Here is a 284,070-nt window from a genome sequence, read left to right on the forward strand (position 1 = left end):
TGTAGGATTAGTTTCTTTAACATGTGCCAACTGATTTCTTTTCTCCAGTAACAATTGGTGTTTTATGTGGTGCCACTCAGACTAAAAAAAAATAGTTTTTTCTTGTTAAATTTTGTGACCTTAATAAGATGAAGGGGGTGATGCTGAGTAACATGCATTAACCACTATAGTTGATTTCACTGACAACCAACAACCTTTCAAAGGTCTCTCTGACTTGCTCCATCTGACCTTCAGGGCCTCAGCTGAAAAATGACTTGTTTGATATGATTATAAAATTGCCAAACTGCTAAACAGTCAACTTAAAGGACAAGCTTTGGTTAATTTAATGACAATGTTTGTAGCGCTACTTGAGCTGCAAGTTGTTTTTTTTTTTTTTTTTTTTTTTTAAATATGTTTAAGTTTTAAGAAAATGTGTTGGTTTCAACTGTTGTTTCTAAAATAAAAGCACTTTATTTCCATGAGAACTAAACGTGACTGTTTAAGTAGGTTCTCAAGTGAAGTGTTAACACCTCCAAAGATAAGGAAAGCTCTGAAGGATTTCATGTTTGGTTAGCAGATGAATATGGCAATAGTCTGAACATCTGCACATAATCCCAATATACTGCTGGACAATCATAATGGATCATAATGTCTAAATGGTGAGTTGGAATCTGTGTCAATGAAGATATTTTAAAATTTTAGTCCAACTGCCTCTTTGTAACTTTATTTTGTATTTGTGTTTTTGTTATTTGTTCACCATCAGCAGTTCATTTAGACCAGAGGTCTCCAAATCCGGTCCTGGATGTTTCCTGATTCAAATGAGTGACTCCTGATCAGACTTCAGCAGAGCTTGATGACGAGCTGATCATTTGAATCAGGTGTGTTGGAGCAGGAACCATCTAAAACATGCAGGACAGTGTCCCTCCAGGACCGGAGATGGATACCTCTGATTCAGACCAATTGTTTCGACATTCGTGGAACCAGTTCGTGGTACTACCTAATTTTAACCTTCACATCTAAGGCGAGGCATCACTGAGTCCCACTTCTTTTTTCTAAAGCTTGGAGGACTCCATGCTCATTCACAAGCTTTTATTTAAAAAGTGCCAATAAGGGCAAACAAAAGACACAGTCAACTTTGTCTTCAATTTTAAAACCCTTATCGCATAAGCAAATAAACAAAGAACAATGATGAGATTCAGAATCAGGCTTCCACATTCAGTGAAAAATATGTGGAAGAATCTGTTGTGCATTTAATCTCTCATCTTGTATTCGATGCGATTTGGGTCTTCGCTTTTCCTTTCGAATAAGCTAATAAATACACATCTGCTTTCAGTGTGTACTGATAAAAAAAAAGGACCAAATGTAACACATTTGACCTGATATTTGCAATAGTCCATGTTAGTGGGTGGTATGTCAATCACATAGGTTTCCCCTTTACAGAGATAAATAAATAGATAAATTACAGCATATCAAAAATAGTATGGTGACCCTTTGAAACACAGAGCACTGCCTTCGTGACACATGAAGCCCAGGCTGGGTGTTTTCAGGTGAGGCAGGAAGTGATGCTTGTCCTGGGACCTGGTTGGGGGGGGGGCTCCTGGTGCAGGTGGCCCTGGATCAGGGTTAGGGCTCACCGACGAGACAACGGCTTGTAGACGCAGACAGCCATGATGATCATGAGCAGCAGCAGCACAGCCAGGACGCTCCCCAGGAGGACTGTGGGGACAAAGACAGTCTGTCACAGCACAGCAACTCGATTACCACCGGCTTCAGCAGGAAGCCTACAGGTCAGTGAACGCATCACAGGAGCCTGTGTGTGTGTGTGTGTGTGTGTGTGAGCAGCATCACACCGACAGGCCCAAACATGATGCTCACCTAAATTCTGCTTCTCTAAAACCACATAGGCTCTTTCTGTCAGCCCGGAGTCCTCCGACCGTCCGCAGACCAACACACCGCAACACAGCAGCAGGACGTGCGGGACGAGGTGCGGCTTCATTGCGGCGGAGGCTGGAGGAGGAGGATGGTGGTGATGGTGGTGGTGGTGGTGGTGATGATGATGATGATGATGATGATGATGGTGGGACGGTTCTCCTTCCGCTGTAGATTCCGGGTCCTAAGGCCGTGTGGGTATCCAGCTGACGCATCTGATTGTCAACCATCCGTAGGTACATTTTCAATAGTCTGCATCTGTTATAAGAAAATTAACTCGTCGTGGGTTCTGAATTGAATTGTTCATCTTTATGTAACAGCACATAGCAAAAGTGCCAAATTAGGAGTTATTTTTTGATCTACTATAGCCTAATAGTAAATTACATTCCTACACAAAATTCTAGTGAGCATAAAATGCATATACATATAGTCTGACTTTTTATGAAACAGCCAATTCTTCAAATCACTAATGAAATGTTTGGGTGAAAATATAATGAAAGTGATTATTGGATGGAGCAGGGTTGGTGTGCACTCATTTTAATTGCTGGTTGTGGGGCTGAGATTGTCTTTCATTATTGAGAATGATGCCAGTTAGTCTATGAAATTCTGAATTCTGTCAGAATTTCCTGAAGTCACATCTTCAGAATTGACCAACAACAGTGAAAAAACCAGAGATGCTGACAGTGAGAGATAAGCAGAGTATCACAATCAAGCAAGACATTATAATATTATAATAAGAGTTTATTTAACTTTGTGGCTCCTTCTGCAGCTGTTGACAGCATCAGTGTACTGAAAGCTTCAGGTGGTTTCTGGTCATAGATTGGAAATACAAAGGAAGCACAATCTGTCTTCTTACTGGTAACCATCAAATAAGTGTTAGGCCTCCACCACATCTCCCATTTCTGAAATGCCAAAGAGCAATGAAGAATAGATAAAAAGGTCACCTTCCCTTGGGTTATATCCTTATATAATCACTCTGCATGGCTGATGTACATGGCCTTTACCTTCATCCTCTATAGAACTTAAGTTCACATCATTACAAACAGTTATAGTGCTTGATTATATGCCAGATAGTCTTAATGAGCATTAGGAAATGTCGGGCATGGAGGCCTGAAGTCAGAACCGGAGACTTCCTGGATAAATTTCTCATAACTAGAACACATTTCATTATAGCATGAACTTTGAGATCTTTTTTAGCAGAATATCTGATGGTATTTAAACTGAGTTAAAAAACTTGAATGGACACTTGGCAGGCTCAGTAAGTTTAACAAGAAAATTCACTCTTATCAGTTATAAACGTATTATGTGCATGATTCTGTGTATGATTTATCAATTAATTTCATATTGGTAAGACAGTTACATAAAGAAACATTAGTCCTCTTAGGACACATCTGTTGTTACGGTGTTGTCTAGTCAGTCAGTTTTTCTAAGAGATTGGAACAAAACTTCAGTCAAAGTATTCTGGAAAACTCAATGACATAAAAAGTGTTTTTGGGAGTCTATTTTTTATTTTCAAGCTAATTTTTGCAAATGTAAATGCAATAAATCAGTACTGTGCACTGATGTACGTTGTATGATATGATCCGTTCTGGCTGGAAAGACGCTATCTCATAAAAAAAACTGAGGCAAAATCTCTGAGTTCATCAAATTGTCTCCTTTCAATACTATAACAGCTTTGCATCCAAAAAGTACAGGTGGCACCTGTTTCTAAATGAAGAGGCAAATTTTTGTATTTAGAAACTGAATTTATACCAGAAATTATTCTTCTCATGCCTTTTGTATGCGAATGTATAGCTGCTGTACTATATTTAACCACACCTGACGGATGTGCTGCACCAGATGATGTGTTGACGAATACAGTGAATCGGTTTTGTCAGTTTTCTTAAATATACTGTTTGTTAAGCTGTTCATACCAGCTAGATGCAAAACCATCCATTTAGCAGTGTCTCTTTTATGTATTTCCTGTGCTTGTCTGTTCCCTACTTCAATAGCAGTCACTGAAGGGCTTTGATCTGAACGTCTATCAACCAGCAGCTCTCTCAGGACTCGTATGCTCAAAACCACTGTCTGCTCTTGCACAGGTTCATACCTGCCGTCCTTGAAATAGTCTGGCCGTAGCCAGGAATGAAGTTCAGCTGAATAAGTAAGTAGCTGATAGGCGCCATGAGCACTTGAAGGTAAAGGCTGCTCTGTTCCCCTGTATGTTGATGGCTTCTGGATATTGCAAATTAGCCTGTTAATTAGAAAATCTAATGGAGGTGAGCAGCAACAGCCTTTACAAAGACATGACCATCACCACAGGGAGATCTGCAGCAACAAAGCTTGTATGCAGTTCCCACGAACATTTGACATTAAGAACAAAGTATATATATATATATATATATATATATATATATAAAGGGGAGTCAGCTGCTTACTGTATGTGTTAGTCCATATTTACGCTTAACTTCCAGGAAAGAAAAGGACCAGAAAAATGAAATGTGTAATTTATACTGTAATTCATCAATACATATCTTCCTACAGAGACCACGCTGAAGAGGACACACAACAATCATTACCTTGCACACCACATTGTTCTCTGAATGTAAACAGAGTATAAAGCGCTCTTTAGATAAGTTAACACATGACTACGACATAATCTGATGTATATCTGCAAGAACATTTGAGCAGTCTTCAGTTAGAGAGAGAAAACACTGTCTGGAGAGGCACAATATCAATACAACCTTTACAATTTTGTACATACAGTGTGATAATTAGGCAAATTAAGGCAAAACAGTCTATCTGGAATTGAATGATGCCATCAGATAAAGACCAAGTGTTCACTTTGAATTTGAAAAACCACAGTAACACAGCTGAACATCCTTAAAATGGCTTATATATCAAAGCATCTATGTTCTATGTGAAATACACTCCATTATTATAATGTGAGGATTATTATTTGAACGCGGTCTTTGTCGGAGCACATCGCTCACCTCCATTCCAAACACTTGTGGGGAAAAACAGAACATTTTAGACGATATATCCAGCAGCTAGTATGAATTTCTATACAAGCACTGCAAAAACAGAACTACTGTATAAATATAAAATTCAGCATTGGCAAAAATAAATGATGTAATGTCCAGATTGGTCCCATTGATGCAACCCCCCTTTAACGGGATGAGGGGTGCTGACAAACTTGGACCAAATAGATGAATAATCCTGTGTTGTTGTTGTTTTTTTATTACATGCAACCAGTTTTTTTAAATACTGCTCTAATGATTAGCGTAGCGGTAAAAAACTGTGTGTGTTAGCTGTTGCAACGTGGCTATAGCTGAGGAGGTGGAGCAGATTTCATCCATTTTTCACAATGTACGCAAAATATAGTTATTCAGAGAAAACAGCCCCACGAAATAGAAATCACATGCTGAACGTTACAAATAGAAATACGTGTGTTTGTTTTCCTTGGCATTGTGGTCTTGTGAGATGAATGCAGTTGATTAAGGGAGCGATAGACCGCTAAGTTTACTCGCTACACACAGCAACACGTGAAAGCTATAAACTATTCTGGTGTTGAACAGCAGGCAAATATGCATGGCACGGTCCATTCAGCTGAGGTATGGCCATTGCTATCTCAGTTCCCCGTTCAATTACAAATTTAGCAGCATTTTACCATTTTGTGTGCATGTGCTGAGAAGGTTGGCATCATTGGCAAGGAATGGTCATGATGCCAGATAATATTCAGGCTTGGTCACGAGTAACTTGAAATTGTGGTTTAAATGGCAGTCTGCGTTTGTGTGTTTCTCTCTAAGGCACAGAGGCCATGTTGAGGCTGTCGGAGTGGATGTCTGGTATGGTCCTCTCTGGTCTCAGGCATACCGCCAACCTCTGTGGAGAGCAAAACAGTCACAGTGGAGATGTAAAGGTTCTTTGAAAGGAAATGTGTAAGAAAGCCCCCTTTTTTCTCCCTTTTTACATCCACTGACCTGTTTAAGAGATCCAGGGGTCCACACCAGCTTGTAGACCATGTAGATGGGGATCCACATGAAGGATGAGAAGCCGATGATGTATCCCACCGTGATGCTCCAGTCTGGGTACTTATATTCAAACAGCGTGAGGGGCGGCGCTTTCAGCAGGGAGCTCACAATGATATACTGAGAGAAGTGGGGGAACATTAGATTTTCAAGTGTTGATGGCATTTTTCTTTTCTCATTCTTGCATCAGTATTGAGGATGCGTAATATATCTGTCACCTCTCAATGCGTTACAAAATAAATATATAAAGGAAGTCATAGCAGTGTAATAATGAAAAAATGTCAGCTGGAGCACAGTCAAAGGGATGAATGCAAATAAGAGCCGAAGATATTCGACTGCATGTAGATGATGGAAACTGACATTTGTTTTTTCTAATATACACACTATGGAAAAAGTTTCATGTAGAGAAAGGTTTCATCTACAGACTGTTCAACAACAACCTTCAAAGGTCACTGGTTGATTTGTCTTTTTATCTCACCCTGGGCTTTCACTCATGTCTTAGTCCACTGTGACCCCCCTAATGTCTCCATGGCTTGAAAACATGTTAAACTAGAGCATCACTCAGTAGAACGTATATCTCCACCTGGGCTGGGAAAAATGTCCAATTTTAAATGGATCTGCTCCTTTAGCCAGCTCTGCCCTAAAATCTGTGCAAACCTTTCCTGTACTGAACCAACAAACTAACCAGACCAACAGACCCAACAGACCCAGATGAAACATAACTTTCTTGGTGGACGGAAATGCTGAGTTGAGTGTGTGAAACTGAGAAAACCCCATAAACTTATGGTTTGTGGTTTTTGAGTAGAAAATAATTTTTAAAAATTAACATAGAGATGTCAGATGTGTATTTCCTGCAAAGTAGGGTCAGAATAATTAATCTCTTACTGCCAAAAATGCAGGACTAATGGCGACCCAGCACACCTTCCAGAATAAACCTGGAGCTTTGCCCAACATGGCCTGAACATCATTGCTGAATCTTTTGATGCCTGGAAGGAGGAAAATTAACAAGAGACAACATTTCTAAAAGCAAATTTTTAATTTTGCAGGTAGTCAATGTTGCAGGTAAAATAAAGTGAATGCTGATGAATTGGTAATAATTTCTTGTTTACCGTAGAACCAGGAAACTGCAATGGCCTCAAGAAAACCCACAGCAATAATGGAGCATCCGACCCCAAATTCCTCCAGCAGCTTCACCACATAGGCACCGCCCTGTCAAGAACAATTCACACTGACTGTTATGATCAATCACTCACTTCATTCAGTTTGAGCAACTGCAGAGCCTAATTTTTAGTTTACTGCATCATATCCAGAATTGCTGAAAGACTTGTGGGCAGATGTACTTGAAGATAAGCATGGCAGCTGTTGAGGGGTTAAGTTATAGTTTCTCGGGGTATGTAATTTGAATTGTGGAGGGAAAAAAAAAAAAAATCTAATCTTACATTTGTAAGGGTGCTTAGAGAGCCCAAAAAGCAAACAACGACCAAGCAGAGAACAAAAAGTTCACGTCTGTGAGAGAAATGGTCTGGGTATTCATCCAACACAGCTGTTATGATCGCCTCCAGCCCACCGAACTGAAACACACAGACACACACAGTTACATGCTGAATTTTACTGCATATACCACAGAAATAAAATTGAAAAAAATCATCATTACAGCTGTTAAGAATAGTCAACAAGGACTTGGTAGCATACACTAGAACATAACGACGCCTTCTTAAAATAATCACCGAAGTCATTTTTTTGTTTTTTTCAGGAAACACAAAAATCTGAAGCATTTGTTTAATATGTGATATTTAGGCAAAAAAAAGAATTTTTGTAAAAAAAATTACTTCGGCAATTATTTTAAGAGGGTGACAATAATTTGATATGTAACTTACGATACTGATGATTTAAGCACCACAGCTAAAGATATTTAATGACAATATGTCTGAGATACATAAAATGACCCTGTACATGCTCATGTATTCAGCATCCAGATTTCACAGTTCGTACAGTGCTATCCAAACCCAGCATGATCATCATCACAAAAAAGATGATTGCAAAAAAGATGGAGCCCGGCATGTTCGCGATGGCCTCTGGATATGTGATGAAGAGTAAACTTGGACCTACGGTAGGTAGGAAAGTAGGAAGATGAGTATTTGATGTCATTGAGTCTTTCCTTTCCATAGTTACGGATTATTCATTCACCGACCTTTATCCCGGGCTACATCCTCCACCTCCACGTTCCTCATCTCGGCCATGTAGCCCAGCACCGTGAAGATGACAAAGCCTGACACAAAGCTGGTCAGACAGTTCACTGAGCTTGTTACAATGGCATCGCTGTTGAAGAAGGAGAAGAGATTAAACCCTGTTCATCGGCAGGCAGCTCAAAAATGGCACAAATTGTGTTGTTTCTATCAGAGATGTTGTGGTATCTCTGTGCACTGAAAGTCAGTCAACACTTTGCTGACCTTTGTTGACCTTTGATAATTGGGTTCCTTTTTATTTTTCTTTTCAGCTTTGTTGTGTTTCGGAACATGAGGATACCCGTGGCTAGCAACCACAGACACCCTGTACAATGGTAATCAGGGACTGACGGGTTTATGATGATGTGTGTTTATTAGACATAACACACATCATTTATTAGAGATAGCTGAGTTCATTCTATGATTTCAGCTATTTCAGTGTCTGTCTCCAGGAAGACTTCACATAATTAGTCATTACACTAATGTTTTTATTACAGTATATACATAAATAGATCAGAAACATTCATTTGTTTGTCAGGTACTTTGTTATTGAAATGTTCTAACTCTCTAATAAAAAAATCATCATCATCACTGGTCTTTAGTTAGTGTATCATAGATTAGTGGACGGTTGAGGCTCGATTCTTACCGATAACAATTATTTGTAAAAGGATTGTAGCTGGAGAGAGCCAGGAGGACCCCAAACCCCGGCCCCAGAGAGAAGAATATCTGAGCTGCAGCATCCACCCACACCTAGAAAAGACCAAAAGATAGAGCCACTGCCCAATCTGGGACGCTAACTACACAAGATGGATTGCCATTGATTTGTAACAGAGAAGGTAGGAGCCTATTTGGACCTCTCCTTTCTCTAATTTAACATCATCAAATGATCACTTTGCTTATTTTTCTTATTAAAAATCTCTCTGAACCCACAGCATTAATATATCAAGCTGGAAGGTGTGGTGTCAGCCGTATAGAAATCTAGCTGCTGCCCAGCTGTAAGCTGGGAGATCTGAAGAGCAGCATTCGGCATTAAAAAGAAGAGGACAGCATCGGCTATTGGTGAGTGAGACAGAAAGGGAGGCCTTTGTTAATGGGCAGAAAATCTAAACCAATTATGCATCTTATTATCCTGCTCTGTGGCTTATTTATGCATCTCATTTCACCTCATCCATATTCCCTACCAACCAAAGCACTAACACATGTTTTGCAAACAAGCACCTGAAGCTGAAGAGGAGAGTAAAGGCGTTTCATAACTCTAAAAGAAATGGGTAAAAATAAATGACGGTGTAAACTGAATATATATATAATATATAAAAATATATACATATATGAAACTACTGACTCCTTAAACACGCTGAGGTGCTATTTGGTTCAACAGTCTAGTTGCAATGAAGGCCGAAATGCTGGTAGGACAAAGGATAAGCTCCAACCGATTTTAGTTATTTCTTCTGGTTTAACCTAAAGTTCTTCCTTTGAATATGTCGTACAGATTAAAATCGAGCGTCTCATTTCATTTTCATCTGACCATAAATTTTTAATGTCTGTGTATATGCATGTATGTTTTTTTTATGCATCATTATGATTTTCCTTCTTTCTGTCACATCAGGTAGAGAACTGATGGATTACTCCATTATCAGACAATTGCATTTAGAAATTATTATATGGATTCTTTCAATTTAGTATGAAATGAGAGTTTCAAGACGCCAAACATTTGGATGACCATCATGTTTTTCTCGTTAGAATTTGGTCGTTTTTAGTCCAGCCAACTCACACTGGTCTCCAGCAGCTTCTCCCACTGTGGCTTTAGGTAAAACACCACACCTCTCCAGGCCCCTGGCAGAGTGGCGCCTCGAATCAGGAGGATTAAAAGCACAATGTAGGGTAACGTGGCGGTGACCCACACTACCTGGTGGACAAGAAAGGTAAACGGGAGGAGCCCACAGACATGATTGAAGTAAAGGAGATACACAATCGTTTTCATTATAGTGCAAATTGTAAAGCAATAACAGTGTTCCACCTTCCCAGATGTCTTCACTCCCTTCCACAGACTGAAGTAGACTATAGTGAAGATGAGAAAAAGGCAGAGCATCAACTGCCAGCGAACGCCCCCAACATTTCTCAGCCCTGATGCCTTGTGGATCTCAAGAACATTTCTCCTGTGGAGATAAAAACATATTTCATCAAGTCTTGATGAGAAGACCAATCAAATGTTTCCATCGAAAATCACCAGCAGGTTGTGTTTTTGTGGCGTTTTCCTGTCGAGCTATTTACAAATGTACTTTATGTTACTCACACTTACATGCACTTACGTGTAAAATTCCTCTGCCGGAGACCTGGAGGAATTTGTCCAGGTGACATTAATTGTGTCAAAATAGTTGGTGCAGTTTGGGGTATTCCACACGTTTTCACAATTTGTCCAAGGCAAGATACTGGTGAAAGAGGAGTAGAAGTAGAAGAGGGCCCAGGCGATGATGGTGTTGTAGTAGAAGGAGACATACAGAGCGATGATACAAATGGCATATCCTATACCTGCGACAAAACAGACAGATGTGAAGAGAAGTGTCACTATACTGACTCACCTGCTCATTTTAAAAACATATTTACATTCACCAAGCCACACCTGGACAAGATGGGTGTAGAAGTTTAAAAAAAAAAAGGTTTATTTTCACTGACTGGATTTCTGGATTTTAATGTTTGAGGTCTTACCTTTGAAAATGGGACAGATGTGTTTCCATATGGAAATGGCCCCAGTCCTGTGGAACTGTCCCAGTGCTAGCTCCATGTAAAAGAGTGGCACACCACCAAAGATGGCCATCAAAATGTAGGGAATAAGGAAAGCACCTGCGCAGAAATGCATGACGATATTTTTACATTTTTTCATGGTCATTATGACTTTGTGCTGTCTCATATACAGACAATATCAAACGGAAGACATTCGTGAGATCATAAATTCAGGCAGCGCTTGAATCAGTTTAAATTGGAAATGTAAATGAAAATGACAAAATGAGAATATCCCTGACCCCAATTTCCAAATTTTTTAAATAAAGTTACCATATGAATAGTTGTTTATATGGTAAAGCATTTTCAAAAACGGATTTACATGAAATGCAATGAATTTTTATCCTCTTTTAATTTTTTTCTTCATGTTCTCAAAATTTGGTTAGCAATTATTATATTAATTTCTCAGGTTCAACGTTAATCATGTCTTAAGAATGTGCAACACTTTGCCTCACAATTGAACAAAGCTGATAAATAAATTATTTTATAATAAATCTAAAAGTAAAATCCAATCTATCCCCAGCAGAAATATAAAAAAATGAAGAATTGATACTCAAATTTTATAGATTTTTTTTTTATGTATTTAGTTATTTTATTATTATTATTTATTTTTATTTTTATTTTTTTTTCATAAAAATGCCTGTCCTGGTCGAAATTTACCAAGCTCATCTACTGGTAAAATAACAACAATAATAATAAGATAATAATAAATGAAAAATATAAAAGGTTTTTATGCTACAGGTGTGACTTCAGCACTATGGACAGTTTCTCCTGTCTGCCTGTTTCCTGAATTATTGGAAATCAGGACCATCAGAGTTAGACTCTCCAAGTTGTACTAAATGTTTGCCAAGTGGATCAGAACATGAGATAAAACTTATCCTAACTCAAAACCTGAGCCTGCTCTAAATGCTCTCAACCACTCACCTCCACCGTTTTGATAACATATATACGGAAACCTCCACACATTTCCTAAATCCACCGCAAATCCGATGACAGACAGGAGGAAGTCCATCTTTTTGCTCCACTTGTCCCTGGAGTCCGTCTGCGTGATGGCCGGCACCGGCACGGCGCTGTTGGAGCTGGAGCCGTGGTGGGCCATGACCGCCGAGTCCTGTCTGTGAAAAGTCAGAGGACACGGAGAGAGGAGGCAGCTTCTATAGAGATGGCAGGGCCGAGGGGAGGAGCTGCTGCAGCCGCAGCAGACACTTGGGGACTCTACCTGTTCATGGAGCCGCTGACTGCAGCTCAACCTCAATCGATGGTGTTATTGCTGGTCAGCCATGTGGCTCTTTATGGTGCCTTTGTAGTTTCTGCACCAGCTTAAGCTAATTGATTTTTTTCCCCCTCCCTTCAGAGAGTTCAGAAGTAGGAGAGACTTTTTAATCCATTCATCTATAGAAAATTACATTTGACATTTTGAACAGGCTTTCGGCCATGGTTTCGTGAGTCTCATAGTAAATTGTTTCAGCAACAGGTTTTCTGAAGAGCTAATATTGTGGTTACATTGATGGCTATCAAAAAGTTTGTCTGCTGTTCTTCAGTCTTTATCATTCGTTATGTGACACGTAAAGCTCATGTTCACACACCACATCACTGCGTTACTGTATATATAATACTAAAAGTATTCAAAGTATTGACAGGGGCTTCTTGATGGCAATGACTAAAACATAAAGCTGCTTATCTATGTATCAATACATACATGTCATTGTGTATACTGTATAAAACAGAATTAGCAGCACCTTTGGACTGGACTTGGACAGTGTAATGTTTATGAGTGAAACTCAAAAATTATTGTATGAGCAATGAAGCGGGGGCAAACTGGAGAAGACTTCAAATTAGTTACAAATCAAATAGACCATTCAGCCCTTGTATACAAAATTAGTACACAGTTCATTTGAAAACCCAATAGTTATTGAAAAAGTTCTAAATGACATCTTGGGTCATCTTGACTTCCTGATCTTATGTTAATATAGTTTGGTGAAGACAACAGCCTAACATCACTCATTGGGAAAACCTAATAAAAAGACTTTGTAATCAAATTGGCAGCTTTTAGCACTGAGCAGGTTGAGCGGCTGCTAAGTGAATATTTGGAGAGCAGCAGTCACGCGGCTCTACAAGCAGAGAGAGTGCGTCAAATGAAATTACTCTGGTAAACGGATATGGCACAGAGATACGACAAAAGACATCCAGTTTCGTCGAGTATCGTGAAATCGTCACTTAAAACTGTCTGTCCTGCTGTCATGTGACCTGTCTGGCTCGAGCTGAGGAGTGAAGATGGTCTGATAAGTCTTACTCATGGGGGTCTTGCATTATTATGTTACCATACTGTTACTTAAGTTATTTCACCTGCACATCGTTTCGCTCAGTAAAGAACTGTCTTCGACCCACAGACATCAGGAGGCACTGTATCTTCCCATCGATGATCTCACACAGATCAACTAGTGCCTCATCTGGTCCTCAGCAAGTGGATCACGGCTCAGCTGGACTCAGAACAGGTGACTGACCCAGGCGGACGATGTTCCAGCTCTTCAGCTCGAAGAGCTCTTTGGTTCCTTGAGTAAATTTTAGGGATCCCTGTTCTGCTCATAAAATGTTGACCAGTGAGTTGTGCTGCATTTTTGCCTGAGTCTGGGCTGGCAGGAGGTTCCTGCTATACTTTTGCATTCATCCTGCTGCTTCCATCTGCAGTGAAATAATCAATAAAGGCCACTACTTCAGCTCCACTGGCAGCCCTACACACTGACATCATATCAGAGCTTCAACACGTTTGACTGATGACAGCGCGTTTTTATTTTCTTCTCCACACTTGCTTTTGTGATTTTGTCAAAAGTAATTTTTTTTATCTATCAGTCTTGACCTCCATTCCACAACTCCACTCGTTGTCATTCTTTTCCTTTAACCTCATGGTGAATACTCAGAGCTCCTGGTCAACACCTTCACGTTGGAGAGCAGTCTTGAATTGCTGCACAGTCATTAAGAGGTTTCTTGACCATGCATACGAGTTTCTGCTCATCCACAAAGATTGTGCTCTGCCACAAAACTGTCCAAAAAGCATGTCATTAGTCATTCAACTAGAACCCTGCTTTCACAACCCTTCCATTTGGACACGACCTACTCAGATCAGTGCTAAGACTCAACTAGTAACTAGTATCCAATATTTTTTTTTTTTTTTAATTGAGTGGACTGAAGCGCTGGAGAAGTAAAACGTGTCTGTCTGAATACTTGTGGTCTGAACTGTGGATACTTTTTCAGATGCAGGTTCAGGTTTTCTCCTTGCTGGAGCTGATGAGGAGTAAACAGTCTGCCAGGGGGAAAGAGGCTGCGATTGCTCAGCTGAGGTGTGGGGGCGGGGGGGGGGGGGGGGGGGGGCGGGGGGGGGGGGGATTCCCCCATGGGCCAAAAGCATAACAACAGAATAGCACTAGCCTTCTATAACATACAATCCTGTCAGTCCACATTGGCACACATAGGCAGAAGAACATCAGACTGACAGCAGCCTGTATGACATGCCCCGGCGCCTGGTAGAGCATGTCGGCTCTAATCACACATGGACGTGTGCATGTTGGCCCTGCCCAGAGTGTCCTGCTGACAGGCAAGCAGACATGGATATGACACAGCATTGTTATTTCTGAAATTGTGGCCCGCTTAATTCGAAAAATCTAAGTCACTCTTTTCTTCTACGCAGTAAGAACAACATGAATTCAGCCATGCTATTCTCTCTGCTCCGCCGTGCTCATTTTCCAGACTTTGCATCTGTTCACACCGTGCATGTTGTTCACGTGTCATGTTTTTTGTGCTGAATGTTGTTGGTCACCACTGAACAGACAAATGCACACAGACTTATGCTCCTGGTGAGGAGCTCTTGTGTGCTGCTTACTCAGGCAGGAATCCCGATATGGCATTTAACAAGGCATGTTATTAACACGCACTATCTAACGCCACTGTAAGGTGTGAGTCATCGCAGTGAGGGAATCCTGAGTCGAAGAGGATGTTTGTGAGGAAGAAAGAGAGAAAAAGGAACATGGCACATTCATGACGAAGGAGTCCCTGCAGAAAGGACTAAGACAAAGACACATAATCTGCCGCTTGGTATTCTGATTACAATTTAGAAATAGTGAAATCCACCCAACCCAATTAAACATCCATGTTGTGTGGTTTGATGTTGTGTGAATTTGTGAGGTTGTACTCCTACACCTGTGATTAGGAGGCGCTTTAGGATTCCAGCTTGGGATCATATCCCAGTATGTTCATCCACAGATGATTTTGCTGGTTTGAAAGTACAGAGGGAGGTGAGCGTCAGTCTGTCGTCTTGAGTTATCACTCCATCCTTTCACCACCTGATGCACCTGACAGCTCAGTCCTCCAGGCAGGATCGGACCTGTAGCCTCAGGACTTTGCAGTACCGAAAGCCTGCCAACTTTCTCCAGCTCATGATCCGTCTCAGATCTTGTTTCTTAAATGTGAGCCTCATATCCTTCACATTAGTATGCAAACTTTTGCCATATTTCCATAAAGGCTGAAAATTGATAATCCATATGGTTCTTATTTCGGGTGTGGGGCATCGACAATGACACAGCAAAGTCGCCATCTTCTGGACAGTATGAGTGACACTCTTTTGTAACTTAAGGATGGGCATCAGATAAATAATTCTAATATTATGTCAAAGATTTCTCTTTCTTCGTTTTTTTCTTTTTTACGCTGGACCTGGGGGGGCCGATCACATGCAAACAGATATAACAAGCAAATAAAAAACATATCTTGAATATGACCGCACATGCTGCAACATGCAGCAGAGAGAAAAGGGAAAAAAACCATGGGAGGGAACATTCAGGAAATTATGGTTGGAGGCGAGTCTCACACTTTGTGATTTTTATGAAAATCTCAATACTGAAGATATACATAGAGTGATAGATAAATAAAAAAGAAATCATTTTTAATCCCCTAACGTTACACTAAACTCACACAAAAGGCCACTTCTCATATAAACTGAACATTTTTTTTATTATACAATTTAAATAAAATATAACATTTTTTGATACAACTATTTTTTTTAACAAATAGGTTTTCTAAACATATTTACAAAACAAATAAGTTTTATTTATTTGTGTGCTTCCCTCACTTTTTGTTCACTGTGTTCTTGGGGGAAGAGACTTCTTTTTGGATAGACGGCCAACACAGGTGATTTGTGCCTCAAATTTTGAACTCATCAGTGGTTTTAATTACACAAAACCACAAAAACATCTTAAATCAGAATAGACGTTTAATCCAATTTTGATTAAAAAGAATAAATTCTAAGTGATGTGGAGAATCTGATGTTCCCTGAGGTTTATCTCCCTGACAGTCCTTCTATATCTTGACCACAAGATGGCATCAAGACAAAACGCTTCTATGTCACAACAAAAAACACGACAAACCTCTAATCATCATTTGTACCTGATAGTTTCACCTCAGGATTTAAAAATACACACACACACACATATATTAGTTGTGACCAACTTCAAATGGAAACATAGCAACATTATTCTGAAAATCACTTCAATTTATTATTCTCCACTTCTGAGTGAAATGCTGAGTTCAAATTTGTTTATGTTATTTGCAGACCATTTGTGAGTCCCTGTAGCATGGGGGCTACTAGTTATGGACAATGCACTTAGATGGTAGTGCTTGAGAGCCGTTGCCACTGTGATTGTGTGCGTTTCTCAGTGGAGGTTGTGTGTCTTTAAGAGGCGTGTGTAACCGGGAGGTGGAGTCCAGAGGCAGCACACAGTGATCAGGCTCTCAGCTGATGGGAGGAGAGCAGCCTGCAGTCAGGACACGGCATCTATGGCAACAATCATGGCAGGTGGGAGCAACAAAAAAAAAAAAAACAACAACAGGATGCAAACATTTCTAAAACCTGTACTGTGTGTGTTGATGTGGGGCTTGAGGATAAGTGGAGTTGTGAGACGTTGTGAAAATGGACTGTTTGTGCTGTTTCAGAGGCAGAGACGCGTCAGAAGCTGCTGCGCACCGTCAAGAAGGAGGTGGGTGTTTTCACATCAGCACTTATCGAGTTGGAAAAACAAAACATGTTGGTTTGTATCAATCTGTGCGGTCCAACACGGGGAGGGTGGCCTCAGCTGGTCCATAACACCAATGGGGCTTTGGTGCTCATGTATTCCTCAGCCTCATAAAAAAAACATGAAAACAAACGAAAATTAAATCCAAAAATACCACCAGGAGTAATTCAAGTGGAATTTTCTTTTCGAAATTTGTATCATTTGTTATTGTTCCATTGGGCCTATGCTGCATCTCAGTAATTATCCGGGTGGAGAAGCTTCATGAAGGCGACACATTGTCTGTAGTGAGTGTTTGTGGTGTTAATGGCAGAACAAACCATCAGCCATTTAGTGGTTTCAGCTGGACACAATAAGTGTGTGTGTGTGTGTGTGTGTTGCATGTAATGAGTTACATAGTGTTGAGTGGGAGCAGCTGTTGTGGAGGTTTGTTCAGCTGTTTTTTTTTTTTTTTTTGGGGGGGGGGGGGTCAACACTACATGTCACTCATCATTATTTGACGCTTCCGTAATAACAGATGACCAGCTCAGCAGAGAGCTACTTAAAAAAGGGACGACCCTTCAGTCTGTTTGACGTGTAGGAGTCAGGACAATGTACAGTATGCAGGAGCTTTTTTCTGGAGGGTAAAAATGACTGCTTGCATAAAAGATCTCTTTTTGTGCGTCAGTGATACTGATGGTGAAATGAGCTGCTCAGAATACAAAGATGCATGAGCATCTTATTGGAGGAAAAAAAAAAAAGAAATTGTTTAAACTAAAATCTTGCAGTGTTCATGTGATATGAACGATTGTTGATGTCAAAAATTCAAAATAAGCATTCAGGAGGTTTTCATTCTTAGTCGGCCTCTGAAATATGTTCACATTGTGACATTTAAACTATGATTATCAGCACATGCTCATCAGTGCACTAATGGATGTTGATTTGCTAATGCACCACAGCTAATAGTTAGAGCAACAGAAAATTCAATATTAAGACAAATGTAAGCGAGCCAGCAAATTTTATATTTACTATAAAGTTTTTTTTTTATGTGGTTTCATTAGATAGAACTGGTATCAATTCATATGCTGTTCAGAATGTGTCACTTGGGTGACATTCAAGTCAGAATAATAGATGCTTTCTCCCCCCTTGCTTTACTCACTCTGTTGATGTGAATTCAGCATTAAAATAATCCATCACTTGGTTACTGAGAAATTCAAGAAAAGTGATGAACTAGGCCAATAAGGCATTTCTGTTGAAGCACCAAATAAGAAATAACCTAAGAGAAAACTATCAAACCACCAGACAATGTTTTCTAAATGCAGATTAGCCTATTCAGGAAATGTAAGTGAGGCTAATTCACATTCCTGAATTGTTACATCTGTATAGTGTTTTATAATGAAAACACAGAGCACAGTTTCTATCCCACTTCATTCATATATCAGTAAGCTAATAGCATTGTCAAATGGCTCGGGTTGATAATCATGACAAAGAAATGTATATAAATAGTAATTATTCCTATCTAAGACCTAGTTTATGTGATGAAGCCAGTTTTAATCTGTGATCCATAAATACATAGATGTATATTCTGCCTCAGTAACACTTTTTAACACTCAATATAGCTACCAAGGTATGTTTGAATTTGCAGGTCATAGGATTGTGTAGTGTCGTGTTGAGGTTGGAGTGGCTGTTAAAACTAATTATATAAAGGAAAACGTATGTAAAGTACTCACAGTGAGTCAAATTTCTAAGCTTCTGTAGTTAAACCGTTTGAGCTTCAAACGAACTGTCTATAATACAGGCGGTGTGTTGGATCAAGATAATGGCTGATCAATGGTTTAATAAAAGCTGAAAACCAGTTGGACCTATCTACAAACTGATGTGTGTGTCAATTCATTGTGTCTCCAATGTCCTGCAGTGGTGTGTACTTTCACGGTCACCACTGTTGAGGTTTTTGTTTCCCCGTGTTTGTTCACGGTCGGCTTTTTCGATATCAGCAACACCTCCCCGTAACATTTACACACTCACAGTAAACACCTTCAACCTCTGCATCTTTTTCTTGCAATCTCCAAAAAGGAGACTAGTACAGTGACATTACAAAGCAGAGCAACATTTATTGTAGTTTTAACACAAACAGAGTTATTAATCCTCTTTTCCTCTCAGTCCAGGCCACTTTTCTAACCAGCTTCTGTTGACAGCTGATGTATCTTTTTTTTTTATTATTATTATTATTATTATTATTAGTTTCATCTCTGACTGCCTCACAAATTACAAGATTTTATTTCTGCCAACAAAAACTAAAATAAAAAAGCACAGCCTTGCTCGTGCCAAGGGAGGAATGAGGAAACTTTGGTTTGATTTGTTTTTTCTGAGTCTTGTTTGCAGTGTTATCAGCCAAGACCAGACCCTGTCCATGATTAAGTCTGCTTCCTGTGTGCTCACGCAGCCTCGTCGAGACTCATTCACGTTGGTTCCTTCTCTGTTCGCCGCAAACGCAGCCCAATTTACTCTGTAGATGGACCGGCAGTACGTCGGCTCACTTTATTCACAGATAATGAAAATCGACATTCGTTTCAACTTCATTTTATTTGAGGAGTTGTACAGATTTGCTCATTCCTGTAAAGGGAAATAGATTTGTTGTTGTTTGTCTGTTTTCCCATTAGCTTATGATTAATATTACTCTGTGTGGGTTTCACCATATGGTGGGTCTATGCTGTGTGTTCTCACTCTCTCCTCGTCCAAATGGTTATGTGCCACCAGTCTACTCGAATATACCTGGATGTGAGCCATTATCCAGTGAGCACAGGACGCCTGTAGCAGCAAAATTACCTTCTGACACAAAATTGGCCTTAATGAGATCTCTTATTTGCTTCAGCTTTGATACAGAACTCATCTCAGTCTGCCTGTGTTGCTTCAACTCTCTCTGACTATGCTCCTCCCTCTCTCTTTTTCTATATCACTTGCGCACACAAACAGACACGCACATCTGTGTTTGCTAAAGGAGAGAGCTAGAGGAGCAGAGCCTGTTGGAAAACACACACGCCAGACAGATCTGCACCATTTACTTTACCTGCCTCATATTCTTTTTAGGCTAACGTCTGCGTTGGGAGCAGGTTCTTCTGGAGGACTGAGATCAGCAGCAGTCTTACCGTGTTTTATTCTTGTCTGAGTTCCAGTGGCATGTTGAAGATGAGAAACTATCTGGCCACAAAATTTAAACTAAGGGACTGCTCAAAACCCCCCACAAATGCACAAAGTTAAACATCTCGATGTCAAAAACGAAGCGGCGACTTTATCTGGTGTGAAGCACCAGAACGGTCACGAAATGGACCCCATGGAGGGACAACAACATGAGGTTGTGTTGTGGTTGTATCGATTTTTGTAGTGGAATCAGGTTCCCTGCCTTTTAATAGTTTCTACTTCTACTCATTCATTATTAAACTATAATCCCAATAATGAAATCATAATTCAAATAGACGAAGATCAAAAACAGTGGCTGTGTGGGTGCAAAGATTAACATGAATATCAGCGAGGATTTCTCTTCTTACTGTTGTGTCGTGCACTTCCTTCATTCACAGAGATGATGAATAATGAGGGGTGGGTGTTAATGGATGGGTCTTTCTTTCTGGCTCTTATTTCTTGGCTCTGCTGTTACTGGAGTTAATTGGAATACTCCGAAGATCTTTTATTACTAATGCCTCAGAGCCACTTCTTTGAGTTAGAGCAGATTCATCAAACTCTACTGCTGCAGCTCACACTTAAAAGGCTTCCACATCATTGCTGCAGTTTTATCTACAATTTCAGTTCAAAAATATTTAGTTGTGGAACTTCAGTAGATATGACTTTTACAGATGGCCAATTCTTTGGTATATTTGTGCGTAAATTATGCCAAATTAAAACATGGGATCTTAATGATGTGGCAATATCTCAGACGGGCTTTGATTTGACGAATGCACAGAACGTCTAGATGTTATTGGTGTCTGTAGTTGGGGAGCTGCAGTCTTTTTTCTATTTCAGAGATGAATGACTGTTGTTGGTGCATCTTCTTCGGTGGAAGTGATCCACAGTGTGACACGTGCCGTCGCCATAGAAACATGCACGTTATCTGTGCACCGTACAAATTCCTTAGAGGACTGATCCGTAGCCCGGATGAAACCGATTAGAAAGCAGGCGGTGGAGCCTGGATCCTCAAGTTGGCAAATCAATCAGCCTCTCATATGTCAGGCGCACTCAGAGAGAAAACTGCTGCACATAAGGCCACTGTGTTTTCCTTGTGTCTTTTACACAGGTCAGATCATGAGCAGAGTGGGTGTTCATCAGATCACAGTGCCAGTGTCTCTGTTGTGTTAGCTGCATGAATCACTGTTGATACTGGAGATGACAATGGCATTCATGCAACCAGGCAACATTTACATCACGACAGCTGTCTAATTAGTGAATGTTTCTTAATTTAAATGGTTATGGTCGGGGGTGGAGTGGGAGGTTTATTGGTTGCATCTGAGTTAGTTTTTCACTTTTAGGTGCACACCCTCTACTGAGAGGGTGCAACTGCAGTCAGTATTCAAGAGGCGGCTCGTGGGATCACAAGTTGTTTTGTGTCTGTTAGTTAAGTGTGTCTGTTTGTGTTGTTGTTTTCCCCTCATCCAGGGAAAAATGGACTGGAAATAGTAACATATATGTGTTTAGCCCCTGAACTTTCAGCTTCAAGTATGTGCGATATAATGTTACTTACTGTGAGGTGAGAGTGTCTTAGCAAGACAAAGTATCTTGCAACACAAGGTCGAAGCACAGCCTGTTGCCTGGGTTTTTTTTTTCTTTCTTTCTTTCAGTTATCTTTATCTTGATTATCAAAACTTTAAACTCTCATATCAGTTTTTATAAGACGTGCCCCAATCAGCCATAACATTGTGACCACTGACAGAGTGAATAGCATTGTTACATCGGCACCTGTCAGTGGACCGGCTATATGATGTAACAACGGAACATTTGTCCTGAAGTTTCTGGTAGCAAAAAGAAAATGGATAATTGGGGTGACCCACACAGTACAGACAGGTGGTCACAATGTTATGGCTGATGCATGTGTATCGACAGCACAGCACAGTGTATCGAGAGCCAAACGGCTTGTTTCCGTCTGTAGTCCCTGGCCAGATGTTAAAATAGGTACTTGCACTTTTCTTTTTGCGCCACCTTATTCTTTCTACTGCTCAGATATAATTATTTGACATTAGTTGTCAATAATTACAATGAAGTTTAATATTTTAAATAGAATACACACAATCATCTTATGAAAGGTGATGCACTACATCAAACTATCCAAGATTATATACTAAACAGTTGGTCAGAGTAACTGATGGCCAGCTACGTCGTTAAAGTACAGCATAGCAACTCATCAGTAAATAGGCACCTAACAATAACAGAATAATTTGATGGCCTCCTCCTCTCATTCATGATAACTTTCAAGCCCTAACCCTAACCCTAACCCTTTAAATGCATGAAGTGCTAATGCTTTTCTTTAAAATGCTGATGGGTTTAGTTACTAGTATTTCCACTGAATGAAAAGTCTTTATGCATTAGCCACAACAAAAAAGCGAAGAGTATTATAATCCATCTATGAGCAGCAGGCAAAAAAGATATAAAAATTGCTCATCCATAAAACTGAGCTGTAGTGGAAAATCTGACATGACAGACAGAACTTTATCTCCTGGAACATTTTATGATGAAGCTGTAAATATCGGACGATGAAAAGTAATATTGTTCAACAGCTGGCCGCTTCATGATCAGTGAACTGCCTCACAGGGAAAAGATCTGCTTCAGCACTGGAGGGCTGAATTAATGTGCACATATATATATATATATATATATATATATATATATATATAAATTTAAAGTGACGCAGGGGAATCTCAACCACTGGAGCAAATAGTTAGAGAATAGTGTGTGTTTGGGTCAGAGAGTGTGTGTCTCTGTGTGTGCAGAGCTTGAACTCAGTGTAGCATGGGTACTGTGGGCAGACTCTTTTCAACAGGAAATTACAGCTGCCTGCGTCCAGAGGTTGATATTCGCCATGCGGATTGCAGAGTGGTGCCGACACTAACCCTAACCCTCTTTATAGCAAATGTAGGGATTGAGATATCAGTCGTCTTAAGTATAGGGGTGTAGCTGCTGTCGGGTCAGTGAGGAAAGAAGGGCGCATAACTGTGACAAGAGCTGGTGACTCATTCACACGCCGTATTCTTCCACCTCTTTACTTTTCAGTCCGACGATATCTTCTCTATATAGAATGGCCTGCATTATTTTTTCTGTTATAAACGCTCACCAAAAAGCCCCTTCCCCTCCCAACCGCCTCTCACGGGCTACGTGTATGTTAGTTGTGTCATATCAATGAATGAGTCATGCAGCATCTCCCATATCATTGACAGGTGAAGCAGATTATGGAGGAAGCTGTCACCAGGAAATTTGTTCATGAAGACAGCAGTCATATCGTGTCCTTTTGTGGTAAGTAACCAAACACACAAATAAATCTCAGCGCTTTTAGTCTCTTACCTTAACTGAACAACTCTGCAACATTGAAAACAAGTTTTTTTTGTAATGAAATTCCAGATAATTATTAAAGTTACCATGAAATTTGCTTTATCCTTTATTGAAAATAATAATCCAACTGATTTGAGTACAATATTTCTCTAATGATCCTTTTGATGTTAGAAATTAATGACAAAAACGTGAACTGTACAGTGAGGCAGTGTAATACAACCTTTGCATAAGAGAGGAATTACAGAACTACAGTGTTGGCTCGGACAAACTCGAAGAGACAGTGAAATGGTCGAGAAGGCTTTGTTGAGCTAACATTAATATATCTGGCCTCTGCATCAGTATGGAGGAGGCGATTATCTTATTGAACGGGTTATTGTGAACTATATATATATATATATATATATATATATTTCTATATCACATATATATCACATATATATATATATATATATATATATATATATATATATGTGTGTTTGGTGACACTTAGTAGGGAAAGAAGTGTTAGTGGTTACATTAAAAAGGCAGTTTTCTACAGTGATGGGAAGAGAGCCCTCCCCCCATCAACACAACATTTTTACAAGGCTATTATTAGTGTGATATAGAAATAAATGGCATTTAAAGTTCAGTATTTCACCAAATGTTTTTGTTCTTGCCTCCAAATAACACTAATAGATTGCACCAGATTACTGTGAGAAACAAACTGCCCACATGCAGGTGCTCACACTGCCGGCTGACTCAGTCCAGAGCTGTAATCAGTAGCAGGATATTTCAGTGTTTGAATAAGATTCAGACTCTCAGCTTGTAGAAATTTGTGATATTGATGCAGTGTGTGTGGACAAAGACGCTTAACTCAAATGATGACCCACTAAAATCTGCATTATCTATGAAATGAAGATGTGGACAGACTCTTAATTGCCATGAAGAGTCATGAAACCATCAAGTATCTGCTCTAACTGCACATTTACTTTGTACAGACAGGTGAGTCAAGCTGTTATGTACCACAATGTGTTCTAGTATGAGCCACAGTTATGGTTTCAAAATGGCCACGTACAAACAGACACAACAGTTATTAGCTCAATACAATGAGAAGAAAAAAATAATAATTTCCTTCTGCTGCTAAGATGTTTTGTAGCACACAGCTTCGTCTCGGCCTCAGATGCAGGAGCACTACTTCATGATGTCCGACTAAACCTAATTTGGCTTTTTCCTTCACGTTCAACCACTTATCTGTTTCCAGGTTGTGGGGGATGCTTGGGCCAATCCCAGCTCACATTGGGCGAGGGCGGGGTCAAACTGGACAGGACGCCAGTCCATCACAGGGCCGACACACAGAGACAGACAGAGATGAACATTTAGAGTCACCAATTAACCCAAACATGATGCCTTTGGATGGTGGGAGGACAGAGAGAACATGCAAACTCCACACAGAAAGGCCCCAGGCCTGGGAACCAAACCCGTGACCTTCTTGTTGTGGGGCGACAGCACTAACCACTATGCTGCTGGTTTTATAGTGTAAAAATTTTCAGCACAACTTGAAAACACATTAAATGGCAAAAGTGAATGATTTTGTTCGCTCCACCATAATCAGCTTTCTCCACATGTCTTTTCTCTCTCTCAGGAGGATTATGAATATGATTTGTCACAGAAATAACTTTTTATTACACTTTCATTATATTCAGTTGTGTGTTGTTGTTTTTATATATATATATTGCGTTTTAACTTTTGCTGGAGCTATGGGCATGTATGTGCTTGATGTCCAGGTCTTGTCAGACTTCATAGCCTGCGTTTTGATCAGCTAAAGCTCTGTTTTCATAACGCCTGTTCAGTCTGGGCTTCTCGTCTCTGCTGCCATCACACATCCCAGTGGACAAATCACAGCTCAGGATAACCACCTCTGCGTTTTTGTTGTCAGCCAGCTTCTTCTTTCCACCTGACTCCTCCTCTGATCCTTGTAGTGGCTCTTGTTACTACATGTCCTGCTTCAGCTGCGGTCTGCTCAGAGATGAGAGCGAGTGGAGGATGGGAGAGGAGATTGACCAGCTCCCTTGGGAGCAATTAGCCTCCACCGTCATGCCTACAGTACTACGGAGAGCTAACCAGGCAGGCAGAGCCCAAAGTGTTGGCGCTTTAGAGAGGATGTGTGTCAAATGGCCACTGTTGACTGCAGTCATGAAAACTGAATTTCTAATCCCTACTGTTCCCCATAACAAGCTGCGCTTGATGTATTTCCTCCCTCTGGTTTTGTCTCCTAAAGTCCTTGCTTTTTATAGTGTAATAGTCAAAACAGTTCCTCTACATGGCCTCATCTCCCTGATTGATGTGATACACATCATTTTTGCCCTGACGCCACTTTATGTAAAAAGTCACCACCACTTTTGCCTGATGGTGACATGAAAAGAAGATAAACGTGAACAGGAAATTACAATTCACACCTTTCCCTGTCACAACCACCATACCAATCTTTACGTCACAGGCAAATTATTGAGCAAATCAATAAATCAAACCTTTTTTATGTCAGCTAACAGCTGGTGATTTATCAGTGATTTAAAATAACGGTTATTTTAGTAATAGTGATTATTAATTTTTTTAAGATGTCAAATAATAATACTGCAGAAAACAGAAAGAAAACGAAAAAAAATGGTTTTGTGATTACAAGGAACCAAATGAAAGTGATGAATAACAAGAATAAAACCTTTTAACTTACTGAAAAATAACTTCAGAAATGTCCAAATGGAGAGGTTGAGTTGTTGGCATTTGCTGCACTTAGTGAATATTTGGTCAGCTTTGTGTCCATGTCCAGGAGTCTCTCAATGCACTCAGTTGCCACAGATACAAGATGATTAGAGGCAATTTACTGTTAGCTGTTTTTACCAGGAAGGGAGACACCACTGACCCTACAGACACAATGAGCATTTTCAGCTTGGCACTTTTACTTGTTGTTTGAGATGAGATAGAGATAGATCAACTCTTCCATTGATGCTCTCACCACGTCTCACTCTAGCCCTCCATGTTTTCATTTTTACATGCACTACAGTGATAAACTAATTTCCCAAGTGTGCGATAATCAAGGTCTTGTTTGTACATTAACGGGGTTGCTGTTGTGTATTTCATATAAAGCTGGTTGCTGCAGGGACTGTGGTGCGCTGACTGGAGACACTGGAGAAGGTTTGGGAGTTGCTCTCTCTCATGTTAGTCTGAGACTCGTTAGTGGAAATGATGAGAGAATGAGGAGGATGATGTGTGTCTGGAGACCTTTTAATGTTATACTTTGTTCTGACATTTAGCTGCTTCCTTTTTTATAACGAGGAGAGTAAAAAGAGCAAAGAGAGATAAGGAGCAAAACTGCCAGAGTAAAGCGGAAAAAAACTAAAAGAAGATGAGACAAAAGATAAGAGGGATATATTTGAATCAAAAAAGACACCTGAAAGTTGATACTTTATTGGCATGCTTCAACTAACTGCTAACAATGACCGTAGCCACAGCAGTGACAGGTTTACAGCAAAACACGATGGAAGCACGAGAGAACTCGCATTCGAAGGAGTCAGGATGATGGAGGGAGAGAAATGATGAGTCGTTGCCGCCCCTCCCTCCACCCATCTCTCCCAGAGCTCGATCACTCCCATCAACGGGGGTTGCCATGGCAACCCTAGCCTCCCCCGTGACCCCATGTGAGCGAAGCCGCAGGATTAGTCCTGAAAGGGAACTCAAATGTCAACACAGCTCCAGGCAGTGCCACGTAGGCCTGAGAGAGAGCAAGCGTGTCTGTTTTTCTGTGCAGGCGAGTGATTAGGCAAGTGTGTCATCATGTCATCAACTTGTGTGTGCGCTGCAGCTTATTGGATAAACTTATCTTATGAAAAGATGACTATGTGAAAGCCTAAAAACAAAAAACGAGAGAGAGACTCGTACACCAAGAAATAAAGCAGCAAAACACTTGAAGACAGACGAATGGTTTGTTTACCCAGTCGGAAGATGTCTTACCCCTCATTATAGCATTTTTATGGAAACATACATATTAAATACATGTTTAAATAGCCACAAAGTAAAGTTTAGGATGCTAATTAAAATCACTGTTTACATCTGGCATGTTTGCCCAAATGCACTATGGCTGTTTTTGTGTTCTCAATACCTGCAAATTAGTTTTGTGTCAAGAGGTTCCTGGTGAAGTTATTTAAACTAAATATGAAGTGCTCTTATACAAATGCATATTTTTATTTTTTATTTATTTATTCATTTGCAGGTGACTATGTATTGGTAGCACAGCGACATAGTGGATAGCACTGTTGCCTCCCAACAAAAAGGTTGCAGGTTCTGTTCCCGGGCCTGGGGCCTTTCTGGGTTTGCATATTCTCCCCGTAACTGCCTGGGTTGTCTCCGGGTCCTCTGGTTTCCTCCCACCGTCCAAAGACATGTTCAGGGTTTACCCCACCCTCGCCCAATGTGAGCAGGGGTTGGCTGCAGTAACCCCCGCCACCTGGAAACGGATAAGTGGTAGAAGATAAATGATTGATTGATTGATTTGTTTATTTATAACCTCAAATGTTGCCAAATGAATGCTGCACTAATAATGTTGATTTAATAATGATTTAATTTGTGTTAGTTTTAGGTTGAGACCAAACGAGCATTGAACTTGAGATTATCAGATAAGGAAAAAGACAAATACAAATCATTGCTTGTTTTAGTCAATTTGCTAGAATGTAAATTCATAGTTGTTTTGCTAACATGTATGCAATTGGATTATATGCCTCTTTTGTATATATTCGTTTTTTTAACTGTTTCAACTGGAGGCAATGGCTAATGACATTATAATTTCACCAAAATTTTACTGCATGAAAATAATTTCTTTCGTCGTATTTTAGCGAACAAACAGTGGTGTTTGGATTGTCTTCTGTTTTCCAATCATGTATGTTTGTATCCAAACAGCTGCAGTGGAGGCCTGTGTCCTGCACGGACTGAAACGGCGGGCAGCAGGTTTTCTGCGCAGCAACAAGATAGCTGCCCTCTTTATGAAAGTGGGCAAAAGCTTTGCCCCAGCTGAGGAGCTGTGTAGGAAGGCCCAGGAGCTAGAGCAGATCATTGAGACAAAGTGAGAGACACACACATCACAGCAGGGCTTCAAAGCTCACATCAAAGCCTGTTTGATTGTACCAGTAAAAGCACTGAAAACAAATGGCCGCCTGCCGGCTAGAAGGGCTATTTTTTTATTATGAAAATCTTCTAAATAATTCATGTTGATTATCTTTTATGAATCACACCCATTTTCCTCCTGGAAATGCACCTAATGCGAATTTTCGTTGAATTGCAACTCAGAAGTCTCTCCCTCTCCAGGAGAAGTCAAAGCTTGCAAAGTCAAGACAGCCTTCGCAAGATGCCTCGACTGCCCAGCCTCAGTCCACAGGGAGTCAAGAACCTGTGGATCCGCACGGCTCTGTTTGAGAAGGTTCTGGACAAGATTGTCCTCTACCTGGTGGAGAACAGCAGGTATTTTGTGAGTGGACAGTGACGCACTGTTCAACCATTTGGGTTAAAAGAATTGGATGTCCTTTCAACATCCCCCTTTCACATTTGTCTTCCAGTAAATACTATGAGAAAGAGGCTGTTCTAATGGACCCTGTAGATGGACCCATCCTTGCCTCTTTATTAGGTAATTATGTTTGGAATATGAAGCATTTTGTGTAATTTGGTGCCATCACCAAACATTGTATATCACTCCCTTGTTTGGGCTCATGTGTCAGTGACAATGTGAGCTCCTGTTAGTCTTAGAAACTGCTGGATCACCAGCGTATGCTTTCTTTAAGGTTAGTCTCAGCGCCCCTACTTTTTGTCCAATAAAGAGTGATCTGCCCCCAAAGTATATTTTTAAACAGTCTAATAGCTTCAGTGCCTAACGGGAGATGGTCGAAGACAAGGTCTTCACAGTGGATCAATAGGCAAACTGTTGTAGCTCTGAAAAATCAATTTGTTTCTATTTTTGATGGGGGGGTTGAAGATGGTCAGCTGCTGTCTGCAGTATCTAACTCTACTCCATTATGGCAGTGGGGCCTTGTGCTTTAGAGTACACAAAGATGAAGACAGCCGACCACTTCTGGACCGACCCGTCTGCTGACGAGTTGGTGCAAAGACATCGCATCCATGGGGGCCACTATAGACAGGATTCTCCCACCAAGAGGCCTGCACTGTGTGTAAGTAGTAGTTTAGTCATACAGTATTTCAAAGTGCAGAATTAGTTAAGTTTAGTTTGTGCAGTCCTTCATATTTGATTGTTTGCGTTCCACGCAGAAGTAGACTGCCTATCTGAAGTCACTAGCGTAAAGCGGTTTATTGTTGGAAATTGCTTTGCTGTAACTGGATGGATGTAAAATTCTGTAAAGATAGTTATCACTTAAGCATTTTTCTACAATGTTTATTTAGTTTGCCATATTTTGTGTCCTGTGCTCAGCAGATCCAGAAGCGCCACTCCAGCAGCAGCATGGATGAGCGTGCTTCTCCTTCACCATCGGCTCGTGAATATGTGGAGTCGCTGCATCAAAACAGCAGGGCGACCCTGCTGTTCGGAAAAAACAATGTGCTTGTGCAACCGGTAACTGACTTTATTCCTATTAATCACTCATTTTAAATGATATCCCAATGAAAATGGTATAAAATAGATTCAAAGTATGAGTTCTCCCCGCAATCCAAGTCAGCATGATTTTTTCAATTATATTAAAATATTGACAACATTTCTATGTGACATTTTATAGAAAATTAATAGCTAGATAGTTTCACTGCAACCAGATAAATATTTAATTTCAGTTTAACAAAATGGTGGTTTGAATTTTGTGTTGTCCCATACATCTCAGAGCATACAGAATAATAATAATCCTAATCTCCTCCCTGGTTAATAAAACCAAAATAAAATTGGAATCTTTTCTGAACTATAACTACGGGTTTGCTGCAGCAGAGTGTGTATAATCAACGTAGTTTATTGGTCCAATGCTGTGCTGCACATTAAACTGTAAACACTGATCATGTTTGTGCAAGATTTTTACTATGTAACACAACTTGCTATAAAATAACAATATGCATCCTGCATACAAAACAAACAACAGTTGTTTTACATGCAAAACAAGTTATCTGTTCCTGTGTGTTGTCTTTGCCTCGTCTCCACCATCACAGCCTGTTTCAGGCTTATGCTTGCTGACTCTATTTTGTATTAATGCACCGAATGAAAAATGGTTGTTTCAGAGGGATGACATGGAGGCTATCCCCGGTTACCTCTCTCTGCACCAGACTGCCGACATCATGACACTGAAGTGGACACCCAATCAGCTGATGAACGGATCTGTCGGAGACTTGGACTATGAACGCAGGTGCAAAATTATGATGATTGTGTTTGCCTGCAAAGCCTGATTGTGATATTCATTACCTTTCTCATACCAAGAATATTTAAACATGCACTGTAGACAATGAAAAACAATTTCTCTCTTGCTCTCCTTTGTTTGTGTAACACTCAGGTATTGCTGAATGATTCAGTCTATTTGAGGGTGGCTCATGGTCTCACTACATCGATTAAATGTTGCTGAACTGATGAGGCTTAATTAGCACACCAGCAGATGGTTTATTGACTGAGACACTGTCAGACATCTCCCAACCTTGCAAACTGTGTTATGTTGCCCTGCGCCTGTGTGTGGTTTCTCGCTCCAAAAAAATTGATTATTCCATTAAGCCACTCTGCACCTGCTCATCTGTGTGCTTTCTCTTGACTACTGTCTTTGTGGCCCATAAAATAAATGTTCCTTGAGATTTTATTTCATACAGAGAATACATTCTCTTTGGAGATAGCTGTTTGGATATAGCACTGTTAGCAGTCTAGTCTGGTTTCTCTCTTTGTTTTTTACTAACATTGTTTTTGATGTTTAATGTCTTTCAGTGTTTACTGGGATTATGCCATGACTATACCCTTAGAGGAGATTGTTTACTTGCATTGCCATCAACAAGGTGGGTCAACACTAACCTTTAGTCTTATGCACATGACAGAAATTATGGATTATGGGTTTTTCTTATCCTTTCTTGCTATCACAACTAAACATCATCATGAGTAATTTGATTCGGTTCATCTCCTGCAGTGGACAGTGGCGGGACAGTGGTGCTGGTCAGTCAGGATGGCATTCAAAGACCTCCATTTCGCTTCCCCAGAGGAGGCCATTTGCTCCAGTTCCTGTCATGTCTGGAGAACGGCCTTCTCCCCCACGGCCAGCTGGACCCTCCACTCTGGTTACAGAGGGGAAAGGTCAGAAAAAGTCTTTCTTTATGGGTTACTCTCTGTCATCAAATGTATAGCACAAACTACACGTCAGGCATTCTTCAAAAGTACAAAGGTTATTGTATTTGTAAAGTATTCCTGTGTGCCACAGGTCTAGTTCCTCCTCTGCCTCATTTTATGGACGTAGTTTGTCATAGATGCAGGATGACTGCAAAAATGTCTACAAAAACAAGCTGTTTTTCAATGTTGGGAAGTAAAGCACATTGCAGTGTAAAGGTGAGGCGTGTCTGTTGTGTGAGTGATGCATGTAAGTGAATTTGCCTCAGGATAAATAAAGTAGATAGCTATCATATTTATAATAAAAATACATAAAAAAAATAATATTTCTGTTTCCCAGTTTGGGATGTAAATGAAAGTTACAGATGAATGATTATGAGTAATGGACTGGTCTAACCATACCAGACTAGGCCGGTGACCAAACCGAGCCAAGAGAATATGGACCAGTAAAAAATTAACAAATCACCCACTGAGATTACTTAATTATGTAGGAAAAAATTGAAGAATTTAATAAATTAAATGTTTAATTATTTCACTATTTAAGTGAAAGATTATGCAATGTTTGAGTTACATAAGTTTCTTATTAGTTTTCTTCCTAATTGTAACCCCCCCCCCCCCCCCCCCCCCCCCCCAAACAAATGGTTTGGCCTCCATCCATCACTAAGCCCCGCCCCCCCAGGTTACTGTTGCTATGCCAGGCTGTTTTTTGTTGTCTGAAGTTCGGTAGGAAAATGTCCAGTCAGCATCAGTCCGGTGATCAGAAAGGAAAAGAAAGGAGAATAAGAAAATAAAGGGTTAAGAAATTTTCTCTAAAAAAATTTTTGAAAAAGGTGTTGACGGTGAAGCTGGGACGAGAAACGTAGAGCAAGGTAAGAAACAGAGTAGTTACCTTCTAACATAAGCTCACTGGCCAGCTCTAATGCTAACGTCCATTAGCCTAGCTTGTTTTAAAGCCCGACAAAAAACGTTGTCTCTGAAAGAAACAGCTGAGTTTGGTAGCTCCATCAGAAAGGAAGAGACAGAGAGGAGAGGGCTCCAGCTGCAGACAGGTAACAGAGAGAGACACGGTCCTGAGGTTGTTGGTGTTATTTCCGCACAAAGATATTGATCGCAAATTTAGAAGTACTCCACCACTGATGAGGAGTTGGACCATGTTTTTGTCAGTCATGTCCACAGAAGACATCCAAACTCTGGATACAAGTTAATGCGTGTTCCAGGTAATAATATGGCCACGATGTATAATGAAGAATGAGCCGATCATTATGGAGAAATAATCCAGGTAGGATGAGGATTATACATCGTGGACATATTCTCACCTGGAACACGCACAGAGGTGTGTGTGTTACAAAAACAATTACAATTAAAAACAAGGAACGAGTAAAGTTTGACTAGAGCAAAAGTAGCGAGTAAAGAAAATATCAATAGAAATGCAGTGGAGTAAAAAGTACAATATTTGTCCTTCAAATATAGTGAAGTGAAAGTAAAAGTATCCCCCAAAAATAATCCAAGTAAAGTACAGATACTCAAAAACCGTACTTAACAATACTAAATTTACTTCCTTGTTGTCCACCCCTGGAAATCAGCACAAAGATGCTGATTCGGCCTCATCTGATCAATAAGTCATTAGCAAGAGAAATGATGCATTGCCTCATTGCAGAATTGCTTGAAGTGATACTGACTGTCTTAATATTCTCTCTGCCCCACAGCTCAATAATTGTTGACTTAAATGAATACCTAAAAGTATCTGCAGCTAATCTGAATAATGAAAAACGCCCACACATGCTCAGCTGCTGTTAATAGGCAGACACTCATCATATTTAATTCACATGGATGGCTTAGCTGGGTTGCAATGGCTGAGAAATATTTCTTGTTGGCATTCATTGGATAAGTTATTTTCTCATTGCAGGGAAAGGTTTTTCCTAAGCTGCGGAAGAGGGTTCCTCAGGGATCTGGATCCTCAGAATCAGTCTCAGATAAGGAGGAGGACGAGGCTGCAGACTATGTCTTCCGCATCCTCTTTCCAAACAGCCAGTCAGAGTTTGGTGAGTTCCAGAGAAGCAAATTGGCGCGAGCAGCATCCACAGGCATCTGTAGTTTGTTGCATTTATAAAAACATTACTCATTTGTTACAGTGACTGTAACTCATCCTCCTGGTCTGACTTCTTCCCTCTCCATTCAACTGAGTGGACACTCCTACTCCAAAACAGGAACCCTGGTAGTCCCTAAGAGGTCTTGCAGCTGTTTTGAAGAACCCCCCTCACTCACAGGAGGCAGCTGTAATGCTGTTACACCTTGACATTTCCATCCACCTGTCAGCTTGCCTTGCTTTAATTCCCTGCATCTAATATTCCCCTGGCTTGTCCTGTGCCTCTGGCAAAGTTAATTGATGTGTTCCTCCTTCCGGCTTGTGTCACACCTTTTTTTACTGCAGTAAAGAACAGTAACCTTTTAACTGACAATGAGTGAACAACTGATTCATCAACTAAGGCTCCTGAACTGAGAAAGGCTCATGCTCACTTGATCTTTCTCTCTATCATAGACTAATCGATTATGTCACTGTGCTTCCAAAACTGCATCAATTTGCATTGTCATAGTTTGTTTACAGGCTCCATCTTTGCTCTAACAGGAATCACATAAACAAATTGTATTCTGAAGCTCATTCTGCAGATCACAATTGATCAGCATAATTCTGCTCATGCCAAAGTGTTTCAATCATCTAAGTGCAAATGTAATTGTGTTTAAATGCCTGGGTGGCATAATAATTTAAAGTGTGTGTATGTGTGTGTGTGTGTGTGTGTGTGTGTGTGTGTCGCAGTTACTCCTCCAGACTTGATGGATCAAGGAGCTACAATGTGGCATGCAACACTCAGGAAGTCCTCGTGTTCCTCTTGTTCTCAGGGGAGCTTCTCTGATGGGACAACGCCCAAGGGCTGCAATCATGAGAGGTAAAAGATGAACACAGTTTCAGCAAGACTAAGCAGCGCTGGATCGTGATAGAGAATCTGTTTAAGACACACCCTCTAGCTGGATATCCTGTATTACCAGCAACAAGTCCTAAATAGAACAAACAATTTTGAGATAGGAGCAAAGATGCAAGAAACTAAAGGCAATTATAAAATTTTTGTACTTGGAAATTTTGGTGATAGAAGCTCAAAGCTTAGGACTATTATAGTAGGAAGCCGCTGGGACAATTAACTCTATATGGCAGCTGAACAGATTTACCTTTCATTGATAACACATTAGTCTGACCAGTAAATGAACTCTACATTAGAGGTAGAATCTGCTATGGTTGAGACAATATGAGCAGCATCTAATGCACAAACTGTTTAAGTAATATTTAATACGTTTTTAAGAAAGATAAAAGCTGTATAGTATTCAAGTGTTTCTTCTGCACATGTAAAATAATTTATGCTCCTCCTTCCTGCAGGGCTCCTCTGAAGCTGCTGTGCGACAACATGAAGTATCAGATCATTTCTCGAGCATTTTATGGCTGTATGTGATGATCTGTTGTGTACAGAGAAACCTAAAATATCAGTACCCATTTAATCACCAATAGCTTCTGCAGAGGCATGAATTATTTCACTGTGTTGTGAAATAGGGTTGGCATACTGTCGTCACCTGTCCACTGTACGTACACACCTCTCTGCCCTTGTCAATCACACCATTGTGGCCCCCGACGTGCCGTGTGATGCCTACAAGGGGCTCACAGCCGAAGTGTGGCAGACGTTCCTCCAGGACTGCACAGTAAGCGTCACTGTCACAGACTGATTTCTGTTTGTGCTAACAGGAATTTAACTTGGCTCTAATGGTAATTTTTTTTTCTTCTTGTAAATTGCATTTAAAATAATGATAAACACGTTCTCCACCATGACGGTTGCAGTTGCAGTCTGAAGATTTGTTCACTCAACATTGTAGTGATCCAAGAAGTAATCAAGGTGCTGTCCTGGCCAGCTGCCATGTTTTAATACATTTGTTTGGAGCACTGTCGAGTGACAGATAATTATCATTTTGAATGAAGAAGTACATAATCTAAAGGTTGACCAGAAAGCAGGTACTGAAGTGACTGCTGTCTTTTGACCTCAGGCCTACGAGGAGGAGGAGCTGCTTCGTCTAGTTTACTTTGGTGGTGTGGAGCCCTCGCTGCGTAAAGAGGTGTGGCCTTTCCTGTTGGGTCATTATCAGTTTGGAATGTCAGAAGCCAAAAGGAACGAGGTTTGTTGTTTTACAGATATTTTGGCTTTGCTCCCGAAGCATTTAGCACCTGAATCACTGACTCTTGATTCTTCACCTGCACCCCAGGTGGATGAACAGATCAGAGTGTGCTACCAGCAGACAATGCGTGAGTGGCTCGGCTGCGAGGAGATTGTCCGCCAGCGGGAGAAGGAGCAGCATGCTGCAGCTTTAGCAAAGTGCTCCTCTGCGGTGAGCATGGACAACTCCAATCAGAAGATGATTCACCATGACTCCACTGTGAGCAATGAGGTAAGTGCGAAACAAGCTTGTTATGTTGTGTACCTGTATTGGTTAAATGACTTAATATAAAATAAATTAAAGAGTATAAATACTAAAATGTGCCAATATTACGGATAAAGGGACCATTTGCAAAAAGTGTCAGAGAATGTCACCATAGTAACCACTGATTGTGACACAGAACAGGAAATTACATCCAGAAAGACTGTTTAAAAAGAAAAAAAAAACGATCTTGCTTTTTATTATCCAGTCCCAGTCCTCCTCAGACAGGCAGAGTCTGACTCGCCTACAGAGTGACTCCAGCAGCAGCACGCAGGTATCAATACCTCATTGTAATACAAACAATGTGTTAGCACAAAATACAGTTACTAAGCATAGCACAATTCATGTGATCACAACATTTTGAACCAGAATTTCCTCCTCGTCCTTGCATTTTCTCTCCTGCTAGTACTTCACATCCTCCCATCCCTTCCCCTGGAGTAGCCTGCTTCCCTTTGGCTTGTTCTTTCAGGTGTTTGAGTCCATAGAGGAGGTGGACCAGATTGAGACAGAGCCCAAGACCGACAAACAGGTGACAAAGATGGCCAACGGGGCTCTGCAGAATGGGACGAGCTCTCCCGACTCTGGGCATCCCTCTTCCCGCAACTTCTCTGTCACCTCTGGCCTGTCAGACGGCTCGCTCAGCACGGAGGACGGTACTGCACCTGATACAATGCTGAGATCTGTACCTCTATCGAACTCTATCAAACCTGCAGGTGTAGAGGGTGAAGGTCTGACCAAGGAAATGCAGAGCCAGGAGAAAGTTGAGAAGAAGGACAAGGAAGAGGAGGAGGAGAAAGCGTCTGATGTGACCAAAACTGCAGAAAATGCCAACATTGAAGTGATCGATTATAACATGAATCAACCAGCAGACAGAGAGCAGGTGCAACCTAAAACACAGGAGGATGTCGAGGAGGCAGAAGCTGCTAAAAGAGAGGGATTTAAGTTTCAAGATGAAGGCCTGGGCACAGACTGTGAAAGAATGACATTGTTAGAATCTCGAGGGATAGTAAATACCATGATGGTATCAGCAGCTGCTACAGAAGCCAAAGAAGATGCTGATAAACAAAGTCTCAAAAAACAAGCAGAAGAGAGAAGTGAGGAACCATCAAAACTCAAAGAAATTAATATGGAAAAGATGAAGGGGATGGATAAATTAAAGACAACTAAACCCCCAGAGGTTTTTTTTCTGGAGGGAAAAGAAAAGATATTCACCAGTGCCATGGCTCCTGAAGTGGAAAAGAACCTCCTGTTCTCAGTGGACTCCAGAGTGTTGAGAGCAAGAGAGGCCTACTGCAGCTCTCAGAAAGAGGAGGTTCAGGTCATGACTGAATCTGACGAGTCTCCCTCTGCCATAGAGATGGAGGAGATTCCCAAAGCCAAAGTTTCCATGGTGCCTTGGAGCAGGAAGGGATATTGTGAACCCATGTCTTCCTCTGAGGACTCGGCCCCTAACGTGGAGGGAAAGCCAAGTCCGGAGGGGGCGGAGTCCATCTTGTCTGAGGAGCCAGAGATGGAGAGTCTGTACCCTCACTTTGATTCTCTTGCCGGGTCTGGAGACGTCAAGAATGAGGCGACCTTTCAGGCATCAGCTAGCAGCACCTTCTCTGTATGCTCACACTTTTATAGAGTTCAAATTATCTATGCTCATCCAAAGCTTACAAGCTTGTTTTATTCATTGTTCATCATGTTCTTTCATCATTACAGCAAGAGCTTTTGGACTTGTATACATTGAATCTACACCGCATTGAAAAGGATGTCCAGCGCTGTGACAGGAACTACTGTTACTTCACTCCTGCCAACCTGGAGAAATTGCGCAACGTCATGTGCAGGTAAAACACCAACAGCAGCATCTTTTTGTCAACAGAAGATTTATTTATCTTTGGAGGATGATGATATTAGTGTGAAACTGACCAATGAGAATGCATAGATAAATTTTGGAAACATGTTCATACCCAATTTCCTTACTGTACTTTTCACTATTTAATTTGTCCAAATAATTGAAACCATTTTAGGAAATCTAAATGGGAGGAAAATTATATTAAACAAAGGTGATTTTATTCCCAGCACACCCTCAAATAAGAAGCACTGAAAGGCTATCCATTAAACCCATTCCCTTACACTCCGAAGAAACTGAATTTGGGCAAACATGAGCTGTAATATTTCAAGCGCTCAGTTGTCTTTCTTGTATATTTGCAGCTATATCTGGAGGCACCTTGACATTGGTTACGTACAGGGCATGTGTGATCTCCTGGCTCCGCTATTAGTCATTCTGGATGATGGTGAGTCAACAGATCCATGTCCTACTTTTCCTCTTTTTGAACATTTTTAGTATTTTTACAGCTGTTAATGGAACAACAATGGATTGTTTTCCCACTCACTTCCTCACACAAGCTTTATCTCTCTGCCTCCTCCCGCAGAGGCCATGGCCTTCAGCTGTTTCACTGAGCTCATGAAGAGAATGAATCAAAACTTTCCACATGGAGGAGCTATGGATACTCACTTTGCCAACATGCGCTCTCTAATCCAGGTGATGCAGTAGTAGTCAAGTCTCTCCATATACAGCAGTTGTTAGAGACCACCAAATCCATTCATTACTTACAAGAAAACCCCTTCTGTTTCACATTTTATCTCACAAGTAGTCTTGTTATTTATTTTCCAAAGCCTCCTCTGATCCTCTCTCTGTGTAGATCCTGGATTCTGAGCTATTTGAACTAATGCACCAAAATGGAGACTACACCCACTTCTACTTCTGCTACCGCTGGTTTCTCCTAGACTTCAAACGAGGTAAATTGGCAGCACAGTGCAAAAGACTGCCAATTAGAGAAAGAGGAGATTCACTCGTCCTTGAATTGTGTTTGTGCATAAAATACAAAACAGCTTGCCAGCTTGTTAGCAACACCCGCAGTTGTTTAAACATGTAAAGGATTTAGTAGGCAGTTATATTTTAGAATAAGCATTTGTAATGAGTTCCTGATTAAATAAGTGGCAAGGGCCACAGCATAAATACATTTTACAATACACTTGGCCCAGGTTTCCTTATTTAACGGTCTCATCTGTCTTTTTTGCCATATCATCTTCTGTTTTGTGCTTTGTTCTCCAGAGCTGGTGTATGAGGATGTGTTTGCAGCCTGGGAAACCATCTGGGCAGCCAAGTGTGTCTCCTCGAGTCACTTTGTCCTTTTCATTGCCCTGGCTCTGGTGGAGCTCTACAGGGACATCATCCTGGAGAACAACATGGACTTCACGGACATCATTAAGTTCTTCAATGGTAAAACACTTGACAGCTGACTTTCTTCACACATACAATGTATATTAAGATATAATTTAATGGAATGTTGCTGGGAGTAATCAACAAATTATGTCCATGTGAACAAAAGAAATATGCAGATTTAAGAGTTATTATTGCCGAGAGGCAGCGAATAATGGCACATACAGCTTGTAACCAGTTTCACAGGAATCGACTTTGCCTCATCAAGATGACATACCAATTAAAATTTGATATATGAATGGTTCTGATCAGTCCTTGTTTTTTTCCAATAATGCAAAAAGCTCTGTGAGAGTAGGAGAGTGACAGTGCACAGCAACGGACCTAGTTAAAGTAGTGAGCACATCTGAGTTTTGAAACCAAGCCATCTTTATGACCGAAGGGCTCAGTTTAAACCCTGATCCTGCTGTTGAAATTACACTTAATAAACCAGAAACTTATTTCATTAAGAACATTCAGGTGGGCTGCATGCACTCTTGCAAACTTTGAATTAGATTTTCAAAAAAAATGTTTTGTATACAGTTATTTAATGTAACTTGCAGGATGCTGGAGCCAAATCTATCAACAAACAATCATTCACACTTATTCAGAGTCACCCATTAATCTTAATGTGCATCTCTTTGGGATTGTGGTAGGAAGACACAAAGGAGGCCTTGGAGTCAAACCCAGGTCCTTCTTGCTCTGGGGCAATGGCACTCATCATCATTTCACTGCAATGCCCAGATCATAGCTTTTGCATAAATGTAAATTTGCTTCATTTTAATAGGCCTTTAAAATGAAATCTCCATCATAATCCCTCATCTGAGTAATGAGACTGGCTCATGTCTACAGACATCTATGTGAATATTTTCTTTAGTTACTTTAGTATTCTTTTGTCTTTCAGAAATGGCTGAACATCACAACATCAAGCAGATTTTGTCCCTGGCCAGAGATCTGGTTTGCAAGGTGCAGATGCTGATTGAGAACAAGTGATGGTGCTGTTTGACATCTTTTCTCTCTAAGTGAAACGTGAACGTCTGTAGCAGCACAGGAGTAAAATATACATGAACGCACATACACACGGTACAAAGCCTTCACAATCACAGTTTGCTGCTATGAGCCTTATTGACTATATCCACTATGTTATTTGTGTTGTCAAAAGGTATGTGAGATTACTATGCTTAATATTAGTCAAAAAATCGAAGTGAAATCAAACATAACTGAAAATCCGTTAAATTTCTACATATTTTTGTCAGGAATCCCTTAAGTGTTTATCTTAGTCTGAGTGCACTTAATATTTTGAAGAAGGAAATTTTAGTTATAAATTTCAAACCACAATGCAAAGTTGAATTCAACCAGAGACTATATTTATGAGACAAAATATGTTGTAATAATAGTTTATATTAATTATTTTAATAGCCAAAGTCTACAGGGTTCAATTTTATATGTCAGCAAGTTATCCCCCGATGTCTCTCCCTCAATGAAGGAAAGAAATAGAAGCAGACTTTTAATTTTATTTGAGAACATCCCAAAACAAAACACCAGTTAGGTTTCACACACACAAATTAGCTGTCAGCACCACAACAGTGATTTAGCATCCAACAGTGTTTTAAATGCTCTTGAATTGCCTTGACTTGCCAAATAGTATGTCTTTATTTGTCATGTGTGAATTGTACTGTTCTGAGAGAAAATTGTGTATAAATTATTCTTCTTTGTTAATATTTGGCGACTCATGACCTGATATCTAAGTGACTTATGGATGTCTGGAAAGATTTACATAAAGAAACAAGCCTGATTTGATAATCCTCTTAAGTTATTTTAAACCACTGTATATTTTATACATTGTGCCGTTAACTCATCTTGATTTGTAATGTCTTGTACTGTCTGACACTCATGTATTGAATCAAATGCTTATATATGACAATGAATGGGAAGATCAGAGGTAGTGATAATGTTTAGTCGCAGAGACCATGTAAAATGTTTTCTTGGTCCACATATTAAGATCATTTCAAGAAAGAGAGAGAACAGAAAGAGGAAAATGAAAGTGAAACAGGACAGATCTTTTGATGATTCATGAATTGCAATGTTATAAGGGAGGCTGTTTTAATGATGTGACAGATGTGAGAATTGTGTATGCTTTGAACTTTTTAAATTAGGACCAGTTTTGGTTCCAGTCTGACGTGTGGATAACAAGGTTCACGCTTGTCATTCATTGTCCTAAAACTTCATTAAGTTGTTCTTTAAGTGTTGTTTCATAAATGTGCTAAAGTGAGTTGCATTTAATATTAGTGTTTCCTTAAGAACACGCACTAAAAAAGTTTATGAATCCATTGTAACTTTGATATGCCAAAGTATTTGTTTATTTATTTATTTATTTTGCTGTTTACTTTTTCTCATTCAAATGCAGCTTTGTTTGCAAAGCTAATATTTTTATTTTGTGGCCAGTTCTATGTGTGTATTGTAACAATGAAATTCTATACTAGGACTTAATAATATATACACAGACATATACATATATATATTAAATGGTATACGTTCTTATAATAAAAATAAAAATGGAATTATTATTATTTTTCCAAAACACCGAAATGTGCGTTTTATTTCACATTTTCATGGAGGGGATGAGGGCGGCTGTCTCTGATGACGTATCTCTGGCGTCACTCAGGCTTCGCAATCGAATATTTTGTGTGTGTGACGTAAAGCTACTTTCCACTGAGCCGTTTCCGCCCGCTGCTGGCAGGTAACAGAAAGAGAAAGGAAAAAGACCTGGCCAGTTATTTAACAGGAAAGGAAACCTAACGAGAAGAACTGAGGCCAGTGAAAATGACATGAGGAAGAAATGGCGCTCGTTTGTCTCTGTTGTAGCGCAATACGCCCGAGCAGCTAACCTACTTTTTGTATTTATTCAAAAATTATACATTGACGGAAAATTAACAGTCGCCGTTAGTGGAGCTTTTTTTCTGCCATTTTCCGTGAAATGTTTGATGTTTGATGTGCATGTCGGCGAAAGTGTTGGCCATTTTGAAGGTGAAAGGTGAAAACTGCGAGATGACAAAAGTGTCCACGAATTAGGCTCGAATTAGGTACAAGGACGAAGAAACCCCAAAATGTAATATTTTTAACATGCGGATGCAAGGTCTTCAATGCACATCACTTAAAGAGGTCTGATTTGCATTTGACTTCTACCAAAAATGTACCGCCCGAACAGGGACTTGAACCCTGGACCCTCAGATTAAAAGTCTGATGCTCTACCGACTGAGCTATCCGGGCTCTGAAAGCGTCCTCAGGGTTGTCATCTTTATCTTAATTCTTATACAACTGAAGGCTTATGGTATTATTGGTAAATATTACGGTGTCTGGATTATCACTCCATCACGGTCACGTCTTTGTGCTGTTTGTGGCTCCTCCGTTGATTTACACGGGGACCGTTAACAGCTGTAACAGTGGTGCGCCTGCGCGGACAGACAGCGTCTGGTTCATAGATTGCTGGTTTCTCAGCGCTGCCAGTGTCTTTCTTAGATGTTTACTTAGTTCAATTTTGTATAGTGAAGTAAAGTGTTTATAAGAGCTCCGTGCTTCAATATTTAAAACGCCTCACCGTATTAAACCCAGACTATCCAACCTGTTGTCTGTGTGGGTCAACAGCGAAGAAGAGGGAAAAGGCGGAAGTGAAGGCCTTAGCCTCCGTAGCTAATATCAAAGCTAGTGAGTTTAGATGCAGTGAGCCAGTGAAGACCAAGAAATGTGACCGTCTTCTGTACGTTCACCTCAGAAGTCGCTGGCTGGCTGACTATTTAAAAATGTCAATGTTTAGCTTCGCAGCAACGCGCACATGCGGGTCATTGAAAAGCTTCAGACTCTCATTTGACCTGCTAACAAGAAACAAGTCCTGCCCGCAGAGACTGAGCACCGATGCTACCCGTCTGTCCGGGTCTCAACCCCAGAGCTCAAAGGTAAGTTAAGCCTCAGTGGTTCTAGTTTATTTTAATTTATCAACCCTCAGCGGTTTTAGTTTATCTGTGCCTGTCGACTCTGCTGCAGGTGCCTGAGGCAGCAACATGGGACCCGGTGCCAGAGGACCGACTTCCCCTGGTAATAACCACCACTGGGGCAGCATGATCCACGTTCATGTTGGGCTGCAGATCATTCATTCACAAAGCGCATACTGATGGGCATGATATATGAATATACAGCCGTACAAACCTGTCAACTTTCAGTACATCTTACGCAAATTTGACCAAAAGGGTTTTGGTCAGAAGGTTGTCAATATTTTGTGAATATAATTTATCGTTTTATATAAATTATATTTTGCAACCGGTTGTAAGAAACACACACATTTACAAAAATACCTCGTCCCGACAGGAGGTGGAACGGATAGATTATGGAACTGGTATTTTTCTCTGCACAATGTTGCATGAGCCCAACAAAATGAAATGGCAGGTAATAAAACCGCAGAGATTTCCCAAGTCTGACATTAAGTATGAGTCATTATAGTGTTTGGTAAACGTTATCAATGGATTCGCTCACTATTCTCAGTGATAACTTAAAGGAAACTCACACCTTCACTTTTATGAATATTTTCATTTTTCAGCCTGCACAAATTCCTGCTGACCTGGTGGACAAACTGGAAAGACTGGCCTTGGTTGATTTCCGAACCAAACAGGGGCTGGCCTGTTTGGAGAAAGCCATTCGATTTGCAGATCAACTTCATGTTGTTGACACATCTGGGGTTGAACCAATGGATTCTGTTCTGGAGGACTGGTACGGGCCAGACAGTTAGAGAACCTGTGTGCAAATTTCATGTTGATCATTTCGCTACAGAAATTAAACTTCTATAAACTACTACGAATTCAGCTTTATGTAAGTGGTCATGATGTATCCATGCACATTCAGGGCTTTATGCTTACGGGGTGATACAGTAATCGAAGGGGGCTGTGCTGAAGAACTGCTGCAACTTTCCAAAAACACAGTAGAAGAATATTTCGTGGCACCACCAGGTGAGAAAATTAAAAACCAAATACAACATTGGTATTGATTTAGTATTCTTTGTATTTTTTATGTACATTTTTTTACTTTTCACTATTTTTTTTTTTACCACAGGAAATATTCCTCTACCCAAGAGGGAAGAGCGGGCTTCCATATTGAAACATTCAGAGCTATGATATTTATTTATGACTCGGGTGAATGTTTAACAGGGGCATTCCTGTCTTGGTTATATTTATGTTTTTATTTTGCAGACTGAATATTATGCCAACAAAGTACAGTATGTAGAAATGCTGGCTGGGGACAACACCTTTTTCTTCTAACCTTATCTGCACCAAAGAACAGCTGTCAGAAAGCTTTTGTCAGGTTTTATAGGTTCAACATGTCAAACAAGAACAATAAAAAGAAAACCTTCTGGTTGTGTAAATCGATGTTATTTTTTTCGGTTTCATTAGGCAGTCATTTTCCACTGTCATTTTTAGAAGTGCTGAATAGGATATTGGGCGTAGTCAGTATATTCAGCACAAAGGTGAGACATTGTTTTGAAATGTTTCATGTGTCCAGATCACATTAAATTTTTTTCTTTTCATAAAATAAATACTTTTGTCTTTGTGTTTCCATAACAAATTTTGAAAAGTACATGTAGTCACAATTTGTTCAATTGTTGTCATTACACAGTTAAGCAGCAATAGAAATTCGTTCCTGTGGTTAATTCTCTGCCCCAATAATTTGTCATGAGATAATGACATCATAAACCTGCCCATCTCTCGACACAAAACAAACAAACTAGCTGACAAACGTTAGGAGAATAGAAACCGAAAGTTATGTTTGTCGGAGAAGGGAAAACGAATCCGAAGGGGGTGGCAACTCAGGCGGAGTGTATATAAACAGAGCTCAGCCTCCATCAGCAGCTGTTCAGCATCACCTCTCCACAGTCCACCGCTGAAGACCTGAAGTTTCCTGGAGGAGTGTCAGAAGGTAGGAAAGTGTCCTGAACAGCTCTGTGCTGAAGAGACTTTTTAAAAGCTCACTCTTCTCTCGTGTTGTCCTCTTTTCCTCCAGACAACTTTAACATGGAGATCTTCGTCAGCACCGTGACTGAGAGCTTCAGTCTGACGGTGCAGCCTCAGGACACAGTCGGCTCTCTGAAGCTCCTCATCCAGCAGAAAGTCGGAGCTCCGCCTGGCCAGCAGAGGCTGGTTATAGACAACGGCCGGAGGACGGAGCTCAGCGACGACTCCAGACAGGTCCAGTCCTACGGCCTCCGGTCCGGGTCCACGGTGACGCTGCTGGTGGTCCAGCAGAACAGTGACAAGTTCCAGATCCATCTGATCACCGATAAGGGGGCGACCCACACCTACGATGTCCGAGCTGAGGAGACCGTCGCTGAGCTGAAACGCAGAGTGGAGCAGAGAGAGCGGGTCCCGGTCAGCCAGCAGAGGCTGGTCCATCAGAGCCAGGACTTGGGAGAAGGGAGACTGGTGGACTACGGCGTCGCAGCCGGCAGCACCATCCAGCTGCTCCTCCGACTGAGAGGAGGCGGAGGACGCTTTCACTTAGTTTAGGCAAACAAACAAAAAAAAAAAAAGTAGTGTTGATTAGTTTTATTTAATATAAATGTTGACCAAATCAGTTAAAGTCAATGTTTGCTATTTATATGAATTTTTAAAACAAGCACATTCCGTCTACTGTTATGGTTTTTGTTGTGTAATCGATAAGGCATTATTAATAAAGAAATATTTTAATCTTCATTTTTCCTGTTCCTTTCTTCAGCACACGATGGCGCTGTTTGACCATGACCTTTTAAGGTTCTGAAATGAATAGTTTTCAACCAATTACTTTATAGGGGTTGATATATCATGGTGGGGGAAGAAATTTGTCTAATATTAGTCATTAGAAGTATCACGTTCTGTGATTTGCAAGTTGTTGACACTTAAATAAGCATAACCACAAAAAGTGATAACAGTAGTTTTATTCTGTTAATTCTCACCAAAAATCTCATTCATTCATCACCTTCTTGCAGTTAATCGTTTCTGGGTCGCACAGGGTCACCCTGTCCATCACAGGGCCAACACACTGAGACAGACACAGACCAACAACCACTCACACCTAAAAACTATTGAGTCACCGATGAGCCTAAGCATGATGTCTTTGGACGGTAGGAGGAAACACTTGTCAGCCCAGAAATTGAACCCCTGGCCTACTTATTGTGGGGTAAGAGTGCTTACCACCACCAAGCAGCCCCACCCACTTAACAGACCACTTAAAAGAAAACAAAAAAACTGAAGTATCTGTGTAAAATTCAGGGTGTACATTTTATGACTCAGTTTACTGCCACACATTGTAATGGGTTAGGATGGTACCAATTGCAGCGCAAACCACACCAGCATACATTTTACAGTCTTTATTAAAGACCCAGTACAAACAGTGGCAGCACAGAAAGAAGTCCATGGTTAAGGGGAGAGTGGGTCCACAGCGAAACACGCAACCTATGAGGCTCCAGCACTGGCAACAGTCCTTAAAGGGTTCCAGGGTGGTGGAGGGGTAGTTTTACGCTGCGTCAGAGGCAGAGGCAGAGGCAGAGGCAGAGGCAGAGGCAGAGGCAAGGATGTGGTGAACTCTGGAAGTGGTGGCCCAGCCAGAACAGGAAACGCCTGGGTGCCGCGGGCGATCCCCCAGCCGGAACAGGAAACGCCTGGGTGCCGCGGGCGATCCCCCAGCCGGAACAGGAAACGCCTGGGGGCTGGGACCTATCCCCCAGCCGGAACAGGAAGCAAGTGTGCCTGAACGCCACACCTTTTATTTATTTTGCAAAAACCAAGGTGTTAAAAAAATAAATAAAGACACAACTCTGGTTAAATGGAGGTGCAAATTCAGAGATACGTGTTAGTCAAAGTAACCAAAGTAGTTGAAGCATGTGAGAATTTTGGGGTCAGATAGTGTGTTGCTCTTTGTGTTGTATGTTGTAGCCTCACACTGGAAACATACACTTGTGAATAGATTTTGTCTACTGCTATGAATATATATTTAGTTTACTGCTGAAATTTTAATATACATATTTCATTTACTGCTCATTGTGGAATAGTGTAGACTCATGAACAATGAAGGTTTAATACTCCAGACATCACTCTGACTTTGAAGGCTCTGTATGTTTGTACAAGGACGATAGCACGACCTACCAGAAAGGATACAGTCTGATTAGAAACTTCTTACTCCCACGCATTACTGTTACAATAGTTGTGTGTAGTGTTTGTTGACTGCACTTGAGAAGGAGATGCAGCCTAGCCAGTGGCAGAAGAGGATAATAACTACTGTCCACAGCTGAGTCAGGTGGCCCAGCCCATGCACTTGTCTCAGATAGGGTGCAACCCTCGGCTGAAGCAGAAGTCTGCTGATGATTTGGGAAAGTACAGAGGAAAAGACCTATGTCAGAGCCAAAGACAGGTGCAGCAACCACATGATGCCCAGCAGCCTGGACATCCTGGGTAGTGACTTGATGTTTTTTAAAAAAAAAACAAAAAAAAAAAACAAAACTCCAAGGAAGGCATCTTCTGCCACAATTAGATCACCAAAAAAATTCCCAAAGTCATGAAAGGCTGACTTTAAAGGTGGCAAACCAGCTCAAACTGGAATTTTAAAAACTGAGATGGGTTGAGTGGCCCTGGAGAGGGCAGGAAGGGCTGTCGTGGCGCCCAACTGGCAAGATGTGGGCCAGATAAGACCTGGCAGTGGCGCTCAACGTGGTCTTCCAATCTTCCAAAATCAGGTGTTGTGTTCTTTCAAAGTTGAAGAAAAAAGATCTCAGAGTCCTCAGAGTCTTTTGAGGTTCCAGTTTTATTAAAAGGACAGGAAGTATTTGTACAAACAGTGTGACCCCAGGTCTGACACTGAGGAATGAATCTTTGTGCCACCCTATATACATGCTTCCTTGAGCTTCAACCTACTACATACGCTTCTCTCTTGTCTCCAAGCTTCCTGTCCTCATTCATACCTCTACGCATGGGAATTCCCCTTTTCTGACTTTGATGCCATCTCAGCATTTTGTCATGGCCTATTGCTTGATATCTGTTTCTCCTCCCCGGGTCTTCCTGCTGAGGCCTAATCGTCGGCCTATGTGTTGGCTCTATGTAACTCTTATCTCCCCACAAACCCCCCTCTGCCACCTGTAGCCTCAGTGCTCTTTTAGTAATTGAAATGGTAATGCTGGTGCTCTTCAGTGTCCATTACAATATTATATGTATTACATGCATCCTTCAGTATTCAGCATAGCATTGCTCACAATTCTTTGCCAAAATTTCCTTCAACAGGTGTGTATTCAGACCCCGGGTCTGATCCACTCAGCTGTATTGCTGTATTTTGAATAAACATCATCTACATCAATCTTTGAAGACTCTGAGATCTTTTTTTCTCCTGAATATTTGGAAGACATTGGTAGCTGCTCTTTGAGACAATTTGTTCATGTTGGGCAGTGCTGCCTGTCCACTTCTGGCCCAAGGGCAGGCAATTTCTGTGCCCCAACACACAACACCTTTCAACTATGTCCTAAAATTTGTACAGGTTCTGATCAAGTCTTTATTTATATATATATATATATATATCCTTTTTTATATAATTCACAGAAAAGGCGAATGAGCAATGTATGCAGACAGTGTGGAAAACAAAGTTTCTTTGCAAAAGGCAATAAATTATTATTTTTAAGTATCTAGTTGTCATTCATGTAGACCTATTACTCAGTTTTTCCTTCTTTCACTGTTTACACAACAATCAAATCAAATCAGATTAATTTGTATAGCACCAAATCATAACAAAGTTACATCAAGGCACTTTACATATAGAGCAGGTCTAGGCCAAACTCTTTATAAATTTATTTAAAGAGACCCAACAGATCCCCAGATGAGCAAGCACTTGGCAACAGTGGCAAGGAAAAACTTCCTTTAAGAGGCAGAGACCTCGAGCAGAACCAGGCTCAGGGGGGGGCGGCCATCTGCCTCGACCGGTTGGGTTGAAAGAGGGAGAGAGAGAGAGTGACATAGGCATTGGAGGGGGGTGTAGGCAGGAACATGTTGCTGCATGAAGTTCATGGAGTTGAGCTGTAGTACAGAATTCATGAAATATGGGAGCAGCAGGTGTTGCAGGAACATGGGATGGCGATGAGTCACCACCTGCAGGATGAGGACAGGGAGAGAGGAGACAAACTGGGAGAGACACAGACTTTGGCAGAACATGGTTAGTAAATGTAGTATAAATGCTTAGAACTGGGTGAAACTGTGTTTTTTTTTTTTTTTTTTTTTTTTAAGAAGGATGGTTCTTATCAGTGCGTGCAAAGGGGGGAGGAAAGGAGAGCGAGCGAGAGGGGGGGGGGAGAAAGAGGGAGAGGGGGTGAGAGTGAGAGACAGACAGCGAGAATCTGACGGAGTGATTCAGCCTAATATCATCTCACCAAACTTCTTTTGTTTCTGAGACGAGAAAGGAAACTGAAAATAACTTCTCGAAACTTCTCAGACATGTAGCAGCTCAGCTCAGCTCAGGCGGAGTGTATATAAACAGAGCTCAGCCTCCATCAGCAGCTGTTCAGCATCACCTCTCCACCAGTCCACCGCTGAAGACCTGAAGTTTCCTGGAGGAGTGTCAGAAGGTAGGAAAGTGTCCTGAACAGCTCTGTGCTGAAGAGACTTTTTAAAAGCTCACTCTTCTCTCGTGTTGTCCTCTTTTCCTCCAGACAACTTTAACATGGAGATCTTCGTCAGCACCGTGACTGAGAGCTTCAGTCTGACGGTGCAGCCTCAGGACACAGTCGGCTCTCTGAAGCTCCTCATCCAGCAGAAAGTCGGAGCTCCGCCTGGCCAGCAGAGGCTGGTTATAGACAACGGCCGGAGGACGGAGCTCAGCGACGACTCCAGACAGGTCCAGTCCTACGGCCTCCGGTCCGGGTCCACGGTGAAGCTGCTGGTGGTCCAGCAGAACAAGTTCCAGATCCATCTGATCACCGATAAGGGGGCGACCCACACCTACGATGTCCGAGCTGAGGAGACCGTCGCTGAGCTGAAACGCAGAGTGGAGCAGAGAGAGCGGGTCCCGGTCAGCCAGCAGAGGCTGGTCCATCAGAGCCAGGACTTGGGAGAAGGGAGACTGGTGGACTACGGCGTCGCAGCCGGCAGCACCATCCAGCTGCTCCTCCGACTGAGAGGAGGCGGAGGACGCTTCGATTGATTTTTACCCGGGAACAGCATCGTTCAGCTATTTTTATTTTATTTAAAACTGTTGAGTGTATTAAACAATTCTGTATTCTGGTAATGATAATCATTATATACGATAAGATGATAAAAATTATTACTATCCTGTTTTTAAATTGACAAATATCACACAATACATATTGTGTCACTGTACAAGTTCAAATAAAGTCCCAACTGAGAGTTAACGCATTTCCTGTATCTTCACAGACCACAAGAAACAATGTCTCATTGCACAGTTAGCACTGATGTGATCTCCTTTTTTACAAAGAGGATTCCTCAGTTAGACAACTTAGTGGTTATGTTGTTTCAGAAAATTTTGGCAGTGCTCTGTAAAAGAACATTTATAACAAGCCACATTTAATTATTTTTCTATTATCACAAACACAGTGACGTTTCCAAAATTTAGTATCATGTCAGTTGGCTTGAAGTAAAGGTTTGTTCAAAGTCCTTCAGGACAGCTACTAAAGGTGAAAATTAGTCAACAGATTATAAACAAGTTGACAGCTTACAGCCTGATTGTGTTATCTCAGTTCTCTGGCAATCACAAGCACCATTACGAAGCCAGGGCGAAGAAACTCTTCTTCCAGATTTGTTTTCCATGTAGAGATCTTCATAGGTATCATTTCCTCACAGATGCAAGGTAGGCGTACCAAAATAAAGCAATTACGTTGGCAAACAGCACTCTGAACTGAAAGCAAAAAGAAACCAACCAACACATTAAACAAAGATGACTTGCATTTTCAGAGTATGAGTCATTTTTAACTCCACAACAATATTCGTCAGTGACATGCATACCTGGACAGGGACAAAGTTGATATTGATGAACTGGAATGGAGTCCAAACTTTCCAGTTCATCTTCAAAGCAGTCCAATAACTTTTTCTCATCTTCTTTTCAAAGTCTTCCCACCCTTTAGCCTGGATACACAGGGCAACAACAGTGTTGTTCTGTCTCATTTGTGATGTTGTACTTCATTCTTTATCTACGTAAAAACCCTTAATAGCACGTATTTGATAGAGATGAACACAATGGACTAAATATTATGATCATATCCCGGTACAACAAATTCATGTTTAAAGGGCCGCTCCAATTTTAAACAATAAAAAATCTGACAAAATTGCTGGAAAATTATGACTGTGCCAAAGGGATGTGAGTTTAAAAGAGTTTGTACTTGTGTGCGTGATGGGACGTCTTTGCTGTGTAGCCAAGTCGACCCTGATAAACGTACGTGTTTGAGGCTTTCAGCAGAAACTAGTGGGATTGCATCACACAAGCCAGTTTGAGTTGATTATGAGTTGGCACAGACACAGGCTGATCCTATTGAACCAAAAACACTAACATTTGTGGCCTCCATGTCTTTTATTCCTGACCCCTTCTTGTTTACTTCTGTACACAGAGGGCTGTGTGTACCATATTGTTGTTCCTCTGCTGCATAAAAATAAATTAGATATAGAAAGAAATCCAAAGCGGGCACTAAGGCTGGCAGTGTGAACGTAGTCATAATGAGACCAATCCCCAAAGGTCTGACTTATACTGGCTGTTGAAAAGCAGGATCATCTCGCCCTCTGCTGCAACTACTTTGAAAGTGCAAGATCAAGTCATTGAGTTTAACTTCAATAACATCAGAGGACAGTTTCACACACGACCCACCTCAAGGATCGTCATGACAAAGTAGAAAATGAATAGAAAGCCGGGGGCAAAAATCAGGCGATCCAGTAGCAGCCGTTTGATTACACAGAATGGGTCTGTGGTCGGCATCCACAGCTCCATCAGCTGGTAGAAGTAATGGCTCACTGGTCCTGTAATAACCAATCTGCAACAGGGCACAAGGTGTAATATAATAATTGACAGTGTAAGGACAGTAAATGTTTCATCATGGATGCCATTTTACACCTTTTCCCACCCTGAAGTCCTGCATGAAATCACTGCTTTACAAACAGATGTGCAAAAAGTCTCACCCATAAATGGCGTAGCGTGCAGCTCCAGCTGCATCAATTTCACTGAGCAGGGCTCCATGTTTGGCCTTTTTTCGCGCCTCTAAGATCTGAGACAGAAGATTTCCTAAAGCTGAGAGTATGCCACTGAAAACATCAAGGGGACGGGGACGGACACACACACACACACACACACCTCTGTCATTATAAATCAGCATGTCACAGATAGTTTCATTCTGATGGTCGGTTTAGGGAGTTTCTCCAGCCTGATGCTGATTGGCTGCAGCCTCACTGAGACAAAGGTCCAGTCTGTGGTCTGACCCCGATCACTGTGAGGTCAACACGACCAGCACTGAGCAGTTCACACGTGTTAACACGAACTAACACTTTCAACACGACTCCCCTCCTCCCGTCAAACGGAGGGAAGAGGGCAGGAGACCAGTGAACCGACCTGGTGACGGACTTGGTGAGGACCGGGTACCTCTTCAGGAGGACCAGGTACTGCTGCAGGAGGCGGAGGGCGGCTGGCGCGTCCCGGAGCGGGACACTCTGCACAGACATGGCCAGAGAAGGTCGGAGATGTGGGCTGCACATCACCGCCTCACGCTGAAGGGACGGACCGAACGCTTCCTGTGCACGTCGTGACGTCACGGGCGGAGCCACGCCTCCACGTTAACAGCCGCTGAGCGCGCCAGTTTAAAAAAAATAAATAAATCATAATTATTATAATACGAACTGCAAGAATAGACTTTTTAATTGTATCTCAAAATTTGCAACATGCAGACACTGAGAAAAACTCTCATTATAGCAACAGAGGTGCAGATGCACAAGTATGAAAGCGTTTCGGAAAATAAAAAACATTCAACTGATAATTTCAGCGGTGCCCAAAGGTATTTGTAATACCACTGCTACTGAGCCTACACATCATGGCCTGATACTGTGATTTTTACTCATATTACAGACCTCAAACTAAACTCTGTACAACACCTAGTGTTCATGGATGTCAGAAAGAGCTTTCCTCCCCTCGGAGCAAATTTATGAGACGTTACAAGACCACATCGCCTGAACTAGCATATTAATAAAAATTTAAAAAAGCAAACTTTAATGTCAAAACAAACAAAAAACTAATGGTGTAGACACACATATTTACAACAAAACTGAAAAGTACACAGCTGCTAAATACAAATGTGCACTGGAATATCTTTGTTTCTAGGAAAATGCAGCGAATAGAACCTTCCAACTTTGACTAAAACTAACAAAACAGAACAAACAAACAAAAAAAAAATCGATTGTAGGTCAAACAGGAATCTGTTAAAGCTTATTGGTCGGTCCGTAGTTCATTTTTAGCTTAGAGAGCCTTCCAGTCAATAGGTGTTTTTCCTGATTTTTTTAGTAACTCATTGGCCTTTGAAAAATGTTTGCAGCCAAAGAAACCACGATGGGCAGACAAAGGAGACGGATGAACAGCCTGCAGCACATGGTGGCGTTTCTGTAAACACAGCGAGTCAAAGATCACAATCGCAAACAGAATAGACAGCATATGTGTAAAGTGTTTTCATTACAATGAGTCTGGAGGCGCACCCTGTTAATTGCAGCTCCTTTCTTCTGAGCATATGATCCCCACAGCATGAAGACGAGGCCCTCCAGGTTGTTGCTGAGCCAATGCACCACAGCATCAGTGAAGGTCTCCCAGCCTTTGTCTTTATGCGAGTTGGCCTGGTGCGCTCGGACGGTCAACACCGCGTTGAGCAGCAACACACCTGAGGCCACAGATGGAGAATATAGCAGGTCTGTTAAACTCCAACAGCTCTCTTATTTCATTCAACTGGCTTTTTTATTATTTATTTATTTTTTTTTAGTTTCACAGCACCTTGTTTAGCCCATCCCGTCAGGTCCCCATGTCCAGGGTGCTGGAAGGCTTCAATGTCTGACGCCAGCTCTTTATACATGTTCTCCAGACTGAAAATCAACAAGGATGTGATACACGTTGTCAAAAGACTGATTCATTACCACTTTGGCTTTTTAAGAAAATTAACTGAATCATACAAAATAACTAAACCTGGGTGGAGGAGGAACTGGTCTTTTTACACTGAAGCACAACCCATGGGCCTGGTTGGGACCATGGTACGGATCCTGGCCGAGGATCACGACTTTCACCTGGAGGGAGAGTCAGATGGCGCAATTAGGCAGGTTGGACATGTTATACCACTTTACTGACAGAGTGCCCTTACAAACTGTTTTGATTCAGAACATAGAATGTATATATAATTATTATTATTGTCACATTTATATACCATGTAGAAATAATGAAAGTGTGTGGGTGCCTACAATTAATAGTGGCTGATATTTTATTTTATCTGTTGTCATCAGACAGTATTTACCAAGAGATTGATAGTTACTGCTGAGTCGTGAGGGATAACAGCAGCCATGGAGGGTTTTTTGTTTTATATTTACTTATTTATTTTAAATTGAGTTTACCTGGATATAAAAGCTCCATGAATGTATGTTTGTTTGTTTTCGGGGTCAGTGTTTCACTCACATCTTTGATTTGACACATCTGTGTCCAGGTGAAGACATGTTCAGCAGGTGGGTACACAGTGTGGCGTTTCCTCTCCTCACCGACAAAGCTCATCAACTGAGACAAAGACATGAAGTTAATTAAAAAAAAAAAAAAAAAGTGACGCTGCAGAGACACCAAACGCAGTCTGCCTTTTTGACACCTCACCTGTTTGAAGTAGTTCTTTCCAAACTCTGCAGACAGCGCTCTGCTCCAGCTCTCCCCGACACCTGGAGGCTTCTGAGCGGAAGTCAGTTTCTCCAGCGCCGCTTTCTTGTTGCGGGCGATCCTGTCCAGCTGCTCCGGGGACAGGAGGCTGGGAGGCGGCCCGGACGGCTCCGAGTCCGCCGCTGAAGGCTTCGGCCTCTTCTGCACAATTTTAGTGTATCGGACAGAAGAGAGAGCAGCTGAGAGGCGGGCAGCTGGAGAGGCGATCGGCTTTAGAAACCGTTCACAGTGGAGTGCAAACATTGTCGCGAGGTGGCAGGCCGGAGCAACACTTTTTAACAGGCAAGAACACCGAGGGGATCGTGAACGCACCCCGGGTTATAGTGAATGTGTCGCGGGAAATCTGAAATAACGTGTACATTCCGTTTGAATAAAAACTGTCGTGTTTTTAACAATGCAGTGTAAGTCTGTGGTTACTATGAGCTACACGGAGCAGAAGGGAAACTCACCGCGTTTTTATTTTCACCCTCGTTCTCATTTAGCTCCTTGGAAATCCTCTTTTTGGACACCGGTGAAAAAAACGATTGAATTGTTTTCTGTCCGATCATCCTGTCGATAAATGGCCCTGCGGAGAGCTGCGGGAAATAACTAGATTCACTTGGTGGGTAATACAAAAACAAAACAGCGGCGGACTCCACGACAAGCGCAAACCCTCTGAGTAGAATAATCTATTTGGCGCCAACACGAAGTGACGTCAGCGGAGATATGATAATAAACTGAGCGACGTTCAAGACAGACCGCTGCTGCGTGTTCAGCACAGTTTGTGCTACCGATGGGATCGATCTGAGGTAAACAAGGCACACTTGGTGGCCTTTAGAAGATTCGTCGTGTTTTAGAGGTATTAGAGGTGTTGACATTGTTTTGTAGAAAATGGTCCTTTTAATTAAGAAGTTAATGAGCAGAAATTCAACAGCAGTTAATAATATTATCAAACAATCAACCGATGCTTTTATTTTGGGTGAAATATCTCCAGTTTTATTGTTAAAGGTTCTTAAATGTGAAAATGTGTTGTTTTTGTTTGGTTCATTTACTGGTTAATGGCGCAACTTTATGTTTTATGCTCAAGGAAGATTTGGCATGTATCTTTACTACTCTATTTATTATTTTCTGATTGATCGATTAAAGGCCCATTATTTAACAATGTGTTACAAATGTCAACTCAGAAAAACTAGATAGTCCTCTTCAACTATAAAAAGGTGTGTTCATGTTTTATTTGTGTTTGTTTCATTCAGGTTTCAATAACTAAAATGGCCATTTTCTGAGGGCAACAAATGAAAAGCTGTTTCAATGGAAAAGTTTGTGATTCGGGCACAGAACAAACGAAGTGAGACCCTCAGAAGAAGCCCAAGGAAGAAGATTAAACTGGAGGAAGGTGAGAGGATGAAGGAGGAGGAAGATGAAGTAGATGAAGATGCAGCTTTAGTCGAGTTCTCTCATCCTGTCCCCTGGCAGAAAATAGAGGCAGAGGGGCTTGACTGTGATTATGCTTTACTTTTCTCCAAAGAAGAAGCAGACCAGTTGTTCAAACAGTTGGAGGAGCAGGTCGTGTATTCAACAGGTACAACGACAATCTTTTTTTCTTTGCAAAGGTGCAGTAGCTTACCTTCTGCATAGCAGTTCACTTGAGCAACACAGCTGATAACTTATGATTGTTTCTGTTTCAGGGGAGGAAGCAAAAGTACAGGTGTTTGGAAAAGTGTACAAAATACCAAGAAAGCAGGCAACATATGGAGATGCAGGTCTAACGTACACTTACTCTGGAGTGACTCGTTCAGCCTGCCCTTGGACTCCAACCTTGGCATCCATTCGGGATGCTGTCACAAGAACAACAGGACAGACATTCAACTTTGTTCTGGTCAACAGGTGAGAAATCGCTGAATATGAGGTTGTAAAGGTTACAACTCGATGAGTTGTCCTGCTGAAGGCGTTCTTTGATTCACCAGGTACAAAGATGGGCAAGACCATATGGGTGAGCATCGCGATGATGAAAAAGAGCTGGACCCCATCTGTCCCATCGCTTCTGTCTCTCTGGGAGCAGCACGCGACTTCATCTTCAGGCACAGAGATGCTCGTGGAAAACAGAGTTCCCGACAGATTGAACCTGTGAGGCTGGAACTCGCTCATGGGAGTCTGCTCCTGATGAATCCACCAACCAACACTTTTTGGTACCACAGCCTTCCTGTGCGGAAAAAAGTCCTCCTGCCTCGAATCAACCTCACTTTTAGACGTATTGTACTGGGCAGCAAGAAATGAAAAGTGTACCTACAGCCAAGCAAAGATTATCAGCAGGGGTTGGACAACCCTGAGCATATGGACGAATATCACAAATCTACTGGATTTGAGTGACTAAATATTAGTACTGCTGGGACTTTGGAGAATAACAAACTTTAAATTCTGACTAACTGAAGGTTAGTTTACAACCTTTTCAGTAACATTGTCAGTAAATGAGCAATGAGTCCAACTATTATAAAGTAAAAAAATGACAGCCTCACATTGAACGCAGGTGATGAGGAATTTTGCCAAAAAAGCACTGTTTGTTCTTAGATGGCACAAAGAGGTGATGGAGCATTTTGTTGAGTGAGACATTAAATTGTGTTTACTTAGACTGTAGTTTGATTGACTCGGCTCTGGTTATGACCTGTCTTCGGCAAATTGTCTGTCAAAGTTTATTCTTGGCCCATAGACATATACAACAATAGGACTTAAAAAGAAAAACTCAGTTGAACTCCATTTTACAATCTTGGTCAGTTGATTTTTTTTATACTCATGTAATTTCATCTTATTTCGTCATTCTCTACCTTTGGAACTAATGAGCATTAAACAAATAAAAACACCCGTTCTCTACAGAGATCATTCTTTGCCTGGTCATTCTGGAGAAAACCCAATCAAGCTCATAACCAACAAATAATTTTCTTGCCAAAAATCAATCAAAAAAACTCATCACACGATTGTTTTATATTTTAATATCCAAAAGAAACCACTTTAACATATTGCACACAAATACACACAATCTCACATGAATATACATTAGTGCAAAGTGCAAATATTAACAGGGAAATTTCCATCAGGCCATTTCTCAAAATTTTGTTTTGTCAGAGCAAAATGGTAGTTATCACACAGAGTTAAAAATATTCTGGATAACTTGCCCAAAGACCTGCAGTGACTCCCTGGCTTTATTAACTGAGAGCACATAATTACTCATCTGACACCGTGCCAACTGGCTGCGATGAATCTCTTCAGCAAAAAGAAGAGATCTTATTGTTTGTTTGTAGATGTGGTTTCAAAGGTTAAAAACCTCAAGTACTGAAGACAACATGGCACTTTAACCACAATTGTGCATCTCTGAAAATCATGTCAGTGTGAGGATTACTGGAAACATAGAAAGATATCAAATTGAAATTCAAAAGTTACTTCTGTTACAGTCAACATACACCGCTAGGAATTATGAGGCAAATTACATAAAATTTGATTGGATACTATAACCATAGTTTATAATATGGAACAATTAATATCTGAAGTCCCAATCAACTAGTTCTATTGAGATGAATCTACACCTCTGACGCATATCATGGACTAGAATCCGCTACGCTGTCATGTTCTCTTGGTTTTCTGTCCATTATAAGCCAAAATTTCACATGACAGACATGTGTTACATGTGTGAAAGACATCTGACTAAAAATCCTGCAGGTCCGTAATCTTTGGGAATTCAAGCATCCTTCTCTGAATCAGAGCATCAGGCTCATTGTTCACTCATTGAATTATACAATGATCTTCACCATGTTGTCGGGATCCATGATGCAAAATTAGCTCTAAAATAACTCTAGGATGGCTTTTCTCTCTGGCTTCATTTTCACAGTCATAGTCCACCGATGGTATTCATGCTGTAATTGCCACACTGAGCTGTGACAGTTTGACTGGAACCAGAAGTAAGTCAGGCTTTGAGGTTGTACAATTCTGGTTACTCCTCTAAGTGCAAAGCAAGGTTCAGTCTTCGGACTCTCTCGTAGAAGAGCATGTATGCGTTGGAAGACAGCACCTCATGGAGGCTGGCTTTCCTTACTGAGTCGTCTGACACCCAGAGCCACTGGGAGCTGAAGGGCAAAGAGCTGCGTGACGAGGAAGGACTGCGGCGATATGTGACAAAATGTCCTGAGTGCATGTCACCGTGGTGAACCAGCACAGCTGTGAGCTGGAAAAGGTACTCTGTAGAACTGAAAGGAAAGACACAATGATCCCAATCACTCACTCAGCCAACGCAACATTTATAAAAAGGCCTATGAAGGCCAACATACTGATTAACATGAAATGCATTTGTTCCTTCTATTGTTCAATAAATTGGTGTTGTTTAGCTTACCTGTAGTCGTACGTGAGGCCAAGTGGTGGGTTCACAGCAGGAGAGTGAAGTAATAAAGATGAACAAGTTCCGTTGGAAAAAAAGTTGTTGTTGTTATGATGCCCTGGATCTGGAAAACAAAAATAAAATAATTATGATTCATGACAACAGAAATTGGTTGTTAAGCAGAATATTGACAAAAAGTCAACAAATTCAACAGACCTGTGCCATTGGCAGTGGGCTTTTCAATGACATCCGGATTTTGTGCCTTCACAGCGTTTGCAGCACATGCCGTCCGCTGATTTCTCTGTGTGGAAACATTGTGTTTGTAGCGGTCCATTGACAGATTCTCTGTGAACTGCACATGCTCCTGTCTTTTAATGGGGGTTCCTTCACTAGACCATGTCAGTCTTTGTAGATGAATGCAAAGGCACTGGGGGAGCTGGGAGAGGAAAGAGACATCGGACAGAAAATTTAGTCCAGAGTACAAAACACACCCACACTCATTAAACATCTAAAATATAAATAACAGTTACCTTTCCCAGTTTTAGCTGTTTAACAAATGTTGTCCGCTGACTTTCCAGAACTTGTCCTTTTAATGTCATCTCTTGATGAAGCTGAATGGAAATGATCCAAAAGAAGAAGAATATAATCTGAAAATTGCATTTCTGGGAAGAAACACTGTATCTGTAGCTTGTCTTCTTAAAGTAATGGTAAAACTTGATCCATAGCATGGGTGTTGGTCCTTATTTTAACCGCTTTGTGGTTGATGGTGTCCCTAGCTGAACTGGCCTTGACTGTGGTAAAGGAGTTGTTTTTAATCTGCATCCTTCCGCTGGCAGGTCGGCAGCTGCCTGAAATCACTCTCCACCAGCTGTAGGTGGATACGCCTACATCCTTGTTTGCTTTAGTAGAGGGACTGAATTATTCTCATTTCAAGGTTTTTCCTTTATGGGGCTCTTTGATCTCTTAAATTGCTGAACTGAATTATATATTTGACAAAAATGATCAGCAGCATGTGGGAAGACATTATCACTGCAGTGAATGTACCTTAGTGCAGTTTTCACACTCCACTTCTTTGATGTATTCGGAGGAGATGAAATGCTGAAGACACTGATCTAGGGAGATAGGCCGGCCCTGAGGACAGAACCAGAACAACAAAGAGGCATATTAATTAATGATAGTGCGGTATTGTAATAACTCAATATGTGTGTGCCTTGTATTTTTGCTTACCCACTGAGGTAAAGGGATGGACAGTGAAAGGCTCTCAAATGAGTCATACCGTACTGGACTCTGCAAAAAAGAAAAGCAGTTGTATAAATTTGTCGATTGACACAAACTCATTTTGCTTGCTTTTCATTTCACTGGCGAAAAACAAATATACTCCTCACTTGTTGTTCGCAGCGCTTGCATGACATATTGCTTGTCAAACGGCCATGAAAAGGATGTTGAAACTTCCAAGGGTTGGGTATCGGATGAAGGGGGGCTGCAAAACAAGAAATGAATGGTTGAGATATATTTTTGTGGAATATTTTACTCTCCATATTTTCATTGTATTCTTACCTCGACTTCTGCAGGTCATAGATTTTTCATCTTGGTCAGGGAGACTCTATTATAAAATAAAAACGTACACAGAATAACTTGGAGTGCATTAACAGACTCAATTTGCACGTTGTCACAGAGTGAGATTTTAAATAATTGGAGGAGGGAAAGGTTGAGTTTACACAGTGTGAATACATTTCTCTTGAGCACACGTGTATGCAAGTCAGGAGATGATAACTTGCCTCTAAGGACTGCATGTCAAACAAGTGAGTGACTTTAGGTTGCCGATCCCGTTCTTCCTCCAGGGAAGAAGTGAGGACATGGAAAAGTTCATGTGCATCCTAGATGGGATAAAGCAACACAAGCAGACAATTCTTAAAATCTAGATAAAACCCACCATAACAGATCATATGTATACATCATTAAGACCAACCTGCTCTTCAAATGAACTGATGTGCCACCGGTACAGTCTGAGAACATCCAGGAGGCATCCAGCATCAAGCACATCTTCTTCCCCAGGTTCCTCACTGGACAAAGCTGTTGGTGTAAAAAGAGCCTCCATGTCAAAAATGCACCAGGTTTCCACTCTGGTGTATGGATCTATCTGACAGAGGGATTATATTTACCTTTGAGAAGCTGAAGCAGTGTCATGGACAGCTGGTTGTCTTTACACGACTGGATCGTGGGCGAACCTGACAACTTTTCCAGCCACCTGATGAAAGATGGACATGCTGCCAAACCCTGAAGCAATGAGTTTAGGAAGCAGGTGTTTCCCAAGTTCAACAGACCAGGAACCATACCTGGCAGTAAACGCAAGTCATTTAGGGTTACTGCTTTATAACCACTGTCCAACATACAGTGTGGACTACACTGTCATACCAACGCTTACCCTTCTTTCTCTTCTTTCTTTCTGTAATTGGGCCCCACAAAACATATACTCCAGCTGCAATGGCAGCAGCTATCCCACCAATAACACCCCAGTTTTTAAGCATCTTGTTTCTGAAAATATATAGGAGAGGCAGGGAGACAGGAGGAGAAATATTAAGAAAGTCATACTTGATATTCAGCAGTAACACCAACATGACAGATGATGAAAGTCAGGAGCTTTTCCTCCATACTATCTTAAACCTTTCTCATAACAATCAAAGGTGCTGATGCAAACTTTCATTTTATTTTTATACTCAATGTTGATGTTGAACTGGTTTGTTTTACGCAATGAAACATACTTGGGCCATTTCTTATATTTAGTCTACCCTCATTGATGAAACTGGAATGGACCAACAGTAAGACCCATTCATTAGTAAAATGCAACACAGAAAAAAATCCTACAGCCTTCAAAACGACAACACCTTTTTGAACACGAAGGCTTGGCTCTTGTATTGGACAGTATTTTTATTGTATTAACTTGAATTTAGCCTTTTTATGTTACCTTGTGGCACCACTGCATCTCAAACCACAACATGTTTACAATCCATCTCTAGTTCATCACCATGACTAAAAAATGTCTTTCTTGTTCCACACATTGGATACTCATTGGATGGCACACCTATATTGCTATCTTGAGGTTTCTCCCATTAAAAATTTTTTTATTTGTTTGGTTTACACACAGATTCATCCGTAATTGCTTTTTACAAGAAATCAAGAGCGTTGTTTTGCCTGAAGAGAAGTCAAACAGGACGTAACACAAACCAAACGACTGATGTCATGATCCACTGATGACCCGATTAGTTGGTCTGTGATGACAACAAACGCCTCTAACAACGCACCGACTCTGTCAGTGATCTGCTTTAAAAACCTCCATGTTAAAGGAGACAAATCCTGCTGGGTAACAACACAAAGCTGGACAGCCTCAGTCAGTCTCACCGATGTGTAACCCACATTAGCATTTCGCGTAGCTTAGCTTAGCTTAGCTTAGTTTATCTTATCTTACCGACAACCCCGAGGTCAGACTGCCCCCGGTGATCTATGTCGTCTCCATGAATCAACCCACATGCAGCTGTCTTTAAACACAGTTAAACTATTTCACTGTTATGTGTTTCCGTCTGCAGGTTTAGAGACAGAAACGTTAAAACAGAGTCCGTGTCTGTCTGCGCATGCTGCTCTGAGTCCGACGTACGGCGGCGCAGTGACCTCTGCTCCTCCATCCCGGAGCACCGACTAAGCTTTGGTTGATGTTTTGCCAAGTGGAAAGGATTTACCTGGCTACGGGTCCGGTGCCAAGAAACTCTCCGACAAGCTTATCAGAAGTCTCGGGTCTGTATCGCAACATCATGCCCTCACCACGGAACCCAAGTCCGGGGTTTCCGCTGTTTGAGCACGGACCCAAGGAAGAGAGCACAGGTGTTCACGATGCACAGTCCGGTCAGCGCACAAAGTTCAAACCACATCTGAACAGGAAGTGTTATTTATAACAACACAGTTTACTGTAGCTGGAGGAGAGTTTAGACAGACCTTTTTTGTTTAAATTATTTTAGGTTGATTTGTTCCTATATAACTTTCCCTTTACCTGTAAAAGTGCACGCATTTCACTTATTAGACCTTTCTGACACATAATATGGATGATTTCTTTCTCTTTTCTACATGTTGGCTACATTAGTGAAAATGTAGGTTTTATACTTGGCAGCAATTGTTGCCATTTAGAAAGCGCATGGTCTTCAATTTGACATTTACATATATAAAATAAGAATAGCATGTTTAACATATTACAGATAAGCATGGTTACAACAGAGATATAATTCTTATTATATATCAGTAGAACAGACTAGTATACACAATATTTCAGTGGTATTTGTTTAATCACTTCTTGTGCAGGTTTCAGGCAGACGTCCTGGAGAGGTGAAAGCAGGAAGTAGAGGCCCGGTCATGTGATCAATCACGCTAATTACACGACATTGATCCAATTTAGGAGACAGCGCCTATTCTTTTACTTACAAATGTCGTATTTTCTGTCCGAAGCCAAAACAACACTTTTAAAGCTTCCACAAATTAAAATAGTTTCCGGTGGGATTAAACGGGTTAACGCGCCCCCTTCGCCCACGGCGGCCTCTGATTGGCTGCCGTCGGAGGAGCAGGTCGCTGTCCTCTGTGCTGAAATCGCTGCCCGTCGTGACAATGTAAACGGAGATGAGGCCGAACGGAGCGGCGGCCAACAGACACCAAAATGGACGATGATCTGTTCCAGCTGAGACAGCTGCCGTGAGTAAACCCCGACCTGCATAACCCATCGCCTGTTTTGTTGTTGTTGTTGTTGTTCTGGTTGGTGCGTTCTCAACCACGACAGCACGTTTGTCCGACGCGTCGCCCTCTGACATCCTCGCGTTGTGTTTGATTTTTGCGCTGGACCACGAACAGCCCGACATTCGCCAAAAAGCAGCAGTGATTTCGTGACAAGCTTTATGCAGCTGTGTTATGCTCAAGCACAAAAACAAAGAATAAAAACAACCTCTTCGGGTGCCGCATTTTCTTGCTTCATTTAGTCACATGAGGCGGCTCTTCTGTGCTTTCTGACTAATAAGTTTCCATCTTAACTTGTAATTGTGTTTGCTGTCATGACTCAGTACCAACCGTGATTTATTCCCGCCCAAAGACCAAGGTTGGCCCTTGAGTCCAGCCAACCAGGAGAGACACATGATAAAATTAAGATGTACAGCCTTCTCAGTGAATCATATGTAAAAGGTGACAAATACATTTTCAAAATTAAATACTTGAAGCAAAATCATAATCGCCTTCATGGCCAAGTTTGTTTTTAGATGGGAAATATATGCACAAGAAGATGGAAGTAAAAATATAACCTTAAATATTAATTCACAGTGCAGAGTGAAAAAATTGTGCAAATGACCTGAGCATTAAATAAACTGTGTTATTGCTAGTGGTGTACTTTAGTGCTCTGACTGTACAGTGCTCATCAGAGTGACGGCCTGGGGAAAGAAACTGTTTCTGCGCAGATTGTGCTCTGTAGCGCCAGCCTGAAGGGAGACATTTCTGGAGTTTTTGTCTAATGTGAAGGGCCTGCAAAGATGCTTGCTGCCTGTTTCCTGACCCTGGACCTGTACAGGTCCTGGATGGTTGGAAGATCAGCGCAGGTGATGTTATCTGAAGACCTGGTTGTCCGTTGCAGCCTGCCCCTGTCCTGTTTCATGGCTGAGCCAAACCAGACAATGATGGATGTGCACAGCACAGACTGAATGATGGCAGTGTAGAAAACGACCAGCAGCTCCTGTGACAGGTTGAACCTCCTGAGTTGCCGCAGAAGATACAACCTCTGCTGGGCCTTCCTCCTGACAGTGTCTATGTGTGAAGATCACCTCAAACCCCACAAAAAGGTGGCTCCTATGAATCTGAGGTGATCCACAGTCCAGGGTGCTGGATGTCATGCTCCCCAGCCTCATCTGCTGTGGCCTGTCAGCCACCTGGTGATCCACTGACAGGTGCAGGTCAGCTTGTGATGTCCTTCAGATGGCTCAACACCAGTCTCTCAAAGGACTTCATGACCACAGATTTCAGGGAGACGGGTCTGTAGTCATTTAGTCCTGCAATGGTCGACTTCTTAGGGACTGGGATGATGTTGGAGCATTTGAAGGGACGTTTGAGCGAACTTCACACAGCTCCAAAGAGCTGTTAAAGATCTGAGTGAAGATGGGGGCCGGTTAGTCAACACAAACTCTCAGGCAGGAGGGGGAAACACCGTCAGGTTCCGGAGCCTTCCTGGATTTCTGTCTGAAAGAGGAGAGACATCTTCCTCACAGATCCCCAGTGTGGGAAAGGGGGCGGGGCCTGCAGGTAATCCTGATGTGTAGGTGTGAGAGAGGGTGAGCACATGGGAGGTGTGAATGGCTGTCTTTCAAATCTGCAGTAGAAACTGTTGAGGTCGTCAGCCAGTCGGACTCTTCACAGGGAGAGGGAGGTGGTGGACTGCTGTAGTTAGTGATGGGAAGATATTCATGTGCTATGTGTTAGGAGATCTCTATCATAAAAAAAAATATATCATTCTTTGATGGCTGTTCACTTCAGCCTAGTTGTGCTGTGTGTTACCTCGTGTTGCTGTCTCTGCTATTCACCCTGATTAATAGACTGTCCTGTGTGCTCCATGTCTAGTTCCTCCTCTGCCTCCTTTTGTCATAGTACTTCTTGTCATGGATTCAGGATGACGGCAGAAATTGAGGCGAGAATTAGTGAGTTAGAGTCGCGGCTCCGCACTTTAGCTAGCTCAACTTGTGCTAGGTTAGCTAGCTATGAAGCTAAGTCTGTTTCACCTTAGCTTGGCTCGTTGACGCCGGTAACCATGGTAACTAGCAGTCTGGGTTAATTTCGCACACATAGAAGAGGAGAGGTGGAGTAGGTGAACACATGGACCGACTTTATTCAGCTCAACACAACACAATACTTTTATCAGCTTCATCACACTGACTGTAAAGTTTACAGCGGCTACAACTACAGGTACTTCTCACACCGTTCACCGGAGAGAGGGACAATCACGCTTCTCTGCCAGCACACACACAACACAGTAGATATCCATCATATCTATAATATTTATGGTAAAAAATAAAAATGAAAGATAAAATATTTCTGTTTCACAGTCCGGGATGAAAATGACAAATACAGATGAAGATGACCTACCGATTCTTTCCCGCCGTTTAAAGTTGAGCAGCACTGTGGATGAGTGGTTAGCGCTGCCGCCACGCAATAAGGAGGTCACAGGTTCGATCCCGACCTTAATTGGTGACAGTGATAAACTGGAACCTCTCCAGGCAGTCGACCAAACCTTCATAGACTAGACCAGACCAGGCCTCTCCCACTGCTGTAGGCCTCCTTGGTCTGGCGACGTTTCCACACATTTGGAGTGAATTTTTTTTTTGTCATTATTGTGCGGATATATTTTCAATATACAGTATTCCATCATATGGATCTGTTTCTAAAGAGCTTCAAGATGAAAATTATAGGTTACAGTGAAAGAAGGACCTTTACGGACATTTCACAAATTCTGCTGTGCTGATGCTTCCGTTTGCAAGTAGGCAATGTTACGTAATTACAGTGATTAAGACATCACTGGAACCCTTCAGGTTCTTAGTGTTTATCTTTCATAAACTATCCATTATCTGGCATGATTATATCTTCTGTCTGTAAAGAACATGCAACTAAGGGTATTTGACTTTCATATGCTTGCCAAGCACTAAAGTAGCGTATTAACTGACCTAACATGGCTTTCCTCAGATGAAATTACCACCCATTCACAAAATCACAGCCAGAAAAGGCTCCTGTCACCTAGGAAACAGCCTCTGACTCTCCACCGTAACTCCACTGGATTGTCATACTAGGTGTTTTCATCGTCCTGATTTTTGATTTATCATTATTTGACGTTAATGTCTTCATCTTGTTTTTGTTTGTTTTTTTTTTTAACATTTATTTTTATTTATTTTTTTTATTTTTTTGTAGTGTTGTCCGTTTTCGGCGCACAGGGGAGAGCACACGCTCTGAGGAGGATGGTGAGAATAGAGAGCAGGTTGTCAGGATAGCCGAACAGACTGATGAGGAGTCTGTGGCACTTGCGGAGGGAGCTCCTGTACCTCGGGAGTTTGCCAATCCATCAGAAGGTACAGTCTTGTTTATGCATTTCCATGTTAGGCTCATCTTGTAATATCTTGCCCGTGTCCCTAAAGATTGCTACATCTTTCATTCCTTCAGACACATTCATGATAGAAGATGCTGTGGAGGCCATAGGCTTTGGAAAATTTCAATGGAAACTCTCCATCCTCACTGGTCTGTCCTGGGTGAGAAGTGCATTTTCAAAGGAAATAAATAAGCCTTTAAAATCAACTGTGCCTACGAGAATAATACTGTTTCTGTTGTTTTGTTTGTTTAGATGGCTGATGCCATGGAGATGATGATCCTTAGCATCTTAGCCCCACAGCTCCACTGTGAATGGAGACTGCCCAGCCTCGCGGTGGCACTCCTTACATCGGTAAGAATGCTTGTAGTTTGTAAACTGTTTTTCCTGGCAGTGCCATATGACTGTCATGATAGTTATGGATTAAGTTCTCTGTGATTGTTTTTCAATAAGTGCTTGACCTGAACAGTGACAACCACATTGAAAACAATAGAGCCCCTAATGGTTCTTAATGTCATTCAATATATTTTGCCATAGTATGAGCTGTATTTCATAGAACAATCCAAACAACATACAAAAAGGGGGATTTACAGAAGTTTTTACAATGCCGGTTTTTAATTAAGTTATTTAATGAGATATAATTAATACAATTTATTCAACAATCAGCATTCATGAAAAGATATTCAAATCAAAATGTTCCTATTCAGTGATTTCTAGTAGCTCACACCAAAACAAAAATCTGTACTGCTGTTTCCATCCATCCACTATCTATACTGCTTATCAGTGTGGTGGGAGCCAGTCCCAGCCGACATTGGGCGAGCCTGGATCCAGCCTGGACAGGTCTCCAGTCCCTCACGGTGTGGACATACAGAGGCAAACAGCTATTCAGTAGTACTGTTTGCAATGTGAAAATATGTATTACAGCTTCTCCAATATATCACCTTTGCATAGTTCAGCTGCTGTGGCATGTCCGATCACACAAATATTCTTTGTGTTTTTGATTTGTTGTTCTTCTTTTTTTCTTCCTTTTTTACTGGTGAAGGCTGTGTTTATTGGGATGATGATCAGCTCATCTCTTTGGGGGAACATATCAGACAAGTATGGTAGAAAGACGGTAAGTTCTTCTGTTTCACTAAAGATCAATCTATATGTTGTTTTCTGTCAAACAAACTTTATGTAGAATTTATCGTTATACTTTAACGATTGACATCAGACATCTCAAGAGCGCAGTTACAGATCATCATCATTTACCTAGCATCCTGCTACGTTTTACTTGTATGCACACAAAGGGTCTGAAGATGAGTGTGTTGTGGACTATGTTCTACGGCCTGCTGAGTGCGTTTGCACCGATTTACGGGTGGATCCTCGTCCTCCGTGCATTAGTGGGTTTTGGCATTGGAGGAGCCCCACAGTCGTGAGTAGCCCTCATTTATTGCTCTAAAAACACCAGTTTAATTAAGGCATCACATGTGGATTAAAATTGAAATGTCACTCCTTATTAAGGGTAACACTGTATGCTGAATTTCTGCCTATGAAGTCAAGAGCCACGTGCATTTTGCTGATTGAGGTATGAACAACCTTGTGCTAGTATCTCACTCATCTGTCATTCAATTAGAGTGAGTGTTAGGAGAGAACACATTAATGAAATGATCTGTTTTATGCACAGGTTTTTATGTGTTTAACACAAAATCTTGTCTTCTTTCACAAACTGTTTTAACTGTGGTTGCTTTGCAGATATTTTGGGCCCTGGGCACTGTGTTTGAGGTCCTCCTAGCAATCCTGGTGATGCCCACTCTGGGTTGGCGCTGGCTGCTTGGCCTTTCTACCATTCCTCTCTTCATCTTTGCCTTCCTGTGTTTTGTGAGTATGATGTTATCAGTCTGAAAATGTTCAGCAATATTTAACTACCATTAGTTACACCTTTATCAAGCGCTATGCCTGCGTTTTTGGGGGCTGGTGCCGGGAACAGTGGCTGCCAGAGAGTGCCCGATATGATGTGCTGACAGGAAACCAGGACAAGGCTCTGGCGACTCTGAAGCGCATTGCCACAGAGAATGGAGCACCCATGCCACTGGGAAAACTTGTTGCTGCTAGACAGGTGCAGTCTCTCACTGCAGAACACGAATGCTGTCACTCTAATGCAGACATTCTTCATGTATGACCAGTTATTATGTTGTATTCTGGTCACTCAGTGTTTGGTGTCTTTTCTTTTGGTTAGGAGGATCGTGGGAAGATTCGAGACTTATTTTCATCGCACTTTCGCTGGACCACAGTTCTGCTGTGGTTTATTTGGTAAATGAGTGAATGAGCATGCCACACAGTCACATCCTCAGTCACCAGTCACTTTGCTGATTTTAAACTCTGTCATCCCCTGCCTCCCCAGGTTTGCAAATGCTTTCTCCTACTATGGACTGGTGCTTCTGACCACAGAGCTTTTTCAGGCGGGAGACACGTGTGGAAGTGAGTCAGTGCCACTCAGACACTAATTAAGGCCTAAACACACACACACACACACACACACACACACACACACACACACACACACACTCAGTCTTTGCAGTATGTGTAATATGCATTGAGTAAAACTGAATTTGAGGTAAATAAGCATCAGATAAAATATTCCTCTCAAGGTCATGAAAACAGAACACAGGTATTAGGTATTAGTGATATGATAACTAAGACTTACTAACGTTGACTACAGAGACAGGTAACTGAGTTTTCCCCAATGTTGTCAATCTTGCCTGTGCTTGATATGACAAGTCAAGTGTATGCTTTGAAAAAAGATCCATATGTGAATGCTCTCCTCTGTGTTCTGCTACTCTGCTTTGTTGTTTGCAAAAAGCAGCATGGTGGAGTGAGTCAGTGTTGGGCGTGTGCAATCTCCTTTGGTGTTTTATACCTCCCTCTAGTGTCCAAAAGTAATAAGATGGAGCTCTCATGCAGCTTGGAGTGTAAATATCTGAACTCAGATGACTACAAAGACCTGTTGTGGACAACGTTATCTGAATTCCCAGGTACATCTAACCGAATTATTTTCAGGTAAAGCTAAAGATGCATTCACGTGACATTGTTTTATCATGTAGTTCTTGGTGAATTAGGTTTAAATGGCAAGTTATCATACACAGCACCTTTATAGAGATCATTATCTAGTAAATGCTAATTGGTCATTCCAACTATTGGTATCTTGTCTTTGACAAAATGATGACCATAATGATACCATTGTTGTTGCATAGTTTGTCCATATTGTTACTCCATTGTTACTCCACGGATGCTTGAGTGGAGGCACATTAAAAAAAAAAGCTGATAACCTGGAATATCAGTGACTAACTGATAATGTCCATGCTGTGTAGGGCTGCTGGTGACACTGTGGTCTATTGACCGACTAGGAAGGAGGAAGACCATGGCCTTGTGTTTCTTTGTCTTCTCCCTGTGCATTATTCCGCTCTATGGTTGTGTTGGGAGGTGAGGTGGGCCATACCTAGACTTTGAACACGTTATGAATTATGAATCTAATGTTTATCCAATCTGACTGGCATTCATTTCTCTGTCGCAGAGTGTCCATGACAGTGTTAATATTCATTGCCAGAGCCTTTATCGCAGGAGGGTTCCAGGCTGCCTATGTGTACACACCAGAGGTTAGAAATCCAAAGTAGAGTGGTTAGTTTTTTGCTTGTATCGTGTAAAGTGAAAAAGGTTTTTTAGAACAAATTAGACCAAACTAATGCTTGTGTAAAGAGAGTTAGAATTTGAATGAGGCATCCTCAGTATTTTCTGTAACTCTGTAGGTGTACCCAACAGCAACCAGGGCTTTAGGTCTGGGAACAAGCAGTGGAATGGCCAGAGTTGGTGCCCTCATAACACCTTTTGTTGCACAGGTGAGATCCACCTGCCAATCTTTCTAATTCCAATATAGCACAGAATGAGAGACAGTAAAGATAACTGATTCCCACCATGCTTCATCCTGCAGGTAATGCTGGAGTCCTCCATATACCTGGCTCTCTCCGTCTACTGCTGCTGCTGTCTCCTGGCCGCTGTCGCCTCCTGCGCACTGCCGATTGAGACCACAGGCCGGGGTTTGCAGGAATCCAGCCACCGAGAGTGGGGCCAGGAGATGGTGGGCCGGGCCTCCTCCCAAGGCTCAGGGGGAATACCCAACTCTAGCTCTGACTCGCAGGGCTGAGGATTCACCAACTATAGTGCGACTGAGAACAGTGAAGACAGGAGGCTATGAGAGGTGAGAGGGCTAAACCACCTTTCAGTGTCCTCCTCAAGTCCCACTCTATGACTCTTCAGTTTAGACACCACAGTGGCTTTGGGGAGCCAGGCAGCACAATGTTTTGACATGTCACTGTATTTATAGTCTTCAACCACCATTGGTGTCACAATTCTGCCACTGCATTATTGCACACAGGACAACTGGAAAGAGCAAATGACCTTGATAAGTGCAAAACCAAATGATATCTGAGTCCTGCTTTTTAAATGGAAGCAAAGCAAAAAAAGGAATAGTGAAATGTTAAAGAAAAAGGACTTAGCTTCAAACCTCTTCCTTCTTTTGAAAGAGCCTTAAAACTACCTATTCAGTTTGTGTTTGAGAGACCTGTTCTCAGCGCAATGAAAAAGCTGCTTCTATTAGCATATAGACTAATACATAAGAGAGAGCATACCCTTTTGCACAAATTTCCTGTAAAAAGACATTAATTACAAACTCAGCTTTACAAAAATTGCATCGCTGGAGTGAAGAATGGCTCCATATTAACAGGGCATTTGATTATGTAAAGTGGCCTCATTGAGAATCATGCGTGTCAAGGCAGTGAAAGGACATGATGTACAGTCACCAACGTTCCTGAAGTCAGTGTTTCCTTTTCCTGTGTCTGTATTACTTCACATTTTACAATGGACATTTGTTTTCTATTAAAGAAATTAGAAAACAGGCGGTTATTACTTAAATAATAACAAATTACCACCTCATATGTTGATTATTATGATGCTGTTTATTTTTAACAAGCTGACAAATCAGCCAAAGTCTCGATTAGCGCACAGTGACATTACAAATCCAGCAAGATTTCATATTGTAATTGTGTACAGATCCAGGACTGAAACTGAAGAATCTATGTAATAGATACTTATTTTGAATTGTTAGGCAATTTAATTTCAAATCTTTATCAGTAGAAAAAAGGTTTAAAACTTACATTAAAATAAAAACATGGGGTTGATTAACTGACCAAGCTGAATCTCATGCTCTCCTTTCAGACTGTGCACACAGACAGACCTACAAAATGCATATACAACCAGGATGTTACTTTCTGTCTTTCTGTAAATAACATATAAATACAGGGTTTGGTTGTTGTCTTTGCTTTTGTTTGTGACGAAGGTGATGTGGAGACTGACTATGAGTAACACATTGTGAAAAGTTTGTTTTTTAAAAAACAAATATCACATCAACTGGCACAGGTCCAGTGAGCTGACTCCTTCCTGCCACTGTTTGAGATATAGTACTACATTCAGTGTCTGTGTGCACAGATTCTTGTCAATGCACTGGATGTACATGTGTATAATACAATAGTAAATAATCTTTCAAAAAGAACAGTGTTGTTATTTATTACAGGAAATCTTATGATTATCACTATCAAAGGGTTTGTTTACTTTTTCATTGTGTGTTTTTTTCCTATAAATGTAAGCTAGTGAATGAATCTTTTAATTAATGACGGACAGAAATAACATTGGTGGCTCCTATTTCATGTTAGATATCTTATTTTAAAATTATGTAATCAGCCCAATGATAAATTATACTGAATATCTGTTTGTTTTCAGTGCTGGCATAGACAGAGGTGTGATACGAGGCACAGGCGATGAAATGTAAATCTTGACATGAAAAAGGAAATCACCAAACATTAATCCAGGACACATATTCACAAGTGAGCTTTAGGACCTTTGCCTTTCTTTTCTACGATTTGACCAAAGAGCCTTGCCGCTTCCTGGGCGCAACCTCTGTGAATGGTCAGCCCAAAACCTCCATGGCCGTAGTTGTGTATCACCTGAATGGAAGTCACTGAATTTGAGAAATCCACACAATCATATTTTATATGTAGAGTACAGATCAACACTGGTGGTTTACCTCAATACTAGCTGCACCAGACTGCATGGTCTCCCTCTCCAATCGGACTTTACTTCGCACAGGTCTGAGGCCGGACCAATCCTCCACTATTCTGGCATGCTGAGGTTGGACAGCAGTATGATATAAGCTAATGGTCCTTGGAAATGTGTGAAAACTTTAAGAAAAATTTGTACTTAATGATTGCTGTCTTGCGTGTCATAATATTTTAACGTTAAGTTGTTTAAAAACAACTATTTATCTGTCAGAGCTAATTGTTTTTCATTACTAACATGTTTTACTGAATGAGGAGACAAATATTAATTAATCAACACTGCTGAAAACTCCAAGTAAATCATTAATCACTCACAGTCAAGTCTTTTTATAGCCTCTTTGACAAACAATATTTTGATATCACCTAACCTTTAGACTAGGCTCGAGCTGGCATGCGTCCTCCCAGATTCTCTTATGGTCAACTGAGTTGTTCTGTTCACTCCAATTTCCTATCTGGAAAATCCCACCAACTGTCACAAGACGACTCCTGCAGACACAGAGGTTTCATTCAGTAACCAAAATAGCTAGGTTTTTGTGATTATACTATACTTAACTGCCAAAACAACAGGGCTGTCGTCATAAAACTTAGTTTAACCTGCTGAAATAGTGCCATAAACTGAAACTGTACGATTGTGCATTATGTGTAAGACACTGTGGACAACAGTGGAGACATGACTGTGACCATGAATGCTACCCTGGAATGATGTATGGTGAATTATATACTCCTGTTTTAAAGTTGTGGGTAATAATCCAGTGCTTCAACCACGGAGCATCCACCTGAAAGACAGAGGAACAGCACGGTTCAACACATACTTGGTTATGTAAACTATAAACTGCCACATTAGCCTGATCGCACTCACCTTCACTATCTGACCACGACCTGGTTTCAAGTCAGGATCTGGCTGGAGCTCACCTGATCTCATCCCAGTACAGTTTATGATCACGTCGACCCCAGTTTCTGCAAGCTATAACCAGACACCCGTGATAAGAGAGAACAAACATGACAGGAGATGTGAGTGTCGTGACCATGTTGTAGTAAATGCTGGAAGATGACAGACTGGTTATAAAGCACATATCTAAATTGCATAGAAACATATAGTATGTTAAGTTATTATCAATATTGAATGTCCTCAGTCACCTCCTTGAAGGACTTTATTTTCCTGTGGTAGAACTTCACCCCCCTTTTTTGCAACCTGGAAATGGGAACAACACCAGATGTAATTTGTCTTTTTGACATGCCTGCTCAGTTGTTGATAACTGATTGCGCACTACATTTATGATTACTTATTACTTATAATTCTTCACCACTGTAAAGAATTGTGCTGTAAAGAGTATATACCAGATCACACTACAACATGACAGACAAGTTCAAATAAAACCATGCGTTGAAAATGGAAGATAAGATGAAAACTTCAGCAATAAAAGGTACTTCCTAAATACAGTTGAAAACTGGTGCCACAAAAAAAAACTGAATAAACTCAATAATTGATAAGTTCTGGTTAATAAATGCTCACAGTGACTCAACAAATAGGGTAATCACTCACCAGTCCATCAGCCAAGGTAAGTATGTTTTACCTTCCACCATGAGAGCAGTGTTAAACCAACCAAAACTGGACACATCAGAGGAGACAAATATGTTAGAGTCTGAGCTGTGATACAAAATTAACCATCAATCATAAATATTTGTATATTTTATTGCACATAATGTAGTGTTTAATAGGGTTAAAACCAAAATTGATGTAAACACTGATAATCTGCATTAAATTAGTTTGGGAGATGAGGAAGGAAGTTTTTAGCAGAATAACCATGTGTCTGAGCAGATTTGCTTTCTTTCCCTTTTACTGGAACAAGTGTATTTATTTGATACGATTAATGTTTTCCTTTTGGATTTGTTTTTGTGTCAGAAGGCTGGCTGGCTGGCTGGCTGGCTGTGTCTTCTAACTACTTTGCAGCATTTTTCAGCAGCAACCTACTTGTATCCAGGAAACATCTGCAGCTCTCGTTCCGTGAGCTGTCTAAAGCCCAAGACAATATCTTTAAATGAAGGATCCTGCAATTAAAGACAAGTCACTTACAATGAAACAACACAGGATACAGAATCCAAATTAACCCATTAATCTGAGTCTGAGTCTGTGAAACCAACCCTTAGTGGGTCCTCTCCATTGATGTTTTAACAAAGCCTGAGTTACAATTTGTGAATGAGTTATTTGAGATTATATTGTAACTGTATCTGCATGTTTCATTGTTCAGGACCTTTGTTCTTGGTTGTAAAAGGCTCCTGGTCAAATCTTATCTTTGTCACATTTTATGTACATTCTCAAAGAACCAAGTGCTACTCACAGGGACTGGTTCAGTGCAGAGATTGTAGCCAGATTGAAGAAATACACCCATCTGTATGGACTCTGGTGAACTGAGGAAGCTCAGCAAGTAGTCATATGTCTCCTTATTCCATTTTCTGAAGGCAATGACAAATACACGATAAAAGGGGTGCTTACTTTTTAAATAGAAAGAAGAGAATTCAGGCTCCATATGGAGGAAGCACTTACGTCTCCTGGATGTTGCCCTTGTCATACAGGTAGGGCTGCCAGAAGCCAGCAGCTCCGTCACTAGTGGTCAGTGGAGTGAAACAGTCTGCATACACCTCAATGGTCAGTGGACTGATGATGGAGTGATACTGCTCATAGATGCTCTGGGCTGTTGACAGACCAATGACTCCAGCTCCAATCACTGCCACCCGCATGTCTGAATTAACACAAGACACTACTGACACAAAGCCGTCATGTGTAAACTGACAGTGTGGATCACTGCTGTGCCGCACTGTGTTATAATACAATACATCAAATAAAGTTAAATGTCTTCTTAATATATCATCAGAGAGCAAGTGGGTAAGAAAAAGAATAGAAAAACAAATAACCAAAAATTGATTCCTGTTCACCCTCAGCAGAAAATTCCTTGGGAAGTATGTCAGGTGTCCTCAAAGTGTTGAGTCAGATACTGCAATCAACTTTATCAGCCTCTGGCTAACTGGGAATCCTTCTATTGAAATGGGCTATATTATATAACACCAGGCAATATGTCGGACAAAATCGGACCTTGCTCTGGCGAAGCAGCATTTTGCTGATCTAGAAAACTTTTCAGATCTAAGAGCAGCATGACAAAGAGAAAAGATGCGTATATTAACAGTAAAAGCAAAAAAAAAACAAAAAAAAAACTGCATATATAAATGTCAGAAAAAAGTTAGTGGTTACCGTCAAACTGGTCTCGGACCGTCAGCGACAGAGCTGCAGAAATCTGATCACACTCACTGGACCGCACGGACCGGAGGGGCGGAGACCAGCACGTGGTCAGCCCGCTCCACTTAAAGCGTCGCATGTGCTTGTACGTGTGTGTATGTGTGTGTACGCGTGTACACGTGTTTGTGTATTTGTAAACAGGAGGTGCCGAAATGTGCGTCCAATTTGTTACTGCTGGCAAAACTAAACTAACAGATTTTCTTGGGCACACATCGGAAGTAGTTACGTTTGACAATTATTTTTAAATGTAATCAAATCAAATCAAATCAGATTTATTTGTATAGCGCCAAATCATAACAAAGTTACATCAAGGCACTTTACATATAGAGCAGGTCTAGACCAAACTCTTTATAAATTTATTTAAAGAGTTTTATTATTATTATTATTATTATTATTGTTGTTGTTGTTGTTGTTGTTATTGTTATTATTAGCAGTAGTAGTCATAATAGTATTGTTGTGCTGTAGTTGTTTTTATGTATTATTATTATTATTATTATTATTATTATTGACTTACTTTTCTGTTTGCCACTTTTCTATTGAATAAAACTTTGGGTAATTTTATCACATATTGCGTTGTACTCAGTTTTCTTACTCGTTTTTCTTATTCTATATAATTTGTTTTGTTTGAATCCCGTTTCTCTTTTAAACGCTCTTATCAGATCAGATGCCTGTTAGTAAAAGCGAACTTTCGGTGTCTGACATTGTTTTGTTGTTGTTGTTGTTGTTGTTGTTTGTTTGTTTGTTTTTGTTGTGTTATTATCTTAGTACTCTTAAGTTTCCAGGTGCCATCAGACGCACCGGGCCTTTGAAGGCAGCACTTCCTGCCCAGAGCCCCCCCCCCCCCCCCCCCCCCAGCCTTCCCCTCGGTCCATCCGTCGGCTCCATGCTCCGTTAGCCTGCAGCTAGCAGCAGCTCAGCAGGCCACAGCGGCCGGCCGGTGAGTCTTCCTCGGCTTCCAGTCATGGCGTTGGTTACTCTGCAGCGGTCCCCGACTCCCAGCGCCGCGTCCACCGCCAGCACAGCCACCACGACGGCAGGAGAGGTGAGTTCGGTGCTGGGTAAACCCGAAGGCGGCCCCCCTCGGTGCGGTGAGGTGTTGTCGGACAGGTTGCGGAGATGTTGCGGGAGAAAGGCCCGCAGATTGAAGCTCCGTTAGTTGGTGTGTTATGCTAGGCTATTAGCTAACAGTAGCTAGCAAACCGTCTTCGGCGCCGGTAGTCAGATTCATGTAGTCACCACATTTGGCCACACATTTATTATATTTCAGTTTTCCTAATATGTATTTACATTATATATAAAAAAACAACCTCCCAGCTATTTAGTGTGTTTAACCTTAATTTGTAGCGTTAGCTCAGTGAGACAGGACCCTTTGAATGATTTAAGCTGCATAATGGAGTCGACTGACATTGAAAAATGAATCTATTTCTTAGGTATTAACTTTATCACAGTCTGTTCATCACAACAACAGCAGCAGGGCTAACTTGGCACTGTGAAATGAACATGAGCTGACATATGCTACATCTGAAATGTGGATGTTTTATTGTGATGATGTGAACTGTGATCTCCTTAGTAGGCAGGAAATTAGAAATTCAGACCGTCAGACAGGATATTTCTCTGTCTGATTCCAGTGTGTTGTCTGGTTGGGCCTAACTGGAAATATGAGATCTGCAGACTGTTAAACATCTATATGGAGACTAAAGACTAAACATAAATGCTTATTTATGCGTCTGTATAGTTGCAGAGCGTCACACTTTGAGATTTCTTGTTTTCTTAGGTCTCCCAGAAAGAAAAGTAACAAGCTTTACCTAAAAACTGTAATCATTCAAAGATAACTTCCCAATCTGTAAATAGTTATTGATTGCCAGATGGGGGCGCTGACCACCAGCTAGAAACTGAAAGGCTCACCTGAAAGGCTCTGCTCTGCATGACTACATCAGAGAAACTGGATCTGACATCTATGGTTGCATTTATTTGCAGCGACTGAGCCACAGCTGTGTTCATCCAAACTAAAATAAAGACAGAGATACGTTTTCTTTTCACAGCACGTTCCAAACCATCCAGTTCGGTAATGTCCTGACGTTATAGCTGTTTAACCCAAATTCATTCTTACTTCTAAAGGAGTTTTGTTGGTTTGATTGGGGTTTGTCCCTGTTCCTCAGTGTCCTGTTGGAGATGGTGCTGTAATCCAGCAGCATCATGGCGAGATGTGACAAATACAGCTGGCACAAACCTTCTGCAGCTATGATGTCATCTACTCTTCCCACGAAGGGTGGGGTGGAGGAAGACTGCTGTAGGAAGGGAAGGGAAGATTGGACGTAAACAGGGATATACGAGATGCTGGCACAAGGCAGTTAATGTGTGAGATTATTACGTCTAATACACAGTATGGAGAGTTACCTAGTTATGGATTGTTGCAGGCTCTCCTTGCAGTTTAATCAGCTTCCGACCATCCAAAATTGTACTCTCTGTTTTTCTTTTTGCATAGATTTCTGTAGAGTTTTCTACAAAGTCTCTGTCTCCTATGTCATTTCTTTCAATGACCAAAGGTTGTTCCAATTTTCTAACCTTTGTTTGTTTTCTGCTACAGGTCAAAGAGGACTTGATGAATTTTTTTCGAAAGTAATCACGATTAATGCATTGGGGCCTCTTCAATATAAGCCCAATTAAAATCACTGTTTCACTGTTGCTTTGGTGAATAAACACCAGGAGTGGGCAAGACAAGTTTATTTATAGAGCACAATTCGTACCCAGGGCAATTCAAAGTGCTTTACAGATACAGAAAAAATTACAAGGTAGAGAATCATTACATAAACCACAAAAAAGTAAAATAATTTAATGAATTAAAAGCTAAAAAAGCACAGATAAAATGCTTTCAGTTGTCACTGAATACTGATATTCTTTCATTTTCCATTGTCATCCACCCAACTATACACACATTTAGCTGGCTTGAATCTTGGACAATATTGAATTAGATTTGTTTCCTGCAGCAAAAGTGTTTGAACTGCTCCAAATATTCCAACAGCCTCGTCACCGGCCTTCCAATACACCTATGCTATAAAATTCTTACTATGTCATTTTTGTCAACCATGTTACCGTCTGTGAAGTCAGATGTGTTTATTTATATTCCTGCTTCTCATACCAATGAATTTTCAAGTTGAGGCTGCTCTTTCAACTTGCACACTCTTGTATAGGTGAAATAAAATGAGTGGTTTTATTTTCTCTGTTGAGCATCACACACAGTGTCTTAAGTGCTTCTTTTGTCAGTGTTTTTATTTTGTTTGTTTGTTTTAGTTTCATTTATTGGAGTTTATGTTCTGTATTGCAGGATTTTGGGAGTGAAGATGAGCGGCGAATAAATCAGAGGTAAGGTTAAATTTTATGCATGGGTGTTGCTGATTTTGTGGTTACGTCTGCCATTGAGTCATATTGTGAAATCTGGAGTCAGGACAGACTAACAGGCGTCAACAAGGAGAACAACGGAGCAACATTGTCATAAAACACCTGTCTGTTTTATTGGCAGAGTCATCAATTACTAATAACCAACCGCAGAGAACTTTTTGTACCTGGTAATCTCTCAGGTAATATGTTGACAGATATGTCTGCATTTTTATCAGCACTTAAATTCATGACTTGATGGACTTCAACTGTTCTTCAACTGTCATCAGTTGACTGACTTGGCCTTTGATTTTTAAAGAATTTACAGGAATAGAGAATGATCAAACACATTATTTATTTTACCTTCTTTTCACTCATGCAATAGCCAGGTCAATGTCTTTAAGAAATGCATTTGTGTGAGAATGTGAACAATGCATAATGTGAGTTCTGACTTGCCTTAAGTTATTTTCTATTTTCAGAATAGGTCAAAAGGCATATGATTCAGTTGAATTGCAAGTGAATTAATGGCCTATAAAATTATGGCACATTAAGTGGGCCATAATTGATCTCGTAGGGTGGATAAATATCTACTTGATTGATAGTTACGCAGCAAACGAGTATCTGTGCTTTCTGCTCCAAGCTGACCTTAATAAAGATGACAAGCCCAAAGGGTTAACAGAGGTTAACACAAAGACTTTGGAGGTCTAAGTGGCTCTGAATCAAGGATGATTTAATTTTAACAACTTGTACTTGGCAGAGTTGGGCAAGAGAGCAGAAATTGGTGGGGCTTGCACATTGAAGGAATTCAGCATGGGGGTAAGATGAAGGGATGGTAGACTATGAGCTCCACTAACAGCAGAAGATCCAACATGGACACTGTTACTTCTTAAATTCATTTTTCATTATTTTCTACATAGGAAAAACATCAGCAGATGAACAGTTGGGTTAATCTCTCCACAGTCACGTCATGTGAAAAACACTGAGAACACACAAACCAGTGTGGTTACTGCCTCTATTTAGCCGCTTTGTTATGCGCTCTAAGTCTAATCCATTGCACACCTCTCACACAACCAGTATACCTGGTGATTCAGCGCAGTAGCTTAGAGGACATCTGGTCCCGTTTGGCCACTCACAAGTCCATCTGCCACTGTTGCAGCGGCATGCTCTTCCTTAACTCTTTGACACGCCGACGTTCCCACTTGCTGATTCTAGAGCTTGAGCTCATGTTATGCAGGGGAAGCTCCTGTATCCTACCAGGCCCTTCTACTTTTACATGCTCCCAACACATTGACCTATCCAAGTTTCCACCTGGAGTAGGCTGTGCATACATCAGTCCACTGTCTGCTAGTGACCAGTTATTTTATCTGTTGTGGTACTGTTGAGAAAAGAGCTATCTTGTTATCTGGTATCTTTCAGAGCTATTGTTAATGTCTGTCAGTAAATCCTTCAAGATTAACAGCGTCATGCCCCTCCTTTAGGTACTTACAGTGCTTAGTGAGAGAGAAAGTGACATAGAAAGTTTTAGTTTACATTACTTTACTGGCCCCAAACATTTTAATATGTGGGCTGAATTCAATTAGACTGGAATTCCATTTTTATAATCCACTCTTTTTTCATTATCCTGGTGATTTAATAGATGTGTAGTATATTTTGTCCCAAACTTCCCATTGCAATGACACTTGCTCCCAAATAAAGAAACATGAAGGTTTCTTTTTGGTCCGTGTTAGTTAGTGACAACCAGTGCTGGCCACTTGAAGAAGAGAGAGATGAGATAATCCCTCCCTTATAAACCAGGGTATAATGAGATTTGGGAGTTTTGGAAGATTGCCAGTTCTCACTGCCCTTTCAACCCATGCTTGGCCCATGTGCTAAGCTCCCTGGAGGCACTACCTTGGATGTTGTCGACTCTTAAGGTGGCATGCACAAAGAGACACCCCTTTGTAAATTTTTGTGCCAAAATTCTGCGGTCTGGTTTTTTTGTTGTTGTCTTTTGGGGGGTGCAAGTGGATATGTTTTCCACAGGTGAGAGGGAAACCCTCTTCAGTTTGTCTGTCAGATGTAGAGTATATATCATTCTGATGTAGAGTTTGTGGAAAAAGCAAAAGAAAGCGTGTTGTTCACTTTATTTCTGTCGGGGAAAGTTTACAAGTGCTTATCACACTTGGATAATATGAACATGCACTTTCTGTGTACTTGAAAGAGCATGACAGACAAAACACACTGAAGAACAGAGGGCATAGGCACAGTTGTGTGTGTGTGCACGCCTGAGGCAGCTGGTGGAGGCTGCAATATCTCCCTGCAGGCAGAAATCTGACTCACACTCAGAGACGTTTGGATGAAGGGAGGAGGAGGAGACAGCAGAAGGAGTGGCCTCTGAGCAGACAGCGCTTCTTCACCAAGCACCACAGATGAGTGGAGGCTGTCTGTCAGTCTGTCACTCAAAAACTGCAGGCCAACACTTAAGACCATCCTTCTTTCACACTCTGCTCCACTGTTATTGGAGGCAGATGAAGAGGATGTAGCACGTGCCACAGAGGCCTGGGTTTCCTTCTGGTCAACAGGATGCATCTGTTTGTAGAACCCATTCAGGAGGCCGTGATGAAGATCCTACCTTATTTTGTGGACAACGCTGTGTTGACCCAGACTGAGATAAACCGCATGTGAGTCTAGTTTACATTGGCAAAATGGGGTTTTGAAATTGAGGCACAAAGCTGGCCTTCTTTCATGAGCAGTTCTGAAACAGATTTGAACTTGGCATATTGTAACTGTAAATGCGGTCTGGATGATTTTGAAACAGATACTGTAATGCCAGCAGAATGAACTGAACTTGTTCAGAGTTGATTAATAGTGATCTATTTGATGGCAATTTTAAAGCTTAAACAAAATGAGTTGGGATTGCATTCAAGATCTTCCTGTGACCTGACGGGTTAACTTATGTCTTTCTGTCTGTAAAGGAAGCATCGCTACTGCCAGTTGTAATCATGTGGAATCATTGAAGCCATCTGGCAAGTTTTCAGTCTGTCTTTGTTTTGATATCACATGTATTTTTAGCCTAGGTTTTCTTGGAGAAGCTGATAGCAGGTAGCTGTGGGGCAAGAGACACTAAAGCCTGTTTAATTATGGTCTGAATATGGCCTGTGAAGCTTTGGGTCAACACTTGATTTAGGACAAATTTCACTCTTTGAAGGTTTTTTCTTTGAGAAGCTGTTGGGTATCAAAGCTTAAGACAAGTGGACTTAAAGTTCAGTTACTTGATGAAATAGGAAAAGAGGACAGGAATTTGCACAGAGTACTAAGCAGTGTTCCTCTTATTGGTGTTAGCACCATATTATCCATCACGCCCTGACAGACCCTCTTGATAGCCTCATGAATCTCAAACTGAAAAAAGGCTGAAACAAAAAGTGGAACAACAGCTCTTGTTGAGAAGTGTCCACCCCCGTGCTTAGTCACTGTGGAACTTTGTTTCTGTGATGCTTGGGCGGAGGGAATTTATTGTGAGTTGCACAAAACGAAGCCTATTGTTCCAACCAAATCATCTGTTTGGCCCAGGCTTGCTGTTCTGTATGTGGGTTTTGAAAGTGTGATCAGAGAGATTTTAGAAACTCCCCCCCAAAAGAATACAACATAAAGCAGTTCAGGTTTTTTGGGGCATATCTTTTTTTTGGATGGCATTAGTAAACAGTGATAGCAGTAATACTGTAATATATCAGTAAACTACAGTAATATGTCAATAGACTGATTTCCATGTTTACAGATATGTTTATCTTGAGTGTATGTATGGATTTAGCTTTTTTTCTGACAATCATCTCTTTTGTGCTCAAATGATTTGCCCTGATTTGCCTCACTGAACACACACAATGTGAGGTGATGTCCCACTTTGGTTCCAGGTAGTTTTATGAATGTGCTCATATTGTTTTTCAATGAAATGGAACTGAATTCAGCTTGGAGCGAATACCTCACATCTGTTTTATTGCAGCTCCTAACTTATGTCATCTGTTGACAGTTCCAAAACTAGTCTGAAAAAGTCATGACTTTTACAGGCAGGTGTGAACTGATAATTGCTGCTTTGTTCTCACAGTTAAGCACCATGCACAACTGCAGTTAGGTAATTTATTTAGGTCTTTGTTGCTTTACACCAAGCCAGCAGAAACCTGACAGGTCAAGTCTGAGTGCAACCCACGCAGCAGAAAGAAGACTGATAAGCATTGAGAATCAAAGCTTGATTCATGACTGCTGCAGACCTGATTTCTGCCTCTGTAACATGGCAGCTGGGCTTTTCTACTCAGCTGTTGAAGTCAGTGACCAACAGCAGACAACTGTGAATTATACTCATTTTTTTGGATGCGCCTAATAAGTGCAATTTAATATTCAATTAGTCTTGCAACGTACAAACTGGAATACTTGTACTGCTGTTGCTTTGCTCTCTGGATTCAATTATTATGAGTGTGTTTCAGTATTTGTAACTGCTCTCCCCCCTTTTTTTTTTTTTTTTGCAGCCTAAGCGAGAGCTTTTTCATGGTGAAGGGTGCTGCTCTTTTCTTGCAGCAAGGGAGCAGTCACCAGGGCCAGAAAGCACATCCTCACCACAAACATGCAGGTAAGAACCACAACAGACCCAAAAGCACACCCTTGTGACCATATAATTTTCTTTAACTATAGTTTGAATCTTTTCCTTCTTCAGTTTTCTTGTCTAGGTTATGTCATGTACAACAGGTTCATGTGCTGCTCTCACTGGCATAGCAGCAGATGTTTGTAGCTGAGGTGAACAGGGCAGAGGCTGCTTCGTTGATAAGCATGTTCCAGACATATAGCTTAGGCAGATTAGTGCTTAAATCCAGCGCACAGTAGCAGAACGACTATTGAAGGTTCAAATAGGCTTTTATTGTTTGTGTTACCTTATGTTTGTTGCATTTATCGCTTGCCTTCCTAAAGTGAAGGCAATACAAGGCAAATGTAAATGACTACTCTCAGCAGACCTTCTTTCATGTTGTTTTGTAGTTGTATAAAAAGTTTGAAGTGTCCTGACTGAGGTCACGTGACAAGTTGGCCCGAACAATGAACTATATGCAGTCAATTAATGATTTTAACATTCCATCATTGAAGGACACAATTAATTGCTTTAAAGACATCGGGCTGGCCTGATGGTCCACGGGCATTATGGGAATTCAGCACCAGCCAACAATGAGCATGGTGCCAGGCCATTTGGCAAGTAATGGCTCTGGTTGGCCGTTTTGTCTCTTCTATCAACCACTTTGTAACATAGGCCACTTATTTGCTGGTCCTGCTTTGTGCTCAAAAACATTTGGCAAGGGAAATAGTTTCGTCATTTCCCACTTTTGTGAGATGACTTGTGTGTTTGGTAAAGATAATCCTTCTCTGTGAACTTGATTCAACCATGAGTGACTTCTAGAGGACCACCACGGCTCACAGAAAGTTTTAGAGGGCAAAAATTCATATTTAACTACTGTGCCTAATAAATACAGTGAAACTCTAATCTTTAAAACCATACCGAGCTGTGAAAATCGGGGCTATGACATTTTATTGTAGAGACTGACTTTCAGAGCATCTTTTATTTTACATCCAAGTGCTTTAAATCTGTACATATATACTGTTGCAAGACATTTTGGGACTGAAACCCATTGGTGTCAGTTTCACATGTTTTTCTGTTCAAACTATTCACATAAACATTGATACGTGATGCATAACTGTAGATATTAATGTCTGCATATGATTCTTAGAGCTTTCAGCTGTACAGTACTGAACTAAGTAGAATTTTCTCAGAGAACACACCAAGCTCAGAGCATGTGTGGCATTAAGTTACGCCTAGCAGGACAACATTGTTCAACCAAAGACTCGGAGGAGGAACATCATTAGATATAATTTCTAAAATCTTAGCCCTTTAATCTTTATTGAGTTGTGTGCAGCAACTGAAATTAGTTTAAAAACATTCCTAGAAAATAATTTAAGTCATCTTCAGAGTTTGAGTTATATAACAAGAAAATATGATCACAGGATCTTGGAGGATATGTATTTGGCCAGTCCATGAAACCACGACCATTGTCATATTGTAACTTTGTTGTAATGTTGTAAAATGTTGTAACATTTTTTTGGTATTGTTTTCAATCTTAAAAGAAAAGTTTTAGTAGGGGTGGGAATCTTTTACTAGCTCACAATTCGATTTAGATTTTTGGATGTATGATTGCCCCCCAGATTGCCCCCCAAAAGACTAGAACAGGCCCTTTCAGAGACTAGAGGCTAGACTAGACGAGAGACTGGACCCCTCAATAGAAAAACTGTAAAAAAAAAGAAAAAACAAACAATAATAATAAAAAACAAATATGGGAAAAATTTTAAACGGAATTTGGGGGGGAGGGGGATAAAGCGGATTTTATATGACTCTAGGTAAAAACCAAAGTGAGTCCAAATCTTTGCCTTCAATGAGGACAGGGCCAGTTGAATCTCTCTTTCCTCCATTATTGTAGTTTCCTCCTTGTTTTGGTCTGTATGCATATGTTCCATTACAGGCTCTGTGGTGACGTCAGGATGCCCCGCAGACAGCCTGTGGAGTTATTGGGACATTTTAAATCGATTCTGAATCATAGTAGATGAGAATTGCTTTTTTTTTTTTTTTTAGCACACCCCTAATTTTTAATGCCAAAACCAGGATAATTGTATTGTATGATATATATATATATATAAAGGTGTTTTTAAGTTCCACCCCCAAAGTAATTAATGACAGACAATAAAATCTGGTATTTTAAATGAATTTCTGCTATTAATATCTGTAGATGGATGTAAAGATTTGTCTATTTGGACTGTTGTGACATATTTGGCACACATACTTGGCACTCTGTCAACTGCAATCATTCATCTGTACACCATTTTTTTATAATGTCTAACCAATTACCAAACTCAATTAATAATGATTTTGAAGGCCACAGTCATTATTACAATCATCTTTAAAACTGATTATTTGTTACTCATAATGACACTGAGTGTACCAGCTGCCGTGCAAACCTGTTTAGCCTGTGCATGTGGCATCTTGAGGGATCACCGAGCGATTTAAAGAGCACTGTGCATTGTGTCTTTGTGGCTGACAAATTAGTTCATGTAGAAATGGATAGTTTATCGTTATTTCATTTGTCTTCAAACAGTTGTTAACAGGTTCTGGTAGAGGCTTTAGCTGTAGCTTCAGTGTAAAACATTAAAATGCAGGGAACGTGTACCTGCAGTGGAATACAGCAATGATTTGGCTTAAATAAACTTGTGGCCGCAGTATGCATTAAATCTTTTATCATTATTATAACTTATTGTGGTTCAAATTAAAGCTCTTTCAACTCAAAACGTGTTGGTGGGTACTAATGAGATTAATTTGTATCCACTTACACCAAACAGCCACAGCTCGTCATCAATCGGTTTCCTTTATGATCTTTCTCAACAGGCGACTTACCTCAGCACCTGCAGGTGATGATAAATATTCTTCGCTCAGAGGACAGAATCAAACTGGTAAGAGAAAAGTATATGTGCGCACACCAAAACAAAAGCATGCATGCATCACTACACTCAAAAAGACCACTGACTAACAATCTGGCATCACAGAACCTCTAGAATGCATTTTATTGTGTACTTATGATGCTTCTTTGCTCACTGTAATTATTAGCTCATGAGGGCACACTCTGGAAGGCATTACCAAATGTTTCCATTATGCATCTATGTGCTGGTGTTAATTATTTCATTTTATGTTTACCAGCTCTGTACTCTCACATCTTGAGAACTCGGTTAGCCTATTACATCAAGTGCGCCACAGTTTTCTTTACACATTCTTCTGTAGCACCTTGTTAGACACAGATTTTTACTGGAAAGTCAGTGCTATTGCAAAAGTGTTACCTTTCTTGAGTATTTGCTTTTATGAACAGTGAGAATTTAGCACTTAGGTAAAGCATGTTTATAACATTGGCGTGCCATTATAATTATTTCAATTAAATATAGTTTAATCACAAGATTTCTGTATATTTAAATGTAAACGCAAGGTAATTGTTTTTTTTAAACTAAATCACCCATTAAAAAGAAAATTTGGTTCTTAGGTAGTACTTTGATAAGAAGAAAACTGTTGACTTAAGTTGTCTGTACCCTGTGCAGGCAGTCCGGCTGGAGAGTGCATGGTCAGATCGTGTGCGGTACATGGTGGTGGTCTACACCAGTGGGCGACAGGACACTGAGGAAAACATCCTACTGGGAATTGACTTTACCAACAAAGACTGGTATGAATAGACTCAGTGTTTTGGGAGAGGGCTCCATTTATGTATAAGATTTACAAACTGTTTAGGAAAGTGTGTGTGTGTGTGTACACACTGAAAAAGATGGCCAGACCATCTCCTAAATGTCTTATTATTAGGTAAAGGTTTAATAGATATAGATGGATGTAATGCACTTCATTTGCACATGATTAATTCCATGTTATACTTTACCTAAAAATAAGGCATTTCTATACCTTTTTTTAATGTGGAAAATCACATTTATGCACATCAGCCATTGCGAAGAAAAGAAGATTTTTACATTTACTTTTCATCTTAACTTTTATTCCTCTAGCAAAAGCTGTTCGATCGGTATGGTGCTACCACTTTGGAGTGATACAAAAATCCATCTGGATGGAGATGGGTAAGGTTTTTTTTTTTTATTGGTCAGTGTAACGCCTGCTGTAAGGACAGAGACAACAGCAGCCTTTAACCTGCAGATATTTTTCTGCTTAGCGAAGGGGTGAACTTGATACACATGTACTGTAGTTTTGAGGTGCTGAAGTTTATCATTTGATCCTCAGGGGCTTTACTGTGAACACAGCAGGCCGGACTCATGTCTTCAAACCAGTATCTGTGCAGGCAATGTGGTGAGTAATAAACAACCGCTGTATCCATGGTGGCTGTTTACAAATGTAGTGCCACTACTAACCATAATAAATCTCCTGATTGACGCACTGTGCTGCAGTGAGGCACCAGGTTGGACAGTGCTGATTCATTCTGCCACCTGCTGGCATGGAAAGGCTATTACACAGCTGCATAAAACCAGGCCATACTACACTTGTTGGATCATTTCAGAGTTCGTAAAATCTGATTTACAACTTAACTTTACCCTTTATTTTCCCAATCAACTAGGTCAGCTTTGCAGGTGCTGCACAAGGCATGTGAGGTGTCACGCAGGTATAACTATTTCCCAGGAGGTATGGCCCTCACCTGGATGGGCTACTATGAGAGCTGCATTACTTCAGACCAGAGCTGCATCAATGAATGGAATGCCATGAAGGACTTGGAAACCACACGGCCAGACTCGCCCACCATGTTTGTTGACAAGTCAGTAAACACTCCTGATGCAAAAACACGAGCTAATCATTGTTGTATGTCTTAACTTTTATTCAGTGGGTGCTGAAATCTTAATCTTTGCTAGGCCTTCAGAAAGAGAGAGGACAGAGTGCCTTATTAAAGCCAAACTCAGAAGCATCATGACGTGCCAGGACCTTGAGAACGTCACCTGCAAACAGGTGCTGTCTGCACTCAATATCACACACATCATGAAATAAATCACTGTTTTGCATTATGTTAACATTATTTGATGCTCATAAACAGGAACTTGTAAACATACAAACATATATTTAAAGCAAAGGTTTCCCCCTGAGTGTGACAGACAGCCTTACAATACAGACACAACAAACCCAAAACACACAACCTAAATTATACTGTTTATTTATTTATTCATTCATTAATTCATTTGGCAGATCCGAACAGAGTTGGAGCAGCACATGAACTGCAACCTGAAGGAGTATAAAGAGTTCATTGACAATGAGATGCTACTGATCCTGGGCCAAATGGACAAAGCCACTCTAATTTTTGACCATGTCTACCTGGTAGGACAACTATTCTTGTCTTTTACATAAAAAAAAATAAAATAAATAAAAATAATAAAAAATATCTGTTAATTTGTTTTGCCCTGTGAATACGAGAAATTTGTCCATCCATTCCAAAAGAAGACTGGCTTTTTTCTGGCTAGTGGGGGAGAGGGGGAGGGAGGGGGAGAGGGAGAGGGGGAGGAAGAGAGGGAGGGGGAGAGGGAGGGCTCACGCTCATGAAATTTGAAAATACACGGTACCCTTACATAGTCTTACATAGTGGGTTTTTTTTTTTTTGTTGTTTTTTGTTTCAGGGATCTGAATGGAATGCATCTAATTTGGAGGAGCTGCGGGAGACAGGGTGATTTATTTTTTTTGTTATGGAAGAATGAAAATCAGAAGACATTAAACATTTTTCATCATGATTTTGAACAAGAAAGAATATTGCTGATGAACACCATCTCTCTTTTCCAGGGTTGGTTATATCCTCAATGTTACCAGGGAGATAGACAACTTCTTTCCAGGCACATTCAGTTATCACAACATACGTGTCTATGATGAGGATGCCACAGACTTGCTGGCTCACTGGAATGACACATACAACTTCATTGTTAAAGCAAAGTGAGTCGTGAGTGAAACCTTAATCGTGCTGTTTAATATTAACCAGTTAAACACAAAAATATTTTATCTACACAAGACTTGATTGTTAAATTTTCCACATAGAATCAAGAAAACAAAAATTCCAGTGAAAGAGATTCTTCCACATGCTGTAGAGTCCCGATTTCATATCTTTACTTCCAACTTTAACTTGTGTGCTTTTAGCCTTTATGAAGTAAGGAGTTTAAATAAAAAGTCATGCTTCTCGCCCACAGAAAGAACCATTCAAAATGTTTAGTTCACTGCAAGATGGGAGTCAGTCGTTCTGCCTCCACCGTCATTGCTTACGCCATGAAGGAGTATGGCTGGTCACTAGAGAAGGCCTACAACTTTGTCAAACAAAAGAGGAGCATCACACGACCAAATCCAGGTTTCATGAGACAGTTGGCGGAGTACGAGGGCATCCTGGATGCCAGGTACTCTCCCTCCCTTGATGCATATGTGCATTGCTAATAAGTTGTTTTTCTCAGTTCACCTGTTTTCTGACTATGCCGTATTTCTGCATTTTCAGCAAACAGCGGCACAACAAGCTTTGGCACCCAGATGCTGACTGTGAGATGGCAGAGGGACAGCAGGGCTTGGCTCAGTGCTGTGGAGGGGAAGAGGGAGGCCACCTGACTCCTGAGCCAGGGATGTCTCCCTGCTGTGAAGAAGCACTGTCTGATAAAGGTGCAGCATGTCCCTCCCCATGTAGGACTGTTGCTCTGGAGATTGACCCCGCCTATAACAACTACTATTTCCGCCGACTCTCTGACTCAGCGCTGGACAGTGAACCATCGACCCCTGTGCGTGGCCCACCCCTTCTTGGCATGGAAAAAGTCTTTATAGAAATTGAGGATGTGGAGCGGGATGCTCTGCTAGATGATGAGGCTTTTGATGGACATGAAGGCCTGCCCCTCCCTCACTTTGGACCTACTGCAGAGGGCACTGCAGCCCAGACCTGCAGTCGTGGCCCTGAGCCCCTGGAGGAGCTGCGTCTGAGGCTGGAGTTCAGCACTGTGGAGGAAGAGGATGAGGAGGAAGTACAAAAGGAGGAAGCAGAAATGGAAGTACTAATGCAGCCAGATGACGGAGGGGGTGGGAATGGAGGTGGCGGAGAGGAAACGCATGATGTGGAGGTAGAGGGTGATACGGAGGGTAATGGGATGGATCTTGCAACCCTGAATGAGAATTCCAACAACAACAATCATTTGAGCCTTCTATGTAACCACAATGTAAGTTTGATTGATGCCATTAACCTTCATTTTTACAATGAAAATATTTATTCTCACTTTGTAGAAATAACTGTTCTCTGGGATGTTTTTTTTTTTCCTTCTTTTTTAGGAAAAATCTTTCATCCTTCTTCCAGCTGATCCTTCTATGCTGTCTTGCTTGGATTCAAAGTCCAATCAGAAAGAGGCCTCTCCAACCTCAGCCTCAAAGCGTTGCCTTAACCCAACTTCTCCTGTCCCAAGTGCTTCATTCCTACTGTCCCATACCTTTTCTGAAGGCCTCACGTCCTCTTTGGGATTGCTGTGCCCCTGTGGTCATCTGTGTGACTGTGCCAACTGTGCTGCCTCCCCGCCCAAAGAGAAGCAGCCAAGAGAATCACTACACTTAGTAGAGCCTGAGGACAGCGGTCAGTTGTTGGAAGAAAACACTGAGCTTGACAAAAGGCTGGTTGCAGCTGCCTCTGAGGATCTTCCTGAGCTGGTGAGAATGGATTTGGAGGAAGAGAAGCCTGCGGTGGCTTGCTACCTTGGCCAACAGCAGGAGACCCTTCTACAGCTGCGGAGATCTGGGTTGGTCCGTCGGCGTGCAGAGAGACTAGAGAGACTTTCAGGGTCTTCTCAGGAGAGCCTGAACTCTCTGAAGCATTTGCACGCATGCCAAAGGTCCAAGAAGAGCCCTTTTCAAGCTGAGGAGGAAGATGACTTCTCCGGCTTTACTGGGGATGTGAAGTCTTCAACTCCATGCCAAGTGCGTCTAGAGCCACTGGTGATGCCACTGACCAATGAAGCTTTGTTTGGGGTGGTGGGGTCTGGGCTGCTCACACCTACTTCCTCCCCTCATGGCTCTACTCTGACACGCAGTTCCAGCAGTGATAGTCTGCGCAGTGTGAGGGGTAAACCGGGTCTTGTACGGCAGAGGGCGCAGGAGATCGAGACCCGCATGCGGCTGGCTGGTCTGACCGTACCCTCCAGGCTGAAAAGGTCCAACTCGCTGGCCAAGTTGGGCAGCCTCAACTTCTCCTCTGAGGATCTGTGTTCAGCCTGCTCCTCAGATGCAGGGACACTGCTGCTCCTCTCACTGTCCCCAGAGCCAGACACTGGCCTGGAGTGGGAGTCCCCCACCAACTCTGCTCTGCCCCGGCCCTACAAGGACCTGCACACTCCAGAGAGAGCACTACCAGGTGAGCCCAGAAGCTGACACATCACGTGGAAAGTTATATACACTCCACCCACCCTCCTATCTGTCACCCTGCAGGGCCGGAGGGGGTGGTACAGGTTCTGGAAACGGGAGAGAGTCAAGTCCTAGGAAACCAATTCAAACACAACAAAACTGATTAAAAAAAAAATATACAAAAAAACATGCCAACCATTGTTATAAGGATTGTACACCCTCTTTTGCCACATTGTTTCTCAAACTGCTGTTCACCGATGAAAGTCATATTGCTGTATCTGACTAGTGTGTCAAGCCATCAGTTCACATCTAACGTTTGATTCTTGGACAAACAAGTGCCTTATTCATGAGATCAGAGGCACAGAGCTGTGTGTTAGACTGCAGGATGAGACGGTACAGGATTCTTTATAACCTTTAACTGACACAGCTGTTAGTACCTGATATGTACTAAATCATGGTATCCACTGGCACTTGGATTATGTTTACCTGTCTGGTACAAAGTAGTAGCGTACATTGATGAACTTGAGTCCATCAGCGGAGCTTGGCAGAGAGCAAAGTGTTAAATAAATGTATAGTTGTTTACCGCACAGTTTATGTTCTAGATGCTAGAGGGTTGTAAAATTAATGGTTACCTCATGTTGCATTCATGAAGCTCTTTCTCAGATGAACACTGGGCTGGAGTTGTATTCAGTTCATTTGCTAAAGTGACGTTACAGTGAGGAAATCATTTTAATGCAGAGTGTATGTTAGTGCATTAATGCTAAACTATCTGTCTCTGAGTCTCTGAATGAGTGAAATGGATGAACATGGAGAGAGAAAGATGTGGCTTTGTTTCGCCAGAGGCATGCTCACTGTTTTCAACAAACAGAACAGAAACACTTCTGAGTTTGTTGTTTCTTTGCACTGCTTTTTTTTTTTTTTTTTTTTATTGAGTGAATACTAGTACACAACATTTCCCAAAATAACATTAGTGTAATGTTATTGACCTCATCATTCCCTACAATGTACGATATTTTTGGGAAAGCAGAGTGAGGAATCACACTGCATGGCTTGAAAATGCCTGGTGTCACAGGATTTGGGGATTTATGGCAGACAGATCATATAATTGAGGGCTTTTCCCACGCTAAAGCCGAAAGGAGCATTTTTGACAAGATTTCTAGAGAAAACATGAAACATTTCACAACCAAACCTTCTACAACTTGAATTCATTGTTGACAGTTGCCAATATTTCAAATTCATTTGTACTTTTTGAAATGTGAAAAACCAAAGTTGTTTGGCTGTCTCAACAAATTGGAAACACCATTTACGCTGTACAAAATATGTGAATCATAATGTCAATCATGTACGTATTTAAATGCTGTCACACCTTTTTGCACCTTTTGAGAGAAACACAACAGACTCAGTGGAGTCGTCGGGCTCATAGCTGTTAAGCTTTTATGCTCATATCATCATTGAGTTTTAAAGCTTTTGTCACACTGATGTGACAATGATCACAATAGGTTACATCACAGTTTTGTAACCATTTTCTTTTTTATATTTAAGTATGCAGTAACTTTTGTACTGTACATTGCTGTAGTTTGAATGCATATTGCACTTTTTAAGTTGGTCAAAATAATGTACTGTACGTGTTAATTATGGAAATAAACATTTTCTTTTACATAACTCATTGTGAATCCTTCATTTAAAACTCAAGAACAGAAGTGGGACTATATATATTGTTTCAGCCTTGGTGCTCCGGATGCAGAGTTCAAGTTCCTTCCAAATGATGAAAACATACACACACATTCAGGTATTTAGGCAAAGCTAGATGTCTGTGCAATGAGTCGACTATGTATGGTGTGTGTATCCTGACGTTGCATCACTGTGCCCCCATCTGTATACTTTGGCAGGAGGGACATTTTCTAACAGCCAGCTTATATAACATTTGGCTTCCCATCACAGTTTGCATGACATCAGTGAATTACTTAAGTTACACGCTCTTGTTCCTCCCGGCCTGTGTGACTGTGTGTGTGTCTGTGTGGTGAATGTGTGCAGAATAGCATGTGGCTGGGGGCATTGAGGTGGCAAAGATTTAATATAGTGCAGATCTGTGTGAGTCAACACTGGTATACAGCGTACAGCGTCTGTTTCTTGTACATGTAGATGGAACATGAAACTGGTATAAATGTGAAGTGGAAAACTGATGTCTTGATTACCATGAACCTGTAAACATTTAAATGACAAGCTTCGTAAAACTCATAATTAGTGCCAAGAAGTCGGTGGGGTGTTTTAAATTAACCATGACCTTAAATTTCAGACAAATTCGCTTTTGTCTAGACAGGATTGAGAGTGACTGGTAACACTTTCTAAACACAAAAAGACCAGTTGGCAAGCACTGGAGGACCACGAGCTGCTGCTCTATCAAAACAGCAGCCTCTGGGTGTGGGCTGGCCCCTCTTCCCCTTCTTCTGCCGGTGAATTCTTGGCTGCTGAGCCCCCGCTTTTGTTTTATTATCTGAGGACATATCCTGTTTTGGATGTTACCATAGGGACCAAGAGAAACAAAAGAAAAAGAAGTCCAAGGTATTTCTCCGATAATTTCCCACACCCCTGGACATACACAGGTTGGCTACAGTTGCTCACCGTGTATTCCAGGCACAGCCCTCTTTTTTTTTTTTACCAGTCTTCCTTAACTACGTTCCTGGAGTGAATAGTCTCAACTGTCCATGCCACTGCTATGCAAAGTCTTGATTATTCACTCAGGACCTGGAATTTCTGTGAACCATCACATCCAGCTGTATCTCCATATCTTTGGATTGAATAAAACGTGAAAAAGTCACAACATGTTGTATATTTTAAAATACAGCACACACTCCAAATATATTGTCCATTCACCTGAATCTGAGCAACTTCTCCAAAGCATTACAAAAAAAAATCATGCCACAAACTCAACAAGTCTGAATTTCTCATTATTTTATTAGTCTAATGTGCTGTGACATCACATGGATGCAATATAAGGCTTCTGCATTTGAGGGAGGACTTAAACAGATCCAAACAACCAACAAAGAGCAGTCTGTCAGTCCTCAGGGAGAGCGGTCGTCTCGGCTACAACGTCTAACTGGTAAGTGTCAGCCGCAGCATAACATAGATCAATATCACATGTGTTACACTGTAAGAGCAGTAAGGCCTGCTACGTGGGTTGTGTGCCATTCTTGTCTGATGGCACAGATAAGTTCTTAAATTTAAAGATGCTGAAACTTTTGCTTGTAAGCAGATACCAGTTCACTGGTGTGAATTCCAGTGTGTCTGGGTTTGTTGCATCAGCAGAGCACATGGTGATCAAGTGATCAGTTTTGCGTAATCAGGCAGGGTGACACAGGATAAGGGATCAGCTGTTTACATGGATGGATTGCCTTAAGGGGAGGGGTTCCCCACCGTGCCTGATAAAGAAGGTAAAAGATAATCAATGAATGCAAATTCTGCTCAGCTCTGACGGTGGCTGGAACCTGACGAGCCCACATGACCTCGAGAGGGGGAAAGACAGCTCTGTGATTATTTCAGCCCTTCACATGTTGCTTCAAGATTAGCTTTTGTGTCTTCTGTTATCATGGATTTCTGCTGTCTCTCAATATCCTGACATGAAGAACATGTTTGTATCTTTTCCAAACAGCTATGCCACTATTGTGTGAAGACATGAGCTCCCCATGTGTCTGGCCTATCAGATGATAAGACAACGGCAGTCATATGTTGTCACACAAATGGAGGAATGAGGCCATAGACAGGAAAACAGACTCAAGGTCCAGATGATTGTTCTTTGTGCTTCACCATCTTCTCTGCTTACTGCTGCAGTTTTTGATGAAAACTCATTAAACTATTGGACAGTCTCATGGAAAACATGTCTATTTAGGTTTTGCCTTGTTATCTGTTTTAGTTTAACAGTTTTCTTTAATATTCACCTTCTTCACTCCGTCACTAATACTTTTACACCCATAGACTTTTAAATCAAGAAAATTGGAAATTAATTCAAAATTTGTGAATGTTGTAGGAACATGAAAAAGCCTGACTGCTTGGTGACAAATCAATTAAAAAAAGTGGTGGGGGGGGGACAAATCTGAGTTTTAAATAGTTAAGTGCGGGAGAAAGACTTGTTGACAAACTGTCATAAGACTTAGTGAGCCTTCAATACTCAGAGAACCATTTATCATTCAGTCAGATTTGGTGTGATCTGTTTACCCAAACTGCTGTGTGATTTGTTGAACCAAATAATTAACTCAACTAACATGGATGATCATGATGAAAATATATTGCATTTCACTCACTGGCTGAATAATGCACAGTAATGAACGCTGGTCAGTCCAACAACAAAAGATTTGAATTCACAACTGCTACATTTCAGATCGCAGCAGCATCCTGTGATTGTACTTGATCCTGAAGTTGAGCTGGTGTGGTCAGTGCATGATAATGAATAACAGCATAACTCTGACCAACAGAGTGTGTACTACAGCAGTTAAAGCCATTCGATTACTAACCACCTCCATTGAAATGGCTCCTCTGACTGTGAAATGTTTGCTACATGGTACGTGGTATGTTCCCAAGACTAAAACCATTACTTGTGTACAGACTGTGATGTTAATCCCAGGTCTTGGCTCTTTTCAGTGTTTTACTCCTACAGGGAATATTAGTATGAATGCTGAATATTACAGAGACTGTAACACAGATTAGTCAGGCAAGAGAAAATACATCTGGGCTGCCACTCCTAACATGTGGCATGATTTGAAAGGATTTAGTCATTTATTGGGAGGTTAACAGCATGTCGTTCTCCACAGACCAGTATGGGACAAAACCAGGACAAACTGGAAGGGGGAGAGCAGGCGCTCGGTGAGGGATCGAAGGAGACGAGGCTGTGCCCTGACTCAGGAGGTGCAGGCAGTCAGGAAGGTGATTTCATGGAGGGAGGAAGGTCCACTGAGGAGGAGGCTGGTACCACCAGGGAAAATTTAGGGCAGCCAGACACTGAGGACCTGGACGGGAGCCCTGGCCTGTTGCCAACACCACCTTCAAGTGAGAAGCACATAAATTTGCGGGAGAGTCCTTTTGCTGCAAGGGAGGTGAGACAGGGAGGGGCTGCAGGAAAGGAGGGAGGAGGAGGAGACCGAGGCAAGACCTTGCCAGTGGTTCCACAGGAGACGGACAAAAACCAAAAGAGTAGTTCAAGGATTGAGGAAAGAGTCACAGCATTAAAGCTGTTTGATCATACCAAGAGGGAGGAGAGGAAGACTGAGGAGGAGCTCCAGACATCATCAAAGATCAAGATGGAGTATAAGGATCAGGGAACGACACTGTGTGAAGAGAAAGAAGATTTATCTGGAGGTTTGCATGAAAAATCCAGTCTAAACTGTTTTGAGAACAATGAAGACGACTCTATAGTGATGAAGACCAGCAGAGGTCATGCAGGAGGTGAGCTGCTGTCTTCTCAAGATCAGATTGAGACCATGATGGCTGAAGCTGAAGATATTCAGCAATGTGAAGGAACAGAGGGCTCCTTGAGTGAAAGGAAGGGACCGCCTCTAGCTCAACCCCAACATCCTTTGAAAAACAGTCTGCAAAAAGAATCTCTTTTGGACATGAGTGATACCCTTCACTGCAAAGGTCCCAAAGAGAGAACAGAGATTAATACGAAAGAGGAGGCACTAAAATGCGAGTTGAAACCAGTCTTAAATGACTACTCTTCGGGAAAACCAAAGGTCACTGACCCTCATGATCAAAGAGACTCAGTAAGGCCTTATCTACAAATGGAAACAAAGACAAATGATAATGTCGAACCCAGCTCTATTTTAGAGAGGTTACTGAAGAGGAACAGAATCGAGGCAACTCCGGCTCTTTCTGAAATAAAGGAAGTTGACTTTGATGACAAAGACATCGTGGTTCTTCCTGTGGAGATGGATGTAAAGAAGATGCCTGACTCTGCCACAGCATGCACTTCCTACGATAGTGACGATCAGTCAGAATGTGGCAAAAGGGGGATCTTACCTCTCTCTGCAGATTCAAAAAAGAAAGCAAGCATTACATCAAAAGATCAGCACACTGAAGACTTGGACGTCAGACAGGCAGACACCGATGATAGTGTGGTCTCTGATGGATGTTTACAGTCGAGGGTAATTGGAAATATTGTGTGTGACAGCACATCTTCAAAATCTGACTATTCCGAAGCTGACAATTTGAGTTCAGAGAACATCAATCCAATAGATGTATCTTTAGATATGTGTCCCTCAAAAAACCTGTCCTCAGACAACTTACAATCAGCCACTTCACATGAAAGACAGTCATGTGATGTGAGGGGTGTGACCACTGAGGCATCTGCAGCTTCCTCAGTGTGTGAAGTGAGGTCTTCATCCACACAAAGTGATGGGCAAATTGTAGAGTCATGCCATTTACTTAAGCCTGAGAAGACAGACACAACTACTTCAGGACAGCCTCCACAAATAAAGAGTGGCAGTGAGTGCAACACTAATCTGAGGTTATCTAAATCTGAGAAGGAAAAGGCTGAGTCTGTGAGGAAAAAAGAAGTAAAGACCCCCTGTGAGGACACAGTGGACGTTATCTCAGAGGCCAGACGCAACATGAAGCAGGAATTTCATATGACACTTAACCCAGAAAATACAATACCTGACCCACTTGATGAAAAACCTGGCAAGGAGAGAGATGACGGTGTTTTAGAGAGAGATAAATCCAAGTGCACTCCCAAATCTAGGCCTGTCTCAGAACTCATTAAGGAGACTATTCAACTGCATGAAAAGTTGCAGCACGAAGACCGACCGAAGCCAGCTGAAGTCAAATCTGATGAGCAACGCCAGTCGGTGAAGGTGGCACAGATGAAGGCTGCTTTCGATTCACCTCAGAAATCCCCAGACAAGGCAGTCGAAAGGAAACCATCAGTCAGAAAAGGTAAGGCCATTCAAATCTAGTTAACTGCTAAAATCTATGTATATGTACACACACACACACACACACACACGCATACACACACACACACGGTGCTGGGAATAATAGTATAACAGATAAATGAATCAGTGAGTCACTCATGTTTGAAAATGCACTCAGCCATTGAAGTGTTTTTTCCTGGTACACAGGCCCAGACACATTGGGCTGCCAGGCACCACTTGCATCAACTGTAATGTAAAAGGCTAAAGGAGAGTGAAGGAAAAACGATTTAATGATGGAATACAGATGTTTTCTGCTATCAAAAGACTTTATCACTCTGGATTTGTGAAGTGACGCCATCTTGTGGTGATGTAGGCAAATGGTGGTACATGATGTTCTTCGGGAGAATTGAAATATATATTTTTAGACTGGAAAATGGCATATAAAACAATGTGATTCTGCAAGCATCCCAGATTGGTTCACTGCCTACATAATGCAAACAGTATATTGTAGCTCATAGTCACTGACATCAGAAGAAGTGTGAATCCAGGGATGATTTTCTAACACAGAACCATTTCTGAGATACACAGCTCATAAATTTATTTCTATCCCTCTATCTGCCATTTATAGGTTGACCCTCATCTGCTCTACACCCACACTTGCACCAACCTACATACATTATAGATATAAAACCACACCCCACTATCCATTTCTTTTTATCTTTAGCCCTGATAAATATGTTTTGTTTTAGACCATCCTGGCTCAACAGAAATGTTGCCACATGAGATAGTGGGATGCTTGTTTGTCTCTCCCTATCAAACAGACACAACTCCCATTAATCCACAAACAGATTACCAGATGGTTTCCTTCCTAAATGCTATGACTACCTTATAACAGTAGTAAATAATAATGGACGAACAAACAGATAACAGAAATAAAACAAGAATGAATAAAAGCACAATAAACACAAAACTGAAGGTGATTTTTTTTCTGACTGGGAACCTGAAGAAAGGAGGCGTGAAACTTGCGCCCTTGGTAATCCAATAAAACACTCCGATTGGCCGTTGGAGCTGTCCGTCAAAGCCCAGCGGTCCACTCAGGGCTCGCCAAGCCAAGGCAGGGGGCGGGCTCAGTGTGGGAGTGGGGAAAGAGCAGAGAGCGGGCGGTGTCAGCACAGAGACTCCGGCTCACAGAGGAATCAATAGGGAGACACGGCGGGCTGTGTTATATCACTCTGCTTTCAGGAATACTTTCATTTTCCTCTCGGAAGGTAGGTTTCACATTTTTCGCCCAGTTTTACTTGTTTGAGTTTGATTCTCTTCCTTGCCTTAAATCCCTCCTGGCCGTTACCGTTTGTCCAGCCGCAGCAGAAAGTGCACGCGCTAGCTAAAATCTGGACATAACGTGAACTGTTTTTTTTTTTTTTTTTTTTTTTTGTTAAGCTAGCATTAGCCTTCAGACGGCTGGCCGACTCTGGCCCAAAAAGTTTCTGGCCGATTGAGCCTGAAATGAAACAGAAGTTTTCTCTTAAAAAAAAAAATAATAAAAAAGAGTCACGGTTGTGGTTCCTTAAAAGTGTTGGATGGATTTCATGGACAATTGCCGACGTGAAACGTGCTGCTGTACGTCGCTGAGCGGGGTGGGGTAGCTCTCCACAGTGCGGCAGGAAAACTTATCTCCCAGACGGTAGATCCACACAGACCGGGGGGCCAGGCAGCTCTAACCCCACCCTGGACCTCCCCCCTCTCTTCCCTCACATCCTGTTCGATAACCAGCTCCCCTTTCTCATTGAGGAATTAGCTTGAAACACCAAAATCCCACAATCAGCTGTTTCATTCACACAGGCAGTTACTTATGGTCACCCCCCCCTCCTCCTCCTCCGCTTCCTCATCGTTTGATTTGACCCGAGAATCCGCAATACTGAGCCAGATGCCAGGTTGAGATGTGACCTACTAACACACTGGTGCGGAGGATGAATGGAAGAAGGTCACAGCAGAGAAGACGCTCCTTCCGTGCTCGCAGCTCCAACTGCTTCCCGGATGAATAGATTAGTTCGCCCTTTCCCTCTGCAGGTCTGCTTATTCGTAAAACACGTGGAGATCTTGTGCTGAAATTACACAGAGTCTCAGCATTCAATGCATCAACCTTATCCATGTGTCAGTTATGAGGACAGAGACGTATCACTTCGCTGCACCTGAGTTTATTCGTGTTTATAAATGGCGTCCACCAGCTCTATGTTGACAGCTGTTTGTAATTACAGGCAATTCACAGAAAAAACAACAAAGGTTTAGTTTAATTGTGTTCTAGTCAAACATTATTTACTTGTATGCATGTCCTTTATTCAGAGGTCCTCTATTGTGTTAGTTCGATTAGCCCAAATATCTTACAATTAAACTTAGCACAACTCCACCACGTGTGCTCTAATTATGAGTGCGTGCGTTGATTAGCAGTTTGATAGTGATATTTAAATCCTGAAATTAGGCACAGGTAGCATTGTGGAAAAGGAAAAGAGTCTGTCAGTCTGTATGTATGGAATCCATAATTGCATTTAGCAAAAAACAAATAGTCACATTTTGTTAACTGGAGCCAAAGTGCATTTTGCGTTTTTTTTTTTTTTAATAAAATTCATTAATTCACAACAGTTACAAGTTAATGACTTTCACTCCTGAAATTTGCCTTGGTTTTGCTTCACAGCCATGGGTAATGTGATTCTCAAATAACAATACCACTTTTGGGAAGTCATTGTCATTGTAAATTGATACAAAACTGAAGGTTGTTGAAGACTTGATGGTGCTGTCCTTCCCATTTGGCAGTCATTAATATTCTCTGATGTTGGGCCATAATGGAAGGCTAATGATCCATATAGTCCTCACGATGACCACTATGTCTGTATGCTACCATCAGCTCATTTGCTTGCTCATGAATGTAGAGCAGCTTGATTTGTTATAACAATGGTTGGTGTGCCAAAAGGGCAGCATGATTTGCATATCTGGCCCCTGTCTTGCACTAGGTTATTTAGCTCCCGTATGCAATCAGCTTTGGAGCTGAAGGAATTTCTCCTCGAGTTATGCTGTGGGATGCGGAGCAGGTGAAGGCTGGGAGAGCGACCTCGGGGTCAACAGTCAGCCATACTACAGCTGTGTTTGGGCCTGTTACCCACTCCAGATGCATCAACCTCTACCAGTTGAGCTGCAGTACAAGGTCTTTAGAAGTGCACAGCCTGCTTTCTTATGGCTTAGCTGAGAGAGGAAGTGGGTCAGGAAGCAGAATGAAACTAAGCATGAGATGTGAGGGAGTGTTTGGTTCCTATCAGCTGTGGCAAGGCGCTCTTGTGTGGGATATGAGTGCATTTTTAACATTTTGAATTGGCCTCAGGAAGATCATGAACATGTATATCCAGTATCCATCAAATTTATTATATTTATTCTATCAGTGTCAAGTGAAGCCCAGCTGTTACCTGCTGGCTATCTTATTTCAGTGGTCATTAGTGTGCTGACATGTTTCACAAGTAGCTGGTCAGGCTTTAGCATTTACATTTGATACTAAGCATCTTAATAATTTGATACCTCTTCTGTTACAGTCATTTTCTGTGTCACTTTACTGAAATAAATCCGCTTTCTATGGAAATAAGCTGAATAACTGAAGGATCTTACGTCTGCATCTCGGTTGGATTCAAAGATTGCATTCTTTGAACATGTCTGGCGTACCTCAGTTTATGTCTCGTCCTGTCTGTGCAGGTTTAGTCAGTGCACTCATTCAAGAGGCCTTTTCTGGCAGGAACTTTCAGAATGAAGTACCAAAAATTTAACTGCCAGTGATTTGCATTTTAAATTTGTCTTACTTCAGATTACATTTTCCTCACACATAACATTATCATCTCATTACCTAACCAGCTGGTTTGCAGGTAAGTGTTTTTTCCCCACAGTCTGTGGGATGAAGAGGATCGCATGCCTAAATCTGTGCTGCTAATTGTTTATGCAGCATAAAGGAGACCCAGAGACATGTCTTTTCAGTTTGTATGAAGATGCACAAATGACAAAGGGAACAACATATATTTTTGTGTTTTTTTAATATGGTGAATAATCTGTTGGGGTTTTAATTTGAAGTTCAATCATGGATAAATTTCAGATGACCTGTTTTGTTGAACTTCTCTGTATTTTAGTAATTCCAGCAGATGCTCACAGACTAGTAGTTTTTCTTCCGACAGTCATTGCCACCACAGCTGACAACATCTGTTGAATTGGAGTGGTAGTTGGCGCTTTCCTCACTGGGGATTTAGCTGATGAGGAAGGAAAGGATTGTGCTTTGTACTGTTTAGATCTAATTTATTTATTTTGGAATTTAGTTGTTTCGTAATGAGAAATCATTGTTTTACCATCTGCCATTTCTTCCTTGTCTGCTTTGTTACAATCTGATAGGAAAGGTATTTGAAAAACCAGAGGCTGATGTTGTATTCATATGTGCAGCAGTTTGTGTAGTAGCCCCACACATAAACATTGGTCAAGAAAGTGTTTTCCTGTTGAGTAATTTCATTGGATTTTAAAGTGGCCACTTTATTTAAACCTTGACTTTTAATTTAATAAGAAGTTTAGGATTTAGCCTTTTAAAGACTTACACCACAGAAAATGATAGATTGGAAAGCAGGGTAGTGCTGGAGTGCATTTTCTCAGAATCACACTAAACAGACATTTTCTAACATGATTATGTTTCCTCTGTCTGAAACTAGGGTTTGTTTTTCCAAAATTGGAATGAGGAAGTAAGCAAAACCTAATCATTGGACTTCTGGTGTTGAAATATCATACATGCTGTTGATACACAAATATAACCTGAATGTAGTTTGAGAAATTTGATTGGAGATGGCATTCAATCCTGAGTTAGACCTACAGACACTTTGCTTTTATGGCTGCAAACCTCATTTGGCACCCCACAAATGGTGGTGCATAATGCATAGCAGTTTGGTTTTATTTAAACTACCAGACTGCAGACTACATGCTCACTTGGTTGGAGAGAGAGGTGAAAAACAGCACCTTATCTCATTGTTACAAAAAGCACAGGAATGTAGCTGGAATCTGATTACAATGGTGGTCCGTGGCCTTGGTTACAGGAAGGGGATTTAGGTGGCGTCTCATGCGGTCTTGGTGACAAAAGGCAAAAAGGCAGCCAGTGTATGGAGAGCAATGAGGCGACATCACTGATGTGTGTGCAGTGGGGTTAAGGGGGGCATGAGTGAAGTGTGGGAAAGGAAAGTTTGAGACCATAGTGTCTGCTTTGTTTTAAAGTTACATGCATAAGAAACATTTTGACAGTAAAATAACATGATATAGTTATATACAGTATACATTTGTGAGTTACCATATCCCTATAATTGTATAGCATTTGTTGGAGGACTGTGTCTCACACACGACCAGCTCTCACCTGGACTGTGCTACCAAGATGAAGTCAGCAATAACAACGATGAAAACCAATCAACAAACAAAGTAATAGCAAAACAAAATATTTAGCATTTAAGAGCCGCTGAGAAACAGCCTTGTTTTATTTGATGATTGTGTGTACACACTGGGGCGTCAGCACAACAGTGATCTCAGCTTTACACTTCATGCCATTTTCATGATAAATGGCACCAAAAGAGACTAATGTTGGGTTGTGATAAATTAGATAACAGATTAATTGAAGAATACACATCTGGTTTGCATTCAAAAGTAGCTTATTGTAGTTTTAAGCATCACATGCATCAGCTATGTTTGTTAAGGCTGAAACCATTTTTGATTGATAATAAAATTAATCTGAAAACAGGATGTTTTGCTTTGGGGGGGGGGGGGGGGGTGGAGAGAGAGATAGATTTATATTTATTTGAATTTTCCCAATTCATTCCTGGTTGAAGACTTCATGTCTTTGAGTACATATGAAGGCTGTTGGAAGACTTCTGTGTGTGTTTTTTTTATGATAGAAGTTCATTGAGTAGTATCAGACGTATTTCCTACACATACTGTAGTGGCCATTAGTATACTGTACAGTTTTCAGTAGTTTTCCAAAATAGCTGTGCTGTGGAGATTGTTCAGGCTTGGTCATAATTCTGCTCTAATTCTGTAGCCCCTCCCTTTCCTACATCAGCTCATCCTGATTTGTGGCAAGGATTTTCATGTTATGTCACATCTCACTTACCAAATGCACTATGAAACACAGACTATTAAGACTAGATTCGCTCCCCAACAACACGGTGGTGACATTTAACCAAGGCTATCCAGCGTTTGTATTGACAACCTTAGTCTGTTGTGCATTGACTTTTATCCAGAATAAACCATTACTTCTGGGTTTCACTGAGCTGGCATGGGGAACCAGTTTTAATCCAGGTTAGCCTGGCTATCTACCAAAGCAGGGATTTGATTGTCTAAGTGTTGTTGGTTAGCAGCTAAATATCAGTTAAAAAAAATAAATAAAAAATCTCTTCCTTGTCCACTGTAGGTTTATATTTTATGTCCCCTCTAGGTGCCAATTTCTTTAGCTTTGCTGTGTCTTCATTATCAGGGTGGGGACAGAACAAGTGTTATTGAGGAACCAGCTGATATGTAAATATTTGTTGACAGAATGGGGTGGCCCCATGTTTCAAGTAGTGTGTGAACATAATTGAAAATGGCAGCGATAGGCAGTGTTAAATGTCTCAAGTCCCTGAGGATGTACTGTAATCTTCCATCTTTATGTACATCTCTGCAGAGCCACTGTAGCCAAGAGTGGAAGCCCCAGTTTTGAGGACTTCTTTTGACTCAGTAACATCGGTAAGGGGTGAAATCAAGTAATCATGTTTTTCCCAGAACTTGGTTACCTCCACATGATCAACTGATCTTACTGTTCAATTGATGGACCAAGCGTCTTCTTCCAGTAATAATAAATGCTGTAAGAATTACATTCTGGCCAGTGGTCGAACAAGAGCCCTCGCTAAGCCTTCTTTTTTCTCTCTCTTTTTTTTTTTTTTTTTTTTTTTTTTTGCTGTTTCCCCTCTGTAATTCTTTTGCAGTCTTAGGTCAGTGCAAAACAATTTCCCTTTGGTTTAATGGAGGGCAGGAATCTGTACTGTAAGTCTAAGGTGGAGATCAGAGGCCCAACACAGAGCTCCAACAGGAGCATGAAGACTCTTAATTGTTCAATTGTCTATCATCTTTTACATGTATTTTCAGAAACTGAACGATTGACTTATTATTTAATACTGCAGGAAAAATGGAAAATGCTTCTGTGAAGTGAGATAAGAACAGCCACCACACAAATTTGTATTGGTATTCTTGAGCTGTTCAAAATAGCATATAAAAATCAGGTATGTCACTGTGAGGTACAGTTCCCTCAAAAGAACTGAGATTTGAGTAGTTAAGGAATGCACACAAGGGTGCTGAAAACTGTCACTATGGTCCCACTTCCTGTTGGTCAGTTCCTCAGGCTGTTGGGACCTCTTTCTGTCTGTGCACATCGGGGTCAGCTGTGCTGGTTTCATGTCCATGATATACAGAACTATCCTTTTTATCTGAGTTGCCCGAGAGATAGTAATTTTGCACGAATTAGGGCAACATGAGTGTGTCCTACTTCCCAGGAGAGTGCCAATGAGTAGCAATGAAAAAAAATACTGTGTTCTTTGGTTGTTCTTCATAGATATCACATTTTTTTTTTTTTTTTTTTTTTTTTATGAAATGCCCGTGACTTCTTTTAGTTCCCATGATGTCTGTGGTAGCCACAAGAGTTTAACAGGAAGTAGGTCGTTTGGCTAAGGCCCCTGCTGGTTTGGAGCAGAATGACCCTACCCTATGAGTTCCTGTGTGTGTCCTCTGAAGCCCACCTGTTTCTGAAAACTAACCATGCTTTTTAACATAGTGTATTCAGGATAATCGGTAAGGAAATCTACAGCTCTAACAAAAAAAAAATAAAAATACAAATAAGGTGATTTAGTTCAGGTGAACTGCCCCTGCCAATACAGTCACATCTGAGCCTGGTCCTACTTGGCGTCAGTGAAATCCTTGAACAGTGGAAATAATACATTAATTTAGAATTATCTGTCATTTATGTACAAAACAAATAATTAATCGATCGTGATATTGTTGTGGAGATTGATCAAAGAGTAAAAATCATTGTTACATTAAAAAAATTATAGTGCATTTTCTGATGCCTGGGTTCTTTGCAGGCCTGCTTGTCTCAGACGCAGCTCATCAGGAACAAGTAAAGGATAATGATGTTCTTACATAATAGTCCTGTTGGATAAGGGAGTTTTTGGTTTGGCATTTGCCAACGGCGTGGTTGCCTGTAGGGAAGGAGGAAAGCTTTGTTTGGAACATTAGAGGAACCTCTGCTCAAAGAGGAACAAGTCCTGTCATGTATAGCTCTAAAGTCTGGGTTAGCTTGAATCTTGAGTTGAATGATTTCAGGTCTGTGTTTAGTCCAAAGTCCTGAGTTTGGCTATCACAATAAAGTAGCTGTTTATTGTCCATGTGTAAAGCTGCTGACATAAACATGTAATTTACTAAATTGTAAAACCATCCCTCTAAAAGTGAGCCCTGATTTTTATATTTTGCTGTCCTAACTTATCAAATATATAAATGTAATGGCTGTTAATCAAGCCATGATGCATACAGTGACTATGGCCCTGAAAAGGATTTCCAGGGTACACCACACAACAAATCTTCATCTCCAAGACTCAGTATTGCATAATCAACTGCAACTCCACCCAGTTTGCTCTGACCTGAATTGTTTTGCTGATTCAGCCCAGTCCAATCCATAAATGCCCAGTCCAATCCACTCTCTCCAATTTGGCTGATCCAAGGTGGCTTTTAATTTGAAAATCACAGGTAATAACTGAGTCACTCTATTTAACACTAGTTCAGCTTTGGTAGGATGATGGATTTTTAGCATTTCTCTTGCTTTTTCTGAAATATTTTCACCATTTGGAGAAACTGTCAGCTATGATGATAATTTGCTCAACTAATTGTCATATTTTTAGCCAGCACTAATAGCTGTCTTCAGCACCTGCTGAAGATGCTATAACAATGAATTATCAATTTGAGATAGGTCTGGTAAGACCAGTCCCCTGTCTAAGAACATAATTGGAGCCATAAGTACTTACTAGTAAACAAAAACCCCATCCATAAAATCATATGCCAAACTATATAAAAACCACTTTAATAGTTTGACTTCAAGATTCAAAATGCTTTCTTTGCCACAGCTTACACTTGTAATACTCATGGACGTCTTCACTGATAGCAGTGCACGTTTGGTTTGATTTGATTTGCTTTGGTTGAGTAGTTGCATGCGTCGCAAAAATAACTAGGGACTAAATGGCAAATGTGCACATAGTCTGTATGGGAGGTATTTATTCAACATAAGTAAGTTCTAGCCTTATAAAATTAGCTGGTTTACAAACATATTCTAGAGTTTGCATGCATATCAAAGCTATCGAAGAAAGCATCATATTTTACTAAGAGGTGGTCGTTAATATTGTATATAAAATTTAAATAAAGAAAATGATCTTTGAAGCATAAATAAGGAAAACAAAATCCAAAATTATTCTAAACACTGGGAAAAAATTGATGCAATTTCATGGCTGTCACCCAGTCTTAGAGCCAGCCCTGATTTTGTTGTCTTTAGAGTGTTGTTGTTGTTGTTGTTGTTGTTGTTGTTTTTTTTTTTTTTTTTTTTTTTTTACAGCAGAAAGATGTGATATTGAACATTTGTAGAGCTAAAGGATAGTGTGACTGGGGATTGTTGTGCATGCCCAGACTGACCTCAAGAATGTAGTGATTGTTTTGTCTGGGCTAGTCACACTATTGTGGTGATAAAACAGCACATCTTATGAAGTTCTGCTTTGTAAAACAATGCAATGTTTTACTGCAAATAAACAGAGCCAAGAGCAGCAGAATACTTTCACCAAACATTCTGAATTGGGGGGGGGGGCGCTCAGTAGCATGCATAGGCCAAGCTTAAACAACAAATAAGATGATTAGCAGCAACGTAATCATGAAACTGCAATTCACCTGATCTCAGTAATTGCTTCAATTAAAACTCAAATGCAGCTCTGCTTAATCTCATTATCTTCTCAACCACTTCGCTTAGTGTTCTGGTTTGTCAAACTACCAGCTGCTCAGCTCAGCCCTCTCTGTGTCAGTGTTCTCCAGACTAAAATTTTGCCATTAAGTCGTTACTGGTTTTCTAAAGTGAGGAATAATGCCATATGGGCAACTATGATTAAGTTCAATGGGTGTTGCATGTTGGGTATGTAGGGAATCTTCAAAGATACAACTTTGTATCGGCACTAGTCTTTCAGGTTTTTTTTTGTATTTACCTGACGTTGCCTGGCACCATGTCTGTGTTACTAAGCATGTGTCGGAGGCTGATTGCAGCTACTACTGCCCTGAAAGCAGACATGATCAAAATAGATTGCTTTTCTTTCTTTCTTGCACTAAATTGTTGATGATTTTTCATTAGCGTGATAAACGAGTAATGGCTTTTGTTTACTACTCCACTTCGTCCCTTTCATGATGGAGCACTCATTCCAACAAGAGTATATGCCTCCTTTAGATAACAAGTAAGGACCAGCTGTAAGTGGCCAACAATCAACCTGCCAGTCATCCAATTCAAGAAATACGGAATCTCTGACTAGCATTGTCCTACAAATCAGGACCAAATAAATCCTGGCTTAGTAGCTAAATTACTTTTTAAAGAAAATTTCCACTGTAAAAACTGCCAATTCTCAATTGGGCCATAGTGGGGAAAATACTATACAGATTATTTCTTATCAACTGGTGCATGGAGGCTCAACCTTTGAAGAAATTTCTACAGTGGACTTATTGCTCCCTGATGACCACAGAATTATATAATGATGTATAGAGTTTGTCTTTGACAAGAGGTTGTTTGAACAATAACAGAAATATCAGATACTCCTCTGGCAAGAGACCCGCTAGTGTCAAAATAATCCAGGTCTTCTCACCACTGTTTCAGTTTATCTGTGCAAACAAGCATTTGCACAAGGGAAAATTGCCTAAGGGCAGATGCCCTGTCACATCTATCTTCCCAAATCCATCCTACACAGCAGGGCTGCACATTAATCACAGCATAATAAAAATTGCAATATGTCCTTATCCAACATTCAAATCAGGTGCAAAAATTTGCGCACGCTGCTGTTTTCTATGAAGGCAAAATGTGTCACAGCATTGTTGTGCAGTATCTTAGACCCATGAATGTTGTGCTACAGAGATGTCCTGCCCTACAAATCATATTCTCTGCACTTGGAAAATGCTTTTTTGGAATCGTGACTCATTTCAATATCAGACAAATATTGTGCAGCACAACACCACGGTGACACACTGGATGTGTTGATTCCACCGTCGCTCCATCTACAATCCTGCAAACTCATTTGGAAAGACAGAGCTGGCATTAGCAGCACTACAACAGACCAGCCATCCATGTATCCTCATGTTTCGTACTCAACACCTATTTTCTTGGACATATCATTTTCAATTAATTTCAGATTTATTTTCATACATGTATCTGAATGATGTCCACCTTGGTATGCAGTTGCTGAATTGTTTTAAAACATAGTTGCTATATTTTAATGTCTGTCACCATGTAAGATTTAATCCACACATAGGAAAGAAACTTTGACATAATACTAGTATGTATACTAGTACATTTGCTGAAGAAGTTTTGTATTGGTCATAATGTAAATGTTAAATATATTACCTGTAAATTAAGCAACTATAAAGAGTAAAAACCTACAAACTTCCAACAGCTAAAGGCTGCACACACCCTCCCAATTTCCTTTTTTTTTTTTTGGGGTCTGTCTCCCACCAGACAGGTCACTGATTTAGGTGTCTGTTCACATGTAGCTTCTATTCCAACCAAGAAATGTGACAAATCTACAACTCCAAAAGTAACACACAAACTTCACCCCTCCATGACAAAGGTGTCTTTGTTGAGTGTTGCCCCAGGCTCTCGTCACATTACTGTAAGAGAAGGATGTTTGTTTTGTTTTGTTTTGGTTTTTTTTTCTCTTTTGTAAACTGTAACTGGTTGTGTAAGGTTTTCTAAAGAGAGAAAACACTGATTGCTGGCTAACGGCTGGCTTCTTTGTCGGGGGTATCCAATTTAAATTTAATTTATTTTTTCCTTTCATTTTTGGGATACAAATATGTCTATGTGTTCTGGAGACTACTTATAACTGGACTGGATATGTCAGTCTTTCCTGGAGTAATAAAATTCAAGTTTCCTCAACAAAAGCCCTCTGGATCCAGATAAACTTAGGAAAGGATTTGGTGAATCTGATGTAACTCCTCAATTTAAGAAAGATTAACACTTAAGTGTCAGTAAGTCTTTCATCTCATTTGAAAAAGTGGTATTTTAGTCAACCACGATTTGAAGATCTTTAAAAAAGAAAAATTAAAAAACAAAGAAAAAAAAAAAAAGTTGTAATCACTGACGTGTTCCACAGAAGGCTTTGACACTCCCACATCCCCACAGGAAGAACTTCCTGCTTGCGTTGTGATCCTGTAGGAAACTTGCCATACAAGCTTTTCTTGCTTGTGCTTATTCTTTCCCTCTCATTCTGTTTCTTCCAATTTTGCGCTCTCTCTCTCTCTCTCTCTCTCTCTCTCTCTCTCTCTCTCTCTCTCTCTCTCTCTCTCTCACACACTCACACACACACACACACACACACACACACACACACAATGGAAAACCACCTCGAAAACATGTCCCACATCCTGTGCTGTGTTTTGGTCATGTTGGTGATTCAGACTGGAAAACTGTTACCATGTGTTGTGTCAAAAATAAAGTTTTAAGTAATTTTGAGTTTACAAAAGCATCAGAGTTTTTTTCTATCTCTAGGGTCTAGGTGAAACAGAACCTTGCTTCTGGACGTTTATCACGCTTGCCAGCTTTCTATTATCTTTGGAAGTTGCCTGTTATTGTAAGTGGAGTACTGGGACTTGTAGCTTTTGAATGGGCTTGTTTTCCAAAGCTCTCTTGTCTGCCAGTAGATTCTTGTCTTGTCAAGATTTTAGCTGAACCAACTACAAAGTCTGTTTTTGTTTGGATTGGGTATGTCCTATTTTCCTTTGGAATTAGCTCTTTCTAAGTGTGCCCCAGATCAAATGGCTTAGTATTTCAGATGTTTCATGTTTTGCGCAAGAGAAGATGATTTGCAATATGATGGTTTTGTTCTTTTATTCATAATGTCTCCTCTATAAAATACAACCTTTAATACTGAGTTTTAATATTGATTATTTATTTGTTTGTTTTAAAGCTTATTGGTGAGTCAATTTGTACAACTTTTCTAGGAACCAATACTTGTGTTGGTAAAAGTCGTCTTTGGCCACAAACCCCAAGGAGACCATGGAGTAGCAAAGGGTAATGGTTTGTTAAATGACACCCTGATCTGCAAAGGGAATGTCTTGTGGGGGGAAAAAAAAGCTCACACGTGATCTCAGTCTGTCCTAACAGTTTTGCTGCAGTCTGGATGGGATGCTTTGTGCTCTCAAGACTTTCAAGTAGCTGAAAATTGTCTACCTCTGCGCCGGTTCATATTGCAGGCATCGATCCTGAATTGCCATCATTTGACCATGATTTTAAGCCTAACCTCTGCTCTTTCTGCAGATATGAGACGAGTTGTACGGCAGAGCAAATTCCGTCACGTCTTTGGCCAGGCGGTGAAGAATGACCAATGCTACGATGATATCCGGGTTTCAAGGGTCACATGGGACAGCGCTTTCTGTGCAGTCAATCCTAAATTTGTTGCCATAATAATTGAGGCCAGTGGAGGCGGCGCTTTCCTTGTTCTCCCTCTTCACAAGGTATGTCTGTGTGTGTGATCCACTATGAAATGGTTAGTCAATGTTTATTGGTAGTTATTATCACTAATTCCATGGTGGAGTCAGCTACTTTATTTGGGTTACTTTGGTGCATGTTTTGTGCTTGCACAGCACTTTCTTTGGGGCACTAGTTTGTTAAAGTTGTACATCAGACAAGATGCCATATTGCTGTATTTTGAGTGCACATTTAGGCTGTTATGATTTTTAATGACCACTAAGAATGCAGAGGGCACATTTAACACACTACTGTTGAAAATTCTCAGTCAAGCATCTGTTCTACTCAAAATATAAACTTTGAGATGAAATTGACACTTATAATGAATAACAAGATTTTGAGATGACTACCTTCACCGACACGATAAGGTGAAGAACATTCCAAGAGCTGGAACAGATGAACCTATACTTATTAGGATAGAAAACTGGTTTGAGAGTATTGTTTTGTTTTCATTAGGGGAGAAATTGCGCATTTAACGATACAATGTTAACCTCTAAAGGCAATGAGCCTTTTGGGGGCTGTTATGCATGTGACATTTTTGGCATGTCATTTTGCTTCACGGTATTTTTGGATGGGATTGTGGAACATTTTGATATTAAAGACTGAAAATAAAAGTTAAATGGCATTAATAAAAGTCTAGGTAGCGTTTCCATATATATATATATATATATATATATATATATATATATAGAGACACACACTCTATTTCCTGTGGGACGTCTCCAGCAAAGTAACACTTTGCAATGAAGTCTGAACCTCTTACAAGAAGGACTACAGCCTCAACATGTCAGTGTACCTTAGGATTAATGTTTACCAGCGGGCTGCTCACCACACCCTCATGTGTACAACAGAAACTCCAAAGCGCTGCAGTGAACAGTATCCTGATTCCAGCCTCCATATAAGGAATTGCTCCACTTCAACTAGAATTACTCGTGTTGGGCAACAACATCTGAAGAGTGTTTGGCTATAAACAAACTGCCGGAATATGTCACCCCTTTGTTTTAACCTGCTGTCATAATTGGTCTAATTAAGGTGCAATGGAGGTTGGATTGAACTGACTGGGGACTTTGTCATATCCGCAGAGACCCCTAGGGTGGCATTATGGTTGATAGTGGTGAATTGCTGGCTGATGCTTTTTTTTTTTTCTGTTTGGCAACTCTAAGCAATTGCCAAATGGCAGGCCTGGCACTGAGTGACATAAGCACTGCAATATTGTTGACAGATCTAACCTGGGCCAGTAATTGGTGTTCACCAGTACGCTGTTATGTCATCTGAGAAGACTGTAGCATAGGGGACGGATCCTTAGGCCTGTCATCATGCTGCTTGCATCTCTCAGCACCTCATTCAATACAGCACTTGTACTGGAGGTGGGCTGTGAGCTTGACTAGTTTCACACTCCTCCTGCCTTCTGTCTTTGTCTGTGGCTGAATGAGTTGCCCTCTGCATGCCATGTCCCAATACAGTATTGATGTGTCTGAACAAATTCTACTTTCACAGCTGAATTTAAAAAGTGGTGGAAGACTTTATGAACAGAGCAAACCTCAGGCAATTTCTTTAGGTTACAAGTTACGTTGAAGTTATTTTTAAAAAGATCTTTCTTTGGTTTTTTGTTTGTTTTAAGATCTTCCCACATTCAATCTGGCATGTGGGTCACAGATTAATCCTTCAGATATAGCCTTTTTCCTCATTTCTACAGACCATGCATTGAATAGCTGATGACATAGGAGAAATACCATGTTATTTAAGAATCACAGTGTCGTGTGCATATATGTTGTGATTTTGGACAGCATGAGCAGTATGCATTGCCACCTTATGGCTTACCATAAAGTAGAAAATGAACTACTTTAACACAAAAATTCAGTTCTTAAATTAATGGGCATTCTTCTTTCAACTTATTTGTGGATTTCCTTTTAATATCTATTTCTGGAATATATATCAACTCTATTCTGAATTTTTCTGACAAAGCAGGTCCATCTGGAAATCTCAGTATAGCTTCGGCTGGCAATGCAGGTCTTAAAAGTAGGGCGAATCTGTTCTTGCAAATGGTTTGACTTGACTGCACTGCAGTGGATCAGTTTTAGAGTTGCACTCAGCACGTAAGATAATTTCTAATTAAACAACAGAAGAAGATCAGAACGGTGCAGCTTATTCAAACACTGTTAAACCCATTTCCAAATAAATCAGCATGTAACTGTCTGTCTTAATGTGCTTTTGACAGACAGTACAGATATTTGAATCCTTCAGTTCTTCAGACACCACCACCACCACCACCACCAACGCTCAACCCCTTTCTGTCCCTAATGTGAGGGTGCATCTCTCTGGGCAACCCATCTGCCTATGCTATGTTACCCCCAGTCTCTGTGGGCAGCCAGCTGCTCAGGCCCTTTGTCCTACTCATACTCCCAGCACAGTCCTTTGTCATTGCCACACTTGGATTGGGGGGCGGCAGAAGTGTGATGATGCTCCCCCTTTACAATTAAACAATATGTGCTGTTTTTGTGATGGAGGGGTAATAGTGGTTGAAAAATACAAAAAAGCATTGTATTCCCCCCACTCATATTCAGACAAATCTGCTATTTGTCTGGACTTGGGTGAAAAAGTGTCTTCAGTGGTTGGTGTTGTGGATTTGTGACCTGACCTGGGGGCTGAGCCCTTTTTGAGTGGAAACCCAATGAGCTGGCCTTTTGTGTGACTCATGAGGGTGAGGTTACGGTGGCAGGCCTCTGTGACTCAGCACAGCCATGAGTGTTTCTGCTTCTTCCTGTCAGGACACAGGGATTTATAGAGAAGGCATCAGATGTCCAGCTCAACACATGTCATTCCCTTCCCTCATGCTTTCAATCTCTCCCTTTCTCATTCTTAGCAGGATGCCTGCTAATTTATTCCCTGATTTCCATATGAAGGAAGCTGTGGGAGTGACTGCAGTAGCTTGAAAGTGTTCAATGAAAAATTCCTTGTAATTTTCCTCTCCTTTATCTACGTAAGAAGAGGGAAGTCTCAGTATATCATAACAGTTGTTGCAATTTATATCCCCTTACTAGAATTGTTTGCCTTGTTTTAAACATTTTTGCCTTTTTTAACCTTTGTTTTTGCCATCTGAATCTTTCATTTTCATGTTACTCAATTCATAGTCTAATGTAGAGGGCATTGTCAATGTAAGTGTTTCAAACACTCTCAGTACAAAAAAGATGATCAGATGTGGCGTGTGTGTTTGATTTGGATTTGATCCCTCAATGCACCAGTCATGTCATGCTCAGCCTGACTGTGTGGACAGTGACACATTATTTTTGTTCTGTCTCTCAAACACTTTGGCCACTAACTAAGCTATGATCTGTTTGTTTACACATAAAATAATTGTTTTGATATCCGGGGTCTCTTCCCTGTACTTTGTTCAGGCTGTGTTTAAAGACCTCTATACTGCTCAGTCGTCTCTGCCTTTGCCGCTTCTGCCGTTGAGTCCTGCTGACTGCAGATTTTACCATATATGGTCATTCACTGCTCCCTGGCTGACAGCCTTCCAAGACCATTTCCTCCCTGCCCTGCCATTGGCTGCTTTATGCAGTGTCAGTACACATGTGAATTCTGGGATAGGCCGAAATATGAAGAGCGGCCAAGATGAGAGAACTAGGTTGAAGTCAGATGTTGTCTCCGTCACAGAGTAATTCACTGCATCCAAGTGTGGTATTTAAATCATTATTTTAGTAATAATGAGTGTAATTGCTGTATTTCTGAATAATGTTCATAATCTATTGATTTTGACATATTTTAGAAAAATAATCAGATTTTTGAACCTTAAAACAAAAGATACTTTTTAATTAGATCCCTCTAATTAAAAAAAGTATTATGTTTGTGCACAGGGCCATCTTGAGTCCTTTTTTGCGCATGAAATGTCAGCTGTGAAAAAGCAAATACACAGGTGCTGGACTGTATCACAGCATACACTGGGAATACCCGATGTGGAGGCTGTCCCTCACAAGGAAATTCAATGTCTATTGAGAGAAGTCTCTTCAAAGAGATGAGAGGTTAATGACCCTCCTGATTCTTTTGAGATATTCTTTTGTAGTGTATGAACATACTTTGTTGAACCTAATAACTTTGACCTTAAACATGCACCCTGTCATCAGTAATTAGTAACTTACTAACTAATCATACATTGAGACAATGAGGAATGATGCTGAAAATGGATGTAGTTCAAAATATCAGCTTGCTGGCTATCAGAGAATCTGGTCTCCAGTGTTTGCAGAAATGGTGTAATTGTCACAGACTCAACCCTCCTAATGGACACAGTTTCACAAGACACTTACCAGAAGTGCACTGTACTACAGTTTATTTCTGTATACGTATGTCTGCTTAATGGTTATAAATCTTAAGATATTCCTGGTGTGATGGCACTGCTTCTGCCTCAGCTGTTTGTCTCACCATACAGATGCAGAGACTTATTAAAGTGGAAATTTCCATGGAGCTCTGACAGCAGGCATGGAAGACCCTTTAGTAGTGTGCATGTGTGAATCACATGTCGAACTGCAAAGAAATGAAGTGTGCTGGCCTCTTGTGTGAATAAAAAGAATGTCGTCTTGCCTTGATAGAATGTTGCTCATCCATTTTTGTGTTTCAGTGTTGAGCTTTGTATCTCATTTTCTGCAGTCTTACTAGTTGCTATGCAACAAGTTGTTTTCTAGGCGTGAGACATTCCTCTTGCAGGATACTAATGTCTGTAGTCTAGTTATGGACATGCTGGACAAGTCGGGTATTCAGCTGTTGAGTATTTAGCCCCTTGCTGTTAGTGTGGGTACTGTTTTTTTGGTTTCTTCCTTTGTTTGGGACAAAATTGGCTTTTTTTTTTTATGTTGCATGTCTTACTAAGCTTGTTTAGTGTAGTTTTATTTCCAAGGAGATTTTCTTGGTCAGCTTGCTGAGTCTGTCAGCCTTTTTTTATTTATTTATTTTTTTTTTTGAGGTCATGCTAAGCATACTAAGAGTGTGCGTTCTACAGTGTTCCCCAATAACAAGTGGTCTCAGCCAACTGCGTTTACATCCAGTTGAGAGGTGATGACAGCTTGCATGTATTCATGTCAACCACCACAGAGACAGGTTGATCTGGAGTTTGTGCATTGTTAAAGCTGTCACTTGTAATCTCTGCAGCTCCCTTATAATGCGGCACTGTAAAATAGACAAGTATTATGGTGACTGTGAGATTGTGTGTGAGAAATCTAGATACTGACAGCCGCTTGTAGTCTCTAGTGCAAACCCAAACCCAATATGGACTCAAATGTCGCTAAACCCAAGGGCTGGCCCAAATACAACAAGCCTTCAACAGCACTTGAACGCACAAAAAATGCAAATGAAATTGCAACATCTGTCTGAAAAATCACAATTGGATATTTTCCCCATATTGCCCAGGTGAATGAGAATTGAATTCCCAATACCTGTCCTGTTCAGCCTTAGAGAAGAGGTGAGGTGCTTGGACACCTGGGACAAGCTCAGAGTAGAGCTATTGCTCATCCACATAGAGAGGGGCTGAATGAGGGGGGGTCTGGGCATCTGGTCAGGATCCCTGCAGGTCAACTACTAGGGGAGATGTTCCAGTCATGCCCATCTGGGGGAAGACCCTCAGGCAGACCCAGGACCTGCTTGAGGGATCCCTTGGTTGCCTGGGGAACACCTTGGGATCCTCCCAGAGGAGCTGGTGGAGGGGGCAGGGGAGAGGAGTGTCTTGGCTACCCTGCTGAGACTGCTTTCCCTGCGACCCGGATAAACGTTTGAGAATGGAATGGAAACTATTTCCTGTCAAATAAACGTAGCACAAGACGTTTTTTATTCTGCTCAATGTTAAATTTGTTACAAGCAGGAAAAGCACAAGAGGATCATTAGCACCCATGTTCATCCTCACTTCTGGTGATGGATGACTAGGCCTTCATTTGTACCAAAGGTTTTAGATAAGTTTCTCCCTTGAGGTAAAGTTGTATAGTGTAAAGCAAGTTGAATTGATATCCTTAATATAAAGTGTTAACATCGATTTTTAAGATATTCTAGGCATTAATCCCCTTTCCTCCAGTTTTACATATGCTTTTATTTGTACTGCCAAGGAAAGTCATTTAGATTTCTATGCTCATTTGACATAAGTTTCTCTCTTAGTGGGAACTCATGACACTCTGAAATGCACACATTCAAACCATATGAGACTTAGTTATACTCTGCTTCAGTTATTTCTGTTTAAAGCTATACTTCTTTATCACTGCTAAACCACTGATTGATATTGAATGTATTACAGAACACAACTATCAAATTAAGTTCACTTTTGAGTTGGATATATCGATGTCTAACCTGTTTCATTGACTATGATTGATCATTATCTTGTCTGTTTTCTAACCCTGCCTCTCCTAAATGATAACTCATTAGTTTGTGGTTGGTGCATGTTGTCCCAGTGGTTGTTTTTAGTTAAAGTAAAATTATAAGACAAATGCAGGCTAGTAAATTAGCCTGAGGGGCTGCATTTCTGGAGGGACTCGGAGGAGAATACAGATCTTCACAGCTGATTCCAACGCAGTGAGCCGGTGTTATGACTTAACTCATGTGAAGCTTCAATTGATGTTTTCAGCTAAACTCTGAAATGGCAGTGCTAAAAATTACAATGGTACTTCACACAAACCGCATTCCTGTCTTGTGTATCATATCACATGTTTATGGAGGCTCAAGGCAAGATTCACTTACATTCACTCTTCAGATCCCAGCATTCCTAGTCATGTATATCAGAAAAGAACACTATTAACACCTAGGTGCTATGTGATACCTTTAGTTGTCTTGCTCTCATTAGCCATACACATACATACCAAAGTTCCCTTGGGCCGAGGTGTGGAATTGAAAGAACATGTCTCTCTAGTTGAACTGTTGTCTCCTCTGTCCAGCCTGGGTTGATCAAGAGGTCAACTCCACAGCTTAGCTCGAGTTGTTACCGAGACTTCACGGTTCACTTCAACTAGTCAAGTGTAGCTATGATGGCATCTTCAAATAGGGACAAAAACATGATTGCATTCTTATCAGAAATATTCAGTTCATGTTTTTTATTACATGCATGACTTCTTTAAACTCCTCGTTGGTAATGATGCCAGCATGTTCCCAGTATTGCATGGTCTTCCTTAAGTCCAAACTGAACACCAAGGTTTAGACAGGTGATATTTGACTGTGGTGTAAACTGATAATATACTAACATGTACAGCTCAGTCTACTCTCTTTTTGTTTTATACATGAACATAACTTCTCCTTAATTTCTTCAGCACATTTTTATTTGATAGTTTTAAGCATGTTGTCTATTGTGTGAATATATATCTCTTCTCTCTCTCTCAACAGTGTTGTGGATGGTGCAACATCCTACCCCTGTGGATAATGTACTTTGCATATTTGGTATTAGAATAGGAGCCTTGTTTTGTTGTTGTACTATGTCATGCACCTTTACATTTAAAACAATCTGAAATAATTAGCATTATGTTTATTTGCAAATGTACAGCCTGAATGGATGTTAAAATGGTAGCAACAGTTACCTGGCAAGACATGCTTATTAATTGGCATTAGTCAGTGATGTTTTTTGTGAGCGTACAAAACGTGACTGAGCATGATTCATACTCTGAATCTGTTAATCTTATAAAAACTGTGTGAGGACTTGTATGGCAATATTGAAGAAAATTAAGTGCAGTAGCACAAAACTTTGAAATATTGGCTCACTTTATCTGTATGATCATTTTGTTCACTATTTCTGTTGCTACACCTGGTCATCAGTCTGTGCACATCCTGCTTCACATCCTGTTTCTTCTGACCACAGGATATAATGTCCAGGGGTAGTCTTAACTAAACTCTAATATGGATAACTAATAAACTCTGTGTGATGAACATAATATTCAGATACCAAATTTGCCAGATGATGAAAATAATTTATATTGTGATTTTAGAGTTTATTCTATTTAGTAAATGAAAGTTGAATTTTTAAAATGGATTCAGCTGCATAGGAAGTGGCAGCGGGGTCATATATTATGGTAATGTTATCTGATACCTGATGGTGGCTAGTAGATTCCTGCTGACGGCAGTGTCAAAGTCTGCTTTCTTTGCACTTAGCTTCGGGGAAGATTTCAGGGTGTGTTCAGCAGTCAGGGTGAGGTTTAGACAAGATCTTGTGATTTTTACGCACGTACACATTTCAATCCCACATACACTGGACTTTGATCACTAAACTTGGAGCTGTAGTATGTGTCACAGCCCAACTCTGTCAGGTGACTGTATGTGTGCAGTTCTAATATTTTAATCTAACAGAGTCACCCTTCCATGATTTGTATGTACACACAGCCAATGAAGAAGTGTTCTGACTATATCCATGTATTGACTCAATATGAGACCTTTATGAAATTAATCATGTTACTTAGAAGGGATCAGCCACACCAGTGTGAATGTGCATTATAATAGCAGTGGGTTTGAAGTTTACTCTGTTTTTCTGCATTGTCTGCTCTGGGAGAAGTAGGGAAATGTCCAACTGCAAGAATACCTGAGCAACAACAATCCTGAGCTGGACTGTTCCTAAGCCTCAACGACCATCCTCTGCCCAAATTTACAAAAACGTGAATAAGATCTGTCTGCTACAAAACCGGATACCTTTAATTCCTGCCTGTTCCTGAACATTGTAATTGTATACTGCAGACAGTAAATTGCAGTAGGAATCATCATTGCATTTTGTGTTTATCGCTCACATTTTTGTCCTCCTTATAGTTTTAAGACGCATGTAATCACTCAACTACAAAGCCATGATTTACATTTTGGTCTGAGCTGGGCCTATTTGGAGCTTTGAGTCTGCCACTTTACTCACATCAGCAGTGCATTTCGTCCTTTTTAAATTAAATAAAGATTTGTTTATATGCTTGATGTCCACACTAGGATTTGTAAGTTGCTGTGAGGGGAAAACCTGTTTCAGCATTACCTTTTTTAAAAACAAGAAATACACTAGAAAAAATATGTACTCGGGGCCACTGAAAAAACACACACAATTACATAACACACAGGAGCTTTCTACAGCATGTTGCGACTGGGTAAAAATGTAAAATTCATCTGGCCAGTCTGGATACACAGTACTGACATCCATGCTCCTTATTAGACAAAAAGGGTCATTTTGCTTTTGTTTGACCTATATTGATATAAATCTGTGTGTGGCTATTTTGTGTGAAATACATAGTGCAGAATCTTACATCTATTGTTTGGGTAAGTAAGTGCATTAGTACTTTTTTTTTTTTTTTATACTCTGTGGTTGTTCTCAGCCAATTATTGTTGTTGTTACACCCAATATAGTGGAAGAATTGCTGTGGGCAGTGACTGATCCTTCTGTTTTCTGTATTATGGAAGCTTAACATAGGGCTGCAGGAGTATGACATTTTCTTCAGTAAGTGACATCATTTCTCTGGCCCTGCAGTGGTACTCCGAGTCCTCGCAGACAAGGGTGTGTCTCAGACAATCCAACCACTACAGCACGGGTTTTTTTTTTTTTCAGTCCCCTCACCATGTACAGAGAGCACCTGGATCTCCTAGCTTGTAGAGTTCAGAGCTCAAATTTAGCTGCAGACTAGTTTTAGGAGGAAAGAGGAATGTGCGTTTATGGGTGAAATTTGTAAGCTTCAAGTCTGGGCACAGTTTGAGTGCGTGATTCAGTCTGACAGAGATGGACTGTTGGCATGTGTCATGACTAATAACTTACTTTAATTACTGTGGGTGGTCCAATCTAATCTGCTTTTGCTTCTGTGCATTTCCAATAAAACCCAAGTCCCTTTTTTGGCTGAGCGATGATGGAACTGACCAGACTTCTGGCTTTAGAGCTTCAGTGTGTGTTGTTTGTTTTTTATTTTCCTCTGTCCTCACTTTATCAATGAGCCATGCAAGAAGACTTGGAATTTGAAAAGATTGAATTTCCGAATGCATGTCAGGCTTCAGCACTTTTCCCTTCACAGCAGAGGAAGTTTGTGACTCCACACAGCTGATTTATTCAGTGTTCTGTCAATGTGGTTTATTGAAATCACGTGACACAAACTTCAATTTTAGGTTGGGTTCTGTCTGACTTCATTATAATCTTTGGTAAAGTTCAAAATTTCTTAATCTCTTTCAAATTGTCACTTACTTTAAATTTCATTTTCAAATAAATGTTCTCAAGTGCCTTTTCTTAGATATTGGTGTGTTTGAGAGAGCTTAATTTGCTGGTGAGATTTAGGATAATACTGTAATTGTCCTCAAAACATGCTCACTCCCCCAGCACGGACAACGTTCTTTAAGCAGGTCCAAGCTAAGACTAATCTTATTAACTTGTGTTGTTTATCTTTGTCTTTACAGACTGGACGCATTGACAAATCCTACCCCACAGTGTGTGGTCACACAGGACCGGTGTTAGACATTGACTGGTGCCCCCACAATGATCAGGTCATTGCCAGCGGCTCAGAGGACTGCACAGTGATGGTAAGGTTTGTCTGTACACCTAAACTCAGATTTTTCTGGTGGGGGGGGAAACAATATCAAACATTCTTGATGTAATAAGTGACAAGAAACTACATGTTTTTATTGCGAAAGTCAGGACTGTTGTAACTCAAGGATGGGTGCAGACCTCACCCTCTGGATTAGATTAGGTTGAAATATGTGTTGTAGGAATCAGAGCTGGGAAATAATTTAGCTGTTTATTGAGCTGAGGTCACTGACTTTTTTTTTTTTTTTCGGGGGGAGAGAGTGTGTGTAGATGTACTTTTCTCCATATGTCCTTATTTGGGCTTTGAAATGCAGAGATGATTGTACTGCCTGTTAAAGTGGCTCCCACTTCCTCACCTGAAATTCCTGACTTCCTGTTAAATCCACCATATATCAATGCTACATTTATTCCATTGCGGAAGTATAAAGCCATGAGACAGGATGGATAATGGCGGCAGGAACTATGAACATGTGCTTTCTGTGACTTTTGATCTTTAAAGAGAAGCGCTCCCCGCCTAGACCCAGTCTGGTAGAATTTGTATGGCCATGTACACATAATGGTGCTTAACTCTAACAGGAAGGAATAGATTTTATTTGTCGCATTACATATCACTGATATAAACCATTTAATACATGTAAGGATTAGCATTTGAAAAAAGTGTTTTTTATTTTAAATACACACAGTTTTTATGCTGATTATTTTATGCAAAAGTGAGCAAAGATTGTACCTGTTCTCATAATAACAAACCTCCATGTATTTTATTTATTGATTTTCCACTGTCCTATCTATAACTGAGTCAAATCCTTTTGTCAGCCATTCTGTCAGCAATTCTGAGTTGCTGCTGCCCCCCTCAGGTTTTTTTCACTAATTACAGTTTATTGGTTTCTGTTGCGTAGCAGTAGGTTGATATTTAGCAGTTGACGAAAAACATTTATCTAAACCCAAGACTGAAAATGTGTCCTTCATTCATGCCAGCTTTTTGTCTCTTAGACCTCTGTCTTGTCCTCTACAGGTGTGGCAGATTCCTGAGAATGGCCTTGTCACTTCCATGTCTGAGCCAGTGGTGGTGCTGGAGGGCCACTCTAAGCGTGTTGGGATCATCACATGGCATCCAACAGCACGCAATGTGCTTCTAAGTGCAGGTTAGAACTCAGTGTCCTGTAAGCAGTCATTAAAAAATTTTAACATATTATAGTATCATGCCATCTGCTGATACAAGCATGAAACACTGATTTGATGCTACGCTGCTTGACCTAAACTTCTCTGTCCCCAGGTTGTGACAACCAGATCATCATCTGGAACGTGGGCACAGGTGAGGCCATGATCACCCTGGAGGACATGCACCCTGATGTAATTTACAACGTGTGCTGGAACCGCAATGGCAGTCTCATCTGCACCGCCTGCAAAGACAAATCCATCCGTGTCATCGACCCCCGAAAGGAGACAATTGTTGCTGTACGTTGATTTCACAGATTTCATGTTTATTTCATTGCACCTACACACACTTACCTTTTACCTAACCTAGATGCAAGCAAGCAGAGGAAATTCTGCAGAAACCTTTCTTCAGTACCTTGATTTTACACTTATTAATACTGGATTTCACAACTACATTGCTTACTCAGATCTGCAGAAGGAAATGATTGATGCCAAATAATATATTTCATATTTCTACCTATTAAACAATAGCGCTTACATTGTGAATTGCAAGACAACAACACAAGAATGGTATATGTAAATGCAAGAGTTGTTGTAAAATGCAAATTGATTATTGTAAGATGAGCAAAAAGAAACAGAACAAAGTTGAAGCTCAACCTATTGAACTGTTCAGGAATCAGTGGGTTTTGGCACGCATGCTTCTTGTTGATCTGTAAACTATACTTCACAGGAGAAGGAGAAGGCACACGAGGGAGCTCGACCCATGAGGGCCATTTTCCTGTCTGATGGCAATGTTCTCACCACAGGTTTCAGCCGCATGAGTGAGCGACAGCTAGCCCTCTGGAACACAGTAAGCTCTTTATTGATTAGCGGTATTTAACTTTTGTAATATCTGGTTGTTTTACACTTTTAAGTTTACATTGTTCAGCTTAATTTTTGTTTTTATATGGTAACAGTATCAATTTAACTTTCACATATTAAAATGATCACCAGTCAAATCTTTTAGTATGGACTGCATTATTTCACAGCCACTTCCCCGTCATTGAATGATGCTACCTTTGTGCATTTTTAGTCTCTTAGACAGAACTATGATTTATCATTATTTTTTTGTTTTTTGTTTTTTCTTCTCCTCTAGCAAAATATGGAGGAGCCCATGACTGTTAATGAGATGGACACCAGTAACGGAGTACTCTTGCCATTCTATGACCCAGACACCAATGTTGTTTACCTCTGTGGGAAGGTAAGTCCCCCTTTTAAGCACTTAATAATTAAATCGGTTTTAGTTTTTGTTTTATAAAATGCAACTTCAGATGTCTGAAACAGATTTCTACGTAACTGAGTGCAGAACTAAAACACATTGATTTCTTTGCAGGGTGACAGCAGTATTCGTTACTTTGAAATCACAGATGAGGCTCCGTATGTTCACTTCCTCAACACTTTTGCCTCCAAGGAGCCGCAGAGGGGCATGGGCTACATGCCCAAGAGGGGCCTTGATGTCAATAAGTGTGAAATCGCAAGGTATGAGATATGGGTAGTCATCGTTTGACAGTGGAATTTGGAATTATTGAGGTTGAGGCTTCACCACTAGGAGGCAGAATGTAATCACTAATTTCACTGGAGACAGTTGCGTTGATTTTGGTTCAGTATTTTGCAAACTTGTGGGTAATTGGTTTGTATTTGTTTTGTTTTTTCAGATTCTTTAAACTGCATGAAAGGAAGTGTGAGCCCATCGTGATGACTGTGCCTAGAAAGGTGGGTTTTCATCCAAAGTGACTGAATGAAAGAATCTACTTCATGAAGCAACTGCTATCATGAGGCTCTGTCATATAATAATTATTAAGTAATGAAGTTGATACTTTTTTGGCAATAACCCAAATGCCTCAGTACCACTGAGTATCGAAAAATGTCTTTTTTGAAGATTTTGATACCTAAGAGGTTAAAATATTCAACAATAGTAGGCCAATAAGCATGTAGCATGTTTGTAGTGCCAAAAGGCATCGCTCTGAACCAGTATTATAATCAAAACATTAGGAAAGATGCCCAGCCCTACTTGTGTTTTAATAGTAAACTTTTCTTGCCATAATTTCCCTTCCTTTCAGTCGGACCTGTTCCAGGACGACCTGTACCCAGACACAGCTGGACCAGACCCAGCCCTGGAGGCTGAGGAATGGTTTGAGGGCAAGAATGGAGACCCTATACTCATCTCCCTCAAGAACGGCTATGTCCCGGGCAAGAACCGCGAGTTCAAGGTGGTCAAAAAGAACATTTTGGACAACAAGGTGACAAAGAACACAGAGAACTCAAGCCCTGCCAACAAGTCTGCCTCCCCGACTCCATCAATTGTGAGTATTTGCAGCACAATCTCCCCAGATGGTGATGACCCAGTATACTTTTTCTGATCAACGGTCCAGAACCAAAGTTATTGATTTTTCAATTAAATGAGTAAACCAGCAAAACTCTACAAATGAGACATTGGGGCTAGGAAGTATTTTGGTATTCATTACAATTTATAATTGTCCAAGCATGAGTTTGGCTTTTTCCACCAAAAAGTGCACGGTGTGATTAGGACAAGACACACCAAATGTAATACTGATGTATTTCAGCCTGACGCTCACTTCAGTGTTGGACATTAATGTCCCCCTCTGTCGCTGCTTAGGCTCATAGTGTCACAGACGAGTAGTATGTGGAAGACACAAGGCAGACTGCTGGCTGTCTTCATGAGGTGGTTAAAGATGTTGTTCAGCCCAATATCTGACCCGCAAACTGAGGGGGCTGCTGCTGGGCGTCCTGCCGCACCTCACCCACAACACAGCTTCCCGCCTGGGACCCAGCCCATATGTCTCCCTGCAATTCTGCTCTGTAATCACAGCCCACTTGGCTGCAGTGCTGGTTTAACATGTTAACCCTCAAACTACCAGGCCCTGACACTTGGCAGTCCAAGACTGTCAAAGACTTGCGCGTGTTTGACACTGGTAGTGCCATCAGTACTGTTGAGAGATGTCAGGTTTGACATTGGATTAGATGCACCTACAGTTGTGTGTTTATTTCAAAGCAGAGCACCTGTAGTGACAGAAGCATCACTTAACTCTTGTGTCTCCCACAGAAATCTGAAGCCAAGCTGGATGAGATCTTGAAAGAAATCAAATCCCTCAAGGACCTGGTCAGCAGTCAGGAGAGGCGAATCATCACCCTTGAAGAGCAAATGTCCAAATTAGCTCTTTGAAGACCCTCTACCCAACCCGCTACAATTCAGGACGTTTCTTTGGCTGGGGGCTGGGCAGGACTGATCACTGCCTAGCTCAGTGACAGTGTTTTGTCTGAGTCCTGCCCAGCAATGATCCTTAGCTACATTCCAGATGAACTTTTTCTTAGCCAGCCCCGACCCTCAGTTTAACACAGGTGGAATAAGAAGGATGTGTGGCAAATTTAGCAGAAAATACTCTCTTTGGTGACAAAGGACTCTACTCCTTTTTTTTCTGTGGCAGTAATTTTTTTATTCTGTCTACTTGTATAAAAAGATCTTACATAATTCTTTTATTTTAGAATAATGACCAAGAAAATTATAAAGTCAGCAGCTCCCACTCACCATTGTAGTCCCAATTATTTTTTTAAATTGATGTCAGTGTTGCATGTTACAATACTCCATCTTTGCCAAAATTGACATTTTGTTACACCTCCTCAACAGTTTTTTTTTTTTTTTTTTTCTTTCTGTTACGAGGATGTTCAAACAGGGAAGCTCAATGCAGGAGACATAAGGAGAATCATTTGAATTGTTAGTACAATACATTCTGTCTGAAGACGCATTTAACTGCCACATTCTTCACCAAACTCTCAGATAAGTCCTACGTAACAAATCCTTTCTATTTGTGTTGAAGCTGCATAAATCAGTACATTCTTTCTGCCTTTTCATTCCCTTTTCTTCCCATCATTCTGACTGTGGACATAGTCGTCCATGTAAACATGCATTCCTTTCGGTCTTGCTTCAGTAACATGCACTGTGTTTTGTTTTGTTTTTTTTTGGAAGAAGAAAATGACATACATTCCACAAATTTGATTGATTGGCTCTTCTTGGTGTGGGGAATATGTTCCTCTAACATTCCTCATTCTGTAGACACTACTGTTGTGACTCAGTTACACTGGTAGGTTATTTTGACAGATTATGTGCTGCCCATGGAAAAAACCAATTTTGTGGGTATTCAACCATCCTGCAGAAAATTGTCTGTCAGCCCAGCTTTGTTTTTATCAGGGGTTCATTCACCAATCTGTGTTCATGGGTTAACCCACCAAACAATGCTAGTCAAGTTTAGTGAGATTATTTTTTATCACTGTCACTTTAGTAAAAGCCAGCTCAGATTGGTGTTTGATGTACAAAATAAACAGGAATCAAGACGCAGTGACAACAAGAAATCACACAATAACTTGACTATGTAAAAACATCTGGTGACAAAACTATGGATTGCTAACTGTTCAGGATCGATCTTCAAGGCCAAGATTGTGTGCGAATATGTGCCTCATGTCTCTGGCCCTTTGGGTACCTTTAGCTATGGATGTTCCTGCTTTGTTTCTTTATTGGGTTGTTAAGAAAATGGACTCAGAGTAGATTGTCCAAGACTTTCCTCTAACTTGGATGAATTGAGTAGTTCACTGATAATTTTAGCCTGTTTCTTGTTCCAGCTGTGCTTATATCCCTCTTAGCACTTCCACTTGTTTTTTATTTTTTTTATTCCTATTTTTTTTTTTTTTTTTTTTTTGTGTATTTCCCAAATGGCCCCATTAATTTTAGTTACTTTGAAAACAAAGAATTTCCCATCTGAGCTGCTTTTCTATCATAAGAGCTCTATTTTCTTGATGTTGTAGATTTGTTTCTCCAGTGGGAAGCTGAGACGGGTAATGGTTCAGTTTATTTGCCTTCAATAATTTTTACCACTGTAAAGAAGACCTGAAAGTGCCATAGAGGTGACCATGGAAGTGTTCGTGGGGAATTGTTGTGTGTGTAGATTTGTGTAGTAAATGAAAGAGTTGATAGGTGCCCAAATGTAAAACCACTTTAAGGTGCTATATTTGATGCAGACATCATGTTCAGAGGACCCTGTTCCTAACCTACTGTATGTTAGCCTCCTGGATGATATCCCAAAATATACCTGGTGATATTACTGGCTGGGGTTTCTTTGAGGCATTATACCCTTGGCTTTTGAGACTTTCCACCATGGTACGGGTATTCAAATCATCAAAAAAAAAAAAAAGAGACCAACTGAGAAGCTGCTGGCTGACGCACTGCATTTCCAGTCACCACAGCTTCGAGATCCAACTCGGAACAGTCGGTCTGAGAATATCAGTGAGTGGAAATCTACAGCGCTGCAGATATGTGGATCTGACATATAATACTGCCCTATCTTGTATATCAGACTGCCACTCTCTGGATTCTTTGTAGCACTGTCGGCACAAGGGTTACATTTTGAGGAGTAGTAGTGAATAGTGATCCAAAGGGACCTTGTAGGTTGGAGAATTGTGCAGTTGAGAGATAGTTGTATGTTTGTATGTAATTAAGGTCTAGATAAATGAGTGAAAGCTGTGTAAATAACGTGACCATATTTTCTGTATTTTCTTTTTTAATTAGATTTTTTTTTTTTTTTTTTTTTTTTTGTGGTTGTGCTGAAGAGGGTATTTGAAAGGGAGGTGGGTTATAAATGTTTCCCCTTGTCTGTGTTCCCTGCACCTTGCCATAATGCATCATGAGACAACAAGAACCTCTGTTATACTGGAGGTCGTATGAATATCAAGACAGAAAATCAGACAAAAAGGAACCAGGATGAAGCCTCATATGGAGGTCTGCTAAGCATTTTTGTTCATTATTCATGCTTCAAGTATCAAATATTGATTATAAGAAAAATTAATAAAGAATTTTTAAAACGGGCTCATTGTGCAGTTTTGAATCTACTAATGTATTTTGACTTGTTTAAGATGTTTATGATCCTTTTTTTTCCCCCACCTTAAAAGTTTCTAACCAAGCAGTAACTTATTTGTCAACACCTGAATTTGTGGCTGTTGCAGGTTTGTGTTTCATCATTGACTAAAGTGGATCTTCCTCATTCAGTGATGTGACACTTGTTTAAATGATTGTTCGAGATATGTACTTGATCGTTATTGAATAGTCATGTCAATGTCTGCATGTGTGCGACAAGCCGCATATCACTATAACACAACACAACACAACAGGGAAGTATTACCACATTCAAGTCTCTGTATTTGCTGTATAGGAGCGAACTCTCATTATAAATGTTCTCTGTTGCAACAGGAGTTCACATTGAGTCCCATCCCGAACTCCACCCTTGAATTCGAGGCATTTGGGCCTGGAACGTCCTTGAAGGTAAATGGGGAAACTGGAGCAGCATTGCTTTGCTTTAATAACGTGTCCCACTGGTGCAGTTTATTCTGAATCACAGACAATGATGGTGAAGAGTCTCTTCAGTTTTTAATACTGTCGACAGTCTGGAAGAACCTGAAGCTCTGAAAAATGTCAAGTTCCCTCAAACTTTAGGACAACACACACAACTCGGCCACTATTTCTGTAAATGATCACCTTTGTTACAGCTGAGCAATTATGTTATCAACGTCTCACACTGTCTGTCAAAATAAGAGAGCAGACATGAGCAGCCTTAAACAGATCTCATGCATATTTAGAGACGTATCCAGAGATTAGTGCTCTTAAGACCATTAAGTTTACATGTTTGCTCTGTACATGTGTTTTGGGATAAAAAGGGGGCTTTCTCTCCACACTGGTCTTGTACGCTCTGTAGAGGCAGGCTGTAATCAGCATGCGCTAAATTAGAGGCTCCAGTGGGAGGCAGAGAAGTCTTCGGACTCGCCCCACCAAGTACAGAAATACCCACTTCCCTTAACACATGGGACCGTTGGCCCAACTTTGGTTTTAAAGCCAAAGTTTAGCTGTCTACTGAAACACACTGAGCAATCACACAATTTAACGCCAATAAGTCACTTTTACCGGCAAACCTATTACAAATGCATCCATTCCTTAAAAAATGTTAAGATGCAGAGGGTCACTTCTGCATGTTCTCTCCATGAAGGTCCATTCAAAAAAAAACAAAACAACTAACACTCAGTCCCAAATAACTGGGAGCAGGAGAAAGACTGAGGATAGGAGGGTGAGGGAAGGAGGAAGGACAGGCTGAAAATAGAGGGCTGAGCGTCAGTTTGCAATCAGGAGACTTTTTAGACCTCAGAAGGAGGAAAAAAAAAAAACATCTCAGCAGAACATCCTAGGGAGGGCAAAGACTCTGGACCTCTCTGTCATTCTTAGTTTCCTCTTGTTCCTTTGCCTTCCCCCTTTTTTCCCCTCTCAGTCTTCTGCACTGCACTCATCTGTCCAGAAGATCAATCAAGGACAACACATTCTGTAAGTATGTTATTAAATTCGTTAAGGATTTCAGGTCAGCCTGAGCGTCCAGAATATGTTCATTAAGTGTCAGGTGTTGTGGCTCACTTGGATCATATTTTAGGTTTTCTGCCTGTATGTGCAGAGTACAGCCTCTCACCTGATCTAATGTTTCAGTATGGTTTAAGAAACCTGGGGAGAGAAAACCACAGCTCACTTTCTTAGATATTATTTTTATTACCATATTTTGGCTGGAAATATACTTTTCACTTTCCACTCCGTTACATTTGCATTTATTTTAGAGTAGTTAGTAATTCTCAGATGCAGATGCAGATTTTAAATTAAAAGGATATCATCAGTTTATAAAGCATGATGCAATGTTACAGATTACACTCCTGCTAAGAATTTAAAATCTGCTCCATCTGTACAACTTTAACAATAATGAATAATTAAATGGTTTATAGTCAATTTTTCTACACCAATGCCTTTTCCCTTTTGCTCATAAAGCTTTCCTTTGATTAAGATGTTTATGATTTAATTCTGATAATTACACTTTGGACTAATCTGACGTCAGCATTTATTGCTCTGCTGGCAACTACAGATGCCTTTCTTAATCTAAATGATCAGTGACATGTCTGGCTGTTAACTATTGCAGAGGTATTTGTTTTACCTCTCAAAGCCTTGGCGTGTAGTTTACAGTGCTTAATGGTACTAAGTTCCTGTTGGAGATGTCCCATTTCTTTCAGTGGCACCTCCTTTCAAAATCTGCATTGTTAAAAACCCATACACTTTTTTTTACCTTGAAAGTGAATTTTGGGAGAATAACCAAGACACGCGGGGCATTGCTACTTCTAAGATGTAGTTATAGAGACTTGCTGTAGAAATATCAAATGCAGTTTTAGTTGTACTAAATAAATATATTCAAGGGTATGTCATGAAATAGTCATTGCAGGTCCATGTGTGGATGGCCTTCGGTTGAAGGTAACGTCCACCCAGCAGTGAAACACAGAAAATCTAATTATGGCTGTAATTATGGGGATTGAAAAGGCAGCGCTGTCCTATAGTTGTGCACCCAAGGGCGAAGACCAGCCTACCATCTGGTCCAGAGGACGTACAGCATGTTAGACCACACAGGGAGGGGGTTAAACATACACGACATGCAGTGTGAAACAGTAGTCCCTATAGTATGATGCTGATTAAAGTGTGTCTTTACATCTTCACACTGTTACACCTCGAGCACGTTTTCGTTGGTAACAGACAGGACTGCGCTCTAAAAGCTTCAGTTTCCTTTATTAACGTTTGACTTCATGTTGAGCCAAAGACAGAATAATGGAAGAACTGGGTCTGGAAGTTTATTTAGTTGGTTGCGCTGGAAGTAAATGCAGGTCTCCCTGGAGGCAGAAATATCTTCATCATGTCTGCGCAGCTGTGGGCTGGCGCACAGTGTAAATATAGAGGCCACAGCCACAGGTCTCCCACGCCTCTGTCCTCCCTCTGCTATATAGCTTCCTCCCGCTTTTGGTGTGGTGGTTGGGTGACCGCCCTCTTCTTTACAAATTATAAGGCCTTCAGGACCAAACTCTATGCCTCCACCCCAAATAAGTAATGGCCACTCTACAGCCTGCTAAAATAGATCTGGTGCAAGACAGTGAACAGAAACTAAAAGCCTGAGTCAAGATGGATGTTAGTTTAATTTCAAATGGAAAAATATTGTTAGTTTCTCAGTTTGCTTTTGCTATATGAGCTGCTGCTTCACATTGGTTATTTTTGTGGCTCACCAGGTAATTGGAACAAACTATTACACTGAACCATTTATTACTCCTTTCTCACTTCTCTTCTCCTCTTTGCTTATTAATGTTGTAAATTTCTGGGTAGTTCTAGCTTTTCAGCCCTTAAAGAAGGATAACCTCTTCGGTTGAACTGCCAAAAACTCCATGTGAGAGAAATGCCTGTTGGTTTATTGGGTTGGCGTTACATAAAGTCACTAACAACCCTGTACATTCAGTATAAAGCCAGAATCAGCAATTAGCTTTGCATAAAAGCTAGATGTGACTTTTCGATACAGTTAGGCAGATTGTTAGCTAAGGTCTTTATGATTAATCGAGAGAATCGCCTCATCTGACATTACTGGAAAATGAATAAGCGTCTTTCTTCGGATGTATTTTAAAGTGGCCTCTGTGTTGGTGGATCCCTAAAGATCTGGTTTGAACATTTGTTATTGCAGGACTCAGATGAAGATGAAGGTTTTTCACGTCAGCTGTGTGACCCTGGTCTCGCTGTGGTGCAGCGTGTGTTACGCCACTCCCATGTTCTATAACGCCTCCATGGACGGCAGCGGCGATGCAGAGCTGGAGCTCCTTTTTCCAGTCTCCTTCTCCACCCGAGCACCCGTGAACGTCACCACTGCTACTGAAGCTCCCACCCTCACCAACACAATCACCACCACCATGATCCGCCTCAAGGACTTCGTGCTGAGCCGAGTGGTTGACTTCCTGCAGGAGAATTTGCTCATTATCATTGTTGTGACCTCTCTCCTGATTGTTATGGTCTTCATCATCTGCTGTGCGTCCGCCATGAGCCATAAGCGCAAGCTGGAGGCCTACAAGCCCCCTCCCCAAGCACCCAGGAAATACATGGCCGATAAAACCGGAGGAACCAAGAGTTCAAGTGAGCTCCAGGAGAGACCTTATGCCGTTGACCATGTCAAGAGGGTGCAGACTCAGGGCATGGCCTCCCCCAAGAACCTGCGCATGCCCTCTAAGGCTCTGGTGGGAGAGAGAGGACGAGACGTCAGGTCTTCACCCCGCCAGGAGGTCAGGAAGGCCCGGGAGGTTGAGGAAGTGGAGAAACGGAGAGAGGAACCGAAGCAGAAAGAGCAGTCAAAGCACAAGGAGGCGCCACAGAGCTCCAGCCCGAGCACCAGCTCCAGTCAACCAGTCTGCACCTGCCATCTGAAAAAGGGCCACCATTAGGCCGCCACCAACAATCTTTACGGCACAAGAGGTGAAAAGTTTCAATCCTGATGTTTAACAAAACGCATCAAAAGTGCTGAAATAGCCTTCTACACAAGTGAAGTTTATGCCTCATATGAAGAATTATCTATCTTTGAATCACCGAAGTATTACATAAGTATAATATGAACAACATGAAGTATGACATTAAAATAATACAAAGAAGCCCCAAGATATCAAAATGAAAGAGCAGATTTCAGACGTTTTCCAATTCGTCCAGATGTAGATCGTGCTGCGTATGAGCCACATTAAGGTCATTGAACCGGGCGTGTACCGGGCCAGAAGAAAACAAGCATGTGGCTCTGGACACAACTGAACAGAAAGCAAACACTAACACTATTTTCTCATGTTTACAAATGATACCTACATATCACCATTTCTCATTCATGTGGAGATCAGAGTTGGGAAGATGTAAAGCTTTATTTAAACAGGAGAAAGAATGACATGAGCAATGAATTTCCCACATTTACCAAGGAGAAATGACGAAAATAGTTAGTGTTTGTGTTTTTAAAACAGAAGTATACGAATCCATGTGCCTGCTAAGACGGAGGGATCTCCTCGGTCTGTCCTGCTGTATGACATCTTTTGATCATCTAAAACCAGTTAGAGAAAAATCTTTAGTGCTGTAAGTAAGGAAAATCGAGAAGCCAGTAAACTTCATTCTTTTTACATTTACATTCATATTTACTTGCAAATTATTGTTCTATGTCATCATTTTGTATTTTACTCACACAAGAACTTATTTGACAAAGTTTTATACCAAAAATACAATTCGTAACTGTTATTTCTGTGTAGCTAAAAAAAAATAATAATAATATCTACCTGCTACTACCTGTTTGTCTACATATTTATTTGTAATTTTTTGGTATGAAAACTTTGTGAATAAGGGTTTGAGTTGTTCTAAGTAACGTTTCTGTATAAGAAAGTATGATTTTTATTCATAAAGTAATGTTTTGTAATGAGTCAAGAACTTGAGTACAGGGATGAATAGTCGGTCTGTTTGGAGGTTTTAACAGGTTTAACTCACGGCAACCAAAGTATGTATTTGGTATTTACTTATCTGATTTGGAGAAGATCATCCACCCTGTTCCAGTACTGAAGTTCATGATTCTAAGAATAAGTGTGTGATTTACATTTTTGTGTGATTTAAGGGCCAGAACTTTGTCATGTTGAAATTTCTCTCCAGCCAAACCTCAGATTTGCTTTTTGTCCTCAGATGTTCCCAGACAGATACTTCTGTAAGTGACAGTTTTATTGTTTACAAAGTTACTTTTTTTTCTTGCTTATGATTAATAAAAGTGTTGGTAGTGATGTTTCTGTCATTCTTTAAAAGGGAGTGAATAATATTGGTAAAAGTGCTGCTCCCCATAAATACAACTTAAAGAACCACAAGAAAGTGAAGAAACTGTGACGAGGGTCTAAAAAAAGAGGATGCTTGCTACGTGCACATTATGTTTAACTTGGGAATCTGTAATTTTGAGCTTTGTCCTGTCTGCATGTCAGATTTGTGACATCCACACTCCGGGGGCACACGCTGTATTTTAACTTCACATTTCAAGTCCGACAAGTGGACTCACAGCACAGCAACCATAACAGCTCCACAGTTTCCTGAGTGGCAGCTGGCAGCGTCGCCCCCAAACACACAAGGTCAGCAGAAGGTATCAGAGCCTGGAGATGTCCTTTTGTCCTTCACTGGGTACTGTACAAGCTTTAAATATTTCAGCATCAGTTGACCAGATACACGCCGAGCTCCTGTCTGGTTTGAACAAATCTTGGACACACTGATTTGTTTCAGGGAAGTTCAAACAGTTAGTCAAATGACTGAAACAGCTTGACAAATCTAGAGCTTCTCTGCTCCAAGTTTTGAATTAACAATGAAACAGTGCCCTCGTGTGAACAGAACAAATGTGGCTCTATGAGCCGTTTGTGTTTGCACTTCTTTCTCTATCTTCCATCTACAACAAATCACAGCTTGTATTAAAGAGCTAAAAACGCTGAGGCGCAAAAATGCCAAAGATCAAACGCCAAAGGTGATAGCGCATCAGCTAAAAAGCAAGTGTAATCCTGTGACAGCTGAAACGTGAGCTCCAACAGCGCCTGTAGAGCGGTGGAGTCAGATTCTCAGCTCTTTTGTCAATGAGGTGCTAAATAATTCGAGAAAATACAACCCCTCCACTTTCTCTCTTCCCACAAGACGGCTCAGCGACAATCTGGCTCACAGGGCAGGATCACTGGATTTACTGACTGAGGAATCAAGGGCTGAACTTGGGCAAGAGAATATTGGGGATTTCTTTTATTTTATAATTTTTTTTAACACTATAGCTTGTCCTCGCCTTCTGCCACTGAGACAGATAATAGGCCCTCTGAATCGATTTGAATGGGGAAGAGGCTCCAGAATAGGTAATACAGCACCTTAAGGTGGGCATTAAACTTTGATGAGCAGCTGCTTGGAATTCTCAGTGGTTATCTTTAGAGAGGCATTGGATCATGTGAGGACGATGGGGAAACATGACTGGCCATGTCACTCAGAGGAGCAGATAATACAGGATCAGAAGAATGGTAAGCACTCAGGCTTCAGTAGCAATTTCTGATAATTTGCCATTTCTTAATTGTTAATAAATAAATAAATCAGTTACAAGAATAAACCTTTGATTTGTCTTCCGGTTGTGGAAAAATTGCTGTCTACTAAAGCTCGAGTTTAGATGTAAGCTGGTTGATAAATGGGAACAATACATCAGCTTGTCAGCCGCAAAATACGTTTTATCAATTCTAATTGATTTATAAGGTCACCACATATTTCTAATGTCAACTGAACCAACAGCAACAGACAGCAAAACATTTGCAGTACGATACGTTAATAATATGGAAAGCTTCATCAACTTAAAATTGGATTTTGGTCCAGACCTGCTCTATAGGATCTATGAAGAATATGGAAATTATCTGTTCAAAAACCTGAGTTACAATTCTGAAGTCCTTTAAGGAAAGTGCCCTAACGTGGACTGGTTTCTCTGCTTTAATTAAAATAAGTGTGGCATCAGATCAGTCCCCAGTACAGTTTGATGTGCCTAATATAGCTGTCTCTCCTCCGTTACTCCTCACAGTGAGTCATGCTTTGGTGCAGATGTTATGTCCTACTGGTTCTCAGCATCTGTCCTCTAGCCTGCCTCAGAATGTCTTCCTGTCCTCTGGGCTGCTGCTGTCCTCGTCCGGGACTTCTGATTCTGTGCGAGTCTCTGGGTCTCAGGTCACTTCCTCGCTCCGTCCCTCTCAGCACCTCGGCTCTATCGGTGGCCAGGAACCAGCTCTGTAATGTGGACCACCTGTTGCGATCCTTCTCCCGCCTTCAGGAGCTCAGTCTCAGTCATAACCAGCTGGAGCGCTTCCCCCGAGGGCTCCCACCTAGCCTGGAGTCCCTGCTGCTGCAAGAGAACCGCATCACTTTCATCACTGCAGGTGCCCTGAGGCAGCTGGGAAATCTGACCCAGCTGGATCTGGACGATAATCGCATCCGTGTCATCCAGACTGGAGCACTTCTGAGACTCAACAAGCTCCAGGTCCTGACACTGAAAGGGAACAGGCTTACAAGCCTCCCACTGAATCTGCCCCCATCACTGACACATTTAGATCTCTCGGCCAACTGCATCTCTGCTCTGGACCTGCCCTCGCTGTCTGCTCTGGTCAACCTGCAGGTCCTGAAGATCAACAGCAACTGCCTGCGCTCAGTCCCAGACAGCGCCTTTGACAGCCTGCCACATCTTCGATCCATAGACCTCACTGATAACCTTTGGGTGTGTAAGTGTGACATTCTGTACCTGTACCGCTGGCTGCTGAACAGCCGGCTGAAGATGGCCACAGACTTGGTGTGCAATGAGCCGGTCCATCTTGCTCATATCCTGCTTCTGAACCTGTCTGTCATGGCTATATGTCCTCATGTCATTAAGCCAAATGAGAGGACGCACTATCCAGACCTCAACTCTGCACAGGAGAAAAAGCTAAAAATGCTGACAGTGGAGCCAACAGCACAAACCTCATTAGAAAACTTTGGGAAGGTGAGAGATTTGTCAGAACGAACATCAACAGAAACTGTTAATGTTCCTAAGACTCGTGTAGTACTTGAACACTACACTTTAGAGACCATCACCTATGAGGAGTGTTTAATGCTAAATAAAACGCAATCTGTGAGCCCATCCCATTTAAAAACTAATAGCTCTCTTGGTGATGGGGAACAGAAATGCAGAGAGAACGCCACGGGATGGTACCCTCACAGTAATACAACCTCTGCTGAGGGCACACGGCCTTTGTCTTCTACGAACAGAGATGCAGCCCGGTCCACTCCTAAGCCACTGCTCACACAGCAGCAGCCTGCAGTGATAGTCGCACTGCTCGCTGCGTTGTGTGTGTTAATAGTTCTTCTAATGCTGGCCGTGCTGCTTGTATTGAAACAGATGCTTCTGCGCCAACAGAGGGTAGCTCCGCTTCATTCAGGATCTGCTGAATGACATCAGCAAAGACACTCTGAAAATGTATTTAATCATTTAATTCATAATAATCTCAATTTCATACCATTTTTATGTATTGCCATTTTGTACATTTACATTAGCTGTTGATTTAAGTGTATTTTCATACTGCAAATAAAGTTTAAATTCCAAAAGATAAACAAAACATACACAGCCCTTGACTTATAACATCTGATTTATGATGTATGTTTTGTTCAAAAATTCCAAGTCAAGTTAAAATATTCACCATGAAATTCCACCACCAAAACCAGAAATAATTAACAAACATTTCTGACCTCCTGATTTGACCAATCTATAAACGCCATTAACACTCAGCAATTGAACTTCCAAGAATTTAAAAGGCTGTAAAACTCCCAGAAGGGTCCAGGACCTGATGTAGTGTTATAACGACTCATCTTCCAGACTGCACTGCATGGCCACGAGACAGATGCTGCGTACCGGACAGTTCATAGCACATTAACTGCTGGCTTCGACACATTACTTCTTCTCATCCCGTTGTTTTATTCTGTAGTCTGATAGTGCTGCTTTTATGGCGTCTTCTGCAAGCACTGAAAGAAAAGGAGGCAGGAGGTTTTAGAAACATTTTAATGAACTTAACTGCACAGAAAAACTTTGGTTTCACGAAGCGATAAGCGTAACAGCTTCTGCCGTTGTATACCCACATTTTTTTAAATCTGTAAACTCAAACCACCAACAGCCTTGTTATTGCAAATCCAATGAATTAAATGCAGAGATAATGATTAGTACTAGTACTGCTCATCAATCTAATCACGTCACCTGAGGGGAGGGGGAGACACACCCCCCTCACAATGACTGGAGAGCAAAATCTGATGGTAGCCACATTTATAGTACCCGTATAAATGTGACAAATGAATGAATATTTTTTTAGTATAAGACTGTACACCTATGAACACTGCTGTTTTTTGGAAATTATGTTTCCTCCCTCTAGTGGAGCGCAAGAAACCTGCTTGAATGCTCAAGGGCCATTGAAGCCATGATGGTGGATGGTGACTGAGACATAATGGTCCTTTCAATCAGCGTGGAAATAAAGTTTCCAGGTGTAATGTCACTGCTTTGGTTCAAACTTACTAGAGCAATGGAGCTTGACTGGAGGAAGGCAGAGCTCTTTGGCAATATCTGTGTTCTTTATCTTCAGGGCTTCATCGACCTGCAGGGTGAAAACAGAAGCAGCTCACCAACAAACCAGCCGCCACAACAGCAGGAACTTTTTCCACTTCATGTCGATCCATCTCACCGACTTCCCCTTCACCCACTCCGTGGCTAAGGAACTGGAGGCGATGGCCGATCCGCAGCCGAACGTCTTGAACTTCGCGTCCACAATCTTTCCGTGTTCGTCCACCTGGATCTGCCGACGACACAGACAGAGATGGAGCTCCGAGTCTGCAGCCGACAGCAGAGACCTGGGCAGGTCGGCTTACCTGAAGTTTCATCACATCACCGCAGGCCGGAGCTCCGACCAGCCCGGTGCCCACGTTTCTGGAGTTTTTGTCCAGAGAGCCCACATTTCTGGGGTTTTCGTAATGATCCACCACCTGGAGGAGAGAAGACGGCGACAAGCTAAAGTTAGGCGGCACGGAAACACGATGGCCGACAGTCGGTGAGCTCGGTCGGTTACCTTTTTGTGGTATGAGCAGAGAGACCCCGCACCTGGCAGCCTCCCTCTGCACAACAACAGCGAGGCCGCAGACTTTCGGAAGGACACCGCCGCCATGTTCCGACGAAGAGCGGAAATACACGAGCTGCTCCGAGTGAGGAAGGCGGAAGCTGTCAGCTGTCTGCTGCTCTCTGTCTGTCTGTCTGTCTGTCTGTCTGTCAGCTGTCTGCCTGCCGGTCTGTCTGTCTGTCTGCTGCTCTCAGCCTGTCTGTCTGTCTGTCAGCTGTCTGCTGCTCTCTGTCTGTCTGTCTGTCAGCTGTCTGCCTGCCGGTCTGTCTGTCTGTCTGTCTGTCAGCTGTCTGCCTGTCTGTCTGTCTGTCAGCTGTCTGCTGCTCTCTATCTGTCTGTCTGTCAGCTGTCTGCCTGCCGGTCTGTCTGTCTGTCTGTCAGCTGTCTGCTGCTCTCTGTCTGTCTGTCTGTCAGCTGTCTGCCTGCCGGTCTGTCTGTCTGTCTGCTGCTCTCAGCCTGTCTGTCTGTCTGTCAGCTGTTTGCTGCTCTCTGCCTGTCTGTCTGTCTATCTGCTGCTCTCTCTCTCTCTCTCTGTCTGTCTGTCTGTCAGCTGTCTGCTGCTCTCTGCCTGTCTGTCTGTCTGTGTCCGTCCCTGAAACTGTCCGGACTTGTCAAAAACACGGCTGATTGGAAAGTGTTGCTGTCCGCGGTGATTATGATATGAACCTGTAAACTTTAATTCAGATACACTGTAGCTGGCACAGAATACATTAGTTAGAATAATCATGTAAACCTTAAGCAGTCTGAAAAATAATTAAATGAGCAAATATGTGAAATTGAACTGAACAAATTATGCTAATTGCGCAATGACGTCATCCAGCGACTTTTAGCAACGCTCCAAAGAAAAACTCACACGTGTGTGTCTTTGTCACTGTCCCTTCTGTTTGCCTTCATTTTCATGGAGAAATGATCCCACTGGGCCACCTGATGGAGTCCTCCGGTACGATCATCATTTAACTGGTTTTTCAACTTCCCAATTTTTCTGACGTAAATGGCTCGAATTTTAACAGCAACAACACAAGTTGTTGTGAACACGTTTTGGCCTAAAGTTAATCGCAAAATGTGAATTTACGATGGACGAGTGTGTTTACATGTGCTTAAAATTTTCAGCCGAATGATACTCTTGAAGGCAACAAGTTAGGTAAGAAAAGCTGTTTTCTCACATATGACGCTCCATCAAGTAGGCTTGTTCTGTAACTTCATAAAAAAATTATCCACACAATGCAGTGAGGTCAAAATCCTCTAGTGATAGTGATGTAATTCAAAGCAGTTATCATCCAGTCGAGGCTGGTTTTTGATGACCAAACAGGAAAGTCCAGTGTTGCACAATTTGTTATGTCACTCTGCTGTGATTCTCATGCCTCGCCATCTCCATAAACTCTTAGATTATCATACAATACATACAAAATATCAGAATATATTCATTTCCAAGGCTCCACAGAAAGGCCATTATTCTGCTTGGTAGAAGTCACAACACTGTATTTTTACAAAACATATAAACTTTTATTCCACTCCTGTTAATACAGAAGGGAACGTAGTAATAGTATTAGCATATGTAAATATAGCCATGTCATTATAGAAATATGATATGAGCAAATGAAATATAGAGACATAAAAATTGATTTAAATATTCAGCCCATTACCTGTTTGGGTCATATCAGAGACACAAGTGACACAAAAATACATACAGCTATGGCACATTTTGTCCTGAGATTTACAGTTCTTTGTTTCATTTGCTCATTTACACAATACTTTTCAGAACAAAGTCCCCCCCCCCCAAAAAAAAAAAGGCTGTTTAACCTGTAGTTTCTTATCAATACATCCACATCATTAGAGAAAATCTGTGGATGAACAAACACACTAACTGTAAAATACTGCTTCCAGTTTTGAGGTAAGTACGGAAGAATCCGAGCATTTAACAGCGAGTAAGAAAGACAAACGAGAGAGACGATAGTAAGACAGAACGTTTCAGCCAAGTTTGATTACCGAAGAGCAAGTTATTGCTTTGGACCATTTGCTGTTAATCTCGCTGGAGACAAGCCAAAAGAAAATGCTTCAGTAATGGGCACATGGTGGATTTTGATCTGCACCTGAATTTAAATTATTTCCTATTTAAACTAATTCCAATATTGCATGTAAAGTGGCTTTTTAGATACCCTGGTAAAAAACAAACATGCAAACAAACTGGATTTAAGCAAAGCCTCCATACTGAAGGTAACAAAACTTACATACAATGCTCTTATAGGAGTGATACACACAGTCCCAGGTCAACAAGCGTCATGCATGGGAATAAAATCTATTTTGAGTCTTAAGTGGTTCAGTGGCTTGGAGGCTGCACTTTAAATTCATAGCATTGTAGCTTAAAACCCAGTGCCATCTCTGTGCGCTTTATTATCTCTGTGCCATCATCACGTTTATTACCGCAATAAAGAGCAAACATCACAATAGAAACTTTCTTTAAAATGTTGTAAACTCCAGTTACTGGCTCACTCAGGTCCATTATTCAGTGCAATAAACAAGACTGCTTATAGTGTCAACACAGACACAAACTGATGGTCCAGACTTACGGTTGCGACCATATTTGTGGTTGCACCGAGTCTATGTGAGGTGGGGGTGTTGTTGGATACACGGGAACGTTATGTTCATTGTAGCTAGGGGGGAGATCCTCAGGTTTAAACCCCACCTGAAAAACAGAAAAAAAAAAATCCACCACACAAAGTTCAAATCTAAATCGTAGTAAAGTAGGTAAGATTTTCAGTTGTTTGTTTATTTTCAGTCACCTCATCATAGGAAGGTGGAGGACCATTGTAAACAGCTGTGCTGTATCGTGGAGGTGAGTGGAGGTCCTGGCTGTACTGAGGCACCGCCATGTCTTCGCTGTCCTGCCGTGACATGCTTCGAGGGAAGGGGATGAAATAAATAGGAGGTGGACGTCCGTCTTGCTCACTGCGCCGCTGCACTTCCCTCTCTATCTGGTCATCCCTTAGGCGGCTGCACGCCCTGCAGAAGGTGGTGCAGAACATGATAGAAAGACCTATCCCCAAGATGCCCAGGAAGATCCTTGGAGAAGAGAAGGAGGGAAGATGGAGATTGGTAAGACGAGGATAAGGAAAAAGAAAATGGCCATAAAATGGAGGAAGACAGAATCTGTGAAATATGATGTTGTGGAGATGCTGTGTGATGACTAGAGGAAGGCAATGAAGGAAGTGCTGCTGGGGACAGAGAAGCGGTGTTACCTTATCCAAATCCATTTGTATTTACCAAACATTCACCTCATTCCCATAAAAACATCAAACACTATTTGGTATAAAAACTATGGTTCCATATTTTGACACATTGATAAACTTTGCTAGCTTGCTTAGTTTATAACAGTCAGAGGGAAAAAATATAATATATGTATAGACATTTTTTCCAATTATTATAAAACCTATGAAGTCAATACAGCTGTTGGGTCTGCAAGATGGTGAAGTGAAGTCAATAAAATGGAGGGGTCAAATTAATTACCAAAGAATCTTAAAGATGAAAAGAAATATGTCTTACTCTAGAATAGGGATGTATTGAAGGACCATCCTCAGAGCTGTGATGCACCAAAATGGAGGTACAGATTAAACCTGAAGGGAAAGAGCCAAAAATGTTATTTTGCTGCTTTTGTCCAAAAACATTCTACCTCTTCATGGCAATTTAGCTATAAAGACTTTAGAACCGCTTGTTTTGCAGAACAGGTAGGTCCATTTTAATACCCGCTAAAATATTCAATGCAATAACATGAACCAGCCAGTTTGTTTTCTGTGATAACCAGTGATAGCTTTCATTGACTTTGTCCTAAACACCATGATCCAGCAATACTTTATTGTCCGTCTAAGTGTTGGTGAGGACATGAAAAACTTAAGTAAGAACATTGCTTACCAGAAGTCAGTTTGCCCTGCACTAACCTCATGTGCTTTATAGCCATTTAAGCTTCCTGCACTGATTGGTGTTATTGCGCAAATCTCTGCTCAGTGCATTTGTTCCACTGTGCTTGTAAATCTGATGGGTCATAATGATGTACAAAGAAGTCAGAAGGACCAACATCAGAGTGCAGAGTGAGGTCTAAACTTCATAATGCATAAATCTGTTCAGGTCTTTTAAAGAAAAAATGTGACATTTTAAAACAGTAACACAATTATCCTGTTAACACAATAATAATTGTTGAACATTAAATTGAAAGGTTTTGTGTCTGAGGTTAAAGTTAAAATAGTACAGGGCTCCATAGAGGCTCGCCCAGTATTGTGCACGTCATTTACACACCCCGCCACGGTGGGCCAGATTCAAAAGTCAGGGCCAGTCTAACTTCAAATAACAATTTTAAAAATTGCAACATGTATATGTGGATTGTAAATGTCAATGTTATACTTTCTTGGGTTTTATAAGTAATTATAATGCTGTGAAACTCACCTTACGTTTAATTTAAGTAACTTTTTTAATTTTTCAATACATTGAGAGGATTCTTCTCTCTCTGAAGATACACTAAATAGTCACATAGCCAAGTAAGTCATATAGAAACAAGAACTTTATATGTACTTTGTGATGGTCAAAGATTCCCACGGTTTACATGTGGAATGGATTATTAAACAAGAGCACACAAACAAAACACCCCAAGAACCACTTGAGACAGGGGTGACGTCAAAATTCCCAACAAAGGCTCAGTGAGTGCGTTGGAACCAGAGCCAGGTATCTAATATCTAATATGTGTATCTATCTAATATGTGGGAGAAACGTTGTTCTGAATTTAAATTTAAATTTCACCAATTCAGCAGAGGTTTCATAAACAGGAAGCAGAAAGACCAGTGTTGCTCTTACCTTCAGTCCTCAGACAGCTCTACTCAGGTGTTGAAGTGGGAGGGAAAAGTCACTGGAGCAGAGTACAGTTTCTATTGTGGGTGTGCTGATGAAGGGGCAGGTGTGTGTCTTGAGTGTGCGTGTGTGCAAAACCCAGAAAATGGGTTTGTAAAAGGGAAACGACTTTAACTGAAATATTCTTTCTTTGATTATATCTGTGTTAAAAAGGATGTACAAATATCATTATATATGTTGTAACGTGTGTGTTATCAGCTGGACGTGTGTTGCATTAGTTTGTGCTAAAGGTCCGTCAGAAAAATGTATCATCGGTCGGAGATTTAAAGTAACAGCTACACCTCAACACAAGGCCACAGCTGAGCGGGGCGTCATTTGAGATACCAACCAAACTAACTAACTGGCAACATGTTTAAAGATTAATGAGAACATTTCAAATTAAAACGAAAGAGCAAAGAGCAATGCTGTTCTTTAAACTACTTCATATTGTGAAATCCTGAGGAGGAACTAGCCAGAGAGACTATGAGCTATGATTGCAGGTTAATTCAGGCAGAAACATGTTTTTATCAACGTTAAAAAAGTCATTTACAGGATTGTCTTCAACTAAATTTAGGAGCTGTTTGTCAGAGCAACTAACTACCATTACAGATCAGACTAATGGACTCTGGATCAGGTTTAAAATGTGCAGTGTAGTTTAACAGTGCAGCTCAATCTGCTTAGACTGACACAACATTAATAATGGGTCAATACTGGTACAGGAAACTGGTGACACATGGTCAGTTTTAGCTGAATGGCTCAATTTCCACGACTAAACTACACTTAAAAATGCCTCCTGCAGATTAGAAAAATTAAAATGTCCAGACATCTATTCACAGGCCTAAACGTGCAAGGTTTAAAAATGGCTGCTATAAGCTGTAAACTAAATGCAACTAAATGCAGAAAGCTAAAGGAGATACTGATTTTAAAAAAAAATAAATAAATCACTGAACTACTGAATACTACTGAGAGGAAGTGAAAATGGCTGACACTTTGAAATGGAAGCTGAAAGCACATATGCTCTGGACTGCAATAATAGAAATACAAATACAAATTAAGACAGTCTTTAATACGTAAGCCAACAAACACATAGTCTCCTTGGAAATTAACTAAATTTCTATGAATTTTTTTTTGACAGCATTAAATAATATAAACGCAGCTTTGCTAATAAAACCAAAGGCCCAGTCTTTTGTAACTGCATCCTCCTTCCAAGTCCTGCTGAATTTTCCTGTGTCAGTTTTTGCTAATTTACTGAGTTTGAAAATATTACCAAGGAGAACCAGCACTTTATAGTCCCATTTTTGGAAATGGTGACGACAATGACTTGGCATTTTATCTCATATGTGATTTAAAAAAACTTTCGACAATGACCATTTTCAGACATCGCTACGGTGGCCTGCTGATGGGCTGCCACCTTTATGTTGTTGTTGTATAAAGTAATAAGAAAGCATGACTGAAAACCACCCTCATAAAAACTCACACTTGAATCACTGCACTCACCTTCAGACTACCAAAAACACGCGCACATATACATAAATCGTCACATACACGTTGTGAAACATTCATGCGTGTCTATTTCATTTAGACACATTAGAAAACACCCCTAAGATTTTATATCCTTTTCACAGTTTCTCGTTTTTTGAAGACATTTCTTGAAGCTACTTTCGTATACTGGAGAAACGTAGGAATTATTTAACTACTGGACATTACATGACTGTGAGCTTGTGATTTGCAGAAGTACGGAGTGATTTTAGATGATGTGCACTGTGTTTTTCAATCAGTAAGTTTAAAACTCAGGGGCAGGAGTTGCTGCTGTTCATTTCAACCGTATGCTTGTTCTTGTCAAACATTAAGTGCTATAAGTCCTCATGAGGCATTCTTTGTCTGCGTTTGTCCAGCCAGGCCTGCAGCAGTGGAAGGTTGGTCTCCATCCAGCGGATGTTGTCCTCGATGGTCTCGTACGTCTGCTGGATACACCTCATCTTTGAGCCCGTCTCCTCGGTCAGGGAGCCGAAGAAGCTTCGTATCTGAGCACACGCAGAGGAAAAACACTGAAATGTGCATTTTTCATTTGACATGAATGCACCCAACACGTGGAAACTTATAAAGACCATTCAGAACAAGCAGCTGCTCATTATCATATGAATGAGGCCACTGCAGATATACTTTTTATTATTCGTCTTGCAGTTTGTTTTTAGGAGTTTGTACAGATAACAGTGAAGCAGCAGGAACAAAGTACACAGTTCAGAATATCTGACCTCCAGCTACATTCTACTACATACCGCTTGAACTTTAATATTAATATTATTATAGATTTTTACTATTGATCTATGATCTACTGTGCCATAATTTATGTGTGTACATATTCTTGGAGGATTTCCATCTTCTTTTCAAATTCTATTCTGGAGCATCTGTAATTAACAGACTTTTCCTATCGGGATTAAAAATGTATTCCTGATGCTAATATAGAGAGTGTGCACGACTTTTTCTTACCTCATCTAGCATCTCCCTAGTGGAATACTGGCTGGTCACCCCAGTCACCATGTACGATACTGTGTTGGAGCCAAGGTCAAACCTGTGGCACCAAAGCAAACACATTCAACGTTAATGAATATTATACTTATATCCTTGTATGATTAAATATAAGTGCTTGGATACCATACTGTACAAATCTTTTTGTTGTGATGTCACATTTTTTTAGAAAGCTTTACAAAACCAGAAATTTCTCATTGTAACTGTAACTTAAGGGACGAGAGATTGACTGACTTCTTGATCAGGGTGCGCCAGTTGGCTCGGAGGAAGTCCCAGGCCAATTTGTAGCCAATGGGGTTCTTGCTGATAGAGACAACCACATCAGGGAGGTCCTGAGTCTTCATCACCTCACCATGGAGGCTCTGCTCCATCATCCTGCAGACAGAGAAGAGAAAAGTTGGAGCGAGATCAGGGGACACGACCATTCTCTTTCCTTTAGCTAGATTTTACTGATGTATCCAACTTAAGACCATGTACAAACCATTTGAGCTTGTCTTTCAGGGGGCTGACCGTCATGGCAATTTTCATGCGGCTCTTGACAGACATTTGCATCGAATGGCTGTATTTCTCAAACAGGAAGTCCCACCCCTCAGGCGTTCGGGCCCCAACCACAAAAACAGCCATCGTGATGTCAACGGGGAGGCTACAAGCAGAATGTTTTCAGTTCAGAAACTCTCTCTTATCACTGAAGTTATAGCTCTGACAAAAGGTAATAGTTAACTGGAGCAATATGCTCTTTAACAACCCTGACCTCATGTTGCCATCAGAGTCTTTCCACTCATTAAAGAGCTGTGTTGCTTTGGTCACACAGGGAGGGTAGTTCCTGACGCATGCGAAAAGCAGCAAGTAACTCCTGAGAACTCGCTCAGACACTGATCCAGAGTCAGCCCACTCCTGCTGATCTATGAGCCCCCGGAACAGATCCACGATGTAACCCTGAGGAACACAAGTGAGCACTGCAGGTTTAACCTCTACTGAGAGTTCAATCACTTCCTCTACCACACGTGTTGTGACGTCGGTGGCTGGTGTCACTGCTGCCCTCACTAACCTTCATCTGGTTCTCCAGAGCAGCCATATCTCTCTTCTCCATCAGTTTGTAGAGAGGTACGAGCTCACCAAAGCCCTGTGTCACAGCCATGATCTCAGTCTCTCTGGACAGGTACAGGGACAGCTCCAGAGCTGTGTCCAACCTCACCTTCCCTATGCTGCAACACAAAACACCAGATTCACATCAGCAACAAGATGCAGGTTAGTCAATTTGTCTTTCATTTATTTCAGTTTAAATTTGCTGATAATAAAAAAAAAAGTAGGTGCACGAATGAAATTCAAAATTCACAAACCACAATCAGCAGGAAAAATACCGTTTTTTAAATGTTGAATATTTTTGCCAAATATCGAGGCTAAACATTCTGTGTAGGAACTTGTCCCACTTTAGACCCACCTGACTAGCTGGAAGACGTTGTGTATGAGGCTGGCACGGTCGTTGCTGGTCAGGACAGTGTGGTCGTTTTGCAGCAGCCTGATAATGGAGTTCCAGCCCTCGCCTTCATAGTGGACCATGTAGTAGCCACTCATATTCACATTGAATTTAACCCACTCAACCTCCTCAGGCAGGTACAGAACGTCTGCATGGAGCAATAGGGAGAAAACACCAGCTCTGAAGTCGAGGTTACTTGCAGAATCAAAATTTAATCTGTGTGGTAAAATGGTGTAAATACTGCAGTCTAAAAACGATCATCACGCTCACCAGTCTTTCCTTTAAGCAGGAAGCGATGGACTGTTTCAGAGGCACTTGTCATATAGGTCAACGGGATCTGCCACAGGAAGCTGTCAACACACAATGATAAATAGAAACAAATACAATGATATTGAAATGAAAATAATGAATGATACAATGCTTTAAAATCTACTTCAAATGAAATAAAGAAAAACTTCAGCAGTGATACAGCAAAACCAGATTCTCTGTTGAATGCACTTTACCCTTCAGTGAGGGAGGCGTTGTCTGTCTTCAGGTAACGTTCCTGACTAAGCCTGATCTCACGACCTCTGACCTCCACGGTGACCAACGGGAAGCCCTCCTGCAGGGTCCAAGTGTCCATGATGGTCCTGACATCCAGTTCATCATCAGAGTACCATTTCTGTATATGCACACACACATTAAACATTTTGAGAGACAATAAATGATATAATGCCATAAACAGTGACAGCTTTGTGGCACAGCTGGAACACTACTGGAATCTCTTTGCTGAGTGCTGAGTGATGGCCCTGGCTGCTGAAGGCCATGAAGCCTTACAGAGGATCCAGATGCGAGGTTGCCTTTGGAGCAGGATTCTTTGTGTTTCATTCGGCCTTCGTCCAGATCATCTGAGCCGCAGACCTGTTGGGGAGGGGCACAAAACATCAGTCGAGAGGCATGACACTCATGCTTATACACACACAGAACACTACTTCATTTACTCAGCTAAACTGACTGGTATTACAAATTAAGCATTGCACAAAAGGCAACCAAAACCAGCACTGCAAGTGGATTACTCTACGCTTTAACAGTGGACTCATAATTTCGATCTTTAACGTAAATGTGACTCTGAATATTGCACTGTCCACCCATTGTCACTCACATTAGTCAGGCTGTCCCACAGGTGGCCGTTGACAGTGTTTTGGTAGCTGTATTGCTTGAGGTATTTGATGATGCCAATCTCAAAGGACTCTGGAGTCATGAAGTCCCGCAACATATTCAGAATACATGCTCCCTAAAACACATTGTAAACACATTGTAATCTGAAAATGATTCATTCAAATACTTTGTTTGTGTGACTACTTACATTTTTCCCATATTTTTTAATGTTCTGACTGCATATATTTGGAAAATGTTTGAAATTACTGGCGCGTCCTTTTTATTATTTATTATAATTTTAAAACAAATTCCACAGCTCAAATATTCAAGTGCATCAACATGAAATGAATGAGCCCCATCCCAGCTCCAAGCTGACCTTGTCATATGACACATCGTCAAACATCTCCTGGATCTCCATGGGATTTTCCACAGGAGTTGAAACTGGGTGGGAGGAGCTGAGGGAGTCTACCTCCATGGCTTCAAAACATTTCCCCAAGAAGAAGTCATCCTGGGAGAAAGGGAGGGGAGGTAGGAGATGATAATATATTCAGGTTCAACCTGACCCTTAATAACAAGCTGATGGTGCAAGACTTATTTCTTGTTATTCTTGTTATACCACTAAATAATCTATAACATAATCTATAATCAATTGTAAGAAAAAGATAAACTGCACTGCCAGGTAAATTACGATAACCAAGACTAATCGTATACTGATCTGCTAATTCACATGTTCTGTGATAAGATACAAGGCAGTTTACTGAGCTCAAGTCTCACCACATGCAACTCTGGGTAGGTGATGTCGAGAGAAATATACTCCATGAACTTGGCAAAACCCTCGTTGAGCCACAGGTCATTCCACCACTCCATCGTCACCAGGTTCCCAAACCACTGGTCAGGGAGAGGAGGATGCAAGAACATGTACAGGAGCGTTAAGTTTATGGTTCAGAGTTTAAACTGAACTGTAGTGCGTTCACAATCGTATCTATAAGTCCAGCCATTTGGAAGACCAGGTACCTGGTGTGCGAGCTCATGTGCGATGACTTTGGTGATCGCCAGTTTGTCTGAAGCTGAGGACCTGTCTGGGTCGAAGAGGAGCGCTGTCTCTCTGTAGGTGGTCAGACCCCAGTTCTCCATCGCACCTGACTGGAAGTCAGGGATAGCAGCCAGATCTGCAGGAAACAATATCAAGCACAAATACATGCTGTGTTTGCTTGCTGGTGAAATTACTACACTTTTCTCTACAGTTTTCCTTTGAAACTTAATATCATACTAAATCCTTTCAAAATGCTGATTATACATATATATATTTTTGCTCTTTAAATGCCTAAAAGAAACATTGTAGGTTCCTTCCGTTTCTCTCGTCCAGACACGCTGTTTAGTCAAAGTGATCATCATTGAAAAATTACACTGGCTCCCTTCATTCACTTCATTCACTCATTTTAAATTTTTAACTGTGTACAGTAAAATTAATTACATTATATTTATCATAAAGGACACCAATGTCTTTCTAAGTCAAAACATCATTACATTCACAAAAGAAACAGCATATGCTGATATTCAGGGATAACAAACCAACATATTTCTACAGACCTTGTTTGGGAAGAGGGTAAGGAATATCAAAGTAGTCATCATAGAAGTCCAACAGTTTAACAGCAGCATCCAGTGCGTAAGCTGTCTGGTCAATCTTCTCAGGGACAGCGTAGACTGAAATCTGATGGGAATCACACAGTAAAGTGAAAAGTGAAAATTTAACTTTTTACTGCATAAACTGTCAAAAACATCTATTTTAACATTTACCAATAAATTAATAATAGGAATAAAAATGTTTCCATAGGAACAGATTGTGAAGCAGAGAAGTACCTTCACACCATGCTGAGTCATCTTGCTCACAGACAGGAAATCAGATACAATGTAGGCCACCAGGTAAGTGCTCATCTTTACAGTGGTGTCAAAGTGATCCTCAAGCAAACCGCCGAGCAACTCCACAGTTTTAACCTGAAAACGAACCACAGAAAAAAAATCAATTAGTCCATTACAGATTAAACTAATTTCAATTTGTAAAGGTGTGGATTTTGTTAACTAGGTCTTCATTGTAATAATCCTTCATCTAAACTTAAAACAGCATTAACTGATGAGTACCTTAGGCATGTTGGATATGGCTATGTGCCGAGGCTCTCGTATAATCCGTATGGTGAATTTGGCTTTGAAGGCTGGCTCATCAAAACAGGGGAAGGCTCCACGAGCAAAAGTTGCTTCAAACTGTGTGGAAGCCAAAAACCTAACAATGTTTAAACAAAAGGCACATTAATATCAGCACAATTATCTGCTGGAAGGATCATTAAAGGTGCTTTTTTTTTCAACATCGATCGATTATTATCAAATATGTGGTTTATGATCTTGTATGTTTTGTACTGGTGGGACAGCCAAATGCAGTTTTGTGCGCTTACCGGACTTCACCAGTCCTTGTGCGGTAGCTGCTCTTGTAGAAACCGTGGTAGCTGTCAGAGAAGTTGGCGGCAAACTCCAGCTTGACCTCATACATCTGACCTTTAGTCAGCACTGAGTCTGACAGCAGGGCGAGCTGATGGAAATGAGGATACTCCAACACTTTGAGAGGCCTCACGCCGTCAGGCGCCAGGAGCAGCACACTGGATATCTGCATTTGCTTGGCATGGAGGACGACCATGTTGGTGTCTTCGTGCACGTCCAGCTCAATGCGAGCGACGCCGGTGAAGTGGAAGGTCGTCAGGTTGGGGTGGATGGTCAGGTCATAATGGATGGGGGAGACCGTTTTGGGAAGGCGCATGCGGTCCCAGGGGAACAACTCACCATTGGTGGCTTTGGGGGGGTCTTGATTTCCTGTTGAGGCGGGAAAAGGAACGAACAGCAGCAGCAGGAGAGGAGCCACCAACATGGTGATGATAAACAGGAAATTCTCTCACCTGTCAATCAAAAAAAAAAAAAAAAAAAAAAAAAAAAATTTAAATCACACAAATACACAATTACCTTCAGAAGTGCAATGTTTTTCAAGTTTGATTTCCTTTCCACGACAAATATGATTAAAGGCTGACCAGTCGGAGAGTCACATTATTACTGTTTTTGCTAAATACAGAGGAAATTCACAGCGACCCGGACAGGTGACCTGCTGAGACCTGATTAGTTCAGGACAAGCTCAAACTCAGACCATAACAAAGCCCGCTGGTTCCTATTGCTTTACCCTTTCGTTGTTCCAACATTGGTCTATTAATGACCCTCTTTTCATTTATATTTCCACTTACTTTCTCTCTCTCCGCGCAAACGAGAAATGCCAGAATGAAAGTGAAACAGATGAGAGGAGGAATTGCATGCTGGGAAATAAAAAAAAATAAAGGAAATGACTTAAATCTCGTTATTGATTCCCCGGCAGGTCGTTCACATCATGACGACAAATAATAAATAAAAGAAGAATTACAAACCGACTTTTTTTTTTTTTTTGTTCGTTTGTTTCACGGCGTCCGTTCATATCTGCACCAACAACAGACCCGGAAGTGTGAAGAGTTCCGACTTTTGGTTCCGGCCCTCTTTAGTTATTCTAATCAAATGAGAGTTAAAAAAAATTAAATAAATAAATGAAATGTTAGATTTACACCACTAAAGCCAGTGAGACGGACCATTTATTCCAAGAGAAACTGGAAACATCGACAGTGAGGAAGACTTCTGCAGGGATTATTTATCACCACTAGAGGGCGCACTTGTTTTAATTAACAATCTGAACTTTTTTCAGTTGAATTTCGATCAATTAAACTGGAAGGATTTAAATGAAACCAGTGCTGATAACTCTGTGCCAACCAGAGCACTGATTGATTATACAACATCAAACAAACTGAGAAAAAACTAAAAAAAATAAACGATTTCCTTAAAAATTCACTCCACTTTATTCATATTTATTCTCATCCGTGCTGTGATGTGGAGGGGACCATTTGAGAATTACATTTTACGCAGTTGAATGAAGTGCACAGTTCACAGGAGACAAACCAATACTGAAGTGTCTCAAAGGTTAACAGTAAAGAAATAAAACAAAATTTCAATACATGACGGCACGGCACACTTTTATTGTTGTTTTCAATTGAAAGGCTACAAGTTATGATTGTGTTTTCTTTGCTGATTTTGTGATGTACCATACCTATAAAAGTCTTGATGAAAAGAAATTATCTTGGAAATTGGGCCATTTACTATCATGAACAATGATTCTCCAGTGAGCTTTATAAAAGAGTGACAACTAGCTAAAAGCATCAAAACATCCTGGAGTTGTATTGTTTATGGAATAACATATTTGAATCAAATCTTATTACTGGACCAGTAAAACTGATGTTACTGGAATAAGTTATTGTATATATAGGCATTGTATTCAAATATATTTTTCAAAGTCAAAAAGAAAATTCCAGTTTGATCTAAATATGTCAACTCTCGTGGAACAGTTTTCTGTGTTCTTCTATAGAAATCACTCATATTAAATAATTATCTCTTTTCAGAAACTGGTAAGAATTGAATGTGTGCATAAAATAAATTATGCACAACTCAATATCAACTGGAATTCAATCATTTAGTCCACACTTACACAACATGCATAGAAAATAAAAATAAATGGGTTTACACCCCCTTATAGGGGTTAAAGTCCACCCCATCTGCAAACAGTAATGAGTAAACTTGCAGTGATAATACCTCCTTCTTGTGGGAGGTATCTGTGATCATTTCCAATCATTTTGTCTCCCATAACTGGTTCTTAATAGACACAGTCACAAAATAATTCTGCCACTTGGAAAAAGGCTTTACTGTCAGGGATACGGTTCAGCTCCCAAGAGCAGGAAGAATCTTTTCTTGAAGCTCATATCCCAGAATGATAAAGCAGGCGATAATTGGGATTCTGTGTGCCTCTGTCATACTGACTGCAGGTATCCTAATTGGTCACTATGGCATAGTCAAAAACAGTCCGGCACCGTCCTGGGTGATGGATGTTGCGAAGGATGTGGACGAGAGTCTTATTGAAAAGTTCCTGTCTGAGGTGGATAACCTCAATATTCAGGAAAACCTGAAGTAAGTTGATTAAATATCTAAGATTTGTCGATAAAATTTAAGTAAAAGTAAATGTGAAAATACTAAGTCAAAAAGGGAAAAATATGTCTTTGTTGAAAGAGGTTTGTTTGGTTGCGAGTGATTTGGTTTCAAATGACTTAAGGCGTATCTGTACTCTCATGAGGTCCAGCGGGATCCTTTTAGCATCATGAGATTCTCTGCTGCAGGGTTGTGGAAGTTTCAGCAGGTTTTTGTGAAGCCTTTTGGGTATCCTCAAGAAACCCATTTTATGTTTCAGACAGCGCAAAATCCAACACATTATTTAATTGATCTTTCTTTTATTCTAATCCACAGGGAGCTGACAAAAGTCCCTCATATGGCCACAACAGCCGGAGATGAGGAAACAGTGCAGTTTATGCTGAAGAGGTGGCAGGACCCCGAAACTGGTCTGGATGAAGCCTGGAGAGAGGAGTACGTTGTCTACCTGTCCTTCCCTGATGCCAAAAACACCAATAAGGTCACTGTAGGTGAGTCAACTGGCTGCTGTGTGCAGTGTGTCGGATTAAAGGTGGGTGTTGGTGAAAGCATCCTCTTCCAGTCAGTAATTAGTGTAAATCTCACATGTTAAAAAACGTCCTAATTTTTGTTTTTGTCATTTAAAAGCACAGAAAGCCACTGAGCTAAATTTGATTTTAAGCATTTCAGGGTTGAAGATGAACAGATTCAGATTCCTTGAGGATTTTTTATACTGCTTTTGAGCTTCATGTGCTTCCCCGTGTGTTGTTTCATTCAGTGAGCCCAACTGAAACTGTGCTGTACACCGCCAGAGAAAAAGAAAAGAGTTACACCCCGGACCAGGATGATACCGAGGTGGTCCAGCCGTATGCTGCATACTCCCCTGCAGGACACCCAAAGGTAAAACAAACAAACAAACAAAAAAGTTATATGCACACACATATCTTAAACTCTGTGTAAAGCACCAGCTTTCTTTTCTTTTCTTCTTTCCTTTTTGTGTGTTTTTTCTGAGGTATGTTGAAGTGTAGATACACTGAGCTGTAAATCGTGTCTGTTTGGTTAAAGCAAACATCATTTCAGGGAAGTCGTCCATTCAATGCATAAAATTCACATGATAGTCACATATGCTTCACAGCCGAACACCACACGCTCACCGGTCATAACCTTTCAGGCTTCTTACTTAACTTCTCACACACAGAGATAAGAGGCAAATTACTGTTAAAAAAAAAAAAAAAAGATTGAATAGAACCATGTTTACAAAACAGACAAAAAGCAAAAAGACAACAACTTGCTATTCATCAATATTAGATGTTTCCCTCAATGGTAAATTCCCCCCGTGCCACAAAAATCTATTTCCTAACAGATAGAGCATCTTCAAGGCCAAAACTTTTAAGCATATCTTATCAGCCAATGATAACATTATGAGTTATGATGTAGACTGAGTTAATGAACCAACAAAGCCTGTCTGCTGACTCTGACATGACAGTGTGACACATAACATTATGGTTACCTGTGGCCATGTATTAGATGTGGGGAGGAGGCTGTAATAAGGAACAAGATAAAGATGCGCTGCCTGTCTGTTGGGCTGAATTTGATTTAAAATCACAGAAAAGGACAAAAGTCTTTCAAAAAGATTTTCAAGGGACGATGGGATGGCCTGGTGAGGGAAGGTTTTAAGATTTATTTTGGAAAAGAGACACTGCATAAAAGACAGGAATGATTCATTTTCGTTCCATTTGTTTTATAAAACAGCTGCCTCATCTAGACCTGGCACTGGGTTGCTTTTCCAGTTACTGCTGTTGACACAGTCCTGATTTTTCTTACGGTTTTAGGGGAAATTGGTTTACGCCAACCAGGGGAAACCAAGTGACTACCAGCTGTTAAACGAGACAGTCGACCTGAGAGGAACCATTGCCATCACCAAATATGGCGGAGCAGGAAGAGCAGCTAAAGTGAGTTACACACTGGACTTATTTGGCGCTGTTATCAAGATAAAAAGACTTTTAAAGATAAAGGGACACAAGTTCTTGCCAAAAGTGGCGGTCACGTGCTTGCAAACAATATTCCAACACAGAGAATCCTTTAACAACACTTTTCATAGTGGCAGTAATTTCTGACACATCTAAACCGAACTTGTATTGATGATGGGCCAAAGCTGTTGGAGCAGCACGATTGTGACAGCTGCAGCTAAGTCAACTGAAGAAACTGAAAACCTCAATATTACATCAGAAAGATTAAAAATTCTGAGGATACAGCCCACAATGACATTAATGGTCTGAATCACTAATATTTAAGTCACCAAAACCCAGATGAAATCAGTGGCGAATCCTGAGAAAGATGAGCAAGCCAAGTCTGTGTGTCACACAAGCAGCACTGTTTGTGAAACAGAGGCTGCACGGTCGGACATGCTACTTTGAAAATGACTTCATGAATTAAAAAGGTGAACGTGTGTCTTGCAGGCGATCAACGCAGCACCCTACGGTGTCATTGGTGTGCTTGTATACACGGAGCCTTTGGACATGAATGACGGCCTCATGTCAGATGCCAATGAGACTTATCCTCATTCCTGGTACTTGCCGCCCTCTGGTGTGGAGCGCGGCGCCTATAACAGTCACTTTGGAGACCTGCTCACGCCCTACCTGGCTGCCAAAGGTGACAACTGACAGCTGTAAAAAAAAAAAAAACAGGCAATCTACACACACAGTAGTAGGGGTTTTCTGTTTACTGTGCTACCACTGCACTTTGTCTCCGTTACTCCCTGAGGGGGGACTTTTACAACAGCTACAGTGCAAACAGCTGCACATAAAGTTAACACCTGCTCAGAAAAAAAAAAAAAAAAATATAAGATTTGATTAATGATTCATTACTCTGCAGATGAGACATACAGAATTCCTGCAGAAGATATTACAGGAAACCCTCCCATCCCAATTCAGCCAATTGGATTTGAGGACGCCTACAAATTAATCTGGTACGAACCTGAAGTTGTACAATTGGCTACAACTCAAAACAGTTAATTATGAACTAAATCCAATTATTTTCAAACGCTCTCATTTCAGTGAGTTGGGAGGAGCAGAAGTTCCGACTTCATGGCGGGGGTCGTTCAATTGCAGCTACAATTTCGGTGGCCCAGGATTCAAAAGTACATCTCATTTTAAGAACAGGTATTCAGCAAGCACCCTGCGACAGATGAACTGAAATCTGAGCTACAAGAAAATAAACAGTGTGGAGTGCCCTGTATCATTAGTATTAGCAGAGAAGTTCATGAGAGAACAAGAGTCATCAGTGAACGGCTGTGTCAATTTCAGACCTAGAAGTTACAAAGAAGTGTCAGTATAAGATTTTAGCTAGTGATTTTTCCCTGAGATGGACTGGTGACCTGTCCAGGGTGTACCCAGCTCTTGTCCAATATGAGCTGTGATTGTCTCCAGCACCCCCTGTGACCAGGAAACAGATAAGAAACAGATACTCTCCTCAGGCCGTTCATTCTCCCGGTGTAGGAAGTAAAATAATGTTATATGAAAACACTCCTGTTGAAGATGAAGCGGCAGGACTGTAATGTCTCTTCATGTCTTCTGTTCCAGTGATGTGAAGCTGGACATCTACAACCGGGAAGAGCTAAAAAATTCCTCCAATGTAATGGGAGTTATCAGAGGGAGCGTGGAGCCAGGTGAGACCGGTGACACGAACCAGCTGGGCCGTGTGATGTCATCTGTTTTCAACGTGTGAGTCCCTCTGTGTGTATTTATGTCCACAGACAGGTACGTGATCTACGGGAACCACAGGGACAGTTGGGTTCATGGCGCCATCGACCCGAGCAGCGGCACATCAGTCATGCTGGAAATAACCAGGGTCCTGGGACGGATGGTCAAGCAGGGTGAGGACAGTCGTGGCATCTGATTCTACCCGACTGATGCTGGATGACAACTCATTCCTCTTCTTCTCTGTTGCAGGCAAATGGAGGCCTCGCAGGTCCATCATCTTTGGAAGCTGGGGAGCAGAGGAGTTTGGCCTTATTGGATCTGCAGAATACACAGAGGTGATCTGCAATTAGTTCACAAAGCTGGACGTTCAAATATTTACACAACTCTGCCTCTAAAAAAGTTGCTTTAAAGCCAAACCATGTACGTTTTGGAACATGCCTCCCCTTCTTGGCCTGCTATGATCAGTAACTCACTACTACACCAAATGTACAGTTTATAAATGCTGCTACAGTGGCAGTTGGCATGTCTTACTCATATACCGACCTTAAATGTGACCCCGATCTTGTCTTTTCTCCAGCAATACTTCACCAAGCTCAGTGAACGTACCGTTGCTTACATTAATGTGGATATAGCTGTTTTTGGTAAGAAGCTCGACCTGCATTAAATATCTAATGTCTTGTAATAGTCTCACTGGTTTCTCCATTGCTAACGCACATCCACATTGTTGGTGGTACAACATTTTACCTTCATGATAGAATTCCTGCCACTGTAGGTTGCAGTCACTGACCATACGTTTACAGGTTAACCAAGAGATTCATTCAGTCTTCTGCTCCTCAGCCAACGCCACGCTCAGAGCTTCAGGGATGCCGTCGGTACAGGACGTCATCTTCAGGGCCTCAAAACAGGTTTGCTCTATAAAAAGTAACCCAGATGTTTTACTGCAGCTTGACCGGGACTCTGTCACACAAAGGTGTGTTTGTCCTGTAGGTCAACGCACCGGGACTGGACTCCACATCTGTGTATGACAACTGGATAAAGTTTTCCAACAGGACAAGCCCGACACACGGAATCATTCCCAAGTAATGAATCGCTCACATCTTTGATTGTATTCTGGAAAAATAGTTACAAAGGTTTTTACTCAAAGATGCCCAGTTCTGGTTAAAGGTCGGATGGGTAATATATGGTCACCTTGGAATTGGAAATTAACTCAGCTGGTCCCATTCTGAGTCAAATTGCCAACAAAGGAAGAGTGACTCGCCATGCAAAATGTCAATATCCACAATGGATCACTGAATGGGCTAAATCAATGTGTCTTCTGTCTTCCTTTGACAGGATTGGGTACCTGTCAGGTGCAGGGAGTGACTATGCTGCCTTTGTTCATTACCTGGGAATCGCTTCAATGGACATTTCATACACATATGACAAGGTATGACACGCTGTATGAGGGATGCAGGAAGCTTGTATGGCAACAATTCTTTTTTCAAATGTTTTCAACCTGGCCCAGTTTGATTTTTACACTCACTCAACATGTACATTACGTGACAGGGGCTGCCAGTTATCTTCATTTTCCCACCACTTGGTTCCCAAAAAAGACCCATGACCTGCCAGTTGGCTCTAAATTAGATCGTTAGTTTGTCCGTGCTGTCTCATGCTGCTCCTGAACGGTCTCATTTCTCCTTATTGTTTGAAATAAGCTGCCACCCGAGAAAAGGCTTACGTTTCAGCGCATGGCCGTCAGAATATCCAGACTCAGAACTGAACTGAGATCACTACGGCCTTTATGCAACTTCTCACTCTCTTGATATTTTTCTTCATACAGAGTAAAACAAATGCTCGCATTTATCCTGCGTATCACACAGCATACGACACCTTTGACTACTCCTCAAGATTCATTGATCCCGGTGAGTGACGCCATCTGCCAAGTTATCATCATGGACTTTCTTGTACCGTGGCCTTTGTAGTTAATAGTTAAAATTAGAGCTCTTATAATTTTTCTGTCAGGGAACTGTACTATTCTTTCCTTTATGTACCGTTCAACGAATGGCCATTTGAAAAGACAAAAGCGTTTGTCTACAAAGTCATTTCTACCCCATTTCCATTTCCCCTTTTGACCACTGAAAAGCAGTAAAAGGTTTCTCGGTCATTTCTGCTGTGAATGACGTCTCGTTCTATCATTCACTCCTCTCAGGGTTTGTCAGTCACCAGGCCATTGGTCGGACAGCAGGAAATGTCCTGATCCGACTGGCTGACAGCCTGGTGCTGCCATTGAACTGTAGTGACTACGCTGAGATTCTGGAGGACTATCTGAACACGGCCGTGACCCTGTATCAAGAACTACTGAAAACAAAGACCATATCCATGGGTAAGGACAAGACAGTCTGAGATTCCCGTTCTGCTGCTCTGCAGTACACGGATGGATTTTACCTGAGTTTTATCATTTATCATGTCATCTCCAATATTTCAGTTTGGGCCCTGTTAAGTTTTAATAGATTTGACTGTCAGCCAGCTTGAGCTAAATAATAATGATTATTGCTGTACCTAAGATTCTCAGATTTGAAACGAGGATCAACCAAAATGCTTTTTGTTGTAGAAAGAAAGAAAAAAATCACCTGAATTTCCTGTGTCTTGTTTCAGAGCCACTGAAAAGTGCAGTTGCCAGGTTCCGCAGTGCTGCTGCTCATCTGGACCAAGTGATTCGCACTTCAGACCTGGCAAATGAAACGTGAGAGCACAGTCGTACATGCAGGCTACACAGATGTGCTGTTATCTCATCTGCTGTCCTCGCAGAAATGAATGCCACCCTCCCTCACCATCTCTCTCCTCTCAGACCACTGAAGGTCAGAAGGATAAACGATCAGCTGATGCTGCTGGACCGAGCTTTCCTGAACCCCCTGGCCTTCCCTGATAAATATGCATACAGGTATTTAAAGAAAAAAAATATGTAGAGAGGGAGAGAGAGAGACGGGATTTTCCAGTGTCAAGGGTGCAGTCTGTGTGCAAAAAAAAAAAAAAAATAAATAAAAAAAGATTTTAATGCCGTGTGTAGTGTAGGGGGGAGATGTGAGGGTGTGTTCATCCAGACCTTGTTATTACATGTTTCCTGGCTTTTCCTCAAGTTTTGAATACAGTGGATAGATTGCAATAATGTAATACAATAGCAAGTGTGATGAATTCGTTGACATCTTACATCAGTTCAAAGGTGTTGACATTTCTTCAGCTTCAGATGTTAGTATAGCACTAAACCAAGGTGATAAACATGGTCAGTGTTATATCTGCTGAACACTTTCATGTATTTTATATTTTAGCTGTGAGCATGTTAAGATGCTGACGTGGAATTGGACCTTGAGGCTGCAGCCAGACATGGAACATGGCTGAACATGACTGACTCGTTTTTTGATTTCAATCTGCATGCTAAACTTTGTTTTATCTCACATGGTGTATTTTTTATGGTCTTGGTTTCTCATAAAAATCTCTTCCCCCTGTCGGTGACTAACGCACTCCTCTCCTCGTGGTATGTGACGGATCTGCTTTGCGGTATCTGAACACATCTGTTCATCCATCACTGTTAAACCTCTCTGAATTCATTTTTTTTTTTCCTCCCCTCCATATCACACAGACACGTTATCTGGGCCTCAAGTAGCGTAGGCAATGCGACCTTCCCAGGTCTGGCTGATGCCTTTGCCAAAGCTGAGTCATCGAATGAGCCGAAAGACTGGGCCAAAGTGCACTACCACCTGTCAGTCCTGACTCAGGCCATTGACGGCGCTGCCAACACGCTGGTTGATGTCATATAGATGCAGAGGACAAGCTTTTTAAAAGACAGTGATGTACAGCTTATGAAGACTGATCAGCTGGGCCATGATGGACGACCCAACAGTGGCATGAAAGATGTCTTTGTTTTTAATCACTGGATTAAAATATTTAAATATTAAGGCTGGTGTGTATTTCCAACTAACAGTTTTTTGGGGTTAAAAGGTCCTGTTTCCTGCCATCATTTTCATCTGAGAAACTCAATTTATTTCTGCAAAGATCCGTGGAAGCATTAACTAAAGACAGACCCACAGGCAAATGCAATAATAATAGCAATCTGGTAGATGATGATGTTGATCTGATAGATAAAGATTCAGCTTAATTAAGTATCACATGGTAAAAAAAAAAAAACCCACCATCTTCCTTTGACATGTGCTTGAAACAGACAAAGGTGTCCCTGTTCTCTTCAAAAATCAGTGACCAGCTCTTTGATTTTGGTCGTGTTAGACAGGATAGCATTGGGATTTTATCAGTGCCTGAGTCTTTTATCTTCCTGGGCATGACTGAAGAGGATGACACAGCATTTTCAATTTGTTATGTACATAGAGCAGCAAGACCGCAGACACCAAAGACATTTCCTGCTTTCAGTGCGAAAGAGTCATAGATAACACACATGAAGGTATTTTCTTTAAATTCAAACATTTCTTCCTGAACAATCAAGGATGGAGTCATTCAGTGCAAATTTACCGCCCCTATGATCCACAAACAATAGGAGGCAAGACAATTTTCACATAAGAGGTTGAAGTTTTAAGTTGTTCACAATAAGAAACTTTGTCAAAGGGAAAGTGCTCGATATGTGGCTGTCTTCATTTGAAATCATCCCCAATCGTTCCTCACTGAAGAGACGCAAGACCAGAGTTTCCCAGCAGGGGTCAGAAAACACTACATCACAGTCTCATAGGCCGAGTCATCGTGTTGGACGTGGAAGTAGAGTTAGAAGAATAAGAGTAGGATCTACACACCCTGTGATATCAGCCACCTGTGAGAGTGTTTCACAACAGCACCTTCATATAATGCTGTATAGCGGCCTGTGTAATGTTCTGGCATGAAGAAGAAGTGCAAAAACAAAAAATGCCTAACTGAGGACGTGTTAAACGTTTTTCTTTTCTGACTGTGGGTTTTTTAGCTCCACTGCTGGATTCATCCAGCCTCCCTCCCCTCTGGTCAGAATCTACAGTTAGTCACACCCATTGGAGCCCTTCGAGCTGCTGCACACAGCTTAGGGGTGGCAGCGGCGTGCAAATGAATATGTGTCTGTTTGAGTTAGTCTGTGAATTCATGTACTTTTAAGCATTACACATCAGATGCCCGGGCTCTTGGTTGTTCTCACTGGTCTTAAATCACAAACACCCATAAAATGTTGGTTTTATGGTCTTAAATACAATTTAGAAACACAAGCCAAAATTTATGACGGTGCCACTGCAACATGTTTATTAACTGAGTGAGTCAGGACTCTCTGGTGTGTGAGAAAAGTAGAAGATATGATGACCGGTAAAGATATGTTCGGCATATACTTGCAGTTTTCTTTAATCATATTTTCACATTTTTCCTTCATTATGAGAAGTCTACCATTTCATGACTGACCACATATTGTTAGTGAGATATATATAGATTTCCCTCAGTATTTTTAGCAGGGAAATATTTACAGAATATGGACTGTTCAGCAGTGCAGACTGAGTGACTTGACACAGTTTGACATTAATATTTGTGGAATGTCCCAGAACAAGCAGACACTGTTAATGGCCACTGAGCAGTTTCAGTGTGGCAGCAGAAGCAGAAGAGAGGAAACTCATTACAGCTTAAAGGTTCCTCTCCTGCAGATTTGTAAACATTGTGCAGGAAGGAATCCATACAAGCTGGCTCCTTTATTATTGTTTCTATTATGAGGGTTTTCAGAAACCGGGGTCTGACATTATGCTTCCAATATGCTTTTTATCACAACACAAGCACACACAATTAGAAGAGTTCACCCAGTGCTGTAAATAAACAACTTATGTAAGCTGGAACATTAGCTGCTTTGTGAACCGATTTTGTTATTGAACTTTTTCACTGCAGAGGATTCTGCAATGAAAAAGTCAAGTAAAACATTGTAGTATGACACGGATTCTTGGTTGTGCTCATGCAGGGCTACAAGTATATTTTTTGGAATAGGAATAGATTTAAAAAGGCAGGCAGGGGCAGGGGACCAATTTGCACACGTGAAGTTCAGTTTACTTGTAATGGTTACTATTATCCAGCCAGTGAAAACAGCTGATTAATGTTTTCCGTGGCTCTGGAGGCGCTCTGCAAAGTTAGAAATTCCTTCCTCTACACTAAACTTCCTCAGATTGCATTTTGAAATGAAATCGATTCAAAAGCAAACTTGACATTAAACTCAAATTCAGACTGCTCTAATTAAGAGTGCATTGGAAAAAATGCCAGTAGAGGCTTTGGCTGTGAATCCCTCTTCCCAAACTAGATCTAAAACTTTATGGGCATTTGTCAACACGCAGTGCTCATTTGGTACCTGGCATATAACGACAAATGAAAATGTGCTGTATGTAGAATTGCATAAATGATAATAGCTGAAATATGACACTGTGTCACTGAGCAAATACTGATCTGGTAGAAAGCCAGACATCCGTATCAGCAATAATTAATTAAAGAAAAGCATTTGCACAATGTCTGCCTGTGAGAAACAACAAGAAACGCATGTGCTACCCACTATTTGCAGAGTTTATTCTTTTAAATATACATAGACTTTTTCTCCACATTAAATAACCCCCCCCAATTCCCGCCCTCAACCTCCCTCCCTCCCTCCCTCCCATTTCTTCACTCACTCTTTGCTCTCTCTGCTCTAACTGCTCTTCCAGAGAGAAAGCTCGTCCGGCTGAAAAAACACACTCTACTTTGTGCAGTATATTGCTTATTAAGACATTTGCAAAAACATAAATTAAAAATACTACAGCTTGTCTTTTTTTCATTTTCTGCTCCAACATCAGACGGCTCTGAACAGAATAAAAAATATATATATATTAACAAAAAAGAAAAAAAAAAGAAAAAAGCACAATGTCCCTCAGTCTGGCTACATTAGAATGAGCTGGATTCATCTGTTTTTCATGACATGGTATGACCCTCCCGGCCTGAATTCACCACAGCGGTCTGTACCATGAAGAGAAACATATTCTTCAACAGACATCCTGAGTTTGGTCAATTGATTTGTCGTGGTTTTTAATTTGTGTTAAATGATAAAACATCTAATCAAGATGGCTGATTCTGGCTCAGCCCTCACTTTCCCAAGTGTGTGTGCGACACTGCTTAGGAAGTGTGTGAGTGTGCTAAGGATGGTAAACATGTAGCTTCTCCCCTGCAATCAAGGATGTGCTTATTGTTTGTGCCTTTTTGTCAGATTCAAAGTTGTGGGATTGATTGGTCCAATGAGGCAATTGGAGCTGCAGGCAGAGTGAAGGACAGTGTGATACGGCACTAGAGGAAAATTCAGGTGTTAAAGTCACAAGGCATGCATGTTAACACTGAACTTAGAGAGTCGCCAGCGGAAGTGTTTCCACTGCGTCAGCTGTGGCGTGTGCTGTCCGTGAGTCCTGTCAGTCGCTTTTCATGTGTGTGTCAGTGTTTGTGCATTTCTTTATTTGCTCAGATGAAGGCGTTGAAAAAGTCCTGCTTTTGACTGCACCTACACAAACATTTCTAATATTTCTAATATTTCCAGTGAATGGAAGATACAGCAAACATCTGTTGAGTGACATTTCACAGTTGTATCTGATCTATGGTGACTAACTGCATAAAAAGAGGGACTTTTCCAAAAACCATCTCTGTATCATTTGTGCATGGGTGTCTTGTGAGCATATGTCATGTCTCATTCATTCTTCTCAAGTTTTATGTCTGTGATTCTAGCAGTCTGTCTGTTTCCCTCCCTTTTAGGAAGCACAGGAGGGGCTGCGTTGATCAGGGAGGGTCGAAGGATCAAGCTGGGGTCACATTCGGGGGGAGTATTTAGGGTTTCTTGGCACCTCGGTGAAAGATTTCAGCTCATAAGGGATCCCTGTGTCCACTTCGATGGATTTGCGGGAGAATAGCAGCCGGATATCGTTGTGCAAGTAGATCTTCCCAGATTTGGAGCTCTGGAATCTGGAGAGGTGAGAACAGACATCAGTGTAAGCCAAAACTTTTGTTTTAACATAAAATTTTAAAGTGAAACTGAATACTTAACCCAACCCTTTAAACTGAAATGAGAAAAAAAACATAATTTATATGCGTTCACTTCAAAAGGGCCATAAACAGATAGTCTGGCTCTACGCAGCGGTAAGTCTCTGCTGAGAGAAATGACAGCTGAGGCGGCTGTACGAGAATGTTTTCAGTTCTAATGCAAAGATAAGGGAACCTGGTGCTGCCTATAGCCTTATGATTACTGTACAAATATGTCAGAAAATGTGAACTACTGCTATAATTACAGAAAATAACTTTGAAGGCAGGAAAATGTGTTCAAAATTTCATCAACACAAATATCAATATTATGAAAAATATACTTTAAATGAACGCATTAAGATTTTGTGTCTCCCACAAAATAAAAGTAAAGTCTTTTCAGAAACAAAGGTATAAAACAATGATGCAGACAGCCTTACCTGAGATGTATCAGGTAGCAGAGAATCTTCTTCCTGTCCACTGCTCCGCCCCCTGGAGACATCTCACCTTTCCCCTCAACACCCTCCTCCACGGGTACCAGGAAGATACGGTGTCGCAGGAAGGTCATGTGATTGACAGGCATGTCTCCGAAGTTGTAGGTCACCAGGAACATCTTCACCACAGTTTTGTTGGGATTAAATAAGGTCTGAGGAGATATACCAGACCAACGTCAGTGTTCGAGGTAGCAAAAGTATAACAGCTAATGAATGTTTTAATCCAAACGTAAAAAAAATGTATGAGGTGATGTGCAATGACAAATATCATGAAAAGATCTCAATATCAACTTGTTGTATGTCAACATTGTAAAATGTTGGGGAAATAAAGATGAGATAGATCTTCATTTGCACAGGGTGTGCTGAGATGTGTAAAAAAAAAAAAAACTAACAAAAAAAAACAAAACAAAAACAAAATTACCACTTGAATGGTCCCTGCTTTGGGTATGCTGTATCCTTTCTTTCCCAGAGGCTCGAGGGAAATCACCCCCTATGAGATACAGAGACGTGACATAGTTGATGATTACATAACTCCTAATTTTTTATGGACACATTTTAATAGCTTTTAATAGCTCGTGAAACTTTGAGGGAACAACATTGTGGCAGCTGTATTGGAATAGAAACTGGTTTGATTATGGAATGCATTTCTTGCTTTTCACACTGAACCATTTAATTATCAATAACACTTAACACAAAAGCAACAAAACACCTTCATGAAAGCCGACTGACTGACATATTCTGCTGTAGTTGAAAAGACAGCTTAAGAGGGAGTCATGTTATGTGAAATGTGATTTAACAGTTCAAAGAACCTAATCAAAAGGGGCCATACATTCACCACTTTTATACACAACAATTCAAAGTCATCATGAGGCATGAAGCTGAGAAAGTGAAAACAGCTGGTTTCCAAATGTTCCAGTCTGACAGTTTAAGACTTCTTGCAAGAGGTTTTTCTTTCCATGAATTGTGTGTATTATTTTCATACTAGCAAAGGAAAACTCCCATGTAGAGTAAACACTGTTGGTTTATTGTTTGTGCCTTAATGAGAACGCACATAACCACACACAAACAAACTATATCTGGCAGATGCGCATGCATTCAGACTGACCAGGAAGGGGGAGGGTGCGCTATGCTCTGAGATGTCGTAGTATGTGACCTGCACCGGCAGAGTGACGTGCTGTGGGCAATAAGAGCCGCTGGCACCAATCTCCGCCGTGAAGCCTTCAATCCGGCCAGATGGGGAGAATCGTCCCTTCAGTATAGACTCCTGCAACGTGAAAGACAGAAAAAAAAGAGAATACACAGTCATGGACAAGTCCCTCTGAAAAGGCTTAACCTGTAAAACTTGCTGTATTACGCTTATTAGGAACAGACTATTGCTATGCATGGGGGGGGGGGGGGGGGGGGGGGGTCACATTTGGAATTGGAACAAAACATTTTATTAATAAAACAGCAGGTGGACAAAAAGAAGAGTTTTCTGACATAATTGGATATATATATATATTTTTTTTATTTCAATGTCAATACAATAGAATCAGCTATCTTTAAATTAACTGCACTGTAGAACGTTTTTTTTCTTACTTCTTTTTACTGGAAAGTGCTTTGAGAAAATGAAAGTTGCAATTTGGTACATTAAATATGAAATCTGATTAGAATTTAATAGTTAGAAAAAGTAAAAAAAAAGATAATTTTTTTACATTTACTATAAACATTGAAATCCTGAGTGGGGCTCTGCAACAATAAGAAAATTATCTGGACTTATTTTTACAAAGGAGAAAAAAAGCTTCTTCTTTTCATAAATATTCAGACAGATTAATATATATATCTATATCAGCAAGAGTTTTGCAATTTTATTTAATCAGAAACAGGGCTAGTGGAGAAAAATGTAGTCTTGTCTCAAATGTATAAAATAGACAAAACCTTTTTTTTTATTAATGTAAATGATTTGGTGCTTTTTGTGAGCATTTTCCATTTAAATTTGTGTTATTTAACTTGTGCAATAAAAAATAAATTTCTTTGGCTTTTCTTAAGGGTTAGAAACTGGTTCTACTGAAAGATGTCTCCAAAACAGACTTTTTCTTTGCGTGCCACGGACACTGGTTAGAGTTAAAGTTTGTACCTCAAAGTTGCCGAGTAGTGATCTGCTGATGGAAGATGAGGGCCAGCTGGAACGTGTGGAGCGGCCGGTGTCTGTGTGTCTGCCGCTGCGCAGCTGGCGACTGAATATGACCACAAAAAACACACAAAACAGACCCGTAGTTAGTGGTTAAAATTACACTAATTTTGTCTTAACCAACATGTCACATGCTTCTGAGTGTGTCTGGGTCTGAGAATTTGAGTCCAGACACAAAACCCTTTAATTTAGAATAACATACAACCTACCCTAACTCCTACCTCCTTTCCCTTTGTTTACTTTGTTGTAGTCAATCTGACTTGTCACTGTACTCATCTCATCCATCCATGTGTACTTGGGTTTAAATACACAAACCTGCTAAAGCTTATAATATGTTCATTTGATCCGTTTTTTTTGAATTTTTTTACATGATGTAACTTTGTTGAAAATATGACAGCTGACTCACCTTTTTAAGCGCAGCCCACTTTTTAGTCGTCTCCCTGATCTTGTGCAATCCGTGGCAGTCTGGACAAAAAGGAAACTTATGAGTTGTTTTTGTCAGTAATTATTCTGAAAAGTCAATTGATATTTACAGACATCCGCAGGAGATGTTTTAAATAGTTACAAAAATAAAATAAAACAAAATAAAATAAAATAAAATAAAACAAAACAAAACAAAACAAAACAAAACAAAACAAAACAAAATAAAATAATAATAATAATACTACAAGGACACAATCAGAAAAAAATTATACTTGCATAATGATTAATGGTTATGTTTGTGTGTGAAATTGTATGAGTAGCTGTGTATTTCAGCTGTCCTCTTACTTACTGAGTACTGACTATTGCACGTTGTGTCACGTGCACAAACATTCCCCATTTCCAGGCTGTCGTTCCTCCTAAATGCCACCCAACTTTCAGAGGACTCGTTGCTACCTGCTGGCCATTTGCTCACAACAAACCTTTCGGTCATTGTTAACTTATCGGTGTTAACTATACCTCGGTTGCACTGGCTCTCTTCAGAGCTTGAAGCTTTTTGTCAGCTGGTTGCCTTATCATCACTCTCGATCAAAACCACATATGACATTTTGGAATATTGTCCTGTCTCACCTTGCTCTGTCTCTGAAAAATCTTTTACTTGCCTTTGTTTACTGAAGCATCTCTTCTGACAATTTCTCCTGACAAAGTCTTCCTTTCACTGTTTTTTATGTCCCTGATTTGTGTCCTTGAGTCTTTCTTACATCAGTCTGTTTCTCACTGTGCTGCCCTAATACATGCTCTGAACACCTTGATGGAAACTAACTGTGAAAGTGACCCATACACTCAAAGCTCTTTCTGGCCTTCCTGTGTTCGAAAATGGCCAATTCACTTCCAGAACCATTTTTAAGCATGATGTATGCATTTGTATGTGTGTGTGTCCATGTGTGTGAGAGGTACAGCTCACTCATGTAGGAGCGAACAATGGTCCCTCCCTCAATGGGCTTATTCTGGAGCTGCTCAGCCTGTTCCAGCGTGGTGTGATAATGAGTCGACCGTCACTTCATTCTGTCACTTTTACTTGTTCCCTTAGTTTCTCTTTATTTATGCCTCAGCCTCTTTTCCAGGACTGTCAAGGCTCACAAATCTCTTACAGTCAACCAGTGACTTTGAACAGCTTGTCCTTATTCCATAGTCAGTACTGTAGAAGCCTCTGTGTAGTAGGGGCCCCAAAACCTTTGTGCCTAAAAGCATGGTATTTACATGCAAATGTGCAATTGTTTTATTCAGTGTCTGTTTTCAATGGCATTTCATGTTGTAACTGATTATGTTGGAACACTGAATCATCTGGTTGTAATTTTTTTTTTTCTCCAACAAATGTAGGATCTCTTGTTATTGCAGTTAGATAGCATAAGAGCTAATGTTAGCCATAAGGAGGTAGTTGGATAGGCTGCTGCAGTTGTTTTGGCAAACTGAATTATTTAAAACACATTTCCACGGTAGATGTATGCGGGTGTGCTAACCTTAGGCCAGTCTCTTGCAGAGGGCAGCAGGTGGTTCCAGTAAGGGGCAGCTTTAGCATCAGTGCTGCGACATGAGGCAGGGCCAAGTCCTGGCGTCAGCAATGATAGTCTGCTTCTCTTGGATGTGGATGGTCCCTCATCTTCTGAGCATGACTCCCCTGTGTCATTTGGGGACAGCAGCCTCTTCTTGGCCGGCCAATGGCCTCCAGAGGATAGACGGTGGCCATTACTGCTGGGCGTTTTCTCCCAGGATGCCAAGCCGTTGGAGGAGGAGGCAGTCTGTGTGGCACTTCGCTCAGGTGGAGAGGATTCAAGTCCAACTTCCCATTCAGTGGCCTCCCCTGGTTCCTGGAGCTCTGTGTGGTGTGGGGGGGAGAAAGGGCCTGGTGGGCTCGTGGGACTGGCAGGGTTTGGAGTCTCATATGTGGACATTTCATATAAGTGGGGGCTGGGCTGGCCTCCTGATGAACCATTAGTACAGCTCTCACTTCCAGGACTACCAAGAGAGTAGGTTGGTGTACGGCCACCATTAGGAGGCTCAGTCCGGGCTGAGCTTCCAAGGGAGTGGCCCTGGTCACAGGGATGCCCATGTGGGTCACACATTGGGGGTGATTTAGGTGAGAGTGGAGCAAATACATCAGGAATGGGCTTATCGTGATTGTGCTGAGTTAGGCGTCTAGATGGCGTGTGGCTTGGGGAGAGAGGCGGGGACCTAGGTGAAAGCCCTCCCTCAGAGTCTCTGTGCTCCATCTGTGTGCAAGAGTATATAGAACCTGTCCCACCTGGGCCCATTGCTACTCCCATTCCAACACCTTGAATTGGGGCTGGCCCACATAGCACCCCTCCCTCCAGCACCTCTCTGTCTGAGGTGTCTCCCAAGTGAGGGCGCTTATGTGTCAATTGGGGCTCTTCTAGCCCCCTTTTGACACCCAAACGGACATGCCGCTGTTGGATATCAGTGTTGGATTCTGTGGAGGTAGAAAATCCCCCCAGCTGGGAGAAAATTGAGAGCTGGTAGACCTTTTGGAGCCGTAACTCCTCCTGACCAAAGTGTCTAGGCGTTCCTGGTCTAACTCCAGGGTCTAAGCCCTGTGTTGGGGCTGTAGGTGGAGGCAGGTCCCCCTCCTGGGCTGGAAGTTCTAAAGGAGTCTTTTTGTGGGCTAATTCCACATGGATGTGCCGCATGGTTTCTATATGAGTCTTGACTATGAGTCTTGTGCAACAGGTCAAATAGGTCCTAACTAGTGCCAGAAGGCAGAGCAAGATTTTCCACAGGAATAGGAAGTCCTATAGTTCTTGCTTTGATATTGTCAAACAGTGTGAAACAGGAAGTTGAGCTGCACAGCACCTGAAAGGAACATGGTATTATTGTTTTCCATTGATGTGAAACTGAAATAGCATGAAATTTTGGAAGTTTTTATATTTCTCAATTGAATGTACAAACAATTGCCACTTTTCTGAAAGTCTCCATTTGTAGAATACAAAATGTATGTGTCAAACAACTACAAGAGCTCTGTCTACTCATAGATGCTAACAAGCAATGTAATGTAATCAACATCTGCACATTCATAGGGTCCGAATAAGCTTGGGGGGCAGACTGTCATTATTGCATTGCCAAAATGTTGCCCTTTTAAAATCTATATTTTGAATATGAGGCCCAAAAGCTGTATCTTACCTCTGTGCCTAATTCTGCCCACATGGACAAGCTGCATTTGGCACAACATCTGGTAGTTGTGTCTGAAATGGCCTACTAAAGTATCCTGTCTATCTCCATGACCGCTGCCACAAAATGCCAACATCCCAAAGTAGGTAGTCAGGAAACAGAGAGCAGTCCAAGGAAAGGAGTGAATATGGTGGGATACAGGAGTTATAACCTGAGGAGAAATAAAAAAGGTTTTATCAGTGAGTGTTTTGTTGTAATGTACTACTACAGGAAAACTAAAGTAGTTCACTTTTGATGCCATTTGGTTAAGTATGTACATTTACATGAAATAAATTATTATTATTATTATTTTAACTATTAGCAACTTGCTCTGACAACTATTTGGTCAATACACCTGAATTACACAGTAGGTTTGTTTTTGTATAACAAAGACATTTAAACTATAATGGGCTGCAATAAGTGTTTGATGGTGAAACTAACCAGAGGGGCGGAGTGTCAGTAATGCAGTAGGATCTCGAGAAGAAATATTTCTGCACCAGAATCAGACATAACTCTACAAGAGCTCCTCCTGTGATTGGCAGATAGCCAGACATGCCTTCCTTGGTCACCTAAGTTTGGGGTGTGACATTGACGTGGCATCACGGCACGGTCATTCCACCCAGAATTCCTGAAGAGAGAGACAGAGAAAAAAGTCTATAATCAGTCAGTTGCCTGTGCCTTACCGTTAACAGTCATTAAGATGGAAAGGGACTATTCCCTCTGAAAACACAAACATACATGGTACAGCAGACAAATCTAAAGTTTTCTGTCAAAGAAACACAAATACATCCTCATACCTGACTGCAGGAAGAAATATTACCCTCAGTCCCTTTCATTTTCCAAAATGAAATGCCACATTTTAGGTACAAAAACCAAAACACTGGGATGAGGAACAAACACGGAGCAGGAGTCACCAAGTTGGCACTAAATGATGCAAGGGCAAGAAAAACAGGCCATTTCCGACCCACTTGGACCAGAACTTGGGAATGTGGGTGGGGGAGGGTGAATATGGAGGGGCACACCAGTAGTCATGGCGACCAGTAGCCCAAGGATAACAGCTCCTTTGTGCTGGGCGACAAAGACTAAGAAAAAGAAGCAGAGCCATGAGGAGGGTGAGGTGGCTGGTGGGGGGTGCTGGGGGGGTAGGGGGAGACTGGCAAAGATGCTTTTAGTATAAAATATCTTCACATTCTGATAATCTAGAGCTGGCAAAATAATGTGATTTAAGCACTTCACATTTAACCCAGAGCTTCAGTTGTAAAGTATTACAAAGAAGAGGGTATTCTTTTGAAGCCAGGAAAGATAATCTGACTAGAGATGTACTATTGGTTTCTGTTGAGAATTGCATTGCAACAACTCACTTCAGCTTCACTTACTTGTATTTCCCTTAAAATAATTCGCATGAAATGGTGAGAATTGTTACAGAAAACTGATGACAAAAGCCCAAAAATCAAGCAAAAGGGAAGAAAAAAATGTGTAAAAGTGTGAAATAGGAAATGCAGGCAACAAGAGTTGTTCGTAGGTATTTTTGAAACACGCCTCAAGTGTACCCACTGGTCGAAGAAAGAATAAAATACCCAAATTACTTCACAAATGATGTAATGACCAAAGTAGGTAAATCATGTGAGTAATAGGAGGTATTGCTTTCATAGCTGCACTCCACATGACCTGTGACAGCCCATGTATTTAAAAAGCTTGGCTGACATACAGCCTTTATATGAGCTTATATTGTGTTTCATAGGTTTTCTGCAACTCAATTAACCATTTATTTGGGGGAATACAGTCCTTAACAACATCTGATTTATAGCTGATTCATTTTACAACCAAGTCAAAAGCTTGACAACATGACATGTGAATGTGAGTTTGGAAAACACAATACACCTCTTGCCCCCTCCCCAGCCCCCAACTCCCACCCACACCCCAAGGGCAGGTGGAGTCTCCTGAGCAAGTGCCCATGGGTGAACGCAAGGAGTGGGGGATGGGGAAGAATGAGAGACCAGTCAGCAGTGAGTATTTATAGTTAATGTCTGTGTCAGAGCTCACTGGGAGCATCGAAAGGCTCTTCGGTAGGCCCCACTCAATTTTTGCCCTTATTTTGACTGGCTGAGAAGGAGGATGCAGAGGCTCCCCAACCCTTTCCAGGCTCGGTCTAGGAACCAGCAGAGTACTGGGACCTTTAGCCAAAGAAAGGCTTCAGTTTCTTGGAATTGGCTATAAACTACAACCTGGACAACTAATGTACTAAAATTGTATTGCATTGTTTTTAATTAATAGCCATCACTGATTAAAAACACATTATCCTTTAAAAAAAAATTAACATTACCTTCATTTAACTATGCTGATATGAGGTATCAAGATTTTACACATTCTGGCAAGGTGCAATCTTCATTGTCACTAGAAGTGAACCAGCAGGAAATCATTAAGAGATGGAGTGAGAGTAAAAAAATGTGAGTGGACAGAAACAAAAATGAGAAATACCTGTCAAGAAAAAAAACATCCACACATGGACAAAAAGAGGAGAAAAGTGATGGGGGAAACAAGCATGCTGCTGCCAAGAAAATGACCTTGAGGACATTATAAATACAGCAGGGACAGGTTGAGTTTAGCAATGTCAGGGCTGTGTCAGTATATTTATACAGTACATAAACCAGACCTATTAGGTCCCAACCTAAAATGAAGCTGTACCCAGGTTTCTATTAATGCATCCTTTCAATAAAATCCTTTAGAGCAACCGGAACACATCTACTATTTTTGTCAAAGTACTACATGCAGCAAAGCTGCTTAGTGGAGCATACTGTGCATAACTGTAACCAGAAAATAGTACTTCATAAAATAACATGAGCTATAACTAATAAATTAAAGAATCTAAAGGATTGCTGTTGCATCATTATTTTTACACTGTAATATCCTCAACAGTTTATTTCCATATACAAACTTAGAGTAAGACTAAGAAAAGAAAAGAAAAGCAATGTAACATGAAAGCTCAGCAAAGCGGTGTACAGAACAAGTTGTACTAATGAGCAGAGGAAAAAAAAGACAGCAAGGTCAGTTTGCCATGACCCATGTTTAGATCTGGATTGAATCGAGTGTAGACTCAGTCAAAAACATTCAACAAGAATTGGCTCATTATCAAAGGACCTTTGATGTACCTGCTGTCCAGCTCATTTTGTTCAGAAGATGGAAGACCTATCCTTCAAGGAAGATTATTGAGATACCAATGAGTACTAAAATGTTAAATAGAATATATATAGGCTTGCACATCAAATCAAACCAAATTTTATATATGCCAAATCATAACAAAATTACAACAAGGCACTTTATACATAGAGAAGGTCTAGACCAAACTCTTTATGGAGTTCCAAGAGCAAGCACTTGGCGACAGTGGCAAAGAAAAAACGGGCTCAGGGAATGCAGCCATCTGCATCAACTGGGTGGTTTGAAAGGGGGGGGCAGAGAAAGAAGCAGAGGCAGTGAGAGAGAGAGACACAGTGAGAGTGAGCATGAAGGAAAGGGGGCGAGGGGGGTGGTCGGTAAAGGGATAGACAGAGAATAAGAAAAGGAGGAGAGGAACTTCCATGAGAAATACAAACAAAGCATACAGTGACTTCAACCTGGTAGCACAAGAAAATTAGGTTCCAATGGGAAGTGAGTATTAGTGTGTAATGATAACTAAAGGTCAGGTTTAGGGTTAGGCAGAAATGATTCAGCACCTGTACGACAGGGACAGGAAGAGAGGACAGGGGGGGACAAAACACAGACTACAGGAAGAAACAAAGTTAGAGACATGTAAGTTTATAATGTAAATGCATGGGGGAGAGAGAGAGAGAGGTGCTCAGTGCAACCCCCAGCAGTCTAGGCTTATAACAGCACAACTAAAAGACATTTACATTTTTAACTGGAGGCTTTGTCATAAAAGAAGGTTTTAAGCCTGATCTTGAAAGATGCGACAGAATCCACCCCTTGGACTGATACTGGGAGTTGGTTCCATAGAAGAGGAGCCGGACAGTTGAAAGATCTGCCTCCAGATTTACTCTTTGAGACTCTAGGAACCACCTGCAAACCTCCATCCAGAGAGCAAAGTGACCTACTGGGACAGTAAGAATGAACTCTCTGAGATAGGATGTAGCTTGGCCATTCAGAGCTTTGTATGTTAAGAGAATTATTTTAAAATCTATTTTGAAATTTACTGGGAGCCAATGAAGAAAAGCTAGCACAGGAGAAATGTGATCACTTCTCCTAGTTCCTGTTAATATTCGTGCAGCAGTGAATCAACTGAAGGCTTTTCAGAGAATTGTTGTGACATCCTGATAGTAATGAATTACAATAGTCTAGCCTAGTTTTACAAATGCACAGACTAGTTCCTCTGCATCCTCTTGAGACAGGATGTTTCTGATCTTTGCACTATTGCATCGATGAAAGAGACCTGTCCTAGAGGCTTGTTTTATATGAGGGACAAACTGTCCATGTCCTGATCAACAATGACTCCAAAATTCCTAACAGTGGAACTGGAGGCCAAAGTAATGCCACCCAGAGTGGTTAGGTGATCAGATAATACTTCCCTAAGGTGCTTAGGGCAAAGTACGGTGACTTCAGTTTTGTCTGAGTTCAGAAGTAAAAAATTGCAGGTCATCCTGTTATGTCTGTAAGATATGCCAGAAGTCTTAAAAGTTGATTAGTTTCATTCGGCTTAATTGACAAGTAAATCGTTTGAATATTGATGCTGTGCTTCCAGATAATATTGCCTAATGGGAAGCATATATAGGGTGAAAAGAACTGCGCCAAGGACAGAACCGCGTCGAACTCCATGATTAACTAAAGTGCACTGAGGAACAGCCATCGTCAACATGAACAAATTGATATCTGTCTGACTAGTGGCTCCTTTGATCCCATATACACAACATTATGTGTCAGTGAATGTGTTAGCTTCCTTCAGGCCAAGGCAGACTGCGGTCAAGAGGTCAAAGGCTAAGGGTCTTAGGTCAGGTGACTTATTGGAGGCGCTGAAGCATTTCATTTCATCATCATGACAGAGGTTATGGGTACTGATAAAAGGCTAACAAAGTACTGATCAACACATAACTACACTATACATTAAATTGGCTTCACTGTCTTTTAAAAACTTGTTATACTGAGATACACCATCGATTAGAGTTTGCAAAAAGAGTCAGTGGAGTTGCAAAAGTAGCATCTGTGTTTTTAGCAAAAAGACATTTAAGACTGCCAACCTCTGAAAACATTGAAAACATGCAAATTTGTGGAATAATTCATGCACAACAGTAAAAATAAACATTTCATAGGAGGTTTGCTGGCAGCTTTGGCCTGGAAACCAGCTCTCAGAAAAACACACGGAGGTGAAGGGAGTTCATAGCCAATACCCATCCTCAAAGAACAACAACAACAAAACAAACAAACAAACAACAAACTGACATTTGGCTTATGCACATTCATCAGAAAACCCCATGGATGAAAACACTGACACTCACAGCATTTTCTCCTTGTAACTCCACACAGCATGTACTCCACTTTTAAGAACTTGTTATTGTAAAAGAACAGCTGTTCTGTTTACTGCTGCCTACGTTTACTTTTAATTTATTACAGTTAAAATTGAATCTATTCACACCATATTACACTTTATACAGTTGTGTAGTTGCGTACAGCCACAACATTGAAAACCCTAGCAGTGTTGCAAACCTGCAATAAATAAAACAAATTACCCCTGGGGGCCTTTCATTCATTAGGAACAGTTAAAAGATCTTAATTCATGAGCTGCATTGTGGCTTGTAACTAGTTTATATGCCCTGGGCATTAATATTGCTTGTTCTCTTTGAATTTGTTTAAATTAAGTCATTTACATTAAGGCTGTTTCAATTTTTTTCTATCTTTAGTGCATGGGGAAGCAAAAACATATTTTAGTCAAAAGGTGAGATTCAATTAAATCCTTATCAACATTAGATCATGAAAATGGTCGAAAGAATTGCTACTTGTTGATTAAGTATATTGCACTCAAACTTGATTATGTAATTGTGGGAGTTTGTGATCATTGCTTAATCCCATCCTTTTGGATCTATGATGTGGGTGATATGATACTCATTCTCCTTAATCAGTGACAAGATGTTATAATCTTGAAAGGGCCTTTTGTGAAAACTGGATTCTGTAGCTGATCCGCTACGCTCTGTCCTCTTTTTAGTGTCCCGAACCAACCCTTTACACTCAGCCTAAATCAGAGGTGTGATAACATCAGCATGAGGTTAGCAGCTTCTCAAATACTTCAATTGTCTCATCAACTTTTAGCACAACCCCACCCAAGCTACTCCCAGGCATGTGCCTCGAGGCTGATAAAAACACACACACACACACACACACACACACACTTACTTATGTCCACACTCTCAAACACAAATAGTTGTCAAGTCCACCTCCACAAACAATCACCTGTTGATTCAACTACTCTAGCCATCTAGAGTTTGGAAATTTGATGCGAGTGTGCATGAGGGATTCAGATGACAGCTGACTGTATATGCGTGTTCTTGGACTAAAACAGATGATAGGAAGCAGCTGAGTAAGACAGAAAGTGACAGAATGCGAGAGGCAAATTTGATTGAAACTGATAAATCTGTTAAGAAGACAGTGTTACACTGAACACACACACAAACACATCTCTCTGATTTGGGGTGTCCTAGCTATCTAAACTAAGCTGGCTCAGTGACATAGTTGCTGAGAAGGCTGTTTGACACAGGGTCCCTTTCTGTCTCCCCCTCCCTCCCTCTGTCTATATGTCTGCCTGCCTGTCTGTCTGTCTGTCTGTCTGTCTGCCTCACTTTCATGTAGCCATTTTAGGAGAAGTTGAGTCACCCGAGCCCAGCTGACAACATGACAGCAATCAACAGGAGCAACATTGCTACACTTGACTTGACAGCAGGAGAACTTGTGACGCTCACCTCCTCAGACAGATGGAGTTAATCTCACTTGCATGCTTTGACTCTCCTTCCTTCCTCTATTTCGTCTGGTGGCTGGATGGGTGACTCTGCTGTGTTTTCTTTCTCTCCTCCTCCTCTCAGTTTCTATTTCCACTAGGTCAGGCTGCCTTCTCTCTTTCTCTTGACTCTCCGATTTGTTGTCTCTCTTTGCTTCCTCCCTGCTGAATAGGTGGTGACGAAGAAAAGTCAAGTTGTTCTGCCTTGCTTCGCTTTTTTTGTCAGGATGCCAAATAGCCTGCACCAGCTCCGTGTCTCTCTGTTTTCTTCCTGTCTACCTCTCTCCACACTCAGCCACACACATCACAAGCCCATCAGTAAATCTCACCCCCACCTCCACCCGTCTTGCTTGTTCCCTCCTTCTCCTTTTCTCTCTCTCTGGCAACCCCCCTCTCCCTCTTTCTTCTTTTCTCTCATGTGCGCCCCTCAAAAATATCTTGAATACAAAAGCCACTCCACATGCTAGCATTCCCCCTTTCCTCTCTTCCCATTCCTTTTCTTACTCACCCTCTCCTTCCTTCCTCTATCTGCTCCTAGGCCCCTCCTTTCCTACCATCTCCCCTCCTCTTTTGCGCTCTCTCTTTCCCCATGTGTGTGTTCTCTTTCTGTCTGTTTCCTCTCAGCTGATAGAGCAAGGTGTGCTTTGCTCACTCAGCACCGAAGGCATACAGGGGAAAGAAAAGGGGGGCTGTCAGCTGATTGGCTAGAGAAAAGGGGGGTCAGCTGTAGTGGCAGGGTTCCTGATTGGCCTTGGGGAGGGAGTGCAAAGGAGGGGGGGTGTGAACCCACCCACTCACTCCTGCTCGCCTGTTCTGTAGGGGCAAAAAAACCAAAAACAACACAGGATTAAACAGCACTTTCTCCAAATACTGTGTGTATGTGTGTTAAATGTGTGTCCTTGACAGCTTTAGACAGGTTTTGTGTGGTTTTGTGCACTGTTTAACTTGTGTAATCTCTTCCCACAACACAACTACAAGTGTAGTTGTGTAGGTGAAACAACACCTAATAAAAAAAGAGTTATTGCCTCAGCAACGATAGATACAAACATCAATGTGGTTCACCTACCCCCTTCCTTTGTACAAATACACACAAACACACAGGTGCACACTCAGCATGTAGCATGAGACAACCTATGGCCTAAATAGGCAAAAAAAAAGTAGACAGTTTATCTGCTGCTGGAGTGCAGATAGAGAATGAAATGAATGTGAAATAGTTTATCAGCTGTGTACCAGCAGCAGCTCACATCTGTGCATTTATGTGTGTGTGTGTGTGTGTGTGTCTATTTTACCATCTGTGAGCTAATATGGAACAGCATGTTGACTGGGCAAGAACTATTTTGAACAGAGTGGTGTGGTTAAACTAGACACAGTGCAAGCAAGTGCATCACACACACTTGTGTGCGTTCTCTCACCTCACACAGAATATTGTGGGTGGAGATTGCGCAAGTTCAAGCACTGTACACAAAACATACTGTATTGTTCAGCTGTCTGTTACTGTCTTTCCCTGACCGGTCATTAGGTGTGTCTACCTCTCACTTGATTTCCATTTGTTATGGCCCAAATCTGTTTTGAATACAGGATGAAGAATGTACACTTCACAGTTGTAGCTGATCTGATATTAAATCTATATTATACAGAAGGATTGAGAGGATATTATCTATGTGGAGTTGTCCTTCCTTCTGTCCCTTTGATGAGTTATTTGGGAGTCACTTAAATGCAAATTACTTTAATAGTTAAGTCATGGCGTTAACAAATAATCATAAAAGCTTAAAAGTTTTAAAATCTTAGAACAACTTTCAACAACTGGTTTCAACAAGAAGAGGAAGTGACTTTTCATACCACACTTTATAATGCTTATTAAGTAGAAAAAATAACCTTGCTTCTCTACACACGTATATGTGCTGATTTGGTTCAAAACTACATAAAACAATTAAAAACTGCATGAAGGCTATGTATGAAGTTACCCCCAGCCAACAGACCAAATGCTATAATTAAATATTTTGCCTAGAAATTTTTTGAAAAATTAGTTAACAAAATTTAAAATGGCATAACATGACCAATTAAGTTGTTGCAAAAAACAACCCCAAACACTCAGTTGATTATTACATGACTCCAACAAGAACATTAACTCCTAAACATTTAATGGTGAACATTTTATTTTGACTGATTGAAACATGGTTGAAATTATTGATTGATTATTATATAGTTCCTACTTAATTTTGGGTTGATGGACTAAGTAATTGATTACTGACCTACATCTTACTTCCCTTCTACCTGCATGCCATCCTAAAAATGTATGCAGTTAAAAGAGGGGAGGTTTGAAAACAAGACACGTCTTCAGCTACATGCCTCCAAATATAGAGATGTGGGGATGAGGGGGGTGGAGGGCATTTGAAGACAGAGACAGCAAGCAGATACAGAGAAAGGAAGACATACCTACAAGAGTCTTCAAATTGACTGACCTTCTACTTTTGACAGTATAGCTTGTAAAAAAAAACTATAATAATGGTGGATTACTGGGATTACTGTTTGCAGGCAGCACTGTAATTAGGATCTTGTGTTTCAATGGACAAAAACACATGCACGCAGTTCTGTACCTTTAAGAGCCCATGTTGCTCTCCATATTTGGGGAAAAAGGGTGTGTCTTCCCTATTAAGACCTTCCTCCATTCAAGGGCACTCTGAGTGCAGCTGAGGAGAAAGAAGCATTGAAAACACTCACTCACTCACATTCCATCAGACACATGCATTGATGCAATCCTGACAGAAAGCATGGCAGCGTTTGTTTTGAAGTCCATACGCCTTCAACAGGGTTGAATTTTCAACCGCGGCATGTGAAATACTGACAGACACACAGACACACTCAGATCTTGTTTTTTGGAGGCCTCTCTTAAAAGTGACACCAGATGTGAGGTTTTTTTTCCCACTATGGATGAGTGGGGGTTGTTACCCCAAGCAGCTCTAAAATACTCATAGCCTTAAAAAAAACAAAAAACTTGGATTTATCTGTAAAAGCTCAACATCAGTTGGTCACGATTTCAAATTACCAGTTTGAAATTTTGAAAACAAGGTCTAATTTATCGTTCTTCTCAAGGAAGGAGAGAACAAAAGGAGGTGAGGAAGAAGGGAGGTGGGAGGAAGGGTGGGAAAGGAAAGTGAGCGTATGTGAACGTGTGGGAGTGAGTATGTGTGTGTATGTGTGTGTATGTGTGTGTGTGTGTGTGTGTGTGTGTGTGTGTGTGTCTAGGGAATGAATGTTTAAAAGAGGCGTGGATCAGTGTGTACTTTGGTGTCTGTTTCTGATGGCATGTCAGAGAGTGTTTTGGTAGTGCACATATGGAGACGTGCACATGGTGAAAGAATGAATAACAGCTAAACAGTGAATGCCAGGAAAGCTCATAAGTACCAAACAATTTTCATATCTGACATTTACATGGACTTTACAAGCTAATGTTGACTGGATTTGTGGTACAAATTGTTTGGTGACTGAGAAAACAAGTAAATTAGAATATGAATATGGAATAATTTAATAATTTAATAACATAGAAGTATTCAAGTATTTATTTATATATATATATATATGTTCTATACTTCAGCTACATTGTATTAATCCAAACAGGATAACTTAGATGCTTTACTTGCTGAACTAACAGTTATAACTACAGTGCCACAACCATAATTTTATCAGTTAGCCACTTCCTGGAGAATTCCTCACAGCAGTCCCTTTAAATTTACATTTCCAAAGAGGTGTAATCTGGTGGGATTAACTTTCTCTGGGGGTGTATGTTTAATCAGCTGCCTGTTGATAAATAAGATCACTATGCTGAAAAGAGACAGAGAGTATATTAAACACAATCAAGTTCAGTGCTTTACTGCTCAGGGAAGAAATGTGTGTATTTGGCTCTTTAACCATTTAGGCACACACACACACACACACACACATTTGGAAAATAAACCCTCAAATGGTTTTCTCTTCATTATGTAATTGTCAGGATTAAATTTATGATTTGGGGTTATATTTAAATTGGGCAGATGCAGCAAATAGCCATCCCTGAACACAGAGTTTTTGAGAGTTTATTTAAAAACACTTTGTCGATTGTCCAAATAAAATATTCCTGAAATACGTTTTGTTTGCTTTTCCATTACTAAATGTCCCTCCATCCACTTCCTCAAACATAACCAACATTCATCTATTAATCTAGTGTTCTGTAGAACTCTGAGGTATCTAGATTACAACATTTATCTTCCACCTACTCAGTCACACATCTCACTATTAATATGTATTGTGATTTATTCAGTTACTTGTTAGAAGAAAATTCAGGCGCAACCCTCCACAATTGGCTCACTTGCTGTGGAAAGATAGGAATAAAAGAAAAGAAAAAAGAACAAGGCTAAGAAGAAACGACAAATATCAAACAGCACCCAACATGTCTAGTGAATAAAGAGAGAGACAGTGTGATAGGAAGAAAGGCAGAGACGAAGAGGACTGTGGCACCCTGAGGGTTGGTGACAGGCCGGGCCGGCTCAGATGATGGAATTCTCCAGTGAAATATGCTGCCTATTCATGGAAGACAGGAAATAAAACTTGCTCGCCCTCTTTATCTTCACTTCTCTTGTTTTTCCTTGCAATCTTCACTTCTTCACCCTGAACTCAGCTGCTTGTTATTTCACCGCTGTCTCTCTGAGTAACATCACCGGTCTGTCTCTCTGTGTTTCTCCCTCTCCTCCCTCCTCATGGCCTTTGGGTATTTTTTTTTTTGGGCATCTTCTGTCAGTCTAAAATCAATTCCTTTTCTTCCTTTTCATGCTTGGGGGATTCACACAGCGTGGTGTTGCACCACTCAGACTGGCAGCAGCTGAAAGTAGTCTAGCCTGCCATCTGCGCAGTGAAAGGAGAGAGGAGGACAAAAAAAAAAAATTCATTTTCTCTGCAGTGAATCTCACTAATACCTAATCAGGGCATACTGTCACTACTTAAACAGCCAGCCTGACTGATTGGTCACTAGCCAAAGTAAATAGTGGAGAACTGACATCCACATGTTGTTAAGGTGTGTGTATGAGGAAAATATGGAAAAAACAAAGCACGGTGCAGTACAGTGGCAGTGTGGTTTGCACTGTTGCCCAACAATAAGAAGGCCATCGGCATGATTCCCAGGCCTGGGGACTTTCTGTGCAGAGTTTACATTTTCTCCCCATGCTTCGTGGGTTTCCTCTGAGTACTCAGGTTTCCACCAACCGTCCAAAGACACCCTCACCCCCTGTGCGCTGGGACTGGCTCCATCACTCCCTGCGACCCGGAAATGGAGCGGTAGAAGATGAATGAATGAACTTTGCATTCATCTCAACGACAAGGTTTAACCCAAAGCAAAACAACAGTGGAGCATGTACATGTTCATTAACACACAGATACACAGTGGCTCATCCATTTGAGGATTGTGGGAGTGGGTGAAGGGTAGAGAGGGCTCCGGCTTGGGTTAATCCTGAGATCAGTCCAATATAAACATACTCACAAACACACATGGCCATTAAGCAGCAGTTAATAATGAGAAGCTTTGGTAGCACAATAGTTGCTGCTCTATGTTTGAGCCCGTGGCAGGATGATACATACTCAGTATTTGCAGCTACCAACATACATCTATGCCAAAAATGCAATTAGACTAAATCCAATCAATTTAGAGAAATTGGACATAGATCCAATATGTTCTGTTATCTTTTTCTATGAAACCTGCCTGCTGTCTGATTTAGCAGCTACACTAACCCAAGCATCACATAAAACTACAATTTATAGTGAGCAACTGGTTCATATGAGGCCCTGTGAACAATTCAGACAGGCCAAATGCCATCACCAACACGCTTACTATGTTCACCAGGTCTATCTTATCTGTAGTTGATATGCTAACATTTACATGTTAAAACTAAATGCAAGGTAAAACTGAGGATGATGGGAATGTAATTGACGTTTGCAGGTGTCTGATCATAAACAAAACTATTGAATAAACAAATATATTTGATCCAGTGATTGCACTAAACTTAATCAAGGGATTCTACAGTGCCCATTGAGGTCTGTACCAAATTTCATGGTAATCCGTCCAATAATTGTTTCCCTACACCAAGTCAATGAGATACTCCATCTGGGAACCATAGAAGTTTATAGGAAATTTCGTGCAAATACATCTCCAGATATTTTGCTGGATAAGTGGATGTTTTGACAAGCTGATGGGACAAGATAAAAAGCCAGAGAATCATGAGGCACCAAGATTTGTCCAAGTGGGCACAATAATAATCTGCAACTAATTTAATTTGAATCCAGCAAATGGTTGCTTTTGCTTAATTATGAATTAACTATTTGGCTGAGTACTGGCATTCATCGAACCAATGCTACATGACTAAAAAGGTGATCTAGTTCATTTATGCTGCATTGATTGAATAAATACCTATGTTTCTAATTCCTACGTTCTACAGCCAGTTTAACTGAAAGAAATCAAAAACACTGTGGCTCAGCTTATCCCTTTCTTTGTTGGCACAAGGCAGTTAAGGCTCACTCACAAATATGCTACAACAGCTCAATTATGAACAATGTGTACACAACTTAAAATGCAAATGTGCTCCTACGACAAACAAAAGACACCAGGGCATGTCTTCCTGTAGGTCTATTGTTTGATTAGCACTCACCACATACACACATACAGTGCTGTATCACTTGAAGGCGATTTCTGTATACTGCATCATTAAACTCTCAGAGAAGACATGAGAGATCCTGGTGCTATCAGGTCTGCGGGAATTACATGATTGTCTTTCTTTTCACAGAAGGTAAAATATACTGATTCAATCACACCCATCTTATCGCCAATTTAGTTTCAGTAGATAAAAACTGTTGATAAAATTTCAAGAATGGGTGTCACCATTTCACAAAGCAGCTTTTTTTTTTTTTATTCTAGATGAAAGTCACTTTAGTAGATAATGATGCATGCAAAAGCCCAGTCCTGTCAGACACACTCAGCATCTGCAAGACAGAAAGATGGTAATAAAATCATCACAGAGAGATGGAGGCCTTTAATTCTGGATGATGGGAATGACGCAAATAAAAAAAATGTGCAGAGTAATAGACAGAGGGGACAAGTCAAGGACAGGAGGGAGAAAACGAACAGTTCTTAGCTTTTTCTTGACCTGTATAACACACAGAGATATATCTTTCTTTCAACATTCACTCATATATTCTGTTTGTGTTTGTGAAAGTCACATTAGCGCACCAAAGGACCACACACACAGAAATGAATATTTGACCGTTTTATTTCAATAACAATGCATTCAAGGATCACTTCAAGGATCAAGTATGAAGTATGACGTATTTTGGATACCTTTGTGATATCAATGAAAAGATATTGTTGCCTATTTGTACGAAAAAGAATAAAAGCCCCACGAAAAAGTTTGTTACTATCAAAATCCACACTGCACATAGCCAACTTCAATCCATATTAGATTTGTTTTATATAAAACTAAAACATTAAAGAATGTAAATGCTAGATAAATGTAAAATGTGGTTTCTCAACTGTGGTAAATTGTCTTCTGCAAAATACCCATTGGCCAATACTACACTACTAGTCATCTAGACGATTTCAGTATTTGAGCATTGGTATGGTCATTATGGCAAATAGTTTTACCAATTCAAAAAACAATCCGGAGACATTCAATGTAGTTAATTTCTTTTGAAATGCTTAAACCAGCATATAGCAAGTCGCAACTGAACATGAACTATTTGTTAATTAATTGTTTTGTCAAATAATAAATAAATACATTTGAAAATGACCATCATTATGTCACACACCTTGAAATTTTATTTTCACAATTGAATGACACAGAAGAGACAGAAGCAAATCTTCTTGACTTAGAGACTGTAACTAAGGCATATTTACATGAAATGATAAGAAATTTAAAATGTTTTCAGGTAAGTTTCCTGCTGAAAGACTAATCAATCAATTAATTAATTGCCTCATTGTTTAAGCTTGGCAATAAATCAAATTTCTTGCAAAGTCACTGAGAACCAGAGATAAGACTCTAAAACACCTACAGTTTACAGACCTGTGCTTTGTCTTTCAGGGAGTAATGTCAAACCATGCTGATTTATTCAGCAGGTGGTACTGTTGCCTTATCACCCTCCCCTCCGGACTTCTGTTGTCAGCTGTGTTTGAATAAAGGACAGCAGATTTCTATAGATGGAGAGCTCTTTGAGATTGTCTTTCAAAAGGTACAGTGCAGATTTTCCACTGATTTTAACACAGGAGTTGAAATAAAAGAAGTGAAAGAAGCAGTAATTTACTTCTCCATTTTAAACATAAGCTTTTTGCAAATTCTGGATGGTCATTCTGGATCTTCATTCTGGAGGGAGTACTTACTTAAGAGTACTTAATCAAGCTGAGAGGTTGTGGCTCTCTCTGTTAATGTTCAGTTCCACAATGTTGGAAATTCCAGCATCTTAAAAACAGTATCCACTCTTCACCAGGCCAATCAGAAGCAAGACATAAAGTGCCATTCAATCGGGTTTGGGTTGCACGATAAATACCTGTGAAAAGCTGTATAGGCCACTTTGGTGGGACTTGCAAGTAACACATTGAAATATAAAAGCTAAAACCAATCAAATATTCCTAAGGCGGCTATCTCATTAATATTCAATGTCCTAGCTGTCAGAAGACTATCCAGAACCTCACTTTTCCCCTACAAACTTAAATTCATTGCAGTTCCCTTCCATGCCCTATAAATAGGTTAATCTATTAATCACAGTCAGTCAATGCTAAGAGAACACACACTGCTGACTTTGCTGTCTGTAAGACTATCTGACCTTTAATAGTAAGCCTGAATTTAGTTTCTGAGTGGGTTTGTGTGTATTTGTGTACGGCTGTGCATAAAAGCCAGAGGATGCAAAATGAGGGTGAGAGGGTTATAGGCTGACTCGTCAAAACTGCACAGGTGCTATTTTAGTAGCTCAAGAAAAAGTTATTAAGGAGAGAAAACACACGAACTTTAATATCCTACACACAGCATACGCGCTTCCCTGACCTGTCCACTTGTTAATTTAATGATTCAACTCAAACCTGCTCTATCCCTGGGCTGAACAAGGTACGTCCTACAGTGAACAGCATTCCCAAAGCTTGGGGCCTCTGAAGAGGTTATCTGCTGAAAAACATATAGTAATGTATCTTTGTCATATGTAGCCTTTAATTGTTATGATAAATGTTTTAATCTGGGCTTCTGGAGAAAATGAAACACGGTTGAAATGCATAAGAGGTCATGTGAATAGGCTTGACGTAATACTTATGTGGGGAGATTTCCTCTCTTTAACCTTATATATAAGCCTTAATGGCTGAATAGCACTTTAATTAACAGAGCTTGTGTCACACTCATGAAGATGCTAGTCCATTTTTGTTGATCCACACACACTCATTTTCCCATATGCACAAAAACTGATGAGAGATCAATACAGCCCCAGAGCATTGTTGAGTACTGAAGCTAACCCACATAATCATCTGTAATCTCTGACATCAAATCCTGCAGAGACACATTGCAGGCCTGACAACAAGCCTTCATCAGCTCAAGCGTTTAATAGCCAACCCCCTTTTCCACACACGCGTGCACACACACAGAAAGTACTGCCAGGTACAGATGCTAGAAAGGAGAATTGCAACCATGAGCCATAACCACTCAGCCCAACAGCCTGAGGAGGAATGGAAGGTAAAATCCATTTGGTCAAACATTCAATATATTAGATGGTTTCAAAAAGAACCAAAGCATTAATAAGGTCCCTTTACTTGGATCCCTTAACGTTACACACTATCAGCTGAAATACACATGGATAAAATTGCATACTGCAGCTGAAGTGCAGTTCAGATAAGAAGAACCACTTTCAGGGCAGTGTTTAACATCAGCTACAATATTGCTAGTTTGGGCCTAATCTATTCAGACAGAATAGTTTAAGCTCAAACTAAAGACAATGTGCTTCTTACATTATTAGAAGTCTCAAGCATTACATTGACCATAATGTACTCATCTTGTAAAGAGACTAACATGGCACTAGTGGCTCCAAACTCCATACAAGTACTTGGTTTGACAGTAAACATAGATACATGTAATTTATTTTCATAAAGTTGACTATATTAGAAGTTGCATATTTTGAGGGAAACAGATGAGTCATTACTCAGGATTCCTGATATTATTTTCTTTCACTGCTAAAGAAATCCCACACTGATCCTTTTGAGTTTTTGATCCTTACCATCCTCCTATTACTTTTGAAGGAAGGTTTTCTGAGTCTCTTTGCCTCATTTGAAAAGACCATTGTGTTTTGGCAATGAAGAACATTAGTCAAAGTGTGATATGCACACTCTGCACGGGACAAGCCCAGGCCCAGGACTGACAAACAACATGCACCTCGCCTTCAGGGTTGGCTAGAGCAAGGATCTGCATGACGTCACACTCAGCTGAGGACAAAGCCCACTGGTTTCTCGCAGACAGAGCGGTGGGGGTGGCTGTCAGACTAATGCAAGGACAAGCAATAGAGAAAGAAAATGTTGACTGCAGATGGATTTGCTGCAGCAATGTATGTTTATGTGTGTGCAGAAATCTCCTATTTACATACAGGTTAGACAGCTGGTGCACTCCAATATGCACATGTGCTATAAGGGTTCATGCAGAGTGAGTGTGACTGCATGCACGTGTGTCTAATGTATATGTCAGAACCATCATGCTCCCATTTGGTAGGACAATGGGAGGCACTGCCTTCAGCTGAGAAAAAAATAACACTGTAATACCTGACTGGTCGAAAGACTTTATAGGTTTTGTATATAGTGTAATAGGAGTTTATTGCCAACGGCAACGTCCACTTCAATGCATGATGCAATGCAACTCCCAAGTGCAATCCAAGGGAACAATACAGCCACTGTACTCAGTTCTGCCCTCTCTCCTTTTAAGATTTACACCGATCATCATCACTCCACCCGCTGAGCTTCAGTGATAATCCCTCAGATATTTGTCAGTGCTGTTGATCTAACCATCTTGCACAGTCCATACATGCACAACCCCAGGAGGGTGTGAGTGTGCAGCACAGTTATACCAGAATTAGATTTTTACACGTGCATTTTGGGGAGATAAAAACACCCAGGACGGGGGCTGATGCACTCGGGTTTCTATCCATCACTTTGTCCCTAACTACCGCAGAGTGCATGCCCGCACACACACACACACACACACACACACACATATATAAGGAAAGAATGAGGGAAGCAGACAAAGCAGGGGAACGCCCCCTGCACCCTGCAAGATACTGGCAAGTCATCAGCTGGCTCAGGCTGGATTCCTGTCATTCTTTGCCCAGATTCACAGATTGATAAAGAACACGATGGCTGGCCCAGGGGTTTAATCAATACCCCAAACCCCTGTGCTATGTAATTCCCATACATAGCTGTCTTTAAAGTTAACACAATTGCAGAGAATTAATGTGTAGCTAGCCAGTCGGCGGTGAAGATTTCAGCCTACTCACCTGACAAAAAAGAAAAACGGTAGACTGAAGGGGGAGCACAGAGTGAAGAGAGGCGTCCCTGTGGTGTGGGAGTTTGGCCTTTTTTGTTGTCTCTGTGTCGTATCGACCGCCGCCGTGTCGAGTCCCAGGTAGCTAACGTTACAACGTCCAACGGCCGAAAACCGACTTCCGACGCTAACTAGCTGTTAGCTCCGAAGGTCCGACTGCTAAAATACTCGGACACTTTCAGTCGCTTCTTGCCACATAGCTCGTTCGCTTGGCTGACTGTGTCTACGTCCCTTCCTCTCTGTGCCTGACTTTCCTTTTTTTTGTGCTCACAGCTGTTTTCGTTGTTTCAACCTTCGCCTGAAATTCCTCCTCTGTCCCTTTAAGCGTCAACGTTTCCGGGGTTCGCCAGCTAATATAAAGTGGGCGGGGCTTCACACCCAGCTGAGTGCCTGTCATTTAAGCGATTGGCCGCTTCCATTTCCCGCAGCCAATCAGAGCCCGGATATTAGGTAGACTTTAGAATATGCTAATTTATTCGAAGATATCCGCATTGTGATTGGACAGTGGATTAGCTAGAGAAACGCCCAGTACACGTGCTTTTTGTCCCCTCCCATTCTGTACTGCTAAGGCCGACTGCTCTGCTGTCAGTGGATCCTCTAATGTCTAACACAAAAACCACTAATATACTGCAATAAAACACGTTATACAGTTATTCACCATCCACCGTCAACGTGCCTTACTACTATACACGTAAAAGGAGGCAATCGCATGGGAACCCCTTTCCTCTCCTCCATCTGCACTGATACTTGCCATGTTGTCACAGATCTAAGAATAGATCAGCTACACGTTGTCGGTCCATATTGCTCTTTGCACTGCACTGAGCTCCACGCCCATCTACCCAGAGAGCACCGGGGCTCGATTACACTCTGCTGTGGAGGGGAGGCGGCCTGCAGAGATAAAAGATGGGCCCACTGAAAGCTCAAGCAGCTGAATACAGGAAGTTGCATTGCCTGCTTATTTCACACATACTGTCTCTTATTATTCAGAATAAAACAACCGAATTATTGTACTGCCAACAAATTATCAAGTGACTACTTGATAACTCCTGCATCGGGAGTTTAAAAGAAGCCAGCTATGTTTAGATCTGCAAAATGTAAAGGCTGTGGAATTGCAAAAAAAAAAAAAAAGGCTCTTTCAAATGGCTAATTTATGTTGGTTTCTAGGTTCCCTGATTTTGTACCTAACACAAATACAGAAGGGGCATTTTTGACAGATTAATGGATATCCCTTCCTATTGAGTATTGAGTTTGTGCATTCCCATTATCAGATCGTTTTTCTTTGGGTGGGAACTTATACATATCTGTCGTGCTCTACTTGAAAAAATTATAACCGGAGGAATCGGAAACAGTTTTCACTGTGCTGAATGTTTTGAGACAAAAGATTTTTAAAAATGTGTTTAGTCACATTTAATTTCAGACCAATAGGAGTTGCACATTTAGCCTTTTCCCAGATTTACCCAGTAATTGACCACATCACATAAAAGGGAAACGAAAGCCTATCGTATGGTGTATAGATTCAATGGAAAAAAAAAAGTTTATTGTAGACAAACACGGAAAACTCCTGCTCTCATTTTTTGTATTACAAGGCTGTTCTCAAAATAAAATAAAAAAATAAAAATAAAAAGCTACAAAAGTCTGATGATAATAAATCTGACATTTCATCTTTTGTTGCTATATGTACAATATACAATGTTTTTTTTTTTTAATCATATTGACATCACAAGTGCCTTGCGCCACCTGCTGTCTTGAAAAGAGAACAGTCAGTCATCACATCTTGGTGAGCTGCAGTACAGTAACTTGCTGATTAAATGTTTGGACCTGGTGGATGAGGAAAAGAATTTTATTGAGGCACACAGAAAATGCAACAATTAGAAGGCAACTTTCTAACATAAATAGCTCCAGTAGGCACTGCTTACTATACCAAGAAAATATTTTCACTACAGATTTTCCCAGTTATCTTACAGAGAAAATTATTTCTGCTGCAAATAGTTTTTTTCCATCTTTTTTTTTTTTTTTTTATAAAACCTCCTTCACATCTTGTCACCTCTATACATCCTTTTACTGGTGAATTCTCACACAGCATACTCAGTTTTAAATGGTACTAGAATTTGTCAGCTTTTAAGTCATTTTTGCTTTTTTTGCGCCAACTTTGTTGTGCTCCCGCTTCCTCTTCTGTCTGTTCTTCTGCCCTTCCTCTTGTCTGAACTGGTGCCTGTTGGGAGGAGAAAAGTCACATTCGTATGCATGTTAATTTCTAAAGAGTTTGGTCTCGACCTACTCTATACGCAAAGTGCCTTAATGTAACTTTGTTATGATTTGGCACTATATAAATAAATCAGATTTGATTTGTTTGTGGTGCACGTCCAGCTTCACCTTTGGACCAACTAGATTCAAGTGTTTAATATCCAGGAAACAATAATTTCTTATGCTGTTATGAAATAAGTAGGGTGTCGCAACCAACTCTCGATTCTCTCGTGAATTGTAGTTATCTCACCTGGACTGCCAGCGTCGCCCACTGTTCCATACTCTACCAAAAGAGGGAAGCCAGTTGGCATCTGTGTGTGAGCTGTGGTCAAAGTTCGCCCCAACTCTATTTGGTGGGAGCTTCCTCAGCTTCTCTTGCTCCTCTAGCAAATAAGAGAAATTAGGCATTTTTAATTTAACTCCCATCCTTTGACTGCTTTTCCTTAATTCTAGATATGGTGCTGCAGATGCAGGGTTACATGGATACAATCAAGGACACTTCCAAAGGTTGAAAAACACCTCATCTGACGGAGGATTTTCTTAACAGACAACCATTAAAAAAAAAAAAAAAAAAAAAAAAAAATCAGCCAGTGATTCCTACTCTGTTTGAGGAACTCTTGGAGTGATGGGCCAATCTCCAGATTAGCTGTACCACCAGAGGTCCCCTCCAAAGGATCATCCTGGAGCCAAGGAGGAACAGCACCTATAGCGCATAGAGGCCACATGCTTACTGCTGGTCAAACTCAAGAATGGGGTGAAGCCCAATTAAGCTAAATGAGGGACTGGGTTAGCAAACAAACTTTGAGAAGTATGCAAAATGCAGAAATAAAACAAGAAATGTTTAATTCAGGTGACTGCTTGTGCTGCTTCTCCTTAGGACAATGGTCAAAGAGGCAAAGCATTACTATTACCAAAAAAAAAAAAAACCCAACAACAACATAGCCACCACACTGATACACAAATGAAGGACTGATTCGAAAAACACATTACATTTACAGCTTGCACCCATTATGAATTTAGCAAAATTGGGATCTTTCAAAACATAAATTGAATAATCAATTGAAATGAGCAAGAAATGTGTTTGTTTCAGAGCATCTCATGGCAGCACCACACTTTGTTATAGGCTCTAATTTACATCAAATAATTAATAATAATCTTAATAAGCATATAAATAGGTTTAGATACTTAACCAAGACACTTATCCATTACATGAATTCATATACCAGTGTACCTGTATGTACATTTCCCCAACTTGACGAATCCTGTAACAGAGATCAAATTAACTTATTGTACTTGTGCCAAAAGACAAACTGTTAATTTTAAACATGTTCTTAATAACAGCTGTCCGTTTACCTGATAGCCTATAAAAGTCAGCCCTTCTCCTGTTCCAGCCCATGGTGCTTCCACCACTGAGTCCACAAAGCAGCTTCCTGGATTCTGGTCTGATGCCTGAGATGTAAATTGAGAGCTGTTCCCCGTACAACACGATGGAAAAAAGCGAGTAATTTCATTGGCTACTTATGAAACAATGTGAAAAAGTATAAAAAGTGACAGGGAGACACCACGTTACCTGACAGAGTTCTCTGTAGACATGTCTGTGCCAGCGGGTCCATTGAAAACCTCAGGCTCTGTGTCACGCTGATATTGATTCAGGAAAAGCCAACAGTGGTTCACAGAGGCAGTCTGACTACTAATTATGCATTAACTTAGCAATTATACCATCGCAAAACTCACACACTTTGTTACCCCACATGTCCCCCCCCCCCCCCCAGAAACTAATGTTGGAAATGAATTTGGTTCATTTGGAATTATTATTTTTTTTTTTAAATCAAACAGGTTCTCCAGAGGATAATTGCTTTGCAACTGTCAAAGCAATTACCCTCCGGAGAACTTTGCAACTGAAAAGCAGGAAAAAAAAAAAAACAAAAAAAAAACACAGTCTAGGCCAGAGTGATGGATACTGCCACTGCATCCTTGGAAAACAAACCTCGAAAAGAGACTGAAGGACCTCTTGACGATGCCTCTCCTGTGTCTTGATTAAATCAGCTTGCTGCAGCCATGACAAGAAAAGCAAAAAACAGACTGCCATCAGAAAATGTATTTAATAAAAATAATTAAATAGAAATGGGCATTACCTGTTTAATGAATTCATCCTCCTGCTCAACAAATGACTCCAATACATTTGCTAGCTCAGCTTTAAACCTACACAAAAAATACCAACAATTATCCATTTTTATGCTCCAAACAAACATTAACATACACTTCGAGTTCACTGGGCTTACCTTTCAGTTTCCTCCACTGTGATGATGACCTTGTCCCTAAGCTTGGGGTCAGCCTTGTTGTCCCACCAAAACTTGTGTGTATTTTTCCTGTGTTCTGGGCTGAAAGTATATTTGAAACATAAATCAGCAAAAAGGGGAGATAGAGTTGATGACAAAAATGGACAAAAAAAAAAAAAAAAAAAGTATGTGAATTTTGACAGTCCCTTATATGACAGTTCTCAGCCAAAATTTGGGTAGCCCATTCCAAGTGTATATTTTATAATACTTATAAAGTTACAGTATAGGAAGGGCTTAAAGAATCAACCACACAAAAATGAAACACCACTTCCTTAGAGATTTAAGTGAAATAAAAGTCCATGAAAGAAAACTTACGTGGCCATGTGTTCTAACAAGCCTCCGTACAGCACAGTCATGTTGCCGTCCGTAACATTTCTGTCAACTTCAAGCCCACAGCAGTAGCACCAGAACTTCTGCTTGGGCTGGGTGCAGTCAAACTTTTCTACTTGGGGCTTTTTAAGCGTTCGGCGAGCTTCCTTCACCTGGGGAAGGATGATTGGAGCAAACACAGGAAAAGATAAAAGTTGGGTCCAAGTAAGAACATACAGTATGATACTTTCACACTTTCATTAACTTCATTTTTGAGCTGTGATGCTCTTAAATTATATTTTCTCATATTTATAAATTATTTTCTGAATTATCTAGTTAAAAGCATGCCATTCAAGGATATGATATCCTAGATTAGTTTAAAATAAACAAGATGAAAGTGTAAATCTGAGAGACTTTCTTTTTTAAGAAAGAACTGGTAGCTGAAATTTGGTGTGTACACTATGCTGTATATATAGAACATACTAAAACATAGTGCTGTCGTACATACGACGCTAATATGTTATCATAAAGGCGATGCATCCATGTAAAAAGTGTGAGATGCTCATGATAAGAGGTGTTTTATACAACAAGATCCTATTTTTGTTAGACTAACTGCACGTTAGTGGGCTCGACACAGTTTGTGTTGCGTAGACGAGCACAAAACAGCAGTATTCAGATTTTGACGACGGTTCGCAGCTAGCATCAGAGCTAGCGAAGCACAAACACGCCCAGTTCAGCACAGCAGTAGGTTAAAAAAAACGTAGGTTAAAAAACAAAAACGCAACGAACAGGGTGGAAATTGTGAATTGATTGGCAAAAATGTCCTCACCTTTTCCAAGAATTTCAGAAGGACCACACGCAGTTTGCTTTGGTGGCTTTTTCCGAAGATGTGTCCCTTGCCGGTGAACGTTGTTTGCCTGCATACGGCACAATAATATGCCCCCATGGATGCGATGGAAGCAGTTTACGACAGTAAACTACGGCCAAACTAACCAATGCTCAGACCAGACATGTCTGCTGTTATTTTTGATTATTTGTAGCTAATTCTTACATACAACGAGCGTCAAAGAACCTGCGTGTATACGCTCCTCCTTCTTGCTTTTTAGTGGCGATTGGCCAACAACGTTATGGCGCATTACCGCCACCGTCTGGTGTGGAGTGTGGATCCAGAGTCTGATTCATAACTAAGGGAAACTTAGATAATCAATAAATCAATCAATCAATCAACAAACAAACAAATAAATGAATAAATAATTTTCCCTTAGAATAACCTTACGGTATATCGTCCCAACCTTCGTTTTAAGCTCAATTAATTGCTGAATTTCTGTTTTTGTTTTCTGTTTTTAATCATTTTGGTCCATATCTTACTTTTGGAAATACATAGTAGATACTAGTAAACAACTTTTATTACGTGTATTGAACATCGTTAATCAGCTGTACTGGTTGAGTCTATCGCTGAGAAAATGAACTAGTTTGACTGAATTAAAAATGTCTTATATTGTCTTCACACACACACACACACACACACACACACATACATATACATAATATATGTTTTGTGACTGACTCCTGCTGGATAGGAAGCAAAAAAAGGAGAAACCCAAACTCTATTTTTTTTTTTTTTTTGCTTCTTTCCCGATCCCCTAAAGTGGAACTGTGTGGATATTAACCAGCTGTTTTCGCACAATAGCTCACGCGCCACGTGTATCAACATACATTTCAATCTAGTTCCCCATTGCTGAGCCTATTTTGTGTTTGTAAACCTTTCATCATCTAAACTCTACAAAAACGAGCTATTTGTCGCGTTGGGAAGTAAAGCACATTGCGCTTCTGAACAGAAATGCTGTGATTTGAATCAAAGGAAATACAGAAAACATATGAAGCATCCGTGGGTGGAAATTACTGCTATTATATACTGAGGTCTGGGAGGAATCTCTTTAAACTGTAAGAACGAATGATTATTCCCATAAGGGGAAGGCGCTTATAAAATTGCAAGCAAGTGACAATAAAAGCGACTTGAAGTGAGTTTAAAATGAACGACCATAATGTGATTTGTAGAAATTTACATGCTGTGTATTCCGGGCCAGTAGGTGGCGACATGAGCTCTGCAGCGTGTTTACCTTTGTGTAATGCGGAAGTAAGCACCAAAGTGCGCACGCAGCTTCGGACATCTCGTAAGAGTTGGACTCGGGGTTGGGTTGTTTTTTTGTCAGGGTTTTTTTTTTTCTTTTTTCTTTTTTTTTTTTGTAAATACAAACTCCTTTGGTCTCGTCTTAAATTCAACAATGTCCTCAGTCCAAAACATGAGGCAGTTCGTGTGCGATCGGCTGACTGCGGCTGCGCAGGAGATCCTGGGAGCGTTTGAAAAGAGAGCGGAGGGCTACGAGGCGGAGGCCAGCCGGCTGCGAAGACAGCTGGAAATCGCCCACAGAAAGTTAGAATACGCAGGTTGGTCAAATAAAAAAACAAGTCTCTAATGAAGACGCTTATGTGCTGGAAGAAATCAAGCTTGTTATTTTTCGGCTGCCCGCCTCCAACTCGAACAAGTTCAGCAGGTTTAACTGGAGAGTTGGGGGAGTGTCTCACACTGTTACTGGGCTTTTCTGGGGAAACATTTGTTTGTTTTACGGGGTGAAACACGCATATTCCCTGGTTTAAATACCCGAGGGCAATGCGAAACCATGGTATGGCGGAAAGAGGCTTTTGAGTTCGACTCACAACTTGTCGATCGGCCGAAGTGAAAGGTCGCAGCGTCGCATGCTGGCCTGTTGGAGCACGTGGTCCATCATAATGATGGAGATGTCTACAAAAACTGATATATTTTTTCCTAAAATCCTCACATACTTACACTGGGCGTGTGGAGCAAACAGAGCTACTTCAGAAAGTTCATGCCATAACAGGATAAAGCAGATGCCAGAGATATTATACAGAAAGGACTACATTGACCCAAACTGTGATTGTCTGCCCAAATAAAAATAGTACAGTGTATAAGAGTAACAGATTGCTTTAAGCAGCATGCGTTTTGATCCAGCAGAGGGCTCTAAAACTTCATGACAGGCCATATTGACCAAAAGCTGGTAATTTTATGTTGTTTCCTGCAAAATTTACACTTAAAACTAAGCAAACAGTCCTAACACCTAACAGAACAGTACTGTTTCTGAAAAACAGTGTGTGGCGATATATTGGGTTATACGCCATAAATGACAAAGTAACCAACTAAAGACATAGCTGTTTGTAGACTTGATTGTAAAGCTGCTGCCTTGTTCTACAGAAACAAGTCTGTGGACCCAAATTTCTAGTTTTCCACTCAAGTGAAACAGTGAGCACCACAAACAAGCAATGCAACATCGAGTGTATGACCTTGTTGCACACTCGGCCTCAGCAGGCCCTGGCCAGGAAAAAAAAGATGTTTGGAGCATGCACATTTTAATTATACCAAATCGATTGTATGCCACTTGAACTCCTTTCAAACTTTGAAACTGTCTATTTCTTCTCCTTAGATTCTTCCCAGAAAGAGCACAGTTACAAAGAGCTGGGCCCTGGTCTGATCCAACCAGTGCCATCACAGGTTAAAGAGGAACATGAGGAAAGGTGCATCAGTCAGGAACGACAGCTGCTTGCACAGCAACAAGAGAGCAATGCCTCTCAAACTGCCATTTGTAAGGGACCGGCCTGCAGTGATCAGTCTCGGCCTTCGGACACTTTGGAGACTATAACAAATACAGATCCACAGCCAAGCATCTCAAACAAAGACACTGGATCTGACAAGGAGAGTTCTTCAGGCCCAGCACCAAACATTGATGAGCATGTTCTTCCTCACAACTCTCATGTTGCTGAGAGCCACGATGCCGGAACGCCTCACCAAGGAGACACAGCACCAAGAGACACTGAGTCGACACCAAACGAGACAAGCAATGAGGAGAGCGCAACATCCACTATAAATGCTAAGCAAACATCAGATAACAAATGTAGCGATAAGAACACAACATTAACTTGTACTTCCAAGCAACCACCAACTGAAAAATGTAGCAGTGAGACTACAAGATCAACTACAAGTACTGAACCGACCCGAACCGAACCGACCACTTCTGTTTCTTCTCCCAAAGAGAAGAAACAGAACTCAAGTAGAGACAGCCAGTCTACACGAAATGAGAAACATAATGATAAGAACCCAGCATCACATAAAAACCAGCAAAAGTCACTAACCTCTACCAGAGGTTTTGAGTTAACACCATATGACATCGACGACACATCAGCCAGCAGTACCAATCAATGTAAGGATACCACATCAGGAACTACAAGTACTGGGATTACATCAAAAAGCATTCACAATGATGACAACACAAGTAAGGTTACCCAGCCAGCACCAGATGAAGAACCCGAGGACAGGAACACAACATTGAGTAAGAGTACTGATCCACCACTAGATAAGAAATCTAATGATGAAAATACAACAGCAACTGCAAGTACCGCGTCATCACAAAAAGCCAGAGAAAAACTGACGAAACCTAGTGATAGGATATCCCCGTCAACTTCAAGTCCCACGCTAAGCAGGAAATGTAACGATGAGGTCTCAAACAAAAGTATAACAGTACCAATTTGTAGCATAGAAAGAAGAACAAGTACTGAGCTAACACATAATTGGGACTCCAGAGATGAGATGACATCGATCTCAAGTGCAGAATTGACACCAAGTAAGAAAAACAACAAAAGCAAAACCACTGAAAGTATTCAGACAACACCAAACAAGGAACCCAATGATGGAAATACATTATCAAACAAAGAGACAGAGATAACACTGAACAAGGAAAGCAATCATGAGAACAGAGCTTCAGATGAAAATGCTGACCCAACACCAAATCTATCATCTAATGTTGAAAACACAACTGTGAACACAAATTCTGCATCGACACAGAAGAGAGACCTGGAAAGAGAAGGAAAGAAGGCAAGAAAGAAACCCAATGATGGAAAAGTCTCGTCAACTTCAAATATTAAACCAACAAGACACAAGCGTGAATCATCAAACCGAACTGAAAAGGCAGCATCAGATAAGAATCATAGCAGAAAGAGCACAAGTGCTGAGCCAACAACAAATGATAAACCCAGCAATGAGAAAACCCCAAGTACTGAACCTAGAGGGGACAGGAAACACAATGATAGAAAAACAACAACTTCTGAAAGGATTGAATCAGCGCCACGTAAGCAAACTAATAATGGGAATGGAACATCAACTACAAGTCCCAAGCCGATATCAAATAAGAAACCCAGTGACAGGAAGTCGACAAGAAGTCAGGGCCTGACACCACCTAAGAGATGTATGCAGAGGAACACATCGCCAAACAAAAGTACTGATGCAGCAGCAAAAAAGAGACGCAAGGATGACAAGTCAACATCCCAGCAAACGCAGAGAGAGAAACATAGCAGAGAGAGCACAACATCGGCTGGAAGTACAAGTCCAAATCAAAACAGCAAAGGTGGGAAAACGTCAGGTCACAGTGTCAAGGACGACAACAACCCTTACAAGTGTGACCGTTGCGGTAAGGTGATGACCAACTTCAAAAACTACAAATTTCACATGAAATCACACACTGTCGAAAAGACTTTCAAATGCGACACTTGTGGGAAATTGTTCCGGGAGAGCTGGGATTTGAATAAGCATTTAGTGGTACACTCTGCTGTGAAGCCTTTCAAGTGCAAACTTTGCGGGAAAGGGTTCAACCGCGTTTACAATCGCGACCTGCATCTCAGGGTGCACACCGGAGAAAAGCCTTTCAAATGTAACGTCTGTGACAAAAGCTTCAGCTCGTGTGTTAATATGAAGAAGCACATGAGAATCCACACGGGCGAGAAACCTTACACATGCGCCGACTGTGGGAAGGAGTTTGCCGATTCTTCGTCTTTCAAAAATCATCTGCGAGTTCATACGGGAGAGAAACCTTTTAAATGTTCACATTGCAAGAGAAAGTTTGCGACCAAGACGACTTTGACAAGGCACATAAGAACACACACAGGGGAGAAACCATACAAGTGCAATGTGTGTGAAAAGTTGTTTGGCCACAGAACGGACCTGAAGGTTCACATGAGATTACATACCGGGGAGAAACCTTACAAGTGTAGTACCTGTGAAGAGCAGTTCTCCACCTGGTCAAAACTCAACAAACACAAGCGTGTGCACACAAGTGACACGCAAAGCTCCTCCTCTTAAAAATGTACACTTTTTATACAGCATGAAAGTAAACAAATTTTACTACGACTGCAATGAGAAACCAATGAGCAGCTATATATGTAAATGATTGGATTGCATGAGATGAGAAAACAAATTGCTTAAAGTTGATTGATAATGAGATTCAGTTGCAATTGCACATGTATTGATTGTTGTACTAAAGAATTAATCTTACTGCTTACTTGTTGAATCATTTCATTTAATTTACTTCACTCTTTTTTAGATAAAGAAACACTAATGAACATTATGTATCACACAAATCTGCCTTGCTGGCCTGTTGATTTCGAACAATTAAAAAAATTTTAAATAAAAATTAGTTAAAGTTTTATCAGTTTTTGTCACAGAATCATCGTCCAAAGCAGCCATTTTTAAACACTACGCACAGATATGGCATTATATAGCACTCACGTTTTCATTAGTTCACCACATATCAACTTGTGGAAAATCACAACCTCAAATAGTTATTTCCCAAATATTCTCAGGTAGAATTTCCTTCCGTGATTCTTTGTAATTTATTGGTTTTCCCTAAAGCTATTTTTACTCCCATGTATAAATTTTTTTTTTTAATTTAAGGTCTGGTCTGGAGCATGTGAATGTTCATTTTTGCCCTGACCCTAGGTGCTGTTGCTCTGAGACAAATTAAAAAGTCATTATTTCTTCAAAAGAGTGTGGAAATTAACTAGAGAGCCGTCCAAGCTTTCTCCTGCTGAACTGCCTCCTCAAGTTGTCTGCAACCATCTTTGCCTTCATGTCTGAGTTATGAGTTATGAGTATTAAAAAATAAGATAAAAAATAAAAGGATCTTTCCATAAAACTTTAACAAAAGACATTTGGGATGTGCAGGGGAAATGGTTTGTCAGAGCTAAATCATACAACCTCATTCTTACATCTAATGGGCTTTAATATAATTGCACCATCCAAATTTTATTTTCTTGTGCACAACATATGCTATTTTTTGTACCTGTGCTTTATTTCCTTTGTTACTTTGTTTGGCCTACAAATCTGAGCTCTTTTAAAGTAAAAAAGCCATCCTTAAGGTTAAGTTAGTTTAAGTTAATTTAGGGAACCATGACAATAATATTACCAAAAAATTAAAAACTTGTGTTTTTGAGGTTTTAGGGGTAAGTGTAACATCTAGTAACCTCACATTAGTGTAGTTACATTGAGGCAAGTTGTGGCAGCCATTAAAGCTGAGCTCTAGACACAGTGTGACTTAGGTGTGTGTCTTCTGTACAAAAGTTGGTTATCAATTTTACATCACCTCCTGCAGTGGATCTTCTCATTATTCTCTTCATATAAACACACACTCATTCTTTATTGTTACATCTTTCCTTCTCCTTTCTGTTTCCACTCCTTTTTCTTACAGATACAATCAAAGGCTTAGTCTTTGCAAAATATTATTTTACTACAGAAGATGCTGTCAGATAGCAAAAGAAAATGTATAAACATGTCTATAGTTGTGGCCTCATGGGGATATCCAAAATGATGGAAATGATTAATAGTTTATTTAAGAGAAAAGTTTTTATCTGTCTGTTAGACCACCTACCAACCACCGTGTCCTGTATATTCATATCTTCTAATCAGCTGTTGTGGCTCCTGTGCCATTTTGGACCATCAGCAGCCCACAGCTAGGTTCATAAATCACCAAGAGTGTGTTTGCACAGCTGGTTTCAAACCTCCACTCCCCTAACTTCAGCCACTCTCAAGCCACCATATCACTTTCAATCAGGAAAATATTTGTAAAATTCTTGGATGACTTGTGTCACTTTGTAAAATCTCATGACATGACTGATGGAGTAAGTGTGAGTATACTAACTCACTTGTTTTTTACTTTATCAAAGTCAAAAAGGTGTTTATAAAAAGCCATCAGTACCCCGAAGAGCTCTTTCCCTGTTAATTTCAGTTTGCGCTGTGGCATACCGCAGTTAAAATAAAGCAGAGCTTTGTCTGCCTTGCCTGTCAAACAGCTGGCTGAATCACATTTGGAGGCCTTAAACTGGACAAGTTCGACGCTGCGGCCTCACAGTAGATGGACAGTGAAGCACTTAGTGAACCAGCAACTGTTTGCAAAAATAACCCTCATTTGATGTCCTCAACCAACACGACTGGACCTCTCTGCTTCACTGCTAATTAAATGCCCTCACTGAAACAAAGTGACACAGACTCACTTGCAATCTTAACCTCAACTGTATTTTCATCTAAATGCTGGATACTTTTTCTTATATATTCTTACAAGAACTGTGGTAGTCTGCTAAGCAGCAGCTAAACTGCAGCACATTGGCGGATTAAGGATCCAACAAATGACTGTGATTTACTAGAGATCTAGAGATTTACAATTTTTATTTATAAAAATAATCTGAGATAGTAGTAATAACTACCCATGTATGTAGCAACTCATCTGCTTTTGTCTCCTCCTGAAGTTGCAGTATAGCCACATCCAGCCTGTCGTGATTCATCGTTAAATTAATCCTACAGTATGTTACTTTAAAACATTTTCATCCACATTATAATTAAATCATTCAAGAAGTCAATTTGCTTTGCCATCCACAAATAGCTCTATTTTCAGCAACATTATCCGTTGTGGTAAATGTCCTACATGAAGCAGGAGATGTCAAAGTCACTGGGTGCGATTACCTAGACGTGAAATGCACAACATGCAGGGAAGATTCAAACTGCAGAGCAGCTCTTAAAAGCATTAAACGGATGTTTGTCTGTTTGTGAATAATAACCTGTTCATTGATCTTTTCTCCAGCCACCAGCAGTTCCGTCAGTACGAACTAACGTAAACTAACCTGTCCAATGATCACATGATGGATTCTGCTCGCCGGTGCTGGCACCAAACGCACCCCTTCCACCTGCGCATGGCGGCCTGCTGTGCCAGAAACCGGAAAGTTGGATGGAAGTTGCACCAGTAAGTGAACCTGCCAACAGCCCGACCTGCTGAAGAAGGGGGGGGCAGAAGGAACCAGCTGATCGTTGAAGCACACACCTTGACGCTCGGCCGATCAGCTGCTTCTCCTCTTCAAGGTAAGAGCTTGCTGCTTGTTTGCTGTTGACGCGGATTTGTGAGTCTTCGCCTCCTTCAGTCAGCGTTTGTGAGGCTCGGCTTTCTGCAGAGTTGTGTGCGTTCATCTGCTGGTTGCATGCTTTGTGTTTTCATTGATAGTCAGCATTAATTCATTTTCTTTAATAATAACAAACTATTTTTTTTTTTTGGTGGCTGAACCTTCAGATCATTTCATGCTGTTGTTTTACATATGAGCTGTTAACAGAATATAGATGGGCAGTGTCCATCACTGAAACCTTTTTTTTTATCTTCTTGCTTTGCTGTTCTGTTAAATGCGGCTTGATGGCTGATTCTGATGTTGCATTAAGCTGTATGACCCTGTTGGCTCACTGATGATGAAACGCAATACGAAATTAAAGTGGAGGATTTTGCCTTCCCTGAATTTCAATGTGCATGCTGATAATGTTTTACTGCAAACCTGATATACAACCTGCTGCACATCCACCCTCATATAGTGAATGCTATTGCTTTGCTGCTCTGTCATCTTCCCACTCTGATGTAGCACTGCCATAAACATGAACAGATCTACAGTGTCATCTGCAGCTTTCTGACAGGGTGTTTAAAACCTGGATTTGGCTCCCTGGCTCTTTGCTGCGATTTATATCCACACATATATCTAAGTGTGTGTGTGTGTGTGTCTGTGTGTGCATAAGCAAGAAAGATTCTGATGCTGACAGGCTCCCGTCAGACTCCTGTTTTTTATTTTTAATTACCACTAACACTTTTGGAAAGTAACATGTTGTGCTGGAAATTGCCTTTTTTAAAATATATATATTTCAGAAGAGTGAGTGAGAAGATTTTTGTGGTCATTGTGGTTTAGCTCTTAAGCCTTTAAAGAGTGCTTGCGTCTGCTGCTCGTTTTGAATGAGTTGTTGGTTTTTCTTCACTCAATTACATTTTAAGATTGAAACAAAGAAAGAACTTCACTACGCGTGAGAAAGACGTGTGTGCGCACTGTGCTCCATTCTTAAAGCCATCATTTCCTCACAAAGTTTCCTCACACATTGGAGAGAAAACCAGTCGGACTCTGTCGGTCCCTGACAGACATCTTCTGCTGATGGCTGACATGAAAAGCTGAGGTTATGATCAGGACAGCAGGAGGCTCGTGGTCCCAGGACCCCTCACCTCGCTGTCCCCCGTCACCACGGACCAGATTTGCCTCCAGGGGCAGACAGACACTGTTGGGCGTTCAATGTTTAGAGGATGAGGGATCTCTAAATGGAGACTGTGTTCAATGAAAAGTGTTGTTTAAACAGTATAAAACAGCAATGATGGGAATTATCGCTGATGGTTTATCATTTTGTGTGGTTTTTCATGTCTTACAGTATATCTCTTTGAATTAATATGTTACTAAGAGAGTTGGTGACAAAGTATCTGACAGTTAATTCACTTATGCTTCAAATTGTTTTCTTTAGTTTTTTTTTTTAAGTTATTTAAAAAAACATAAAAAACAAAACAGAAATTCAAACCAAAGCTTTCCAGAAAGTTAAAGCTTTCCAGATCCTAAATATTCAGATGTGTGGATTCTTGCGTCAGACTCCCCAACTCTCACAAATCACCTCGGAAAATCTGACTTCTTGGTCTCATTAACAATATCAGTCTCTCCATTTCCCCCCTCTTTCCCATGATGCTCAGCAGGCTGCGGCGGCTTGTCAGTGCCTTTAGTGTCTGGCCGACATTTTGTTCCTCAGTAAATCATTTCTCTCTAGCTTTCACGGTGGCAATTGGATCGGACAGTGGACAGGAGGGAAGGCAGAGTTTTTCTCTCATTCTGGTGCCAACAGAGCTCCTTAAACAAAACACAATACAGACATTGTTTGGCTTTACCTTCAGCCACCTCTGTCCATCACCATCACAGTTGTTCATTGTCCCATTCACATACACGTATAGTTATACAAACACACACACACACACACACACAAGCCCACACCGTGCAAGTTTCTTGCAAGAATATCAATAGGAAATTCTCTGTGTATATCAAACTTTCCAACTGGGCAAGTGGGACAAAAATGGACACATAAAAAGATAAAAAGGATTCTGTATATTTAACCAAAATTACATTAAAGCTTAAATGGATTTGTGATGAAACCCCAGGCTCAGAAGCCATGTCTGTGAAATCCATCATGGTTTTCACAAGCTTTCCCTGGCGATTAGCATTGGCCAGAGCGTTGGCGTGCACCACAAATCAAAACCATATCCATTTTGGCCAGACATGCTTGTGCGCTCGCAGAAAGTATCTCACTTGCTAACCCCTTGATTTATAAACGCCTGTCTCACCACAGTGGCCGAATTAAAGCCCTGGGAAAAAGGAACAAATTAACAGAAAGGTATTTAGCTTTTCTAAGGGACCTAATTTTAAAAACCGCAGTATTCATAAAGCCACAGTGCATAATTATGTTTTTATAGCTGTATAAACTATAGTATTACCATGTAATTTCATGGTTACAAACCTAGCAATTTGGAGACCCCAGTTTTTCTTTGGCTTTGTTTGTTTACATTTTTATGTGAGAAGTTAGGCATGTTCTTTTTTTCTTTTTTTTTTAAATTGAGCTTTAATTTTCACCGGATGTGGGAATTATAATAATAAAAAACCAAAATCTTATATATTGTGACAGGCAACGCAGTGGCATAGTGGTTAGAGCTGTTGCCCCGCAACAAGAAGGTTGCGGGTTCGGTTCCCGGGCCATTTGCATGTTCTTCCTGTGCTTGCGTGGGTTTCCTCTGGTGCTCCTTCTAAATTATCTATAAGTCTCTGTCTGTGTTTTGTGACTAAAAAATACATGAATCTGGAGCAACAGGCGAGTTGAATGTAGATGGTTCATATAAGGCAGAAACTGTTGATTATGCTCTGCTGCCTGTGTAAGGATCTGTAGTGGCACTGTAGCTAGACTGGGCCGATTCAGAATTTCCATCTTGGACACATTTCTGACTCAGATTCAAGATTTAACAAGCACCATGCCCCATCAGTCAAATATATTTGGAACAGCAAACAGGACAAAGGCTCTAAATGACAGGTAATTTATTTTATACAGTGGAATAGAAGAGAGTTTGAAATAGGAAATTGTAACACTCCACTGGTTGTAAAAGGAAGTCACGTTGTGAGGAAGTGATTAAACTTCCTCCTGATTTATTAGATAAGTAAACGTTCTCTTAATCATTTTATTGCTTTCAAGAAAAAATACAGAGCAGGTCAGACCCAACCGTCTCTCCTCGCCAACCTTCAACAACCAATTTACAAATTTGAGGATTCAAATGGCGGCTCACAAACCAGTGGGTGATGCCATGGTGGACTAATACATGGACTAACTTGTAGGTGGAGCTTTCCAATTGCCATTTATTGCCCAAATGTGCTACAATACTAGTTTTATATCCTCAAGTTTGAGATGCTGTAAGAAGCAAATCTTTTGGGGTTTTTTTGTGTGTGTGTGTGTGTGTGTGTTTTTTTTTTCCCTTCTTTTTTTCTCAGATTAAATTAAATAAGTAATCAAAATGAAATGCCCATTTTCCAGATGGAATAATCATCTCAGTGGTTCAAGCGTATTCAAGTGAAATTAAAGTTTCAACACATTTTGGTGTCAAACTGAAATCTTACAATGATGGTATTTCCAACTGAATGCTACAGTCCAACAACTCCAGATGAGTGATCATGCAGAAGCAGCAGGATGACTCATATAATGATAGTCATTTTGAACAGGTGTAGCTACATTTTCTCAAATGTTGAGAAAAATTAGGAATTTGGTCTCACTTCTCAGTTCTCAGCTTCAGATGCTCCCGCCGCTTCTTACCTGAAAGCTATTAAAGAGCAGTAATGTTACCAAGCAGAAATATTTCTCTAATGTAAAATGAACTCAGTATAATCATTAAAGTGCTCTAAATAAATGAGAGGTAATGAAAGAGGAGAGATGGGAGTTTAATTAAAACATTTGATCCAAATTTGGATCTGATAGTTTCCAAGTGACATAAAGTACATAGATAGTTTAAGCCCACTTTGTTAAAAGGAAATCACTGCTGTTCTTATCTTTGTAGGGCAATTATTCCACCAATGGAATAATGGTGTAATGGTGGCATTATTTCTTTAGGTTGAAACTTCACTGGTTCCCTCCAGGCCATGAAAGACAGGCGCTATAGTTTTAACCTGGCAGCCTGAGCTCAAACATAAATAATGACCTTCAAGTGCAGCTCAGTTGTCGCGATAACTCACACCAAATGCACTGAGATTCTGGGTTTTTATTTATTTATTCATTTGTTTTTGTTTTTTTTTTTTGTCATATGATAGTGGTGCTACAAAAGGCCTTAAAACCTGGGTAGGCGGTGTAACTGCAGAGGGAAGAGCAGCAGATAGATGTAGACATAACACAACTGTGGGATTGTGAATGTGACATTTGAGTTCATTTGTGGGTGTGTGGTGGAAACGGACTGTGTTCTACTGTCAGACGGGCGAAGTATGACATGAGCCACACAATTAACACTGTGTGCATTCATCATGTCGGCATGAGTCCACATAGTATGTAGACCTACAGCAATTTGAATGGTCACTTCTTTTCTTTTTTCTTTTTTTTTTTGTGTTTCTTTTTAGAAAGCTCTGATTTTAAATACGTGCTGGTTTATAATGTAGAAAATGGTCAACAGATCATCGTAACATTAATGCAGGTGCAACTAAAGGTCATTTTAATGATCAATTCAACTGCTGATTATTTATTCAATTAATCCTTGCTTGGTAAGATGGCAGAAAATTATGCAGGTTCATATAGATATTATTAGAATGAGATAGCGTGTTTGCATGATACATTACTTCTTTTGATATAGATGAGATATAGATATTTGACATAGATATCCTCCAGCTGTACCAGAAAGTGAGTACCTAACCATTGCCAGCAGGGGGGGATAGTTCATTGCTGGTTTGAGGTGCGCCTGCTTCCTGCTGGATTTAAATTTCAAATGTATGAGAGGTGGTCAGGGCACGAGTTTGTCAGAGTTACAATAAACGAACAAATGAGATCCTCACCTGCTGGCCACACTGCTCTTTCACTAGGAAAAAAAAAAAGAAACAAGAAGGCCAATTTTTGTATTTTTGCTGTGGAGTGTCCATATGTTTTATATAACACATCACTGGGGGGGGTGTTCCTGCTGTTTATCGGGGCCTTTATCAGATGTCACCAGCACAGAGTTTTAAAGCAGCTGTAGAAAAGCAGAGGTGAGCTGGAGAGGCTGTAAATCTTCTTCAGCTCACAATAGTGTCAGCTCACTGACCGAGCGACACGTCTTCAAAGAGAGCCCCTGTCTTCAAATGAACTTGTTGCCTTTACAAATGCAGGTTTAGCACAACCAGCTGTTTCAACTGTGTGTGGGGGTTTAGTCTTGAGCCTGACATCAGTCGGCCACCAACCAGGAGCAATGACCCACACTGCTTGGATGAAACTCTGTTGGATCTGTTCTTTTGTATGATTTTTGAAATTCAAGGACCTCATGTGAGCTTTCCGGTAAATGAACTGAGGAATTTCAGGTAATTTCCTCAACTGTGTGCCCTTTACTCACATTCTTTTGTTATTCGTGTGTGTATTTTTTGATTTGACTATTTGTTGGATATGAAATCGTGAAATTGTTGGTATTTATTTTGTTTTGGTATCCAACACACCAACAACTTTGTTTTGGCCGCAGGGGCTGCAGTGCAGGTTGCTCAGCAGTAATTTCCCATTCATATCCCTCTTTTTCTGTGAACATAATCATGTTTTTTGTAATTTTGGTATTACTCAGCCTCCATGTCCGGGTAATTGTGGCTTTTTAAATCACAGTTAATAGCAAAATCTGGTTTATAGTACCACCCGTAGTTGAAAGTTCAACATTAAACTTTATTCCGCTTTGGCTAAGATTTTGTCTTTAAGTGGAAAGGACCCCCAATGTTAGCATGGTAACCAGTGTCGCCTTGAATCTGTCCTGAAAACATAGCAAGGCTAACAGGGCCTAAAAACACAATAATGGCTGACGCTTCTGTGAAGCGACAATCATCGCCACCATCATCATCGTCACCTTGCACGAAACTGGACAGAGAAAACTTCCAGTTGGCCCTTTTCAAACTTCCTGGAGAACTGCAGTTTTCATGGAAATTATCATAAAAATCGAAAAAAAAATAATGTGTATTGTTTTTGTTGTCAAAATGGGTTCTAAGAGCAGTTGTGGGACTCTTTGCGGCTCTCTGGCAAATGGCGTACGTGATGACTTGAACAGACAAAGTACTGGACTGCCTGAATCTCACAGTTCTCCGACAGAAACCAAGTTTAAATTCTCACCGAGGAAAAGAAAAGAAAAAAATCCAAAAAGGATAACATATAGGGACGGGAACACATTTTTGTGTCATTTTGTGTCCAAGTGAGCCGCACCCACTGGAAAAACACAAAATAATATCTTAACAAGGCTGCAGTACGAACTGGACAGCTTGTGGAAGTCCGTGATTGGCTGAGGGAAGAAGGCTTGTGGGAAAATAGTTCTCAAAAGATTATGGGCAACTTTGGCAGAAAATACAGAGGCTGAGTACAATGGCTCCCTTTTGGTTTTACACACTGACGCAAGATTTTTGGGAACAGTTTTTATTTTAAGAAAAAAATGAACCTGCAGAAAATAAGCCTGAACATTCCTTTGAAGGTTTCGTTGTTTCTTTAAAGGGACATTTCACTTCAAAGTGTGTACAGTCTGACTTGCACTTATTGTGAACGGGTGATCATTGTCAGAGGGCCTGCAGGGAGTCTGAGCTTTCCGGTAACAGCAACGTCCTTCCAGTGTCTTCCTGCATTACTCTTTCTTTATGGGAGCTGTCTTTGAGCCAACTTTGATCTTTATACTTTACCAGAATGATGGTAAAGTATCACCTTCACCTGCCCGCTCGTGTCTCACCCCTTTCCTTTCCCTCCTTCCTCTTGTCCTTCCTTTCCTCCTTTCCTTCTCTCTTCCCATCTCTTATGTTGGTTGTCTTTCCGTGTCAGAGACTAAGCAAACAGAGTCGTGTGTGAGTGGTCTCATAACTCCACGTTCCCTGGGAGACTGGGAGCTCTCAGTCCAGCACAGCTGTGTCTTCATTTGTCGGCCATGTTCGGCATTCCCTGGATATTTCCAGGAGGCTCCTGGGCTTATTCTGTGTTCTGGTTTGACCTTGCGGCCTGTGAAAGGCTGTGTCGCAGGGAAACAAAGTGGGACATGCTCTCAGGTACAGTTATGAGACGGATGGACACATGAGACACAAGAGGTTTGGTGTGTCTACAGTACCCATAGGTTGGCTGTCAACATGTGCAGGCGGTGTAACCTGAGTAGCTTAGGTCATGAAATTGTTATATTGGGATGCTGAAAGCAGCAATTATTTTTATCCTTAAAAAAAAAAAAACCCAAACTGAGGCAAGTGATTAATTACCAAGTAAGTTTAAGATTAAGATTATTTATTTATTTTTTTAGATTGACTTGTTACTGAAATGACCAACTGATTAAACTGTTGATGAATGTAATGACTTGTATTCCCCTGTTTTTCATTACAGCAGACAAACCTTTTCACTTGTGAAACAGCAACAATGTCTGTAACTCATTTGGTTGGTTTTTATCCCAATTTGCTTTGAACAAGCAACATAATTTTGAAAAAAGTGAACATCCTCCATTCACGTCTTCACTAAATAATTCCAGTAAAAAGCCACTAAATTAAAGTGCATCTGGCAATGACTTCTATCATATAATAATTTTGATGCTAATTTTGCCTGAAAAATACACTGTAATTGATGAATAGGTGGAGATGACTTCTCTGCTGACTGTCTAAATGAATAATCGATCAACATTTTCAGCACTAACTGAATTATCAGGGAGAAAATAGGAAGGCCACGCTGTTATGTGCTTTAGAGAATGGGTGGAAAGTTAAAGTGGTAAAGCAGAGAGCAGATAGTCTTTGTGGAGGACAGAGAAAGCGAGCAGACCTGTCCATGTTACGGCTCATGGCTAACACAGATATCAATGGGAGCACGTGTTTTCTTCAGCTTGGTTTGCACCCCCCCACCGCCATCTCCTCGACCGCTCTTCTCTCTCACTTTGCAGGCGTGAATCATCAGACGCACTTTTCTATGCACGCTCTCTCCTCTCTTCTCTTTGCTATCTTTTTCTTTTACTTTTTCAGTCTTGTCTTCAGCGGTTCAGAATCAGGGTCTCTCTCTCTCTCTCTCTCTCTCTCTCTGTCTCTCGCTCTCTCTCTCTCTCTCTCTCTCTCTCTCTCTCTCTCTCTCCTTTTCTGTCTTTCTGTCTTTATCACCCTCCCCCATCTGTTTCTTGGTGCATCTGGTGAACATGAGCTGTGGAAAGACAACAGACGAGTAATGGGAGAAGTGTGTGGGCGAGTTTGTGTGTGTCTGTGTGTGAGTGAGCGGGAAGCTGTGTACATCTGCATGAGCGTGCGTATGCACAGATGACAACTGCACGTCTTTGTCAGCTAAATCCCATCTGAAGCATTTTTTCATATGAGCTTTGGGTTCTGCACTGAACTGAACCAACACCCACAAAACCACTGACACCAGAGTCACTAAGCTGTCCAACACGACTGCTGAAACTGTACCGATATGTCTTAATACCGTGAACACCATCTAAAAAGGAATCCTGGCCGTCAGGTTTGTGTGCCTTCTAACAGTAATCACAGATTTAATCCCTTTTAACAGCAAGTGTCTCTGTCTGTCTTGGTCTTTGCAACAAAACAGAATCACCATAAGGGAGCAGTGGTTGACGAGTCTTAATCGAGGTATACCTTGAGATGATATGTTTATCAGGAGTAAACGGATGGCCTGGTCTATTTTTTTTATCTGGTCCTTACCAGCAAAGCACTATTTATTTATTTATTTATTTATTTATTTTATACATGTCACACATTATGCCTTTCATTTCATTTTCAGATTGAAGGCAGAGATTGTTAGGTTTAAGGAACATCTATGCACAGTCGTACTTATGCAGGTAGGCCATTTTAGTGCAGGTTAAAAGCTTGTGTGTCATGGATGAAATGTAGCTGTGCTGATTGATAACATGGTGGCAGTGCAGGAAATGGTTGATGTGAGACGTGAGGAAATGATGAAAAAAACAAAAAACGTTTCTGCGTAAAGGGAGAATAAATGAGTCCAAAGTACACTGAGTGCTCAATAGGTAAAAAAAAAAAAAAAAACAAACCTTCATTTATCACTTACAATCTTGTTTAGCTTCACTAGTTCGCTGTCATTGTTTGGGCATCCCTTGTACACACGAAACCTCAAGTACCATCATACCCACACCAGATCGTCAAGATTCTGCAGGAGATTATCTGACAAGCTGTTGCAAGTACAAATATCCTACACTCCTGTCAAGTCAGGGAATTGTCTGCTCACCATAATAACATGACAGTGGGGTAAGTCTGCACCTAATTTCCCTTTGCACTTTCATCCTGGCTGCAAAAATAATTTGTAAGATGTCATCACTAGGGTTATATATTAACATAAGATGGACCTGTTTCTTAATTTGTTCTTTGGTTTGTAAAGTATCAGAGAAAATGTCCGTCAGAGATTTGTTTTTGTTTCTTGTCGGTCAACTAACTGATTGAGTGATCAATTCCTTTCAACTCAAGTCATGAAATTTAAAGCAGGTTTCCATTGAAAAGTACAAATCACTTTTAAATGGACATCTCTCTCCTCTCAGGTAAACAGATATTTTTTCCCTAATATATTAAATACGAGTAAATAATTTTGCCTGAGTTGGAGTGTTGACAGATGATGTTTGGCAGGCGAACGTGTTTCAGAGGAGACACTTTGACATGAAATGCTCAATGTGTCGTTTTGAAGTATGATTGTAGGATTAAAATTGAGTTATTACTTCATTAACGCTTAAACTGTTCTGACTGTGATTATGAAGTGTGAGGTTGCGACAGACAGCATTTAACTTCTGCCCTTTGCGTATTAAGCTTAGCCATGTGCTGCTGAATGGCGGGTTTGTCGTTCATACCGGGCAGATGCCAGATCCCAGAGAGCAGAGTCTGCCAGTGACCATCAGTTCAGCTGCACTCTTCAGCCACGCTGCGAGTAACACGACGAGCTGATGGTCTTGAGTCGCTAAAAGGTAACATCTGTCGAGCTAAAACATATTCTGAAGTGTAAACACGTGACGCTTGCGTTGTGTTCTGTCGGAGGCAGTCTAGCAGAGTCACCTTCATAACAGCACGAGGCACCGACCACATCTCGACCATCTCTGGCCTCGCTTCGCCTAAGGTTTCCTCTTCAAGTACCTTTGCTAGCACCTTGCAAGCCACAAAACACTAACTGACTTGGGGAAGTGACAAATTGAGGGGTTTTTGGCAGTCTGCTGGCGGTTTAAAAAAAAAAAAAAAGCCTGTTTACATGAGAGAATCCCACAGAACCACAGATATGTCTCTCAGAGCCAATAAGAGGAAGAGAGGAGTGAAAGGAGAGAGAGCTGCAGGAAGGACGAAGGAGGGAGAGAGGAAACTGAAACACTTTCTGCCAATTTATACAGGAACTGTATGCAGGTCAAACCCAGGATGCACGTTTGCCTTTCCCATGTTGTATACAGACATTTCATTGTGATTCTTACTTCCAGCCACAGTGGACTGGGTTGGCGTTCTCAGCCGGTCATTGGTTATATCAACGCTTTGCTTAGCCATTGGATGAACTGCCATAGAATGTTTTCCAGACTAAATCTGCAGATGCCCTGGCCTTTACCACCACGAGGCTGACGTTTGTGGTCCCACAAAAAAAAAAAAAAAACTGACAGATTGTTATGAAATTTGATTGAGAGTCATAACGGCCACAGGACGCTCTGTAACAACAGCGACAAAGGTTTAATCTGTCCGGTGCGTCAGTTTATGATGAAATACCTGCAAAAGCGAATTAACGTACCATTAGCCTTCACTGTGCGTGTTCAGTATTTAGTGCTGACTACCATACAAAGACGTAAATTAAGCTGGTTTCTCTTATATCAGGATATTAATTATTTTTACAATTTTTCTAATGGTTTTTCGCCTCAGACTAATACATTGCCGACAGCCACTGTCTGTTTGTGTATTGAGCTGGATGTGGAGCCTCTCTCAGGTTTCCCGGCCAAGACAAAACTTTAAGATGCCCTGACAGAAACGTCTGAGAGAGGAGAAACCCTACCCTGCACATGTCATCATAGTTTGGGAATATTATATGATTTGGAGGGTGGAGCGTGCAGGGCTATGGAAACACAGAGCACAGTGGCAGGGCACACAAAGGACGCCTGTTCTTCCACAATAGAAACCTTGTTTGCATTTTCTTTGAGCCTCTGAGAAAACTAAAGAACAAACAACAGTTTTCTGTCCCCTGTCTCTGACGCTATTGTGTTTCAGACAGCTCTTCCAAAATGGAAATAGCTTGGATTTAGTCTCATCTTGATGGATTTAGCTCAGTCTAACGCAACGAATTGTCAACGACTGTGTGGCTTAGTTGTGAAATTCAGGGGTGAACTCCGCAAAAATGACAAAAGGGGTTGAAGCTTAAGCTTATTTACGTAACATCTGAATGTGATTTTTCAGACGACCACTCGTCTCTGCTCCATTTTTCCATTCTTTTTTTACAAGTATACAAACAATTACTGTCCCTATTCACTGTTGACTATCTTCTTCATGAATCAATTCATTGTTTGTTCTATGAACAGCCAATCACAATTTTCTGAAATCTTTGGTTTTTCCGTGTGACCAACTGTCCAAAACGATCAGTTTGTTATCACAGAAAATCAACGCAATCAAAAACGCTTGTTTTAAAAATAAAATGACTGACAGCAAAATTTGATCTGTTTCTGCTGGGGGTGCAAACAGCAGCTGCCTTATGCACCTTATACAATGTCTTTGGGTCCGGGAAAAAAAAAAAAAGTACAAAACTACATTTTTCTATGGTATGATTTTAGCTGTTTTGATGAACCCCACCTTCCATTCCTAAGTGCTCATCCATTTCCTATCAAAACCAAATTAAATTTGTTGTTCAGAAAAGAGAATACGGACAATTTAATTACGCAGAAAATTAAAAATATCTGATTGTCGTATTCAATTATTGTCAAAGCAGCATTTTGAACGTTGGCTTTGACTCTCTGTTTCGGTTGTGCTGTACAAAACATTTATTACTCCACATTGTTTCTTCTGCCAGAGGCAATGAGCAAAGCCCTGTAAGAAATTAATTATATGAGATGGAAGATGTACAATAGATGTGCATGATGTTTTCCAGGCTGATTTTCTTCGGATCAGATCCGTTCCAGGAACTGATACTGATACTGCATTTTGGGTCTGCTGCTTTGCCATGTTGTTCATCATCATTTGAACGGTGAACACACACACACACACACTTCGAACAGCTGGATAAGCTAAAACTGAGGCAGCAAGTTCATGTGAAGATGGGGGCTCTCTTTGAAGAAGTGTCACGAACCAAACAACAAGTGGGCTGAAGAGGGCTTTGTGACCCCTGGAGCTCACCCCTGTTTTCCTACAACCGGAAAAAAAACCGGAAGAACTGCCACTCGTAGATCAAACAGTTAATGCCTTCAAGTGTTCTAGCAGGAAATTTAATGGCGCAGTGAAGGGACAACGCTTTCCTTTATCTCTAAATTGAATAATGTCAAATGTGTCTTCAGCAAAAGAACAAAAATCTATGTAGTGAGTTTTATTGCCTAAAATATAAGGAGTAAGGATCTGGATCTGTTGTTGGAGAGTGTGTTTCCTTTTTTTTTTTTTTTTTTTTTTTTTTTGTGAGTTTACTGAAGGACAGTTTAGGAAGTTCTTCTTGTCCTTTAGGAATGCATGATGGTGACAAAATGTTCTGCACTTCCTTCTTTAAAACTGATTTGCTGTTTCTTGTCGTTAGAGGCCCGCTGGACCAAATGTAATACAATGAGTTGAACAGAACGAATATAAAGGATCGCTTGCAAAAACTGTGTTTTTTCAGAACATTAGGAACAGAAAATCCACTTTTACCTCAAGAAACCTTAACTGTGTGCTCTGCATTAAAAGCAGGTGCATACACACTCAGTGCTGAATTCAGGAGCAGTGAATATCTGGTTCTGTTACATGTGGCAGCAGTCGATCTTTGTAACATGCAGACACAATAAGCCCATTATGATGAACATTGTCAAAGTTGAGAGGTTTTGCTTATTTCCCTTCATTATGGACAGATTAGAGGGATAAAATGTCTTCTCCCAACCCAGTGCACTTCAAATGACTTCTCATGAATGCATAAATTCAAGAGAAGAGGGAACAAGTACAGCTACAGCTTTAGTTGTAGTATCATTTGGGATGGATTAACGCCAGCACCTATATTGTTATATCTGGAAGATTACATCTGAAGCGTGCATTTTGAGCAGTTAATTTCAGATCAAGACAAAGACCAGTTCATTTTTAATACTTTTAAATTAAAATTTGTGGAAACCGTAAACCTTGTTTATATTAACTCTCAAACTTTATGACACTACATGTTTGCAAAATACCCTTACTAATATAATGCCACATCACTTGCTCTTCATAGCTTTGAAAACGATATCCAGTGTTGATTTTAATGAGGCTACAATCTGTTCAGCCATTTGCCTTAATGTTTTGATTAGTTCATACGTTGGTCTGTGCAGAAAGTGGCCCAAAAAAGATGAATGTTTGTGAAAATGACGCACATGTCTGAAATAGTTGTGTGTTTCCTGATTGTAGATTTTATTTTATTTTATTTTATTTTTTGCCATTGAATTGTTTCACTTGGAAGAAACATGCCTTTCATTCAAAGGACTGGCTCGGGTTTCAACAATTTGCTGCCATCTTGATTAGCCAACGATCCACCAATCTGCCCGGTAATCAGCAGCAATTAGCTTGGTCTGAAATAAAATCTCCTCTTCAAGCCACCAAAGTACATTCTGTCTAACTTATCAGTCTGGTCCGTTCACCAATGGCAGGGGCTTGTTAGAGTTCCTGTGATTACCTTTGGCGTCATCCGAGCTGCTATCTCCTCTCCTGTGTAGTGAGGCCAAAAATGTGCAGGCATTGAAGGGGGACTAATGGGCCAAATCGTGAATGGCCCAGATGGCTGCAGAAGGAATCGGTCTAAGCTGACAGTTTAGCCAAGCATCCGACAATTACAGCCTCCCACTGAAATAAAAGGCAACATTTGGACAGTTCATTTAGATCTTAACAATTGAAAGGAAATGTCAAAACACATTCCCGCACACAAAAGGAGCCATATGGCAGCTATCTCACCTGGGTTTGGTTCAAAACCTGCTATTTAGAGCGTAAGGGAAAGCAGTACTTTAAATTCAGTTTGCACATTGTGTTTTACTGTAACTGTTACAAGCCTCCTTTATAGCTGCAAGTACTTACTAATTGATTTTGAGTGAAATGTTTATGATCAAAGCTTGATGACGTCTCTGTCTCCTCAAAGGTTGGAGGAACTCCCTTTGAAGTGATGACCTGAGAACATGTTCCTTAATTCTTCATTATCTCTCTTGAGGTTTGCGAGGTCAATAAAAAGCGTAATGCTCCAGAAGTGAAAAATTGCTTTCAGCCCACTGGTCGCCGTTTAGTACACTTTGGTTTTACATTTATACAACTGCTTTGAAAATGTTCAATAGCGCATTAGGCAGTACATAAATGAAGTATTTCAATGCAGCTCTCTGCTTTGGGAAATAATATCCTACGCAGGCTCTTGTAAGTTCGAAATTTGAAAGTCAGGATGAATAGGATCAGTACAAGGAGGTGATGGTCAAAGCTGAAATATGATTCAGTCCAGTTCGCCCACACGTCGGATTACAATGGAGTTAAGAGTTTAATCCCCTGTTGGGACAGTAAGCAGATAAATGGTAGAAAAGAACCATTCACATTTCCAAGTAACCTACCAAGACGGTACGCTTACATATACTTAATATGCTCAATGATATCATCATCATCTTCATTTTGTTGGACAACTAAAGATTCTGAGATTTAATGTGTTTTGTCTACTACAGCCTCCAGGCGGTTCATGTCGGCACAGAATCCAAATCCACTTGCAGAGACTTGAACCCTTCTTGAATACATAAAACATGGCACTGGACACATTTTAATGAAGTCGGGGGTTGTTTTTGCATGAATGTGAGACAAGAGAAAATGAGTGTGGATCTGTTCTCTGGACTTGTAAAAATGCTGGGAAAAGGAGAGTGTTGAACTCGTCTTTAAAAAAAATAAATAAATAAAAAAAGCCTAGAGTGCAACTTTGGTTGGAAGAAGGCCACGCCAGTTTTATATATATATATATATATATATATATATATATATATATATATATATATATATATATATATATATATATATGAATAGGCTACAAAAGCATGTGGTTGTAGGCCTTAGTGCACCGAAACGTAAAGCTTGGGAGAAAGCTTTCATATCCCTCATTAGTTTGGTCCACTGGCAAGTGATAAAAGATTACTAACATTCATTTTGAGTGTGTTCAAATCATAGAAAACAAAACAAATAAAGAGTGAATGAAAAACAGATGGCTTGGTGTATAATGCAGAATCTATTCCCAAACATCTGCTGCAAATAAACCGGGGAGCCATGGAGAGAAATAATAATTGTGTGTGAAACTCAAATATAGAAAAGACTACAGCTTCACTGTGGCTTTGCTTTTCTCCAGAAACCTAATGGTACAATAATGTAGTCAATGGTTTTTGGAATAGGACAGAAAACACATTACAGCGTGATAAAACGAGAGTGACTTCTTTATTTCAACACTGGAGGATGGGTGTGTGTGTGTGTGTGTGTGTGTGTGTGTGCGGAGAAATGATTGGTGTCTTAGTCCCTGCAGGTCTGGCTGCAGGTATGGCAGCAGGTATGCTCATAATTTGGAGTAAAGCAATATTTGGGATTTAAATCTGAGATTTTACACACAAAGAGAGATTTGCAAGAAGTTTTCAGTTCAAATTATGAAGCTATATGAGTCACCACTGAATCGATCATGTTTGCAGATCAAAGGCAAGTACAACCCTTGTTGTGAGCCAAATAATCCTTGGGACCAAATGTAAGTGTCTAAGTAATGAAATTCATGGCCAATTCGATTCCAAGTACATGCTGATCCATAACAAAAAGTGATTTTCATGGATGAACAATACAACTGTGTGAGATAATCCCCTCCCAATGTGATCCCTCTATCTGCACTGAGAGCTCTTCAGATCCTGGGGAACGGGACACAGAGCGAGCTGAGCCCAGAGAAAGGACGACAGATTTATTGGACCCCAGATGCGCCTGATTTACGAGCATTGTTTAATCTCCAGATTCCAACCACATGAAGGGCTCATATTTGGGGCCTTAATTTATAGAACTCAGAGAATGCGCTCTTAATGTTTTCTCTCTTTCTGTAGAATATGAGCCAGCTCTGTTACTTGGCCCGATAAAAAGATGCCTGGATTAACACTGATCTTATAAACAGATGTGCCGAATGGTCATTTTTTTTCAACAGGCTGCATTAGCTGAGTTTGTCCAGCACAATATTGAATCCCAGATGAAATTAGGTGTGGCGTTTTAAAAGGTCAAACTATAGCTGCAATGCGCAGTATAGTATATCCTACTTTTGACCGCTTCATCTTCAAAAGTTGTCTTTTTCTTGGAAAATCCTCAGTTGACTTTTTAGGTCAAGTTCTATTTTTGAGAAACAATTTAGGAGACCGAGGGGAGTCCACTCCAAAGCTTGAATTTGGAACTTGTAGGAGACAGGAGTGTCACACAAGTAATTATACATCATAATATGTCTCCCATTTACTTATTCCCACCCCTTGGCATCATCGGCAAGCTCTCATTACCAGATCGACTGCACGGAGAGCCCCGGGCGACTGGTTTTTCCCAGCGATCTGGGGTTCCTGTGTTGTGGTGGGAGCTTCGGCAGAGGCAACACGGGCAAATGTTGCTGTTTATTTTCATTCTGTCATGTGTGTGAATCTGATTACAGGTCGCTAAGTCAATATTTAGCTTCTGCGGACGGCATCATCGTCAGCCAGTTTATTTATTCTGGGCCCTGCCACATCTGCTGCCAATGTCGTGCGCGGTAGCCAATGTGTGTCACTACCAGGGAGGAAAGCAAACAGTGAGTCAGCAGTCCTGGTGGAGTGAGTCGGGCGCAAGAGGGCCGAGCATGAAACCATGACTTACAGCTCGATGTCACACAGGCTGGGGAATGAGGGACGCCGTGATGGATCTGATGAGGGGTGAGAGAAGCTCATGTTGAAGCACTCGTTTCTCACATCGGCCTCATACATGTTGTGAATGGAAAACTGACCACAAGCAAAAACAATATAAACTCATGTACTGTTCCAAGTATTTGCTTCCTCTCAGTTGATTACAAGAGTGCACACATCTTGTCAATACGCTTCACTCTTATGTGTGTAGACCTTGAAGAAACTGCAGGGACCGTAATTGCATTTCATGCATTTTTTCGTGCAATTCCCTTCTGAGAACCCTGCGTGGGGGCCTGCCACTTTATTACACGCCAAGAGGAACACTAGGTCGAGGCTTCTTTTCATCAAGCCCTCGGGCAAGAAGGATTTGATATTTATTAAAAATAGAGAGCAGTGTATTTCTTCCAGTCATGACTTCATTACCTCGGGTTATTCCAGTGAGGCGGACCACACACAGTCTCTAGATCTGAAACGCCTCCCCTGCTTGTTTGCCTGACTTACTATTTAAATTTTAGGGTTCACAGATTTGTGGACTTTTTTTTTGCCAAAGATGTGCAAGTCAGGACTTCATTAGACTTGGAACAGTTTCTATGCTGGCTGTTGGGTGAAATTAGTTGGCAATACTATAGAATGCGTGGACTTGGTCTGAGCTGAAGCAATTTAAAATTTATCGACTATATATCCTGGTTTTGCATTTGTTGTTTATGTGAATTGCGCTACTGTTTTTACAGCTGAATGGTGAGTTTCACTCCTCGTTTCAGACAATGAGGTCAAAACGTCTCAGCACCACCTTGGATCCCTGCCATGTGTAAGGGGCCTGTATGACTTTTTATTCAGGGCACATACATAGAACATACAGTGTGGAAAAAAAGAGAACAACTCCCCCCAAATGCCGGCACCCCTCCACCCCCCTAAAATTTACTTTCGTCTGCAAAACATCTGGAATTCATTTAGAGGAGGAGGTTTTGGGGAAATGAACTCCGACAAGAGTCTGTAGAGTTGTGTACAGCCCCCTGCTTTAGGTTCCCTCAGATGGTAAAGATAGGCCTGCAGACAAAAACCTACTGGTTTTTCTCACACAGCCTTTTACCTGTCCCACCCTGAAAGAAAAGATTATTCTTTGTTGGGATACCGGTGGAAGTGATTTTAGAATGAATATGGAAAATGTGAGGGATGCCAAAAATGTGTTTGAAAAAAATAAAAAATGACACAAGTGTAGATAACTGCAAAAATAATTGTCTCGTTTGGTTAAGCCACCAGAAAGAACATCCAGCGTTGAGCTAAGTTAAAACAAAATATCGAATCTTAAAAAAGATCTCATCCACAATGATGCAGTTTACTGTTTGTCCCACATAAAACCCCCACTTGCCTGTAATGATCTCATAGAACGGGGCTGGTGCTGGAGAATTTGTTACGATAACTCATGACTTAACAATGCTGTTTCCATTTAAAATAACTGTAAACCTCAAAGAGAACTGTTGCATTTCCCAATAAAATAAAAGTGAGTCATTGTGTTGGTCAGAGTGACCAAAAAACACAGAGCTGGATTGCACTCATGGAGAAGTTAAAACTGACGACTCGTGAGAGGAAATTTAGTGCCGACTGTGGTGTCACTTGTGGGTTTATCTGTTTTTCCAAGGAGCTCTTTTTAATTGGGGCTCAAATGAAACACTTGGCTTGGGGGGGGATTCGAGTCGCCTTACACATTTGTGAGAGGCTTTCTCTTGCTTTCTCATTAGCAGCACATTTTCATTTGTTTTCCCAAAGAAAACGTGCCAACCCTAACTGTGGCAAAATGAAGTTTCACATCAGGTCTTTCCTTGAATTGGTCAGAATTTCCAACACTACCTGTAGTTTCCAACTATTACGGTAAATATCATCTTTATTCATCGCTGCGCTACTTATCTCCTATTTTGTGTTTCATTACTTAAATATGAGGGAATCATGAGTCTGGAAATCCTTGTTAAAAGAAATATGCATGTAGCAGTGCCTGGAGCAAATAGCTTCTCAGTAATACATGGGTAGAGGCTACATGGTGGCCTCTTTATGAACAGAATTACATCTGTTTTTTGTTGGTCTGAAACATTAATTATATCCCTCTGGAGTTGGCTACACAGTGTGTTGGTGTAACTGAGTCAAAACACTCTGCACAATACACTTTTCATTATTACTGTTTTATGTTCTGCCTATGTCATGTTTTAATGAAATTGTATGTCTTGGTTTATTTCTTATCTTATGCCTGATATAAATATCGCGTGTGAACAGCGTGAGATTGGGAATCAGGGCACTTGTACAGTATGTGGGATAAGACAAGGAGGTGAATATTTGTCGGAGTTGTGTCGTGGGCCGTTGCTTTAAAGGAGCTGTTTTGTACGGTCTGCCTCTTGATAGCTAACCTTCACATTGTCTCGGTGAAAACTTCAGCTTTTTTAGGATTAACAAGATAAGTGGTGATTATGTGAAGATTCAGACTAGCCTGTTAGCATGCTAACGTCAGTCAAAGAAAGGAAGTAATCGAAGGGGTTTGCTTCATTTGCAAATGTTGGCTATTCGACATGGGCTCCTCTAAGTCTGAGCAGCAGACACAACCTGTGATGACCCCAATAACATGATTATTGCTATTTGGGTGAATGTGGGGAATAATTTCAGTGTAGTGTTCATCAAATAATAGAGACAGAAATTAGGATTCATTTGAATATTGTCAGTTTGTGTTTTTTTTTTTTTGTTCTTTTAACCAAAAGGATAACAATTTTTGAGTTTGTCACTATGGCCAATCAGTTCATGTGCAAGTATTTAAGTAATCTGCTGTTACTGTTAAACTACTATACTAGTAAACTACATTTGCTTTTGTACTTTTGCAATCAACGAATGAAAATTTTGTTAGTGATGTGCTAAAATGAAAGAGTAGGATAAGTGGAGAAGAATCACAAAATCAGTAAAAATCTCTTAGTGCTGTTGGCTGAACAGCAATATTTTTTGAAAAATTGCAAATTTGCTTGTGCTAGCCACCATAAATGGGTTTTATTGCTAACAAAAGGTTTTTTTTAAAGCCTACTGAGAAGCTTTTCTTTGGCCAAACACGAAACATGCAGGATGGAACAACCACTGCTTGCATTTAAATATTAATGACAAAAGTGAAAAGACCGTTACTTTGGTTTTTTTTTGTGTGTTTTTTTTTGGTGTGGGGGGGACCTAATATGCAAGCTTTGATTTTAAGTGTTCCCAGATGCGTTTTTCTTTTTACTTGGGACTTCTCCCAGCAGGTCTGCTGCAGTAACAAGGGTGCTGTGCTGTCCTGCGGCCCTAAAACTTTATCATATGCAGAACCCAGGAGAGCGTGCCAGCGTAGGCCACTACGCCTCCGCTTTAATAAGCTCAAATATGTGCTTTTTCATATGGATGTGGTTCACCTTATTTCTGATGGAAAACTACACCCTGACACAGGAACCAAAACATGGATTCCATCAGTGCAGGGCCGGGTGCGCTGCCAAAACATCGCACTGATTTGGGGCTCGTTCCTGGTCAGCGCTCTGTTCCTGCTGCCCTCGTCTGTCAGAGGGGAATCGAGAGGTTGTTTTCACATCAGATCACACTCTGCAATGCTGCCGCTTTGAGTTAATTTAATCCATTAAATAAATGAAGCGAGTGGAAGGAATGCTTCGTCAGCCGAGTTCAGCAGTTATCAGAGAGCACAGGTGAGCTCCTCCAGGCCAGAAATCCCAACAACTTTCATTCACGATGCTGAAACACAAATGTCTTACTAAAAGCTTCCTTATGTATTTCATTTCTCTGCCATCTGTTCTTTCCCTCTCGTCTGAAGGAAAAAATTGCAGAGAAGCTTTGATCTCTATTCTGCTTAAACCGACGACAGAAACAGCGTCTGCAGCCTGAAGATACATCTCCTTCTGCAATTTGGCGTTCACTGTGTTTCCAGTCAGGTTGTAGCTTTGAAACACTTTCCTGTGTTTGTGGCTGTTTGTAAAAGCAGCTGTTGTAATAAGTTGTGAAGCGTTTGAGCACTTGTGTTCAGTAGCTCAGAGGGCGGAACTCTTCGGATTATCATCTAAGCCCTCAAACAAAGCTGATAACTGTGTAAACAAACTCGCCTTTTTTCACACTTGTTCCGTCTATTTGCTCTACTTTTGGGCCATGATACCAAAAATAAACAGCTAAGCGACTGCTATTGCTCTGCTAAAGGATTTGTGATTTATCTGTCCATAAACTTTTGGCCCTACTCAAAAGTAGTAAACAAGGAGCAATTTTAGTCTGGTTGTCAGCCAAGGCAAATGGTTATATTATGATAACAGGCCTATTTCCTGTAGTTAAGATTTTTGTTTAACATTAGGCCCTATTCTCAGCCTGTAACTGGCAAGGAGCAGTGGCCCAGTTTCGACACTCTTAACCTCTGCCTCAGTCGTCCGACCAGATGTGGGTTCCCTTAAGCAAATTATTAGCGGTTCCTAGTGCACACAGGTTCCCTACTAAGTGTTTCCAGCTCAGATTTGGCAGGACAGAGAGGAGACATTCCAATGCAGCAACATCATATTTTCCCCTCAGCATAGCCGTAACAACTAATCATTTATTACATATATTACACAAAAAAAAAGAATACATTCTAAACTCAATGAACATGTTACATTTTGGTTTGAGATAAAAAAAAAAGATAATTAGTGCAAATGTGTGGAAAAAGAAGACTTTGTCTAATCCCTGACACCTGAAACCAACTCCGACTGTAGTGAAAAGTTAAACAGCTATGATCCCTTTTAAGAGAAACCATTACCCGATATAAAATTCTTCTTCAAAGTATTTCTGGTATGCCCCCCCCACCACCACCAACTCTTTGTCATAAGCCAACACAATCATGTAATGTCTTCTCATGGTCTCCCTACACAGCTTGTGCACTCCAGAGATTTGGATTCATAAGAGGAGTTGAACTGAGGGCAACTTTCAGCTCCACTTGGATATCTGTGTCCTAAAAGAATCTGGAGGGATGATATTTAATGGTTTGTTAATTATTATGAACTGAAGTATTTATGGAATTATTGCACAATCCAGAAAACGCTCATAAACTTAGTTTTTTAATCGTCTTGACATGTACTGACATTTTTAAAACATTTTTCACTGACTGTTTATTTTTTGTCAGCAAAATGTCAGTAGAAAACTTCCATCACGCCACACATTCCCACTTTAAAATTAATGTGAGCAATTTATTTGAACTGACTAGTTGCTTGAGTCTTGGCAAAGCTGACTTGGCTCTGATATGTTTTCTGTTGAATAAGGAAAAAAAAATAAAAATTTAAGGTTTGGATCTGAGAGATCAACTGATTTGTTTGAAAAATGAGGGCAAAGCCACAATTTATCAGTTTAGTAAATAAAAGCATCGATTATTTGTTCCCAGGCTCACCTCTCTAGTTCCTCATGTATAGGAAGACATATTTTTCCTGAGAGAGCACAAACACAACACAAACTGCTGCTGTCCAACTGTGTCTGAGCCCACACCTTTTTAAAATGTGAGCCCTGCCAGGGACAGCAGCCGCCAAATGCACAGCTAGAGAAATATTTACAGTAAGAGGCCGCTCACACATGGTGGTGGTGTCTCTCTTCCCTGAATTGATGTTGGTCGTAGGTGGTTGGCCTCCACAATGAACATAAACAATCAGCTGGAGTTGGAGCCCACCTGGCGCTGATGCCAAACTCTTAAATGCGTAAACACACATCATTCAGCTCTGTGAGTAAGCCGTCACCTAAATGCCAACTCAGCCGGAGACATCCACACACAGAGACGTCCACACGGAGAGACTCTGTTTCTGCGGCTCCCACAGTGTTATACTCGGGATCAGAAGGAAATAGATCAGTATTTTATTTTTTTATTTCTTTTAATGAGCTGGTAACTGTCTCAGGCTGTTCTATTTCAATTCCATCAATCAGTCATACTAAAACATCATTAAATTGTCAGCACTCAAAATAAACCCGGGAACGCTGCAGAAATGATCACTTTGTCATAGGATTGAAAAGCTAGTTGCCTTTTTATTTTATTTTTTTAGAGCAATGGAACAAGTTTGTGTTGCTAAGTGGTTTGTATTCATTTTTAATCCCAACTAGATATGGGAATTTGAATCTATTTGGACACCTACAGGGCTTAAATTTCTCTGCTGCTGCTGCAGATGGCAGAAATTTGGAAATCATGCTAAGTGATTTTTGTTTCACCAGCATGGACACATTTTTACATGCTTATTTGCGATCCGCCTTTATTTATTCCCTTTTCGACAGCTTTATCAGTAAACAAATCCTGTAACATCCTCCACTCCTCACCCCAGCCCGTCAACTCTCAGATATTCACCCCCTTTTTTTTGTTGAGATCACATCATATGCTACTAATTCTGTTTAGTAATGTTTTGTTGTTTTGCAATTGAAAGACTTGGTTGGTTTCTGTACCGAACTTTTGCTTACATGATTTAAAAAAAAAAAGAAAAAGAAAAGTAGTCTCACCTGACCTGAGGACGGGTCACAGACTGCTTAATGTGCACTTTAATCCACCACTGTACTGTCATTTTCAGGCATTGTGTGATATAGATGAACATTTGCTGAAATGAAGATGCTATCAATTGCTGCAGAAGTTAAATGAGGACTAAATGATGAAAAAAAGGTGTGAAATGGGAAAACAAGTGCGGCCATTCTGTTCATTTCATCTCTTTATCTGTTGAACGTTACAGCCCCATTTTAACTTTGACTTTCAGGACTTCCTGCTGTCTGATCAGCTTTTTAACAGTTTTACAGTTCACGCAACCAACATTACGGCATGAAAGTGTACCAAAGAGCTAATATAACGTGGTACTTTTCCTAAAACTATACAGAGATGCTAATGCTGTCGTTTGGGAATAGACTCTCAGAACACAAACTGGGGCCTCCTCTCTGTCTAATTGTGCTCTTAGCAATGACTTCCTGTGGGGACTCCACAAGGGATGTTTGGTCTTGACTCTTCAGATGACCCCAAACCAGAAACCCCAGCACTCATTCCCTCTGGCTCATGAAATATGCTCTTGACTCAAACCGTTCCCTGGTGAATCATTAATGCCGCAGTGTGTCTGTGCTGCCAGCATTCGCTTTCAGACCTTGTCTCTCACAGAGGAGACAGGCCGGGTTAATAGAATGTAATCACACTACAGGAGGATTTGTTCAGCAAAGATCTATCGAGCTGGAGGCATTATTTTGCATTAATTTCCTGTTTTCTTGCACAGGCTTTCAGACTTGGTCAAGTTTCCCAAAGTTTTTCACAAGCTACAGGAAGACTCCCAGTGCAGTCATTGTCTCGACTCCCCTGCCCTCGCTTGCTCTGAGAACTCAGCGAAGCCCAAAAGCTCAAAGATAGATTTTCATAGTCAGCGCTGTATTTACATTTGAAATTGTTCAGAGTGCAGCTTGTCTCTAAAGCTGCCAGAAGAGTACATTATTTAACCCAGAGACACCAGATAAATCAGAGGCAGCCTGTGCAGCCACGCTGAGCAATTTCTGAGCAGGATCAAAATCACATCCATCAAATGGTGCGCTCAGGTACTGAAAGCATGTTTATGCTCCCGTAAAAGAAAAAGTCACAATAGTGTTTCAGGAAAACGTTGAGTGATTAAAAGAGCAGAAAGTAAGGGAGTAGTTAATGAGCAGCTTTTCTCTTATCATTTGTTAATAAATTCAGCATTCACTTAGAAAGATCAGAACTACAAGAACTCAAGTATGGATGGTTATATGTGGCTGCTAAAGGTAAAAGGTCCGTTTATTCCACAAAACCATGTTTTCTCACATCAAATGAGAAACTCTCAGACGTGGATTAAGCCTAACCCTAGTTTTACTTGTCCTGGCTCCGAGCGATCTAGTCTCATCCAACCTCACTATAGCGAAAGCAAATCGGTCACATTCCTATGGCTTTGAAAAAATGTCACTGAAAACATTCAAAAAGCTTTTTGAAAAACATTGAACTTTTGGTTCATTTCGTGGTGACTTCAGCTTTTCACGAATGACCCAGCAGCTCAGTATGAAAAAAAAAAAACAACAACAACCAAAAGCCAGCTGATAACGACACCTGGAAAATGACAGCATTTTCAAGCCTAAAATGTTTATATTCTCTAGTTTTGCAAAAATGGTGCGCACGAGTGTGATTAATGAACACAAAAACATGGCTGGCAGGTTTGAGGAAAAAGGGTAGGTTTACGAGTGCATGAAGGATATTGCTGAGGAATTTATGCTCTCGCACACTTTCTTATTAAAGGCTTTAACAGGTTGATTGAAACCCTCCTTTTGAACTAGCGCTCACTGAGAAGTTTCACACCTGCCCAAATGAACTGTAATAACCATTCAAACACAGCAGAGTTTGTTTGAACCAAATGGTGTAGCTAAGAAAGAGCCCCCATGGAAACTGTTGAGGTTAGCCTGGGAAGGAGGTTTTTTTTTTTTCTTATTTTAACTGAACCATTAGCAGCTGCCTAGATTGTCATAAGACTTAATTGATCACATTTAAATTAGTTCAAGCATTGAATTCTCCTCAGTAATACGGTCTTAAGTTCTTGTTAAATTTCCTCATTGCCAATACTGCTATTGCTAACAAGCTGCTCTTCTATATAAACACCAAAGTACATCTTTCTTTCACCAAACCACCACCACCTAAAGTGAAGACCAACTATTACACAATAATTTCCTTCAGTCAGGGATAAACCTGGCGTTCTAACAGACAGGGACATGGAAACAGTGATAATATATCAGTAACAGCTTTGACTAACAGACCAGACCACCTCTTAGTTTTTAGCTCGTTCGTGATCCTGGTGCAATGAATAATAACACAAGTACCACTTGGAGCTGCAGAGACTCATCCGACAGGACAACAGCAGCTTTATTTAGACTGTCGCAGGTGGATTTGATGATAAGGCTTCTAAATCTGGTGTGTTATTTGAGTTACTACAGAGATAAGTTGTCTTCTGTGAATTTGAGCGGTCTTTTTCTGGAATAGCTTCAAGGTCTTTTGCCTGTTTGCTTATCTACATTACACATAGCGTGCTATTCTTGTCTGTGAAAATGTTGTGTGAGAACTTACAGAACTTACCTCACACAGCAGGGAGTTTGCTCTCACTTGATCTCCTGAGGTGGAGTCTGACAAACTCATGATTGTGTTCTTTTGTCTTCGTGGAGAAAGTAGAAGGTCACTTTGAATATGCAGTTGCTGAGCAGTTTTCATCTCTGCATTGACAAAGGACAGAGGACAGAGTTGTAAAACAAGACACGCAAAGACTTAATCTGTAACAATAACATCAATAGTGAAAGTTATTTCACTTAAAATACCTTTTTATGAAGTATTTTTGTGTGATTCATATTTGTTTGAAGCTTTGTCATTGCAGATTTAAGGTTAATCCTTCAGAGCTTTTTTTTCAACATCCACAACAAAAGCACTTGAAAAAGATGTTGCTTGAAATGTATGCTCATCTTAAAATTTGAATGCGGCGCCAATTGTCTATCTACAACTGAAACGGCTCTTATAATCACCCTCAAGCAGCACTGAAACAAATTCAGATTGCAGAGAGGACGAAATTTAATCAGCAGAATAATACAGTGAAAATCTTTCAAATCTGCAAACCTTCCCGTCTTTTTTTTTTTTTTTTTTTTTGCTGCTAGCATCCTCTCGTTTTGACTGACAGGCACTGGGTTATGAAACGGCTTGGCACAGCAACTTTGATGCTTTAGCAGCAGATTTCCGACTGTTGGTGATGAGTATTCATCTTGCACAGTCTCTGATGCTCCTGAAGTCTGCAGCTGTAGGAGGCAAGTGTACGCAAATGAAAGGCAACCTGCAACTTTTGGTGTCATGCATACCAAAATCAGCGTGTCTCTGTTGAGGTTTGCGTGATAATATTTATGATTTGCGTTTAATAATTGCTCAAAGATTTCTCGCTAAGCATTTTCTCATTAGTTTTCTGTGGATCAGCCAGTCGATTGACTCATCAGCTCTAACTTGATTAAATTAATTCTTCTGAGTTCTTTGCCAAGATTTCATTCCTGCTAAATTCCGTTTGGTTCAAGTCAGTGATGAATAATGTCAACGAGGCTTTTCTTTCGCTCAATTTTTCTTCTTCTTCTCTGGCTTCAATATGTAAACCGGGTTTGTGGTCGGTTTCCAGAGGGGTGTGAGTGCCGCAGGACCGACTAGACATGAGCTGCTTTCAGAGGGCATCTAAACCAAAAGAAGCAAGAGAAAATAAACAGCAATAACTGGGCAATGCCCTCAGATGAATTGGCTTCTGGAAGAAAGTTGCTTGAGTTTTCCGATTTCCTGTTGTTCCATCCGTGTCATCGGCATCAAAGAACTCACTTACTGTCTCGTATTTTCCATGACTGCAGCCTTCTTCACTAGGGAACATTTATTTTTTTATGTGCTCCCATGATCTTTGGGAAAAAGAATCATATTATGTCTCGTGGTAAAGTTTAAAAATGGGGCTTTTGATTTTGTTAGAAACCTTGATGTTTTACTTCTTTGTGCATGTTTGACTGTTAGTTTTTGGGCTTTTGAGTCATCAGGCAGCACATGTTATGACATTAATAGCATCAAGACTTCAGGAAAGGCTTCTAATTTATCTCACCTCTGTTCCCTGTCTCTGATGCTGTTGAGACACTGAATAACTCAGGACCACCCGGGCCCTAACTCCCATTCACAGGTGGGAATCTAGTGTTTCAGCTTAAGTTTAAAGTGATTATTGTGTCTTGAAACAACCCTGTCTACACACTAGCATGTCAAATAAAGTTGTGAAGAGGGTGAAAATAGCCAGTGATGTAGCAGTGCAGTGGATCCTGAGGCCACAGAAGCCTGGCTGCCCGCCTGCCGCTTGATGTTTAACAAGCTGGCCATTTAAACACCGCTAATAAAACATCTCCTGCTGGGGGGATAGGCTCTTCATAAACCCCTCACTTCACCATGTTGAGCATACGCTTCCTTGCACAGCCCTCCTCTCTCCCTGACCAGTGAAAATTCAAGCAGGCATTTATGCCGGCGTCATGTTTTTAACTATAATTGGAGTGATAAAAGCAACAACTACCACATTATAGCTGCTGTAACTCACATCCAGGCTCAGGTAATATAACCGGGGATTTAAATGCTTTTCACTTATGTTCTAGCATGAGGTGGTAAGGTAAACATTCATTTTCTTCATCATTGGTGGCAATTTCAGTAAAATTGTAAAAAGATACAGATAATTCACAATATTGTGTAATTGCATAATGAATTGAATGATCTTGCACTCATCATCCTGGCTATGCACCTCCATTGAAATTGTTATAGGTTGATTTCCACTGTTAAGAAATTGTTTAAAAACAATGTTGTAGCCTCATGGGCCTCACACAGCAATTTCATCTTAAGTTCTATATTAAAGCCATTAAGCCCAAAATGACATTTTGTAATGAAGTATGAAGAATGATGTATTTAATGTCTCACTAAATATGCATAATTTAGCTATTTACACTTTAATCGTTGATATCCTATGTTTCCCAGTTCAGACTCACATTAAAGTAATGCTCCTATTCAAACCAAATAATAGGGAGGCCTCGGAAGGGAATATGCAGAAAGCCCTTAGTGTGTGTGTGTGTGTGTGTGTGTTTTGTGGTGAGGGGCTGCTGCTTAATGGGGAGGCATGCCTAATATCAGGTTTCCTTCAGGTCAGATGCCAGAGTCCTGAGTCATTTCAAACCTGAAGACCTTTGACCAAAAACTGAATTCCAGTGCTGGACTGGAGGACTTCATCATCAGCTGATGCTTTTTGTCATCTGATGCTCTGTCTTCGCTTTTCCCAGAGAGCTGGAAACTGCAGAACTTCTGTTAATGAATGCAGTGTAATACAACTTATCCTTTGACATGAACGTTATGTTTACAGTGCACAGGAGAATATTTTGAAGGGACAAAGATGCGTCATCTGGCTATATCATAAAACAAAACAACACAAAAACCAAAAAATAGATATAAAAACTGAGATAAATGGGGGTTTTCTTAATACAGAAATGTCTTCAGCTGTTATGCCCTAAAAAGTTGGCGTATAAAGTGAATTTATTTGTTTTTCTGAAAACATATGTGGGTATTTCAAAATGACTATCATATTACAGTATAGCCTAAGGCCTCCATCTGCTTCTGGTCCCCTACCATCATATGGCCAGGTTGCAGCTGCATCCTCAGTTACACACACACACACACACACACACAGCACACCTCTCCCTCTATCTGACCAGCTGTCACCACCAGAATTGAAGGTATCTTGTTTCATTTATGTGGCCTTTCTTTAGAAATCATGAATGTGAAATGATGTAAATGCTGGAAATTCACCTAAATCCAGCAGATAAAAGAAATGTCCAGGTCAGCACTTGTAGACTGTCCAGCAGTGAATTATTTCTTTCCTGTGCAAGTTGTAGGTCATTATATCCAATTCCTCTGTCCATAAAACTATAGGAAACACAGCAGGGAGCCACACTGTTGCACTGCATGACATCATCCCTCATTATACTGAACATCGCTACGAGTTTATTTTGAGTTGACCCTGAATCACCCATCCTGTATTGAACTTGTATAAATTTGCTTTTAGCAGTTAACAATCCCTGAAGAAAATGGTCGTTGGAAAGATATTTATAAAAATCTTTAGTGTCAAGCTGAAAATATAAATAAATATGATAATTATATGACAAAATCAAATGACTATGTAAAATTACATAGAAAAACATCACTCGTAGCGGTGAACCTGCAAGGAATCAACGTCTGAATCTGCAGCTTCCCTCAGCAACGCTGAGCTTTGTATGCCTTTTAACCTGCTAATAAAATCACTTTGAACACTTTACCAACCTGAAAACTTTCTGTTTGGACTAAGGACACGCACAACGTCAAGGGACGATCTCATCGTGTCGCTCTGACAGGCAGGAAGTCATTCAACCCTGTTGTGAATGCTGAATGGGGCCTTTTCCATTGCTGCAAAAAAACAAAACAAAACAGATGTTATTACTATAACAACTAACCGCTGCTTCTATGTATTTATATGCTAGCTATAGTGACTTTGGGCCCGTATCGCTCAAGTTTTCAGTGAGACCTGCTGTACAGTACATAACCTGTCTGCAACTAGCAGGTGAACACACAGTGGACAGCATTTAATGTTTAGATGTGGAAATAAACTGTTCGCTATGTCGACTAAATATGCCAGCGCTGTGTTCGGGACTTCCTTCTGCTGCCTCCAAGTGGCCAAAAATATCAGTCCTCGCCGGTTAAAGGAAATTAAGTTGCCATGCTTTATCACAAAGGTGCAGGCTTTTAAAAGAGCACTTTGGTGAGAGTTTGTGAGCGTGAGTGTGCCAGTCCCTGCTAATGATCCTGCATATCTCTGCTCATCAATTTGTGAATATGAGACGCAGCCTGCACTGCCCCTGCCCCTGTCTGTCTGATGGATACAGGCAGGGGATCTCTCATGGAGGCAGCTCCATGCGGGCGTGCAGCTGCTGGCAGATTGAAGTTACAGGTTGAGAGAGTCACGGGCTGCAGGAGAGGAGGCTACACCTCCTTACAGTTCAAAGAGGAGGCCACGTTTGTGGTACACCGTGCTTGCATGGAGTAAAGGAAGGCTGAGGCTTCATGCGGCCTCTTTGATTTGAGTCTGTCAGATTGTGCTCATAGGTGGAGAAAAATCCCTGCTGGCTTTACTACTGCTGTTCTGTCTCCAAACCCTGTATGATACATAAAACCAGCACTTGAAAGCATACTCAGATTCCCTGCTCCCAATCCAGCTATTCCACTTATTACATTAGCTTATTATTGCTGACATTTTGTTGTGGGCTCTGTGTAATAAAATGTGATAAGTGGCTGTTTTTGGATGAAATGTCATCCTCAGGTGGGCAGCACAGCTGCGTAGCGCTTAGTGCTGTCTCGGGCCTTTCTGTGTGGAGTTTGCATGTTCTCCCCGTGCCTGCGTGGGTTCCCTCCGGGTTCTCCGTCTTCCTCCAGCACCCCCCACGACCTGGATACGGATAAGCGGTAGAAAATTAATGAATGAATGTCACTCTCAGGTCAGCAGGTATTTAATGTGCAATTTGTGCGGAGATAAACTGGCTTTGATGTGATGCTTGATGAGAACAGTTTATCTGTGGAGTATGCATGAACATACACAGTGTTCAGCGTGGTGTTTTAAAAAAAGGGATTAGTGACAATTACTCATTGCTTTCCTAAGTTAGGAATTCATTTGCACCATTATAAAAGTAACTAGTTTGCAGGAAAAGTAACTATTTATTTATTTATTTAGGTGCCAGTATAAAGAACAAATACAATTTTTTCCTTTATTCAACCTTAAATTCAACAGTTTGTTTATAGTAAAAAAAAAATATTGCATATATTTTTAAATGAATGAAATGGGCTCCTGACACAATAACTTATGAGCCGAAAACATTGTAATATTTTTACTTCTCGTATGTTGTCGTATGTCTCGTTGATAAGCCTGTTCTTCAAAGTAGCCTGGTTCATTTACCACTGATGCTGCTACATTATGTATTTGTGATGACAGCGACGTGGTCGTAATGATGTGATGGCATAATTTTGTTATTTTAGACACTATAAACTCACTAATCCGCCGTTGTGAAATGCTGGTAGGTGAAGGCGGGGGCAAAATCCACCGGCCTTGCTGTAAAATGTGTACAGAAGTTTATATAAAGCTTATGTGAGGCTTTGACAGTCTTAGCAAAAGCAAGTAGAATATTCATTTTAAATACAAGCTCCCCTTGTTTTATTTCCACAGTGAGTTTAGCTCAGAATGTTGTGCGAAAAGAAAAGAAAAAAAAAAAACAAAAAACCTTGACCTGTGGCTGATACTCACTTGATTTGTGCAACCAAGACAGTTAAAGCTCCATCAAATAAACTCGGGAATTTTATTTTGCACAGAGTGAAAATTGCTTACAATGGAAACACCTTCTAAAGGGATTAATTCATTCCCAGAAAGGAAAGGAGGTGTGATTATAGCAAGAAAAACTCAGTGACCTGACTGTTGTGTTGTCGCAGGCCTAGAAATAAAAGTGAACCTATCATTTAAGGTAAAGATTAAAGTGCTCGCTAAGCCTGGAGACCTATCACTCCATCTGCCAGGAAGCCACTTATATATACTTAAAGGTAGTTTTGACCTGCTGGGAGTCCGGGATCAGTCAGTGCTTGTGCATTTCTTCTTCCTCTTCTTTTCCTTCTTGGTACATTTCAGAATACAACAATAGTCACGAGTTTTCCTCTCTAGTGTAGGTCTACTGTCGGTACGCGAGCTATGTGATTTCATATTTTGGTGCCAAAGTGTCTGTGTGTTACTATATGCGTGCGTGTGCTTTGTTTTCCTTGTAATTTACACAGATCTGAAGCAAATGGCGTTCTCATAGCTGCTCAGATTGTAATCGCAGCATGGCCAACATGGTGAGGGCATTACTGTGAACCAGCCATGTTTCCAAGCAACCCAGAAGATTACAAGACCTCGGCGCTGCCGCTGAAGAACGACATTATATGAATGATTACCCGCACTATAATCAGCAGCAAGTAGAGCTCGTTCATGTTTTTACATTTTTTTTTTGTGTGTGTGTCTTTATCAGCGGAAGTTTGAATTTGGCAATAGCTTTAATTTAGCTTCTCTCGGGACCCGCACTTGACGCTGCTCTTTTGTTTTTAATTGTGGGAAACTCACATTGAACAACCAAGTCCCAATAACACTGTTTCATTTCAAGCCATCGTTTCTTGGGGAAATTTGGCAGCGCTACTGGGATTTAAAAATGTTTTTGCTGATCATATAGTTGCACTGTTGTCCAGAGCTTTTCTGTGTTCCTGGGGTTAATTCAGGTTATTCCAGCCAGCCATTGTGAGGCCTCTTGTTTCGGGAAGCTCCCTCCTTTCTGTCCCCTGCTTCTTTTTTTTTTTTTCAATGGTTTGATGCAACTGCAGAAGAAGCTGATGCAACAAAAGAGTTTTGGAGTTGAACCTTGTGTTGGTCCCTGCTGCAGCCTAAGTTCTCCCCTAAACAGGCCCCACTACTAATTTGATCCAAGCAGGAGAGGAAAGCAGACGCAAATCTGCCTGTTAAAGTTGAACCGAGAAACGGTCACTGTATAGACACACTTTATAGACTCGTTGCTTTTTACACTTTTTGAAATAGACCCCAATTACTAAAATATTTCACCATTTATTAAAAAAAAAAAAAAAGGCAGTGCTGGTTTTTATAGACATGAAATATTAAAACTGAGCATGGGATTGATGGAAAATGTGGAAGAATCTGGCTCCTAATATTTCTGGTGGAGCATGAAAAAAAGAAAAAGAAATAGAAGTAATTTTAATGTCTGTTTTTGGTTTGGATTTTTCTCCACTATTATGGTGACAGCGACACATTTATCTTGGAATAGTTTCATGTTGACCGAAATGTGTACCGTGCCTATCTGAACATCAAAACCAGGCCCTGGAATCGATGCCAGAAGTTCCCTCACAAATGAGTCCCATATGGTTTCAACCAAAACAACTCCCTGGCCCTGTCTGCATTTATACAAAACTGCTGTATCTTTGCTGAATTCACAGTAGTTTGACTACATGCCTGTTTAAATGTGTTTGTGTTAGCGTTAACACTCCTTAGCGAAGTAATCTTTCATTAAAAAATGTTATACGCTGTGTTTATTCCTCAGTAACTCCTTAAGTCATATTCTCAATGGAGTCTGGCAGATTTTGTGATAATGAGAGCTCAGTCTGGCTCTGATTACGTTTCCATCAGAGTTTCAGATTATAGAATCATGTCGCGTAAAAGAAAAATAAAGTTGTATTGTTTAATATCGGTGCTGTTTTCGTGTTTATGCTTGATATTGTTTACCAAACACAAATTTTAGATGCCTGGTTGCAGCATCTTCATCCATGTCGCTCCCCAAAAATTAAAAGGGTCTGAGTTTCTCAGACTCATGTTTTGTGCATCAGTGCTTTGCTGCCTGTCTGCTTTTGTCATTGATATTGCGCATGGCCTACTGTGCTCTGTCTGGAAGGGCAAGGAGGTTTTAGTTTCCTTCCAACTGTTACCCAGGGGGCCGTGCAGCTCATTCCATGGTCCGACATCGCTTTGTGTATAAGTTAGCTGCACTATTGATCATAAAGTTGAGTGAGAATTTCCAACAAGAATTTTACGACTCAAACTTCCAACAGAAATTTTTATCATTGGTATCTACTGACCAGAAATCCAGAGATGCTAGCAAGCCTTGTCTTTTTTATAAACTTTTTTTGTGTGTGTATCTATTATAGACTATTAGAACTGATGCATTGGCATGTAAAGAAAGCTGTACATTTAAAAATAGCTGTACCTTTACATCATCTTATGTTTTCTAAATAAAAATTTGTGAAAGTTAATCATAACTAAACTTTCAAATAATAGTTTTAAAAATCTTTTCCTCTAAAATAGAGTTTAAGTTCTTGAGTGAATTACAAGTAGAGTAGTACTTTAACAGGTCACCAAGCAAACTATCTGCAAAATTGAATTTATACAGATGAGTGTGCCGTCTAAGGCTGTATGGGCACGCCAGCCTCGGTAAAATTAGAACATCATATTGAGTGTTGACAGAAATGCTGAGAGCAGGGCAGTGCTGCAGGAATTTTGGAGATGACATGGCCAATCTGTCATGAGGTGCAGCTGTTCCTGTCAGGTAAGGGGAGGTGGGGGGGGGGCGGTCAGTGGGGGCAGGATGCAGGATGTGTAAATCAGGTCCCGCTTGTCCCCAAATTCCGACCACAGAGTTGATGGAAAAATCAGGCCACTTGCAAGGAATCCTTTGGACTCTGCAGAGATTCGTCCTCTGGATACCTGAAACATGTCCAAGTAGAAAAAGGGAAAGGAAACTGAAGAAATGTCTGAGATTGAGTGGGATTATAATCAAGAGACGATGTAGCAATTGGTTAACGGTTTACTAGATTTTTCTTTGCCAGTAGATTCAACAGTGCCTGTGAGAGAACATTCACCCTGCAGGTTCGTACTGCCAAACCTTTCTGCTGCCTAATACTACTCTGACGTAAAAATGCAAATGCATATGTGCACACACACACACACACACACACACACACAAACGGTTCGTTAACGCGCACCATGTGGAGACCATGTTATCTCAAGTTCAAAGCGTAGCCCGGGTGACTTTCTTTCTCTGAGAAGAGGCTTACTCAACCTTAGGAAATGCTTTCATGATAAGACCTGAGTGTGCTGGATAGTTTGATATCAAACATTCAAGGATCCAGACATGCTGACCTTTTTTTATGTGAGGGGAAAATGTCTGTGCGGTTTGGCCGGGCTGCAAAGTTGGTTAAAACTTCATTCCATTCGATACACATTTTGTCAGGAAGAATATTTTAAAGGCACCAGTCTTCCAAATATTAAAAGCAATCATCTAAAACATAGTTATCATATATTGTGTTGTAGCTAAAGGAAGCTGGTGGGCCAAAAAAAATTGTCTGTTGTATCCTGGAAACTGAAATCAGGTTAACGTCAAACACTGTGAGCTCGAAATATGAGAGTACTGTCACCACGTCAGGAGGCGACAAACACATAAACAAGTACAGTGTCATTTTCCTTTTTTTTTTTTTTTCTTTTCTTTTCAGGAGAAGGTTTCGGACAGTTACCTGTCTACATGCTTTTAAGAAAGAGAACAAAAACTGTTAATTGCCAGATTTGTCGAAACACCTTTGAGGTTAAAGTGATTTCTTACATTACAACGCCGCTTAATTGAACATCTGATGCTACTTCAAGATAATACTATCGTTTTAATCTGCTGTTTTGTGGGCTGAGCAGTGCTGACAGACAAGAAAAGCATTTAAGCTTCATATGATCAGCAGAGTATTTAACTTGACAGGAGAAGAGTGGAGTTGAAAAGACAAGAACTAACAAAGATGTCGGGTTTAGCTTTTATGGAAGGTACAGGACTGACACAGATAAGAGCCTGGTAAAATTAAATTCAAATTGAATATGCATTAATCAGAATTTTTATATCAATCAAGAATCAAACTACACTATCTAATCTGAAAGGAGCCGTTCACACTTGACTTACTCATGGGACTGAACCGAAATACTGTAGCTGTACAGCATTAAAAGGATGAACTAAACAGTGTGAGGAGACTAAAACGGAGCCAAAAGAATATTGGACCACTGGAAACATGACCCTAAATAAATGAATATGCTTGTGCACGATTGCTGAATCTTACAGTCGGCTAAAATCCTCTCAAACTGTTGGAAATCTAAATTGTGTCCAAAAAAAAAATCTCCAACTTTTAAGCGTGCAAGTGACCTATGAGATTTGTATGAGGCTTTCTTTTCTTACTGTAGGTCAAGGTGTGATTGAATGTACGGAAAAACTGACCAGTCTCAACAACCTCAGCGACTAGGGCGGATTTGTTTGCATCACTGGTTACAACGCTATGAAAGTTAAGTGTGCAGCTGTATTTCTGCCCTTTTCTAATTTTACCAGCTCGGCTTCGGAGTGCTTGACATTTTTGACCTCAAATGTCCCCTCAGGCATCAGAAACAAAACTGTTGACTTATTTTCACCGTCATTATCATGACTGCAATCACAGAATACATGCACCGTTCGCCTTGTCGCTGCCATAACAAGAAGCATGAAGATGTCCTTTTTGAATCCTTGAGGTCTGCCTGAAACTCCAAGGTTATCATTAGTGCAGTTGAGTATTCTCAGGAACATGTCTGGAGGAGGTAGATAAAAAGAAATCAGCCGGGGCACATTAAGGTCTTCAAGTTGACATTATCCAGCCATCTGTGCAAGGGACTTTCGGATAGTTCAATGCTGACTGATAAATCAGGCCTGTGGTGTTCCCCTTTATCTTCATTCAGGGCAGACAGATTGCGACAGAAAGTATGTCTGGACAGGGAATGCCAGAAGAAGGAGCAGATTGTTCGGCTGCTGTTGCAGATAGATCAGAGGTCCGCTGTGTGCTGGATGGATGAGTGTGTTTGTACCGTCTATATGGGCTCAGACAGTCAGACTCCATACATAGAGAAAGCCAGGGTGCATGGCTGGGTCCAGGAAATGGCCACGATTATGCCAAATGTCCTCTTCGCCTTAGTGTCCCTCATGGTGATGGATATGGAATGTAATAGAGTGGAAATGTGGGCTCATTGTTAGTCTGCTCTCAGGAGCCGCTCATTGCTGTCCTCTGTCGTGAAATCTCTGAAATCAGACACCAGTTTATTAGCTATCAGTCTGGATTGTTTTGTATTACATCCATACGTATGAAACATTTTCTTCTTGATTAAATATAAACATCCTTCCTCCAAAACATTTCCCGTTATGTTTGGGACAATGACTGAGCAAAGCAGGCACCCGAGGGTCATAAAGAGCATCCTGAGCAAGCCACTGCACATCCATACTCACATACCTACCAGTTCAGCGGACGACTGGAGGCTAATGTTGTGAGGGAACACCAACTGGCAGTGCATAGGGATGTAAACCTTTGGCCACCGTAGTGGGAAACACCTGCCCTTTAACACAAAGCGACTCAGGGAGGCATCATGGGGAAACACCTGGGCTACAACAATGAAACTTAGCCTCAGGGGGCAACTTTGTGGTATTTCTTTAAACTCATGAATGGATTCACATTGATAGTAAGTTGGACTTACTTTAGTTTCACATTTCTAATAGCCCTTTATTTGTTTATAGTGTTAGAAAACCAGAAAATTTGATGCGTTTCCACGGCCAGCCGAGTCTTCATGCTTTATTTTATCCAACCAATTACCAAAAACCTAAAGATATTCAGTTTATTGTGCAAGATGAAAAAAATGGATCAAATGTGCAATGCTGGAATCTCTGCCATTTTTGCTTTTCAATGATTAATCAATAATGAAAATAGTAGCAGACGTATGAGATCTTCTGATCAATCAGTTGGTTAATCATTGTTACTCTATTCTATTTAGATTTTGTAATTAGCATCCATAAGTTATGATTGTATGTACTAAGGCCTGCTTGGGCCTGTTTAATAAACTCTATATGCTTCTCTAGGAAAAGCCACTTTCCTGTTGCATAAACGGACTTCTTTGAACACTTTTTAAGGACGAGGACTAATCTTTGCAATGTTTGGAGACTAAATCCGATGTTAATGTGAAACCTTTCTGACATTAATGAGCATTTATTTTGTGAAGTAACTTTATAATCCTAAAGGAATTTGAAATCCTACACTATTTGCATCCACACGTGGTTGCACCATTAATTGCTGGGTTTGCATGCCAGTAGCAGACCAGTGAAATGGTGTGAAACTGTTGTGGGAGTGTGTATTGCCGGTTTGCATCTGTCCTTGTGCATGAAACAACCAAAACAGGAGCGCAAAAGCAGCTCAATGCGCCGTAAGCTGCGAGAGGTCAAACACGCCACAAGCAACATTAAATTCATTATACTTAATAAAAAGTGCGCAATTCTCCAAAATCTTTTGCCGCCGCTGCTCTCTTGATTCATTTAACAAGCCAGGACAGCTCCTCAGTGTTTCCAACTTTTTTGGAGGAGACTAAACACATTCCACCAGTTCATATTACACCTAATTTAGCTTTTATGTGCTGTTTGATTTACTTTGAATAATTTTAAATGGTGACTTAATTTTAAGACTTGGTGCGTTTCAGCCAACAGACATGGGCAGCAGTTCAGTTTATGTGCATAAAAGAGTGTTGACTCTTTAATCAAACATGTCTGGCTCTTGCTGAGGCTGAATAATCAAATCATTAGCCAGACTTGATATAACTAGAATACACTCAGGAATCACATACCTCTACCGAGGCACACTGATGTAAATTTGTGGATCTATTAAAGCATATGCATAAACACATGGTGTTTGGAATACAGACATTTACATTTAAAGGAATTTAGGCGGTTTATGTGGAATTGCAGACCATTGTAGATTGTCGGACCCAATTTCAGGACTACTGTTTTGTACATCAAAACCCAAATCAGTAGTCCTGATATACAAGTGATACTTGGCAAATTAAATGACATTATGGAAGACTAACTAAAATAAAATTAGTTGAACTGTCAGATTGCTGTAAGTTCGTTTGATTGCCGAGCGCTTGATCTTCCTTAAACCAAAGAGAGAGAGAGAGAGAGAGAGAGAGACCGACACAACATTTTTTGGCGCCTTCGAAGAGGTGCTAACTAACGGACAGGCAAAAAACTTCTTTGATGTAAGAAATAAATCACAGATTGCGCAATCGCATACTCATGAAATGTTGACTGGAACTAATGATATTTGAATCTCCAATAAATATTTGTAATAACTAAGCCCCCGGGGTCTTTATCCTGAGCTTCCCCTTCCTGCGGATCAATGTTAAATTACCCCTGAATTCTGTGTGAGTTATTTATGCAACGAGAACCAAACAAATATAAGCCATTGTAGCAACGATTGTAATGAGAATTATCTGAGCAAGCCAATGTGGGATATGAAGTCATTACTTTCCTTGGCCTTTTGTCGAAAATACATAATGAGCCGCAAGTTTTGTTTACATAAAAAAAATTCTCTGTAATGCTGCGTTACAGTGGCCATTTCCAAGACACTGCGAAAGGAAGCCCTGTTTTTAAATCAGTGTCATTTTTTTTGGGAGTTTTAAGACGGTTTCTTCAGATTCATCCAGGAAAAGCTTTTTTTTTTTTTTTTTTTCTGTATTAGACTGTTGCTTAATACTTTCGAGCTATTACTGCTTGCTGTCTGCCTTGTTTGTTTGCAGTTGCCGAGAGCAACCACGCCACGTCAGGCACGGGAAAATGGGATCTTCCTGCCAACGCGCGGGCTGTTTTAGGAGCTGCCTGGAGCGTTGAATAACGAGCCCGTTGGCTGGTTGACTTTCCCATTTGCTGTTGTGATTTGAAGTCAAATGTCACATCATGTGACACAATCATCGCATGAGCGCCTCCTCTCCTGGGAGATAATTGATGTCGTGGCAGTGAAAAAAAAACAAACAAACAAACGGATCCTCCCTGTGTGTGTGTGTGTGTGTGTGTGTGTGTGTGTGTGTGTGCAACTTTACCTTCAAGGGGGAGTGTTATAGATTGTGTTGATCAGAGTGCACGGAGCTACACACTTGGAGGAAGCCATAAACTGTGCCAGTGGAGTAATAACCTCAGCCTAAGCCGAACAGAGGAAAGAGTCAGACAATTATTTTGCCCCTGCCTGACACCGCTGAATTAGCTCAGCGTTCTGATGGATTACCTGCAGCTGACCTAAGATGTTAGTTGTGATGAATCTGTCCAAAGCCATCTGGGGCCCCACTAGAGTTATTGCCTGGCGGTTATCGGCCGAAAGCAGACACTGATGCCTTCTATGGTGGCAAAACATCAGCGCCAAAGGTGGCTTTTGTTTAACATTTGCAGGTTTTGACTCTAACTCAGAGCAAAACTCTTTGGAAAGGCTGAATGGTTTGCACAGGAAGATAAAACTGAGCGAGTCCTTTTAAGCATCAGAGTAATCACGATGTACAGCTTTCTCCTTATCTTAGAAATTTCTGCTTGCGCAAGTAACTTAACCTTTATGAGATGATTTTGTGAGGGGATTTCGGTCATTTTGAAATCCCAGAGCATGACATACATGTGAGCGGAGCAACTGAATCAATATTAACACATCTGTTTTCCAGGAACATTACATTTAGTGGAAAGAATTTCACAAAATGTCTACACAATTCAGAATATCCAAAACTCCCAAAGTGAGATGTAGTTGTTCTTCTTTTTGGGCTTCTAATTGATTACATGAGATGCACATCTTTCAGGCAGACAAATGACCAAAGTAATCTCCTTACCACACATTATTCATTTCAATAGTTCAAATGAGTTTTATAGATCTTTTCATTTATCTTTTAGGCTAAATGAAATCTCTCTGCGACTGCAGCTTTAGCCTTGCACTGCTGCACAATGTTAGACACTTCATTATGATTTCAGAGGTATCTGCGTCATTCACACAGCTGGCAGGCAGCTTGTTGTTCTTGTAAAAGATTTGAAGGAATATTTGTGTTATGACCAGACATTATTAACCAACATCAACCTGAGTATTGGTTTTCAGCCTGACCAACTCAGTTAAGTCTGTCAAGATAACTGTTGCGGCTGGTGCTTTTTCTACTGCTGGGGTTGTTTCTGTCAGGGTCAGACTTTTACATGAAGGCATTTTGGTTTTGTAGAGTTTTGCTCAGATCAGCTTTTTCTTGCCTCCTGGTTTGGAGAAGTGAATTCTAAATCCCGTGGTCCTCCTCCCTCACACTGTTGCCCAAACACTTGTCAGTCATCTTGACGTGCCGGTTTCAACAAAACAACATCAAGCCCGAGGCCAAAGCAACTGACAGTGATAAAGCGAAGAGATGGTAAAGGTGAAGGCAGGGAATCTGCTGCTGCTGCAAAAAAGAAGAAACTTCTGGTGTTCAGGAGGGTTTCTCAGTAGGGTTGTCGTTGCTTGTTTGGCTTAGTGGTCATGTTTTATTCTTTTTTTTTTTTTTCTTAATAATGGTATTATTTCTATAAAAGAAGCTTTTTTTTTTTTTAAGCAAGTGGTGAAACAGTTTATATATCAATTCAAACCAAGGGACAATGCTGCTATATAAAACTGAAGTAAACTAAACTATGTAAAACTAGAAAGTAACCCCTAAAGAAACCAAAGGTAAGGTCTCAAAATTATGTAAAGCCTTTTGAAAAATAGTCTCTGAAAGCTAACACTCCAAAATGGTGCCTGCATTTCTTCACAGTATCCAATATGTTGATTGGTGACATCATTCTGATCCCCAATAATCCCTTTGGAGTCGAGAGTTGATGGAGGATTGATGCATCGCTGATGCTATGCGAGACATGTGCTTTTTATTTGGTCACCAGGCAGCCGCACTGCCTTATCAGCAGAGCAGAACCAGCTGGGAATGCACTCTGTTAGGGACATGGGCAAGAAGTTGAAATCTCCTGACTTTCAAAATCCGTCAAAATACACGGCTTTGATACATATATTCACCGATCCAGACCAAATCTCCCATTTGTTTAGAGTTTTCCTGTTGTATAGTGAAATTTCCACCCATATCAAAGCTGCCTGAGAAATCAAAGTTTTTCCCCCTTTCGACTGCGTGATCCAGGTTAATGTTTTGGTTTTTTTTCTTTAGTTTGCATTAGCAATACTACTCCATGGGCCATAAAATACTTCAGAACAGGATGTGGCTTATTTTTCAAAAGCAAATGTTTTCCCCGATAAAATGAAGCGTATTTCTTTTTCTTAGAACATATATTTTTGTGTCTTACCTTGAAATTGACAAAAAATCTGACGACGTTACGCTAATTGTGAGGGGCATTGATTTTCCACAGAACTTATGAATCATTATTTTTTGCACCGGCCTCAGTCTTTTTGAAATACCACAGTAATCATTCATTTAAAATTAGATTTGATAGAAGTTCAATGCCAGTAGAATTGTGGTGAGTTCATTTCCTCCATGTGCAGCGGAGGAGGAGGAGGAGGAGGAAGAGGCTGGAGGCTGCTGGAGAGGGGCAGTGGTCTTGGAGGAGTTAAGAATGACACGCCATTAATCAGGCCGAGCAGACGACCAGTATCATTTCACAGTGAAGGCTGGAATAGAGGCCCGTCTGTGTTGAACAGCTGCAGGAGGAAACCGGCCCTTTGCCTTTCTTAGACATTTGGACGGAGGGAGGAAGAGCGAGAGAGTCAGCAGTGAGAGTGAGAGAGAGAGAGAGCGAGAAAGTGTATATATGTGTGAGGGCACTTTACAGATGGGATGGAGGAGGGGAGGAGAAGAAGAGGAAGAGAAGAAAATGAAGGTTTTAACAGCCTGCCCACATCTGTTTATTTAGAAAAGAAACCATTGTGTCATTCAGTTATTCTAACAGAATACACCAGGGCCAATGTTAGTCCCATAATGACGGCTTTTTAAATACACAGTTTACACTCCTATGAAGTGGCCTCATAACTGTGTTGGAGACTCAGGAACGTGCCAAATGGGGGAACATGCTTAGGTTTCACATTCCCCCTCGCACTACTTGACGTCTCTATAGCAGAGAGATCTGGTGGGGGTCGCTTGTCTTGGTCTTGTGTGTTTTGTTTTTTTTGCCCTGGGTCTAATCTCTCAAATTGGTTCTCTGGGGTTTGGATGGCTGCCAAATAACTGCAGGAGGTTATGGGACACAAGTTCGGAAGTCGTGTGAGATGGTAGGATGGTATCCTTGTGCGTATTCTGCTGCTTATACATCCTATCAACTGTACACTCAATGACAGGGTGGCACGACGAGTTCAGCTGTGTGCATTTCTTTTGTGTGTTTAAGATATTCAGTCTCTTTCACAGCACTGGGGTTTGGCAGCCATGCGATGGTTGTGGATAGGGAATGAGTGTGGTTATGACCAATATAACATAGTCAAGGTACGGTTACGGCAAGGCAACTAAAACACTTGGTTAAAGTGGTTATAGTTAATATTTCTGGAACAAATGAAATGAAAGTGGAAAACAGAGGCGTGATTGCCCGTAGGGAAGAACCTGCATACGAAGATCACCTGACTCCAGAGCTCCCCTCATCTTTGAGACATGTAAAGTTCTCTGGCCCTCAAAACAGGCAGCTGTGCAGCCCAAACGGTCTTCAACCCAGACACAGTTAGCTACTAGCTGTCGAACACAGTGTGGCATTTGGCTGGTTCGAGCTGAGAAATCGAAAATGGAGCTAATACAGAGTGAATATTTGACCTGAAGTTTCCTGGTGGCCAAAGGACGACAAATCAAAAGGTAAAAAGACTTTTCATTAATTAAAATGTGCCACTTGCCCGGCCAACACACGCCGCTTCCTGCAGGGACACTGAACTTTGGCACTGGACCTAAATTGTGACCTGAGTCCTCTATGAATCCAGTTCAGGGGTTACTGCAGCTGCCATTAAGAAAAACCTTAATCTTGTTCCGTCCATGAGATCAGATCAAATGTGTTTTTAGTCATTTTGGTACTAATGATTTATTTTTGACAATGGATCAGGAAATTTGCGATCATGTTTATATTCCTTAAACAAAGGTGGTGAACTCGAATACAGGGTTTTAGGTGTAATTTGCATTAATAAAGCATATAGCTTGTGGACTGCGATACGGTAACTGCTCTGTATAATGACTCCGAGCCTTTCATCAACAGCAGATCAGGATGTTTACCACTTGTGGTCTAACTGATTATGAGTATGCTTTGTTGTGTTTTTATCTTGTTAAATTCTTTCTTGCTGAACTCCTTGTTTAGGAGATTTAGGTCATATGTCTGTGTCGGGGGGTTAGGTCTTTATTGGATGGTCCATATGTGCTGGTGTTTGTCTGCACTGATATGAAAGGCCTTCAGGCCTGTACAAACAGCCGCTCATTCAGGCTGACGGCTGAGCAGCATATGCTGCAACAGCTGCTTGTGTGATATGTGTAGCGTGGAGGCCGTGTAGAGATTCATAGAGGTCTGTCTGGGTAATTATTGTAGAAGTTACCTGGATGTAATTACACCTTTAAAAGCACATGCCCTGCCTTTGATGGACTTCACCGTTAGTTGACCTGAGGGCCAACGTGCCTCAAGGTGTTTTTGCCGCTTTGCGATGGGATACGACTATCATCCTGTCAGAGGACACACATAGGAGGTTGTCATCCAGCAACAGCAACAACAATAAAAAAAAAAAAGGGTTGTTATTGCAGAGTGGCCTCAAGTTGCAGCCACCAAAAGGAAAGTTTGTTAAAAGGAAAAATATGTGTAAAATATATCCTGAATTCCACTTTCTGTTTGTGTTATTTGCTTTATAATGCTGCTGTACTAGTCAAGCAAAAGCCCATTACTCCCCCCCCCCCATACGTATATTCAGTCATTGGTTGATTTTATGGATTTGTGACACTGAAGAATCTTTATGATAACCTGTCATTTTGTTGTGTTACTAAACGGACAGATGACAGACCTACATGGACTGTGACAGCTGCTCCGCCCCACTGAAATGGTCTCAGTTGTAGTAATTGTGTTTTAAAGTTGGCGTCTTCAGACGTGCAGACCAAATCATGCTGGATTTCATGGAAATCATAGTTCAGTGGATTGTGATCAGGACCTAGTTGACATGATGGATGACTTTAATCTCACTGATTAAAGGAACAAGCACGACACCCTGTAACACTTCAGTTAACATTTTTTGCCTGTTTAGCGGGAGTTTGAAGAAGGGGAGGAAGGAAGTTTGGGTTTCCTATTCCATCAAAGTAAATGATTTTCATTTCCAGAAAGCTGTCTCTTTTCACAGCGCTGATAGAATACAGTGAGCTGCTCATTGCTCATTGGGGTTTTCTCATTCACTGCACCATGGGTATAACAGTTTCCAAGGATCTCGTGAATTTTGCTGCCAAAACGCTCCAAGAGTGGTACAAATAGGTTGTTTATTTATGACTTTCTGCCATCATCAGCCGACTTCGATGGTTGTAATCACCTATGTGCCACTCTGGATTTCTTTAAGTCCTTGAAAGAGGATGGATAGAATGGAGGTAGTTTAATGGGCAGACATGAGGAAGGAAATGAATCCTTAATCTTGTTTGGTTTTGTTCCAAAAAACTTATCACTTGCCATTATCACTTCTCTGAAACCCCAAAAAGGAAGCAATTTCAATGGATAGTTCCTGCCAACTCATTTCCTGTATCCTGATATTTCCTTCTTCAGACAGCTCGGAGCAGGCTCACTGCCGCTGACCTGCTCCACTGGGACTCGGCCCACTCACTAACTGATGAAACCTTTTGAACACAACCCTGTGCAACCAGTAACGGGTTAAAAATCTTTTTTGAAATGCAACAGCAAAAATCTTGCAAAAATGTATAAGAATGCATAAAACATTGTCATAAATATAGTTTTATTTTTGGGAGACGCGAACCAGTGGAAGACATACTGTGTGCGGTTTGTTTTTAAGACGTATGCTTTGACTAACGATCTTGAGAAAGTTGCTTACTAGACACAGAGACAAGCTTTTAAAAAATGTCACTGCTGAATTGAGTTTCATGGGGGAAAAACAAAAACACACTATGTGCACAAAATATAAATATGTTTTTATTCCAGCCAACTTAATTTGATTGCCTGCTATGACATTCCCCACAAAATATTACTACTAGCTTCTTTGCTATTGCTCATTCTTCTGAAGACCAGCAGGGGATGGTTTTACTGTCATTATGTTTGTCCCTTAATTGGACTGTTGTGGCAAAAACTCCGATTTAATTGAGCCCTCAAAGTTACGACACTCCGCCCTCAGTGCAGCACATCTGGTTCAAGCATCCAGCTGTTGGCAGACATAAGCGTTGGATGATTTCATGATTCAATCAGCTCATTTTTTTGTTTCCTTCAGTAAATCTTTAGGATGAAAGACTTTTTTATGTGGTTGATGAGATTTTAAAGAGATGCTCTGTCCAACACCTCTCAATTTAATCCATTTTCAAAATATGCAGATATTGAGAGGCGAAGTTCCTGCTTTATCGGCACTTATGTAGTAAAAAGATGAATGATTGAATGCCGCACTTCTCTGTTTTATATTAGTTGTTCCAAAAGCACTTGAAACAATGAGGACTTTGGTATTTGGAAATGTTTTGTCAAAGCACATAGCTTTTCCATTCTCTGTCCTGGAGGGAAAAGCAGGAGAGGGACTCCTGAGGTATTGAGTTCCCTGTATCCATCATTTTCGACGAGTTGGGACTCTGGAGTAGCGCCAGCAGCGTCTGTGTTAGCCAGCCGTAACTGACATTGAGTGCATTGTTTGCAGTCGGGAAGCTCACGGCTATGGCCTAAAGGTACATTCCTGAGATCAGAATGCTGCTTGAAACACAAACAGCCTTTGTGCCCTCGCTGCTCTCTTTCTCTGACTCCCTCATCCACATCAAGCCCCAAGAACTAAACTGCCTCCTCTAGCTCATGTGTCAACATGTGGGCTATCATTTTACTCATGCACACACACACACACACACACACTTGTGTCATTTTGATGATGAGGTCCAGGCAGGTATCAAAGTTCCTGGAAAAAAGCTGGAAAGTTAAAATTTTTGAATTGTGGAAAAGGAATAGAAAATGTCTGCTTTAAGAGCTGTGGCTCTAAATAATCTTGAATTTCCTCAACAGCAACATGGTCTGTTTGGTTTTTTTTTTTAATACTCGAGCCGTGTTTTTGTGGTGGCAAATGAATGTTGGCAGAAGTGATTAGAACCAGTGAATATCTGCAAACCTTCTGCTCAGCTTGTCTCTCTCAATGAGGATGTTTTGCAGGAGAAATGTGGTTGAAAGAAAAACTGAAAGATAGAAAATATTTGTTGAAACAATTTTCATGATTGGCCAGGATGTTTTCTGTGGAAATTTTCCCTAAAATTCCTGGTGTCTGTGTGAGGATCTGCTGGTGTCTGCAGTATCTTGGGTTTTGAGCCACTAGTTGGACAGAACAAAACACACGCAAACTTGTATTTGTAAACTATTATGGACACTTGATGGGCGCTTTTTCAAAGCTGTCTGACAACAGATGTTTTGGTAGGATATTGTTTCTCTGGGCTCAATTTGTTCTTTTTGATGACATGTTTTGCCTTCAACTATTAAATTAGCAAGATGTTTGAAATATTTAAATGGACTCCAACACTGGAATGGCACTCAGCAGAGCAGATACGCCCGCCAGGGACATTTTCTTCCCCCAGATCCATGTTTTTATCTGCAACAAATTGGAAACACTAATAGACCGTAACATAATAAATATGTCCTAATAATCGCAATCTTGCAATGTTAAGGAAAGTGATTAAACATATGAATTACTTTTATCATTACTGCTACTGGAAGTTGTAATCCCTAACTGACACAGGCAGTCTTAACTGATAATAGCAGACCAAAAAAAACGGTCATATCACATGTTAAGACAAGACAGAGAAAATCTAAGTGCTAGAGCTCTGATTCACCAGCTTAACGTCTGACAGAGTGAGATGTAACGCAATAATACGTTAGAAGTTCTCCTTAATGAGAGATTATATTCAATGATCTTCACTGAATGCCCTTTTAGACCACAGCTAATTTGCACTGAACTGCTCTGCTGAGGAAGAGTTAATAGGATGTGGATGATTAAATTATCATTTGGGATGCTGTGCACATCATTAACATGAAGTTGTAGAGTTCAAATTATTATTGAACTGTGGGATAGTCACAGTGTCATTATCCATTATTTATCTCCTGTTGTAAGCCGTTCCTTCATGCTTATCCTCTGACTCTCTAATAACTAAGAAAAATGCCCCAAGAACAAAACCTGTCCACACATTATTAACAGTGCTTTCAGGAATACCCTGCAAATAGAAATTATGTTTGCCAAAAAATTACTTGAACTTTGAGGTCAGAAGCCGTTCCGGTGGACCTGTATGACTTCTCCCTGCTGATGCATCCGCCATTGTGAGTCGCAAACACTATGAATCAAAACTGAAATTTGATTGATTTATTTCTAACTCTATCACCATATCGTTTTGAAGATATACAAAAAAAAAAAACTTAGGTAAAGTTGATTAATGATAATCAGAAGACTGCTGTCTGTCTCTAATACCTCAGCTCAAACACACTCTTCTTCTGGGTTCCCACAGCCAGCAGACTGGGACCAGCATCCAGGGGGATCTGGACAGGATCACAGAAAGCCACCAACCCAGTCTGTGACCAGAGAACTTTTTTTTTTTTTTTTTTACATGTTTTAAAAATTAGTCAAAGCTCACAAAGAATTTGGCAAAATGTCTTTAATCTTTCCGCGATTTGAGTCAGTTGAATTTGGAAAGGGGGAAAAGGGAACAGAGCAACGATTTCTCTTGCTCACTGAACTGTAGCTTCACCTCGACCATCTCCACAGGATGTTCGCTCACTGGCTCGTCTGGCCTGGAGAGCTTTCCTGGTCTCTTACAGCCATTAAGGGACCGACCATGATCGAAATGGCTGGCGTTACTGCTCTCCCATCCTGAAAATCCAGAAATACGTTTTCATTTAAAAACGAAAACAATTACCCTGTGAACAGAACACTTCTCTTTATATCAATGTAGTATTTTCCACTTCTGTTGGATTGAGCATTTTGAATCGGGGCTTGAAGGTCAGCAGTCTGTGTGAGACCACAGCCTTGTTGAAGGATTTTACATCGTCAGCAGCAGGCCACTGCTCCAGAAACCTTGCAAACACAGCACAGCTGATAACTTCAATGTGAAGTTAATGTTTCTAACACAAGCGCCTTGCTTCAGTACAACAGATAAGGAAAAGCAAAGTCGAGCTGAAACACTAACAGCATTAATTGTACACAGAAAGTCAATCTACAGCTCAGCTAACGTTATGAAGCCGGGAGGGGGGGGGGGTGGGGGGTGGGGGGGGGGTTGGTCTGACCAGGGTGGGATATATATTAACTTACACTCATTGCACCAATGAGCCAAGGTGAAAGTTTTTGTCCGACGTTAAATATTACCTGGCTATGAATTAAGGGCTGCTCTCCGTTCAGATTAAAACACAACTGTTGCACAGACTGAACTGCAGCTGATGAGTCAACATTAGTGCTGTGTTGATCGTGTGATCGAATGATTGCACCAATCTACCTGACCTGACCTGACAGCCATTCATCTGCCGTTAAAGCTTCCATCTAAAGTGGTTTAACAGCATACTTCAGCTGATAAAATAGCATTAATGCTCGGTTTGGGGTCATTTCCAAACATTAATGTAAGTTTCACCAAGATAAAAGATAGATTAAAGATAAGGAATCCTTTTAATGGGGACATTTGGGAAGGAAAAAAAAGTGTTGCCTAATACAACATGTTCATACAGCCCTTTTTTTTAATGAACTTTAGGAATCAGTATTTGATGAAACTGAGTTAAAATCAGCTTCCCTTGGCTCAAACCAGGAGATCTGCTCTGTGATTGAATTTCCCCTCCAACAGTTTCATCCCTCCTCACCTCGGGGGTTATTTCTCAAGACCATCTTCCTCCCACCCCTCAAACTCCCGCCCATCCCTACGTAGATCCCACAACAAGTGGCCCAGCCAATGGGAGGCTGCTGGGGCTGTGCAGAGAGGGGGCCGGGGAGCAGAAAGACGAATGCTCTGGGGGGGGGGGACACAGTAGAGGGCCACTTTACGACCCGCAAGGCTTGTTGTTTAGCCCCACGCTCGGTCTGTTCGCACCGCCGTGGGCTCAGGAACTGTGTCATGATCCGGTCCGGTCCCTCTCTGGACTCTGGTTTTTCAGCTGGAAACCCGCTCGGACTGAGGAGCCAACAGAGGGATCTCTGAAGTGAGATCTCTGCGATGGAATAACCCGCTCCAGAAACTCCCACAACTTTGTGGACAACACTTTCCTTTTCGAGATTCCTGCGACTTTCTGTTTCCAGTCCTCGCCCCCCTCCTCCAATCATGTATGGATAACAGGGGGTCCGGCTCAGAGGCGGTTTATGGATCCGGGATTACACCGAGCCCTGGTAGCCTGTTGAATGCCCACACAGCCGGGCCTTTCCCACACCATCTGTCCCCGGTGAAGAAGTTTCCCATATGACACTGCTGTGAGCCTGGCCGTCTTCCTGAAGCTCAGAACCATGGCCGCCCCGGACTCGGCGGTCCGGACGGCCTGCAGGTCCGTCTCCACTTTCGCTTGCGTGCTTTTGTTTGCGGGCTGCCTCTCCGTGGCCTCGCCGTCCCACGGCCGGCGGCTCATCTGCTGGCAAGCCATCTTGAACTGCCAAGCCGAGCCGGAGTGCAATTACGCGTACGAGCACTACATGCGCGCCTGCGGGCCCGTGCTGCGGGGGGAGCGGAAGAAGTGTCCCAGCCACTGCATCTCCTCCCTGGTCCAGCTCAACCTGACCAAGAACGGGCCGCCTCTGGAGGACTGCAGCTGCGCGCACGACGAGGTGTGCACCAGCACCAAGCGGGCCATCGAGCCCTGCCTGCCCCGGACTACCAGCACCGGCTGCACGGAAGCCCGGCGCCAGTGCGAGAGGGACCATCAGTGCAACTCGGCGATGCACGACTATCTGAAACACTGCGGGAAACTTTTCAGCGGCGCGGTTTGCACGAACGCCTGCAGGAACGTGATCGCCAACATGCGTAAAATCCCCAAAGGCCAGCAGCTGGACACATGCATGTGCGACGGGACGGAGAGGGCGATCTGCGAGTTCGTCAAGAGCAGCATGAAGGCGCTCTGCTTCGACTCCGCCGACACTTACGAGCCCAGCGGCGACGATCCGGATCAGGAGTGCGACGAGGACCCACCGGATCCGTACTACGCGGTGGACCCGGAGAGCGGAGCCTGCCCCACCGGAGCCCGCTGCGTTTTGACCCTGCTGGCATCCATTTTGGCTCTATTGCTCCTCATTTAATGCCCCGGTTCATAATCTGCCCCGACTGTTTTGTCGAGCTGAAGGGCAATCTAAACTTTTTGCCCGTCAGTGAGGCTCCTGACATTGTGGCAGGTTGGAGCCTCGAACACTAAAAGGAAAAGTGTCCGGGCCCTCTTTTGAGTTTAGGAGGATATCAAATCAGGATATTTTCTATGCAATTGAAACCGGAAAGATCCTTTACAGTGAGCTCCAGGCTGCTCCCTTATCAAAACACAACACTTCCCTGTTCTCCTGATGCTTTGCTTATGAGATAAGCTAAATAGGATTGTCTACTTTTTCACAGTCACAGACTGATAGAGGAGCTGCCACGGTCGAGACACAGTTGGTTTGTTTTGGTATGAATGCAAAGCTGGAACAGTTTATGCTGTGCACTGCCATTCTTTTTTTTTTTTTCTCTTCTTCTTAAAGATATGAACTATTTTTGTATGATAGACTGCTGCCATTGAGCACCAGATCATCTGATTTACAAGTATTTAATGCTGGAATCTATGAACTTGTAAATAGATCAGGAGTTAAAGTGAAACAGTAATTTATTCCACACCACCTATAGTTACATCCAAATGTCCATCATGTGAATAAAAGACTGAAAATTCCAGCTTTAAAGGGAAGTTATTTAGACTGTAATCTCTTCAAAGATAATGTACATTGTATATATGTGTATAGCCTATATAGATTTTTTTCCCCAGAGAATCCTCTATGTTTTAGGCTACGAGATGATTTATTCACCGTGTATGGCCTAGAGAAAGAAATGTCTAAATCCACTGTATGACTGCCTCAATGATATACTTTTATAGAAGGCATAAAGAAAACTTGAAGATATTGGTCTTGACTGTGAGTTCTTTTTTTCTGTGCATTTATTCGGTCAGTAAAATGGGTTTCAAAAACTTAAATAGCACAACTTATGGCTAGCTCAGCGTGTGATTATGTAAATTGTGTAAAAAAGTAAACACAGGATAAGATAAGCATAAACAAAAGTGCATACTGGATGAAAAGCCAAGGCATTGGCAGTATGAGAGAGTATCAGTTATATCTTTCTTCGAAGACACTTTCCTCTCTGTGAGTTAAATGAGTTGGCAGTGACATGCCTCATACATACAGCTCAGATAGGTGATTTAAAGAAACAAGAAGAATTGGACACGTTTTTAATTCTTACATACATTTTTGTTTTTTGTTTTTTTGAAGTGTGTAGTTCTACATTAGGCCATTTTTAGTGCTGCATGTTGATTAAGCTCCTTGGTTTGGTTTTACAGCTGTGCTTCTTCTGACAGTGAAGCAAAAATAATTCTTATTTATTATTACTTTGAGCTTTATGTGAAATGCTGGACAATATTGATGGACATAAAAAACATAAGTTTGGTCCGTAAAGGGACACCTGTGGTCTCACCTAATGCTGCTGCGTAACAAATGAGCCCTTCACACTCCTGCTTCTGTGTCTGCAGGCTGATTTTAAAATGCAGGCTGGCTTCTTCTGCTGGCAGATAGCCTAATGACCTGCATTGTGTTGATTTACCTGGCTGTTGTCAGAAACAGCTGTCAACCTCCCCATTTCCCCAGCAACACTTTCTACGCTCAGATATCAGCATCGCTGTTTTATTTTATTATCTTGCCATTTTATATCTATTTCAACAATTTGAATAATACGTCTGGACTTTGAGTGTCTCTTAGTAAAGAATAATTAAAGTCTAACGTTGTTCTCCTTTCACATAATCAGAAACATGAGTGACTTAAATATAGTTTTGTTCGAGTCCAAGTATTAATTTACAGAACTGTCATATATGATTAATGGCACATTTAATTTCTGTGACAAAACTCTTTTTAATTTAAACAACAGATTATTTTGTTAATTGGCTGCAATTAAATGCAGCATGGTACAAAGTGTATTTATTCAGTCTCTTACTTAAATACTCATGGCTCAAGCATCTGCTGAAAGCGTATAGCTGTGTATTTTGTCTTTTGTAGAATTATTATTTTCAAGATACCTTGCAGATCATGCCACCCCTCCCTCTGCTCCACTTTGGGGGCTTTAAATCAATGATTTGCCGCAAAATGTTTTATTAGAGGGGGGACAAGAGCCCTCTAACTGAATGGATGGAGGAGAAGTCGAGTGGCATCTTTTATCATGTAAATGTTAAGCACATAATAGTTGGGTAGCACATTAGGAAGGCACTTCATTCTTTCAGGCTGGCTTGACACCTCTGGAGAGCCGAGCGGCGGGGAAGCATGTGGGAACGATCTGCTGCTGCTTGGGTCTCAGCCCTCCACTGCAAGAAAAGGAGAAGAAAACAAATGACAGGCTTGGCAAGGCTTATTTCACGTTGGATTCACACTTAATGTCCCCTGTATTTTCGTTAAAACTATGTTGTTGTTGTTTTTAATCTGCAGTGGTTTATTTTGTTTAAGTAAATTCCAAAAAGGAGCACAGCCTTATTAAAAAAAAAGTCCTTTTCACACGATTTTACAGTTTAATCAGTGCAGCAAAGAAGCTAAAGCTATGCTGTATGTATGCTTAAAAAAATATCCCTAAATGCCTTTCTTACAGTACTGGTATGCAATCTGCTGTGCATGAAGCTTTCCAGCAAGGAATAGCTCTGTAGCCCAGTCTGTCCTCCCCTCCCCCCCTCGCCTTTCTTTTGCCTCTCACATTTGTTCAGGCAGTTTCAGTACTTTGAAAAAGCACAGCGTGCGATGATTAGGCTGTAATAATGCATGATGTGTGAATGGATGAATGAGGTGCAAAAAAAAAAAAAACTAAACTTGCCTACTCCTCATAAAAATTGAGGTGGAATACAATGAGCGCTTGAATGCGTTTAGTTGTGTTGAGCTCACAAGGCTAATTTTTGGTCTGGCTTCAAAGCAGAAAGTTTTAAATGAATAAGCACCAGCCACAGACAGTGTCTGCAAAATGTGAAAAGTTATCACAGCTGATTTTGACAACATACTGCTGTTGAAATGCCTTCCCCTGGTGTGTGTGTGTGTGTGTGTGTGTGTGTGTGTGTGCTGGGGGTGGTTCTGGGTTTAATTTACAAACTGTGGCTGTTTGTGTTCCAGCTCTTTGAGTGTGTGTAAGGTATCTCTGCCATCAACTTTGCTTCAGTGAGTTCACTTCACTTCCAAGCTCGGCTTCTTTAGCCTCCTGAACAAAACGGCCCACACTTCACCCCATGCAGATCACTTCACCCCTTTACCCCGCACATATCCCAGCACAGTGTTTACAAAGGTGCAGCTCTCTCAACCACTGAAGGAGGTTTGATGCCTGTAATGGCATCTCTTATGTAATCCTTCTATTATTTTCTTATTCATTTAGTAAATAAATTTTTTTAAAACTACCTCTGCTTTCTTTTCTTTTCCGTGTGCCCTTCACACTAGTTCAGCTACATAACTGAATAAGTAAAGTTTGAATATTTCACACAGCTTCTGTATTGCTATGGAAATTTGACAACATAAAATACATAAAATATTTGACCTTAGCCCTACTTTTCTGTGCAAAGTTTTCACTTAAGTCTTGGCACCGACTGGGGCGGTGCTTTTAATTGAGAGGTAAATGGAAAGCCTATATTCAATTTGAACTCGTTTTACTTCAAAAAATCCTCATTTCAAACAAAGAGTCTGAAATATGTTAGTCTTTCAGTGTCTCCTCTTGAGTCAAAATGTGATTTTTAGGGCCAAAGTGGAACTTCTTTCTGTGTTTGACGATTTTCCACTCCACATTATTCTCAACAGTCGGGCCTTGAAGGGAGTTCCTTACTCCTGATATGCGCAGGCCATATTTCTCACAGACATTTGTTTTGGCCTTGGCTCCATGCAAGGTTGTGCAGAGGGTGATGTAGAAACGGTTGGACAGTTGGAATGGCTGAGATGGAGGAGGAGGCACTGAGATGGAAAGTTCATTTGAAAGGATTTGGAAATAATCCCCTAAAGTTACCACAGGGTATTCGATGGAATGGGCTCCACCTCGACTCCCCTCTGTGTTCCTGCCATAGCTTAGGAGCACATTTGTTTAAAAGGTAGTTATGAAAGAAGTGAGTTGCTGCTTGTAATTCTCACTTGGAATGTAATCTGGTGTTGTAAATTACTTTGCCCCACCCCACACATGGCAGATCATCCTCCGAATTCATGCCATTCCTCGTAGATGCCAGTAACACGCCAAAGCAAAGCTCATTGATTTTGCATCTCTCTCATTAGCTGCTTGGCCGAGGTCGGGAGACTCTCGAGAAACTCCTGTTGTTTTTTTCCCATCTATTTCAGCTGCCACTTTGATTTCATCATGCAAGACCTCTGCTGAGTTCACAACCCTTTGAAATGAGAAAAAGGCCTGTAATCCAGTTATTCAAGCTGCGGCCCGACTCCTCGGGTCCTGAGAGAAAACCTGCAGCACTAATCCCACTGTCACCAAGAGAACGCTTTGCTACCTGACTGTTTGTGGCAGCCATTTGATACATTCACTGCTTAAAATGTTCCTGTTGAGTATTTAACTAAGGGGGTCACATAGTTGTGCTGCGGCACCTATGTAGCTAGTGTAGTGTCAGAAAAATTAAAAAGACAATGAGAAAAAAAAAATCAAAACAGACCCACAGTAATTTAAGAAAAGGCAAATATTTGTTTGCTTACAATAAAGGCTGCAATTCAATTCTCAAATGTTTTTATTTATTATTTTTTTAATATTTGAAGAGCTTTTCTTGTCCATAAATCATGTTTGTGCAGATGGATTTAAAAGTAACGTGATGTGAAATGCTGAGATTTGCATTCACAGTGTCAATCGCTGTTCCAAATGCATGAACGGCGCAAATCACATGCTCTGAAAGTAAACAGCTCTTTTCCTAAGATTTTTATTGGTGACCACCTTGAGAAAAGGAGGCGTGGTGAAGCGGCAGCATTATCATTCATTTCAAATAGCACTCCTGACAAAACCACAAATGTAAGTCTAATGCTCTCCCTCTTAGCTCGGTTTTTGGTCTCCACCAACTCCTGAGGGTCACATCTGACTCTCTAGCCTCTAACCGTGGTTGTTTGTCATTAAAAAAAAAAAAAGAAAAGAAAGGAAAGGCAAAGAAATTCAGGCCGCTAAACACAAGTTAGTTAGATACTTATAAGCTCACATTATCTGTTGAAATTTGCTCCCGTGTAAAACGCACATGTGCCAGAAGTCATCCCGGGAAGAGTGTGTCCTTAGATTGATCCCAAATTTTTAACATGATGAAGTGCTCCTCTTTAGAGAGCATACCTTAACTGTTGAGCTGTTTTCCCGATTTCAAGTGAACACTTATTTTATCCCAAACAAGCCTTCACTAAATCTAACCATCTCAATGCAGCATCATGAAACTCTTTATTTTTTTTCAACAGTGAGTTTTAAGTTTCAGGCAATTTATGTCCTACTGATAGATGGAGAACACTATTGTGTTGTTTTAAAGATTTTGGAGGACTTATTCCAACAGTGAGTAATAGTTTCAGTGCAACACTTTTACATGTACGCAGGCCCATTAACACTCCTCAGATAAGCTACAGTCATTTTCTGCAGTAAATTCTACTTTATAGCCCTTTAATTGAGGTGTAAAGCAGTCTGTTGTGACTCCGTCCGTCTGGCTGCAGAGATTCTTCACCCTCCATCAGCCTGTAGCAGCCAGCAGGTCCAGGGTCCAGCTGCTCTGTGGGCTTGGGGGGGGGGGGGCATTCCCAGCGTGTTCACACATCACTGGAGGAGTTGGAGTGTTTGCCTTTCACTTTGACCACAACACAAACAACTTCGCCCACAAATAAACAAAACACAAGGCAGGGGCCACAAGTGCAGCAGGACTCAGTCCAAGCGGCTCGGGGACAACGAGTCAGGGCCGCCTCTGTTTGCGCGCTTGTGTTTGTGTTTACATGCATGTAGGTGTGGGTGTGTATGTAAATGCCCTCATGTGGAAGTCTGTGGAGGAATGCAGGACGGTTCTATACTAATCTGATTGTTGAGATAGATGCACCAATGCTGGTCTGTCGCTGAACTCTCTTCTGTTGTTTTTCTTTCTTTCTTTTTCCCAGCACGATTTCCCACAACACACCTCTACCTCCGAAAGCCTCCTCTATCTGTGCACTTTTGAAGGGCCTCCACAATTGAAGGACTAAGAGAAGAGAGGCAGAGGAAAGGGTGGGGGGGTGGGGGGGTGGAGGGGCAGGGACAAGAGACATAGAAAGAGAGAGAGAGAGAGAGAAGAAAACACAAAACTTGCTGACACGGGGCATAACTTAATTTCCACGGTAGGGGGACAGCTGTGCAGTGTAATCTGCCATGGCAGCCCATTCAGACTTCAATGGCAGGCTTGACCCGCCAAGGAAAACTCGAACTGCAGCCAGCCCCTGCTCAGGGAAGGAGGTGGTGACCGGGCCACCATTTATGGGCTTGTCTTAAAGTAACATACCCCTCTTGCTTGTTATTGATAACACCCCCAGCCCCAAGACACACACACACACACACACACACAGGCTTTGGAATGCGTAGCTGCTATAAAGGCCACATGAATTTTTTAGGAGGATCGTGTTGCAGTGGTCTCCATGCAAAGCCTCACAATTATCACCATTTGTGGCAAAAAGGGATTTATCTCCAGAAATGGTGTCTCTGTGGGGGAATGTGTTGGTGCCACTGTTTAACCATCCTGCATGAATGTTAGATGCACATTTAGTTTTTCCTCACCAAAATCTGTCCTTTTGGTTCCTGATTATTTGTGAAGCTGTTTTTTTGAGAATGACCTCAATCCAACATTTTGACACGCTAGCAGTCACCTCCCTTGCACCAATATGTCGAATCCTCTGTTTTTAGATTGAGTACACACTGTCTCATGGGCAAACAGCTCACTGCTTGTGTGGATGAGTCGATAGACAGAAAATTTTGTCATTTTTAAAGTCAGGTAGTAAGATAAATGTTAACACTTAAAGCAAAGCCTCCAGAGAAACGTGAATTTTTCCCTCTGGTTACTTTAACCTGTCTCATATATATATCGCACAAGATCCACAGACATTAACAGTTTTCATAGGTTGACCCACTGAAGAAGCTGTGGAAAAATGGTGAAAGCAACAAACAATAGAAAGATGGATTTAGGAAGTTGGGTTTCATGTTACCATTCCAAGCTGTGGACGAAGAAGAAGGGAGATTTAAGACACTGATGCACACATGATACAATCTGCTAGTGTCTTTAATGTAATACTGGGAATGGACCAGTATCATGACAAAATTATATTATAGCACACACAGATGTGATTACGCATTTCTCTATAATATCAGTCAACAGTTTCCTACATGATGGAGTGGAATAGGAGAAGTTTTAGACTACACGTTTTTGTTAAGCTTACATTTTTCTGAGAAGCACTGCAAACAACGCCATCTTAGTTTCTGTGCTTGAAGAGCTGATTCCGCTGTGAGGAAATAGTTTAACTACACAGAATTGACACTTTAGTGGATGTGACGTGGCATTAAAAGTGACTTTTACTAATTTTTTTTTTTCTTTTTAACTCTCAATGTTAATTCAATGAAAACCAATTTGCAGGGTTGGATTAATCTACCAACAAAAGTCAAGTGAGGCTAAGTAAACAAACAGGAAATGCTTTCACCCTGAAATGAATAATGAGGCTGTAGCTTGGGAGCTGTGAGGAGTTAATAGTTTGGCCATGGAAGTCAATAGGGGCTGGGGTCCCACTCCATTAAGCTGACCCCCAGGGCCACGTATTCATCCCTCACTCATTCATTTCCTCTTTTATGCCTGTGCTCTTTTCACAGCGGAGGGCAGGCAGCAGTGCGGGCTCATGCAGAACAGCGTCTGTACGGACTGTAGGTCATAAATATGTTGGGTCGGTATGCGAGCTGATGGGGCTTTGTTAACCCAAACACAAATGGGAGCCTTCAAAGTCATTAATGAAAAGACAGGGGAGGGACAGAGGAAGAAGTGATCACAACATTGGCTCCCAGTTTTACCCCTCAACACACACACACAGTCAACGTGAGCCTCTTTAAGCTTATTTGTGTGTCTTTGACTCACCTCTCCAGTGTGTATTTATCGATTTCATTATAATTATAGATATATGTATGTCATATTCACTGTGATCATTTTAAAAACCACTGTCGGCTTAAAGAGACAGACTTTCATGTAGTCTCACCCGATGAGTTTGTGGATTTCTTAGAGGCAACAATTCTTTATGCGTTCAGCAGATTAGTAAATGATCCGCATGAGCTCAGTGTGTCATTCAAAACATGGGTTTAGATCTCCATTCTTCCTGTTGTGCTCCCTGCAGTGGCATTTGTAAACATCCACAAGTGAGAGCAAACACATCCACAAGCCTTCAGCAGGCAGCACTTCACCCCTCAGCTGAAAGAGCCTCAGAGAGCAGAGGACGTCTCTGTTTGACGTCGAGCAAGTGGCAGTAAAAGAAGCGCTGGCTTTTACTTGACACAGGACGCAATTATCTGATTTAAATTGACATATTTAAAGGAAATAAATGTGTGTTTATGATGCTTATGATGCTATGATGATGAATTACCTCCAAATAAACTAACATAAGTAATTGTGACCTTTGTGGATGCACTACATTAAAATGTGTTCACAAAAAAACTCAATTACTCTTTCAGTTTTGTCCTAAACTGTGAAGTTACAAAGGCACCAAACATGATGAATCTGTAATGAACTGGGCTGACATGAACTAAACACTAAACACATTGAATAATCCCACTCTGGCTGCAAAAGCCCTTCACACAATGGTCCAGTTTACCAAAGCAAAGAGCATGGCTGGTGATTCGGGGTCATTAATAAAGCCTTCTTTGTGCCTCAGTTCATGATGGAGCAGGACGGTTTTCAGATGTCTCCGCATTGATTCAGGATGACAGATTGAATTTGCGAACTGAGTTAAAAAAAAAATAAAATAAATAAATAAATCGAGCAGGAAGATTTTCAGTCATTTCTAATGCTCTGTGAACTTTTGCAGATTTAACACTGCTCACCTGAATGTGTGTTTTCATGTCCCATCAGACCAGCGCTGCTACATTACGCTATGAGTCAATGTGTGAGCCAAACATTTAAAATGTGCAAAGAAAAAGCTAGCGTAAGTACTGGTGAGAATTATCATCTGACGGAGGATAGTGATTATGCAGACGACCACAGAATGTATGGCCCTGTGCGGCCACTGCTGCTCCTGGATCATATTCCCCTCACATGAAAATCCAGCTTAGCAGCTCTCTAGTAAAGTCAGAAAGCCGAGCGAGTCTTTTCCTGAACTGCTCATATGTCATGTTAAAGACAGAGCAGGAACAGCAGAGAGAGGCGGGGCGTGCAACAGGGAGTTAGTCATGTCTGTGGTGTGTGTGTGTGTGTGTGTGTGTGTGTGTGTGTTTTAGGGAGGGGGGGAGTAGCAGCAAGAACAAGGGCGAAAGTGATCAGGCTGAAATTTTGGCAGTGGGAGTGTTTGTGTCAGCGAAAGTGGGACAGAAAGAAAGAAGCACGGATGTCAAGAGTGAAACTGAGGAAAATGGCCTCTCATATGCAGTCGGCTGCACTTCACACTGCGAATGTGGAGCGTGAGTTATCTGAAGCATTCGGCAGAGTTTCTTGGATTCACATCACTGCACTCCATATCAAAGGAACGCAAAGTTCAAAGGAATCGTCTGACATTTTGGAAAATAGTCGTCTTCTCTTTACGCTTCTTTTTGTGTCAACAAGACAAAAAAAAGTTACACTTCCAAGCCGAGAAATCGTTCTCCATATTTCTACACAGATTAAAGAAATGAGATAAAATGTGTTTTAAAGGTGTTGTGTGTAATATTTTTGTTTATAACATTCACCAATGAACTAAAAGGTTCAGCAGAATACTAGGAAATGATAGTTTTGACGTCATATCCGTGTCATTTAAATATTCTTTGACACTGAAGTTAACGTACTAACCAGCTACCTCCGGCCTTTTATTAGCTTAGTTAGCTTCGCTTAGCTTAACTGAGCAGGAAGACCAGAAACAAATGCTAAATTCTGCTTACCAGAATCTGAGGGGAAAAATAAAAAAATCCCAAAAGGGGTTAATTTACTGTTTTCAAAAATAATAAATATAGGTAACAGAATATTCACATCATCTGAGATGTAAACTGTGTCACACGGATCTCGGCTGCAGGAGATCCGTGCGTTCATGTTTTTGAAAACTGCCAATCTGGTTTGTCCCCGACTGTTTAGATAAGATGATAAGATGTTCCTGAAGTGCTCCAGGAGACATAAACATTTATGTTCTTTCCCTGCTCACATTTAGAAGACATTGATGCCAACTCTGTCATTCAAATATGTTTTGGGGTTTTATTTTCTTCTTGAGATCCTGTTGTCACCGACACTGACCACAACTGTTGTGAGTTTGTGGCCGGCTCCAGAAATTAATTTATCTGGTGTGGACTGAGAAGGCAACACAGCAAGGAATTATGGGCTTCTGTCTGAAAATGAGCCATGTGATTATTTACAGAGACGGTCAAACATAAAACCCTGAAACTGGATTTGTAGAGAGACGTCTGTAAATATTTAGATCAGGGTCTGACCTACTGCTGCACTTCAGACAGTGGCCAAAAGGATAACATCATTCATACGGGGAGGCTACTTTTCAGTTTTTTTGCGCAGTTTGAGCTGAATAATGAATGTAAAGTCAGGATAGTGTTGTGGTGTATCTAGTTTGCTCAATAGTCCAAATGTTTTACAACGAGGGCTACAGTGGGATTTATGGACCAGGCAATCAATTCCAGATTTGCGAAACCAAACAAAATGGTGTTTGTTTATTTGCTGAATGAAAACGGCACTGTCTGGTTTTGAGATAGATGACGTCTTCCTTCACAATATTGGCTGTGCTGTGGTAACGAAAAACAAAAGGTCGAGAAAGTCTTGTCGTCTGAGCGTCTCGCCTTCTGAGCTTTTCTTCCCCTATTAGTTTGGCACCTCCTCACTGGCAGCTCAGCTGAATGCATTCATCATCCCATGTCTGATTATAGACACAAGTCTCTTAATGCCCGCCCCGCCTCTCCCCTCCCCTTCCCAACTTTTTGGTAAAAATGTGGGTGCCATTTGATATCCTCTTCTGGTTGGACTATCTTAGCCTACAGCCACAAATTGTCATGACTTAGAGCAGAACTGAATCATTCCTCTGCGCCCGTTTCATTTTACAACCACTCCTGACGTATCAGCTTCCACCGGGTCCTTGGCCTTTGTTTGGAGTAAAGGAAACAACAGCTGTTGCTTTCACAGGATTTATTTTCTAACCCGGGGTCCTTAGGGGGGCGTCGGGGGGAGATCTCCCCACCTTTTTTTTTTTTTTTTTTTAAAACAAAAAAAGCAAAAAGTCCCATTGCTAAGGAAACAGCTCCAACTCCACACCACCACTAGACCCCGCTCTCTCTGTGTCTGTGTTTCAGACAGCCACAAACTTTGTCTTTGTTTTCTCTTTTTCTTCGTCTGGGGGACAGAAGCCCACAGGTTCGCCTCTTTCTTTCACCTGTCTCATTATTAGTGGCGATGAAGGACACAGTCAGGATTCCCTCCAATTATTCTGTCTGCGAGCCGCCTGTCTCCCTGCGTCCACCCGTTGACAGAAGCGCCAAATCAGTCCCGGGCAGGGTTAGGGTTAGCCAGGAATGTTAATCAAAAAATCTGACATGTTGCTGGAGATTTGGCCTTCAGCATCTCGGGGGGCCTCTGGGACAGGTGGGGTTGTCTCTGTGGAGCAGCTCTGATATCTGGGATTGGTGAATTTATAAGCTTAGTTTTCTTATCTGAAGTATTTCTCAATAGCATGAGGACGTTCATAATTAACTGAGCTTGACAGAAATGATATTTCTCACTGAATCCGAGCCTTTTAAGCCCACTGAGAATACCCCCCCACCAAAAAAAAAGAGAAGTAGAAGTCTTGAATGTTAAAATACTCAAACTATTTAACTTTGTCAGAAAAATGAGTTAAACAAGAACTGATGTTGTCGAGCCCTTCAAAACAGCATCAAGGAGAATTTGGCACTTTTTCTCTGTCAGTGGTTTGGTTCTATAAAAAGTGTTGAGAAAAAAAGAGAGAGAGAAATAAAAGATTTGTCTACACATTTGGCGGCATCCAACTCTGTAATTTTGGTCTTGACTTGAGCTTTGTCTTGTGTTTGGTTTTAACACCTCTCTGGGAGCTTTTATTTATTTTTTTTTTTGGCTGTGTATCTCGCATCCAAGCCGCAGAGACAAGTTGGCATCTTTAAGCTGTCATTTCTTTTCATCTCCATAAATCAGCACAATCCTATAAACAAAACAGTTCAAAGGTGGCAGTTTAAAGATAAAAAAAAAATCTAGATCTCATCAAATCTCATCAGTTTTACTTTTTTGAGAGAACAGATTGTACTGACTTACCTCTGATGTGTGGCATTAATTCCGGAAATAGGATCCTCCGATTCATTTGTTTGGAGTTTAGCTATTAAGAGTTTTGTTGAACTCTTAACCTGCATTGAGGTTGATTTTTAATATTGTTTCTAAGTAACGGAACAACAGTGTTTTCTGTGCCAGCTAATCAGACAATGTGGCGTGAGGTGGTGAGCGTCGCAGCTGCAGGATGGAGTTGTATGATGAGGTTATAGTGGGCTGAATTCATCGTGTTGCTTCTGCCTCGGGGGCAGAGGAGATCATCATCAAACAAAACACAAACTAATTGCAGACCATTATGGTGCAGGTTCAGCAGCTGAGCAGTTTTGATATGTGTGTGTGTGTGTGTGTGTGTGTATACCACAATGTTTGATCCTGACATTAGTACTTCTTCAGCAGGCGTGATGCCAAACATGTGTATGTTCGGTGGTGGTTAATCATCCAAAGAAAATATCCTAATGAGATACCTGCGTACGCTCATCAGCTGGTCTCAGCTGGAACATTTGTTCAACAACATAACCTAACAGGGCTTTTAAAAGAACACACACACACACACACACACACACACACACACAGTCTCACTGCTGCGTTTGGGAATATCTGAAGAAAAATTCCCTCTTAAAAAATAAATGTCAATTTTCTTGAAACAAAGCCCATACTCTTTGATGGTACATGTATTTTTCTTAAGTGATTTCCAAGATGAATTGGCTGTCGTTCTAGCCTCATAAAACCTCACTCAATTGAATTTCCATTTCTGTCTCTGCCGTTTTGTTTTTTGTTGCCATTTTTGTGGCTTTGCCCACATCCACAAATCATAACTGTTCTTTTCTTTTAATGGCAGGAAATTAACTTTAGGATAAAGCAATTAAATGAATCAATTGACTGATCAGGAGAAAATAAACTGGTTACTCTTTTATTTGTTGAGTAGATTTTTTACACAAGTAGATGAGTTGATTTTTTTCAAACTGTTTTTAACACAGTAGGTTCCAGGTTATTTCAGGTTTAGGCATTTGATGCTCCTTTTAATCTAATGTGAAACTTGAAAATATTAAATAAGAAATGTGTGTATTGTTAAACCCACTGAATTTTTATTCATGCGTTCATTCAATCATCTATTTTCTACCGCTTATTAGCTCACATTGGGCGACCTGTCCAGGGTGCACTCTGGACAGGTCGCCAATCTATCGCAGGGCCAACACACAGAGACAGACAGAGACCAACAACCACTCGCACTCACAATCAGACCTACGGACAATTTAGAGTCACCAATTAACCTAAACTTGATGACTTTGGACAGTGAGAGGAAACCAGAGTACCCGGAGGAAACCCACGAACATGCAAACTCCACACAGAAAGGCCCCAGGCCCAGGAACTGAACCCGCGACCTAACCACTATGCCGCCGTGCTGCCCCCATTACACTCCAACACTTCCTAAATAACAATCTGTACTAATGTACATCAGCCCACAGACTAAATCATATTTGAGCTTTGGCACGAGGAGAACATGCACACTCCACACAGAAAGGCCGCAGTCCCCGGAACGGAACCTGCAACCTTCTTGTTGTGAGGCAACAGCACTAACCACTATGCCGCCGTGCTGCCCCAGTTAATTTTTTTTTGTCAAATGAAAAATAAATTGGAAGGTGAACAGATAAGAAAGTAGTAGTTAAATACAGCTCTAACTGAAATGCTATCTGCTGTTTATCGGGCAATAAAAGGCAGGAGCTGCTCATATATCTTGAAAACGCCCACAGTGACTGGATCCAGTCTATTTAGCAGCTGATGATGCTAAACGTGAGCTAATGAGGACTATATTTCTCCTTAATCTAGCGTGTCTTCATTTTAACAGTTCTTTTTAAATTGTCACTTTATGTGTAAATGGACCAGTCGGATGCTTGCAGCTCTTCTGCTCTTGTTCCGCTCTCCTTTGGTCATTGTTTGGCAAAGATATGCTGCGTTTACTGAGATATGAGGTGTGCAGCTTCCATTTGGCCACAGAAAAACTCATCTCAGTGTTGATCTTTGTATCATTGGGATCCGTTTGCATTATGAGATGGTGAAGAAGTGGAACACATTTTGCTAACACAGACCTCCTCCTTCATAAACCCTTTTTTTTTTTTTTTTTTTTTTTTTTTTACCACTGCTGTTATCCAACCTCAAGTGTTTTGTAAAGTCAAATTACCGAGATCATTTGCAGAGTTTGTCATGTTGTCATCACGGCTTCCCTCAAAACCACTTCAGAAACAATCTCTGCAAAAAGACATTTGTGTTATGATAAAATTGGGCCACTGGCATTTGGAAAACATTATCTGGGAGCCTCGACTCTTTGATGAATTTACATGCAAGGCTAATCTTCTAAATGTGCTGTCCAAGTATCCTGTTCTGCAGCTCAAGTGTAATTGTATCACAGTCAACCAGGAATGTTTCATAAACTATCAAGCTGCACCAGTTATTTGATTACAACCCTACCCCATCTGATAATCAACCAAAATTAAAAACACCAACTACAGTAATACATGATTAATTTAATTCAAGTAACCACAAACATTTGGTGCTTCTTATAACCAAATATAAGATTTTGGGGTTTTTTTTTTTGTGTGTTTGCTGTTCTTGTTTTTTATTTTTGAAGCTCTAGCCCTCGTCTACTGATTGCTGAGCTCAGAGCACTGTTGTAAATTAAAGTCTTGTAGAGCTTCTTAGCTTGTGCGTTTGCCACCTTTTGGTATTAGGAAGTGGGACATCCTCCTAACACCCAGGCAGCCCTCCCTCTTTAGCACCTCTAAGAGCTTCCAGGATCTATCGCTGTTAAACAAACAAAGTCTCAAGGACGAGAGCAAAGGGCACAGAACCACAACTAACTTTCTAACCCAGTGCTTGCATACTCTTAGCCCCTGTCGGATTACACCCTTTGTGGCTTTATTTATCTTTTCATTCATGCAGCTATTGTCTGTGAGTGCGAGTGTGAGTGTGTCTTTGTCCGTGTGTGTGTGAGTGGGTTGCACAGCCTTTCAGAAACTGGTGATAATTTGGAACGTGTTTAAGTAAGCTAAGTTTCTGAGCCAGGACATGTAGCAAAATGAAAATCATGTAAACGCCTTCACTCAACGCTCCCCATTATCTAATACGGTGCTTTTGTGTGCGTTTTGTCACTCGCAGTTAGTCAACAAAAGAAAGTGTTCATGGCACTCAGAGGAATTAAGACCAATCAAAGTGACCGCAGTGTGAAACCTTTTGATCTCGTTTCAAATCCCTCATTGACTGAGCTCGGCCCAACCCCAGCCAAAGTAAACTACCTCACTCCGTGCACCTTGAGTGTGAGCGGCGGTGAAGAGAACAGATCCCTGTAAAGCTCTTTGTTTGCGAAGCACATTTAACTGGAAGCTGTACTGTAAAAGATGTATAATTATCCAAAGCTGGCTTGTAAAAGGAGAGGGCCAACCCTGCTGCGGAGATTTGTTAGTGCACGAAAGACAATTTGTAACCAGGTGCAACTTGGTGATACATTGCAGCGCAACACTCTGTGTGCTGGTGAGTGGTCTCCCTTCAAGTCAGCAGTTGTGTTGGCGCACAGATAACAAGAAAGAGGAAGTGAGGAGCACAACACACAATCAAGTGGCAGATTTTCAACAGTAAAATTATGATACAGTGCACTGTAAATTCCTTTTGGCATATAACGCAGGCAACGTTGGGATTTGTGCGATGTACAGTAAAAGCAAATGAAGCAAACATTTCTTTATCTGATTTAAGTGCTATGTGACTGCAGGTGACTCATGATCTGCCGTTATTACTTGCTAATTATAAACGTGTAATTAGCTTGTTCTCCATATCTCCAAGTTACCCATAAAACGAAAAAAAAAAAAAAACCCAAAAACCTGAGGCGACAGCGCCAACCAACATACCGATGTTCCAAATTAACAGTTGTTTTGACCGTTACTTGACTGTCAGTGAGTGACGACACCCCCCAGTCTTGACAGCAGCCTTGTGTAAATAGGGAGCGCATGTGGAACAATGTGCTCAGCTGAGTGCGTCACGTGTGAGTCTCTCTGTGAGAAGGGTTGGTTTGGGGTCTGTGCTTCTTGGAGCTCAGCTTGGACCTGTAACTGCTGGTCAGAAAACTAAATGGGCCGTTCTCCCGGTGGTGTCCCCACATAACCAGACCAGAAATATGTTTTCATCAGAACTGGCTTGAATTTCTCCCCTGGTTTCTTTGGCTGAAAGAAAAAAAAAAAAAAACAAGCCTCAGAACCTTTCCCTGTATTAACTTTTTTTTTTTTTTTTCAGATGCGGACTTTATTCGCGGTCAAATCTTCCCACAAAATTATAAAAGTGATAAACCGCTGATCAACCGCAGCTTCAAATCCACTTAGAATTCATGTGATGAAGCAGAAATATCGCAGTCATCTCTGACAGGCAGAGGAGGGCAGGAAGTTGGAAGAGAGCAGATTAAGTGAAAACAGAGAATGGGTCTGAACCAATCTACTCATACAAAGGCTGATGCAGCGCAGACACTGCAGAGTCCCTCGATGACCAGTCCCAGCACCACAGGAAGTGACCCAGGCCGCCGGTCTGACGAGTGTACGAGTCTATATTCCCTGCCTGTGTTGGCCCAAGGCCTCGCCACTGGCAGAAAAGCCAAACTTTGAAATGATTGGGCTCCTTTTCCTTTTCTTTTTTTTTTTTTTTTAGAGGAGCGGATACTGGCACGCAGCATTACACACAGGCAATAGACAGCTTCACAGCACACCAGGCAGAAAAACTTTACACACCCACTGAAGAGAGAGACAGTAACATGTTCTAGCCAAGCAAAGCCACACTTGTGTTTATGGACATTTTTTCTGTCACAGACCGCAAGCTTTCCATTGGCAACTTTGCATGGGTCCTGGAGAGAGAGAGAGAGTGTGTGTGTGCGTGTGTGTGTGTGTGTGTGTGTGTGTGAGGGTGGGTGAATTCAACGCAATTTTTTTTCCACACTAAATCACTCACTCTAATCAGTATCTTAATTCTAATTGCATGTTCTGTTTTGTTTTTTTAATGGGTACTATCAGGGGTGTCACGATTCTCCAAGCCCATGATTTCATTTCGTTTTCAGTTTTAAGGTCTCAGTTTGATTCAATTGTCAACCTTTCTTGTCTTTTTTTTTTTTATCTAGTCCGGCATCATTGGTTTTACACTATGACAGCTCATTTAATTTTTGAATTTTTTATTTCACAAGATGCTCTGCAAGGTGTTACTAGTAATATAATGTCCATCAGTTGTTAGCAATTCACTGTGCTAACGCCTCACTCTCAAATTTAAGTAATACATTAACAATATAATGTAAGTTGTTTTCTTGTCGAGAATGGGAACGCTGTTGACATATGTCAGGGGAAAAGCTACACATTTCCACACCGGTAGGAGGTTCAGTTTGGTTAGTGTGTCGTGTATTTCAGTAGTTGCCGTGGTGCCTTTTAACTGGCTGTCAAGCTACAGGTGATGTTGACTTGTCAGTCTTCAACGTGTGTGTGTTTTGTGACACTGGAGTTGTCTACAACCTGAATTTCACCTTTTGATTGCTAAGGTCTAAGTGATGTCATTTCGATGGATGTCCGGCTTATGAGATTGCTGCTCCCGTAGTTACTATGGAGCTATAAAGAACACGCTTCTTACACATTTACCTTTAACAATTTCTCATCGCTGCTTATCGGTTATAAAGTCACCTGCAGTCATATAGCATGGTATTTAAATGTAGATGTACACATAAATCCCACTGTTAAATGCCATTATTACATCATACCGTGCCTTAACATAGTTTATATATATATATATATTTTTTTTTTTATCAGAAAACTCAAGTTGTATGTTAGTAAAACTTTAAAAACATTTTTTATATATAAATACACTTGGCGGATATAAAATTGTGGTATTTCTTTTCCTTATTAATTTTAGCTTTTAAATCCTCTCCTCTTATTGCAAGAAGAAAGTGATTCGCTTCCGTCAAAATATGTGACCTTTGAAAACGGTGGATTGGTGAGGTGTTTATGTTGAAGGAAGTCATTTCTGTTTTATTCCAAATAAAGAAAAAAGACAGTTTTGTCTTGACTAAACCTGTAATTTGAAGTCAAACCACAACAGAAGTGATGTGACAGATAATGAAACATGCTGTTCCATGCAGTCATAAGGCATAATTTGAAAACCGGGGTTTAAAATTGTGAATCCGGTCCTCATGATGGCCTAAGCTTGTTGGGAATATCATGTTTTTGTGCTTTGTAGTGTTTTTGCAGATGGCCAGCTGCTAGTGGTTTGGCCAGCCATGGGAAATCTCCCTCCCATTAGCTTGTCTCCTGCTTTTAGTCATCTCTCTTATCATCTGGCTCGGCCCACTGAGAGAGCAGTTCTCCACCAAATGAACAGAAATATTTCCCCATGAATAGAGCTATAGATAAAATCTTCCCCCATGATACCCTAGAGCACAGTCCTCCTCTCTGGGTGCTATCCTGAACTATCAGAGCTACATTGAGGCCTTCTGGCTACTTAACTATCTTAATGAATACACAATTAGAGCAGCTCTGGGTCAGCCGAGGCCTAAGGGTGCAGATGCCATCCATGTAAGACATTCACTTGTTTAGATATTTGACGTATTTGAAGTCTTTGCACTTTAGCCTCAATTAGCTGTGAAAGGAATAATGTCTGAATACATAACAAGGGAGACGAGCGTGAGTCAATCAACTCATTTCACAACCCGTAAATAGTCTGAGGCCGATGTTACATTATCCCCGACTCTACGCATCACCGTGCTGCTCGGATGTCGCCACAAACCCTGACATTTCAGTCACCGATCTGCAAAACTGGAAATGTTGAAAATACAAAATCACTCAACAGCTGTAAATTAAAATATATATCGTCTTGATGGTCGAATTATAGCTGAATGTATACGAGAGCCCAGATTTACCTGAAAGGGCTTTGAAGCTAATTTCTACACTTATGAGGTGAACACAAACAAAAAAAAAGTTAACATCGAAGCAGGTGTTGAACTTCTTGCTCTTTCAGAGTCACGGTCGTTGCCTGCGGTGATTAATTTCAGACATTAGTTTGGAATAAGCGGCGCTGCCCTCAGTCCACCTGGGAACACAGGAAGTATCTTTAGTCTTTATTCTGCTGCAGCGAAGTGATCACTGGTCGCCTGGTGATTGCAGGTGGTGATATCAAACAAGTCAAATGTTGGGTGAGGAGGAGAACTGTTTAAAACAGTCAAGCTGTTTCTCTCTAATGTCTTTCCCATCTTATTCTGCTGCGTGCTGTTGTGTTAAGTATGAATGTTTTAAAGTAATGATGCGTCTTCTTATCTCTCCTTATCTTAACTATGTGACATTTCGCTGCTCTGGCTGGGTCTCCACTGTCTTCAGTTAAATGAAGGTTAAATAACCAATTAAAAAGATAGAGGTTATATATATACACAGTCACACAGTTTTCTGGTTTCTGGGTTAAAATCTTTCATCTGTAGTAGTGTTTTGATGAACAGGAACAAAACCTTATCTGAAATGAGTTGACTTTTCAGCTGTGAACTCATGAAGCTTGAAGTCATCTCTGTTTCCCGTCAGCTCATTTTTCTGTTTGCTCACTTGTGCAGCCTCTTCCTGCACACCCTGACGCAGCAGCAGACATTCTTTGCCAGAAGTGGAAGATAGTACCAGCAAGAGATGGGAAGATAAGGAAAAGACTGTCATGACATGCATGTTGTCTTTAAAGTGAAAATTAGAGGCACAGGATCACTGAAGGAATTTCGACATGAAGCATTTCCACGACTAAGTTCAACACAGAGACTGAACTCTCGTGCCATGTTTGAATCAGAGAACAAGACTTTTTTTTTTTTTTTTTTTAAGTCATCTAGAAATGTGCTGCATGTCGTCCAACACCACTGAAACCAAGAGGGGATCTCTTAAATAGCAGAGCTTATCTGCCACGTTGAGAAACCATAATGTGATCAAAAGCACTGAACAAAACTGTAACGTAGATGGAGATGGTTGTCGTGGTCCATGTCAAACATGTTTTGCTTCGGGGACTGTTAGCCAGCTGCGCTTCATCAGCGACCAAATGTGCAGGTTGATTAAAAAAAAAAAAAAAAAAAAAAGGTTTCGGCACAGGGCCTCCGAACGCTTGACTTCATTATTTTAATTTCCGTTGCTCAAACTTGTATGAGTACGTTTTCAATTTCCTACTGTGAGCATTCCTGTGCAGGCAGCAGACGGCAGGGGATGAAAAGACAGAAGCACTAACTCCTGAGTGAGGCTCTGTCTGGCTCTTTGGATCCTAAATACTACAAACTGTTTCTGTCGGGTATTTTTAGAGATGTTTTCCTGAAGAAGGATGCAGAACTTGAACCTGACATGTTAACAAAAAAAAAAAAAAAGTGGATTATTACTGTGATGCAGGATCAGATATTCGTAGAACATCAACACATCACATGCTATTTCCTTTTCTTTGCACCACAGTTTGAGGGAAACTTTCCACTCTCTAAAGCAGCATATCAGAGGGGCTGTGCTATAAACTTCGTTCTCAGTGATGTCATGTAAATTCCTCTGGTGGTGTATCATTTACTGGTGTCAGCTCTTATAATTCATAGGAGGGAACCCGCCTGATATCACAAGTGACAACCTGTTGATGTGGGTTTCTTTTGCACAGCGAGGAAGTTGCTAGGCCCCCTTTTTTTTTTTTTTTTTTTTTAGTTGGCAATTAATTTCAGCTCTGGCCAAGGGTGGGTGTGACGGTCAGAATGGCTCGGGGAGAAATTCACAGCCAGCCAAGAGAGCGAGAGGAGGAACATGAGCAAGAGAATTCCTTCAGCTTACTTTATTTTTATGACCAGCAAACTGCAGTAAACAAACAAAAAAGCCCATAAATTGCTCACTACTACCCTCGAAAACCTAAAGTGATGTTCTGTGGCAAGAAATGGGTCTCTCGCATGACGAGCATCGACTGAGTCTAGTTCAATCTTTGTTGAACATCTGCAGATTTCTGTCTGAGGCCATAAGGATTTCAAAAATACTGTTGGCATATGATGTTGAGCTCCAAATGTAGCTGTGAGTTGAGCTTTAAAGTTGCACACAAACGTCAGATATGTCATACATAAGCCCATGTAGCTTTGCCTGTTCCTTGACTCTATCCAGACGCACTGCAAGAGCCATTACACAACTTTCTCCTTGATTGTGAAACGTGTCTTCATGTGCTTTTCCACATGATGACTGAGATGTCAAACTGTGCAGCCCAGGATGGATGTGTCTGCAGCAGTGTCGCCTTTTTAATGTTAAAATATACAAACTGGAAAATATGATGTTTGTTTAGACAGGAACAAGACAGACTGTGCCATTTTCTAATTTCTGTTCCCGCTCATCTGGAAAGAAGGCGAGGTTGAGACGCTCTGAGAGAGAAGACTATTCCCACCATGCTCTCACCAACGCCAACACAGCAACAAACCAGGCTATGCATGGAAATGAAGAGGTCACAGTTTAAATAAAACCGTGTTCGTAAGTGTAAGTGTCGTAAGTGTCAGGCAAGCTTGCTGCAGCCCGTGTTTGTCTATTTGGGTCCTCATCTCCAAAGTGAGAAAGTAAAATAAGCTCATCAAGCACAGTTGGCATATCATAACTTAGAGCTGCATATCACAGCATATCTTAGAGCTGCAGTAAACGTTATTGTTGGTTCAGGCCCTGATAGTGCCTGCAGCCTTCAGGAGCTTCCCTGCAAATCAGCGATCAGAAAATGGAATGCAAAGTTGTCACGGAAGTTCGTAAAATCCAAATACTGTTGTTTTGGTATCGGAGTTGACTGAATAAATCTTTAGGTCAGACAGAATGACTAGAGACAAGCTGCTCTTTGAAATTTGCATGTGGCATGTTGGTATTATATTAAGATGGAGTAGAAACAATCCAACCCTAAACAATCTTTTTTTCCAAAGGGTCACATAAAAAAGAAAATACTCACAAAAACGCAGACTAAATGAAATCTAAATGGAAAAAAAGGAGCATAATGGTGCATCTGACACTTAAAAGCAGTACATGAAACACATTTAGATGCTGTTCCCGCACAGTGTTTCTCTTTGTTCAAGTTGTGTTTGGCTATGACCCAATTTGTGGTGGTCATTTACGCTCTGCAGTGACTTCAACTAATGGAGACAAACAACATCTGGTCTCACTAAAGCACCATTAGCAGCTCGCTTATAATTGGCCCTGACCCTTTATTTCGAGAGGTCATTGGTCAGAAAAGGTTGGCAAGTTGAGGAACAGGAAAATTAACTTCCTGTTATTCAATGATAATGCCCACATTAGGTGCAAAGTTAACTAAGGGTCATTAGAAAGAGCGACACAAACAACGGCAGCTCTCTCTCTCATTTTTTTTTTTAAAGAGAAATGTTTATTTGGATTTATTGAGATGGGAAACAGCTTTAAGTAAAGAAAAATGTTGATTAAGCATTGAAGAATTTCAGCCAAACCTCTACAAAATTAGAACTCTGCATGTCTTTAAGGTCAATCTTGTGCATGCTGATTTGCTGCCAACAAAAATAGTTTGGACAAGCTAATTTAAAACACAGCACGGGGAGGGAGTGTGTATGTTGCTGTGTCTGTATTACCTAACACATAATACATCAAACAGCATGCTGATAAATGGTAAACAACCACCAAATGAAACCCGAATTTTACCCGCCATCCAATTCTCATCATACTTTAATGTTTTTTGGAGGCAAAGCACCCTCTCAGGAATCCTTTCATCATTATGAGATGCCAGCTTTTTGTTCTCACGTCCAGAAAACATAAACTTTGACTGTAATCTTTGAAGCTCTATGCTGCCTGCAGCGATTCCAAAATGTCTCAGTGAGGCAACTGCTCACCGCTGGTCCCGTACGGAGACAGAAAAGGCCCAAGGCCCGCTGCTCAGCTCCTAACTAACTCCATATGGCGCAGGTCTGGACATCCAACTGACTTCTAAGACTGCAGCAGTCTGGTGCAGTGTAAACTTAGCCCTGCTGGCCCCTGTTCAGATGAGAGCAGGGGCCAACGGGCAAAACTCCCTCCCATCTCTAAGAAGAAGCATCTGTCCCCCATTGCTCTCAGCATCCCAGTCGCCCATCGCCAAAGGCTCTGACAGTGATGTGGCTAACATTTGAAATCTTGGATGGCTTCAGGATTTCAGTTCTTTCATTTATTTACCTTCGATAAAATCACTCTAAAGAGACCGAAAAGTCAGAAGTTTAATAACTAATGCTCAAGAGTTCAAACGAGTACAGAAGGGCTCCTCTTTTTCTGTTTTTTGTCACTGTCTGAGACCCTTGGATCCCTCTTTCTGTGAGGAATTTTTGTGGAGCGCTCTCCACTGAAGGAGGCAGTAAAAGGGACTGCTGGCACTGAGACTGGATTGGTGAATGAGCAGGCTAAGAAAGAGTACAACAGGTAACAAGGACCTACTGCTGAGAGACAGATGGCCGAGCGGCACAATGGAGAGCCCTGTACAATAACGAGAAGCTCTGTGTGAGTTTTAATGTGTGCGTGTAAGACCACCTTTTATTCGCTGTATATCAATTTGTCCAATGAGCAATCAAAGAATGCCTCATGAATGACTGTTTCACAGAGCAGCTACTGACATTTCTTTAGTCGCTCTGTGCTCTCTAATGAGTAATGTAAATGTGGCAGGACACACACACACACACACACATACACACAAAA

General features: G+C 41.0%; 20 protein-coding genes and 1 non-coding gene across 36 annotated transcripts; 12 read left to right on the forward strand and 9 right to left on the reverse strand.

Annotated features, from left to right (window-relative positions):
* Positions 1-5,691: 5,691 nt before the first annotated feature.
* Positions 5,692-12,020, reverse strand: slc6a4b (solute carrier family 6 member 4b). Its single transcript, XM_029509933.1, has 13 exons — positions 11,846-12,020; positions 10,850-10,984; positions 10,453-10,672; positions 10,161-10,299; positions 9,915-10,049; positions 8,790-8,893; positions 8,110-8,237; positions 7,911-8,023; positions 7,358-7,489; positions 7,028-7,127; positions 6,804-6,904; positions 5,871-6,038; positions 5,692-5,772 (listed from the first exon to the last, which is right to left on the reverse strand). The coding sequence occupies exons 1-13, from the start codon at positions 12,018-12,020 to the stop codon at positions 5,692-5,694; spliced, it is 1,731 nt and encodes a 576-aa protein (XP_029365793.1).
* A 4,698-nt stretch (positions 12,021-16,718) lies between these two features.
* Positions 16,719-42,119, forward strand: sgsm1a (small G protein signaling modulator 1a). 7 transcript variants are annotated; one of them, XM_029510837.1, is made up of 26 exons: positions 16,719-16,763; positions 16,901-16,944; positions 23,373-23,448; positions 28,411-28,573; positions 28,816-28,968; positions 29,064-29,131; positions 29,524-29,669; positions 29,927-30,067; positions 30,712-30,836; positions 31,397-31,464; positions 31,593-31,756; positions 33,693-33,828; positions 33,919-34,062; positions 34,602-34,731; positions 35,214-35,278; positions 35,385-35,530; positions 35,870-35,998; positions 36,086-36,268; positions 36,507-36,572; positions 36,705-37,904; positions 38,003-38,127; positions 38,495-38,577; positions 38,716-38,825; positions 38,986-39,082; positions 39,399-39,566; positions 40,447-42,119. In XM_029510837.1, the coding sequence occupies exons 1-26, from the start codon at positions 16,745-16,747 to the stop codon at positions 40,533-40,535; spliced, it is 4,038 nt and encodes a 1,345-aa protein (XP_029366697.1). In that variant the 5' UTR covers positions 16,719-16,744; the 3' UTR covers positions 40,536-42,119. The 7 variants fall into 7 exon arrangements, with proteins under 7 accessions (XP_029366697.1, XP_029366699.1, XP_029366698.1 ...); XM_029510839.1 differs by having other exon boundaries at positions 36,768-37,904; XM_029510838.1 differs by having other exon boundaries at positions 29,930-30,067.
* Positions 42,120-42,739: 620 nt separating this feature from the next.
* On the reverse strand, positions 42,740-42,812 carry trnak-uuu (transfer RNA lysine (anticodon UUU)). The gene has a single exon. It is a non-coding gene; the product is annotated as a tRNA-Lys (tRNA).
* Positions 42,813-43,003: 191 nt separating this feature from the next.
* Positions 43,004-44,940, forward strand: gatc (glutamyl-tRNA amidotransferase subunit C). Its single transcript, XM_029509897.1, has 5 exons — positions 43,004-43,495; positions 43,584-43,634; positions 44,134-44,303; positions 44,436-44,539; positions 44,643-44,940. Exons 1-5 carry the CDS (start codon positions 43,343-43,345, stop codon positions 44,702-44,704), a joined length of 540 nt encoding a protein of 179 aa, XP_029365757.1. The 5' UTR covers positions 43,004-43,342; the 3' UTR covers positions 44,705-44,940.
* Positions 44,941-45,261: 321 nt separating this feature from the next.
* Positions 45,262-50,788, forward strand: LOC115048443 (polyubiquitin-B-like). 2 transcript variants are annotated; one of them, XM_029509899.1, is made up of 3 exons: positions 45,262-45,503; positions 45,588-46,064; positions 50,716-50,788. In XM_029509899.1, exons 2-3 carry the CDS (start codon positions 45,599-45,601, stop codon positions 50,733-50,735), a joined length of 486 nt encoding a protein of 161 aa, XP_029365759.1. In that variant the 5' UTR covers positions 45,262-45,503; positions 45,588-45,598; the 3' UTR covers positions 50,736-50,788. The 2 variants fall into 2 exon arrangements, with proteins under 2 accessions (XP_029365759.1, XP_029365758.1); XM_029509898.1 differs by lacking the exon at positions 50,716-50,788 and having other exon boundaries at positions 45,268-45,503; positions 45,588-46,155.
* Positions 49,980-50,760, forward strand: LOC115048444 (polyubiquitin-B-like). Its single transcript, XM_029509901.1, has 2 exons — positions 49,980-50,160; positions 50,245-50,760. Exon 2 carries the CDS (start codon positions 50,256-50,258, stop codon positions 50,733-50,735), a length of 480 nt encoding a protein of 159 aa, XP_029365761.1. The 5' UTR covers positions 49,980-50,160; positions 50,245-50,255; the 3' UTR covers positions 50,736-50,760.
* pxmp2 (peroxisomal membrane protein 2) lies at positions 50,757-53,379 on the reverse strand. Its single transcript, XM_029509896.1, has 5 exons — positions 53,142-53,379; positions 52,715-52,837; positions 52,407-52,569; positions 51,554-51,673; positions 50,757-51,446 (listed from the first exon to the last, which is right to left on the reverse strand). The coding sequence occupies exons 1-5, from the start codon at positions 53,282-53,284 to the stop codon at positions 51,378-51,380; spliced, it is 618 nt and encodes a 205-aa protein (XP_029365756.1). The 5' UTR covers positions 53,285-53,379; the 3' UTR covers positions 50,757-51,377.
* Positions 53,245-56,133, reverse strand: unga (uracil DNA glycosylase a). 5 transcript variants are annotated; one of them, XM_029509888.1, is made up of 7 exons: positions 55,942-56,133; positions 55,416-55,654; positions 55,230-55,325; positions 54,750-54,847; positions 54,561-54,649; positions 54,272-54,450; positions 53,427-54,179 (listed from the first exon to the last, which is right to left on the reverse strand). In XM_029509888.1, exons 1-7 carry the CDS (start codon positions 56,021-56,023, stop codon positions 54,039-54,041), a joined length of 924 nt encoding a protein of 307 aa, XP_029365748.1. In that variant the 5' UTR covers positions 56,024-56,133; the 3' UTR covers positions 53,427-54,038. The 5 variants fall into 5 exon arrangements, with proteins under 5 accessions (XP_029365751.1, XP_029365748.1, XP_029365750.1 ...); XM_029509890.1 differs by having other exon boundaries at positions 55,416-55,616; positions 55,928-56,133; XM_029509889.1 differs by having other exon boundaries at positions 55,416-55,616; positions 55,925-56,133.
* alkbh2 (alkB homolog 2, alpha-ketoglutarate dependent dioxygenase) lies at positions 55,487-58,321 on the forward strand. Of its 4 annotated transcripts, XM_029509895.1 has the most exons (5): positions 55,487-55,757; positions 56,708-56,847; positions 56,980-57,033; positions 57,140-57,338; positions 57,419-58,321. In XM_029509895.1, exons 2-5 carry the CDS (start codon positions 56,763-56,765, stop codon positions 57,726-57,728), a joined length of 648 nt encoding a protein of 215 aa, XP_029365755.1. In that variant the 5' UTR covers positions 55,487-55,757; positions 56,708-56,762; the 3' UTR covers positions 57,729-58,321. The 4 variants fall into 4 exon arrangements, with proteins under 4 accessions (XP_029365755.1, XP_029365753.1, XP_029365752.1 ...); XM_029509893.1 differs by having other exon boundaries at positions 55,487-56,263; positions 56,708-57,033; XM_029509892.1 differs by having other exon boundaries at positions 56,708-57,033.
* Positions 58,322-58,438: 117 nt separating this feature from the next.
* usp30 (ubiquitin specific peptidase 30) lies at positions 58,439-63,641 on the reverse strand. 2 transcript variants are annotated; one of them, XM_029510889.1, is made up of 13 exons: positions 63,549-63,641; positions 62,240-62,349; positions 61,977-62,150; positions 61,784-61,887; positions 61,593-61,691; positions 61,372-61,417; positions 61,200-61,294; positions 61,042-61,101; positions 60,859-60,945; positions 60,345-60,425; positions 60,031-60,250; positions 59,830-59,938; positions 58,439-59,686 (listed from the first exon to the last, which is right to left on the reverse strand). In XM_029510889.1, the coding sequence occupies exons 1-13, from the start codon at positions 63,620-63,622 to the stop codon at positions 59,434-59,436; spliced, it is 1,512 nt and encodes a 503-aa protein (XP_029366749.1). In that variant the 5' UTR covers positions 63,623-63,641; the 3' UTR covers positions 58,439-59,433. The 2 variants fall into 2 exon arrangements, with proteins under 2 accessions (XP_029366749.1, XP_029366750.1); XM_029510890.1 differs by lacking the exon at positions 63,549-63,641 and adding an exon at positions 63,281-63,470.
* An 828-nt stretch (positions 63,642-64,469) lies between these two features.
* svopa (SV2 related protein a) lies at positions 64,470-73,528 on the forward strand. Its single transcript, XM_029510259.1, has 16 exons — positions 64,470-64,545; positions 67,783-67,940; positions 68,032-68,117; positions 68,210-68,308; positions 68,997-69,068; positions 69,244-69,368; positions 69,458-69,521; positions 69,689-69,814; positions 69,924-70,052; positions 70,173-70,246; positions 70,338-70,414; positions 70,864-70,968; positions 71,305-71,416; positions 71,508-71,589; positions 71,740-71,829; positions 71,922-73,528. The coding sequence occupies exons 1-16, from the start codon at positions 64,511-64,513 to the stop codon at positions 72,132-72,134; spliced, it is 1,647 nt and encodes a 548-aa protein (XP_029366119.1). The 5' UTR covers positions 64,470-64,510; the 3' UTR covers positions 72,135-73,528.
* LOC115048627 (D-amino-acid oxidase) lies at positions 72,891-77,388 on the reverse strand. Its single transcript, XM_029510260.1, has 11 exons — positions 77,348-77,388; positions 76,646-76,841; positions 76,440-76,554; positions 76,073-76,149; positions 75,644-75,709; positions 75,238-75,292; positions 74,960-75,064; positions 74,794-74,876; positions 74,469-74,586; positions 74,070-74,168; positions 72,891-73,989 (listed from the first exon to the last, which is right to left on the reverse strand). The coding sequence occupies exons 2-11, from the start codon at positions 76,837-76,839 to the stop codon at positions 73,864-73,866; spliced, it is 1,038 nt and encodes a 345-aa protein (XP_029366120.1). The 5' UTR covers positions 76,840-76,841; positions 77,348-77,388; the 3' UTR covers positions 72,891-73,863.
* A 924-nt stretch (positions 77,389-78,312) lies between these two features.
* ssh1a (slingshot protein phosphatase 1a) lies at positions 78,313-95,338 on the forward strand. The gene is made up of 15 exons (XM_029510307.1): positions 78,313-78,434; positions 80,718-80,755; positions 85,264-85,364; positions 88,209-88,273; positions 88,907-89,028; positions 89,357-89,425; positions 89,586-89,651; positions 89,917-90,111; positions 90,206-90,299; positions 90,534-90,662; positions 90,959-91,005; positions 91,119-91,265; positions 91,517-91,717; positions 91,813-92,515; positions 92,625-95,338. Exons 1-15 carry the CDS (start codon positions 78,354-78,356, stop codon positions 93,708-93,710), a joined length of 3,144 nt encoding a protein of 1,047 aa, XP_029366167.1. The 5' UTR covers positions 78,313-78,353; the 3' UTR covers positions 93,711-95,338.
* A 6,400-nt stretch (positions 95,339-101,738) lies between these two features.
* On the forward strand, positions 101,739-131,962 carry coro1ca (coronin, actin binding protein, 1Ca). The gene is made up of 11 exons (XM_029510938.1): positions 101,739-101,853; positions 114,204-114,400; positions 124,767-124,889; positions 125,906-126,035; positions 126,167-126,348; positions 126,779-126,898; positions 127,184-127,288; positions 127,421-127,566; positions 127,743-127,800; positions 128,148-128,390; positions 129,152-131,962. Exons 2-11 carry the CDS (start codon positions 114,206-114,208, stop codon positions 129,269-129,271), a joined length of 1,422 nt encoding a protein of 473 aa, XP_029366798.1. The 5' UTR covers positions 101,739-101,853; positions 114,204-114,205; the 3' UTR covers positions 129,272-131,962.
* A 1,359-nt stretch (positions 131,963-133,321) lies between these two features.
* tmem119a (transmembrane protein 119a) lies at positions 133,322-137,763 on the forward strand. Its single transcript, XM_029511355.1, has 2 exons — positions 133,322-133,462; positions 135,666-137,763. The coding sequence occupies exon 2, from the start codon at positions 135,673-135,675 to the stop codon at positions 136,411-136,413; it is 741 nt and encodes a 246-aa protein (XP_029367215.1). The 5' UTR covers positions 133,322-133,462; positions 135,666-135,672; the 3' UTR covers positions 136,414-137,763.
* Positions 137,764-149,378: 11,615 nt separating this feature from the next.
* On the reverse strand, positions 149,379-156,148 carry erap1b (endoplasmic reticulum aminopeptidase 1b). The gene is made up of 19 exons (XM_029510298.1): positions 155,947-156,148; positions 155,116-155,610; positions 154,808-154,946; positions 154,529-154,663; positions 154,259-154,379; positions 153,683-153,837; positions 153,443-153,556; positions 153,045-153,176; positions 152,673-152,804; positions 152,348-152,431; positions 152,035-152,192; positions 151,802-151,881; positions 151,496-151,679; positions 151,103-151,259; positions 150,806-150,990; positions 150,536-150,697; positions 150,289-150,429; positions 150,016-150,097; positions 149,379-149,549 (listed from the first exon to the last, which is right to left on the reverse strand). The coding sequence occupies exons 2-19, from the start codon at positions 155,580-155,582 to the stop codon at positions 149,379-149,381; spliced, it is 2,799 nt and encodes a 932-aa protein (XP_029366158.1). The 5' UTR covers positions 155,583-155,610; positions 155,947-156,148.
* Positions 156,149-157,544: 1,396 nt separating this feature from the next.
* naaladl1 (N-acetylated alpha-linked acidic dipeptidase like 1) lies at positions 157,545-165,230 on the forward strand. Its single transcript, XM_029511428.1, has 19 exons — positions 157,545-157,741; positions 158,075-158,247; positions 158,514-158,635; positions 159,568-159,687; positions 160,195-160,387; positions 160,610-160,703; positions 160,792-160,896; positions 161,317-161,402; positions 161,490-161,609; positions 161,686-161,771; positions 162,014-162,077; positions 162,274-162,341; positions 162,424-162,515; positions 162,769-162,862; positions 163,256-163,337; positions 163,625-163,798; positions 164,071-164,158; positions 164,264-164,356; positions 165,053-165,230. Exons 1-19 carry the CDS (start codon positions 157,545-157,547, stop codon positions 165,228-165,230), a joined length of 2,229 nt encoding a protein of 742 aa, XP_029367288.1.
* Positions 165,231-168,060: 2,830 nt separating this feature from the next.
* On the reverse strand, positions 168,061-183,053 carry atosb (atos homolog b). The gene is made up of 10 exons (XM_029511674.1): positions 182,673-183,053; positions 176,176-176,362; positions 175,708-175,906; positions 174,033-175,380; positions 172,499-172,557; positions 172,039-172,138; positions 171,028-171,186; positions 170,344-170,412; positions 169,869-170,074; positions 168,061-169,374 (listed from the first exon to the last, which is right to left on the reverse strand). Exons 4-10 carry the CDS (start codon positions 175,215-175,217, stop codon positions 169,221-169,223), a joined length of 1,932 nt encoding a protein of 643 aa, XP_029367534.1. The 5' UTR covers positions 175,218-175,380; positions 175,708-175,906; positions 176,176-176,362; positions 182,673-183,053; the 3' UTR covers positions 168,061-169,220.
* A 12,729-nt stretch (positions 183,054-195,782) lies between these two features.
* On the reverse strand, positions 195,783-200,268 carry cenatac (centrosomal AT-AC splicing factor). The gene is made up of 11 exons (XM_029510886.1): positions 200,002-200,268; positions 199,179-199,345; positions 198,807-198,905; positions 198,660-198,726; positions 198,512-198,574; positions 198,095-198,162; positions 197,878-197,992; positions 197,756-197,786; positions 197,126-197,227; positions 196,775-196,907; positions 195,783-196,492 (listed from the first exon to the last, which is right to left on the reverse strand). The coding sequence occupies exons 1-11, from the start codon at positions 200,116-200,118 to the stop codon at positions 196,399-196,401; spliced, it is 1,056 nt and encodes a 351-aa protein (XP_029366746.1). The 5' UTR covers positions 200,119-200,268; the 3' UTR covers positions 195,783-196,398.
* A 1,136-nt stretch (positions 200,269-201,404) lies between these two features.
* On the forward strand, positions 201,405-206,415 carry LOC115048920 (zinc finger protein 37-like). Its single transcript, XM_029510786.1, has 2 exons — positions 201,405-201,620; positions 202,673-206,415. The coding sequence occupies exons 1-2, from the start codon at positions 201,458-201,460 to the stop codon at positions 205,375-205,377; spliced, it is 2,868 nt and encodes a 955-aa protein (XP_029366646.1). The 5' UTR covers positions 201,405-201,457; the 3' UTR covers positions 205,378-206,415.
* Positions 206,416-258,728: 52,313 nt separating this feature from the next.
* gas1a (growth arrest-specific 1a) lies at positions 258,729-260,823 on the forward strand. Its single transcript, XM_029511087.1, has one exon. The coding sequence runs from the start codon at positions 259,203-259,205 to the stop codon at positions 259,983-259,985; it is 783 nt and encodes a 260-aa protein (XP_029366947.1). The 5' UTR covers positions 258,729-259,202; the 3' UTR covers positions 259,986-260,823.
* Positions 260,824-284,070: the final 23,247 nt, after the last annotated feature.

Source organism: Echeneis naucrates, chromosome 9, assembly GCF_900963305.1.
Source record: "Echeneis naucrates chromosome 9, fEcheNa1.1, whole genome shotgun sequence".
In the NCBI taxonomy this organism is placed as follows: domain Eukaryota; kingdom Metazoa; phylum Chordata; class Actinopteri; order Carangiformes; family Echeneidae; genus Echeneis; species Echeneis naucrates.

Coding starts and splice junctions, on each gene's coding strand:
- slc6a4b (XM_029509933.1), bottom strand. CDS start 12,020: ATGGCCCACCACGGCTCCAGCTCCAACAGCGCCGTGCCGGTGCCGGCC. Junction 8,024..8,109: donor GGATGTAGCCCGGGATAAAG/GTCGGTGAATGA, acceptor TACCTACCGTAG/GTCCAAGTTTACTCTTCATC. Junction 6,039..6,803: donor TTAGTCCTGCATTTTTGGCA/GTAAGAGATTAA, acceptor CACTTCTCTCAG/TATATCATTGTGAGCTCCCT.
- sgsm1a (XM_029510837.1), top strand. Junction 30,837..31,396: donor GACTTGGACTATGAACGCAG/GTGCAAAATTAT, acceptor AATGTCTTTCAG/TGTTTACTGGGATTATGCCA. Junction 38,826..38,985: donor ACATGCGCTCTCTAATCCAG/GTGATGCAGTAG, acceptor CTCTCTGTGTAG/ATCCTGGATTCTGAGCTATT.
- gatc (XM_029509897.1), top strand. CDS start 43,343: ATGTCAATGTTTAGCTTCGCAGCAACGCGCACATGCGGGTCATTGAAA. Junction 43,635..44,133: donor CAGAGGACCGACTTCCCCTG/GTAATAACCACC, acceptor TTCATTTTTCAG/CCTGCACAAATTCCTGCTGA. Junction 44,304..44,435: donor GATTCTGTTCTGGAGGACTG/GTACGGGCCAGA, acceptor ATGCACATTCAG/GGCTTTATGCTTACGGGGTG.
- LOC115048443 (XM_029509898.1), top strand. CDS start 45,599: ATGGAGATCTTCGTCAGCACCGTGACTGAGAGCTTCAGTCTGACGGTG.
- LOC115048444 (XM_029509901.1), top strand. CDS start 50,256: ATGGAGATCTTCGTCAGCACCGTGACTGAGAGCTTCAGTCTGACGGTG.
- pxmp2 (XM_029509896.1), bottom strand. CDS start 53,284: ATGTGCAGCCCACATCTCCGACCTTCTCTGGCCATGTCTGTGCAGAGT. Junction 52,838..53,141: donor CTCACCAAGTCCGTCACCAG/GTCGGTTCACTG, acceptor TGATGTTTTCAG/TGGCATACTCTCAGCTTTAG. Junction 52,570..52,714: donor GCACGCTACGCCATTTATGG/GTGAGACTTTTT, acceptor GCCCTGTTGCAG/ATTGGTTATTACAGGACCAG.
- unga (XM_029509888.1), bottom strand. CDS start 56,023: ATGATCGGACAGAAAACAATTCAATCGTTTTTTTCACCGGTGTCCAAA. Junction 55,655..55,941: donor GGAGCTAAATGAGAACGAGG/GTGAAAATAAAA, acceptor CCCGCCTCTCAG/CTGCTCTCTCTTCTGTCCGA. Junction 54,451..54,560: donor GACGGGATGGGCTAAACAAG/GTGCTGTGAAAC, acceptor CTGTGGCCTCAG/GTGTGTTGCTGCTCAACGCG.
- alkbh2 (XM_029509893.1), top strand. CDS start 56,763: ATGGAAAAGTTTGTGATTCGGGCACAGAACAAACGAAGTGAGACCCTC. Junction 57,034..57,139: donor GCAGGTCGTGTATTCAACAG/GTACAACGACAA, acceptor TTTCTGTTTCAG/GGGAGGAAGCAAAAGTACAG. Junction 57,339..57,418: donor AACTTTGTTCTGGTCAACAG/GTGAGAAATCGC, acceptor TTGATTCACCAG/GTACAAAGATGGGCAAGACC.
- usp30 (XM_029510889.1), bottom strand. CDS start 63,622: ATGATGTTGCGATACAGACCCGAGACTTCTGATAAGCTTGTCGGAGAG. Junction 61,418..61,592: donor TTGACATGCAGTCCTTAGAG/GCAAGTTATCAT, acceptor ATTTTATAATAG/AGTCTCCCTGACCAAGATGA. Junction 59,687..59,829: donor GGCCTCACGTACGACTACAG/GTAAGCTAAACA, acceptor CTTTCCTTTCAG/TTCTACAGAGTACCTTTTCC.
- svopa (XM_029510259.1), top strand. CDS start 64,511: ATGGACGATGATCTGTTCCAGCTGAGACAGCTGCC. Junction 64,546..67,782: donor TTCCAGCTGAGACAGCTGCC/GTGAGTAAACCC, acceptor ATTTTTTTGTAG/TGTTGTCCGTTTTCGGCGCA. Junction 71,417..71,507: donor CTCTATGGTTGTGTTGGGAG/GTGAGGTGGGCC, acceptor TCTCTGTCGCAG/AGTGTCCATGACAGTGTTAA.
- LOC115048627 (XM_029510260.1), bottom strand. CDS start 76,839: ATGCGGGTGGCAGTGATTGGAGCTGGAGTCATTGGTCTGTCAACAGCC. Junction 76,150..76,439: donor TCTGCACTGAACCAGTCCCT/GTGAGTAGCACT, acceptor CTTTAATTGCAG/GATCCTTCATTTAAAGATAT. Junction 74,877..74,959: donor GTCGTGGTCAGATAGTGAAG/GTGAGTGCGATC, acceptor TCTGTCTTTCAG/GTGGATGCTCCGTGGTTGAA.
- ssh1a (XM_029510307.1), top strand. CDS start 78,354: ATGGCGTTGGTTACTCTGCAGCGGTCCCCGACTCCCAGCGCCGCGTCC. Junction 85,365..88,208: donor TCCTCACCACAAACATGCAG/GTAAGAACCACA, acceptor CTTTCTCAACAG/GCGACTTACCTCAGCACCTG. Junction 91,006..91,118: donor GAGGAGCTGCGGGAGACAGG/GTGATTTATTTT, acceptor TCTCTTTTCCAG/GGTTGGTTATATCCTCAATG.
- coro1ca (XM_029510938.1), top strand. CDS start 114,206: ATGAGACGAGTTGTACGGCAGAGCAAATTCCGTCACGTCTTTGGCCAG. Junction 114,401..124,766: donor TTGTTCTCCCTCTTCACAAG/GTATGTCTGTGT, acceptor TTGTCTTTACAG/ACTGGACGCATTGACAAATC. Junction 127,567..127,742: donor AATAAGTGTGAAATCGCAAG/GTATGAGATATG, acceptor TTGTTTTTTCAG/ATTCTTTAAACTGCATGAAA.
- tmem119a (XM_029511355.1), top strand. CDS start 135,673: ATGAAGATGAAGGTTTTTCACGTCAGCTGTGTGACCCTGGTCTCGCTG.
- erap1b (XM_029510298.1), bottom strand. CDS start 155,582: ATGTTGGTGGCTCCTCTCCTGCTGCTGCTGTTCGTTCCTTTTCCCGCC. Junction 152,193..152,347: donor ACCTCGCATCTGGATCCTCT/GTAAGGCTTCAT, acceptor GTGCATATACAG/AAATGGTACTCTGATGATGA. Junction 150,098..150,288: donor TGGCGCACCCTGATCAAGAA/GTCAGTCAATCT, acceptor TTGGTGCCACAG/GTTTGACCTTGGCTCCAACA.
- naaladl1 (XM_029511428.1), top strand. CDS start 157,545: ATGATAAAGCAGGCGATAATTGGGATTCTGTGTGCCTCTGTCATACTG. Junction 161,772..162,013: donor GATCTGCAGAATACACAGAG/GTGATCTGCAAT, acceptor TCTTTTCTCCAG/CAATACTTCACCAAGCTCAG. Junction 162,863..163,255: donor TTTCATACACATATGACAAG/GTATGACACGCT, acceptor TTCTTCATACAG/AGTAAAACAAATGCTCGCAT.
- atosb (XM_029511674.1), bottom strand. CDS start 175,217: ATGCGGCACATCCATGTGGAATTAGCCCACAAAAAGACTCCTTTAGAA. Junction 172,139..172,498: donor AGTGGGCTGCGCTTAAAAAG/GTGAGTCAGCTG, acceptor GGTCATATTCAG/TCGCCAGCTGCGCAGCGGCA. Junction 169,375..169,868: donor TGCTACCTGATACATCTCAG/GTAAGGCTGTCT, acceptor TCACCTCTCCAG/ATTCCAGAGCTCCAAATCTG.
- cenatac (XM_029510886.1), bottom strand. CDS start 200,118: ATGGGGGCATATTATTGTGCCGTATGCAGGCAAACAACGTTCACCGGC. Junction 198,727..198,806: donor ACAGTGGAGGAAACTGAAAG/GTAAGCCCAGTG, acceptor TTTTTTGTGTAG/GTTTAAAGCTGAGCTAGCAA. Junction 196,493..196,774: donor GGGCGACGCTGGCAGTCCAG/GTGAGATAACTA, acceptor TCCTCCCAACAG/GCACCAGTTCAGACAAGAGG.
- LOC115048920 (XM_029510786.1), top strand. CDS start 201,458: ATGTCCTCAGTCCAAAACATGAGGCAGTTCGTGTGCGATCGGCTGACT. Junction 201,621..202,672: donor CAGAAAGTTAGAATACGCAG/GTTGGTCAAATA, acceptor TCTTCTCCTTAG/ATTCTTCCCAGAAAGAGCAC.
- gas1a (XM_029511087.1), top strand. CDS start 259,203: ATGGCCGCCCCGGACTCGGCGGTCCGGACGGCCTGCAGGTCCGTCTCC.